The sequence below is a fragment of the Electrophorus electricus genome, chromosome 24 (genome assembly GCF_041902795.1).
Source record: "Electrophorus electricus isolate QZ-2024a chromosome 24, ASM4190279v1, whole genome shotgun sequence".
NCBI lineage: Eukaryota > Metazoa > Chordata > Actinopteri > Gymnotiformes > Gymnotidae > Electrophorus > Electrophorus electricus.
The window spans coordinates 9,942,712-10,150,211 of NC_137520.1; the positions used below are offsets into that span (position 1 = coordinate 9,942,712).

General features: G+C 41.4%; 18 protein-coding genes across 48 annotated transcripts in view; 12 read left to right on the plus strand and 6 right to left on the minus strand.

The window, feature by feature from the left end:
• lamb2l (laminin, beta 2-like) overlaps nt 1–2,282 on the minus strand; it is a 29,228-nt gene extending 26,946 nt beyond the window's left edge. Inside the window, exon 1 of the mRNA XM_026998232.3 lies at nt 2,152–2,282. The gene's annotated coding sequence lies outside the window, so the exon portion shown is untranslated. The remainder of the gene's footprint in view (nt 1–2,151) is intronic.
• Nucleotides 2,283–4,108: 1,826 nt separating this feature from the next.
• LOC118240718 (uncharacterized) lies at nt 4,109–7,167 on the minus strand. 2 transcript variants are annotated; one of them, XM_035522548.1, is made up of 5 exons: nt 6,935–7,167; nt 6,506–6,649; nt 6,197–6,294; nt 4,760–4,845; nt 4,109–4,616 (listed from the first exon to the last, which is right to left on the minus strand). In XM_035522548.1, exons 2-5 carry the CDS (start codon nt 6,598–6,600, stop codon nt 4,401–4,403), a joined length of 495 nt encoding a protein of 164 aa, XP_035378441.1. In that variant the 5' UTR covers nt 6,601–6,649; nt 6,935–7,167; the 3' UTR covers nt 4,109–4,400. The 2 variants fall into 2 exon arrangements, with proteins under 2 accessions (XP_035378441.1, XP_035378440.1); XM_035522547.1 differs by having other exon boundaries at nt 4,109–4,619.
• Nucleotides 7,168–10,346: 3,179 nt separating this feature from the next.
• On the minus strand, nt 10,347–18,003 carry si:rp71-17i16.5 (phosphatidylinositol 4,5-bisphosphate 3-kinase catalytic subunit gamma isoform). 2 transcript variants are annotated; one of them, XM_026998205.3, is made up of 11 exons: nt 17,889–18,003; nt 14,686–16,652; nt 14,124–14,189; nt 13,741–13,966; nt 13,558–13,652; nt 13,286–13,432; nt 12,780–12,870; nt 12,560–12,690; nt 12,215–12,326; nt 11,821–11,978; nt 10,347–11,287 (listed from the first exon to the last, which is right to left on the minus strand). In XM_026998205.3, the coding sequence occupies exons 2-11, from the start codon at nt 16,645–16,647 to the stop codon at nt 11,030–11,032; spliced, it is 3,246 nt and encodes a 1,081-aa protein (XP_026854006.2). In that variant the 5' UTR covers nt 16,648–16,652; nt 17,889–18,003; the 3' UTR covers nt 10,347–11,029. The 2 variants fall into 2 exon arrangements, 1 of the variants encoding a protein (XP_026854006.2); XR_014119803.1 differs by having other exon boundaries at nt 11,150–11,287; nt 11,821–11,931.
• Nucleotides 18,004–23,577: 5,574 nt separating this feature from the next.
• LOC145653566 (C-X-C chemokine receptor type 5) lies at nt 23,578–25,118 on the minus strand. Its single transcript, XM_081707193.1, has one exon. The coding sequence runs from the start codon at nt 24,983–24,985 to the stop codon at nt 24,272–24,274; it is 714 nt and encodes a 237-aa protein (XP_081563319.1). The 5' UTR covers nt 24,986–25,118; the 3' UTR covers nt 23,578–24,271.
• Nucleotides 25,119–25,199: 81 nt separating this feature from the next.
• On the plus strand, nt 25,200–35,823 carry LOC113569976 (troponin C, skeletal muscle). 2 transcript variants are annotated; one of them, XM_026998124.2, is made up of 7 exons: nt 25,200–25,346; nt 25,825–25,893; nt 32,654–32,708; nt 33,106–33,249; nt 33,373–33,487; nt 34,925–35,061; nt 35,400–35,823. In XM_026998124.2, exons 1-7 carry the CDS (start codon nt 25,215–25,217, stop codon nt 35,429–35,431), a joined length of 684 nt encoding a protein of 227 aa, XP_026853925.2. In that variant the 5' UTR covers nt 25,200–25,214; the 3' UTR covers nt 35,432–35,823. The 2 variants fall into 2 exon arrangements, with proteins under 2 accessions (XP_026853925.2, XP_026853926.2); XM_026998125.3 differs by lacking the exons at nt 25,200–25,346; nt 25,825–25,893 and adding an exon at nt 30,500–30,654.
• Nucleotides 35,824–37,733: 1,910 nt separating this feature from the next.
• On the plus strand, nt 37,734–40,271 carry LOC113569977 (troponin C, skeletal muscle). The gene is made up of 6 exons (XM_026998126.3): nt 37,734–37,891; nt 38,712–38,763; nt 38,904–39,047; nt 39,179–39,293; nt 39,385–39,521; nt 39,709–40,271. Exons 1-6 carry the CDS (start codon nt 37,889–37,891, stop codon nt 39,738–39,740), a joined length of 483 nt encoding a protein of 160 aa, XP_026853927.1. The 5' UTR covers nt 37,734–37,888; the 3' UTR covers nt 39,741–40,271.
• Nucleotides 40,272–41,018: 747 nt separating this feature from the next.
• Nucleotides 41,019–41,973, minus strand: taf13 (TATA-box binding protein associated factor 13). Its single transcript, XM_026998109.3, has 2 exons — nt 41,820–41,973; nt 41,019–41,706 (listed from the first exon to the last, which is right to left on the minus strand). Exon 2 carries the CDS (start codon nt 41,660–41,662, stop codon nt 41,288–41,290), a length of 375 nt encoding a protein of 124 aa, XP_026853910.1. The 5' UTR covers nt 41,663–41,706; nt 41,820–41,973; the 3' UTR covers nt 41,019–41,287.
• A 192-nt stretch (nt 41,974–42,165) lies between these two features.
• On the plus strand, nt 42,166–50,091 carry slc35h1 (solute carrier family 35 member H1). Of its 2 annotated transcripts, XM_026998106.3 has the most exons (10): nt 42,166–42,337; nt 42,929–43,084; nt 43,218–43,368; nt 43,789–43,852; nt 44,012–44,084; nt 44,794–44,962; nt 45,136–45,219; nt 45,976–46,151; nt 48,306–48,435; nt 48,785–50,091. In XM_026998106.3, the coding sequence occupies exons 2-10, from the start codon at nt 42,974–42,976 to the stop codon at nt 48,904–48,906; spliced, it is 1,080 nt and encodes a 359-aa protein (XP_026853907.2). In that variant the 5' UTR covers nt 42,166–42,337; nt 42,929–42,973; the 3' UTR covers nt 48,907–50,091. The 2 variants fall into 2 exon arrangements, with proteins under 2 accessions (XP_026853907.2, XP_035378197.1); XM_035522304.2 differs by lacking the exon at nt 42,166–42,337 and having other exon boundaries at nt 42,946–43,084; nt 43,322–43,368.
• Nucleotides 50,092–51,100: 1,009 nt separating this feature from the next.
• col20a1 (collagen type XX alpha 1 chain) lies at nt 51,101–69,462 on the plus strand. 3 transcript variants are annotated; one of them, XM_026998105.3, is made up of 42 exons: nt 51,101–51,351; nt 52,288–52,380; nt 53,920–54,024; nt 55,204–55,347; nt 56,638–56,793; nt 57,608–57,793; nt 58,531–58,698; nt 58,836–58,955; nt 59,087–59,251; nt 59,433–59,591; nt 59,702–59,871; nt 59,977–60,106; nt 60,313–60,458; nt 60,796–60,925; nt 61,023–61,162; nt 61,284–61,410; nt 61,539–61,678; nt 61,886–62,018; nt 62,431–62,573; nt 62,852–62,981; nt 63,231–63,347; nt 63,520–63,666; nt 63,770–63,826; nt 63,925–63,963; nt 64,180–64,318; nt 64,464–64,606; nt 64,760–64,869; nt 65,062–65,220; nt 65,327–65,404; nt 65,592–65,678; nt 65,795–65,848; nt 66,029–66,124; nt 66,221–66,274; nt 66,374–66,427; nt 67,112–67,165; nt 67,274–67,345; nt 67,506–67,541; nt 67,658–67,724; nt 67,996–68,184; nt 68,269–68,346; nt 68,433–68,591; nt 68,682–69,462. In XM_026998105.3, exons 2-42 carry the CDS (start codon nt 52,290–52,292, stop codon nt 68,717–68,719), a joined length of 4,710 nt encoding a protein of 1,569 aa, XP_026853906.2. In that variant the 5' UTR covers nt 51,101–51,351; nt 52,288–52,289; the 3' UTR covers nt 68,720–69,462. The 3 variants fall into 3 exon arrangements, with proteins under 3 accessions (XP_026853906.2, XP_081563318.1, XP_081563316.1); XM_081707190.1 differs by having other exon boundaries at nt 51,188–51,351; nt 59,111–59,251; XM_081707192.1 differs by lacking the exons at nt 66,221–66,274; nt 66,374–66,427; nt 67,112–67,165; ... (5 more) ...; nt 68,433–68,591; nt 68,682–69,462 and having other exon boundaries at nt 51,187–51,351; nt 65,795–65,920; nt 66,029–66,123.
• A 727-nt stretch (nt 69,463–70,189) lies between these two features.
• dpm1 (dolichyl-phosphate mannosyltransferase subunit 1, catalytic) lies at nt 70,190–74,148 on the plus strand. Its single transcript, XM_026998087.3, has 9 exons — nt 70,190–70,358; nt 70,574–70,673; nt 70,798–70,831; nt 70,991–71,067; nt 71,228–71,253; nt 71,354–71,449; nt 72,779–72,847; nt 73,074–73,188; nt 73,529–74,148. Exons 1-9 carry the CDS (start codon nt 70,228–70,230, stop codon nt 73,631–73,633), a joined length of 753 nt encoding a protein of 250 aa, XP_026853888.1. The 5' UTR covers nt 70,190–70,227; the 3' UTR covers nt 73,634–74,148.
• Nucleotides 74,149–75,461: 1,313 nt separating this feature from the next.
• Nucleotides 75,462–85,406, plus strand: adnpb (activity-dependent neuroprotector homeobox b). 2 transcript variants are annotated; one of them, XM_026998202.3, is made up of 4 exons: nt 75,462–75,903; nt 79,903–80,019; nt 81,210–81,302; nt 81,438–85,406. In XM_026998202.3, exons 2-4 carry the CDS (start codon nt 79,912–79,914, stop codon nt 84,315–84,317), a joined length of 3,081 nt encoding a protein of 1,026 aa, XP_026854003.2. In that variant the 5' UTR covers nt 75,462–75,903; nt 79,903–79,911; the 3' UTR covers nt 84,318–85,406. The 2 variants fall into 2 exon arrangements, with proteins under 2 accessions (XP_026854003.2, XP_026854004.2); XM_026998203.3 differs by having other exon boundaries at nt 75,462–75,899.
• Nucleotides 85,407–100,215: 14,809 nt separating this feature from the next.
• camkvl (CaM kinase-like vesicle-associated, like) lies at nt 100,216–121,015 on the plus strand. 5 transcript variants are annotated; one of them, XM_035522249.2, is made up of 12 exons: nt 100,216–100,406; nt 101,718–101,837; nt 114,384–114,490; nt 114,754–114,885; nt 115,199–115,273; nt 115,590–115,728; nt 116,507–116,627; nt 116,723–116,798; nt 116,941–117,077; nt 117,184–117,262; nt 117,396–117,483; nt 118,455–121,015. In XM_035522249.2, exons 3-12 carry the CDS (start codon nt 114,396–114,398, stop codon nt 119,811–119,813), a joined length of 2,301 nt encoding a protein of 766 aa, XP_035378142.1. In that variant the 5' UTR covers nt 100,216–100,406; nt 101,718–101,837; nt 114,384–114,395; the 3' UTR covers nt 119,814–121,015. The 5 variants fall into 5 exon arrangements, with proteins under 5 accessions (XP_035378142.1, XP_081563298.1, XP_035378141.1 ...); XM_081707172.1 differs by having other exon boundaries at nt 101,718–101,785; XM_035522248.2 differs by lacking the exon at nt 101,718–101,837.
• Nucleotides 121,016–121,588: 573 nt separating this feature from the next.
• uba1 (ubiquitin-like modifier activating enzyme 1) lies at nt 121,589–140,288 on the plus strand. Of its 3 annotated transcripts, XM_026998101.3 has the most exons (27): nt 127,029–127,281; nt 128,991–129,115; nt 130,094–130,210; nt 130,702–130,760; nt 130,963–131,131; nt 131,388–131,522; nt 132,384–132,490; nt 132,609–132,699; nt 132,878–133,010; nt 133,153–133,250; nt 133,344–133,490; nt 133,743–133,919; nt 134,115–134,222; nt 134,360–134,440; nt 134,624–134,776; nt 135,080–135,245; nt 135,964–136,160; nt 136,288–136,352; nt 136,506–136,701; nt 136,904–136,978; nt 137,115–137,304; nt 137,434–137,522; nt 138,177–138,269; nt 138,371–138,562; nt 138,657–138,758; nt 138,854–138,954; nt 139,099–140,288. In XM_026998101.3, exons 3-27 carry the CDS (start codon nt 130,094–130,096, stop codon nt 139,232–139,234), a joined length of 3,177 nt encoding a protein of 1,058 aa, XP_026853902.2. In that variant the 5' UTR covers nt 127,029–127,281; nt 128,991–129,115; the 3' UTR covers nt 139,235–140,288. The 3 variants fall into 3 exon arrangements, with proteins under 3 accessions (XP_026853901.2, XP_026853902.2, XP_026853900.2); XM_026998100.3 differs by lacking the exons at nt 127,029–127,281; nt 128,991–129,115 and adding an exon at nt 121,589–121,819; XM_026998099.3 differs by lacking the exon at nt 128,991–129,115 and having other exon boundaries at nt 127,030–127,281.
• Nucleotides 140,289–141,173: 885 nt separating this feature from the next.
• Nucleotides 141,174–146,697, plus strand: arhgef3l (Rho guanine nucleotide exchange factor (GEF) 3, like). 2 transcript variants are annotated; one of them, XM_026998102.3, is made up of 13 exons: nt 141,174–141,390; nt 141,701–141,758; nt 141,866–141,928; nt 142,836–142,877; nt 142,997–143,104; nt 143,295–143,459; nt 143,882–143,944; nt 144,042–144,138; nt 144,241–144,317; nt 144,576–144,833; nt 144,959–145,129; nt 145,300–145,492; nt 145,649–146,697. In XM_026998102.3, exons 1-13 carry the CDS (start codon nt 141,335–141,337, stop codon nt 145,891–145,893), a joined length of 1,596 nt encoding a protein of 531 aa, XP_026853903.2. In that variant the 5' UTR covers nt 141,174–141,334; the 3' UTR covers nt 145,894–146,697. The 2 variants fall into 2 exon arrangements, with proteins under 2 accessions (XP_026853903.2, XP_026853905.2); XM_026998104.3 differs by lacking the exon at nt 141,866–141,928.
• A 4,210-nt stretch (nt 146,698–150,907) lies between these two features.
• ccdc30 (coiled-coil domain containing 30) lies at nt 150,908–167,702 on the plus strand. 8 transcript variants are annotated; one of them, XM_026998187.3, is made up of 28 exons: nt 150,908–151,574; nt 152,053–152,235; nt 152,485–152,605; nt 152,818–153,008; nt 153,181–153,270; nt 153,434–153,517; nt 153,985–154,141; nt 154,703–154,774; nt 154,862–154,977; nt 155,155–155,229; nt 155,519–155,592; nt 156,342–156,534; nt 156,654–156,725; nt 156,815–156,940; nt 157,042–157,179; nt 158,007–158,185; nt 159,096–159,276; nt 159,659–159,781; nt 160,024–160,194; nt 161,310–161,519; nt 162,340–162,497; nt 162,713–162,878; nt 162,996–163,117; nt 163,334–163,475; nt 163,565–163,701; nt 163,812–163,929; nt 164,035–164,099; nt 164,207–167,702. In XM_026998187.3, the coding sequence occupies exons 1-28, from the start codon at nt 151,560–151,562 to the stop codon at nt 164,415–164,417; spliced, it is 3,690 nt and encodes a 1,229-aa protein (XP_026853988.2). In that variant the 5' UTR covers nt 150,908–151,559; the 3' UTR covers nt 164,418–167,702. The 8 variants fall into 8 exon arrangements, with proteins under 8 accessions (XP_026853988.2, XP_026853990.2, XP_026853989.2 ...); XM_026998189.3 differs by having other exon boundaries at nt 162,999–163,117; XM_026998188.3 differs by having other exon boundaries at nt 153,988–154,141.
• Nucleotides 167,703–168,395: 693 nt separating this feature from the next.
• Nucleotides 168,396–178,481, minus strand: znf362b (zinc finger protein 362b). 4 transcript variants are annotated; one of them, XM_081706984.1, is made up of 10 exons: nt 178,341–178,481; nt 177,270–177,357; nt 176,417–176,561; nt 176,104–176,208; nt 174,758–174,790; nt 174,337–174,658; nt 173,820–174,044; nt 173,609–173,687; nt 172,865–173,023; nt 168,396–172,355 (listed from the first exon to the last, which is right to left on the minus strand). In XM_081706984.1, the coding sequence occupies exons 2-10, from the start codon at nt 177,330–177,332 to the stop codon at nt 172,239–172,241; spliced, it is 1,248 nt and encodes a 415-aa protein (XP_081563110.1). In that variant the 5' UTR covers nt 177,333–177,357; nt 178,341–178,481; the 3' UTR covers nt 168,396–172,238. The 4 variants fall into 4 exon arrangements, with proteins under 4 accessions (XP_081563110.1, XP_081563109.1, XP_026853913.2 ...); XM_081706983.1 differs by having other exon boundaries at nt 176,417–176,564; XM_026998112.3 differs by having other exon boundaries at nt 176,417–176,660.
• si:ch211-112c15.8 (tumor necrosis factor receptor superfamily member 1A) lies at nt 177,489–189,377 on the plus strand. 4 transcript variants are annotated; one of them, XM_035522424.2, is made up of 10 exons: nt 177,489–178,276; nt 182,240–182,354; nt 183,384–183,509; nt 183,602–183,736; nt 183,961–184,033; nt 186,270–186,322; nt 186,536–186,724; nt 186,922–186,956; nt 187,044–187,158; nt 188,044–189,377. In XM_035522424.2, the coding sequence occupies exons 3-10, from the start codon at nt 183,452–183,454 to the stop codon at nt 188,373–188,375; spliced, it is 990 nt and encodes a 329-aa protein (XP_035378317.1). In that variant the 5' UTR covers nt 177,489–178,276; nt 182,240–182,354; nt 183,384–183,451; the 3' UTR covers nt 188,376–189,377. The 4 variants fall into 4 exon arrangements, with proteins under 4 accessions (XP_035378317.1, XP_035378316.1, XP_081563111.1 ...); XM_035522423.2 differs by lacking the exon at nt 177,489–178,276 and adding an exon at nt 178,487–178,621; XM_081706985.1 differs by lacking the exon at nt 177,489–178,276 and adding an exon at nt 178,805–179,703.
• A 211-nt stretch (nt 189,378–189,588) lies between these two features.
• On the plus strand, nt 189,589–199,244 carry ttc34 (tetratricopeptide repeat domain 34). Of its 4 annotated transcripts, none has more exons than XM_081707208.1 (8): nt 189,589–190,208; nt 190,856–192,645; nt 193,459–193,681; nt 194,521–194,713; nt 195,316–195,482; nt 196,534–196,807; nt 196,948–197,162; nt 197,283–199,244. In XM_081707208.1, the coding sequence occupies exons 2-8, from the start codon at nt 190,928–190,930 to the stop codon at nt 197,847–197,849; spliced, it is 3,357 nt and encodes a 1,118-aa protein (XP_081563334.1). In that variant the 5' UTR covers nt 189,589–190,208; nt 190,856–190,927; the 3' UTR covers nt 197,850–199,244. The 4 variants fall into 4 exon arrangements, with proteins under 4 accessions (XP_081563334.1, XP_081563335.1, XP_081563337.1 ...); XM_081707209.1 differs by having other exon boundaries at nt 190,856–192,624; XM_081707211.1 differs by having other exon boundaries at nt 191,358–192,645.
• Nucleotides 199,245–207,500: the final 8,256 nt, after the last annotated feature.

Below are 207,500 nucleotides of genomic sequence, written 5' to 3' on the forward strand. Positions count from 1 at the left end.
ATTCTATTAATAAGTGACACATTTCACCATTTTATGATAATCTCTGTGAATTTTAGCAGCCAGGACTTATTCAGAAATGGGAGAAAAAGCCAAAGCGTCACTTAGTTAGATGACAGAGTACTTCAAGCCTGAGTTCAGACTCTCTCATCCAATGTGACAATTCCATTGGTCTGAGGTCTTTGAAAGGAGATATGCTTGATGAATCATATCCATGCCAAGCTTTCCTCAAAAATTTTACTTGATGCTCACCTTTGTACCTAATTTAAATGACAAATGTTTAAAGGTTGTCCATTGTAATAGCTATTAAAAGAGGACACATGGACAGACATTCTTGGGGCGGTCATTACATGGAATTTTCAGAACAGTGATGAGTGATATTCCAGAACTCTTTAATTCTCTACGTTCCACTCAAAAGATCTGACACTCATGTACCATACTTACCAAACCCTAATAAGACATTAAGCCTAATATCTAAAATTCTTTGCATTGGTCTGACTCAGAGAAGTCTCAGAAATGCCTTAACCAAAACAGCCCCTCCAAGGCTTGGGGAAAAATCATATGACAAAAGAATCTCTAGAGGAAAACAACATCCAGGAGAACATACACAGGAGATGGACAGACAGGATATTTTGACAGCTTTCTTCTTAAATGGGTGTAATTATTTCCTGGTAGGAGGACGTACATGCAATCAAGCCTTTTTCAAAGAACATGCATTTCTGGAATGTGTGCGAAGGAGTAATTTCTCTGCAATTCAGAAATCCTTTGCAGATATTTTATATTGTGATACAAAAATAACAGATATGTGCTTTAAATGCAGAACTTTAAAAACAGATGATGATTAATGGTAAATAAAAATGTGTGTGAAGCTGTAAACCTTTAACCTGCTCGTCTGTTGTGAGATTTGCCAAAATCCTTAACCTTCATACTTGCTGATTAAGACAATGCTGAAAAAGATCACCTAATGGTTTTCTATTTCAGCTGTGAAGGGACTCAGAAGGGGCAAAAAAGGGTGAATTCATTATTTTTTATCTTTCTAACCTCTAACCGCCATTCACTAATTACTCACTAAAAATGTGATGCGGATATATGCTTCCACCTATTGTTATGTGGAAAAACAGCGAAGGCATGTGGAAGTGAAGGTGTAGGTAACCAGGCTAAAGGGAGGCAGTGATGAAGTCATTGCTTGGAAAAGCACCAGAAACCGCTGTCTCAAGTCCAGCTTAATGGGCAGTCATCACGTCCGAGAAATCAAACTACGCCTATAGCGTAGTACGAGAACAAAATGTGCTGTACACAAAATGTGCCATGTATTTAAAAAAAATACCCAGAGATTCAGATCAGACAAAAAACTGAATGAGTAACAGTAAGCAGAAAAGCAGCTTCAGGCATCTTATGACAGAACTGCAGAAAGTAACTTTTGAGGTAGGACTTGTGCAGGAGTGTGAGCCTCAAGGAAATGAATACTCCAATTTTTCAGAACAGAAATATTTACTTGCAGCAGGAAGGTGCTTTGCTGCTGTAAAGGGCTGTTATTTGTTTACATCGGAACAAATGAGCATTTCAGTTAGACTGCATAAGATGGGATGCAGAAACCTTACTTCTTTTACACTTTTAGAAGATATGAAACACCTCACGTAGGTGTTACATTAATCAGCTGAGGGGAGAAAGTGTGATGTTCATCGGAGTAATCTGTACACCTGCAAATCATTAGAGCTACTGTGTATGTGCACAGAACATCACTAGTAATGGCTAGAATGAATGAAGGATGTCTGTCTACATGTCTATCCATCCATCCATCTGTAGTCTCAGTCAGAAATTGTACTCTTCAAAAAATCCATATTTTGTGGAATATGATAGGAGGAAAAGATACTGTGGCATCGTATTTGAAGGAAAATCAATAAACCAAGAATAAAACAACTCATAGCCTGGCAAAATATCAGCACGGAGTGATCAAAAATAACGTGTATACAATTTTACTTGTTTTCCCTTTCACCTCAAAGTTCCAGTAAGATCTAAGAACGTGTTACGATCTGTTGCGTTTTAAACATATTGTGAGGTTTCAGTCAGCCGTGCTGACAAGCTTCAGCTATGTTAATAACGGCTCGCGTTAAATAAGATTTCGCAAAGGTAAAGCAAGAACTGTGTACTCACCTGTTCACTTGATACTGCACACCGACACCACACCTTGAGCGGCGCCTTCACCTGTTTGGGAACAGCGTCGTACATGCTGCCGATAGTGGAAAGGCGGGAGGAGCCGAGCAGCGCTCTTGGCACGACCTTACTGTAAACCACACATATACCCCACTCTGTAAAATACTGAAACACTTATTTTATATTTACTTAAAAGTATAATACAATGAACACTAATAATATCAATAATGATTGAAACTCTAAAGTGTTTTCCGAGTATAAAATATTGTGCGAATTCCTAAAAAATCCGTTCCGGAAGCAGGAGCACATGATTCGGTTTCAGAAGCAGATAATCAGCTGTATCAAAGCAACACTGGTGTAAAACTTTCAAGATGCTAACTATTCATGTAAATTAACCAAACGTCTGCATTCAGCATATTGGCAAATCATAAACATGAAGAGCTGTAACTGAAAATAAATAAATATAAAAACATCTAATTACAGTTTATTCTCAATAATAAGTAGCCTAGTCAAATTTCAGTTTAATGCAAATGTAAGTGTATTGGAATGCATAGTGTTTCACAGAGCTACTGTGTATTTACTGCCAGAGTTTACTGTTGTGGTGTTTACAAATTAAATGATGCAGATTAGGTTTGATAAGAGTTTAAATTAATTCGAACTGTGTTTAATCGACAGAAAGAATGTTTTATTAATGGGCACTCTCATTAGTTGCCACTGGAAACAGCTTAATCACAAATGTCCTTCGTATCTTGAACTTGAACAGAGCTTATTAAGCATTAGTTTAGTGTCCAAAACACATCACTGCTTTCACTGAAAAAAGAAATACAGTGCAAACCTTTTCTAAATTGCCCATAAAACATGTACAAACTATCTGTCAAAACTAAAAGCATCCTTAAACATTCCTTATGCTTTCTGCACAGTCATGGAGAAGCACGCACAGAATCTGAAAGAGTGCCGGATCTTGAGGAATAATGAACAAACTAAATACTGTAGTTGGTGAAATAGCTTCATTTTCCTTGTGAGGGGTTTTGGACTCTTACAGACTTTTCTAACTGCCTAAAGTCAATTCTTGTTACAGATTATCCTGAATTAACATTTGCAAAAGTCTTGCCAAATTTTTTCCCATATATTGTCATAAGGAACCAATAATATGATGCATACATCAGTGATCTTACAGAAGTAAATAATGAAGCCATGCAGAGGTGCTGCAAAAGGAATGCTTTGGAAATCAACACATATTTAACATTAGTTTTTATCAATTTCTCAAAAAAATATATTGTGAAACATTTACTTGTGTGAGGAATATTGTTTAAGAAGGTAGAAAAAAAAACAACTTTAATACCAGAACACTATAATCCATGACAAGAAATTTAGGCATTTTAATATTTTCCTTTTTATAAAATAACATTGAGGTATAAACTTTTAAATGTTATTGAAACCTAATTAATTCTCCATTTAAACCATTTAAACATTAAACCTTATTCATTAAATCTTATTTAATACCAGTCCTATTTTGTCATCACTACAAGTTTAATTTGTATTTCCAGATATAAAATATAGACATATAGATATAAAAACTGGGGTGTAAATTTGAGAAAAATTTATGTATACATATGTATACATGTATACATAAAGTTCATGTATACATAAAGTTCAGGATGAGAGACACTTTGCAAACAACTCTTTTTCACCTCTAAATCAAATTTTGCATAATGGTAGAGCTCTCTTGGGGGTATAATAAATTCAAGCTGGCATGTAAAGAGTGATTTTGTGTGTAATTAATAACATCTGTGACAGTGATAACGATAGTGCCCATTGTGGTTTGCGTAAATAGATCACAATTGTGTCAAAACATCTGAAAAGATGAAGGGAATACTGCAGTGTTATACAGCTCACCAATGACCCACTGCCCCCTTGTGGCATACATGTGCAATAATTTGTAAGATGAAAATGCTCATTCATTTTTAACGGGTTCACCACTTGGGTTTATGGATGTAACGTTTTTGGCCACTCAGTGACAAACAGGTTCCAAGGCAAGGTACAGAACTCAAAAATGATCCTGGATGGTGCATTTTCTAAAAATTACTACGTTAAAAGATGAAAATGGAACACTGTATCAAGATTCATGCCGTTTTAGTATGTTACTTTCTTTGCTATTCTCAATTTACAATTTTCCCTGGACTTAGCTTCCAGCATGTCATTAACATGTTAGTTGAATAGATTGCAGCGGTATGCCAACACTGCTGCTGTTATTCTGTTAGTTGTTTGTTCCTCACTGCTGTGTATCGACTGGATCCCTCAGTCATATCCAGGTCAAAGAGAAAAGATGGAGGCCTCTGATTTAGGAGGAGAGCAGAGAAGGCCTGATTTCGCAGGGCAGAGTGGAACATAAACCTCACAACTGATAAGTGCTGCAGGTGATCCTGTCTCATCAGCTTCCTCCAGTCAGCTGTAATTCTGTCAGCCTGCTAAAAACAGTACAGCATTTTCCCCACGAGATATCAGTATAATATGTTTTTTTTTTTTATAGTTTTCATTTGCAAACAACTTTTGGCAAATCAGACTGGGTCCTGTTTTTTTATTTCATTTAATTATTGTGGAAATGCACCTCAGAGGGCCTTGTCTCCATTTCCCTGAGTATCCGAGTAGAGCGCTCTCTGAGTGCATCCCAGAATGCCTCTGCACTCACGTGATCTGTCAACAGAAGAAACGTGAAGCACGTGTGATTAGAGGATGTGCTTTTAGGCCAATATGTCCATGTCTAGAGTGTTGGTCAGCTTTTAGTTAGCATCACCAAATGAGGTCATAGGTGAAGAATGAACACTCCTACTCCACCAGTCTCATCAAAGGGATAATACAGGATTGTTTATTCAATCAACTGATTCCCCTTTATCTACAACACAAGATTCTAAAGTGGAAATTTTTAATATTAACTTGTTTCCAATTCAGAACAATTCAGATACAAGTCCAATACAACAGTTGCAAGCAGCAAGACTTTAGTTATACACATATAGAGAGTGAACACCACAAATAAGAACACACTATCTGACATTAGAGAGTGAACTCCATAAACAAAAACCTCTTGCATAACTGGACGCTTTAACCAAGAAGGAAAAAGGACAGTGTTGTGTTACTGTTTAAGACTATAAGAAAAACATGACCCTTAGTCACCCCAGGCCACAGTCCTCAGTACTTTGATTAGTTAAATGATAAAGTAGTTCACCACAAGTGTGTTATACATAAACTACTGCCTAACTAAGGTCTACATACAACTGTGTATAGACCACGCATATAAATATATTTAAAACATTAAAATGTGTTTCTTTTTTCCCCTACAGGCAGTTTAGCAGTATGATATTTTGAAGATGCAGCTTCTTCTAATGCTATATTGTAACGAATGGCCGAGTGCCGAAGGGCGTGGAGCAGGACGCACAGACTCCCGTGACTGTCAAATACATTTATTAACACGCAACGTACACATTAACTGTGACACTCACATATAACAGTAACGGATAGCATGACCTCTACGGTTAACACGGACAACTCACACGTAACCGAAGACAATATACACAGACAGAACAGCTAAACAAACATTAACAAGAGCTACATGAACGTGGACATTGACATTAAGCGCAGGCGCTAGCAAACAATGACCAACAGTGAGGGGAGCACCGACAGGGCTTTAAATAGCCCAGCGAACACTGACGCTAAACCCTGTACAGGTGCGTGCCCTCACGGGGGTGTGGCCACAAACAAGAGTAACCCCGCCCCCCGCAGGCCGTACCACGTGACTTGGGGGGGGGGGGGCGTCCCGTGATATAGATACTGCTGATTATACGTCCATGCAAATGATTAAAATATATGCAACATAAAAATAAATAAATAATAGCCTTTATTTATTTAGCAGTTTTGAACAAGATTTACACTTTACAAGTCCTTTACACTTTGAGAGATACTTAAAGAACTCTTAAAAACCCTTGTAGGAACACTAATAGATCAGTATTATAATCAGCAGATGATGATTGGTCTGTGGTAAGAGCACTACCTCTCATGTTGTTCTTCATTTCCGTGTACCAGATGGGAGGGGTCTTGGGTGGTGAGGAGGGGCTGATAAAATACTCAGCAGCAGATTCCCCAAACAAGCTGAAAGAAAGAGACCCAGTTGATCAAACGTGTCCTCTCACCTGTCCAGTTATCCATCACCACCCACTGGTTCATCACTCATGTCAGGCAAAGCTGGCACCTTCTTTCACACACACACACACACACACACACACACACACACACACACACACACACACACACACACACACACACACACACACACACACACACACACAATGGGGTAGTATACCTGTGCAGGTACTGCTGGTAGTTAGTATGTGAGTCACCCAAGACAGATGTCCTTCCTGCCTCGACACGGTGTTTTTCTGTGTTCTGTTCAGTCATGCGTACTGTTTAGTGTGCAACAGTTCCTCGCAGGCATGGAAAAGTACCACTGCAGTGGACAATGATTGTAGCATTCAGCAAATTAACACTTTCCGCTATGACTCTTACATACTCCAATGCAATTATCAGAATGTGGTTTGACTATTTAGATTGTTAGTGTTTTTTTTAAAAAAAGCTTCCCATGTCTTCATACAAAATGTACCCTCTCTGTGTCTGTCAAAATGAAACACCAGCATATGAGTGCAGAGAAGCATAGAAATATATCTTTATAAATGTCTCATTTGAATGATTGAATCATTTCAACCCAACATCTCAGGAAATGATATACTCTTACCTGTAACTTCAGCTCTGTATTCACCTCTGTCTTTGAGACTTGACACTCTACACTCTCTGGCATCGTCCTGACTGACTTCAGATCAACCTGACTCGGCACTGGCAAGGTGATGAGATGATTGTGACTCCCATGGAGACACAGTTACCCAGGCGATCAAGAGCACCTGATTCATCTCTGGGGTGGGGGACGGTGGGGGTTCCCTCTCGACTCCAGCTGTATCCAGGGACTGTTTGGTAGTCTGTTCTCCCAGAAATGTTGTGCGTACATGTGTGTTTAATGATTGACTCTGCAATTGTGGGCTCATTCTTTCCTTGTTAATCCTAAACCTGACTTTGTGTCAGGGCCAAAAATAAAATAAAAATGTTAAAACGTTTTTTAAAAAGTGATGCCGATTCTTAGGCAGTTGTGATTCCACTATCTCGAGCTTTTTTCTGAAGCATGGGGAAACGAGTCTGTGCCTCTGAGGGGAGAGTTCACATGTATTGGGGGTTAGATTGGTCTACCCTCAGTCTGTTAGTGACTGTGGTTGTGGATATATGAATCCACATTTATGAATATGGGGTCTATGAATATGTTAATAGGAAGAACTATGGTTGGCCAGGCTAGTTTAGTACAGCCATATGACATCATTACATTGAAATCTTGCCTCACACTAGGAAGCATGTATTTTAAGGGTGGCTGAATTTCTTTTTTGTGTTCTCCTCAGGAATGTGGATTCCCTGTCCTGGACCCTATTGCACTGCAACCCATAAGAATTGTGAATTAGACGGACCCATTAGAAGGACCTGGAGACTGACGTAAATGGAACTTGAATCTTGGATTCAGTGGATATCCAGCTGCTGGGTGGATACTGCTGAAGGATCCTACATTGCATTTACATGGGATTCTTTTTATAATTTATGCATTTTAATGATTTTGTAATACAGGTATATTTTGGGAAATTGTCTGAGTGAACTGAATGACATTGAAGGGGTGAGAGGAGTGAGATGGTGTGTTACGTTTTTTCGCATTATGTCTAAGATGCTGGGTGAAATATTGAGTTCAAGAAGAGACCGTGACCATGTTAAATTCAGTTAGACCTCTTTTATTAAATTTCTATCGCAACAAAAAAATTTACATTTCTTATATTACACATAATATGTATTGATTAGGGTTAATTAGAACATTAATATAGCTTAAATTAAGCAATTTAATGTTTACTTTACTGATTAGTTTCTATAGTTTCTATGTCTTCTGTTGAGGTTGCCTTGTGGAGTGCTCCACGTCTGCATGGGGTGGATAGCCGTTCAGCATGACCGGTTTCAAATGGTGCTAGAACGCCACAGTCCACTCTGAACACCACAGGAAATCAGTCATGCTAGGAAAAGGCGGAGCTTGTAAAGTCTGTGTTGCATATGACAGATAATGGGCCGAGAGGAATTATGTCAAGGCATTTTTCCACACAGGAGGTCTACATTTGGAGTTTTTGTTTTTTTTTGGAGCTTGGTGGGTCTCTCTGAGAGTGAGAGGAGTAGCCTTCCCAGGGGGCCGAGGGACGCTGAAATGTGTCATGGCTGCTTAGCCATGGGACATCAGTGCTGAAAAGAAAAGGCCCTCTCAAAAGCAACGCGACCAGTAGCCCTGTGTGAGTGGAGGTTGTGCAATGGACACATGTATACAAACACACATGCAGTTACATGCTCACTTACAATAAGGGGATAGACAAATATTCTCTATCAACATATAAGCATATAGACATATAATTTTTTAATATATATTGAGTGAAAGCAAACAATATAAAATCTATGCACACAGTTAAAAATAACCTGTGGAATTATTTATAGAGCCTGCAGCTATCTGTAGTAGGGACCAATGTTCCAATCGTAACTGTGAAAGACAACTATGGTGAATATGTAAACAGTTCTGCATTTTTGTCATTACAAAATAGTCATCTGCATGGTCAGCATAGGTGATCAAAGTCATTCCACAAATGTTTGTAATATAAAATATGGATGAAGTGTATTTGGTCCATTCTGCAGGTGAGATACCTGTCTTTGCAACCATACATCACTATCCATGCTGAGTAAGCAATGGTCAGCCATGTTAGCTGAGTTTAGGTTTCTTGTATATAACAAAAATTTCATATTAAAATAATAAATTGACTTGTTTTGTGCCACACACACTGTTCACACAGATCCAGGGCCAGGAGTGCTATCAGCATGAATTAGGTCATCACTCTCACCAGAAACACCAGGCTGTTTTCCTGTGTCTGTTAATGCACTCAGGATACAGTTCATGAATGGCTTCATGTGGCATACTCCTTCGAACATACACACACATCCTTAACATAACTTGAGTGGTGCATTGCCATGCTTGTGGATGAGAAACGTATAATGGCAGATTTGCTGAGTGGGCGTGTCAGCCTCTCAGAACGTGAGGCTATAATATTCTCTCTCTCAAAGCAAAAGAGGGGTGTGAGATTATGCTCTACACAGATGTCACTGAATGTGATAAACACTGAGTCGATTTAGAGAGAAGGAAGAAATAGTTTTACTGTCTCACCAGTCCTACTTCAGAGAACTTGAACACAGATTTGCCTGACTGTTGATTTTGACCTGACTATTCACTCCACACATCAAACAAGTTTGTATACACTTAATGAAAGACCTGACACTTTTTCTGTGGAGGATTTTAGCTCAATTAGCTAGGACAAAACATCTGCTTGACCCACATGCTACATGACTAAGCAGTTATAAGAGCTGCACATCATCAGTTGCAAACCTTACCTAAGCTTGATCTACTGATGATGCTTGTGACCAACACTGGTCCTGGTGCCAGCCTTATATTTTACTGACAAATACATCCTTTATGCTTATGGCCTTTCCACCCATTTCCCTGCCATCTGCCAGTGGCTGGTGTGGTACATGGTGCCTGGCAAGACTGGCATGCTGGCACTGCTCAAAAAAACAAACAAACAAAGATATGTGGACTTACCTCTTGACAGAGTCTGATATTAGTCTTTGCTTTCCTCTCTGAGTACTGCACAGCTCCAAAAAAGGCAACAAACCATGTGATCTCATCAGTGGCACTGAGTCAGCATGCATTTGTGTGTAGATGTGTGTCAGAAAAAGAGCAAGACAGACACACAGAGATGAGGAAATATGAACAAAGCTTAGAACCTCTAGATGAAATGGACAAAGGAAGGAGAAGATCTAGACAAAATGGATAGACTGTAAAAGAAAAGCTGAATAAGAGAACAGATGGGAGCAGGGAGGGAAAGAAAGGTGGTTTCAGATGGAGTGGGTGAAAGGCTTGCTCAGGCAGAGCTGAATCTCGCCAGACTGCAGCCTCTCAGACAGACCCTCCTCCCCGCGTTCCCCACCTACTACTGACAACACCCCTGCACCCCCAAAAATCCCCCCCTCTCCCTCGCTCCTGCCTCAGTGCTAACAGCAATCACAGCCCATTATCATTATTTTACCAAAAACCAATTGCATTTTTTTTCCCCACACAAATTCGGATCAACTCAGAGACATGCTTTTAATTATTGCCTTTGACATATCTTGATTAATTCAACATAGTGTCACGGAGGTTGTGTGGATATGCTACCATCTTTGAAGAAAAACAATATGAATCCATCGAGGGCATGTTCAAATGAGTATGCACTATTAACAATTGTGTGTTAGGGCATCAATATCGCCTTGCGCCACTGATGGGGTGGATGTGCCATGCCTTGTGTGAGTGAACCACATTGCCCCCTTCAGTCAAGAAAGTCTTATTGCAACTCTGGTGCAGGGTGGCCTATAAGGAGAACCCTGAGAGTTTACATTTATAACTGTCTCACCTTGTACATAATCACTGTCTCATGCACTGGTTTTCTCCCACATATTTGTAGAGGTACTTTCATATGCCCATTTACTAAATGATAGATGAGATTCACATTGAATGATGCGGTACAATAGACTATCATTACACATTTTGCCAAGCTGAACAAAACACTATCTTCAAGGTACATCAGCTAAGCAACACAGTACACTAACATGCCCTCCACCAATCTAAAATTCCAACTGCAAAAAAAAAAAGGTTCACAGACAGCTGTTTTTTCCCCCCTCGTCTTTACTTGATGCCAGCCACCAAGTGGATCCACCAATTGGCCTGCACGGTCCAGCCCTTATCCTCACACATGGCAATCTGCTGCAGGAAGTGCTGGTGCGCCTCCTCCTGGCTGTGCTCCTGCTGCAGTGCATTGCGCAGATACCGCATGTCACCTGCTGTGCTGAGCTCAGGTATGCCCGTCAGCAGCATGAGGGAGAAAAGCGTCACCAGCAGGCGCGACTGAGAGCGCAGGGACATGTAGGCCTGGATGCAAATGTCCTGCAGGATAGGAAAGGTATAGAGCAGTGACTGCTTGGCCCCGCCCATCTCACGGGCCTGTTTAGCAGGCATGCTCAGCACTTGTGTTGTGGTACACTGGAGCTAAGATGTGTTGTAAGGCCCAGACGTAATCCAGCACAAAGGATTTAAGTCCTTTATAACTAGACAAATCCCCAAACACAACCGCATGTCTGGGACGAATGTCTAAAGAGCTAAACAACACCCAAGACTCGTTGAAACAATGCTAAGCATGAGTCATAAATGGTTTAAGGCACCTGTTTGCCTTGATGTATCCTTGAAAAAAAAAAAGTTCATATATGGGCAACACATCTCTTGATGTATGAATGTGCCACTGCTTCCAAATAATATAAGACATTCAATACTTTTGTTTTGCAGGAACCACGTTTAACAGTTGTAGTAAGTAAGCTCAATATTAGCATCAAGCTTTATATGCAGGTGCAGCACTTGAAACCCTATATTCAACATCACAAAAAGGCTTAGGACTCAGTAAAATACAATGATCCTGTACTTACCTTAAACCTCTGGAAGGACAAGCTTGTTTGGCCCTTCACTTTGCCCATGACATACAGGAAGTCAGGAGTGAGGACAAAGGGCACCCTCTCTCTGTTCACACCCAAGAAGCTCTTGGTGTTGCCCAGAATGTGACCAAAATCAATGTGGAAGAGATTCCCTTTGAGTGACAGCACAAATCATAATAATAAAAACCAACATAGCTGCTATATGTTTAGCAGTGCAGATTACAGTGTGGAAAATGTTCTAGAGGCTATTTATTTGCTATTTCTGACTGCAGGCATTTCTTTCACAGCTTGAGCTTGTGAGAGTGCATTTAATGAAAGCTTTTTGTCAGACTAAGAGATACACAATGTTGGACTGACTGACCTCATCTTAATTTGCTATTTACTTTACCTTGATTTGTAATCATGATGTTGTCATTATGCCGGTCACCTATGCCCAAAACGTACGTGGCCACACAGTAACCAGCACATGAACTGACAAATTTCTCCAGTGCTTGATACAGCTGCGCCATCAAGGATGTAGACCAAGAGAAAGAGATAGAAAAATGTGAAGCTTCTTCTGGATTGGAGATACTAGCACAGAACCTTTTTCTCAGTTCAAAAATAAAGCTGTCATTAATGACAGAAGTTGGGGAAAGATGCAACATATGGTGTACAACACACACACACACACACACACACACACACAGACACAATGAATGCTTGTGCATTTGTATAAAAGGAACTATCTTTGTACCTTTTCCTGTATGGAACACCTTCCCTTGAGCCAATCAAATAAGGCGTTATTATTGAAAGCTCCTGCTGTCCCTGCATGACTCCTCTGAATAGCAGCAATGGTAACAGCATCTCTCACAATCTCAATCACACCTGCATCAGAGATCAATATAGAACTTAACTGCACTCTCCAAATGTAACCCCTGTAACTGACCAAGAGCAATAAGACCATGTTCAAAAACCTATTTGAAATCCTGTGGAGATGCAACCGTATGGCACCAGGTTGAGATCCATAGAATTTTCTTTCCAAATTGAGTCCATCACCATCAGTGTCTATGATAAAGTATATAAAAACGTACACCACAATTACACTTCAGATTTATAAAACTTGGATAAAGTAAAAAAATTTAAAAAAATAAAAAAAACTTTTTCGCAAAGTTTCAGAGTATGACTCAAGCTTTTGACTCTTTTGACAGAGCCATTCTTATTGAAGGGTGTCAGATTAAGTTGTACAAGCCAGGTTTCAGACTGAGACTTATTAAAATGACTAATTTCAGACTGAGACTTATTAAAATGACACAAGTAAAGCATGTGTGATAAAAGCACAGATGTAACTGTAATAATAATAATAATAATAATAATAATATGGGCTAACATAACCAAACCAGTACTTAGCTAACATATGGTCTATGTACAGATCAAATTCAAGATAAAAAAATTTCTGTAGAATATTTTAAAGATTAAAAACCTGGATAATGAGCATGTCCTGTCTCAGGTCATCACCGTGTTTGAAGATGATTCCTACTGGTGGACCAGCTGGTGCCTCAGAGTCCATACAAGAGAACTCGAGCCAGAGAGGCTTTTTCTTGGAGGCCATCACTTTACATTCTTTCAGCTGTGTAGCATGTGGTTTGCACATGGTTAGGAACAGCTAACTTCAAAATTTGAAGAAGCTCAGGAAATCCATCATAGGACATTACTACTGCAAGTTTGGAAACTCTAAAATAATGGAAAACTCACAAGGATTGATCCTGCTTTGATCCGGGGATCAAAAGGCACCTGGAAGTCAGGAGGAAAACTATATTCCTGCAATATGTCTTGTAGTTTCTGGGCAGCTGTCAAACAAACAAATATTTCATTAGTTTAGTGTTGAATGCACTGCCATCATCCAAGAAAGAACTGAAAGATTTTTTTTCTTATTACCCAATGGTGAAAGAGCACTTTTTTCTGGATACAGTATTTTCACCCTAATGGCCACATCATGCAGAACCTTGATAACTTGAACTTGTCTCTGGAAGCTTGTCAGCATGGCCTCACCACAGCCCAGGAGGTAAGCTTCCAATATAACTGCCATACGCTGTTGAAAAAATGGGCAACCACCCACTTCACTCCGCAAGAACCAGAAGAAGAAGTGTCCTACATGCTTGCTCTGTTGCACAGATTTTGGAAATGAAAAAATATCACACTATGAGCCTCAGGTTAGGATCTACAGGGAATTTCACCAGACATGAAAAGGGCATGTTGTCGTATACTGCAGAGAGCAAAGAGTTTTGTAACATACAAAAATAATACTTCAACTGACTTACCCTGAGTGCTCTTTGGATCAGGAAGCGTGCCAGGCAGCTGTCATGATATGGCTCTACCTTCAACGTCTTTGGAAAAGATAAGTCCATATCATTCTCAACTTGAAGTATTAAATAAATACATATATAACTAATACAAATACAGTAGGTATTACCAGGTTATTTAGGTAAAAGGTCATACTGAAATATTACTTTTGAGGTACCTTCTCCAAATACAGCTAGAGTCTCAGGATTGCAGATAAATATCAACCAAAAAGCTATGGTGTATTTAAATGCATCTCAGCAATATTCCTATCAAGTTTCCAATAAATTATCGGCAAACAAAATTTGTCTACTAACATTTTCAACCTAAACTGTTTTCTTCACTTTATTTCTTTCTGACAGGAAAGCACTAGCTAGCTTGTGGGTTGGAACTAGCCTAATGACTAGTTGTGAGAAAATGAGATAAAAAATAACTGGATCTGGTTGAGAGTACAGAGATGAACCTTCAAAGATCTTAGGAACTTTGAACAACTCATCAGAAGGGCACACAGCAAACAACAGACTACTTCTGGTGCCAACTTACCTGGACCAGCTGCAGTAGGTACCTCAGTAACTCCTCATTAGAGATCATCTCCAGCCTTTGAACAGCCAATTTCCTGACTTTCTCATCTGTGTAGTTCACACTCAGCAGTTCCAGAGCTACAGCCAGTTCCAAGTCCTGAGGCACACAGTGATCCAGCAGCCAATGGATATCTTGAACAGCACTAGGCTTCAGCCAGTCTACCTTACAGAGAAACTGAGGAAGGTTTGAAGCATAAAGAACACTCTTCTCCCGGAAACTCTTCAGGGAGTGTTCTGAGGATGATGTAGGGGAGGACTGATAGGACATTTCAGTTTGAGATGACCTGGGATCTGATGAAAGAGACACTGCACTGGGAGGAGTCATGGCACCAGTGGACATCCTGCTGTGGGGTAGGACTACAGGGAAACTATACTGATCCAGCATAAATGTGATTGCCATGGATTTGACTACATCAGGATTGGTTGCAGTAGAGAGTTTGTCTGCTTCATAAGTGAAGGCTTCTTCTTCCTGCTCTGGAAAAGACCACATATGCAGTGTGTAGGATCCCTGGCTGAGGAGAGCTCTGTGATCAATCAGCTGGAGGTTTACAAAATATAACACCCTTCCTTTTCCTTTCTGGAAGTCTGGAACTTTGCATCCAAGAGAAGGGGACTTGGTTTCTTTAATGGGAGTAGTATCCATGCTACTAGAATTTATTGTGAAGCCTAATTTGGCTCCACGAGGGATATTCTTGAGAGGGATATCAAACTCAAGCCATGTGTTCCACAGAACTTCTTTTTCCAAGCCTTTTGACAATGAACAAACTGATGATAGCACCCTGCTACCATAAATAATCATGGCCTCTACATGGACAACTTGAGGCATATTACTTGGCAGCTCAGGTATATCAAACCCTATAAGCTTTACCCTAAAGTTCCTCTCACAATCCCAAAGTGAAATCATGACCATCTCTTCCATTTCCTTACCATCAATTGAGATTTCTTCATGGGAGCTAGAGAGACCTGTCAGACTGTCAACCAAGGGCCAGTATTCCTGTCTCACTGCATCATCGGAAAGTGAGGCCATGGAAACCAATGAGAGGTGAAGTTCCATCATGTTCTTTAGGCAGTGTCGGACCCAGAGGAAGTCAGAGAGTTGAAAATCTCCACATACATACTCCTCTCTGCCACAGACTTTAAAAACTTGCTCATCTGACCACTCAATGAAAGACTTGCCTACTGTAGTAGGCGATGCTGATTTCCAAATGTACTTAAGGAGATCATTAGGTGTATTACGCAAGTTAGTCTTAATAGGAAAGCTCATGTTTTCATAGTATATAATTATTGTTAGCTTATGTTTTAATTGATCTTGTTGGTCTTTTGGGATTGGCACAGAAGTTGTCCAGGGCTCTGTGGCATACACCACAGGATCTCGTTTTTTCAGTTCTTCCTTACGCGGTGTGGCAAACATTCTGCGGGCAAAACATAGTTCACTTAAACGGTTAACTGCTGCACAGTCTAAATCATAACCTATTAGTTCATTCAGAAAGTGCTGGTAATCTGCCATGTCCTCCGAGTTGCCCTGCTTTGGCAAAGCTGTGATCCAGACTGCTTGATGTCCTTCAGCATCCTGAAACCAAGGTGCATCCAGTGTTTGCAGTACCTGAAAGTCATCATAGATTTCATACTGGTCATCATCTTTTGTGTACAAGAGACTGTATTTCTCAGGATCAAGGAGCCCAAAAGGGTCTGGGAGCTTGTTAGTGTCTTGTGCGAGCATGAATAGCTGTAGTCGGAGTTGGTGAACGGTGCACTGCGCTGGGAGTTTGACAACCAGAACTTCATGACCCCCTGCAACCTGACCCCTATCCCTGATGGGTAACTTGCACATAAACACCAGACTGTGGTCTGAGGAGTACAGATATTCAGGAGGCTGTTTATTTATAGAGGGGTTTCGCTGATATTGCTCCCATTTCATCTCCATACCACCTAAAACAGAAATTTGAACATTAGAACAAATCTTCACTTTGTCATGGTAAGCATAAAATTCTTGCTGTCCCCTACATTCAAGTTATTGTGTGCAAACTGTTTCTCCACAGGATTGACTTTATCTAGCTTTAAAATGAAAATGATATATTTAACAGTTCTAATTTTCTTTATAAAGACAAAAACACTGCAAAGATTTATTTCAGTTATTGTGAAAACAAGTATTTAATAGAGGTACATATATTGGCAGAGTTGGCAAATCTATTAAAATATTTCCTGTAACAAATAGGGTGTGTATTTTCATTAGTCAAACAGGAAAAAGCATAAGGCTTTGTCTGTATAACAAAAGTTTGGTTGTAGAGAGCTATATCTGGTAACACCATTTCTTTTGAAGATCTTTTCAGTGTCTTCCTCATTTGTTTTTAGAACACCCTCTTTGTTAAGGGAAAGATTTTAATAGACAACAAAACCAGTTATGCCACATCTCTCTAAAGCATGTACTGGTCTTCGATTTAATTTGAGCCTTGTCCTTCTCGGTTTAGAATATGTGGTCAAATAGCTTCCTTATATGAAAGGCACTATAAAGCCCCACAGTGAAATTCTGACAATATCATTTGAAACCATGAATTAAAGTAACAACAGAGCTAGGCAAAAACCTCACAGTGTGGCTTGTACATACATTAACTGCTGGAAAATACATCACTTAGTATTTGAACCAAGATGTGTGATGTTTAAAAAGATGTGTGACGTAGTGTTCACGGTGTGATTTGTACATACGTTAACTGATGGAAAATACATCATTAGTATTTGATCCAAGAAGTAGTGAAACACAGAAAAATGAGAATAGAATTTCTGCTGTTCTTGGGTATATTCAGTTCTAAGACATGTTTAGTTGAATTAAATTGTCATAAATATAGCAGTCACGTACATCACAAAATTCATTTAAACTTTAATGAAACAGGAGCTGGTTCTTACATGTTGATCTTACTCCAATCACCTGTACATAACATTACAGTGTTTCTAGGTACTTAGTTATGTTCCTGGTAAATTATGTTGCTTTGGATAAACTGGACTACATATATTTATCGTATTCACTCTCTGTATCTGCTTCAAAATGTAGCAGATGTATATTTGTGCATGCATCCTTGAAAGAAAACAACGGTGGCCTCACATTGACAGCTAAACAGAAGATTATGTTGCATGAAGATTCACTTAATATTAAAGACAGATCATTCTTACCTGTTGCTTTGTTCTTGTTTTAACGTGCATACATGACCTTCCTTGTAATAAGAGTCCAACAGGTTAGTAATGCTTGCACACTTTACTTCCCCATTCCATTCAAGACAAAATCTATGGTAAACCTCTTCCCCATACTGGTTTCCCTATTGTGTTTCATACAAGCCATAGCCTAATTTTTTAATCACGTGGATGTTTAATGCAATAGCCGATACAGTAGCATAGGGGAGGAGCACGCAGGGCACTCACTGCGGGTGAGCAGGAGGCGGTCGTAAATTTAAAAAATAATCATACTTTTTAAAAAGGCCCCCCCCCCACCACAGAATTTTGCGCTACGCCAATGAGCCTATATAAGATATGATTTTATTCGCCTGTTCATTATCCATGAAGTACAACGTCTCCGCCTCCTCCACCTGTCGACGTAATCAGTTAAAGTGTTAGGTTTAGATCTTACACATCAGTATTTTAATTCTGATCAGAAATTGATTCGTTGGGCGGTAATAGGCTACCTCGCACACGATAGGCGTGCGTTCTCCGGTCTGTTATATATTTGACGTTTCATTAAAGTTTGAGTATGTCTAAAGGAAATAGCAGACTGTTAAGTGTAGTGGTTTATATGAGTAAACCATGTCTGAAGTCGCCGAGAGTGTTAATGCCGAAATCCGTGTGAAAGGCTCCTCAGGTTGGTTCCTTGACAAAGACTACATTCTGTAGTATGTAAACCTTCAGTCATTTGGTTTGATCTCTTAAATGTCACTTTTACATGCGATGTCTTCCCCTTTTAAATAGAACAAGAAAAATCGGAAGAATTGTGTAGGCCGAAGTTTCAGTGGTGCTCCAAGCCGTATCACAATGTAGCTACCGTTCGGCCTTTGAAAAATGGTATATCGTTCAGCCCTGTCTGTTTACTATGCCAGTTACATCTTGGTTTAAATGGATACAGTGGTGAATTATTTATTTAGTTATTTACCGTTTTAGGTGGGGAATGTTCATCCTTACCAACAACGCAGTCAATCTCACCTGCAAGTACACACGCAAGCTTTTCCCCAGAGCAAGTCAGGTTGGACAGCATCTTTCCTTGTTTTAAATTGACAGTCTCTACAGTTGCCTATATTTCTCCGTTAAGGAAATTATTGCTTGCCGTTCATTTCTAAAGTCCAGGTAATTTCTAAGTCCACTGATTGGTTTAAATATTACCTTTTCATTAATGCATGTGGTCCCCTGAAATCGACCATGAAACCTATAACCACACAAAACCACATACATTCTTTAACCTTAGTCGGTGTTTCTTGTCTCGGTGAGCTCAACTACCACAAAAATTACCACCCACTTTGAGCCTGCTTATCTTAATTTGTAATCAGTGAATGTAGTCAGTTGCATAGAAAAGCAGTAAGTGCTTTAAACAAAAGCTATATTTGGCTGAATGCACAATGCATGACAATAGAGTGAAGTCAAGTGTCATAATGTTCAACTTATGGCATGTTCCTGAGGTTTGTCATTCTTGCCTACAAAGGAGTAGAGAATGGGGCAGAGCAAATGATAGTGAGGTTCTAAGAAATGCTGCAAGATGTCCAAGTCTCTGTAGTTGACCACCAGTTTGAGGGCCTATTAAGGCCAGGTAGGCCAATTGTTGCTCAGAATCGGAGCATTCATTGCATTCACAAATCTACAAATCACTCCTTCTTGAAGTAGGCCTCGATGTTTCAAAATTACCTGTCAAGAGGGTACTGTATCAAATTGTTAATCAACTTATTTTGAGAACACTGGCTATCCTGATGGCTATGACTAAAATTGTTGCTAAAAAGAAGAGCGATAATCCAGTCTTCTGATGTCAGCAACTAAAACATTTCCACATGATCTGGCTGTATTACCCATAGGTAACACATCTCTACAAAGAGGCAGCCTCCGTTCCTCTCTTGCTGTTATTTTGCATGTAGGATATAGAAGCATGGACTAGGCCTTAAGCATGCATCTCGCTGGAGAATGGATGGAAGTGAAGGCCTGGCTAAAGTTAATGAGAACTGTGAAATTGATTTACAGCAGCTGTAAGGTGGTGCGTCAAAGCTGAGGTTGGTGAATTAAATTTTTAAAAGTGGCCACCATTATGATGTAGTTTTGCCACCCCCTGTGGTTACCGTACTTCAGAGGTGCACCACCCCATTGTGATTTTGCCAGGTTTGGTGGTTCATAAAGGTGCCTCAGTGTTGGGTAAGAACTACCTGGTGAAGAAGGAACTTTAACAATCTGGCGGGTTGGACCTTAATTTCACAGAATGTTTGGCATAAAATGACTGGGAATTGCCTTGCTTAAACTTAAACATCTTGTGTTTCTGGAAATCACTGCAGAAAAGCTGGGTAGTGATGGAGCATTAAAATAATAACTTTGTGAAACATTTAAGGCTGTGTGGCTGTTCTGAGAAATCAAAATCTCAATGTTTAAAAATTCTTATCCTGATTAATGATCAGTGTGTTCACAACTTAAATTGTTCGTTCACAAGGTTAAACTGCATCTTGAATGCTGGCATTCTCTAAAGAGGCCTCTCCACCCCCTTGTTTAAGACAATTGACAACTGTGTGCTGTCTATATAAAATTATATTCAAGTCAGATCTTAAGACCTTGACATTATTGCATTTAAATTATAGGCCCAACATGTCAAGTGCCTGATCATCATATGCAAGTTTACACTCCAGATCCAGAAGTCTAAATAGATTTGTATAAACCATGAGGCAAGGGCACACAGAGAGCAAATGTTCCTTTCTTTTTTAGCAATTTTGCTTCAAAGTGGTTTTGGAGAACATTGTCTGGATGCTCTGCCTTTCTGAAGTGTTATTTCTGACTGGAGCAAAAATGGCTTGGAGGAAAACAGTTATTGTGGAGGTAATGGGTATGTGTCCTCTGCAGTCTAAATGTAGCATGTTGCTTTTTGCTTCTTCTGGCTAGAAGGTCCAGGCAAAACTTTAGAAATTGGACTCTGCCTGCCCCCTTCTCCTTTGATGCACGTGACTCTGTGCAAAGAGCTGCCCATGCAAAAAGGATGGAGGAACTGAGGGAGATGGAGAAAAGTCATCTGGAATTGGTTGGTATCTCCACCCTCATTTCAGACTTGACTTGTACAGTTTGTTTTTGGCAATTGCTTTTTCTTTGAAAAGCACTGACTGCTCATCACATGAAGAAAAAAACACGACCCCCACCCCCCACCCCCCACCCCCCAGGCTTCACGGTTCATCGCTAATCCTGTGAGGAAATACAAACCTCTGGTGCTGGCTCAGAGCACGCGGCCACTCACAGTTCCCCGAGATCCTTTCTCCAGTCGTGACACATGAAGAACATGTAGAAGTCTTATTCGCTTTAGCTGTGCTTTCTTTGTTAAAGAAAGTGATGTTTTAAGTCTTATATAATAAAACTGTCCAGGAGAAGGCTTATTTCCAACACTGTCTTGTATGAATCAAAGCTAGAACTGAAGGTTCATAAGGTGTATGCCAAGGGTCATGATGTTGGTAATGTTGTACATTGATCACTTTTGTTGGTTCTGAACTAGCCATACTGACTTCCCATACAACCCTTTACTCGTGCTACATCAACAGCTTTGTGTGCTGTTCTGGTCCACCCTGTCGCTTAGTGAGTCTCTTGCTGTTACCTTAATCAGTACATCTTGTATGTCCACATTTAAACACTTAATCACAAATCTGGTAAGTGAAAGCATAGCTCAAATGTGTGGTGGAAGACGGTACGTCCCTATTTTGATTAAAGGACCTGCATCAACCTGTTTCCTACTCTGTGTTGTTCACTGTCAGGTTTCACTTGTAGAGCTCCTCCCAAGCCAGAACAGCAGTTTAAGCAGTAAGATCTTTGATGACCTTAGGTGGGCATTACTCCCTGTTTTGCCTTCACACTAAGCTTGTAGAAGAAATACATTTTAGCTTTCGTGATCTCTGCACCTAATGTTTAAGCCATACTGCAGTGGGGTGAAGATTGCACTATTGCTTCTAAGTGCATTTGTTTGCCAGCACTTCCTGCCAGAGACACTTTTGGAAACATTGTGTACCCTGAAACCAAGTCTAGATTTATTAAATACTGCAGCAGTATTGCATGAACACCTACAGTGTTTGCAGGACAAGTGAGCAGTAAGCACTGTAGAATTGAACACTCAGGTTTGCTTGCTTTAACCATGACCAGAATTTTGACTAATATCTTTAGAAACAAGGCACATTTTGTAATAACAAACCCTGTCTATTGGATAAATGAACCCAAATAATTGTAACTTTAACTTAGCCTGAGATGTATGTTTCAGGTTGGTTATGAACAGATATGTAATTATTGACAAACACCTTTTTAAAAAGAATAATTTCAGTGATGGGTTGATATTGCCGGCCAAGACCACTTATTTAAGTAGACTTCAATTCACTCCACTCTCATCAGTTTAATGTCTGGCATTGGATATTTGTCAGGTTACATCTTTTCTTATAAAGACTAAAATTGGTGTTTAAAGCTCCTAGCTTTGTTTAAATACTGACCATGTAGGTCTTGTATTGTAAAATGACTTTTGAACATAAAGTCTCTGTGATACAAAGCAATACTCTCATATAGCCCACAAGCCTCTTCAAAGCAAATACACTGCCTGGCCAAAAAAAAAAAAGGTCACTACCTGGATTTAACTAAGCAAATAGGTAATTGGATATCTTGAACAATTGTGAAAAAATTGAAGAATTTTGAAGAAAACAATTGAAGAAAAAATCTTGAGCAGTTGTGAAGGGCAATCACTTAAACATATGGTGAAGTTAAATCTTAGAAAAACAATAGAACAATAGGACTAAACAGCTGTGTAGCCTTAAGAAAACCACTTGTCAGTGAGGCTAACTGGCAAAAACCGGCCTTAAGTTGGCATAAAGATTGGACTCTGGAGCAATGGAAGGTAGTCATGTGATCTCATGAGTCCAGATTTACCCTGCTCCAGAGTGATGGACGCATCAAGATAAGAAGAGAGGCGGCTTAAGTGATGCACCCATCATGCCTAGTGCCTACCATAGAAGCCTGTGGGGGCAGCGCTATGATCTGGGGTTGCTGCAGTTGGTCAGGTCTAGGTTCAGCAACATTATGTGCCCAAAGAATGAGGTCAGCTGACTACCTGAATATAGTGATCGACCAGGTTATTCCATCAATGGATTTTTTTCTTCCCTGATGGCACGGGCATATTCCAAGATGACAATGCTAGGATTCATCAGGCTCAAATTGTGAAAGAGTGGTTCAGGGAGCATGAGACCTCATTTTCACACATGGATTGGCCACCACAGAGTCCAGACCTGAACCCCACTAAAAATCTTTGGGATGTGCTGGAGAAGACTTTGCGCGGTGGTCCAAATCTCCCATCATCAATACAAGATCGGGGGGGGGGGGGGATTAATGCAACTCTGGACAGAAATAAATCTGACTTGTGGAAACAATGCCACAGTGAATGCGTGCCGTAATCAAAGCTAAAGGCCATCCGATGAAATATTAGTGTGACACTTTTTTTGGCCAGGCAGTGTAACTTCCCCTTATAAAGAATCTTCAGCCTCCTAAGGAGGCGTGAGTTAGAAGCCAGGTAAATTACGTTTTACATCTACAAGAACAAGCATACAGTCATGATCATTCAAAATCTTCCAATTTAAAAAAACCCAAAAAACTCACTAGCAGTAAGCAGCAACCAGTTTAATCATTAGCCATAAAGATCACAAGTTGTAGGGTACACTGTACATATCCATTAGTTACATTCAGTAAGTTAATTTGATGTTTTGCATTATTCTCAAAACATGGACAGGACCACAATGATGAACATGATGTACAAAGCACAATATTTTAGACTAATTTTACAGTCTTGGTGTCCTTTTTTATGTTAATAATGTACCTGTGCACTGAACATAGGCATAAACATCTCTGACTGGGGGGGTCAGAATTGCTCCCCTTAAGTTAAACTTGCCCCTCTTTAAATGCAGCTCACACATGGTTCTCACCTGAGAATACATTAGGCTGTGGGAAAGAGATTGTCTGAGTATGACCTCAGGACCAGGCAAGAACAGGATACTATCAATCAAAAAATTTTTTTAAAATGTATATTAAAAATAATAAATAACAATAATTAAGACCACGAAATCGATCTATTACAACAGCACTGGTATTGAGATATTAGTATTTCCATATAGAGAAATTGACTTTCCATGCTAAATGCCTTTCTCATAACCTGTTCCATTCATAACCTGCACTCATCACACACACTTCAGACACCAGCAAAAAGGTAACTCTCGTATCACTAATTTGAGTTGCTGCTAACTCTGTTACTACATCTTGCACTTTGCTGTGCAAGTGCACCTGTTCCGTTGCTTCTTCCATTTTGTCTCTTGGTCACATCACTACGCAACTCCTTGAGAGTCCACGTTTACCCTGTGGAGCTCAATCCTCCACCAGAGCAGCCTGGGCAGCACCCGTCGCACCTCGTGGTTGCGGAGGCTGTAGATCAGCGGGTTGACGCACGGTGGCACCTGCAGAAGCAGCAGCAGCACCACATGCAGCACGCCGGCTGACCGTTCAGACGAGCCCCTCGGCGTCAAACCGGTTGCCATGGAGCCCTTCAGCTCCCCCAGGGTGTCCGTGGCGATCTTCAGCAGCATGGGCAGCAGCTGCAGCAGTAGCATGGAGCAGTAGAAGAGCACGGTGTTGCGTGCCCGCAGGTTGAGCTGCTGGAAGGGCTGCACGGCGTCGCGCGCATCCTGGTACATGCGCAGGTAGGAGAACGAGTAGGAGAGCACACACAGCATGGTCACCACGAAGCCGCTCACCTTCCGGAAGATGGCGGTGGCGCGAGGGAAGCCCAGGTGCACCTCCACTGTGTCTGGCTCACAGAGGAGCCCTGTGGTGGGCTTGCCCATTAGAGCCCTGCTGTGCCCTAGACTCATAAGGGCTATGTTCACTGCTGAGATGCTGAAAGAGAGCAGCCACGTGAGGCTGACGGTCAGGTACAGGCGCCTGGAGGTGAGGATGCGCAGGTAGTGGATGGCTTTGCACACGTACAGGTAACGCTCCAGAGCCATGCAGGTGATTGTGAGCATGGTGCAGAAAATGCACATGGTACCGATGAAATACTGGATCAGGCACCAAGCCCCATAGGGTAGTGTGCGCCTCAGCAGCAGGCAGTGGATAACTGTGGGACCCTGGGTGAGAATAAGCAAGAGATCACTTAGGATAAGGTTTTTAAGCAAGGCGTAGCGTGGCTCCCAGGATAGGTCTTCAGACCTTCCGAGGCCAAGCAGTGCACATCCGTTTATGAGCAGGGAAAAGGCGCTAAGTGCCACAAAAATGCAAAAGAACACCAGCACAGCTGTCTCAGAAAGAAGAATACAACGGAAAAGACAGCGTCCTCGGTCCGGCGTGGGCAGACTTTCAAAAGTCGTAACGTTGTCGGTCTCCGGTAGTTTAACACATGGATCGGTAAGATTGAACCTCTTGTCGTTATCCATAGCAACGCTTCTTCTCTCTCTCTCTAGGATGCGCAGAATTCGGTCATGTTCGAGTCTGTATCCTCTCTGTTCATTTTCTACGCTTGATTGCGAAACGGAGCGCTTTGTTTCTTAGGAGGTATTTAATTATTTATTTTTGTTCTGACGTGTATATGATTTATACGGGATTAGTCTTATACTTTCCTGAAATCATTTGATGGTTTACAATCATGTATGGCTTTGTAAAGATCTTTGGAACTTTTACGTCGTCCTTTATTAGTAGTATCCTGTTTATTTACTTATATTAAAAAAAATTAAAGTGTAAGACCAAAACTTGTTTTAAAACACGGCATCTACGTCTCCTCGATGAGTCTTTGATGCGATGAAGATTTACGTTAGAAATGATAAAAACGATACATGATATGATTGTAATGTTATGTAGTAACGTTTAATATCCGTCTATCGAGTAGTTTGCACCTCTGCTGAGCTCTGCACGTGCTTTTGGCGGCATCAGCAGCAGAAAACCGGTCCTCTGCAATGTGAGTATTTAAAAGTGAATATGCACCTCTTTTGAAACGTTACTGTATTTGGAATACTTGAGACGCTCACCTTTATACGCTACACCTGATGTCGAGCTTGTCACAAGAAACTCTTTAATTTGAACACAAAATTGTGACAGGAAAAAAATAACTTGCTTATCTGTGTTGGTTGAAACGTATTCCGTTTCCGAGATTCATTTTGCCTTAATTCGCTGTTCACACCCCTGTAATTTTAGGAACTAAAAACAATAAGCTCCACAAGATTCAGCCGAAGATAAAGTAATTAAATACAATATATAATAATGTTGTATACAAGCAAATTCCCTTGCCTAGTACATCTTAATTTAATGTGAGAATTTGTCCATGATTTCTTCCACTGCCGCATCGTTGCCCTGATCACACGGCTTGATTTGTCGCACAGAATGATGATTTTATAGCGGGGTGCTCGCTTTCATTAAAAACATGAATATACCTTCATGAATTTTTGGACTTTCAAAATATGCACCACACTGAACTTGTTCTTAAGTTGGTAAAGAAAGAAGTGCCTTTAATAATTCGGATAAATGAAGGGTTTCGGAATAATAAAGTGGTTCCCATGCTGAGTTCCCGTTGAGGGCGTAGCCTACAGACACGTTATATGATGTAGTGGCAGCCAGTTCATGTAATAACATTTTCTTCTGATTTTCTCAGTAATCAATGAAGTCTGGAAACGTTGCTGTCTTGAAATCACATTTGTATACATATTCTAAGGTAAAATATGATTATCTTTCAAATTTGTATCAAACTCATTTGATACCTTTCAAGATTTGGGATTGTTTATCTCTTATCTGTAAATGTGATGCAGTTCACGTTTTGTAAATTTGTGGATAATGAAAATTTAATTTAAGATCAAAAACCTTTGTGAAATGCCTGACTGTAAAGTACTTATATATGTATGCAATAAACAAATAACTGTAGTGGGTTTTCTTTCTTATTATTCTTATCTGTAGCTATCAGAGAAAATGGTCCAGATAGTGTTAATTCAATCTTGGCCCAACATTAAATAACTTCAGTGTGTCTATGGTGGTAGTTTCAGTGTTGAAAAGGACAGAGGGTTTTGAGGAGGAGACTGGGGGAGGCGCTCAGCTTGACTTCCCTTATTTAGTTTGTAATGTGTCTCAAGTTGGCCTCCAGGGTCCAGCTGCTCTTCTTAAGAATGTCTAAGAATAGAGTGGGGAATAAAAGTGGAGTATGAAAGGGAGTGAGTGAGCGAGAGCGAGCGAGAGAGAGAGAGAGAGAGTGAGTGAGTGAGAGTGTGTGAGTGAGTGTCTGTCATCCAGCTGGTGCTGTCAGTCTTCTGCTCATAAGCCTCCTGATGTGACTGCGAGAACATCAGTTACTCAAATAGAGGAGATGCTTGTTAACTGAGCTCTCAAATTTTTATAAGTGTTGTCTGTGGGTTTTATCTGCACTAGCATGTACGGGGTGCCAAGCAACACTGAAGGGGGCTTTTCTGATGACAGGCTACTAAATATCAACTGAATGAGCTCTAGTTTTCCTAAGACTACATGCTGCAGGAATGTTTATTTTCAGTGCTTCAGTGTTTTCAAACTGATATTTTTTTCAAACTTAAAGATGGACGAAGGCACAGTACTGTTAGCATTTAATTACACTTTTGTAAAATAATAAAGCAGAATGTGCAGAATCTGGGCCCTTCCAAATACATTGCTTTATTGTTTTATAGGTTTCATTAATACATTAAGTGGTCCTGATTTGTATATGGACCCCAATCATTAAGAATGGGGCTTGATTATGTTAATTAGGATTAGGTAAGCATACGTGGCACTAACGTGACTCTAATTAATTAGTGAAAATCCTGAATGAGTGGAAGGAAGGTAGGATGCATAGAAGAAAGTGTCTCAGAATTAGAAGAAACTGGACTCAAAATGAGGATTCACATTTCATTAAAAGAAAACCTAAATCAGCCACATTCCCACTAGCAAGTGGTTAAGCTGTTAAAATGGTCCCTAGTCATTATTTTTAAAAAGTGTCAGGAAATGTACATTGCAATCAGAATGGGAAAAATTAACTGCCAAACTTTTGTTTTTTCATCATTCTCATATTTACAGACCTGCAAGGTAACAATGCTATAGATGAATATTTATACTTCCTTTTATATTTACAGGATTTAGCTAACACCTTTGTACCAAGCAACTTGCAATTATGACTGCATACAACTTGAGGGTTATAGGCTTTGCTCAGGGGCCCAACAGTGGCAACATGGCAGTGGTGGGGCTTGAAACAGCAACCATCTGATTACAAGTCAAGTACCTTAACCACTGAGCTACCACTACTTTTCATGTTTGCAATGAGAGAGAACAAACCTTTAGTTCCAAACCTCTTCTGTCTAGCCTTCATTCTCACCATGTAATAATTAACTCATTATTGAATGGTTATTTGTAAGCTGACCAAAAATGTTGCTGAGCTTGTAGAGCATTATCTGGCTATATTATATGCCTGTAATTTATTAAATATGAATGTGCTCCTTTGTAGATTTACATATGCATGGATGGATATCTTGTTGTAGTGTCAACACTAAGACTGTGTGTGTAGATACACTGTCTGGCCAAAAAAAGGTCACCACCTGGATTTAACTAAGCAAATAGGTAAGAGCCTCCCATTGGATAATTACTGCATGGGTGATTATGTTTCAGCTGGCAACAAGTTATTTAACCCTAACTGATGCAGTGAGTGGCTTCTCATTTGTTAAACAACCATGTTGAAAGACACATCCTGTGGTCGTGGAACAGATGTTAATCTGTTTCAGAAGGGTCAAATTATTGGCATGCATCAAGCAGAGAAAACATATAAGGAGATTGCTGAAACGACTAAAAATCGTGTAAAGAACTGTTCAACGCATTATTAAAAAGCAGAAGGACAGTGGGGAAACATCATCTTCGAGGAAGGAATGTGGTCGGAAAAAAATCTTGAATGATCGTGAATGGTGATCACTTAAACGTGTGGTGAAATCAAATTGTAGATAAACAACAGTAGAACTCAGGGACATGTTTAATAGTGAAAGTAAGAGCATTCCCACACGCACAATGTGAAGGGAACTCAAGGGATTGGGACTAAACAGCTGTGTAGCCTTAAGAGAACCACTTATCAGTGAGGCTAACTGGCAAAAACGGCTTCCATTTGTTAGGGAGCATAAAGATTGGACTCTGGAGCAATGGCAGAAGGTCATGTGGTCTGATGAGTCCAGATTTACCCTGCTCCAGAGTGATGGACGCATCAGGGTAAGAAGAGAGGCGGCTTAAGTGATGCACCCATCATGCCTAGTGCCTACCATACAAGCCTGTGGGGGCAGTGCTATGATCTGGGGTTGTTGCAGTTGGTCAGGTCTAGGTTCAGCAACATTATGTGCCCAAAGAATGAGGTCGGCTGACTACCTGAATATACTGAACAACCAGGTTATTCCATCAATGGATTTTTCCTTCCCTGATAGCACGGGCATATTCCAAGATGATAATGCCAGGATTCATCGGGCTCAAATTGTGAAAGAGTGGTTCAGGGAGCATGAGACATCATTTTCACACATGGATTGGCCATCACAGAGTCCAGACCTGAACCCCATTGAGAATCTTTGGGATGTGCTGGGGAAGACTTTGCACGGTGGTCCAAATCTCCCATCAATACAAGATCTTGGGGAAAGATTTATGCAATTCTGGACAGTGATAAAAGTTGTGACATTGCAGAAGCTTGTGGAAATGATGCTACAGTGAATGCTTGCCGTAATCAAAGCTAAAGGCAGTCCAACGGAATATTAGTGTGTGTGACCTTTTTTTTTGTCCAGCCAGTGTATATTTGCAAAACCAGTGAAACTCAATCTAAGGATTACCACCATCACCTAGACAACATCAATGGCTATATGGAGAAGGAGATTAGTAGCTGACAAATAACACATTTTCTGTGCCACAAAAAACATCAAAGACAAGAAAATTAAAAGAGGAGAAAAATGAATTTCTTATGGCTTATGGCTTCTCTATTCTGAATATTCATCTTTCTCCTATTCTACTTTGTCTTTAATTACAAATTCCCCAGTGAAGTGTGTTTCATAGGAACATTCACTTGAAAGTATTAAGGTATTCACTTGAAGCAGCAGCTATGAAACAGCAGTTCCAGAGACAGTGGGAAGCTTTTATACAGACAGCTGGAGTAATTGGCAGATAGGGTGAAGAAATACAAGTATGTATGTAATGCCACATATCATAGCCCTTTAATACTGTGATGCATTAATATATGTGTGTGTCTGTGTGTGTCTGTGTGTGTGTGTGTGTGTGTGTGTGTGTGTGTGTGTGTGTGTGTGTGTGTGTGATGGCTAGTGTCCATCTGCTACTGGGATCTGCATCTATGCTCTGCTAAAATAACCTCTTACTGGCCCCCACCCACTTTTTTGATAAATGGCATTGGGGGTCCTTGTCTTGTCCTTTATCTAAATATGGGGCAATGAAGAGTTGTTAGTGGAGGCAATGAGCAATGTGATAAAGCAAGATGCAGGAAAGGGGTGGTGCCTTTGATGTAACCAGGCCAGACATCAGACATTGGTCGATAAGTCCCCAGTCTCAAGCTTCTAACCCAATCCTGAACTTTTCAGGAAAAGGAAGTCTTAAAGGGTGGATATTTATTGGGTGCACATCCCTGGTTAACCTGTTGGACAAATAGGTCCCATTCTTTATTTTCATCTCCTCTCACATATACTGTGAACAGGCCTTCACAATGGTAAGATCTCTTGTATGGGTTATAGCGTATTGATGTTGAGCTCTTAGGCATGGACGAAAAGATTTTAGCATAATAACATCAATTAAAATGTGTTTTCCCCTTTGTGACAGTTTTGAAGGTACTGAATAGAACCATAGAATGGATGAATGACATAACGGTCATGCATGTTTTGAATAGGATGGTATTTTGGAGATTGCATTGCATTAGAAAGGTTTCATCCATGATTGTCTAGTTATTTGTTTTCAGGATAACACGACTTTAGCCTATATCATTGCTTTGTAAGTGTACTGCCAGAACATTTATGTCCTACCATAAACTTTCAGTCTTGTTCTTTCCCCATTTGTGTACAGCGTTTGTGCTGAGAATATTTGTGCTATTGTGTGGGATCACATAATACTGGGTGTTATTCATACCTTTGACTTTATTTCTGGTGATATACATGTACATGTAAGCAGAAGAGTAATGTCTAACATAGTTGGTGTATGAGTGAGATCACAGGGCTGGAGACATTGATGGGAACCTTCACTCCAGTGAAGGATGGTTGGTTGCTTTGTGTTGGTTTGTTCTGTCAGCCGTTCTCTCCATGTAATGCAAGGAACCATGGGGACAGTTTTAGCATAAAACCATCTTCTATTTTTAAGCAAGAATGTTGAGAAGCTTAGCAGGAGAAGACTAGGGAAGACTGGCATAATCTACAGCAGTAACGTGCAGCACGGGCCTCCTGTTCATGTTTGTCCAGTTTTAAAGCCATGTACAAAAAAAAAAGTATGCTGGGAAGCTCTGCTTTTGAACCGGAAGTGGGTTTTTAATTGTGATTTGTGGCATTGACAAACTGAGGGTATGTGTGGGTGGGTGGGTGTGAAACAAGGAAAGCGTATACTCTGACATTTGTACTGTGAATTGCAGAGATGATAGACAAGAGGACATATGTTAGGACGGAGCATTATCTTTAATGCCAGACTCCTCCTGTGACAGTCTTCAGCTGGGAGAGGTATTAATTAGAGCTATATTAGGGTGCTGAATGCATAGTTGAAGTATGTGCTGGTGTTTAAATCACAGGCTTTTTTGATCCCATGTGTGTTGAAGGATTCCTAATCTTATAGCACATGGCACCCTCTAGATTAAATAAGAAACTCCAAGGGTAAAGAATCTAAGTACATGTCAACAAGTAAAAAGAAGGGAGAAACCACATCTACCCTTACCATCTTAAGCAAATTAAAGAACTTATAGGAGTCTTGTGGGGTGGTTAGCATATATTACCTTTAGCTGTTAACAATCTGTTAGATGTGCATGCAATGCCACTGTACAATTATGTGCATTGAAACTGATTATTAGGACTGTGATCTGCATCAAGAAAAGTCTTGAATGAGAGAGTAATATATCTCACCTTGGTACACCTTTGAAATTACTGGATTCAAGAAATATTTGAAGTAGGTTTGTACAATAGGAGGGCTGATGTCTCATCTGTGATGTTTAGTGGAAAAAATCATTACATTGGATTTTATTCCATTTAAATGTTCCACAATGTTTCAAATTACAGGTTCATATCAGTGGGCACCTGCGGTAATTAAAATCAGCACTCGCTAATTTCATCACTATACCCACCTATTGCTTTAAATCCCATGCTTGGACAGAATATATCAACAGAAAGTTCTTCATTTTAGGATAAGATACCATTTACTAGTTGTGAGGGGATTAGTTTTACTTCAGTATATTCTCTTTATATTCACAGAACACATTGAGTAATTACCCAGTATTACAACAAACACTATGTTCTATAGTCATGCGTCTCTTTTGGGTTTAAACCTGGAGAATTAAGATTGCCACTCATTATATTGTTTCAAACCGCATACAATCAGTAACATTATGTGTCTTTGGCAGACCTCGTTGTTCTCTCCATCTCTTTCTTTCTCTGTGTGTGTGTGTCTCTCTCTCACGCTATGCTTCTCTCTCTCTCCTTCCAAGCATTTCCATTGTTTTGTCCCCCTCTCATATGTAGCCTACGGAAGCCCAGACCGACGCCCGCTCCTTCCTAAGTGATGAAATGATTGCTGGTGAGTATATTAGGATGTCAGTGACCATTGCCCTGCTTATGTTAGCTCTAAATCGACATGATTGAGAAAGAGATAAAATCTTTGAATCTTTAATTAAAGTTTGGGCTTTAATAAGATAAATGTAATAAATCACATGAATAAGATATTTAGGCTCGCATACTTGCTTCAGGAAAGATGTACTTTGATATTAATTGCTTATGGCACATTATTTACCACCCTGACGCCCACCATTGCCCTCCAAAAAAAAGATCCTCATCTCATCATTTACAGTTCACACATACTCTGAAAATATTTACATTTACATTTCCAGCATTTGGCAGATGTTTGGCAAAATATGGCATGAAAAGTTCTCTGTATATGTATTGTCATGCTGTGACCTGTTCATTTCTTACTACAGAGTTCAAGGCTGCCTTCGACATGTTCGATACCGATGGTGGTGGTGACATCAGCACCAAAGAGCTGGGAACCGTGATGAGGATGCTGGGACAGAATCCAAGCAGAGAGGAGCTGGATGCCATCATTGAGGAGGTTGACGAGGACGGTATGTTTTCAGTGTGGTAATTGGGTACCATCCCTCTCCATTCATGGGATTTGTTAATTAGACCCATTAAGTTCTATCCACTTCTCCATCCACATGAAATGAACGTGTGATGTGCTTCCCCAGGAAGTGGCACCATTGACTTTGAGGAGTTCTTGGTCATGATGGTGCAGCAGCTGAAGGAGGACCAGGCTGGCAAGAGTGAGGAAGAGCTGTCTGAGTGCTTCCGTGTGTTCGACAAGTATGTCATCACAGTAGCAGTGGCGGTCACAGGACTGACCCACAAGTTCATTCACCAACGGCAACACCATTAGAGAGCCTTATTTCTGAGGATATGATTCAATCCATGGGCAGAAATGCAGTCTTGTAACCAGGTTTCAAAGCATATAGCTTTGCACTCACATAGCAAAGTACAGTACCATGTTTATAGGAAAGTAATTTTAATGTTTGTTATTGTTGAAAACAAACATAAAGTTGTGGGAAAGCTTTTATGCTCATGATATACACTATCAATGTTGAATACATATAGCAGTTTTTGTACTACCCTCCTCAAGACTTTCTTAGATGTCCTACAAAGAAGGTTTAAAGAGATTAGAAGATTAATTTAGGAGATTAATTTCAAAATAGCACACCAACACTCAACCTCTTATACAGACAAAGTACTCAGAAACACATTATATCTAAGAGTAAATGCTAGATATTCCTGACATATCATAAACAAACTTTTCAAAGTGTTACAGTGTAGCTCAGCACTGATTTACCTAGACAGAATGAACATGCACTCAATAATCACTGAGAGATATATATTAAACTTACTTTCATTTGATATGTTACTGAATATTACAAAAGTAAACACAATATACCATTAAGAAGATCTAAAGTGGTAATGTCAGACCTAGACTTCTCACAGCTATTGAGAATGTACCAAACGATTAATGAGTTGGGCAGACTGCACGTCAGTTTTGTAGCCATATTATTTTGCAGATGTACATCTAAATAATAGGAGCTGACTGAAGTATCACCCAATAGTCTCTTTAATCACTACCTATTCATTTGTGTTTTGTAAAGCCTTTGTGGAAGGGGCAAGTAGGTTTCCCTGCTTTAAAAAAACCTTCAGGACTGATTATACTAACAGCCTAATGATACAGATTATGCTTGTTTATTTCTTGCTTGTTTATTTCTCCATTTAAATTGAAGTATGTTTTTAAATTGAAGGCACATTTAACAAGATAATCCTGAGTGAAACTGTTGCCAAAGCTCTTAAATCCATGATAATAGTATTTTATTTTTTTTAAATCATGCTGCTGAATTTTATTACATCATTTTAATTTTGTGTTTGAATATACTTCTTACTCAGTAAAAGTTTAAATATGACACCTGACTAACCTTTAACACATATGATACCATTCCAGTCTACTGTCTTGCAGGAAAAGCAAATGTGTGTTCTACAAGTACCACTAACAGAAACTTATGAATATCAGTAGTCTCCTGGAAATGTTAAGAAAATGAGCATCTAAATTGTTAAATTGTGAAGTCCAAAATCATGTTGTTGTTGCTTTTTTTCATCACTGTGGTGTTTATTCAGATTTAAAATGGAGCAAATTCAGCAACTGAGCTGGCCAAGGCTCTGTTCTTTATGTAGGGATTGACTGCCCTCTTTTGCTACCCCAATAAACAGGAATGGAGATGGCTTTATCGACCGTGAAGAGTTTGGTGACATCCTGCGGTCCACTGGGGAACCAGTGACAGAGGAGGAGATAGACGAGCTCTTGACAGACGGAGACATGAACAAAGATGGAAAAATTGACTTTGACGGTGAAGACATATACGTGTGTGTGTGTATGTATATGTATGTGTGTGTGTATATGTATGTGTATATATATATATATATATATATATATATATATATATATATATACATATATACACAGTCATATACAGTCATATACATGCATGTCATTTTAGCATTATTTTTCTTCTGACTTTCCAGATTCCTGTTTTTCTTTTTCTTCTCATTCTGTCAGCATAATTTTATAATATTGCAGAAAAATATTATGAAGTCACACAAGACAAGTTGTTTAAAAATCTTTTGTTTTACAATAATATGTTCATAGCATCATTGTAATATTCTTCTTTTATTCTTCTTGTTCTAGAGTTTCTAAAAATGATGGAGAACATTCAGTAAAGATGCAACATTCCGTCCCTTCATTTTTGACCCCCAGATAATGAGAAAACAAACATTTGGGAAAAAAAAAACTGTGGAAGAAATTCACACCCATCGAGAGGTTATGGGAGAAAGCTTATCCTGTAGACAATAAGGATATGGACTGAGACCAGAGGTGGTGTCCTTCTGGAACTATCTCTTTTGGACTGTGAAATATCTATAAATAACCATCCAAACCTTTTAAGAGAAAGTAACTATGGCCTAACCCCCCCACCTGAAAGCCAGCTGTCCCCTTGTGCCCACAGCTCCTTCTTAAGATACGATGTCCCACCTCTTCAAACCACTCGTCTACTTTTGCACTACTGGCCCCGCCCTGTAGTGTTACATAATAAAACAGCCTCACTTTGCCTTTATGTCTTGTTGTCATGGTAAAAAAAAATCCCTCCCTATATCAATTCTAGCTCATATTTCTGCACATTGCATATTTAAAGCATGTAATTTTATGCAATGTAATACTCAATTATTCTATTATGTCAAAGTGGTTGACACATTTACTACTTCTGCAATGAATGATTTCTTATATGACAAACATTTTATGTGGCTAAACTCTCAAGAAGCATCCAAGTTGCATTCTTAAGTTTGTATTCACATCCTGCAGCTAGAAAACGGTTTGAAAGAGGCAGGAATATGTTTGCAGAAACAAGCTGCAAACATATTCCTGAGTGGAAGGTGATGGAGCGCCCCTTGTGCCGCTTTCACTCCCTCACTTTCTAGAAGCTTCAGCCCAGCCCTGGCCGGGCTCAGAGATGGTGTGCTTTCCTCCGTCCTGTTATCAAGAGCAGCTCTGCATTGCGTCCCACTCCAGTGCTTCTCTGCTTCTTTTTGCATTATTTTTCACTCATTGTTCAGAGTCTTCTCTTGTCCCCTATTACATTTTTAAACATGTGAATATTTCTCCACAAATACTTACCTACTGACGCAGGAGGCTATTTAAGGATCTTCACTTAGCCCTGCATGTTACCATGTGAAGAGATTATAGCTGATCTCCAGATAGTGGACACAACACAACAGCAACAGCATAAAATGTTGAGACAATTTTCATCCAAGACAAGAAAAGGGGAGGGAAAAACTTTGAATTCTTTCTGGTCAGGCAGATTCTTCATGCTCAGAAGCTGTATGATCCTTTGACACTTCTAGGTCTTAAACTGATGTGGGTGGTAATTGAAGCACCATGCCAGTGCAGTAATTGCAATCTCCAGAATGGTAATGCCAAGGTGAGATGTCACAAGCCAAATGCAAGACCCAGGAGCGTCCCAGTACTCTTGAGGTGCAAGTGTTGGGCAGGAAGCCATTGCTCCTGTTGTGCACACCACCTTGAAATTCTCCTTTTAAAACATTGTGCTTCTGGTGCAGGTTATAGAGTGCTTTATCTCCTCCCTTTCCCCACCCTATTAGCTTCAAGCAACTGTTGAAACCCTCCCCTGCCAGGCACCCAACACACAGGCACAGACACACACAACCGATCAGCCCTCCTTCCATTTCTCCAATCCGCTTCCTTAATGTTCCTCCACTCAGGAAACATGCACCATACATGGAGGGTCAGGTCCTAGCTCTTTGGGGTATGGACTACCTGCACTGCTGTTTGTTTTTTTTGGAAAGGGTGGGGCGTATCTTGAGACATCACATAGCACAGAATCATTTGCTATTCAGGGAACGCTGAAGTTCTGCATGACAGCACTTTTCTACAGGGGTTTACGGTTTCATGCTGCTTGTGACATGGGGTAGAGCACCTCCCCTGAGTTAATCTTCAGCAAAAGAATATTCTACACAGTGTGTTATTCACATGAATTCCATTTATAATCCTTTAAAGAAAAATACGTCATAATTTTTAATAACTGTGGAGTGTCTAACAAACCACTATTAATAAGTCAGGTTGGTCAGTATCAAAAAACTTTTCAGCATAAAACTATTTTTCCATCTTCCTTCTATGCTGGATAGTTTTTAACTTGCATATATTGTTACTGTTGCACAATGTAATGTCTTGGTTTAGTTGTAAACATTTTCCACTATTGCCTTGACGTATATATGTCACCTGTGAATGTAGTATTTGCAGAACAATCTGTAACTTGGGGTGCAGGAAATAATTATTGTTATCTCAGAACTCTTACCACAACTCCTTGTTTTATGGTCTTTTTTCCTGCAGGAAGACAAAATCTTTTACAGACTTAAAATTTCCCTGTTAAGACGAGATCTGCTGTTTTACAGGTCACCGTTGGCTTGCCAGTGCCTCAGAACCCTAAATGTTCAACATTCTAATTCTGGAGGCCTGTGAGTGCTAAGGGGCGTGTCTTCCTTGACCCGTTTAAAGTGGGTCTGAACTCTCACTTGACGTCTAGTCTATCTGTTGAGGTGCACGCGGATTGACCACTCCTTTGGGCTTGTTTGGTGGATAATAGTGGGAAAAAATAATCCACAGACATGGTAAGAGATCGGATAATCCTGCGCATGAAAGCAGATAAATATATACTTATGTCCTAATGCTAACGACTTACAGCCAAACATTGACGGTTTAATTATATATAAAAAAGAATCCATGTAGTCCATGACACGTTAATGAAGCTGCATGGCGATATTCAATAGACTGGATTATTTAAAATTAATTTTAGTATTATTAATTGGGAAACTGAATGAAGACGTGCGCCTGAGGGACATTGGTGCAATGTAAAATATCAGCAGTTGATGATTAGACGTGTTATGCCTTAAAAACATTCAAACTATTCAGACCTGCTCTACAGAAAAAGTCGTTAGCCTACAAGCTAGTGTTGCGGGTGTAATTCCCAATGTCTTTTGAATATGGATTTGAGAACTGTTATTGAACAGTAATTATTTTTGGTGCGGTTATTATGTAGCACTATAGAAAACCAAACGGGCGGGGAGCCAGTGAGATGGGAGACGGATAGTGAGTGACCCGCTACCTGATCCGGAGTCTGTCAGCAGTGTTTGTGTGGCCGGATTACATGCTTAGGCGACACATTCCTCGAGTTATATTTCGGAATTACCATGTAGAGTCACTGCTTGGGAAGATAACCTGCTGATCCTTAAAATAGCACTAATGCACCAACTGCAGTGCGCAACTGCTTGGAAAAGACCGCCAACTTTTTAAAACAACCGAGGGACCATAATATACTAAACTAATATGGCAACAAGAATTATAACTAATTATCTCGTCGATGTACTTATAATTGTTGGTATTGTGACAATGACATTATGGAACATTTAACGCAACTATTGTTTTTTGTAGACTGACGCGCAACAGGAGGCCCGCTCCTATTTGAGCGAGGAGATGCTTGCCGGTAAGTTTGCGGTAAAAAAAAAAGAAAAAAAAAGAAAAAAGACACAAAACATCACGCAATAACTTGTCCTGTTTGTCCATATTAAATATGTATCAAAATACTTAATTTCTGTAATAATTTGTTATTTCTGTAATTGACAGAGTTCAAAGCTGCCTTCGACATGTTTGATACCGATGGTGGTGGTGACATCAGCACCAAAGAGTTGGGTACCGTGATGAGGATGCTGGGACAGAATCCAACCAGAGAGGAGTTAGCTGAAATTATTGAAGAGGTCGATGAGGACGGTATGTGGAATTTCTTTTAAAGCACATTCTTGTACAGATGTGCATCATTGCCAACTGGGGAAGATATTGGCAGGTTACGAATCCAGCATGGTTATACACTGACAAGAATGTGTTATTTTATAAAATCTTAGGCAGCGGTACTATCGACTTTGAGGAGTTCTTGGTCATGATGGTGAGGCTATTAAAGGAGGACCAGGCCGGCAAGAGCGAGGAAGAGCTGGCCGAGTGCTTCCGTGTGTTCGACAAGTACGTTACTTAAGATGCTCGTGCATACTTCACTTCGAAAATGACAGTGAGAACATAATCCTGCATCCAACACTTTGTACTTTGTCCACAGGAATGCTGACGGCTACATTGACAGAGATGAGTTTGCCGAGATCATCCGCAGTACCGGTGAAGCTATCACAGAGGATGAGATCGATGAGCTTCTGAAGGACGGCGACAAGAACGCAGACGGCATGCTGGACTTTGACGGTACGTTGCATATTGCATTGCAAGGTGTCATCATGAGACATCCTTTAAAAAATAACTCTCCATCTATTAATGATGAGTGAACGAGTACTGTATAAAGCTGTGAAAGTTTATCACTTAAAAGCTCATCACTTAAATCATAGGGTTTGCACTAATTTAATGTTAGATGTTTTTGTTTGTTTGTTTTTAGAATTCCTCAAGATGATGGAGAATGTGCAGTAAAACAGAGACTCATGGACATTCCTGTCCCCTTTAACCCCCGTCAACTCAAACCCATTCATAATCCTCCCTTTTGTCCGACATACGGTCCGTTGTCTTTCCTCCACCATCTTGACAAAGCTATGCTGCTTCAACAGACATACAGACAGGCATTCTGGTGGGGTTTGCCAAGGTTCAGCACACAACTGTGATTCTGAGGTTCGGTTGACCCACATGTTCCTGCAAGACCAGAAGAGCCAAGCTGTGATATGTGGTTCCCAACACCATCACATGATGATGCTAAGTACATCGAGAACACATATTGTGGTAGACCCCACATTGCCGGGCGTTTTAGTCTAGATTTAGACTAGATCAGCAGCATGTTATCGCTGCTTAGACCAAGGCTAAAACCGTAATCCATCATTGTATTTAAGAACAAATGTTTGAAAGAATGGAATAAAAAATCAAAAAACATGCTTGTGTTTAGTTGATGTTTAGATCTGTAAGCTATTGTTCTGAGGACTCCATCAATAAAGTTTTTTTTCTTTTTTTCTCCCTCAGTGTCATTGACCAAATTAATATTTAGGCTAGATGATTGATAGATTGGATAGATAGGGTTCATGATGGCCCCATCTCAACACAAAACATACACATTGCAATTACTGGTTATTTAAAGGAGCAATAAGTCCAATGATTATTCCACACATTATGTAATAGCCATTATACTGACACATATTGACCTGGATGTGTCAGAGATTCTGTAATATGTATTTTAAAAATGGCTGCCTCCATGTGGGGGACCCACTTTGTGGAATAGAAGATGGTTCATTTGAAGACTAATTATTCATGAGAACTGAATTTTACTGGAACAAGTAACCACTTCAAATGATGACTTATGCAATAGTCTCTTTAGAAATCTGGCAAATATCAATACATGTAAAGGATAAACTATTATAATCAGACAGATTCCACCATATATGAATTTTGGTGTATAAATTATTTATGGTTGACCATCTACCTGCTATCCATCTCCTAAATTAATTATACATACATACATACATACATACACACACACACAGAAAGAGAGAGAGAGAGAGAGAGAGAGAGAGAGAGAGAGGGAGGTCCTCCTTCATTTGTGCAAGCAAAGTGGAAGCTCCTCAAGTACATGCATGCTAACTGAACCTATTAGTAACATTATAGGGGCTTTGATTGATGAACAAGTTCAGTTTCCAGGAAAAGTCAATGTTGGACAGAGAATTAGATTTGTAAACCTTTCAATTAAGAAACAACATTAGAAAAATGTTTTCATACTTTAAATCTGTATTTTATTGGTTACTTCTAAAACAAGATCTACAGTATTTTTACTGATTGAAGCACTCACCACTAAGTAATTCGATCAATGTTTGGATTTATCAAGTGTTCAGTAAAAAAAAAAAAGCGAAAGCAGTGAGAAAAATATTCCCTATTAAAATCTAGACATGTTACTGCAACGTGGTTACATTTTCAGGCAAGTCACTGACCATAAATACTAAACGTTTTGAAGAACTTCCAGCAAGTCGTATGTTAACGGTTTATGATCCATAATTTGCCTCATCAAAGGCTTTGCGAGCTCTCTTCAGCTCTTCGTTCATCGTCAGCAGATCTTTAACCCTGGCAAACTTTCGTGGGTCTTTTCGAATGAGAAAAACTATATCTTCCACCTGAACACGGCCTTGACGTCCAATAGACATTGCTTTGTGTGTCATCTCCGTAATGAACTCTATCACTAGATCCTCGAGTATGTCCACTGACTCAGTGTAGGGATTCTGGTCGTCTCCAAACCCATACATCATGCAACGAAGCTCTTTCGAGAAAAGTCTCTTTCTTTTTCCATGACCTGAATCTATACCATTCCCACCATCATCCAACTCTTCGTCAAAGCCTGGATCGTCATCTTCTTCCGCCATATTTGTGCCGGGAAGGCTAATCAATTGCCTTTCAGTAGTGTTACCTACAGTGAACGAACAATAACGGTTAGTTAAAACAGAATTTATATATTATTATTGTCCAAACTGCGACATTTACAAAGAAACGTGCGTCGTTTAAGAAGTGTAAATAACTTACCAAATATCAATCAAAGCAACAATTTCAACACTTACACAGCCACTGACGCTGAGGTAGGAAATGTTTGTTTGCTAGCCATCTAACTAACCCACCAACTGCCTTCCGATTGTAATTAGAGGTGCTCCTGTGTTAGAGCGCCCTCTACGTGTTGGAGGTAGACAAAACGGTACGCGAGTGACAGCTTCAACGTGATCATTCTATAACAGAACAAAACCATTCTCAGAAACACTAAACACAGATCATCAAAACACAACTGAGGTTTAACAAGATTTTCTTAGCAATCATCTTTTAATAGTAGCCGATGGTTTTTAGATTTCAAGTTTCAAGATTTCCCGGGGTGCACTGCATGTACACGTCAGAACAATATAGCAGCTGCCCTCCTGCCAACTAGACCGAGTTATGTTAGAATAAACATGGGTCATGTTTACCGATCAGTTTAGTGCTCCGTGGGAAACCAGTTATGGTAACATAATTGTGTTAATGTAGCCAATTTCTTGTTGCAAGATGTCACAAACGAGGTAAGAACATCTGCTCAAATGTTCCGTTGCTATTAGGTAGGATTAAGGTTAGCCTGGCTAACAGGCAATCGGGGAGACCAGGGCGAAGCTGCACTGACAGCAAGACGCTCAGTATGGACCTGGGCGTCACATGTTCACTGCATCTGATCGTGTAGCACATTCGTGCGGTTAGGTCGCTATAACTTAACACCGCTACGTGGCAAATGTTTGGCCAATGCCGGGTGGAGACGCGTTGTTCTCTTTGGAGCATATTTTTACCTGTTGATCAGCTAGGTGGTTAGCTATATTAGACTGTTTCCAAGTAATTGCAAACAAAACATAAGCACCAGCCGTTTAATTGTCGCTCTCTTGCTGTCAAAATGGACAGTCTGCGCTTCCAGCTGGAACAGCATGTATTTCACATATCTAGATCCAAAGTGAGCTATCTTAACATTCTACCTAATTATAAATAACATTCTATCTAATTATAATTTGATCACACTGTGGTAAATGGCTAACTGCAGTATCATGTTACATTTGGCAAATCGACCTACTAGAAGGATTACTCTTGGTTGTTGTGGCTGGTGCTTAAAAATTGGCTTCCTGCGCTAGTTGAAATCGGGAAACCTGGAAGTCTGCAAAGCTGAGGTTGTCAGAATGGCATGCCCCCTGCCCATCGTATGCCGCGCGCTCCGCACGGTGGGCCTGACGATCTTCTACTATGTCTTCTCCATTGGAATCACGTTCTACAACAAGTGGCTCATGAAGGTATGGCATATACCATTTCCCCACATTTGCCTTACTTCCTTTCCTTCATTTTTGATGATAATGCTTTTCTGTCTTATTCAGTCTCTTTGTGCTTGGATCTCAGTGCTTTGCATCACTCTCGTCATGCTCATAGATCTTCCACTTTCCCTTGTTCATGACGCTGGTTCACCTCACCATTATATTTTGCCTGTCTGCGCTGACTCGCCGCATCATGCAATGGTGGACACGGAAGCCCAGGGTCACGCTCAGCTGGAAAGAGTACCTCTCCAAGGTGGCACCAACAGGTTGGATGAACGTGCACACGTGCAGGGCTTTTCTAGAATAAGAATTTGTTTTTTACTCGTTGGTCATATAATGGTGGTTGGGGTAAGTGTGATAAGATAAGTGACCTCATCACACAGAGAGCAGAAGTCCAAGCTAACTGTGACTGTGTGGCATGCTCAGGAGTTGTTACTCAATTTACCTGCAATGTTTGATTTTACAGTCTGAAGAATGTAGCCTGGTTTCAGCATAATTAAATATCAAAGAGCCATATCTGGCAGATATCCATTCACTGCCTATCAACTTCTTTTTGTGTCCTCTTATTAAAATATCGTCTCCAAAAGCTACTCATTTGTATTACATCTGTGTTTATTGTAGCTAATCATTTTTGACTTTGCCAGCAGTTTTGAAAATCCTTTCTCTTTAACATCTTTGACTTTCAGCGCTGGCAACTGCAATAGACATTGGCTTATCTAACTGGAGCTTCCTTTTTATTACCGTCAGTCTGTGAGTATGTCTCTGGGAGTATGGCTATGTCCTGAGGGGATAGAGCGGGGCAACCAGTGATTCAGCCTTTATATAAGTGCATGTAGCTTCAGTGTGGCCCATGGGCTAAAATTTGCAGACATTGTGAAGAGGCATTGTCTCGTTGGCTTGCGTCTACAGGTACACGATGACCAAGTCCTCCGCCGTGCTTTTCATCCTGTTTTTCTCCCTGGTCTTCAAGCTAGAGGAACCGGTGAGCATTTGATTACACCGGCATAGTTACATTTCATGCCGCAGTGTTTTATCCAAGACATTTCTTATTGTCCTGGATATCTGTGGAAGAACAGCACTACTCACATGAGAGGGGTTCGGTTCATTAGCTCTACTGTCACCCACTGGTATGTCTAAAGCATGCCACCACAGGGTGACCAGTCAGGGAACATCTCTGCATGCTGTGAGGAGTGCTATATCCAACATCCTTTGTGTGACTAACAAAAGGTCAGATTCATATCCTCTGTTAAAGCCTAATGGATTAATATTATTGTGATTCATATTATCAGAAACCACTCTTTATAACCCTAATCTGTACAATTACAAATAGTAGTCACTCCTTGAATTCCTAAGAAGGAGGGGTATTATTAAGAGTTGTGGGCAGATTTGCAGTGAAGGTTGTGACATCCATTCAGATGTCATAAAACGGCCAACAAAGCTTTTAAGTGATGTGATCGAAAACATTACTTTGAAATAGGCTTTTGAGTGCCTTAGCTCAAAGTGTGAAGGTCATAGTTTTGGGACAATTTTACCAGAGGGTCTGCTTTGTTATTGGGACTAATGGCTTTTTGAGAGGGGCAATAACAAGAGGCAGCAGTCATGTGCTAAAATCATGGTTAAAGGCATGCAAGTGTTCGCCTGCAGAGTTGGTGTTAGGAGGTTATGACCTTTTCTTTCTTCTTTCTCGGCAGAACCCGTTCCTGATCCTCGTGGTGCTGCTGATAGCAGCAGGCCTGTTCATGTTCACGCTCAAATCCACACAGTTTAACCTGGAAGGCTTCCTGATGGTCCTGCTGGCCTCGTTCACTGGGGGAATCCGCTGGACCCTCACCCAGGTCCTCATGCAGAAAGCAGAGCTCGGTCAGTATGGGCCAGACGCACAGGGACGAGGGGCAGCAGAGCGCCGTTTTGTTGGCGATAGTTGGAAAAACATTCTTTCATAACCCTAATGCTATACACATGTATGTTGTGTTTCTTTAGAATGTGTGGGGATCGCCTCCTAATGTTATTCTGTCTGTTTGATTGCCATGCAGGGCTCCAGAACCCCATTGACACCATGTATCACCTGCAGCCACTCATGTTTCTGGGTCTTTTTCCCCTTTTTCTTCGGTATGAGGGTAAGATACCTAGTTTCAAATATAACTCCACTCACCTTTATACGCAGATAATTAGGTCACCTTAAAAGTTCATCCCTACTGGTTTCCTTGCTGTGTGTGCGTGTGCGTGCGTGTGTGCGTGCGCGTGCGTGTGTGTATGTGTGCGCGTGCGTGTGTGTATGTATATTCGCGCGTGTGTGCGTGTATGTATATATGCGCGTGTGTGCGTGTATGTATATATGCGCGTGTGTGTGCGTGTATGTATATATGCGCGCGTGTGTGTGCGTGTATGTATATATGCGCGCGTGTGTGTGCGTGTATGTATATATGCGCGCGTGTGTGTGCGTGTATGTATATATGCGCGTGTGTGTGCGTGCGTGTATGTATATATGCGCGTGTGTGTGCGTGCGTGTATGTATATATGCGCGTGTGTGTGCGTGCGTGTATGTATGTATATATGCGCGTGTGTGTGCGTGCGTGTATGTATGTATATATGCGCGTGTGTGTGCGTGCGTGTATGTATATATGCGCGTGCGTGTATGTATATATGCGTGTGTGTGTGTGTGTGTGCGTGTATGTATATATGCGCGTGTGTGTGTGTGTGTGCGTGTATGTATATATGCGTGTGTGTGTGTGTGTGTGCGTATGTATATATGCGCGTGTGTGTGTGTGTGTGTGCGTGTATGTATATATGCGTGTGTGTGTGTGTGTGTGTGTGTGCGTATGTATATATGCGCGTGTGTATGCGTGCGTGTGTGTCTGTGTGTGTGAGAGCAGGGCTGAGTCTGTGTACCACAGATAAGTTGTTCCGGGTGAGTGAGTTCCAGCCGTTGCTCTTCTCTGTCCTGGCTTTGGCTGTGGGTGGTATCCTGGCATTTGGGCTGGGCTTCTCTGAGTTCCTGCTGGTTTCCCGGACCTCTAGTCTCACACTCTCCATCGCCGGCATCTTTAAGGTGAACACACACAGCAATTCGCATAAAGCTGTTTAATCTTGCATTTTGGCTGAAATTTAAGACCTTTTTTCATTGCAAAACACACTGGTTTGTTGTTTGTCCGCTCGATATGCAGGCTCAATAGCAACAAAAACACTGCACATTGCTTGTGGGTTTTAAATCTTTCTACATGGCTTACCCTGTTTAACAGTGCAGATTCAATCTGATGTTGCACAGATATTTTTAATGAGACACAAGTGAGCGTCATGCAGTCCTCTGTGCTTCTCTTAGCTAGAGCAAAATAAAAAAGAATGACTGCCCTCTTCTGTTTGTAACAAGCACTGCACATTTCCTAGTTCTCAAGCCTTGTCTTGCTAGGAAAAGTTGCTCAAATAAAAGTCAAGAATTTTTGTTCTGGTGAATCATTGACCACAAAGATGTGATGAGCTAGGATTTAATGCATTCTTCCTTTGCACATGGTGTGTCTAGGCCTTAAAACAGGTTTGTTATTTGAAGACATAAATACAGTAATTACAAAGGAAGTGAAGTGAATTGCAAGTGCCATTACGTGTATGCTCTCAGGCTTGACATCAATTGGAGTCTTATCTTGGTATCGGGGTAAGGAGGACTTTTTCACGAGGCAAGTACATGCTTCTGTTTGAGGTCATTGGAAGCCTTTTTTTTTTTTTTTTTTTACTACCATTGCTTATTCCGAATAAAATACAACCTGCGATTTTTGAGTAGGCTAAATGGAAGATATTACAACCTTTTGATATCCTGAACTGAAACGTATTGTACATGTAGAATTCATAAGATTAAAAAAATTCACTTAGCCATCAGCAAATGTTACCATAGCAAGTAAATAGTATTCATTACTGTTGCAATGGCATAGCGTTTTCCTCATGCAGAGAAAGCCATATTACTTCAACATACATTTGCTGCCAAATTTGCTATTTTAGCAGGTTCATTTAAAATATTTTTGCTTGGTTTCTATATTCAGATGACTATGGTTTGACTTTGTTATACCTTTTATAGATATAGGGACACATAAATCTCACAGTATAGATTAATTGAGACTAGTATTAAATATAGAGTATAATATTTAATTTTTATAAACTTCTTTACATACATTATATTATCAAGACTAATATTATTTATTTATATGATGTATAATTAATTAATTATAAATCATTTATTACTTTTATATTATGGGAAAAAAATACTAAACTGGCCTTGGTCTTGCCCACACAGCCTTGGACTTGTCTCAGACTCAGTTACTACAAATTCAGTGTGTCCCCATCTTGGCCTTGACTCAGACTCAGCTCTAATGATCTTGACCACTTTCTATCACAGAGTCCGGTACAATCTAAACTGCATGGACATAGACCAGAGTTGGGGCTAATTGATGTTCTATTATGGACTAGTTACTCAATCATTTTCAATTCCACAGAGATCATTCATCGTAAATGTTACTTTAAAGCATCATACAGTGTAAAAGTGCAAGATGGTTGACTGCAAGTGTGCATGTGTGTTTGAGTTACTTCAGCAATTTGTGGTGTATACCAGCCAACAACATTAGAGACTGAATCTGTATTTAAATTAACAGGTTGGCTAAATTGCCGACATCAATGACAGCGAGAACTAATATGCGCAAAGTGTTAGTTTAACTTGGATTTAATCTTTTTTCAGTCAGTTTAACTTCTTCCACCTTTTTAATGTGCTGAACAAAAAATGACCTTGGCCCAGACTGTGCTTACTCTAGCTACTCACCTACCGTAATGGTGACATACAGGTGCCAAGTTTGAAATGGTCTTATTAAGTAACTAAAATTCAATGTGCAGTAATTTTTACCTCATTGTTGCTACCATCTGCGGTTGTAGTTGAATCCCAGTCTACCAGAAACGTGCCTTTAACCAGCAGATAGTAAGAAACTTGATAGAAAATTAAAGATTAAAAAAACTAATGCACAACACATTTGTATTTAGGTGGGATGTTCCATTCTTTCAATTTTACTCTTATTTTTGGTAACATGAACTTTTACCCTGACACATCCTATCCAGGGTTTTAATTTTCCAGTCACATAAAGGTGTGTTTAGAAGGAGCGTATCTTCCTATCCTTTGAAGATCACATGCTCACTTATCAACATTCTCCCCCTCCCCTGCGTGTGCATACAGGAGGTGTGCACTCTGCTGTTGGCAGTAGGATTTTTGGGAGACAGAATGAGCACGGTGAACTGGCTGGGCTTTGTCGTGTGTCTGTCTGGTATCTCTCTACACGTGGGCCTGAAGACGTACTACAGCAAAGGTGATGCATGCTTTTGCCACTCAGACCTTAGACGTTACTGTGCAGGCCTAGTGTGACCCTGTGGTATTAGAAAAAAACATCTGATTATTACCACTGGAGTTTGTCGTAATGCCTGTAAAGTTACTCTCCCCTTCACCAAACATCTTTTTTTTTTTTTTTTTTTTTTTTTTTTGACCAAAATAATACTTTTCTTAATTATAGTAACAAGGCCAAAATCTATTCTATACAAGTGCTTATATCTCTCACTGAAGGATTTTAGAAAAATTCCAAATCTTTTCTCTCTTTAACTTTCTTTTATGTCAAAGATATTTCCCCTGTCTATCTTCAGATTGTCTGCTTCTGTCTGTAGGTAGTGGGCCAACATTAAGACCACTGCCGGGCCGAGAACATCCAGAAATGGAGCTCCCTCTTCTTACCTCAAGGGAAGATGCATACGATGAGCAAGATGAAGAAGAAGAAGAAGAACAGTAAAAGAGGACATGAGCTTATCAGTCAGTGCCGAAAAACAGGAAGGAGGAATGAACCCTCAGCATTGTCTCTGTCGCGGGGCCCTGGACGGCCAGGCAGAATGCAGATGCAGGAAACGTGGCACACACGTAATGTGGCGCAGTGAGGACAAAAAAAAGCGGACGCTGTTAGAAAGGCTGTTAGGTTGTACAAATCTTTCAGTTCGCAGCATACTGAAGTCTGCTGGGGTGTTTCAGGCCCAGAGACCTCCGACTCCCTGCTGATGGGTAGAGCGGTGCAGAGGCAGTTTAGCTGCTGACTGTGACCAGGTTCTAGTGCTGCATGATCAGCAATTCCCACATCACGAATGGTTGTCATATGACACACGTATAAATTACTAAAAACTATGGCTCGCCAAGTGCCTTGAACAGGCAGCAAGGTATAAAATAATTTTTTATTGTATTTTTTTTCAGATCACAAATTTGTCCTATTGACAAAGTCCATTTCAGTTAATATGAGTTACATTGAGTTAACTCCTATTACAATATGAGTTAGGATTGAGTTACATTGTGGTGAATAATATTGTAGAATTTATTTATTTCAATTGTGCATCCTTAACCAGGATCACATTCTCAGTCAGGACTCAGGACCAGTTGCCATGTGGCCTTACACATTTTTGTTTACATAAGGACTGCTGCCTCCTTTTATTAAATAATGCTATTTTGGACTGATATAATAGTTTTGGTAATTATGTACTGAATACTAATCAACTTTAATGACTTTAAATAAATAACTTGATTCCTATTTAATCACTTCATGAAAACAAACTTGTAAACTGCACAGGCTCCTTGCTATATGCTGTTTCACATGTTTAAATCATGGCTAGTTTTCATCCCCCCCTTGAAACGCAGGCCAATCACTGCAGAGCATGTGAAAAGATTTATTCATTAAGGTGTTCTGTCAATGAGACTTTGCAGAGGTTTTAACCTTACCTGGATTTATTTGTATGTAGCGGATGAACCTTCAGCCAGAAGGCCTATTCATTATACACTGCTTCTTCACAGGGCAGTAGAGGATAACTTTTTAAAAATGTAATTGAGAGGTTTACTGTTCCTCATATGCAAGAGACAGCCTTATTATGTCTTCTAAAGGAAAACATTTCATTATGGTGTTTTTGTTAATTATGATATAAAATTATTTTATTGTTAATTCTTAAGGTGTTTTCATCACTTAGAAGATTTGATAATAAATAAATAATAGGAAAAAGCTTCCATTTTTATACATTATTATTAAAATGGCACCAGATCTGATTATGCTGAACTCAAGAAGAGGGTTCTGAGATGTGCGCCTGACCCTAAGGAGGAAGCACAGGAATAACTAATGTTAGAAAAAAGCCACCTTCTCCCATATTAGCACAAACAGACCAATTGTGGTTATAGTGACATATAATTTTTTACTTTTTTTCTATTAACCATATGTTATATTTGTGGTACATTTATTGCCATTTCATCTCTGTGTATACCAGAAGGCCTAATAACCAGTATTGTGTCTTCCCTTTTGTAATGCAATAGATGCATTATTTTAAAGCTATTCTCATTACTCTAAATTTACCCAGTTTGTCAATGTTGTAATCCTAAATGTGAAAACGTGGTATGACAGTAGGCAACTCTGCCGAGTTAAAGGAAAATGTGAACACTTTGACGGACCATGAACCAAAATATGTGTCTTCAAAGAGGCCTCAAATCAGCCAGTAGGAATATGTTGGCTATACCTGCTGCCCAGCTAAAAAGTGCAGATGCCTCCTTCACCCATTATAGCCCCAATCGGTGGAACTCACTTCCTCGTGACCTGAGGACTCTTGATAATCTTGACATTTAAGTGTAGGATGCAGATTTTGTTTGGTTTATTTAGCTTTTATTCAGGCACTTTATTTTTATTTTATTTTCTATGTGACGTGCCCCCAGTATTCTATTCATTTAGGCATCTTTTATTGTTAGTTTTATTCATTTTTTAATTATTTTATTTATCTTCATCTTTTAATGCTTTATTTTATATCCTTGATGCCCCTTATTGCTTTATTTCACACTGTATTTATCTTTTACTTTGCCTTTGAATTGCTTGAAAGTACGAAAGGTTCTAAAAATTTAATAATAATAGTAATAATAATAGTAATAGTAAATAAATTTTCCCCACACATTAAAATAGTCCCCGTTTGAGTCTTGCTCTTACAAGTATTACAAGACGCGTGGAATCCTGGCAAAAATACATCCTCTCAGACGTTCCCCGCCCAGATTTTAGTGGCGGAAGACAAGCGTCCCATCTCAAATTTCACACCTAGCCCCACCAAAGTGGAAACGGATAAGGGGACGCGTAGTGTGAGAGAACAATCCGAGGTCCCGTCAGTTGACATCTGTAACTGGAATGCATTTGGACGCTTAGACTGGATATCGGATAAAGGCACAGCTTCAGGTAAGATACTCGTGATGGCATCGTTCGTTGACTGTACTCAGTAAAAGTCCCGTCCAAAGAGTTTCAAAGCAAGACAAGGAAACTACTTGTAATAGATGAATGCACAAAGTTTGGACTGCGTGCATCCCCTCATTTTTACATGAGTTATTAGTAGATGCTTTGTCTTTCCGTAAATGTCCAGTCACACATTACTGTGTGGCTGGCAAATCATGCAAGGTTTGTGCTGTTAATGTTAATGTTTGTAGGCTACTACTATACTAGCCGCACGACTAACGTGCAGGTGTGACGTGTGAGCTTGGACCCGGTGTCATTGATTTTATCTAACGGCTAACGGAATTCTTTAGGGTACCAAATAACTAAATACTCCCTCGTTAATATAGCGCTGATACTGGAACTAGATATAACGTGACTGTTACCTGGGCTAGCCGGATATTAGCATGATTTAGGTAGTCGTGTGTGGTCCTAGTTTAAAAGGAGCTTTTTGGTCACTTTGTCCTGTGTTTTCTGCTCTTGCATGTAGATGGTAGGTCCTAACAATGCACATGTTGATGTATTTTCTGTCTTTGACACAAACGCCTATTAGGTTTTCCCACCGGTTGTCCTGTAATTAACTTCAATGACTATAATTAATGGTGGTGTGTTCTGTCCTGTAGTTCAATTGTGGAACACTGTGCCTACCTTAAAAAAATGACCGACTTCTTGTTACCTAGACTGCATCAGTGTTTGGTGATTCACGTTTCACACTTTAGACACTAGAAGATGTAGTTATTTTTGTCCACTTCATAAATACCCGTGTTCACAAAATACTAGGTTTGACAAATTAGGAACAAATACTGTTAGACTAGTCTACAAATACTATTTTGATCAATTGATTTTGTAAAGGCATTTGCGCTCAAATTATGAAAAGATATTTAATGTTCTCATTGCAATTTACAGGCATGCTCACCCTCTCCTTTGCCACAGAAGGTCCATTGGCAGTTATCGTTGGGATAATCATCTTAATGCTGGCCCCAGAGGTGTATGCCCAAGGTGCCAATCTTTGACTTTTACCTCAAGCATTTGTCAAAAAATGCTCACTAAATGGTAGCTAAATGTGAAACATAACAGAGATAATTTAAAAGTCTTGTTCCATAGAAACTTCACTAACCAAGTTTATTATTTTTGTTTTAATTTCCATTAAATGTGCATACATTAACCATAATTATTGATTGTAGATTGATTCTTGGCCTTTAAGATTATCGTTCATTATTTATACCCATATAATGGGTCCACATAATGTTTTTTTCCTTTTCATTTTGTCTTTTTTTCAGCATTAAATGTGAAACTTTTTTGACTTTTAGATAAGTTTGACAAACAACTTAGTAATTTATACAATGACGTGTCTTACAGCGGTCTGTTGGGAGAGTATATGTGTTTGACAAAGGAGAATAGTTTTAGTAGCGTCAAAAGTCAGCCTATATTCGATGTTTCTTTATTTATATATATGTATGTGTGTATATATATGTATGTATATATGTATGTATGTATATATATATATATATATATATATATATATATATATATAAACATCTAATATATACTATATTTGATATTATATATTAGATGTTGCTGTATAAAAAATCTGAATATGAAAGACTGAAGCTTGTTTTAGAATTTGAAATTCCCTTGCAAAATGTATACATTAAAATTTGCTGTTGAACTTTCATTCCACGATGCGCTAACTCTCATAATATGTGGGTCTCCTTGACTTTTGTCTGCTGATTTGATCTGGGTGGTCAGTGGTGGCGTTGATTTGGATGACACTCTGATCCTTTGGCAGTTATTGCTGAAACCCAGAGGCTTCCGCTACCTTCATCTTCTTTCTTTTCCCTGCTGAAAGAGGACAGAGTCTGATAAAAGGGTGATACAAAAAGAGGCCTTCAGGCTACTGGAGGTCAACTCTCTGCCAGTCTAGAACCCGTCCATCTTTGGGCTCTGACGTCAGCAGCTTGAGGCGCCTTCTAGCTAACCTTCAACCTGCCCCCACAAAAAGTGGATTTCCTGTGCCCTTCGTCCCTCCGCAGCCTGCAGGACAGTAAAGGGCCTGCTTTGAGCGTGCCAGAACAGCTGGAGCAGAGCAAGACACACACAGATAGGCGCTTGAAAGGGGAGGATTGTTGGGAGACTGTATGGAAATTATGCAGATCGGCCAAAGACAAGGGCAGAGTTGAGCAGGGGATCTGTGAGGGTGGAAGAGAGAGAGAGAGTAACCGCCAGAGACTCCCAGTGTTTTACAGCCTCTCCATGGAGAAGCAAACAGAAGCCATTGAGATGTTGTTGAAGTACGTGTCTTTGATCTGGAGACATGCATCTTCGCTATGTCCCCCAAAGCCCCACTCCCTTTTTTTCCCATGGATCTAAGTCGCATGTAAACCTTTTTCTGTCACTCAAGGACACACACACACACACACACACACACACACACACACTGTGCTTAACTGAAAGAGAATGTTTGAATATCACATGCATTTTTAAGGCTTTCTATGCTGTTTCAAGCGAAAGTTTCAAGCCAAAGTGTTATGTCTACAGGCCGATTAAAGCTGACTGTTCTGTCAGAGGACCGGCTCCGGATGAAGTGGAAGGAGGCGGAGGGACTGGTTCAGGGCTACAAGGTCCGAGTGCGGCCCATCTCGGGTGAGGCTGCTTTGGCTAGCTTTCCTAGTTGTAACTACCTTTGGTGCTTTTTGAAGTGGTGGATTGCACAAACCTGTATATAATAGTATATAACAGTATATAATATTGATATTTTGGATCATGTTTTGGTACACTGCGAGCTGAATTGTGTGTTTGAGATTCTGCAGACTGCTAAAACAATGGTCATGGACATTTTATGACTTAACTGATGGAGTTACTCAGGCAGTGTGTAAAATGGTTTAAATATTAAGGCAACAAGGTTAACAGGTCCCTCAGGCAGCCTGGCCCTGTCAAAGCTAAAACCCAGATGTATAAATGAGCATATACAGCTTTTACTTTGCATTTTAACATGAGGTACTTTTGCATGTACTGTTTAACCTCTCTCCTGATTTAAATAACAATTTTAAATGTAATAAATTGTTGGTCAGTTGTTTTTGCTGCAGGTTGTGGTTTCCTGGTATTTCACTTGATGACAGCATAAGAGAAATTCTTCATGCTCTCTCCCACCCTAAGATCAGGAAGTAGCCAGTTTGGCACAACAGCCGCGTGTCTTCCTCACACATAAATATATTCTCCCTGCAGGCCCTGCATTGGTCCTTTTCTGGCTTTCTTCCTTTCAGTCTTTCTTTCTTTCGTCTCTCTGAAATGAGAATTTGTTATTATTTTTCAGGCGTCAGTAGAGATGAGGGGCGTGAGGGAGGAGCGATACATTCTAACAGTGATGGAATGACGATAAGCATGTAGCCAGCTTTAACCTTTCTTCAGTTCTATAGCCCGCAGTCACTTATTTACACGTGTTCTCTCTCTCTCTCTCTCTCTCTCTCTCTCTCTCTCTCTCCTCTGTTATCTCAGTCTCTCTTATCGCTATACCTGTCTCGTGTCTAAGGTGAGTTCAGGCAGGCCTGTTGCACTATTGAGAAACTTCACACAGAAAAACAAACAGGCCTTCCCGTAACGTTTGTGAGTGAAGACGACGGGGGATTGGAGGAGGCACAGGGGTAGAACATAACAAGCCAAATACAGTGACTGCCTCTGATAGCCCAGACTGATGAGGTCAATTTTGAACTTAGCCTGGCGTTCACCAACTTGCGTTGAAGGGCTGTGGCCCGAGTTGGCGCCATGCCAGACCGACCTTGCACTCCTTGGTGACCCCGTCTCTTGCTCTGTCCCTGAATGCAGATGTGCCCCAGCCAGAGCTGATGCTGACCACCACGCGGGCACGGGCCACGGTGGCAGGCCTCGACTCCAGCCAGGAATACCTGCTGCAGGTGCTCACGCTGAACGGGACCGTGGAGAAGCTCCTCGCCAAGAGACGCTTCAGCAGTAAGAGAGTGGGCAGGAAGGGGTGGGAGAAGGGGACTGAGTCATCAACGCACTTTGCTTTCACTGAAATGACTAAAGATAAATAAAACTTGACAAAAACTCGTTCCTGGGTTTGCAGTGTTTTCTGTGACTAACTGATAAAAATCTGACTTCTAGTGGACGTCCATTGTTGGGTATTGGCACGATGCTCTTAGTGTGTGTGTGTGTGTGTGTGTGTGTGTGTGTGTGTGTGTGAAGGAGAGGAAGAGAGAGATACGAGAGTGATGCACAGAATCACATAGACTATGCTACTGTAGCAGTAATGCTGGGGAATTTCAGAATGCCTGTTAGGCATTGGGCCTGCCAAAGCGGTATCCTGTTTCACCCAAATTCATCATCTACAACATGCACTACATATGTATGTTGGAATGCATGTGCATACACATATGTCAGTATGTTTCCCTTCAATAGGACTTGTCTGTAATTGACTGTGTTGAGGTATTGGAATCTTCCAGAATGACAGGTTTTGTGCTTCTTTTAGAAAACTATGGGAGGACACTTGGAGGACATTTCTTTACAGAAATAAGCCTGGAGGAATGTTTGGAGAACATAGTAATTTCCTTCCACCCTACTTCTCTTAAGTGGGCATGAAATCACTGAAAACAGTCAAAGTTTTCTTATTTACTATCCAGGTCTTTTACCATGTGTCATGTAGTTCTCACATGTCATTTAATAATGAGAACAAGACAGATATGCGTGTGAGTGAGTGTGCGTTTTAGTGCGTTTACGTTTGTGTGTGTAAGAGAGAATTAGAGTGAATGAGCCACCTGCTTCTCACCTTGCTTCTCCCACTAACAAAGCAGGGGTAGAGGTGTGAGTGGTGCTGGTAGGATACTGTGTTGAGCTCTGCTTGTCTGGACAGGTTAGTGCTGTGCTTTGGTTGGGAGGCCAGCGTGACTTGTGCAGAATTCCATTGTTCTTCTATGACAGCTGGAACACTCAGATTCTCTCCCTGCTCAGTTTTTCCATCTGATTGGCTGGATACCCTGTGGGGCATTACTAGTATAGAGAGCCATTGACCTGTAATATTTGTTCATGAGCTCTGCGTGCTGTGACTAAAGTATAGTTTAAACTGAACTGGAACCAAGTGAACATACATTAATTATGATTGTGCATTTAACGTTTTTGCTATTAATTCTTTATTAATTAATGTAATGTCTTTATTATTTCCATGTGCTTTTTGTATTATATTGCTGTTTTATTTCCACATCTCCTCTCCTCCTCTCCTCTTCTCTCCTCTCCTCTCCTCAGTCGGCACACTCCGGGAGGATGAGCTGATCCGTAGTGGGAACCGGGGGCAGAAGAGGAAGGCCCAGGCCACCGGCTCAGGCTCGGGGCAGATGGATGACGTCATAGAGGCTCTCGAATCACTGCCCACAGTGCTCTACCAGGAGCCCACCAGCGCTGGTCTGACCCGCTCCAACACACATCTGCTCACACTGCCAGAACGGGGCCGACCCGCTCCAACACACACCTGCTCACACTGCCAGAACAGGGCCGACCCGCTCCAGCACACACCTGCTCACACTGCCAGAACAGGGCCGACCCGCTCCAGCACACACCTGCTCACACTGCCAGAACGGGGCCGACCCGCTCCAATACACACCTGCTCACACCTCTGGTGTATTTGAAATTGCATCTGGGACTACACTTCCCAGTAATACTCATTATTCCACTGAGCTCATTAAGTATTACACTGATGGAATGTGTCGAAGGAATGAACATAATTTTTAGTGTAATTGTGTAGCAATAATCCCTCTGTCCCTCCTGGGGGCTACTCTGTCATTACATGCGTTTCCCTGGGGGAGCTACAGATGTCTGGGCTGGCGTCGAGTCTCTCACTAACCCAATAATGAGAGCTCTGCTCCTGCATCACCCACACTGTAATCAGCCCTGCTGCAGTGGGTTGGGTTAACATCACTCCAGTCTCAAGTACTGTGGTAGTGGTAGCTCAGTGGTTAAGGTACTTGCCTAAGGTAATTACTGAGTTGCCATTGTTGGGCCCCCTGAGCAAGGCCCTTAACCCTCAGTTGCTCAAGTTGTACTCAGTCGTAATTGTAAGTCACTTTGGATAAAAGTGCCAGCTAAATGCTTTATTAATAAATGTAAATATTTAGAAGGGAGGTCAACAGCAGGCATGTAGAGTGCGGAACAGCGGCACCGTACATGTGGTGGACCTGCGTCCACCCAGATGACATAGGGGTTAATTCTGCATTTCCAGAGCCGTCTACCGCAGCCGAACAAGACGACCAAGCGTCGGACAGGAGCGGCAATGACAGGAAAAAAAAGAAGAAAGAGAAGAATCCCACCAAGTCAGAGGAGCAGGAGGGCCAGGTGGAGGGCCGAGGAAAGCCTGAGAAAGAGGTGGAGCACGTGAGGAAGACCACAGCCACGCAAACGGTTGCAGGTGAAGCATAGCACAGCATCAGCACCGGTGTTGCACATGTGCATGCTGAGAAGTCACTGTTCACACTGTACAGGGTCACTGGAAATGATCAGAGAATGTGGGATCGCTTTTTTGCATAAAACCATACAGTACTTTTTTTTTTTTTTAAGTAATAACTTTTGTAATACTGTCAATCATTTCTCAGCATGGGAAGCACCGAGGTTAATATATGAATGACCCACTTAGTCAAACTAATGAGCTGTGTTGTTCTACACTGTGCTGGCCATGCACTTAATGGCTCTGTTATTTTAGGGCCATGTCCTGAAGGTCAGAAGCAGTTTTAGGGGGTGGTGGCAGGGTTAATGACAGAGTCATGGAGAGGGTTGTTAACTGCTCCCTCCGGTAGCCTGAGGAAGACCTCTGAAATGGCTCATGCTTCCAGTCCTTCAACCATATGATCACACCAGAAGTGTATACAGCATGGAACGCACACGCAGAAACTTAAAGTGTATTTACAGTTCATAATGTTCATGAAATTGTACATGAAATTAGAATTGCCAGTTTAATCTCCAATCAATTCCTAATGGTGCCATGACCATCAAACAGGCGGCATAGAAAGCAGACCTATATCGTAAACATTTTTAAAAAGGCATTGCAGTACTAAATACATCCCAGTGTTTCTTTTGCACACCAGTAAACACCTGAACCACATGTGGTAATGGGTTCCCCTTTTCCCTGCCTCCCATGCACACGTCAAGGCGGGACGTCGCGGAAGCCGTTTGAGTGCAGGCGCGGTGTGCAGGCAGACCTCGTCCTGCTGGTAGACGGATCCTGGAGCATCGGCCGCACCAACTTCAAGAAGGTGCGGGAGTTCCTGGAGGGCCTGGTCACACCCTTCCACATCGGCCCACGTGGGGTTCAAATTGGTAAATGCCCCCCCCCCCCCCCCCACACACACACACACACACACACACACGTTTTTGGGATACGTGTTGCGTTAGAGTTTGTGAAGCTGGTTCTGTGAGCAGTGGACGTTCAGTATATGTGTGTATGTGTGTCTCAGCCTTGTCGCAGTACAGTGGAGACCCTCGCACTGAGTGGCACCTCAGGAACTTCACTTCCAGAGAACAGCTCCTGGATGGTATCCGAAACTTCAGATACAAGGGTGGAAACACCTTCACAGGTGAGAACCATACCGAATGGAATCTCTGAATTATTTGTTGGCCACAAGAGAGGCCCCTCAGCTGTTTGTAAAACTTTTAATCTGATGTCAGATTCACAGTCTACATGATTGTGTGTGTCTGTGTGCATCAGGTCAGGCTCTCATTCATGTCCTAGAAGAGAATCTTAAAGAAGACGTAGGGGCCAGGTCAGACGCCCCACGTTTTGTGCTGCTGTTGACTGATGGGAAGTCTCAGGATGATGCCATCACAGCAGCCAGCAGGCTCAAGAGTGCTGGAGTAGAGATCATCGCCGTGGGTGAGAGACTTGCTTCTCAAGCCAGCAGGAGCCCCGATGTGATGCCTTTTGATGTTTTTGTGAGTTTGAAAGTAGTTATTACCCATTTTTCTTTTTGCTTTCCCTCTGTTCCTCTTTCTGTCCGTTTGTCTCTGCGTCTGCCTTCTGCCTCTGTGTTTCTCTTTCTCTCTCTCTCTCTCAGGTGTGAAGAACGCAGACGAGGCTGAGTTAAGGCAGGTAGCATCAGAGCCTCTGGAGCTCAACGTGTACAATGTGAATGACTTCCCTCTGCTCAGTAGACTCGCCGGCCGACTCGTGCGCATCCTCTGCGGGAAGATGGAGGACCGCAGCAAAGCGAAGAGTGAGTTCGCTTCCGCCTCGCCAAAGCCAGCACGTTTAACCCTCGCACCCTCACGTCGGTCTACAGGGGGCACACTTTTGTGTCTGTCTGTGTGTGTGTTTGTCAAGCAGGAACAGAGCATTCCACTCAGGCCCCGCTGCCGGACGAACCCGGCCCTGCGGACCTGCGGTATTTTGAGCTCGGTGCCAGAGAGGTGCGCCTGAGATGGACGGGCCCACGCCGAACCGTCGCACAGTACAGGGTGGTGTTTCACAGCAGCGAGGGCCAGAGCCCGCAGGAGGTCAGTACCGGCCACCTGTACGTGGTGCTTCAACCAGCTGAGTGCTGTGGGTGGTGCTGTGCTCCTCAGCCATCTGGGGGTTTTGTTTTGTTTTTTCTTCTGCAGGTGGTGGTAAACGGGACAGACTCCACGGTGGTGCTGACCAGACTGTCCTCACAGACGCAGTACCACGTGTCGATCTTTCCCGTATATGATGAGAACGTAGGCTCTCCACTTAGGGGCATCTTCACCACTTGTATGTCTTTATTAGAAACAACTCTTTACTACTACCAACCAAACAATGTCCAGCAGTTTTTGTGGTTAGAAAATGGCCAGTGAGTAGGGTAGACACCAGCTGTGCATTCCCACAGATGGGGTACAGTCTAGTTCTGGACACATCCAAAATGCTCCTCTAAATCCTCGTCTCTTCTCCTCTCCTCTCCGCCCCTCCCCCCTCCACAGTGCCACTGGCCATGCCGGAGTCCCTGGAGGTCACTGCCTCCTCTCCCAGCAGCCTGCGGGTGCGCTGGAGGCCTGCTCCTGGAGCGACTCAGTACATGGCACTGTACTCCGCCCTCACGGATGGCGAGCCTGATGATGCACGAGAGGTGAATTCAGGTTCTTCCGCATTATAATGCCAGTAATAGTTCAATGAGCTCTCAAATGGGAAGATTGCATCATGTCTCAGCCTTGACATTAATCACAATGATAACATCTGAAGAAATAAATAATATTATGAATAAAAAAATATTATGAATAAAGAACAAAAATAGAGAGCAGAGAAAGGATAAAGCAAAGGCGCACTGGCTACACAGCGGACCGATCCGTCAAAGTAGATTTTTGCATAGCGTGCCCGTGGTTGTCCCAAGGTGTGGCCACGCTCCTGTTCTGGCTACTGGTAGTGAATGTCTATGTTCAGCTGAGCTTCTGTGTTGTCTGCGGTAGGTGAAGTTTGGGGCGGATGAGACAGACGTGGAGCTGCAGGACCTGATGCCCTCCACAGATTACTCAGTCACGCTGTACGCCCTGTACGACGAAGACCCCAGTGACCCCGTCACAGCTGTTGCGACCACATGTAATTGCTCAAGCACTTCACGTCGTTATCACTGTCTCTCTGTTTGAGGCTCTGTTTCCATCTCTCAGTCGTTCTCTCGTACTCTCTCTCTCTGTAGTCCCATTGGCCTCTCCTATCAATCTGCAGTTCCCCATGGTTAGTCACAGCACTCTGAGGGTCACGTGGTTGCCTGGCGCCGTCGATGTCCCCGCCCACTCCATTACCTATAGCACCAATCGTGGGAGTGACGTCAAACGGGTGCGTGGGAAAATCCTTTTCATTCCTCGCTTTTAAACTCCAACAGCTTTCAGGCTCCTCTGTTTTATGGAATATTCTTTTCCCTCCTCCCTCCCTCTTTCTCCCCCTCTGCCTCATGCAGGTGGAAGTGGCCGGTGTGAACACTGTCTTGCTGCAGAATCTGGCCTCTCTGTCCCGGTATCTAGTCTCAGTGCAGTCCCACTACGAGAAAGGCCTGTCGGCTCCGCTCACGGCCAACGTCACGACGTGTACGTCTCATGCTGGACTTTTTTCCCACGCTGGCTTCGTTGATCCCGGTGTTGGGAAGCCCTTCTCTGCTCCCTTCCGTCTCTCTGCCTAGCCATCGCTAACTCCCAGCGTTCTCTCGCTCTCTCAGTACGGGTGCCTGCTCCTTCTGAGCTCAGGGTGACCAACTACTCGGAGGGCGCCCTGACGGTGCTCTGGGAGCCGGCCGCAGACGACGTCACCTTGTACCTGATTAAATGGATCTCCCTCAGCGGAGGGAACCTGAAGCAGGTGGGCGGTGGGCTCTCTGCACTCTGCCTCTGTGGCGTTGATTTGTCAAAATGCGCCTTAACATGCCGTTGACTGTGCAGCAGGGTGAGGCGCTGCAGTCGATGAGAGATTACGTCCCGATTTCACGTTCAGTCGTAGTGTGGGATGGATGTTTGGCAAGTAACAGTTTCGTGACGTAACCCGATTCATTGTTTATTTGCATTCCAGCTTAAGGTAGATGGGGAGAGCGATGGAGCTGTGTTGGAGGGTGTCGAGGATGATAAGGAGTATCAGATCTCACTGTCTGCCCTCTACGCTGATGGTGCCCAGAGTGAAGCTGTGGCTATACGATACAGCACATGTGAGTGTAAGCCACAGCTGGGATGGGTGCTTGTACACGTGTGAGTGTACGCCACAGATGTGCTGGACCAATCCTGCGTCTGCCAGTAGAATTTTGAAACGCATTGAGACTTGCTGCTGGGTGACGCCATAGCCCAGCCTGCTCTTCCACACTCTGAATTCTGTCAGTACTTGTACCTGGGGGGTAACCTGAGTCATGAGTTTGGTCTGCTGCACAAACTGAATTTGAGCAAAAGGAATTTGACATTATAGGGAAAATGTTTCAAAAGGGTTTGGGGGCTGGAATTCCATAACACACACACACACACACACACACACACACACACACACACACACAGACACACAAACAAAACTGGCTTCCAACTCAGAAAACAGTGAGCCTTTATTATGTTTTTGTCCTTGCGTCGTCCCAGTGTCGGGAGGCGGGCCCAGCAGTGTGTCCATCTCAGAGGAGACAGCGGTCAGTATGCTGGTCAGCTGGGTTCCACCCAACGCCCACGTACTGCATTACCACATCTCCTACACGCCTCTGACCGCGGATGCCCGGGAGAGTACAGTGAGCACCCTGAGAACCACTGAAAAGCCACAACATTATTTCTATGGGAAAGATTGTTTTCATGGTGTTTTATATTAATTATATATTTATTATATATGTATCTACTATTGTTTGAATGAATGACATTAATTACTTTAAAGTTTACAGTTTGTGTACAGCCCTACAGTACAGTAATGACTGTATCTGCTGCAGATTCACAGCTGAATAATACATAGAACTTGCAGAGGATTTGGTTTTGCATCATGGGTAATGTAGTCTTGGGGGAACTTGCCATGTAGGTGTCATTGCCAGGAAGTGAGAGGCGGGTTCTGCTGCAGTCTCTGCTGCCTGACACTCGGTACAGTGTGCTGGTTACAGCTGAATATCGCAACAGAGAGGGAGGGAGTGCCTCAGCACAGGGCAAAACCAGTGAGTCTTTATCTCTCATGTACACGTGCGCACACACGCATGCACACAGCCACATTCACACAAATATAGTGTGTATACTTCACACACAGTACACACACTTACTCACAGTATACACATATTCATTCATTCATTCATTCATTCATTCATTCATATACGTGCGCACGCACGCACACAACAAAAAAGACCAGCCCGATCTGATGTCCTCGTGTCTGCGTCTGTTGCTTTCCACTGTACAAAAAAAAACAACAGCCAGTCTGCGCGTGAGCAGTGTGAGTGTGGTGCGCTCCGACCACTCCAGCATCTGTGTGTCCTGGAGACCAGTAGCAGCGGTCACTGCCTACCACATCGTCATCCAGGCCCTCAGAGGTAGCTGCGCCGCTCGGCTGTGCTTCGGCGACCCCTCACACGTGCAGCGCCCCTCTCCTCTTTCCTCAGCTCCATCTCCCATTTCTTTGATCCAAATCCACTTTGTTTTGTTTTTTTTTTGGTATTTTTTGCTCATTTATGTGTGCCCGCGTGTCAATTTGCATGGACTCAGACAAGCAGACGAAGGAGCAGACGGTCAACTCCACCAGCAGCAGCCACTGTTTCTCTGGGCTGCAGCCTGAGACGGTGTATCGCATCAGCGTGCACTCCCGCCTGCGGACAGTAGAGAGCGCTGCCGTCACCATCCTGCATCCCACAGGTCAGCCTGGGGCCCGGCCCCGCTGCAGCTCCTTCTCGCCGTAGCCCAGCCGGGGCCTCTGCTCGCACGCTTGGCTGAATACTGACATGTCATTCTTCCTCAGCCGTAGCTCCTGTCAGAATACAAGTTCCTCCAAGGCTGCACCCCGTACAAAAGGAAGGTGAGGATCCAAGCAGAGTTGCCCTGACGGCCTGGCGCAGGTTTGTGCAGACACGTACAAAAAAAGTGTAACATGTCGATGTGTGTTTTCCTTCCTAGTGTGCCCTGAAATGACCATCAGGAATAATCTAGTCAAAGGTAAATATCTGAAGCAGTGGCTGCAGTTTGCCCTTTCACATGTTTGGAATGGTAATTTTGTGAATGAATGGCCTCATTGGTATTGCTCCCAATTGTGTGTGTGTGTGTGTGTGTGTGTGTGTGTGTGTGTGTGTGTGTGTGTGTGTGTGTGTGTGTTTTGTGCCTGCGTGTGCGTGCATGCGTGTGTGTGTGTGTGTGTGTGTGTGTGTTTTTCAGGCTTTAATATGATGGAGGCGTTTGGTCTGACTCAGCGAGCTCACTCCACAGTGGAGGGTGTGGCAGCAGAGCCTTTCATCTTCAGCTCTCTACCCAGCTACACCCTTTACCGAGACACTCAGCTGACCCAGAGTACGGGGTGAGACACACACACACACACACACACACACACACACACACACACACATGCAAGCATGCATGCACGCACACATGCACAGACAAACACAAAGGATTTGTGCCTTGTGCAAACCACCACCAGCTGCCTGCTTGCCTGTGTGCCGTAGCTTCATCCACCCAGTGGGCTTTGCTCCTGAGCACACCATCAGCATGGCCTTCCGCCTACTGCAGGATTCGCCCCGGGAGCCTTTTGCCCTCTGGCAACTAACCGACAATGACTTCCAGCCCAAGATGGGTGTGGTGCTGGACCGTGAGTACGGACCTGTGTGGGTCCACTGTACTGAAAGCACCCAGATTATATGGTTTTTGGTAAAACAACTATTGAAAGTGCAGGCCAAAAGGAGTGCTATGTGTGTGATGTGGGTGTGTGTGTGGGTGGATGGGTGTGTTTTGTGGTTGTTAGCTGAGAGAAAAGTGCTGCTGTACTTCAGTCTGGACTACAGAGGGGAGGTTCAGGAGCTAACATTTGACCAACCTCAAGTCCATACTCTCTTCTATGGCAGCTTCCACAAGGTGAAGAGGAGAGATTTCTGTGCTTTGTGTGTGTGTTTGTGTTTGTGAGAGACAGAGAGTTAATGTTTGTAAGTTAAAAAGGAGTAAAACTTGTTCATAAAAAACAATTATGACATTGTGACATACTTAGGTATTAGCCACTGTTTGACAGCATTTCATGCTTGTAAAACCTATGTTTAACCTGATTGGCAGATTCACCTGTCCATTAGTCAGGTGAGCGTATCCCTGTCAGTGGACTGCCATAGGGTTGGCGAGCGACCCGCCCGTCCTCTTGGAGCGCTACCCACCGACGGCTTTGAGATGCTGGGCAAGCTAGTGAGGACCCGAGGGCCTCGTAGTGGCTCTGCTGCTGTGAGTAAGGTGTACTGCACAGGCCCATTAAACATCCTGCGCATGAAGGAATTCAACGGTTCATGTGCGACGTATCTGAAACCGCTCCTCATATCCTTTCCTGCAGGTGCAGCTGCAGTCCTTTGAGATTGTGTGCAACACCAGCTGGGCCTCTGAGGACACCTGCTGTGACCTGCCCTCTCAGGTGAGACACCACACGCCAGCTGCCACAATTGATTTTAACTGCAATTAAAATCTGCCTGTGAGCGGGTGATTGAAACGGGCGCAGGTACACTGGTGCACGCTGCAGCTGTGACTTAGCACACTTCCCGAACAAAGAGGGAGGGTTTCATCTATAGATGTGATGAAGTGGCTGTTTTTGACTTCTGTAGAGGGATGAAGAGAGCTGCCCCGCCCCTGAGCATGCGTGCACCTGCGCGTCCAACGTCCCCGGAGCGCCCGGGGACCCTGGACCCCCTGTGAGTCTGCATACCATCTGGTTCTTAGCACTGACAGACAGACAATGCCTTGTCTCAAGTTAATAAATATGAAATCGGAGGTGCGTGTGCTAACTTGTTTTCTGATTTCCCCTCAGGGGAAACCTGGGCCTCGTGGGCAAAAGGGGGATAAGGGCGAGCACGGCCTGAAGGTAGAGCATCTCCTCCACTTCAGTTATTAGTCAGATCGCCGCTGTGCGCATCTACAGAGCAGGTTTTTGCAGGTGCTGCAATAGTCATTGTTCTACTAGCTCCAATTCTGCTGCGGTGAAGAAGACAGCGGAGCTGGCGAGTAACTCCCTTTACTCATCACGTTGTCTGCTCCCTCCCAGGGTGAAATGGGCCCACCTGGCAAGGCAGGGCCAGAAGGAGGGTTTGGCCCCATGGGGTCCGTCGGTCCACGCGGCATAACGGTGATGGGTAAAATGGTATGGGCTCGTTTTAAACCCAGACAAACCGTGTTGAAGTGTTTAGTCGCAGAGCAGTGCGTTACAACTCCTCTCCATGTACCTCTATTTCTCTAGGGGCCTCCAGGGATTAGGGGAGAGAAGGGAGATATCGGAAGGCCTGGGAATCAGGTAGTGTCTGTTACCGGATCGAAAATGTGCGGTCGGAGCAGGGTGGTCATTGGGTGAGTTGTATCTCACCTTTCTCATCACCCCGCTTTCCTTTTGAAGGGGTTACCAGGACCACCTGGCCCAAAAGGTGAAGAAGGCACTCTAGGACAGAAGGTGAGCCGACCTCATTCTATCATTATTTACTTAAGCACCATGTGAACGGAATTAGTTTTACATGGGGAGGTGGGATAACGTCATTTATTGCCTGCAGTTCTCACTCATTCCTCGATTTTGATCTTAATCAGACTGTGATCGGCATTGGAAAGGCTGCAACACTTTTTACCTACTATTAAGTGACCTATTAAAGCAGCCAGAGAGTATTTTAATCAAATTGTCATGTCATTAAATATTTCATCATTTCCTTTGTGAATGGAGTTTTTGTGTTTACTTAAACATTTCTTTGTGTTATATACAGACCAAATCAGGCTGGTTGCTGAAATCAGTCTCGTAGTTCATGTTAGCCCTAGATAGATAATGGTTAATTAATATTTCATGAAGCATAGATAATCAGCATATGCATGGAAGTCTTGTATGCCAGCACTATATAAAATGGATAGCCACTCCCATTTTTGTATTGTACACCAAGACTTCTTATTCTTTACAGAGGTCCTGTGGTAAAATTACTTTATGTACATCTATGTGGAAAACGAATACTGACCGAATAATACTTTAGTCAGAGTCCCTCAAAATAAACAACTACAACTGTTCAGGATGTGCAAAGATCTTTCGTTTCTATCTCTGGCTCTCTTTGCCGTATGCATTTCATTCTGGCTATTGCTTGAACCTGTTTCACCCCAGGGAGCCCGAGGTGTGGAGGGTAATATGGGGCCTCCAGGGACTACAGGGCCCAGGGTAAGAGAGCAATGACAAGGGGCTGCACCAACACAGAGTTACACAGTTCACACTTCGCATACAGGTCCATCGCATCTCCGTTAACCCCTCGTGGTCTGCCCCTTTTAGGGCTTCCAGGGTATGCCAGGCCACCCAGGGTCAGCTGGAGAGAGAGGGTCAGTCGGACCTGTGGGGCCCACGGTGAGTTCATCAGGCCAGCTTTCTGTCTAGAGACCTGCAGCATGCACACTGCTGGCAGGCCAGAATGCTGTGGAGTTCTATGATAGGGGGAGGACACTTTTTAGATGAAAATAGTTAACATTGTCATTACTGATGACTTTTGATGTGGTTTTATTGTTAGGGACTTCCTGGGAGTAAAGGCGAGAGAGGGGAGAAGGTGAGTTAAATGCAAATTCTCTCTCTGCATGCTGTGCGTGGCACCCTTCCTTTTTTTTAAAGAAAACATTTTGTTGCTCTTTGTTATGCAGTTGCACCTGTGCTTTGTTTTTAAAGGGAGAGCCACAGTCTCTCGCTGTTATCTATCAACTTGTCACTGAGGCCTGTGAGAAGCTAGTGCGCAGTATGTAGCAAACCCACCTCTCCTCCTCATACTCTTCCTTTACCTTTTCCTTGGTTCTCTTAAGTGACAGTAGACCATACATAATGTTTCTTTGTACTCACCATTATTTTGGTAGCTGTGAAAGGTAGAAACTAACGCTTTGGCGCTCGTTGTTGTGTGTTTTAAAATTGTAGAATATGTGATTATCAGCTCGGGACTAGTTGATGGTTTGAAGGTATAAGTCTTTTATTATTCACTGATTACAATGTTCAGCTTCGTCACTGTGCCTTAGATGAAGTGCTGAAATTAGACGCCTTCCTGAATGAGATTAGTCGAAAGCCCGTGCCCATCCAGGAGCCAGTAGGACCTCCAGGAGAGCCTGGAATCCCAGGAGGAAAAGGGCCCCCGGGGCCCAGGGGCCCTCAGGGGCGACAGGGTGACCGAGGGGAGCCAGGCAAGCCAGGGTATCCTGGCGAACAGGGTGAGATATGGATTTGCAATTTTCTAAGATGTTAATAAATGAGTTCAGTTGCAGACACAAGTCTGACCCTGGGCTTTAACTCAGGGCGCAGAGGTTTGCCTGGTGAGAGAGGAGCTCCAGGCACTAATGTCCATGGATCACAAGGACTAAAGGGTTTCGCAGGTACTTATTCCGAACTTTAGGGAATACTATTAGTAGTCAATTTTTATTCATGATTATCAACATGCATGCTGTGTGTGCTACACCAGGACCTCCAGGAGAAACCAAAATAGGGATACAAGGCCCTAGAGGTGAGGATGGTAAGGCAGGTTTTCCGGGGGTACCAGGGTCTGTAGGTCAGCCGGGTGAGATGGGTCCCCCTGGTGTATGCGACAGCAGTGGATGCCATCGAGAAGCTCTTCCAGGAGGTACGTATAGGAAGGCTTTCTTTGATGGATACTGTGCAATGTCATATTATGCCATCTTATAATTCATTTTGTTCTCATGACCTTTTTAAGCTTTTTCAGAGGATCCATACTTTGGATACCAGCCATGATCTGGAAAAATTGTGAGAACTTTTGTTGCCAATCATACGAATGCTATTATGCTTTCCAAACACTGTGGAGAAACACTGGAGGACGTGACAGAGAAAAACTGGATCTGCATGCCAAGGACATGTTTTATCAAGGCCAGTTTTATAAACCTATTTGTTGGCTGGTTAACTGCCTCACTGTATGAACCTTCTAATGTAAGCTTCAGACTTACACCATTCCACTTTCCAGTTTCACTCCAAATGAGAGCTTCAGAAACTCTGAGCATCCTTCATTCAAGACATCCTCTTTATATCTATTTAAACGTTTTCTAGTGTTCTGGATATAACCGATCTCGTGTATAACTGAGGCAATTCCTGAGGATTCATTTTGTGCTGCTTTATTTTCAGTTTGATACCAAAGAAGGGTCCCACATGTTAATCTGAATTGATATTTAAAGGAGCAAACAGCCATTTGTATTGTCCTATGAGGAAAACGTCTAATATAGTAAATATATACCAATTTCGCACTGAGAATGTTTTAATGTATATTTTACTGATGCTGTGGATTATTTTGTTGTTGTTGTTATGCACTACAGTGTATGTGTTTTCTAAGAATTTTTTGTTGAAGGCATACTATCACTATCACTTGGGTTGTCTGACTTTGATGAATTTTAAACTGACATCTATTTGTATGAATTAGTTGTAAAACAAGATACACTGTGATCATTTTGTCTGACCATTCCACATATAAAGCCTGTTTTACACTATTTTGCATGACTATTTCCCTTGGAACAGTTTGCCCTTTGTATGTTCATTCTATCATTCTAGCCCAGATAGATGATTTGACATTACCATCTAAATGTCCAAGGTTTTTGTAATATTCATTATTGTGTTTTCAAAGTGAAATTGGTTTGTCCCCCGTTTGTGTGTGGGTGTGTGTGTGGGTGTGTGGGTGTGTTGGGTGGGTGTGGGTGGGTGGGTGTGTACTTAGTTGCAAGAATTAATTTATGTAGCTGTGTAAAATCATATTATATTAAAATACAATGCAATTATTTCTGGTCAGTACTAAGTGTGCCAGTAAATTAATGTGCATAACAACAATATGACCCTTTAATAGCTAATAAAAAAATTAAAACTTCAGCATTATTATAGCCTAAACCAGTAATTCTTATAAAAGCATATAGCATAGAGCTATATTAATGTCATTTAACCTTCAGAACATATACCATCTATAAAATATATCATTTTCAAACTGGACAATAAAGGCTACTACAATGCATTTTTCACAAACTGGTACACATTACTCCCTTTATCTAGGAGTCAGGGGTGATGACAAAGTGGCCAACCAGTTCATGAATAATTTAATCAACTACAAGGGATTTTTTAAAAATCCATAACCGGATTTATATTTGAGGTCTATATTGGAATACCACTGCTTTAACCTGTCCTTCAGTCGGAACCAATTGTGAAGCCGTACATTGCAAGGGACAACTTTGCGTAAAGCCAACATCCGGTGTATAATATTATCCAACATGGCAAGTGGTAAGGGTAACAAGAAAAAACAGGAAGACTCTGATAAATATTCTGTGTTGTTACCGACCTACAACGAACGGGAAAACTTACCCTTAATTGTGTGGTTGCTGGTAAAGTATTTTGGCGAAAGGTGATTTAATTACCATGTTGTGGGTGGTTAACAATCTAGCTAGCCAGCCACTTTGCTAGTCTCTGTAGACTACAGCTCCTAGTTAACGATGAGCAGTAATGTGGATTTAATGACAGTCTAGTTGTAGTTGAGTGGCTACTAGCTACTGAAAGCCCACTTTGTAGCTAAATAACCAACCAGTTGTAACGTGGCTGTCCCTCTATCACTATATGCAGTGGGTATAACTATGAGATTATAGTCATTGACGATGGAAGTCCTGATGGTACGCTGCAGATTGCGGAGCAGTTACAAAAGATTTACGGACATGATAAGATTGTAAGTTGAAGTTCATATCTGGCTTGTGTTCTACAATATAGCATTTTACAGCCTTTTAAATACTAACGAGTTCTGATAATACAGCAATGGTTCAGATATAGCTAACGCTTCACTCTTTTATCAGGTCCTGCGACCCAGACCAAAGAAGTTAGGATTAGGTGAGTCAACTAGATTTGATCTTTGTTTTGGAGTGGTCAGGAATGTATTAGACTGTTTGTTCCATTCTCTTGAGAGTACTAGATAACAGGAATTATTAAGAGTTACGCAAAGTTGTACATATAGTAAGAACCCTAACGGGTTATTAAATTCCTTTGCAGGCACAGCTTACATTCATGGCATTAAACATGCTACTGGGAACTTCATTATCATTATGGATGCTGATCTCTCTCATCATGTAAGCACAAAAGTGGATCACTTTCTGCTGCTAGGCATGGCATATACCAGTTTTAAGAGAGAAGATTTCTGTATTGAAAATAATTTGAAATCCATATTCAGTCTATTATAAAATGTTTCAGTTTATGCACTCATATGTGCTATTTCTTTCTATTTTACAGCCAAAATTTATTCCCCAATTTATTGAGTAAGTTATTGCTTAAGGCTATCTCTGTTACTGGGTTAATTTAGGCTTATGTCCAGCTGGTTTATACTAGTCACTGATAGATTTTTGGTTTGGTTTGTAGGAAACAGAAAGAGGGCGGATATGACCTGATCTCTGGAACGCGGTACAGAGGAGATGGAGGTGTGTATGGATGGGACCTGCGCCGAAAACTCATTAGGTGACTCAACTACCTGACTCCCACACTACATTCTAGAACGCTCTGTAAAAAATTGTAAAACATTTCTGTGTTCTGAGATGCATAGATGTGGTAAAAGTAAAGAATGTAATCCTTAATCTTGGGAGTTTTTCTGACAGTACATATACTCCTTTGAAGTTAGTTGTTTTTGTGTCTGAGTCCAATTTCCGGTAGTCAGAGAAAGTAGTTCAATCATCTGAACGGTATTTTTCATTAATTAACTGCTTCCTGTTTTATTTACTTTGCACATACCTAAGACAGTTATGACTGAAGTTGTGGCTTTGGAAACTTTTCGTTAGAGTCAGGCGTAAACCAAGAAGTATAACTATAAGAACTTCAGCTATGGTAAACTAAGATAAATTAACAATTCATCCACTAAACATTGCATCAATTATCTTGAAAAGAAATAGAAATAAGTCACTTAAATGCTTATAGTTTAACAATTTATAGGTAGGCTAAGCCGAACAGCTGTAATTAATGATAGAAAAATGAGCATACGGTACTAGAGTTTGCTAAAATGTGGAGAGACATAACAAGAAATGTGGAGAACCATTTTGTATCTAATTACAATAAATAGTTTGTGAAAGAAATACCTGTTATATTGCTTTGTAATCAGCTAGAAAGCTCACACTTCAAAATGAAAACATCCATAAAATTCAATAAGCATATGCATATTAAAGTTTGTTACTTGGGTAGATTCAAAACTGATGTTGCACTAATCAGCTAAAATTCCCTTTTGGAAGCAGCATGTTTCTCCATTATGAAACAGGTAGCTGGATAAAGCAGTTCAGGTGGCAGGCTGCCTCTGGTAAACCGATGTCCACAAACTCAGCCAAGCTTGATGAAGTAAACCTTTCTCATATCCTTTGGCAAAACTTGTGAAATTATAGGGCTTCATTTCTCCTTGTATGAATAGCTTCCCAGAGTGGTGCAGTTTCCCAGAGTTTGTTTACAGTACAAATAGTAGAAGGGAAGTAGGAGTACATCGAGGTGTGTTCTGTGAGATTTACAGAGATACTGGAGCCAAGGTCGTCCATCTTACATGTCATCAAATCCTATTCACCAAACAAACCGAACATTGGCTGCACAAGGCAGACAATAATGCCATCACAAATAATACCCACACCTAAGAGATAATGGCAAAACAAGATGACTTACTGTACCTTACCCTCACCTTCATCGTTGGTCTTTTGTTTGGAATTATTTTAAACTTTGAGTTGCATCAACTGCTGTATAACTATCCTGATATTATAATATTCTGTTTAATATATACTAATATTTCTCTTTTCTCTAACCCTTCCTTCTCTCTAGCCGAGGAGCAAATTTCATCACGCAGGTGCTGTTGAGGCCAGGAGCATCAGATCTGACGGGGAGTTTTAGGTACTTCTTCAGAGCAGTTTGCTGTCTTAGAGGCCTGCATCAGATTTGCTTACCAGCTTGACTGGGAGGAGTGTGGAGGGCGTTTGTGTCTCTGTGTGCTTTTTCCTGATAGATATCACTGGATATTTCTGCTATCATAAATATTGATTACTCGATGAACAATAATTGTGGATTGTTTCTTACAGTTGTTTTTTTTTGTTTTGTTTTTTTTTTATTTCTTTTTCAGGCTATATAAAAAGAATGTGCTAGAATCCCTGGTGGAGCGTTGTGTGTCTAAGGGCTATGTTTTCCAGATGGAGATGATTGTCCGTGCTAGACAACTAGGCTACACCATTGGAGAGGTCTGCACAAAATACCTATTTGGTGTTTTTTGTTTATTTTTTTATTGTTGTGTTTGTTTGTTTGTTTGTTTTTTGGAGGGGTCCTTCCCCTTCACTTGGTTTCTTATTGAACCACGTCATTGACACGCCACCCTGAGCATTTGAATGCAGTTCTATTGTACCATTTTTAGAGATTAATTCAGTGATAATGTGAAAAATTCTACCTGAAATCTGTTTTTGTGTAGCCCTATTACTGTTATTTGTTAGTCTGTGATTCAACTCTGATCTTCTGCATTCTGGCTGTTTGTGCTGTTTCATCTACTTTGACGCCTGAATAATGCTGTGTCACTTTTTGTCGCAGGTTCCAATCTCATTTGTGGACCGTGTTTATGGGGAATCCAAGCTGGGAGGAAATGAAATTGTCTCTTTCCTGAAAGGACTGCTCACTCTTTTTGCCACAACATGATTCAAACATGACTCAAACAGCCATGGCTGGCCATGTTGTCCTGTTACATGATGTGGCAGACATGTGGGTGATCAGAGCCCTCAGCCAAGCTCTGGTCACCTGACACACTCGGACTGATAGTACTTGTCTAATTAAAAGACAGATGTTTCAAACTTGTAGATTTTGTGACACCATTTGGATGTAAAGTCTTGTGGGATTTTGAGGTAGAGTTGGTTATTATTGTTCTTTTCTCTCAATCAAGTGGGTTTTTCTTAATAGTTCTTAATTTTGGTTAAGGGGTAGTAGGGAAGTTGGAAATTTGGGGTGCTTCCTAACTATTGAAAGGCAGCCTTCTGATCACATCATCTGCCACAGATAAAGACCTGCAGGTACTTCAAATGTATGCTTGTGCAAAGACGATTATCTGTATATTGACTAAAAGGACATGCTCAGCACATTAGTTTGATAAATGTTATTGGAAGCATATCTACAAGAGTCTTGGTAAAATTGTAATAAAATCATTAAATGAAAAAGGATATCTTGTTGAATTAATGACATACTTTCAAGTGGTTAAATCATATAAACAAGTATATGTAAAACTAGGTAAGAATGTTATATTTGTTAATTTTCAGCAGTAGGCAAACTTGGTAAGTATAGCTTTAATGCATAGTTATTACAGTGAATTGCTGGTAAATAAGCAGTTTACCAGATGATGAAAGCTTCTTTGTCTCTGTAGTCTGTCTACATAAAGTATTTGTTTAGCTTAACATTTATCTGTACTTGGGTCATTTTCAAAAGTACATGTAAGAAGTCACTATTTTTCCACATGAAACAATTTTCTAAAATGCCAGTGCTGTCTTTTAAATAAAGTGAAACATATTCACAATGTGATTTTGTCATACGCCTATATGTAAATCTGCAGCTATCAACAAAGACTTGAAGTCTGCTAGAAAAGGTGAATTTATTATCAATAAGCCATGAAAACAACACAAACAATGCATCCTCTGAATCACTTGGAGTCAAAGATTTCATCTAATTCCAGTGCACTAAAATGTCACAAGGGCTTTATTACACCTTTAAGCAAGATGTCTTTGGGCTCCCAATGGCTGAGATAAACATAACCACTTATTAGATAAGAGCCTTCAGTCTCTTGGTTGAGTGGTGTAGACTTAGCACTATATAAAATGTCAATAAGGCACAATACATTTTTACCCCTAGTTTTTTTAGATTGACAGATCATTTTGCTTTGCATAGAATCCTAAATGGATAACTGCAACTTATTGTATTACCATGTATTATTGTGTTATTATGAGTTATTTATTAATTATTTAGAGAACGACTACCTACAGACATAATTAACGTGCGAGTTAGGGGGATGCTTCCAGCACACACATGTCGGATACCCTAGCACTTCATTTAAAGAAGTAGTCCCGGTGAGTTGCGCACAAAAGCTGTACAGCGCCACCACCTGAACTGATAGTACTCCACGCTGGGTAAGTACTGAGGCACTGTATACATCCGACTCTCTGCGGGGGTAGATACCAGATGCAGAATTGACGCATACGACTTTGTCCAATCAAATTTCAGGAGATGGCGCCCCCTATGGCTATTTTGCGTGTTACTGCATATGGGGTTGTTTACACCAATTCCTAGAACACTGAAGAAGATAATACGCGCAAAGACAACCGGCTTTTTTTGAGTCTCTGTAAATTCCAGGTAGGCTAAAGAGGGCACTCTCGAACAGGTAGATGTAAGTGTGATAATTAAAGGAGTCCTCTCACCACCACTGTCCCGACTCAACAACTCACTCTCGGCACAATGATTTTTTTTTATTATTATAATCAAACACATATGTCACTTCCGCCCTTTTTCACACGCCATTTTGGACAGAACATGTTATGGATTGGGATGTATTGTTAGAGCAAATTGAGCGAATACGTTAATTGCCTCTCATTGCTGTAATAATTTAGAAATAGGTAGACTGTCGTGATAAAGGAAGCGCGCTCTCTGTCGCCAGATTTTCCCTCGCCCTTGATGCAAGCTAGCTAGATGAGTTGCATTACATCCCCGGCAGCCAAGCAGAGGCAGACAGCTCTGGGGTCGGATAGTGACAGAAGGCGAGCTCCCTCTTTCGGTGTGGTGTGTCCGCCTTGGGATCGGTTAGTCCAAATTGCCCGGCAAGAACTAGAGGAGGAGGGAAAGTGATCCCACTGGCTTACGCTTTGTCTTTCGGCGATTGCGCTGCGAGACAACATCATTGCTACCTCTGCGGGAAGGCAGTTCCGAGGCAGGTAAAGTCTATCGACTGTCTCTACCATTACTGATCTCGTGGTCTGGGGAGTTAGCTAGCTAGTAAAACAACTGTTTCAGGTATCCAGTTAACCAGCTACTCGGCTAAATAAATCGATTCTAGTTTATAAAAAACTGGATAGCTAACGTTGCTAGCTACCCATTCAGTTAGATTGCTAATAGTATTGCTAATTTAACCAGCCGGTAGTTAATAGGTAGCTATTGCTAGCTAGCTAACAGCAAAAAAAAATGGGTTGTCTATTTAACATAATGCGTTGATGAAGTAGCTAGCTAAAGCGTTGGTGTGAGTGTAAGTGGGTGTTGAAAAGTAAAAGGTGTAAATGGTTGTAGCAGCTCACTCATAAAATAACAGATGAAATAGATTTATAGACGAACCAGTTAGCTATCTTAGCTAGTAAGCTAATGTTAGCCGGCTAGAGATGGTCGTCCATACAATCTCTTTGGTGCCCTGTAGCATGCACAAGGAAGGCTGGGGATGTTAAGTTAGCTAGCTTAGCTTGCTAGCGAGCTGTCCAGTTGAATTTGGGACAGCTTTATTGTTACTTCTTTGCTAGCTAGAAACCACAAAAACTCCAGTGCGTTATTTGTAATCCATCCGACCGACAGTAAACAAACAAACAAACAAAAAACCTAGACAGGTAGGATCGTCTACTAGAAAGACAATTCATGCAAACCAGTTATCAAGTAAATGGCTAGCTGGTTATTTATTTACTCGGCTCCTGTCATTTCTGTATGTTCAGTTCATTGTGCGCCAAATGTTTAGCTAGCTAACTACTCTGCTAGCTATTAAAAAACTTCTCAAAAATATTGTGTAGCTATGCGTTAGCGATGGCGAACTATCCTCCTCGATTGTTGTCAACAAGCAAGTCACTCGGATGAATGGCTTGTTAATTGTTGATTTTGTGACCACTTCCTCTTTTACACCTATTTTGATGAAGTGGGGATGCAGAGCTTTAATCAGTATTGGCGTTAAAGTTCACCCGAATCTAATTTGACATGTAGCTTTCTAGTCAGCGAGTAGTCAACATGCATCCTTAGATTAGTATGCCTTTCACTAGCTGTATATTTGCTGGCTTGATTGGATTCTGTGCTTGTGACCAAAATGTTGATTTTAGTAATATTATTTAATATCACAGTTTTTAATCAGCTGTTCTGTTTACTTTTGACACTTGGTAAATGATGCAAAAGAGTTTTGCTGCTTCATTTTTTGTCCTTTTAAGGTTTTAACTGATGTACACAATGGGAGATGCACAATTGTATTATTATTATTATTATTATTTAAAATATCATGCAACCCACATTTTTTAAAGTGAAGTATGTGGTTCTGTATTTAGTCATGTCTATGTCAGAAGTGATCAAGTTGTCTCACCTAAATATGTTAAATATGTCTATTTGTCTCTGGAAGGTAGATTAGGCCAAATCTGTACTACTATTGTAAATTATCCCTCTTCTTAATGGCTTTGATCAACCAAAACTCCAATTAAGTAAATATTCAGGGCTGCTTACAGTAAGATCGGAAAGCTGAAAATAACCCCCACCCAACACTGTCCACTGCAGACATTTGCACCGTCACAGCAGTCGCCTCAATAGGGGGCGCCATTCCATGATTGCGGTTTAAGAGGCTGCACAAAAAAGACAGTGGAAAAGGGGCAGGCAGAATAGGGAGAAGGTTATATAACAGGCAGAGGCAGAGCTGTCCTCTAGCGCCATCTACTTTGGATGTAAGAAAGCTAGTGTGGAGTGGAAGCCATTGCTGCCAGATACAGAGCTGAGCCCTCAGTCAGTATTGTCTCACTTACTGCCGTGATGAAGAGTGGCTTATAGAGGTGTTTTGTCAATGGAGAGGTCAGGAAATGTCACTGGTGTCGGTTGAAGGGTCAGTCACTTTTGCGTAGTGTTGAATTTTGATGTATTTCATGCATGAGGGTAGACTACATTATACCTTTTGATGTAAATTTAGAGTGACTGTTGTAAATGGTTATACAGGTATTATAATCAAAACTAGGCCCAGCCTTTACTGGGCCTATTTTAAATTTCTGCTGTTTAAGTTCTGATATACTGCACTGTCAATGTCAATTTCATTTAGCTATGTTCGCAGTGGGGTTAAGTTAGATTAAGCTTTTTCCCTTCCATTTAACAACTAAACTCTGACTATTAAATCGGTGAAAATGGAAAGGCCAAAAGGTCGTGACGTCTCAGATGCACTCTGAAATTGTGACTTATGTTCTTTGTGACATAAGTTCAGTTGAAAAAGATTTCAATTGAATGGCCTTACAAACTTGTAAATGTCATATCATAATTTTGTATCACCCTTTTTATTTATTAATTAATTATACCTCCTGACTTGAGCAAATTAATACAGGCAGCTGGAGCAAAGAACAAAATCCTGGGGAGGATTTTTACTTTCTGAGCCTGAGTTACACACCCCTGTGGCCTTGTAACACATTTTTAAAGCAAGTGCTTTTCACAACTTTTCCAGCAATGTCTTACATTAGTGATGCACCAATAGCAGTTTTGTTAGGCCTAATAGAACACAGTTTAACCATATGAAAACCTCATGTATCTGTGAATGTAGAACACTATCACCACTCACAGCATTTCTGTAGGCAGGTGATGATTGCTTTCTATCATTTTTATCCATTTAAATGACCTGTGCTCAGGTGAGGCATTTTACTGAATTGATGAAACATCCTGTTTCCTCAAGTCACATAAGATGATCTAGAAATGGGCTTGTTTGAACACCTTCTGTAATGTTAAAGGTATTACGAGATACAAACTCCAAAGGCTTTTAATGTTTTTTTTATGTTTGTTTTTTAAGTTGAGGTTGACTCTGTAGGTAATGCACTTGCATACGACAAATTTTAATTAGGTATATTTTTGACCCTACAGTTGTGAAGGCCCCTTAAATGGTCCCTACCTTTCCACATTTGCATATGCAGGTTCTGCCTTCAAGACTGAAATTTAACTAGAAACCGATCTCCACTCTCCTGCCTGTTTATTTATATAGTCACGTACTTATAGCACAAGATCTCTGGTTTCAATGAAATTCAAGTTTTCCTACCCAACAGTTCTGATTGCTTTGATGTTTTTAAGTAAAATAGTAAAAGTATTGTTTTTGAATACAAATTGAGAAATACATCAGTAATTTTTTGATTTGCTGAAAAACTTAGGTTGATGAAAGATAAAATGGGTTTAAATTTTAAGTGGCCCGTAAAATGGAATATGGTAGAAATAACTAACCTTTGCAATGAGGATTTAAAAGGTTGTTGTTTAAGTCTATTTGTGAGTAATATTAGGAAACCCAATTTTCTGTAAGAGGTTGATTAAAATAAGAAAAAATTTGCAATATATCTTTTCACTGTTTTCGAAATGTGAAGATATTGGCAGAAGATGGTTTCTATGCAGGCGGATGTTCATGCGAATATTTATCTACAATTTAAAGTTTTCAAAAAAGAAAAGAAAAAAGTAGGCCCTCTTTAAACCGCTTTCAAGATTTCACAAACCTGGCATGTAGAAGTGACTTTCATTTGCAAATATGTCCCAGAATTTTTGCATGTTGTATAGAATCTCTAAAATTAAATGCTAATTTAAGTTTTAATGTAAACTAGCATAGGTTTGGTCATCTAATGAAGTTTATAATGATTTACACCAATCTATGCTGTTATATCATTGTTATTGTGCTTTTGTGACATGAATGGTTCATGCTTTCCTTTGATTCTGTTATCTCTGTATCTCTCATACTTTATTGGGGAAAAAATATTCTGAATTTTTGGAAGTATCCCTTTTGTACAACCCTAATGCTGACATGCAAGGTAATGGTAATAGCTCTGTCAATTTACAGATCATTGGAGAGTATAGACTATAAACCAGAGAATCCTGGAGTAAGGGCTCTGGTGTCTGCAGGCACTAGTCAGGACATAAATCCTTAAGCTTTAAGCCTATTATTGCATTGATTTATTCTCTGCTTTTTATTTCTTTAGGTGAGCAGTATGTTTCAGCTCCCAATCAACAACCTTGGCAGTTTAAGAAAAGCCAGGAAAAATGTAAAGAAAGTACTTGGGGATATTGGCTTAGAGTTTTGCAAGGAACACATTGATGTAAGTATTGTCTCTCATCAATAAACAAATGTCAGTATCAAACTGGAATTACATTGTGTTCATAGACTTGAAGTAATAATGCCAGTTATTATGTAATTATTGTTGATGCAGCTTGGGTCAACCAGTCTTACTTGATCAAAACACGAGCAAAATAGAATTGGGCTGTGACAGGTCTATCAAATGTCATCCAAATTACTGTCTTGAAAAATCATATTGATGAGGATTTTCATATAAATGCATCACTCAATTCAAAGACACTTTTAGGCAGGCAGATCATTGTTTCAGAGGACTGTATGACCTAAATGTTTAATTGATGACATTCACAAAATGGCTACCTCAGTGACATGCCAGATTTAGAAACTGTCACCAAACAATTATCTCAGACTATTCAAACATATCAATCTGTGACAGTACAGAAAGAATGAATTATAAGCATTCAATATAAAAGGCTTTTTTGTCTGGTATTCTGTTTGTATGATACAAATGAAGTCAATTGGGCTGAGAAAAGTGTAGTCATCTTTATTAGTCAAAGTTATCTGTAAAAACTCACCAAACAATGTAAATTGGACCACCCTATTCAAGTTTGTGAAAGGTAGGGGATGTTCATAAAGCAGAACATGACTGTCAATATCTGGCAGTAGCTAGCAATTACTAACTTAATGAAAGAGCATCTTTTTGCTAGTGTCATACTGGCTTACACCACATGAAAATAATTTATGGCATTCCACTTTTGTGTTATTCTTATTGCATTTGACCAAAAAAACTAAATATATCATACTGAATGCATTCTGATTCTTGAGCCCTAGTTTCTAGGTTCATAATAAAAGTCTCAGTTTCAGTGCACTGTTCAGTGAGTACATTGGATGGATTTACATCATTTAAAATGTTTTTATTTATATCTGTTAGATTCTTGTGTTACCATACCAATGGCTTAATAAATGTGTACCATTTTAAGAGTCAAATGAGAACTAGTATTCAGTCAAAACTAAGATGGGAAAACAGGTGTGACATCTTACAAACAGGACCATTTAATTTGTTGTGCAATATAGGTTTAGTTGCACATCATTTTAGTTGTTTGTTTTTTGTGTTGTTTTTAACTTTTTTTATTTAGATAAATTACACTTTATAGATCTAATTGTATTGATCTGCATGACTTGTTTACATGTATTATACCCTCCCCTCCACTGTAGGATTATAAAGACTTTGTACCCAATGAGTTCTATATCAAGAACACCACATGGGATGATGTATGCATGTGGGATCCTTCCCTTACCAAAACACAAGTGAGTATAGCCACTTTGTTCCATACATTAGAGGAAAAGCAGTCTTTTTAACAGTCTTTAAAAAATGTTTTTTTAATTTTTTAACTGTTAACTGTTCTTGTTTCTCCTGACATTTTCTTCACCCCATGTTTTTAGGAATACCGGTCGAAGCCATTCTGTTGTTCAGACTGCCCCTTTTCTTCAAAGTTCTTTTCTGCTTACAAGAGCCACTTTCGCAATGTCCACAGTGACGATTTTGAGAATCGTATCCTCCTTAACTGCCCGTATTGCACTTACAATGGGAACAAGAAGACCCTGGAGACACACATCAGACTGTTTCACATGCCTAACAATGTGGTGCGCCAGGGCACTGGGGGCCCCCAGGGGACAGTAGCTGGCCTGAAGGATGGTGTTCGTCTGGACAAGGTTCGAGACAATGTAGAGCAGGCAGTGTACTACTGTAAGAAATGCACTTATAGGGACCCACTCTACAATGTGGTGCGCAAGCACATCTACCGGGAACATTTCCAGCACGTTGCTGCTCCGTATATGGTCAAGCCTGGTGAGAAGACATCGACGCCTAATGGATCAGCAGCTGATACTGGCACAGGGAACACTACAGATTCCAATAGCACTGCAGGTGGTGGCAATAGTAATAGCACAGCTATCCACTGTAAGCGTTGCCTCTTTGTGCCGCGCACCTATGAGGCACTGGTGCAGCATGTCATTGAGGACCATGAACGCATTGGTTACCAAGTCACCGCCATGATTGGACATACGAATGTGGTGGTACCTCGTGCCAAACCTGTTGTTATGGTGTCCCCCAAGGCCCAGGGAGAGAAGAGTATTATTGGTGTTGCACCAAAGGGCCCCCTGGTGACTGCTGGGGTGCGGCCATTGTCTGCACAGCAGCTGAGTCGCATTGTTATTCCCAAGGGGAGTTTGAACTCAACTGGGCTCCTATCAGGTGTTCCATTGAAGTCAGGCACATTTGGCTTGAAGCCTGGCACCACTCAGGCATTGTCCATTGGAGGACAACAAGTGCGTATTACCTTGCCAGGCAATGCACAGCTTTCAGTGCCCCAACAGTCTCAGACAGCCAAGCCTCAGCTTTCTGCTAGTGCTCTACGCAGCACAGTTTCTGCATCAACATCCACTTCTGTTCTGAAGATTCCTCCATTGACTTCACGAATCCAGGCAGCGGCTGCTAATGTAACATCTGCCGCTCCTAAAAAAGGTGCCTCTGTCCTGGGCACGTCTTATACTCAGAAATGGAAGATCTGCACGATCTGCAATGAGCTGTTTCCCGAAAATGTCTACAGTTCACATTTTGAGAAAGAACACAAAGCGGAAAAGGTGCCTGCGGTGGCTAACTACATCATGAAGATCCACAACTTCACAAGTAAATGCTTATACTGCAACCGCTATCTACCTAGTGACACATTGCTCAACCACATGCTAATCCATGGCCTGTCCTGCCCACACTGCAGAGCCACTTTTAACGATGTGGAAAAAATGGTGGCACACATGCGAGGGTCACATCCCAATGAATCTGTTGGGGTACGCACTGATTCTCCACTGACTTTTGATCTCACTCTTCAGCAGGGCAACCCAAAAAATGTCCAGCTGATTGTCACCACTTACAATATGCGGGATGCGCCTGAAGAGTCTGTGGCATTCCATGCCCAAAACAATGCTTCACCTACAGCCCAAGGAAATAAGCCTGCAACTCCACATTTCCCAAAGATACCCACAGAGGCCCCAGATGCAACACCGGCTAAGAGCGCACCACAGGCAGCTGTCCCATACAAGAGGGATGTGGGCAAGACCCTCTGCCCACTCTGCTTCTCCATTTTGAAGGGCCCCATTTCTGATGCCCTTGCACACCACTTGAGAGAGAGACATCAGGTAATCCAAACAGTACATCCAGTGGAGAAAAAGCTAACCTACAAATGTATCCATTGCCTTGGTGTTTACACCAGCAACATGACTGCCTCCACTATCACTTTGCACCTGGTGCACTGTCGGGGTGTGGGCAAGACTCAGAACGGCCAGGACAGCAGGCCTGCTCCGACTTCTAGAGTAGTCAAGGCTCAGGGAGCTTCTTTAAAAAGGGCCGGGTTTCATAATGATGAAGAAACTGACCCAAAGAAACGGAAAGTAGGGCCAGGGGACCAGGCTCAGCCAAGCCCACCTGTTGATCTAAAAGAAGAACCTGTTGTGTTAGCTTTGGATCCAAAAGGCCATGAGGATGAGTCATATGAGGCTCGCAAGGCCTTCCTTACCCAGTATTTCAACAGGCAGCCCTACCCCACCCGCAGAGAAGTGGAGAAGCTGGCTTCCAGTCTCTGGCTGTGGAAATCTGACATTTCAAGCCATTTCGCTAACCGAAGAAGGAAATGTGTTCGAGACTGTGAAACGCAAAAAGTTAGTGTTCTTCTTGGATTCAACATGCACCACGTTACACAGTTGCAGCATGCGATGGACTTTAACACTGAGTGGTATTTTGAAGCCCGTGATCAGGAACAGAAAAGTCGGACATCTATGGATTTCATAGGTAGATCTACCAATGCAATGAGACGATTGCAACAAATATCTTCTTCTAATGGTGATGTGCAACTGCAAGGGGTGCCAGGTAGGTCTTCTGCCAAAGCTTCACCTCACTCAAATGGCCAAAAGGCCAGTGCAGGGAGCAACTGTAATGAGTCAGCCAAGATAATCGGAAAATCTGGGGGACTCGTAAATTCAGAGCCCATCTCTGTTGACTCCGATAGTGAGGATGAAAAAAACGTCAAGGCTTCGCAGCAAAACGAGGACTCTCAAGTCAGCAGCCAGATAGATAGTGGGGCGGTAATAGAGACTGAAAGTGAAGAGGGTGCAAGTGACTCTGATCCAGAGGACTCCCTCAATGGTGAAAATGGTTACGGGTCAGTGGACGACCTGCAAAAAAGAGGGAGGCCCAAAGAAGAGGGCCAATCGGGCATCATGACCAAGCTTGGACAATCAGGATCCTGCCTTGGCAAGCAGCAAGTCTGATTTTTACAGTTGATACAGTTATCAAAACTTCACATACATACACCATGTTTGTTACATTTGCCAGACGCCAACAATGCTGCCTCATCTGTACTTAAGGACCGTGGTCATGGGCAGCAGTGGGATATTGCTTTCCTAAACTTCCTGAAGCCATTTTCAAGGGCAAAAAAGTAACATTTTTGCTATGTAAAGATGAATGCTAAATTAGATGAATGAACTGGGGGCAAGAAGCAGCTTTTCCTCAGGGTAGGGAAAGAAAACACTGAAAATGCACCAAACAGTAGATGATGTTTTGCCTTCAGTTTGTTTCTTTGAGAGTTTCACATAAGTACTTAATGTTTGTTTAGCCACTCTTGTGGCAGAATGAGTGTTTATTAGAACTACAGGTATTCTTGAATTTCATGTAACCATATAGAATAGCTAGTGTATATTTGTACAGTCTTTTAGATATGTCTAAGGAGATGTTGGTGTAGGTGTACTCAGAGATTTGCTATTCAATTTGTGCTCATGCTAGATGGACATGTTCTACATTGGTTCACTTAATGGATGTGGCTTTTGGTGGCTGTTCTTCATGGTTATTTTTTAACAAACTATAGCATTTTGCTAAGTAATATATCTATATATCGAAAGCAAATTAAAATTAACATAACCTCTTGCTTTTTTTGTGCTTTATAAAGGAAGTATTCATTTTTATTATTAAAAAATTGCCACAACATACTTTTTGGTCCACTGTAGGACAGATTCCCCTGACACCACATCTCTCCCAAGTTCAGAGTGAAGAGCAGGTGGATAACTGCCTTAGCGATTTGTAGTCTGATTGTGTTCAGTTTGGAGTCTGATTGTGCTCAGACTGACCTGTACTTGCTTTCTAGCTTCTCTTTCAGTAGTTGGAATTTTTTGTTTTGTTTTTCCTTGTATGGACTCTTGCTATAGCCTGTGGTGCACAGACAGCATTCACCATCAACCCAACTTTGTTGTGTCTGTATGTTTAAGTTTGTGAGCTGAAATTTATGTTTGTGCATTTTTGTTTTGGTTGGTTTATTTGTCACTTAAAGCATTTCTGAATAATAAAGTGCTGTATCGTGCTTCTCACAGTGGTTCTAACCATACCCTTATTCTGCTGGGGACAGTCGAACTTGCTCTTCTGTTATATGGTCAAACCCAGTTTTATACTAATGTCGCTAAAACACTGTGGGTCAGAATCATATAACCTGATGGTAACCACACTGTGCAACGCAAACTGTGTGATAGTGTTTAGTTCCTATTCATTGTTACCCTGGTGATAATTAGTGCACCAGTGTCAGCTTACTCTTGATGTAAATTAACCTGCATCCAAGGTGAAAGCCAATGAAAATCTGCATGTAAATGAGACACTACATACCCAAGCGAAGAAACAGATGACTGACTAATCCCAGTGGTGAGACTAGTGGTATGCTGAAGATTGTTAGCTGCATAAACGTCATGCATTTGTAAAGTTCACCCAGAGGGGAACTTCATGGTTGCACTGAGTTGATGACTTCAATTCTTCTAAATCATGGCAGAGCAGCAAAATTCTCTCTCCTCAGTTTTCAACTGTATAGTTTCTTCCTTTGTTACACGTAAATGTGCACTTGGTGAATGTTCGTGGCATTCTGAGTTGTTCAAGCAAATCCTTCTGATTTGTGTAATCCTACTATTGCAGTTTGCCATCATGCTCACTCCAAACAAACCAGAAGGCATTATTTTTATACATTTGTCTATTTTAGCTAAATGGGTGCTTGTGCAGAATTCTTGCATGTGTGACCAAACATTGGAAGAGAAAAGATAATTCAATAAACAGGCTTCTTATCAGGAAATTTGCTTTCAGACGACAGACAGTATTTTGTGAGTAGCGGTGTTCTATTATGAATTGCCAATGTCATAGGCAAACGAGATCAAAATGAGGTAGCATCATATTTTACACAAAAGGGAAAATATCACCATTACCAAAAATGACCAGAAATATAGTTAGCAGTCCACATGTATGAATGAGGAAAATTTACATTGAATCTCACTGTGTCTCCTTTGGGCTGTCAAAATTTGAGTTGGATCAACAAATGAATATTATCCTGGCTGTTGGCATTGAAAGGGTTGGTTACTGTAATGTCGTAAAGCTGAGTCATGTTTGTTAAGCCTCAGTTGGCCTTGGTGTGAAAAAGGGGTTGAGGTCTAGCATGTTCACACCTCGATTCTATCATAGTCCAAAAAGACAGACGCCGCTAGATCACCAGCCGATGCAGTGTAGAGACTACTATTGATATGTACGTGTTTTTGTGCATTTCCCTGATTTGGAACCATATTTATCGGAAATATCATTGTCCAGTTAATGGGAAGTAGAGCAGCTTATGTTGTAAAGCCTTTTAAAAACATTATTTACACTCTGTTTCTGTGTGACTAATTAATAGTTTGAGGAGCAGCCATTGGGACATGTGCCCAGTCATAGGATATGTTGTGTCTGCGCTGTACATGCATCTGTGGACTCATGGTTGCTCTCCTCCCAGTGAGGGAGGCCTCAAAATGGAGGAAAAGTCTGAAATTGTACCCCCTCCCCCTCCCAGACTCACTCTGATCTGCCGTGCTAGTCTGAGAGAAAGAGAGCGTGCACGCGGCAGTGTGCGCGCTTGTGTGCGTGCGCTCACGTGCCCGGCCGCGCGAGCATGTGTGGGGAAGGGAAGGAGGCTCTGAGGAGGCCTGACTGGTTCGGTGATGGAGGTCCTTGCAGCCTTGTCCACAGAGCAGCATTGGCGTGGGGGAGGGGCGGACCGTGAGGAGGCCTCAGTGCATGCTCTGTACTGCCTCCTGTTGTTGAAAAGGAAAACTTCCTGCAGTGGTAGGTGTGTTGTGCCGTGAGTGGTTTCTGTTTAACAGTGCTCTCTAAATGCACATCTAAATACTGAGTGGATGATGCTGATTAATAATCCCTAGTCAAACAGACCTGCCACTAACTAAGTGCTAGTCATGTTAGGAATGGAGGATCATATAGTCTTTTAAAAACTAAAAAAAAAAAAATGTCAAAGGCAAACATGAAAAGCTTGTATTATTATTGCTCAAGTGCTGACACATCCTTTTGACATAATTGCAGCAAATTTAGACCACAGCCCCTATTTAATGACTGTCTCGTACAGTATGGGCATCAGTTGGAATCGTGACGGGCACTGCGGCTGTAGCACTGCAGAAATGACTGAGTAACAAATCAGGTTAAGAAACATGTAATGGAAATGGCTAGTTAAGGCACAAATGTGCACAATGGGAAGTGTAAATGATGGATATAGTTCCATGGGCTTTATTAAGATAATAAGCACATTTGGGAAGAGGAACTGAGTGGAGTGCTTTGACCTGCACATTTTTGGGAGTTGGGTCTATAGAAAACAGTCCATGCATCCATTTTTCCATGCATCCAAAGCTTGCACAGTTGTGTATTAAAACAGCATTCAGTGAATTGTGATTTTATGATGGTTGTCTTACAGTTTAATGCCATGTTTTCTGACTCGGGTTTTTCAGAGAATCCAAAATAAGCAGCATTTGTGTATTGCCTGTGACTCACTGTGGGCTACTAAAATATAAGGTAGCATGTTGTAAACAAAGTAACAGTGTAAACAAAATTCTCAGTTTCTTATTTCTTGATTACATTTTCTTTCTTTTTTATTACATATGTGTACCCTTTTTATTCTCAGTTTATGATTGTTGGTGTAGGTGTCTCCCCAGTGTACGGCTGTAGCTTCTGTCCAAAAGGTGAGGACCAACAAACGCATGACATGCTGCTTCCATCCCAATATGAACCTACTGGCCAGACGGGCATGATCAGCTCCACCAAGTGTCGCTGCAGATGCCTGACAGGCCGCGTAGCTGCATAATTTCTTTAAATAGGATCTGCACGAATGTGGGAAATTGTGTATCCACAACACACACTAATACCCTTAACAGAAAATATTTTCACTTTAGCAGGATCGTGCTATTATTCAAAATCACAATTGTTCCAGGGCACCAATTAAAATCGCCAGACAGCTGTCACCCAGTCTGCTGTGCCAAAAAAAAAAAAAAAAAACCAAACAAACATGAAGTTGATTTCATATCTTCGGTGGGTTCTTGTTTGCTTTGGGTGTGTGTGTGTGTGTGTGTGTGTGGGGGGGGGGGGTTACTCTAAAGTTGGTAATTCTTTGAGCAGTTTGACAGTGGGTCTCTAAAATACATCACAGGATTACTTGTTTACTTTGTATTGTTGCCATGTGCTAAAAATGGATTCATTTTTTGTCTTCTGTAAACATAGTCCAGTCTATATAAGCTACTTTCCTTTTCATCTGTAAGTTCCCAATCTTTGACATGTTTCTGTGCTCCCACCCCATTTGTGTTAATACAGTATTATGGAAGATTAAAAAGTCACTTAATATGGGTAGAAAATGGTGCTGTGTTAATAAATACAGCATAAATAATGTTAGAGTATTGTATTAATGAGCTTTAAAGTTTCTAAGATTTCTTTTCTTATTTCAACATGTAACCATATTTTGTTTGAGACTAGCCTGCTTGTTCCTTTATATGCTCAGTGTGTTGGATAAGAAATTATGATGTTGGTGCAGAAAACCAGAAGAACTAGCTTTGGAAAAATCATTACTGAGCAAAACTAAATGAATGGCACAAATATTTTGCAGTTACCTGAACCAATTGACAGCTATTTTAATATGCCAAAACAATTGAACTCTTGAGGAAATTAATGTTAGAAATTTTTACCTAAAAGAAAGTAAGTTACGTCTCCAGTTACAGCCGTTTCAAAGCATTTATATAATTTGAATCCATGTGCTTCCATTTATTATTGTGCTTCCATCGATTATCCACATTTATTTAAACTGAAGAAAAATCAATCACATGTTGGTGGTGCATTTAAGACAAGTGTCACTATTGGAGTTCAACTTTTCAATTTGTCTTTGAGATAAGCAGCTGTGAATTGAAAACTACAACCCCTGAAATGGCAATAAACTGACAAAGGATCTCATTCTAAAATGATTAAACACTCTCACTGATGAAGAATATCACAATACAGTTATCATTCATGTTTTGCAGCGTCTTGTGTGTTTTGTTTTGGCATTTTATTTCCCAGGGTTGGATATAGATATATTTCTGTGTGAAATAGTTGAGGATGCTACAAAAGTAGACTCTGTAAATGACAAACTTGTCAGTCTTAACGATGTAGAGCTTTGTGTAAAGATCTTAGAGGGAAATTTCTGTAATAGCCTATGTTTAATGCATTTTTTTTTCAGAGAATGTTTCTGACTCCTGAACACTGCAAAAATTGAAATGAGGGAAATCTCTGATTTTTGGTCTTTTCAGGTTTTTCTAACATTTCATCTCTGTCTAATAATTGTTTTTGGAATTTAGGGTTTCATGAGAACATATAAAGCGCTGTCTATGAGGAACTGGCCAGTGACTATTTTTTTGATGTTTAAACCCATATAATTTAAAACATATTACAGATATGAGGTTTTATGAGGTGGGGAATGTATGCTGTAACTTCATGTGTTTTGTCTATACAGAATTAACCATATGTGCATGACGGCTCCAAATTTAAGGGGACCCAAACCAGTTCAGATCATCTGAACATAAATATTCTGAAAACCTTTTGCCTGAAGTCAATGACATTACCAGATGAGAAACTTTCAGTTTTATTTTATTTAACCACAATGTAATCAGGCAAGTCTTTAAGAACAATTTTTTTTCCTTCATCCTGGTAAAGCAGGTGTTTTCAGTTCATACTTGTTTCCTGGGTTTTTGGCCTTCAGTTATGTCTTCAGGGATGAAATGCACACTCACTGGTGTTCAGCTCAGGTCATTGTCATACAAGGTGAAGTATCATACTGTGAGTTGTACACTAAGATGCTTCTTTACACTTTATGCTTCAGCCTGCTCTTGCTTTGTGCAATACCATTGTTAATAAGGACAAGTGAGCTAGTTCAGCCATATACATGCATGCCATAGTGTTTCAAAAACTTAAGTGGTATGCTTTGGCCCAAGAGCAAATGTTTTATTTATTTATTTATTTTTGTCATGTTATTCTTTGTTTCATCTGACATATTTATATTTACATTTTGTTCTTGAGATTTACCAGTGATGTTCATCTTGTATAGGATGTCAAGCTTTTATATATTTTATCTTTTTTCACACATTTAAGTTCACATGCTGGTGAATTTCATAGTCATTCACTGCTGTAGTCTACTAGATCATTAGTGCTGTTAAACTCACAAGTAAAATTTTGCTTCTTAATGATGTACCAAACAGACTTAAAACACCTAATATCCAGTCTGCCTGTAACTAATTTATTCTGGAGGGTTTTCAGGCCCATGATGTCATGATTTCTTGGCCCTGACTCTTTTTGGCCATCTTTTGCTAGCTCTCTTGTGAATTAACTAATGACGTAGCTGACAGGCTGTTTTCCGAAAAACAAGAAAGCCAGTCGATGAGTCCTGGCGCCCTAAAGTGGGAAGACTGCTATGTTACTTAAACGTGATGGGTCAAGGGCACGACACGAAAGATAACATGCACTATCAGGCTCTGCAGTATAGGATATCAAGCTCCAAAGTTTGTGATGTCACTTTCACGAATTGTTAAATGACATAAATTAATTTTAGGTGGAGTCCAATTTGTTACTTTTAAAAACAGTGGGCAATGTACAGCATGTCAGGCCATGTAAGAATAGCAGAGTAAAAAGTAAAACGCTACTGTCAAACGGAATAATTGCAACACGATTCTACATTGTATACTTAAAATGCCATCTACATTTTTTGGCTAATGAAATGGGCACAGTCCAGTAGTGTAGGCTATACAGTTTATTTATTTGAGGAACAGCCATACATACGTACAATCGGTTTGGACCACTTTAAAGTTTTGCTCGTGCTTAAGAACATTTAAATGACAAGTGGAGAACCTCTTCATACAAATGGTTCTTACATGAGGTCCATTGTTTTATTTTAGGCTCAATATACAGAAGTACAGAACCATCTAAAAGGTAGAATCTCTGTAAAATAAATAAAAGGTCCATCTAAATGGTACTTTTTTTCATGCCATTCTGAACTAATTGCAAAGGTTTACATGATTTCCTCATGATGTAACAGTGTGAAATAATTTTAATTTGGCTTGAATCTTCACTGGCAGCCATTTGGAAAATGTATTGCATAGAACCAAAACAACATAAATCTCTAGTGTTAGTTTTTTTGTCTGTTTGGGTTGTTGTTTTTTTTGTTTTTTTTTGCTTTCCTTGTTTTCAATAATAGACAGTCTGGTTTCATCCTTAAGGCATTTGCATAAATTTGGTTAGCTATAACTGTAGTGGATTCAATGCATTTTAAAAAGATATTGGCCATTACAGCATAATGCTTTACTTGTTTTAACACATACGGTTAAGTGATTTCTAAAAGCTTAGAAACCTATAAGTCATTGTTATAAAGTTAGTATCTCATTATTGAGAGAAATTAAGTGGCTTAATATCCTCCAAGATGGGGTATTAAGTGACATAATTTATCATTATTAAGAGATGTTAATTAATAATTATAAGATACTATTTCAAAGGTGGGGAGGGAGCATTTTTTTCCCAGTATAAGCCAATAGATGGCAGTACTATACCATGAGTCAAACATAGAAATTGTGACCTCAGTTATAGTAGTCTGTGTGGGAGTTGAAATGTGCTGTGATAGTTGGCTTAACAAAATAAAAGGTAAAATGGGAGAGGATTACTGTAGTCTGGCGGTAAGTTAACCAGCGCCACAGCCTGATTTGTGTTCTGCTTGTTTATTAGCCGTCGACTGCAAGTGAGTGCAGCAAGTACAAACAGGTTGCATACTTCAAACTTTGTGTCTGTTAATGAATACAGTTGTTGAACCTTGTAATAAGTGCTGGCCTTGCCTGACACTGCACATCAAGTCATGTAATCCATTTGCTTTTTAAGTGATCATAATCCTTCCATCTGTTCTACACTTCAAGGCATTGGAGGCCCACTCACTCACTAATTGTGATTCCCTAGCTCTTGATTCAATTTACCAGCTAATTATCAAGCCCTTCATTAGGTGTGTAGCAGCACTGGCACTGAAGTGTGCTTCTGTGAAAGAAGTGTACCGGACAAGAATGAACTTAACTAGACCTTATTGGAAAGCAATATTTTTTTTCCCCCAACAACCCCTCCTAGATACATCTACCTCAGGAATGAATGGAGATAAGGCCTTACTGAACATTCGTGAAACATGGACTTTTTTTTTTTCGTTTTAGAGGCCAATTCGTACAGCAAATAGTGTGAAGAAGTAGTAATTCTTGATCATATGAATACTTTGCAAAGTAACATTTAAACATATACAGTAGATAGCAAAACCACTAAAGCTGCAAATCATAGTAAGAGGTTTGATATGAACTCATTGTAGGCACGAGGCACATCATCATGAGCTCATAATACTTCTAACACAAGTCAGTCTGGAGCAAACACTGCCATGAGGCCCAGTGTTGCAAGCCAATCTATCATCATAAAATGCCTGCTTACAGAGCAAGCCCAATATATGCAACCATGCACCAGAACACCTGATTATCCTCATTTCACTACTTCCTTTGTTGGCAAAAAGAGCTCATTAGTGCAAACAGGTGGTTTTGTGCCTTCAACTCTATAACCGTCTTTGAATGACATGGTCTTAGGATCAGACCTACTTAATGACTTGCTTCATTACTTTCACTGGCAAAATGAGTTCACCCATGTCTGACATAACATAGATGAATCACAACCTCAACATATGTCATGGTATAGCTCGGGCTGGCCAGCACTGTGAAGAGTAGCACGGATATGCGAGGGTAATCTCAGTGGGGCACTCGAATGCACAGTTTGAACTTTCTCCACGCAATTCCTGTTTTGATCCCCGGCCAGAAGAGCAATCTGTGCCCTCTTCTGTCTCCTGGATCAGTTTGTCCTCTGTCAATACACCATTTATCATGATGACATCACTAGTCACTACAAATTTCCACGAGATTGCCTCTTCTGTAATTACTGAATCTTGAGATTTTATATGTGTTTATGTTCTAAACTGGTCATGGTGAAGAAATCCTTTTGCATATTCAATGGGAAAATTAACATTTCGAGATGGGTTTTTAAATATGCATGATGGATTTCCACTCTAAGAAATATTCTATCTTAGAAGCTTATGCCCATCAGGCAAAATGAAGATGCCGTGAGGATAGTGTGTAACATAGCATATGCTTTATTTGATTTGCAAGATGATTGAAAACTTAAATAAGATCTTCGTTTATTCATTGAGCAGAATGCAGCTCTACATCAGCTCCCTCCAGTCCACCCGCTTCTCTCTCTTGTTTCTCCCCCTCTCTCTTTATATTTCTTTCAAACACTCTCACACAGTGCCTCAACACGACTCCCATCTCCAGCCATTCAAACTCTTTATTCTTCACATAATACCAGCTCAAGGTCGGAGGATTGGCTGGCAAAAGGTGAGATACAAAAGCATTTGCCAGAGTCCACCCTATGGAAGCTGCTGCTGCTTCTGCTACTCTTTATTTGTGTGTGTGTGTGTGTGTGTGTGTGTGTGTGTGTGTGTGTGTGTGTGTGTGCACGTGTGCATGTGTGTGTGCGCGTGCATGCATGCATGCATCTGGCAATTTCAGATAAGTGTTGATAGTCAACAAAAATCAACATATGCATCAGTGCACTATCCTGACACAATTAAAGGGACCGCCATGAAGACAATTTAATTTTGTGTATGCTCTTTTACTGATAGATATTACTAAATTCTTTCATTGCTTTGCAATGTTTATGTGGTGTACAAATTTTTATTGCTCTTCAGCTCTTTATATAATCAAATGTGTGGTATACAATAATAAAGGTGGAAATTTCAGCCATACTTTAACTTATGTTATATTAAGTTGTCTTTTAAGTTGTTTGTCTTCCTTTATGAGAGAGGGGATTCTTTAGGTTTGTGTGATGGTTGGTGGGAACACTGAGCATTGATCAACATAAAGTAAATGTCCCAGTGTTAGCCAACTGTCTAATTTTCAACTGTAGTCACTGAGGCCAGGTGGAAAGGCCCATGTAACAATAAACAGCTCTAACAGTAAATCTTTCACCAGAACCAAATACATCTGGCTGAGAGTCACTTGCCATTTTTGTCAAAACATACCAACTGTTTTCCTGAAATTTAGCTGTAAACCCATTAAGTTACACTGATTGTTATAGACGTGAATTTATGTGGACCATGTTCTTTGCTTTTAAGATGTGTCACTGTGCTGTAGACACCCACCCAAGGGGCCCACCAGCTTCCATGCACTCACCACCCCTGCCCTGCTCCCAATCGTCTGATTATTGATTACAAGCACCTGTATTCATTTTGCTTCTTTTGTTCTCTCTCCTATTTAAGCCGGCGGGTACTTTCCTCCAGTGCTGTGCAGGGCTCGCCCTTACCGTGCCTGAAGATGACGCTCTGAGTTGGTGGCCGGCTCTTCGGTGTCTGCACAGTTTGAGTCATTACTGCCAGCCTGTCTTGCTTTTGTTTTGTGCTTTATGGCTAGCCCGCTGCAGTGCACCTTTGTTTCATTATTTATTACGGAGAATAAATGAGCTCCTTATCCACGCTTGTGTCTCGCTCCTTCCCTGCCAACGTCACAGAATGTACACAGATTATAGTGTCATCTGCATGCCTTTACATTTCAGATTCAATTCAAGCACTTGGCAGATCATTAATAGTTAAAGGAAACAACAGAAGTCCCAAATGGAATCCTGAGGTACCCCAAAATTATATGCCACAGGAGAGGATATTTCGTTCCCCACTCTAACACGTTGGATTCTACCTTCAAGATGTGATTTCATCCAGTTTACGGACTCCAATTTATTATCTTACTTCTACTTCAGAAACCACATATAAAGCAAGACAGATTTTCTTTTGTAATTTTAAAATATGAGACCACTTGTAAAATTGTAAAAAGCCACTTATGAAAAGTCTTTGAATTAACATAAAATTGAATGCAGCAGCAATTATATCTGGATTTTGTTAGGCACCTATTTAGATCAATCTGTGGTTGCATCCGTAGATTATGAATGCACTTGCCTGTCAGCTTTTTAAGATTTCCGTATATTAATTCAGAATTACCCTATTCTTCACTAATCATTTTAATGAAGAAGTTTGCCGTAGCTCTTTAGTTACACGATTTCTCAACATGGTAAACCTTTGTCTGTCAATTACTCATTTTGATCTGAGTGCTATTTTTAGCACATGACCTAACTTTTTCATTAGCCCTCATATAGCTTCATTTATCCAGGGAATTGTGTTCTTTGGACCCTTTCTAACTTTTTTTTCAGAAAGTGTTTGCTATATTGTGTATTAAGAATAAAGAAGGGTGGCTGTAATCTTCCACACATATACCCTGTTAATGATCATTACAATTTATTTCCATTATCCTCAAAAGCTTTCACTCTTAGATATTCTTAAAGAAGACTTTCCAATAGTTGAGATATTACACTGGTTCTTAGACAACTTCCTTATGAGGAGTTTTAGATTAGGATCTGACTTTCCAGTCATTATGTTATAGGACCTAATTATTCATGCTGTTCAATTGCTGAAGACCAGATCAATCTGAGATAAATTAGTTATACCTTTCACTATTTGAGATTTTGTAGCTAGACATTTTATTGGTTTCTTTACTATCTTATCCCCCCAATTTACATTAAAGTCTCCAATTAAGGTGACCTCTTTATCTTGGTCACATTCCTTTAACCTAGAACTAAGGTGATCATAAAATTCTCTACGAAATGTTATGCAAGTGTTTCTTATTGAGCTCTTTTTCAATGTTATTTTGTGGATCCCTGTGTTGTTGTCAGCTGGGACAAAAGAAGCCACTCCTAATGAAGAATGAGTGAAAATCTCCAGACACAAAGAGCTAAGAAACCATTATCATTATTTACCTTTCTTGCCATATAAGAGAACAGTCCTCATTAATGGCTTTATGTCATGCAAAAATGCTCCAGAACATATTATCTATTTTACTTTACTGAATATTGCATCATAACATGGAAGCATACCCATTTTAAAAGGACCTACAGAGAAGAAAAATGCTATCTATGACCTAGTTCATTGTTTCCCTCCATGACATTTTATTAATAACCTCCAAAAATCTGGGGGAAGGACTGCTCTGGGCCACTGGTCACACACCTTTCAAATATAGAAGTCAAAATGTTTGCATGTTCGCACACACATATCGCACACACATATTGCACACACTTTCAGATTATGAGCTGTGAGGCTCTTTCCTACATGCTTAAGATTAAGATGGTTAGCCACTCACTTAATTAGCCAGGTTCAGTGGAAGCCATTTATGCAATATCAGTGCTACTGTTGCAAAATTCTATTTGTCTTATTTAAACTGCCACTGTTTATAAACAGTTGACCTTAAAACTTTCATCAGTGTGGCTTATAGTGGGGTAAGATGTCTTTAAGTATACATTAGATAATGAATAAATGGATAATTACTAGAGATAAATCTCTAATATCTGCTTGAGTAAGCTATTAGTAATAAACCACTACACTTTAATATACACATGCCAATAAAAAAAAGCTGACACACAATACTTTTCTGATTCAATCAATTATAAGAGTCCAGGGACTGAGGTTTCAAAAGGGTCTGCACAGGGTCTGCACTATTTTAGGTGCAAAAGCAACGCTTAAGCAAGTTATTGCTTGGGTGCCTCTGGAAGAGTCCATGCCCCTAGTTTTCTGAGAACTACAAGACAAAAGAGCATGCTAATTGGAGACCTCTGTCTAAAGGGAACACGGCTGAGCAGATAAGAGGTTGAAAATAGCACAAATATTCTGGAAGCTGATAAGAAAACCAATACGAAATGAAGGCAGGGAGATCTAAATAAAAAGCTCACCTTTTCCAAAATACCAGCTGTCAAAGGCTGCCCCACTTTCCAACACTTCCTCACTACTGCTGTCTGCTTGATTAATGAAACTGTCCTCATTGACTTTGGTCACTGCATGCCAAGACATTTAGCATGACTCACATACACCATCCAATTCCAAACGTTAAGGCTTCATTCATAAAGTCTCCGGTTAGAATTTGTTCATTCAAGTTAAGGTGGATGTGGTATAAGGGATGTCCAAACATAAAATATCCAAGATTGTTAAAGCCTGGACTCTTCACCAAGCCTGTTATCTCTAGGCTCAGTTAATATGAGAGTAATCCCTGCCCTACATCACCATTCAAATATAGCTTTACAATTAAGGCCATTTGATTCACGTGGCCATTGTGTCATCAGCATGGGGAATGATTCATTTAAAACTTACTGCACATCCACAAAAAAACTGCAAGGCTAAGTACAGTAATACAACACAATTTTGGTGAGTTTAATACCTCTGGAATGTGAATACATTCTCTTTTTGAAGAGTAGATTATGATGTTGGAAGAGGTTTATCTTAGATGAAGTTGGAACTTATGTTTTCTTTCCATCATTTTTGCCTTTCACAATGATTATTGTTAGTTTTACAAGGATAACAGGTTAAAAACAATACTCTCATACTCATGAATCTATCTCAAAATACATGCTCTGAAATTTGTATATGCATATATCACAAATATAAGTCACATATTGCAATTGTATATGTCACATACATGCAAGCAAACACATAAACACACATTTCCTGTAGTTCCCTTTAAATGGATGTCATTTTTTACAAGGAGAAGAACATCTAACAGACTCAAGGCCACAGTATGAATGTGTGTGGGCATAAACTGCAGACAGCTTTTGCACCAAATGGCAATCTAAAAAAACAGTGTAGTATGTATTCAGAGCCTGCATGCACCAGTGGAACCAAGAATCATTGCAGTAACTAATGATAAGTAAACCGTGACATTACATTAGTTTGCATCTACATAATAAAATTGGCTTGAATCTCCATAATAAATTGGTTCGCAAATGTTTAGTAACGCGAGTTCTAGATGTGAGTTTTTCAATTTGATCACTATTATGTGAATAACCATATGTTGCAAAACAATAACTGAATGTTCATTTTGGCGTTGTGCTAATGTAAATGCAACGAAAAAACTAACATGCTTTTATTTGAGCAGTCATTGCAATAGAAGAGTCATGTGTAATAGGAGAGCACAGTGTAGTGTGCTGAGTGGAGCACCCATGGGACGATTATAGGTTGTCTCCTAACGGCCTGCCAGTGGGGGCCATCACCCCACCCCCAGTAACAGTGCCCAGTCAGGGCTGCCACCCTGCATCTGACTAATTACACAGAGACACTCATTTTTGAGCACTCTAGGTCAGTGAGCAAATTTGCCGTGTAAAAGTCTTTGTTGATGTATACATATTTAATTATGCAGAGATGCCCATTTTTGAGCACGCTGAGTCAGTGACCAAATTTCTTGTGTAAGAGTCTTTGTTAAAGCGTACATATTTTGAAGCATTCCTCGTACTAAAGTAGCCGTTACTGCATGCCTTCTTTTAGAAAACACTGTGCACTGACAGACAATTTTTCCTCTTTCTCGGTTTGCCAAGGTCAGTCACTAAACTTTGGGATTTTTCAGTGACTGCACTGAGTTGCTGTAGGCACTAGTCTGAAGGCAGAAAATCTTGGCAGGTGAAATGTTGGGCATGTCAAGGGAAACTCAGTTAATATACTGTATGTATGTACATTTAAATGTACATGATGTTCCCTGGACTTGCTTTCAGAATCTCTAAAGATGGACAAAAATAATTTCTGCCACCAGACTTCTTTGAATTCACCCCTAATCTTACAGCATAAAAGTGTCTTATGTCACTAAAGTCACTGTGATGATGTGCCATAGCCAGTAATGGCTGAAGATGACCATTACATGATGCTATAAAAAGTCACAGAATATGAAATGTGCAATGGGTGACATCTCTGCTGCCAAAAAAAAGTTTTTTAAGGAATATGAAGGGCTATTTAGGGATCTGTAAGCAAAGTAGTGATTGTGAGAGGTCCTATTTTCATATCAATCATCAACAACAGAAAACACACACAGGCACACAATCATGGGTTAGTTTCTGCATAATTACACAGCCATCTGGCTGTAATGTGCTGTCTTACAGTCATTTTTGCTGGCTTGCAACGGGGTGGTTTAAAAATCCGTAATGACTTTGCCCATAAAAGTCAGTTTCTCTTAGCCGTAGAATATCCTTATATTGCTATTATGGACATCTCACTAATGGTTGATACTAACTCTGAAAAAATCCATTGTCCTACATTTGAGCACAGCTATTATAGCAGAACTCTTATTAGGGTGCACAAAATTCTCTAAGGTCTTCTGTGACAGAAATTGCTCCATAGGTATTGTGTGCGTTTACGACGTTTTTAGAGTAATTATAATTTGGAACATGTGAAAAACATTAGCTGGCAAAATTCAGCTGAAAGACTTTGCTATTGCACCAATGTTTCCTTTTGATGCGATGACAATTAAATGATGCTTGCATTTTAATCCGATGCAATAATCCTATCCACTCATAACGTCTGCCAGTCGTGGCGATTTTACACAGGTTTTGTAGAGTCTTCATTAGGCCTGCTTGTAAGGATGCTACTTTCAGTTAGCATGAACAAACTCTTTTTATTCGGGAAGAAAAATAGAATGATCATTACAGGAATATCGCATAAAGATAGACTCTTTGCACTGTATTACTTAAATAATTGACGAGCAAAATTTCACTCTTGAGGTCAGACCATAACAATTCATGCGCTTAGAACAGCTGTCAAAAATCATATTCCAAAAGTTAACTCTGAGAGAGAGAGAGAGAGAGAGAGAGAGAGAGAGAGAGAGAGAGAGATGGAAAAAAGACAAGATTCCGTGATCCAGATGAAAGAACAGATTATTTATTTCTCGTGGTGCGAGTGGGAGGGACGGAGGCATAGCGCACTCACAGGCGTGTCAAAGCGGGAGCAGTACGCGTTATCTTTAGTAGCCTATATCTTCTCATTATATATAAACTGCGAAAGAAAAATAAGGAATACCAAGGTTGCGGTCAAAGTTTGCATTGCTTTTCAAGCTCGTGAACGGAACTCTGTGTTCAACCCGTTTCCGCGACCAGACCAGGTAAATCAAGTTTGGGTCATTTATTTCAGCGTACGATAGATTCCTTTGCGCTCGCGTCCCATCAACCTGTTTAGGTGCTCATCCCCGTCTCCCTCATTACGCAATCTATCTGAAAAAAAAAGAAAACCAGGAAAGAAACGGGAATCATCTGAAACATTAATGAAACAAAAATAATTTCGTTTCTTTTTGTCTCTTGGATAATAATGGCTGCGGAGTTTCCTTTTCATCTATATTTAATACTGTATTCGCGGGCGGCAGCCTTTGTTAACTCAAAACCTGTCGAATACGTCCCAGTGTTTGTCTTCACCGGTAGGATTTCAGGCAGCAGAAAGTAACTAGCAATCTGTATGTCTCGTACGCCTATCTCTCGTGTCACCGCCTGCAGTGTTATGTACGTTTATTATTCTGGGATAATTGGACTTCTTGCAGCAGTTTCGCGTCAAAGTTGTCAGTCATATTCACGATTATTCAGAACAGAGGACAAATATGTATGCACGCTATTTTCGTGGAAGAGCTTTGATTTTTTTTTTGCCTTTTCTTTTTTGGCAAAGAAATTTGTTCGTGATTCTACACCTACTGCCCTACTTAAACCTTAATTTTAAGACCTGTTTATATTCCGGTAGTTTTCCACAGTTCTTGGCATACAAGTTTAATTTTTATTGAAATTTTCAAAAGGAATTAAAGTGTCACGCAAACAAAGAATCTCTAATCCCAAATTTGAAAGAAGGAACTTGTTTTTTTTTTAATGTTTTAGAGACATTGCTTTGCTCAAGGTCGCAAGAGCAGAATACAAAAACAGAGACATTGCAACTTGCAGTCCACAGATAGTTCATCTTGTGCCTTTGATGTAACACAAAGGGAGGTGAACCTGCAACCTTGTTGCTGTAAAGCTGCCAGTGCCGTATAGCTGATAGCACAGACTGCAGAATAATTATGTGAGCCAATAATTCTGTCAGCCAATATTATTGCTGTGTTGACATGGTTCACACTGCAAAGAACCCCAAGGAACCATTAACAAGGCAAAAAGCTTTTTCACATTCAACTGATTGCACCCGGAGCACAACCCCATCAAGAAGCCTTTATGACCTCTTTTCTGAGCACACATGAAGCCTCACTTTCAGTGATGTCAATATTTTTATGGAGTTAACAGAGTGAGAGTTTGTAAGAGTATGTGACTGTGGACAGGGCAATATTTCTTTGTGCTGTTACCAAGAGTACGCAGAAGCCTTATAACCTCATGTTATAATGTTGTTATGTATGGGGCATAGCTGCATAAGACATGCTACTGAATGTGGTGCTGTATCTTGATAGAAAAATGGCTCTCTTCACACTTCCAACCGCCTGCGAGGTGTTTCTAAGAGTGATAGATGCACCCACAGGTGAGCTGTGATCTCAGCTGTACTCTCACACATCAGCACATCTCAGCAGAAGGTAGGATATCCCAGTCAATTTCCATATAGACAGCAGGATTTTACGAGCCCAGATCCACTCATAGACCTTAATATACCGCAAAACAACAGGACTGAATGAACTCTTAATGTTTATTTGTGTGGTACTGGACTTAAATATACAATGAAGTTGGGGTTGGTGGGTTTTTTTTTTGGGGGGGGGGGGGGGGGGGGGGGAGGATGTGTTAGTATGACAGGTGTCATTTTTTAAACAGGCCAATGCCAGTATGGTACAGAAGGCTTTGCATGCGATGTAGTGGATTAATGGAAAAACAAACAAGCAAACAAACAAACAAGAAGTCAAGTCAGTGGGATTAGCACAGTCATACTGCAACTGCATTAAATAGCTACTTTGTTCATTGGAGTAGAGGAAGAGGTGAAAGATTCACAAGAGAGGAAATGTAATCACTGGTGTTCTTATGATGGAAATGTGGATGAAAAAAGCAGATTTGTCCCCATGAAAGCAATGCATACGCTGAACTCTCAGTGACATGGGTCAGAGGTTGGCCCTGCAGTGTCCATTTGTGTGTTTCCATATTGAGCCTCTGCCATTATGAGAAGTGGATTGTAAATCAGACAATTTGAACATTACATTCTGCTATCTAAACATAGCCCACATGCCCCCAAACCAGCTCCTGTCTAACATCCTACTGCTTCCAGCTACCCTACTACATTATGTGTGTAGGTAGGTGCTAACAAAGAGATGTTCATGTTTAACCTGCAATTTCATATCCACCTTTATCTGTCACTGTTAGTTTGGAAACATTTCATTAAGGTTAAGTCTGGTAAGCAATGAGTCATGAAGGAAGATGATTGTCTATATGCAGTGAGACATTAATGAAAACACTGCTGCTCATTTGCATGATGGTGATGAGCATTGTTTTCAACTTTTGAAGGATGCCAATTACTCAGTTCCAGAAGCACCAAAGAATTCAAATAATAATGATAGCAATAAGCACTGTTTTTATAAGATGCTTTTAAATTTGGATATGTGTTTAACTACTAGGAGCCTGTAGGATATAAGTGTGCACAGTTTCATTTCTAACATGACACTTAATGACTGTACTGAAAGTCCTCTGGGCTACAATGACTATACTAGACTAGTTATATCATATAGGTATCACCTTTGGAGGGGCAGCATTAATGAACCCCCAAATGGACCGTTCTTACTAGCAGACTCTCCCCTCATCACACTCTCCTATGTTGCCAAATGAAATGAAGTTCGTAAAAGGCTCGTGACAGGTATTATTCCCACGTGTGGTCCAGTTCAATACCAACACCTGTTATGAATCATAACGGCTGCCTTACACACTGCTTGAGGAGCCTATTGGGATGTACAGAGAAGGTGCAGGTTGCAATGAGGCTACTAAACTGCAACTGCTGCTACTGCACACACACACACACACACACACACACACACACACACACACACACACACACACACACACACACACACACACACACACACACACACACACACACAGGCCTGCAGGCTAAACTTATGTAACAGAGAGCCTTAGGCCACACCTCTGCTGTGTGTGTGTGTGTGTGTGTGTGTGTGTGTGTGTGTGTGTGAGAGAGAGAGAGAGAGAGATAGCGAAGGTAGGCGCTAGCTGCCTAAACTGCTGTGCTTTGATTTCATTAGAGATGATATTCGTCTCTGGTTTTAGAGAGCCTGCTCCATTTATATATGAACCCTCTTCCCCACCCCCAAGAGTGCCAGCTGAGCTCCTTTTGTCTTTCCCTCTTTGTGAACCCCCTTCAAGGGCTGCAAATAGAACAAATATGACTATAGAGATTCTAGTGCCAAAGAGGTTCTGAAGCTTAATAATGTCTCCATAAGGAGCCCAAACTGGGGCTAGGGTCAGGATTAGGCTTGATAAAACACTTCAGATTATGAGGCACAATGTTTTACTAAAGAGGAAGACACAGTTGGCTGGACACATCTCCAGCTGGATTCCAAATGCACTCCCTGTACCAGCACAGACTGTGAGGACTACTGTTCCCTTTACCAGCAACTGAGAGGCATTTACCATGGAATTGTGAACACACAAATGGCCAAACTGTTACAGGGATCATGCACTGAAAGTCCTCTGGGCTACAATGACTAGACTAGACTAGTTATATCATATAGGTATCACCTTTGGAGGGGCAGCATTAATGAACCCCCAAATGGACCGTTCTTACTAGCAGACTCTCCCCTCATCACACTCTCCTATGTTGCCAAATGAAATGAAGTTCGTAAAAGACCATTTGACAACACACACACACACACACACACACACACACACACACACACACACACACACACACACACACACACACACACAAACACACACACACAAACACAAAATCTTGGTGTTCCCTTTCTCTCTGTCAGCATGATTTGAACTGATCATGTGTGAAAATACTTTTTATACATTCTCCACTTTTGCATGCAACATAAGAGGAGGAGAGAGAGGAGAGACAGACAGAGGGAGAGAGAGAGAGAGAGCGAGGGAGGGAGGGAGGGAGGGAGGGAGGGAGAGAGAGACCTGTGTTCCTGATATAGGAGGGAGCTGTGTAGGCGAAGGCTTTACACATGACAATGAAAGCTGGCACTCTTTTGTGGGGTTTTTTGTGATAGGCTGCAGCCTGCCACTGGACACAAAGTGTAGTAAACACATGGTGGAGAGGAGAGGGGGCATGAATTAGTTATCAGGGCTCTTTATCCTGCACCCTTGCTTTGTATGTTAAGGGAGCTGTTGAAAGAGAGACAGAGAGAGGGAGACAGAAACAGTGAGGGAGATAAAGAGAGTGAGCGAGAGACAGAGACAGACAGAGAGAGAGAATGAGAACGATGCAGAGGCAAAGATAGGAAGAAATGGTGTCTTGATTCTTCAGCGCTACAGTGTGCTTCACCCACATGACCCCCCTCTCTCCTTTTGTTGATATCACCTTCATTCTTCTCTTCTTTGCCTGTGGAAGCAGAAACAACAAAGCATGACTGACTTCAGACTTCATGTACAGTACATGAGTATACGTACCACTTGCAGACCAGCGTCAGATAACCGAACATTATTTTAACACATCGTTCATTGTCCTGGTTATAACCCCTGGCAGGCAGACAAAATGAAGCACCGTAATGATCCCTCTGAACACATTCAGTTTATAGGCTGTATAATTTTTCCAGGATTAGGACTTTTACTCCACAGTAGTGAAAGCCAACCTTGTTCCCCTCATGTGTGCATTTTTCCTACTGGAGAGGGCAAATGATTGATGATTTTAATATCGCCGTGTCTGGTCAAACATGTCTCTCGCTTTAAGAACGTTGTTGGTATCTGACTCATGTTGTTGCTTCCTCCCCAGCTCTCCTTCTCCCTCTCTCCCATCATGCCTTTATCTCTTTCACCTTTGTTCTGCGTGTTTTCCAGTCACTACAACTTTGCATCCAGAGCAACAGAAGCGCGCAAACCGGGCTGTGATTATGTCAACCGAGTGAATATATCAATTGTTTTCACACACAGACACACACACCTGCACGCCAACTTGGCCCGCGTCGTGCACACATACCCCCACGTAAACGACGCCAACACTTATGCGTGCTGTCCCTCCATGAACTTTCTTTAAATAACCAGATCTTTCATGTTCCAGATAGGAGAGCAGAAAAGGCGATTGGCCAGAACTGCGGTGGTCTAAATCGGAGTGAATTAGGAGGGTTATTGCGCAACCGCTTATTGAACTGTCAAAATGAACAGAACGCGAGGCAAGCGGAGCAGAGACTGCAGCGCCTTTTTCCTGACCTGGTTTTCGATAACCCACCTACTTAGAATCTCCAACAAGCCAAGTCCTCTGTTCTGCGACATCGTAAGCGTCGGGTCGCCGTCTGTGCAAAGTGCTGAGTTTTGCACAGTAACGCGTCAGAGTCGGGCTCAGCGGAATAGCGAGGAATGGCGCCAAATCTTCCAGATGGGCACCGACCTGAGGGCACTTTGGCTGCCTCTTGCTCTGGGCCCTCAGTCATCAGCCTGAGTTGTTCCCATAGTTCGATTCATGTACTCACTTATTTGAGTCTATTTGTGACTCAAATAGATACAGTATGCCAGTTGACATGCTCTATACCATTTTACACTCCACGCCTTAGATTCCTGCTGAATTGACATATTACACGTGAATTGCAATGGATTCGTTTGTGTCTACGTCCCAGTACACCTACGGAGTATGTGGTGTTACTTTGCCTTTATAAGAGTGTGGGAAATGGGCTGTGATGAAGTTAAGGCTCTTCTTTCAGCAAAGGAGATAAGTGACGCTCGGAGTCATCGCGACTTGGCCACCATTATCTCCCCATCGATCATCAGCTCTTTCTCCTCATCTCTTTGCCGAGTATTCCACACCGTTCCCTCTGCGCTGGGGCTTTTGTGTTTTCATACTGATGCTTTCTCTCGTGGCTAAGCCTATCGTGGTGCCCACTACCTCTGCGTCTGAAGTCAGCAGCAAATTCTCACGCCACCCCGACCCTCCCCGAGGGACCCAGTCATACATTTCTCTGAAGTGCTGTAGCTTTGGAGTACTAAAGTTGCGTGCTTCTTGCCTCCTGTATGTCCACGTATACTGCTGTCTGTATCGGACAGATGTTAGCCTTTCAGTGACCAAAATACCAAGTCTTAGTACACAGATTGTTGATTGCTGCTAAATTGAGACTTTTCTCTGCACAGTGTGCAGGAGCTATTGAACAAAATGGAAGAGGTGGACCAGGACTGACTTTAGGCTGTTACTTAAGAGCATGAGTGTATACATTTCAAAATTCTTATAAATATGGAGGTTTAAGGGTGAAATCAAGACCATTAGCACCATTAGCACTGTTAGTGGTCCTGACACACTGCATTCATTCTCATTGCTTTTCATGAATTAATGTAATATATATGTATTTAAGCGAGACATTTATATTTGCCTGCATGGCACATTTCCAGAAGGCCATCTAGATTCCCATTTGAAATGTAGTCCCATGGGAAGGCCCTAAATATTTCATAGATCTATTCCAGCCACAGCTAATTACCCCAGTACAGTACCATGGCAAGCCATACAGTAGAGAGAAGCTGATTAAACCCCATTTGAAGTCACAGATGTGTGAAAACCGGAGACAGTATGCACTGTCTCTGTTACATATCTGTTGTGCTATATTAATCCTAAAACTGAGTGCCATCTTTGCGAAATTCGAGACTGTGATCTCGGGTAGGTTGGTATTTTTCACTGTCCTTTGTGCCAAGGCTACGGCATCATTTTTCTAGAACATCACCTTTCTTGCCATATCACTCAGAATGCGTACAGGCAGTTCTAATGCACCTTCTCTGCAGCAGTTCACCTGTGGTCACAAACACGAACCCACATGTCAGAAGTCAGGGGCAGGTCTGCCTTCTACTCTACACCCCTTCTTCATCTCCTGTTCCCTCTCTCTCCCAGGAGCTCGGTTGACCTAATTCTCACCAGAAGGCAGGCACGTACTCACAGAGCCACGCTCTCATCCTCATGCTGTACACTACCCCAGACTCTTCACCCCAACGCTGGGGAAACAGCACCATGCACAGCCATTGAGCCACTTCGTCATGGCCCACTAACTAGACATCCTAGTGGCCACTTTTCACTGAACTGCGGCTGGGGTTCAGTGCATGGGGCTCACTCCCTGTGGGAGAGAAGATCAGAGAGAGAGTCTGTTTAGTCTAGCGAGTTGTTCAGTGGAGTGGGGAACATGTGCTTAAGTAGCAGTGGTCTGAATGGAGCCTGAGGCTGCAGGTGCAGTAGAGAACCACATATAATTACCAAAATCAGATTCACTGATGCCCCAGCACATAAAGGCAGTCTTCTGATGTCCACATGAATGGTATAAATAACTAGGAATCCAAGGCTTATTAGATATCCGGCATATCCAGGGTTTCTTGTCATTTGCATTAAAAATAGATTTTTAAAATGTTATTTTATGTAGATTAAAAAAAAAAAGGTATTTTATGTAGAGTAATCATTTTGTACATTTTAAGGAAACAGTGGCTATTAAATGAAATGACAGTGAACCTGTATTCATAACATCCATTTTTATTTTCAGTGTCAGTCAAGGTTTCTGGTACAGTGTTGGACATCCTGCAATGTTTGTTTAGATTTGGATCTGAAAATAGAAGCCCATGCAATTCTGGTTTGACTGTCTCTTACTGTATGATGCTTAGAAACCTAAATTAAAAACAGAGGGAGAGCACAGAGCAAAAGAGAGCTGGAAAACAGGGGAAGAGGTCATTATTAAAATCACTGTGATGAAGGTGAATGTGGCAAGCTTTTTAGGTCTGGGCGAGGTTGCTCGGTCTAAGTGGAGGTAAGGTTAGTTTTTTCATCTGCTTCAGCAAAGCTTGATCTCAGCATTATATGAAAATAGATGAGGTAATGAGAAGAAAGTGGAGGGGCAGATGGGGGAAGGGCTGATGGAGCATGGCAGGGAGAAGATTTTCAAACAGAATCTTGAAGTCTACGATGCAAGTTAAGCATCACAGCTGCTAAAGGAAACTGTGCCAGAGGGATGCGTGTGTGCGTAAATGTGTGTGTGTGTGTGTGTGTGTGTGTGTGTGTGTGTGAAAGAGAGAGAGACAGAGAGAGAAAGAGAGATGCTTCTCGTCTTGTGAGATCTACCAGGTGTTAATGATTTAGCGGAGATGCACACACAAGGCTGGGTTTTGCCTGAGCTGGCACATACATTTATGGCAGAGAAGAACATAATCACTGCAGTCATTATAAAAACAGTACATTATAAAAAGAGTGAAGTGCTTGTGTGTGTGGGGGGGGGGCATGCGTGCATGTCTGGGGTTGTGGTTGGTGGGGTGAGGTGGAGGGGAACGTGTAAGGGTGAAGAGAAAAATCTGAATGACTACCCGCTCCCTTTCAAACTTGAGGCCCCCAAGCTCCTTTTCTTTGACATATCTGTCTAATTATTCCCCATGACTAGTACGACATGCATTTTGCCTGTCTGTCACTCCTAATTTAGTTGCTGCCAGGCCAGTTGTTCATCCTTTCCCTGATGTGTTTACAGGAGTGTAGCATACAAAAAAAAAAAAAAAAAGCTTCCCAAAGGTGTTCTGCAAATGGCCCACTGAAATGCCCAACATCTTCATAAGATGTCAGCTGTAGCATATTTTCCCAGGATGACTATTTACATACAAACTTAACATGCTAATATTAAGGTGTCCAATTGTTATACCATATTTGTGAGTCTGTGTCTGAGGTGTGATAGGGAATATTGGTGCGTGGGGATTTATGGAGTGAAGGGGCGGAGCAAGAGGCGGAGTGACAACTGTGTCCTCTGTTCATTCCATTCATGAACTTACAGTAACAGTGCAGGTGGGTTTGGCTTTTGTTCCTGCCCTGTAAGCCAAGCTTCTCCACACAAAGACAGGACCGAGAGAGAGAGAGAGAGAGAGAGAGAGAGAGAGAGAGAGAGAGAGAGAGAGAGAGAGAGAGGTTTCATTATAGCTAATACATTTCAACAATTAATTAACAAAATTATAACATATATTAATTGAATTCAAAAAGATTTGCCATGATTTGTAGTTAATCTAAAAAAGCTTATTAACCATAACATGAACTAAAGAAAGCTGTATTGTAAGTTGCAAAAACCTAGAAGAGATATTTTTCATTAATCTCAATGCCCTTCTCACACATTGGCTGCCACATTCGTACAAAAATTACTTTTCTGTCTATTGCCTACCTATATCTGTCATCATTAGTACCATCACCATTATCACAGGCATACATGTCCAGTTAACCCTGATAGGGTGCTGTAAGACCACTGGATCCTACTTTTGATCAATTGTTTAATAAATCTGTGAGGCAGTACATGGCAAAATGAAACCCTGCCTCCACACTTTAAACCCTCAAAGCCTGCCACCACCCTTACATGCAGTCCAGCAGATCCCGGTGGCATGTGCATGCGGGCATGACGCCTTTTCTCTCCGCCACGCATGTGCCACGAGAACCACATTCAACCACGCCACCATCTCCAAGCGTCTGTCCACGCAGCGGCACATAAAGCCTTCCAGTGTTTTCCAGGGGATGAAGCTGCTCCTCGCTCTGCAAATCGATCCTGACTCCCCGTTTTCCACAGACGGCGGCCGATGCAGAGAAGTCGGAGGTAACGTGGGTGACCTCCTCTGTCATTTGCAGCTCTTTCCACTCTGGGGTTGGACCGAGGCTCTTCCGATGGAGAAGGAGGGCAGTAATGATGCGACCGTCCTATACGGTCCTGGCACCGGCACACCCTTGAGACCTCATTTAGACCCTGAGCGGCAGGCCGGGATGCAGGCGGCCAGTTGAAGAGCGAGGGGCTTGCTGTCGGAGGTTCTCATAAAAGGCAACCGCTTCACCCAGTCCCCATTTACAGCCTTTATTATCTGCATGGAGGCGACATAGTCACCTCCCGGTGGAGCAGCTCATCTCCTGTTTGGGGGCAAAGGGGTGACGTTCATCCTACATGGAACAGGGCCGAGCTGGAGGTTGAGTCACTCGATTTGTGCGCTGCTCAGATGTGAAGGTACGGTGTGTAATGAAAGTTTTGCTTTGGCAGGGGCTGTGAGTGCCTTTCGCAGCTCCCAAGTGCTACAAGAATAGCAATAGTAAAAGCAGAGGTGGTAGAGTAATCCATCTGTATTAAAACATAACTGCGCGACAAAATACACACGCCATTCTCTTCACGCCGAGGTTGTGAATTCGTATGGCTGACCTCAGTAGGGCTTTCTTATTAAAAATGAAGGAGTCCATTATATTGTGGCGTGTGAACTGCCTGCAGTAAGAGCAGTGATGAGGCACGTGGATCTTTGAGAAGCTTACTGATTGTAACTCTGGGTGAATTGCTCTCGCAAACATGGAGTAGACTAAGGGAAAATGGAAGCAAATGCAACTGGACTCAGCCTTTGTATGTGTGTATTGCAGTGCTTAAAGGAGCACCTCACACGTGGCTGTTTTTATTGCACTGATGCTTTAAGGAAGGCAGATAACACAGTTAAAGGTAATAAGCCTAAAGTGAAGCACTTTCTCAAAAGATGAGTGAAAGAGTTCATTGTCATTTTCCTTTTACGCGAATCCCATCTCACTTCCGCAGTGGTCCTGTTCTACATATAGTCTCATACAATAATACACTCTTACACATCCTGCCTGCATTTCATTGGGTAAATGCAATTACAGTAATTGTAGTAGGCACCAACGATGGTCATCAATTATCACCGCCGTAAGATGCTGCCCTTCAGCTTTTCATCCGTATCCCCTTCTATTTCCATGGCTTTTCACTGAGCTGCAGAAAGAGGCACCCAGCACTGGCAGCAGTCATGCATTCCAGCGGCGAAACATTGCGTGTGACCTTCAGAAGCCGTGAAAAACCCGCAAGCTCTTCCTTGGTTCGACTCAGAGAGCAGAGGGGTTTGACTCAGAGAGCAGAGGGGGCATCGATTTAATGCAGGCCTTTGCTGGCCACCCTGCACGGAAGCTGTCTTGCATCAGCTCCAGGTCTGTGAGCCTCCACACGCCCAACCCGCATCCTTCAGAGCAGCGGGAAGGCTGGATGAGGAGCGCAGCTCTGGGTTTCTCTGGAGGGACTGGCTACTTCACACTAAGCTGTAGGAGGAGGCTGAGCTCAGGCAGGGTGAGCCCCACCCCAGTTTGAATCCAGCCCTCTTCACGTGCCAAAATCCAGCTCCTGCCTCCATTTTCTGATGAGATGCTATATAGGATCCAGTCCAGAGGATCTGTTTAAAAGAATGACTTGACTAGTTTTGCAGAGATATCGGCATAGCGGACGCAAACTCTACTAATGTGCTACACGTAAATTAGTAATTGTAACTTTATTTGTTTCAAAGTGTTCTCTCATTCACATTTGGCTGTGAAAATGATAGTACATTTTGCCAGTGAGATGAGCCTTGCCTTAAATTACTGCACAATGTCCATACTGACTCTCTAGTGTATTACTGCAACCCTTATTAGTCTTTCACCAGCATTAATGCCCAATGGGTCTATTTCCCCTTTTCATCAATTCTATGTGCATCTAGGCCAATCAACTGATGGATATCCCTTCCAACTGTGCCAACTGTTTCTTAGAAACAAATGCAGAGTGAACTTGGTGAGGTGATGATTATTAGAAAACATCACTCTGTGAGATGTTCATTGGTGATTTAGCACCAAATTAGGTAGAGAAGAGAAGATGAGTGGGGGAGGGTGGAGACAGTGCTCTTATGGCACCTCTAACCCCTGTACTGTTGCATGCATCCTCAGGAGCTTATTGCTATGTGTGTGCGTGTGTGTGTGTGTGTGTGTGTGTGAATTCATAGTTTAGTACATGCCTCGGGTTCAAATGTGTTGTGAGAACAGTGTGGTTCCTCACATCTATCCTGTGGGATTCAGTGTGGTGTTTAATGTGGGTGCCTCTGGAGATGAAGATTCATTGCTTTAATAAGAGCAGTCTCAGACAAGAGAGAGAGAGGGGGAGAGAGAGAGAGAGAGAGAGAGAGAGAGAGAGAGAGAGAGAGATTGAGGGAGGCACCTGCTGTGTGCTACTCTAGTCTAGTCTAGTCTAATCTAGCCCCCTGACAGACCCTGTGCGATGGCCTTATCCTCGTCTCCGTCTCTCCTTTTAACTGCATCTGTGGCGCACTGCCAACTCCAGATCCTGTTCAAACATTATTATTACTGTGATATATGAGTGCGTGCATGCCCATAAATGCTTGTGTCTGAGTCTGGTGGAGAAGGACAGCAAAGTAGAGCAGTCACTAGAAATATGCACGTCCCCAATCCGAACAAAACGCATTAGTGGTGGAGCAGCTGTGAACGTACCGTCTCTGCTTCTCATGTCCCGTTTGTCATGTAACGAGGCATTAGTGGAGCTCTCCCCACATGGCAAGATCTACTTTAGTGAACCGAGGTGAGAAGGGACGGGGAGCGTGTGGTAATGATGCACCTCCATCCATAATGCAGCGGCGGCCGGCGCTACGGGACCAGCGGTTAACGAGGGCCTCTGTCTGGCAGGGTCTGTCTGTCCTGTGGCTGACATCCATCAGAGGGATTGTCTGCGTGTGACACCTCGTGTGCGTTTCCCGCTCACCTGCATGGGGGGGCAGCGGTGCGCGGGAGCTCCTACCGCTGCACCGCTTTCTTGTGACCTCGCCAAGCTGGCGATCCGCTCTCAGGGGGGATGGTGCCGAGAATAGTATTAGGGATAGCGGGATGTGTGTCATAGTGCAACAAGAAGGAATCTATGCCATGTTAGCTGTGTGAACCTAAATATAATCTCAAATCATATAATGATGATGATGATGATGATGATGATGATGTAATTTTTGGGCAGCGTGAAATGAATAACTGGTTAAGCAATTGCATATTGCTTGGCCAGTTAGGCATTAAATGCCTGACATATTGGCAAGCCAAAACTATAGGTCTACTGCACAGTTTATTATAGAACAGAATGAGCACAGGACACAAAATGATTGAATGAGCAGAAGCCTGCAATTCATTGCACACACAGCCCAGTGTTACTATAAACCCTCACAGTGATAAACTGTCCAAATGTCCATGTGCTCATTCCTCTGAGCACCTTTCTTGATCATTAGGCCCCTGCCATATCAAAACACCATGAGTTTCTATCTTAAGGGCAGTTCAGATGTTCTGAAGGCATCTCCTGCCAAAACAGCCAGCCGGAGCTCATGGGCATGAGGGCTTAAGAAGCCCTTTGTGGACATGCAGCTGTGCAGCCCATCTCTGAGGGAAAGAGACTTGGTTCCTCTTGGACTAAACGAGCAGTGCTGAGTGCGGCGGCCAGCACTCACATGCCCCTGGCGTGCCCCTCAGCTCCGGCACGCCAGGAAACACCGTTGCCGTCATCAGTGCACCGGTGCCAGAGTCCATTTAATGAAAAGCGATTACGTAAGGCGTGTCTGAGTCCATCTGCCAGCCCTCCAGCCCCTGCGCTAGCCAGGCCACTCCCACTCCATCCCACACCCTTCTTCCTCATCTCCAGATCTGCATGCAGGATTATGGATTAGAGGCAGGAGCTGGATTACCCAGCTATGGGAAAGAGTTCACCGCCGCCTGCACCCCTCTCCGCATGATGCAGATGACTGTTTTCGCCCACATGCCACTCTTGGTCGGGCTTTCCAGGAGCTGCCGATTTTTGCCACAAAACGCCTTGCAGACAGTGACGCCAACCTCTGATGGGATGGTATACCTGGACTTTTGTGATTCCAGTGTCGTCTTCTTGGCCTGGCGTTCATGGGATGTACCTCCACCTGTTTCAAGATATCGTTTTATCTATCATTCTATCCATCTACTTATTTATTTCTTGAACACCAAGAAGTGGTAGGAATTTGCAAAGGACATGGCCTTTATAAATTGTCCTGGGATTACTGTGTTATAAATTGCTGGAGTTTGTACTGAGGCCTGTCGTCAGTGAAACTAAGCTGTGGAGTGTTGTAGTTTGAGTGGCACTGGGTTTATTGAGACAGGCATATTTTTTTCTCTCTCATCTGACACTGCATAGGTGGATGCTGTCATGCCATTTGGGTGCCTTGCCCTGCGAGATGGGCGGACGTACCACAGCCTATCAGACATCACAGACAAATATGAGATTGGACAGGTCCTAAAGGCGTGAGTGTCAATAGGCAAAATCATTATCTGCTTGCAAATGGCAATCTGCCAGTTGCAAAATAATGACCTCATTACTGTAAAAATTCATCTGTAAATGTCCATTAATTGGTTTTCATAGCTATTTTGGTAGATATGCATTTGTTTATTCATGTAATCACATGAAATGTACAGTATGTCCTAATGTACCATGTATGTGAAGAGTCCAGTGCCAATAGGAGTTATCATGTCGAGAAATGCAACACAATGTACTCTTCTCTCTACAGGAAGGAGTTCTGCGAGCTATGTCTAATGAAAGACCGCCAGACGGACAAGGTTTATGTGTGCAAGAAATTCCTCAAGAAGGATGGCAGGAAAGTACGGAAGGCTGCCAAGAACGAGATCATGATCCTGAAAATGTACGGGATAATTCAGAACATCAACAGCTGACGAGGCATTTGTTAGTGTGTGGATCTGAGAGGAAGAAAGCACGAGGGAGAGAGAGAAGGAGAGAGAGAGAGGAGAGGTAAAGGGAGAGAGGAGAGTGAGATAGTGGAAAAATAGAGATGATGGGGGTTAAGAAAGCAGGTGTTTCAGAGAATGGAATGAGCTACTTTTGTGCACGCCTTCCTGTATGCTGCCGCAGCTGCATGGGAAGTTACTATTTTTGAAGCACCTTCTTCTACTAGTTAGGAAGTAATGCGGCTATTTGCCATGATCTCCTACTTTCAGGATCAACCACCCAAACATCCTGAAGTTGATCGATGCGTTTGAAACCAGGAAAGAGTTCTACATCATCCAAGAGCTGTGAGTTGGACTTCTGGTAGCACTGATCATTCCTACTTCCCTCAGTGCCATGCAGTGCCCGGGACTAATCTCTCATCGGTCTTCTTGAGAATTAGAGAGATTCAGTGCTTCAGAATATTTCACATGCTTTCATTTTCTATGAGAATGACACTGAACAGTTTAAATATCTTGGAACAGTATATCAATATAGACATACAGTACTTTTGAGCATTATATGTATGTTTTTTATTTATTTGTCTGTCTGTCTGTCTGTCTGTCTGTCTGTCTGTTTGTTTGTTTGTTTGTGTGTGTGTGTGTGTGTGTGTGTGTGTCACAGGGCCACAGGTGGAGATGTATTTGATTGGATCCTGGACCAGGGGAATTACACAGAGCGAGATGCTGCCAGCGTAATTCGGCAGGTCCTAGAGGCAGTGGCTTACCTTCACTCCCTCAACATAGTGCACAGGAACTTAAAAGTGGGTTTGCACGTCTTAACTATTCCATCAACATGTCCTTTTTAATGCAGTGCCTTAGCCTGAGCTTCATGACTTCAGTAGCTTGAAATTGTGTGGCTAGCTTGCATTTGAATGTAAGAGTCAGTCTGAGAAAGTGATTCTTAAGTTGGTAATTTGAGTTTTTATGTGCTGGCTTGTGTGTGCATGTCACTGCAGGGTGTTAGAAACAGTAATCAGTGATATTAAACAAACACTTAGCCCTGTTTGACTCATGAAGTTATTCAGCTGTGATATTACAGATGGCCCCTTATGGTTAGCCTTAATGTGCAAAACTAATGTGAATGGAATAAATAGTATTACAGTCTCTAATGGACCCAATCCATCTCTTGGTAGTCATTACATGATCATCCGCCCCTGTTAGAGAGCTCAACATGTGTTTCTAGTGCTCTCTAGTGGAAAAACACAGCAAGATAGATTGAACAGCATATCAACCTTTGAAACACTGCTCTGGAATACGGAATTTTACGATACAATCCATTAAGCAATAGTGAGTGAAGGGAAAGCGACTGTGATAGATCAAGATGTTCTCTAAATGGTGACTTAGATCTGCCAAAGAGACGTTAAAGGATTTTGCTAGCTTTTATCCTTGAAAACAAAAATCTTTAAAAAAAAAATGTCGCTAGACTAAAAGGCCAGTCATGTGATTTAGAGAGACGAAGCAAAGATGATCACTTATGTGCTTTTTCTCTAAGAGTTCAAGAAGAATGGCTCTCCATTGCCCCTACTCTTTTTTTTTCAGCTGGAGAACCTGATGTATTACACAGAGAATAACCACAACAAAGTGGTGCTGCGGGACTTCTACCTGTCCAGATTCGAGAACGGCTCCATCACTGAACCCTGTGGAACACCAGAGTACCTGGGTACCTGCCCAGAGCAGCACATGATTGCTGAGAATCACCATGTGCCTGAGTGTCCTGAGATTCTTCTTCACACTTTCTTCCATCTTCCCTTCCAGCCCCAGAGGTGGTGGCCCGGCATCGGTACGGAAGACCAGTAGACTGCTGGGCTGTTGGGGTCATCATGTATATGCTGTAAGCTTGCGTTAGATATATTCATTTGAATGAGATGCGATTAGACTCTTTGCTGTATATATCCAGAGTAATTACGAAATTATTTCTTGGTTTAGAGAGCTATACATATAATACAGTCATTCCACAAACACGCCAATTTCAGGCTGTCAGGAAACCCTCCTTTCTACGATGAGACGGAAGAGGAGAACTCCGACATGCACAACCGTATCATCTTCTGCCGGATTGTGGCGGGAGACTTTGAGTTTGACTCTCCCTACTGGGACGACATATCACCTGCTGGTACACAAAGAGACACTGGCAAGTTGCACTGCCTTTAACGAATCACGCGCTACAACTGGGTGAGATCAGAGGTCCTTCTCTTTGTTCCCTCCTCCTGCTTATGCAGCTAAAGAGCTGGTGTGCAAACTGATGGAGGTCGACCAGATGATACGAATCACAGCGCAGGAAGCTCTGTGGCATGAATGGTGAGTTGCGTGCAGAACGGCTCGCTCGCGCTAATGTGGACGATCTGTCCGAATGCACACAGGCAGGCTCTCTCAGACGTGTTTGGCGCAGAGCACCCTAATGCGTGGTGAGTTTATTCCCTCTCCTCAACAGGATTGCGGGGAACGCCGCCTCGGAAAAGAACCTGAAGGACGGCGTGTGCGCTCAGTTCGAAAAGAACTTTGCGAAGGCCAAGTGGAGGGTAAGAAGTCTCTTGCAGCTCATAAATCGGCCTCGGCATCTCCAACTAATTTTACATTGCTTGGACTTCTAGCAAACAACACTATAAAATAATACATCTAACAAGGACAATGATGCATGAGAGCAATGCTGGTGATGAGTATGACAGTAAGGGTTCTGATCGTTCTGTTGGTCATTTCCTCTTCCCTTTCCCTGCACGGGATGCCCAGGAGCTGAAGGTACTGTTGTTCTCTGTCAGACAGCACAGAGGCACCGACTCTTTTCTTTGCCAAGACAATCACTGGCTTGAGCGCTCGTATCTCTATGAGTGACACACAATGTAGCAAGAGACACTGCGCCAGTTTCCCCATGGCCTGGCTTTCCGATGGCTGTCACTGCGAGGAAATATGGTGTTCAAGCCTGATTGCTGAAAAGAGTCTGTCTATATATTTAGGCCTCCCACTGTCTGGACAGCAATAAATAGCAAGTCTATCACAGCCCCCATATGCCTCCAGTCATAGTGTATGCAGTCTGGCTCTACCCTCACCGTCCTGGGTAGAGCTCTGCTCAGCCCTCCACTGTCACAGACAAAACTCCAGAATAAAGACTCATTGAAATGTCACATGTATGTGTGTGAGGACCTATGGAACATCTGTGTTTGCATTTAAGGAGAGAGAGAGAGAGGACATGGTCATCACACCACTACATGACTTACTGTGTCCCTGATCCATTGATCCAGTCCACCATGTGCTTCAATTTCAAATAATTACCTCAAGCAGATGACACATTTGTTTTCCTATACTATACGGTACTATAAAATACTGTAAACATTGGTAAGGTCCTTTGATGGGCTGTTGATACAGAAAAAGAAACCTTAGCTTGACTGTTCAAAGCATCACTCGCACTTTAGCTCTGAAACTGGGGCTGATAGTTAAAGAACTAAGTCCTGGAGCACTGAATAAGACCAGTAAGTCACCCTTCTCTATTTTGCAGAAAGCAATCAGAGTCACAACGTTCATGCAGCGTCTTCGTGCCTCAGAGCTAGCGTCTGCGCAAGGGGCAACGGAGAGCCAAAGGGAGGGGGGACGAGCCGGAGCAGGGAGCAAGGGCCCCCCCACTGACTCCGCAGGCGTGTCTTGTGTGGTGACAGCCCAAAACGGACCACCCGGGGAACGAGAGGGGAAGCAGCCACAACAGGAGAAAGAAAGTACTGCTGCCCCTCCGCTCACAGAAACAGCAAAGCCCCTTGCTCAAACCCACTCCTCAACTCAAACGCAAGAGGAGGAGCGTTGCAAGAGTGAGGAGAAGCAAGGGACTGGGGTTGGCTCTTGCAAAAAGGCAGCCATTTTAGGCCAAGACAAACAGGTGAGCCAGAGAGCCCCCTCAGCGGAGCCCACCAAGCCCTCTGGTTGCCAAGGGGACAAATTCACCTCAGAGAACGAGATCTCTGTTACGGCCAACGCAGACAAGAAAGTGTCAGCTTCTGTTGAAACTCCAAACCGCCGCAAGATGGCCGCCAACCTCTCTCTGGATCGTAATTTAGGGGCCGGTGATAGGATTAGCAATCTGTCTGCTGACAGGGAACAGCCAGGAAAGGTAGGGGAGAAAGCAGAAGGGACACGAAAGCAGGAAATGTCTCCTGGAAGTTGGTGTCAGACCCAGCTTCCAGAGGCAGTAGCCGAGAGGCAGGCAGGAGCCGGTACGGTAGCTGAGGTCAGTCCAAAGAGCCGGGATAAGGAAGCAGGGAGAACAGACAGGGCTAGTCAATCAGGAAAACAGTCCTGTCCTGCCGCAGCAGTAGGCTCTTTAAGCATGGGCCCGAACAAGGCTGTGAACGTGGACGAACAGAGAGAGCTAAGCCCCGGTGCCTCTTACGCGAGTCCGTACTGCCCAGCCTACTCTGTTAGCGGTGGCACAGTGTTCAGTGCTCTTGAGCAAGGAGGAAGGGCCAGTGCAGACTGGCAAATGGACAGTGTGATTGAACAAATCGAGAAGCAAATGGCAGCTGTGCTCGAAAAGATCGAAGGGGACATGCCCTCGTTGTTGGGGCAGGTCAACGAGTGTCCGGAGACCCTGCCAAGGGCAAAAAGTGCACACTCGTCTCCCTCATGCTGCCCTCGCTCTTACCACCACCATTCCACCCCACCACCTCTTCCCACAACCCCACGGCCAGCCATGCCCTCTCTACCACACTTAACTATTCCCCCGCCCTCCTACCCACCCCCGTCCCCACCTACCCATATCCAGGTTCATAACCAACCAAGCAGTGATCAGGATGAGAGAGATGGGCAAAGGGGCGTTGGGAGATCGAGCCAGTCACCAAGGGGACGGTCGTCAGGGAAAGATCTGTGAACCTTACGTGATCGCGAGGATAGGTTGCAGTAAATCAACTGTGAGAAGAAAAAAAAAAAAGAAATCTCAAAATAGCAGCTAAGTTTTGATTTATTTATTTTTCTTGCAAATTCAAATTATAGAGTAGCTGTTTTCTTTGCATTTTGTTGAGCAGAGTCATGACCAGCTGTGTTTGTGAGGAAGGCCGCTGCTAACAGAAAGGAACAATTACATGTTTGAGGCTTTGGGGACTGTTACAACGACAAAATTACAGTGCAACATTCCTGTGTGTGCATGTTCAAACACTGGCTTGTGTACACCACATAATGGACCCTGTGATGATGTCACAACCTAAAAAGCTGTAAATACTTCTATTTAAACAGTATAATCTGGTAGCAAATGCTGATATTTTACATGAATTATTTTATAATCGTAATCCAATAATCTGTCCAAGCACAGAAGAAAGGGTCTTGATCTTATGGATGCAATACCCCTATACTATAGTGTAACCTAGTATAAAGTTCACCCTGAAAACAAAATGCAAAAACATGGGCATATATCCTTCTTAATGTATTTATATTTAATCATGATTTAATTGCATTGGATAATTCATCTATCATGGATTTTGTTCCAAAGACTTTGAGGTTTAGCCAGCTGGCTTGTGTAATTGTACAAGTTGCAAAACCTACTGTCATTTTACATCAACATTTTGCCAATAAAGTACACCACGCGGGGGCGCCACAGACTGTGTAAGAAAAATGTGCTTCTGTCGAGCAAGGATTCAAGAATTCATGTTTGCAATATCCATTTAAATACCTGTCCACTTCTTGTGTTTGTAGTTACGCGACACGGACCTCTATTGCATGTCTTTTTACTCTTACTCTTTTACTCGTAATACCTTAAAATATGTTCGTCCAAATAATTGGCTTATTCAGCCTGCCTTTGCTTTGCCGTGGTGCATGTCCATCCTACATGTTTGGTTAGTCTTTTCTCTCTCTCCCTTTTGTTTTTATAAATATTACTAAATGTATTTAATGTATAGATATTTATTACTATTTCCCAAGGTGGAATTTCTAAATGTAACTGCCTCGCTTTTGTGCTGTGTAACTTCAGCTTCTTTTAAAAATATTTTTGTCTTAGTGATGTGAATAGGATATTCTTTGAAGCTACTTTTGCACTACCTGCCAAAATTTCAATAAAAATTAGACTATATCACAATATTATTTCTTTGTCTGCTGCTTCTGAATTGCCAAGCTTTTTTCCAGCCATATGTCCCAAAGCTCCTTTTAAAAATTATTTTGTTTATTAATTTAATGAGAATACAACAAAGAGGGCTACCAATGCCTAGCAGCTATCAACAATTTGCTAATCGCTAATTTCAGGCTGCTTACTCAAAAGCATGACATATTTACTAATTAAGTTAAAATGTCCCATATTTAAAATAAGACAAAGGATTAGATTCAATTAAAAACACTTCGACTACAAAGAAACAACAGAAATCTGAAGCATTTTAGCACTGCGTTTCCCGCCTTGCACTGCGCACTCATAAGTATGGATGAGCCTATTTCGTGATTGGCCAGGGGTGTGTACAAATATTGCTGTTACATTATAAAAATGTTTCAATAAATTGTGCAATAAATAACCCATGACGTCGGTTTTGCCTCTTAATAATATACCGCGCAGAAGCATTTTTGAAATTATTTTTAACTACTTAAAAAATGATAGATTACTGTTTAATTTATATACCTTGAATAGTCGACTGTTCTAGACTCAAACTCCGCACATGTTGCTGCTTCGCTCGTGAGCAACTGAAGAATACTTCTTGAACTGAAAGAGTGCCGTTAACGGTACAGTCGGTGGCCGGTTAGGCGTCAGTCCATCAGTCCTTATTCTCCGATCGGAAAGTCAACAATCCCCTGTTAATTTGAGAGACAGTTACCTAAACGATTTGACTGCTTCTTTTGTTTTCGTATAGGAGGTATTTTTGTATTCTGTATCGTGGAAAGGCCCGGGTAACATCGGATGTGGTGAGTTCTGCATACTTCTGTCCCTCGCTAATGCTACATAGCTGGCTGGCTAGCTAGCTAACGCGCTCATAAGATTAGATTGTTGTAGTTTGCTAGCTAACGCTAGCTAGTTGGTAAGAATTTGAAATCGTTTGGTCTGCTGGAAAGCTAGCCGTAACGATGTAACCATGCATGCTAGCTGGCTGTTTTGAACGCCAGACGACAGCAGTTGCACGACAATGCAGTCCATGTGATATAACAGATCTTAATTCTGATTCCTTTAAGAAGTCCGTATTTGCAACAAAGTTGACGCACACTCTTGTCATAGGGGTTTTGTTGATTAGCCAGGTAGCTAGCTATTTAGAAATACTTCAGACTTGAAAGGGCACGCTAAGATGACTAAAAAGCTTGTTTTTGCTAGGTATATAGTGCATAGCTAGCTATATAACACGTAAGCTAGGTAGCTATAGCCCACAAGATAAAACAAGGCATGGTGTTCTTGTTGCGTCTTGCATCGTTTGGCAGCTAGTAGCTAGCCAGTCTTGCCAACGCACTATTAACTAGCATAGGCGATTAGCAGTCATCTTCTTTTTTTCGCTTACTGTATTGTTGAAATAATGTGATCGAAAGGATGTCAGTGGATTAAAATAAATAAAACTTATGAAATTAGTAAAAGAGAGTTAACGTTACTTGTTGAAACAGCCAGATAAGCAATAAACCGAGCAGCATATGAGGGCCGTTAGTATCGCTAGCAGAGTTCTGCTAGCTAGTGCTGTAAACTGTGTTTATGTTGAGCTAACCTAGTAATACTGTGGCTGTGTCTTGCCAGATCTGGACTGTTATAGCTAGCCAGTAAAGCTAGCATGTCGCGATTTTTGTTATAATTGGCTGGCTAGCTGTGTGGTTAGCTATCTGGTGATGCAATTCACATTTAGCAATCGATATTCACTTAATCAAGCGCAGGTGCACGGGATACCTGAGCAGTGCAGTGATGTAAAATGCAATTATAGAAGTTGCACACATTTACCCGGGGAGAAAGCCACTTACACGGAGAATGTGAACCCCTACCTTGGTCTCAATTCTCCCCTCGCAACCAGGAATAAACGGCCCACTTGGGCCTTTGTCACAAGGTATCACCCCTCCCCCAACGTATATTCGTTATGTTTTTTTTTTTCCTCTCTTTCTTTCTTTCTTTCTTTCTTTCTTTAAAGAGAAATGCTTATCCTAGCACTGTTTTGGAGGGGTGACAGCCCACGTGAAAAACATAACCTAACTGTTATTAACTAATGTTCAGGTGTGTTTTGTTAGACACATTCTGTCAGCAGTTAGAAAGAGTGAATTCATCCTTCGACCTTCCATCATTGCAGACAGATTTTTGTGCAATAGTGAATTTTAATTAATATATTGCTTTTGGTGCCTGCTAGATGCTTATCTTGTCATACATATAGAGTAAGTAAAGATTCAGTCTCATACCATCAGATAATGTATTTTTAAAATGTTACACCAGGAATGTTTTACACTATATGATGGTGGAAAAGATAGCATTTACTACTTTTCAGCTTTATTGTTTATCCAGGGTTTTATTTTTGTTTAGATTTATATTGTGAATTTTTTTTATTTGTGTTTTGAGCTGTTAAAACAGTAAAGGTTGGTTATCCAAGCCAAGATTAAGCCTAAAACTAGACTAGTAGTGATTCACCTTTGGCAGTGCAGTTTAGGTTTAGTCCACATGTGGGACATATCCATACCTTTTGACAGCTATTTCAAAATTGATAATTGTTCATTTTATAGAAACAGGTTTCCCACAATATGCTACAAACCCCTTTTTTCCTTCAACTTGGTCATGCAAGGGTAAACATTTTTGTAGTAGAAATTAACACATACTTGGCCAAGGAAATTGGCAATCCGTTAAACAGCCTGCCAAGAGGGCATAGGTCTTGAGACTGCCTAACTAGGCAAGCGATTGTGTAGTCTGTGGACTCCCACTCTGTTTTGTATATTTGCTCACACAGTCTACATTGGTCAGTGCTTAACACATGGTCTAAACTAATAAAAAGCTTCACTATGTGCTATCAATTTATTAATACAATGTACTACCAATTAACTATATGCTAAAGAAGTCTGAATAGTCACTGATGTGCAATGTAAAATTAAACATCAATATCTACAATAATTTACATCAGTTTTTTTCATAAAATTATCTTGACAGCACTTTTTATCAATAGTGTCTCTACCATAAATAAGACTGGCTAACTTATTTTCCTAGCCTTCTGTCACTTACACAAACATTAAACATTGCTTTGAATTAAACTCTAAAAATTTCTGTGTGCGCTTTATTGGTTGTTTCCTAAAATATTGATATTTGTTTTCTGAGTTATGAAGTGAATTCTGTGTTTAGGTAAATATAGCGATTAAGCCTGCTAAAATCTGTTTTCAGATGTTCTATATTGGTTTGATTTTTTTTTTTTTAAATAGAATATCTATTGTTATCATTAGTCTCAAAGTTTTCTTAAATAATTCAAATGTAATAAAATTAATTAAAAACATATGTTAAATATAAAACTACTGTGAAGTATGTGAAAAGTCTACTGTGGGCTTAAAATGTACACAATGTGCCATTTAAGACCATGGCTTTTCCTAATGTGCAATAAAAAAAATGTTTTTATTTATTTATTACCATGTTTTTTTTTTGTTTTTTGTTTTTATTCTAAAATAGGTTTACAATTTTAGAAATCATTCCTTCATTTTCTGTATAACGTCTTAAAAAAAAAAAAAAAAGACCTACACCTCATTTAATGCAATCAATCCAACAGTTCATCCTCAAACAGTGTAGCAGTAAAGAGATTTCATCTTGTAACTAACCAGGAATAGATTAATTTGTTTAATTTAGCATTAATTTTAATGTTAGTCAGTCAGCTAATTTTTTTAGAGTGATTCATACCAACTTTACATTTTTAACACCGGCACCACCAGTGAAGCGAAATAATAGAATAGAAATGCTGTGATCACATTTTGCCAAGTGTGCAACAAAACCAAAGGTTCCAGTTAAACACCAGTTAAAGTGGTCTTGAAAGGCTCGAACTGGACTTAAGTAGAACAGCTTTGATGGATAGGGAAGAGGTGTTTAAATTCTACAGATTTCTAGTGCATCATATAACTATGATGGCTAAAACAATATTACATAGTTTGGTAATATGTGAGGGGGGATAAAAAAAAAACCTTTACTCTCATTTAAAGTCTGCTACTGCAGCAAACATTATATAGTGCTGTACCATGTTGTATCAAATAATTACAGTTGATTTATAGATAGCAAACACTGGAAAATACAGAATGCATGCTTAACATTCTAGAAGCTTTGACAGTGCATTGGGATGCTCATGTTTTGATTATGCTGTGTGGTGTCTTTTGGTAATTTGAAAAGCCATTGACAAGCTTTAGCATTAGTCAATAAAGTAACATTATCATACAGACATCATTGCATTAATCTATTAACTTTATATAATGTTACAACTATTACCAAAAGATTGGCTAAAAATAGACAAATGTGCATTTCTGGGTAGCTGCTAAAGCAGCAAAAGTTTTTGGTGACTTTCTTTGAGAACACCTGGGATTGTTTACCTACTGCAGGTCAATAATGGTTAATCAGATTTGGTTGTAAAATAAACACAATTCCAGTAACAAATAACAGAACTGGCCAAAACAATTAACAGTGAACACTATTATTTTAAATTTTACTTCAGAGTTGTTAAGCGGGCTTAAAGGGTACATGAGCTTAATGGGTACTTACCCTAAAACTGTATTTGCAATGTTCTGTATTTGCTGCAAATTTTACAAACCCACCCATCCATTAATTAATTAAACATCTCATCTGCATCTAGGCACACATGGCAGGTTTTCAAAAACAGATTGCTACAAAAACCCATTTGAGAAACAGTTGTGACTGCTAAAAATGTATTTTAAAAAGTAAAAGTATTTACATAGATAAAATGTTAAATTTATGTTTGGTAATATCCCTACGTACACATGCTTAGACTTTTAGCTCCAAATACACCCATTTCCTTACATTTGGACAAGGAAATGTAAAACTGCCTGGTACAAACTGCTAAAATATGTAAATTAGAATACCCAAGTGCCTTAAACCTTATTGCCAATTCCTATGTAGTTTTTTAAATACAAAATGAATGCTAAGTAGCATTTGGCTGTATCTATCGCATTGTCATTATGCTGATACTAATACTTTGCATTTTGCACCATTGCCTTAAGAGCACAGTTTAGGGGAAGGTAGGCTGAAACATTTTATGCTGCCATCTTGAGCTAGTGTATCAGTTTACTTTGCATTGGCATTTTGTACATATAAAATACTGTCTTAATGATGACCAATAACTTGGTAAACAGCACTTTTTGGTAACTGTCCATGTTTATTTTTTAGTCACTGAGACCTTATGTCAGCATAGCACATGCACATGTATTAAGCAAACTTATTAAACAGTATTCGCTTCACATTTTTGTTTACTTTGATCCTGGATGCCAGATTAAATATCTGTTAGTGTTCAGTGCTATAAAACTGTCAGTTGCATCACCAGTGTAGTGTGTATTATAATGGGACTGAAAAATGTACTTATTTAATGCCATCAGGATTGTTGTTTTGGCTAAATATAGATTTTGAGACCAGCATGTGGTTTAAATGGAATAAAAGTAATTGAAACCACCAGGATTTTCACAGTTTAGAGTGGCCTTATAAGGCATGCTACACATAACATATGCTTCTCTAACACATTGAAAGACCTAGCCTAACAGCTCAGTTTTTATTGCAAATTTTCATAACTTTATACTTGAGTTCAGCTGTATTCCATTAAGGAGTGTGAGTGTGTGTAATACGGAATTGTGATCTCCACATTTCATCCAAAGCATAACCAGAGTTTTCCCATACCCATATAGTAATCATTTGAAGATCAGTACTCCTAAATGTGCTACATGAACGTTGACTCGGCTTCTAGAAATGTACAATACCGGTGCTCATAAGACATGGCATGTCTGCGGTCTCATGTTGTAGTGTTTGTGAAGCCCCAGTATATTCGGAATAGCCTCCACTTTCAGGGGCGGTATTTCCGCAAGTTTAAGCATGGATGTCCAATGGATGAAGCAGATTACGCTAGGTTCTCTGAGACAACCTTTTCCTGTTGAATATTTGAGCAACTCCGCCCCTGTGCTGTAGCTGCCATTTTGGTTTTGTTCCGTGTACTGAAACAAAACCAGAAACGCGATTAGTGCAGGGCGCAGGGCAGACGACATAGTGACTCGGCAGGATAGGACTGAGGGGGGTTTTCCTCGCCGTATCGTGAAAGGCAGTGATATTGTGCTATTGCTATTTTTCGGGGGGTTTTTGACACAAATTATTTGCCAGTAATTTACATCATCGACGTTTCAAGTTTTACACGAGGAGCGGTTTGCTGACACTGAGTGTGGACAGAGAAGGATTATTGGTAAGAAACCATTCAACTTCAGAAGCCAACTTGGTGCAGTGACTATAGGTTCGACTCCTGATTCATTAAAAGGGGAAGCTAGCGGAGTTATTCAGTTGCGGTTATAAGAGTCATTGAGATTAAGACATATTAGAGATGGCCTGTAGTAGGCCACCTGGAGTTGCTCGCTAACGTAACCTAGTTTATTTTGAAGCCCGAACACTTTGGTTCATTGTTATTCTGGTTAACTTAGATGGTCGATAGCTAGCCTTGCTAACATATTTAATGTAAGGGAGGTAACTAGCTAGCTAGGCCCCAGACCGTGCTGCGAAAACTGCCTAAATGACAAATGCATGGAGCAAGCTAGCATAGCTAGGTTAATGTTGCTAGCTCGCTTTAATTTTACATTGACTGTCCGTGTACCCTCTAAATGGGTGATTTCAAAATTCCCCTGACTCTTAAACCAAAATGCCTAAATCCGATCGGTGGCATGCGACACCGCTAGCTAGCTACTTAATTTACCTGATTTTTGAACGTGTCGTATGTTTGTGTGGTTTTACAATTAACAGTGCCTCACTGATGGCTGAGCATCTCATCGACAAGGAAGTGTTGGACAGAAATTTCTGATATGGAGAGAACGTTTTGGCAGAAGTGCACTGAGCAGGTGTAACGCAATGCTAGCATAGCCAGTAGCTGGTCTCCGTTGCTCTGGCTTGTTTGTCTCGGGTTTGTTATCGGCAGTATTTTGCAATCTAGTTTTCGTTTTTGGTGTTAAGGTATCTGTACTAGATTTTGATCGGATAGTTAGCTAGCTAGCTTCGTTTCCAGTTGGTATATTACGTCCAACATTATCTGCTTTTGTCTTTGGTCGATGTGTAAGATTTCGTCGACATATGGACCTTAATTTCATAATCAGATCATATTTGTTACTGGTTCACCGGAATGCGGATTTTCCACTGTAGTAACAGAACTGTGGCACATTTTCCAATGATTTGTGAGATTTTCCATTTTCTCAGAAGAATCTGGTTTCCTTAACCAAGTGGAAACGCGATTCATTTCCAGTGCTGCTGAGAGAATCAGGAAATGCACCCTCAGACGCTCATGTGAGGCTGGATTAATGGACTTAATACAACGCCGTCAAACTTGGCATTTTTACAAAAATAGCAAGATGAACACAACGCAAATTTACCTGGTTGGATTTTAATGAATCAGCGTTTTTCTACCAGAATAACGGGAAGCCTTACCTAGTGCTGCATGAACCTTCCGCAATAAACAAAACGTTTCTGTGCACAGTCTATTTATAGCAGGGTAGTTACCTACATCTTGCGGCAGAATGCAGGTTCAGCCCATGTGATGATGAATCAAGTGTTGTCGTTATTGTGGTTCTTAAATGCTTAAATGTTCTTGTATAGTAGTAAAGATCACGGGAAATATTCCACCTTTTTATTGATGGCGTTGGAACTACTCCGCGTTATTGCGTTTGCTAATGTTTATCCCTTACCTCAGTTAAGTTTTATTCCTTTTTATGGACTGCTTAATTAGTTCTTGTTTTGTCCTTTCTTTTCTATTGCATTACTTGTTACTTATCCAATAAATAAACGCGATTCATTCTACCACGTGATGGTTGATTTATTTGGATAATGCTGGCGTTAATAGACACAGGCGTCACATTTTAACCAGTACTGTTAAACTTTTACCCTCATTCATTTCCTTATGGTCATTCATTGCAGGAACTGTCCAGTGCTGAAACCCAATCTCTAGAGGCAGAGATTGCTCAGAAATTAAGTATCAACAATACCTAGTGCCATATTGGAAGTCCCCTGACCTTCCTGGAGAAGATGAAGGCAAACCACTGGCGAGTTTGTGGAATTAATTTTAGGCTTGATGTGGAAAGGGGGAAAAGATTATTTAAATTAAGTACAGTGTGTCTTGGACTTGAGTCCAGGGCAATAACATATTCTTCTGCAGTTTAGGTCAGTAGGCTATCCAAAAATTTGTGCAGCAAAGTAGAATTGTAGAGTGTCTAAACTATATAAATAAGAGTAATGGTAAGAAGCTGAAAACCAGTTTGCTATTCATGGAAGTGCAACCACTACTACTTTAAAGATTTTGAGTCAGGGCATTATAGTCAATTTTAACTCACTGAATTAAATGTTTAACTAATTTCTGATTCCAGTTTGCTCAAAGTTTTTGTAGATGTGAAATTGGGTTAAGTTGTCTTCTTAAAGGCCCCTGAAACCCCACACCAACTGAGTGACGTTATCCCAGCTTTGCAGAGTACTTGTGCCCTACCAGTGGTGTAAAATTCAGCATGTTTGTATTATGAATTCATTTTCCCTGCTCAGATAATATTTTCTTGTTTTTTGTCTGACTTGGTCTTTGCACTGTTGTGCTAATGTTTGGTATCTAGCTTTGATTTGAGCCATGAGGTATTCTATTTATATCTGGAAGGATTGCAGTTTCATATTGAAATTGAACAGGAATAGATTGAAAGCTGGGCCATTGGCTGTCTTGATTCGTACTTCAGATTATTGTTTGAGTGTCAAGCTTTTTCACTGATCTCATAACCCCTCAAAATGGTTCATACAAATTTCAGTGCTTTTTTTTTTTTTTTTTTTTTGGAATGGGCTTGAGCAAATTGTGTGCGTGTTAGTCTTTTTTTTGTATCCCTACCCCTCTTTCTCAGTAAATAACAGAAAATCTAAAAAAGAATGTATATACTGTTCAGCATTAATTCTGTTCATGCACAGATTTACAATGTTTCAGCTCTTTTCTTATGGTCATTGCCATAGTGGCTTCAAAGCCTTTTAAACATGGGGTGATCTTTTTGCAGATGTCCAGCTCGCCGCTGTCCAAGAAGCGTCGCGTGTCAGGATCAGAGACGAAGACGGGATCCCACTGCTCCTCCTCATACTCTGTCAGAACTGAACTGTCCCATACACCAGCTAACGTAAGTATGCTGCTGCAGGCACTGTAAAGCATGTTTTCTTATCTTTAATTCAAGTGTACAGTTATGTGGTCTCATGGTATATTCAAATTCCATCCATGCTTTGAAGCTGCGTATGTAACTGCAGTCACACTTACTAGCTGTATGTGAAATGGGCAGCATTTCCACAGTAAGCCTGTATGCTGAAACAAGGTCATTGTCTTGTGTGTTGGCTAACAGCACGATAAATTAGAGTAAATGATCACTGTATCCTCAGAATCAGAAGTGAAGTGCTTTTTTCCATCCTGTTTATTACACTTGACAGGAAAGACAAGGTTTTGGTGTAAAATTCATGCTTGACTGCCTAACAAATTGCAACCAAGCAGCCATAACCCATTTCTGCTATAACAAATTGGTTCAGCCTGGTGAATGCCGAGTGTAATGCAGTCTCCAGCTATGAATCTGAATTAGTCATTTCTGTAAATGGTGCACTGATGGCTATTTGGATTCTCCAGGGCATGGCTAAGAATGGAAACGTTGCTGAGATTGATGAAGGCCTGTACTCCAGACAGTTGTAAGTTCTAAATTTTCCTAGTTTGGCTAACACATGTGCTCTTGACATCCTCAGCTTTCTGTGTAAGATTTCTAGTGAGTAAATAAGAGAAAGTGTGTGTGTGTGTGTGTGTGTGTGTGTGTGTGTGTGTGTGTGTGTGTGTGTGTGTGTGTGTACACTGTTGTTTAAGGGGTATGTGACTAACCACTCTGGTTTTGGTTAGGTACGTGTTGGGTCACGATGCAATGAAACGCATGCAAAACTCCAATGTGCTCATCTCCGGACTGCGAGGCCTTGGTGTGGAGATCGCCAAGAATGTCATCCTGGGCGGAGTCAAGAGCGTCACCCTGCATGACCAGGGTGTGGCAGAGTGGCGAGACCTCTCCTCACAGGTCAGTGGAGGGAGGGTGGACAGCTCTCAACCCGAGGCACCGCAGTGCTATGTCCTCCAGGTTGCTGTCCTTCACGTCTACTGACTTGGCAATTTAAATGAGGACACAGTTACTGTTGTTTCGCAGCTATTGCCTTAAATTATGCCATAAAGTATAGATCTCGGTATGCCTGCAAGTCTTTTCCCTTATGTCCAGCATGGAGCAGGGGAGAGGAGAAACCATGCAGTGAAGCTGATGTGCATTTTGTGTGTTCTAGTTTTACCTGCGTGAGGAGGACCTGGGGAAGAACCGCGCTGAGGTCAGTCAAAACAGGCTGGCAGAACTCAACAGCTACGTCCCTGTGACATCTTACACTGGAGCTCTCACCAATGACTACCTGACACAGTTTCAGGTACTGCCAATTACTGCATATCACACGCTTAAAAGTGATCTTGTCAAGCCAGACCCTGAGTCGTCCAAGTGCCTTTTAGGGTTCTTTTGCGTCTCTGGAATATTTGGGAAAATAAGTGACTTGAAGCATATTTCCAGATATAACAAAGAATGAACATTCACAGGGCAAAATGTTTTGAAAAAATGTATGTGAAAGTTTTATATAGAGTCAAGCTACTAATGCTCAAAATAAGCTTCAGAGAAATAAAATGGCTGTAGGTATTTTCAGCTCTGAAGATATTACATTTCACTATTTGTTTTCCACTGGTACAGCTTGCAACTCTTGACAGTGGTGTGAGGCTTTAGTCTGTAAAGTTATAAACAGCAGTCTGGACAAAGGTCTGGATTTTTTTTATGATGGTACTGTACCCAGTGCTTTTTATTTTGGGCACAGAGGTAATAATAGCAGTTTGTGGGTGTAGGTAGAATGTTTAGTAAAATGAGCATTGTTTAGTACTGAGTACATCTGTCAAGTTCCCCAGAGAATTTGGCCTAAAGGTGGTTTTCTGTTAGGGTGTTGTCATATGTGGTAGCGGTTTCCATTTGTGTATAACAATCTGATCTTGACCACATGGCAAAAATGGTCTCAGGGCAGCTGTTTAGAGCAACATTTGCACACAAATATCCAAGTGTTAACTAAAAGTTTTAGAAATGTGATGCCTGTCTGAGGTGCTTTTGCGTATTTAAACATGATCGTCTCTGAAAGGGGACCTTGGTTTGTCTTTTACAATAAACGTGTTTACTGCCTGTCAACCACACAGCTGGCAGTTTGCCAGCAGGATGTCTGAGCAGCTTTTCAGCATGTCTGTGTCTGCTGGTGCAGGTGGTGGTGCTGACCAACTCTACACTTGACGAACAAATGCACATCGGTGACTTCTGTCACAGCAAAGGCATCAAACTGATCATTGCTGACACACGTGGACTGTTTGGGTGAGGAAGTACTTGGAGGCAGGAAAAACCTTGCCAACATATAGCTGGTTCTTGACAGATAGTGTCCTTTTTGGGGTTTTGGGCATGGTGACAACATGCAGCATTTATTTTTGGACAGGCAACTTTTCTGTGATTTTGGGGATGAGATGATGGTGTATGACACCAATGGAGAGCAGCCTCTAAGTGCCATGATCTCCATGATCACCAAGGTAACTGCTGTCATTTGAGATGTAACCAATTGGAATGTTGATGTTGTAGTGCTAAGCGTAATTTTACTGCATTCATTTTAAAGGTAAAACAAATGACCTTGTTCTTGGCATGTTCAGTTTGCCTGACTACTGGCCATCTCACTGATTGCTAGCTCCCTGTGTGCCTGTTTTCCCCCAGGACAGTGCTGGTGTGGTAACCTGCCTGGATGAGGCCAGACATGGCTTTGAGACTGGAGACCATGTCACCTTCATGGAGGTGCAGGGGATGACGGAGCTTAATGGCTGCCCTCCAATTGAAATCAAAGTCCTGGGTAAGTCCATAACTCCTCCACGCATGGCACATAATTCAATACAATTATAGCTAAAAGCTAAAAAATGCATGTAGTAAGAATTTATCAGAACTTTATTTAACTAGTTGACTGTTCTTGATGAGTATGAAATGTGTGTCTGTAGGGCCCTACACCTTCAGTATCTGTGACACATCATCTTTCTCTGACTATGTGAGAGGTGGTATTGTGACCCAGGTCAAGATGCCCAAGAAAGTTGCCTTTGTAAGTCTGACTTGGTAATTTTACTGCCAACTTCCAAAGTGACTCTGAAGGATCCAGGATCAAATGTCTCAAGTCTGCTCCTCTCCTTTACAGAAATCCTTTTCCTCTTCCATGTCTGAGCCTGAGTTTCTGCTGACTGATTTTGCCAAGTTTGATCGGCCTGGACAGCTGCATGTGGGCTTCCAGGCTCTGCATGCCTTTGAGAAGAAACACAGCCGTTCTCCCAAGCCCTGGAATCAGGTCAGCCATTGAGAAACTCTGTGTATATTTTCCCTACTTATTTGTGGAGGGGATATTTGTGATTTACAGAGGTTAAATGCACCTCTGCACATTGTTCTTCCTGTGACACAACCCTGTTGTTACACTGAGGATATTCATTACACTGGAGGTGAATTGGTGCATTTCCGTCTGGTTCCTGTTTGAGCCAGACACCGCTGAGCTTTGGCTCACTGATTCAGCGACCGGTGTCCTATTTCCCTCCCTCCGCTGCAGTCGGATGCAGACGAGCTAGTGGCTCTGGCCAATGACGTGAATGCTGCGCAGTCTGGCCCTGCCAAGCAGGATGAGCTGGACGAAGGCCTGCTAAAAAAGCTCTCCTGCATGGCTGCCGGGGACCTGGCTCCAGTCAATGCTTTCATCGGTGGGCTCGCTGCCCAAGAGGTTATGAAGGTAACAAAGTTTTATGTTCCTTCCTCCACAAATGTGCCGCTGCAAAGCTGACAGAAATAAAGCTCATCACAAATTCATAACCTTGTATCAGATATGACTAAATAGCTTGTCTGTGTTTAGGAATTGATGGATTGTTTTAGTCTGTGGGTCAGGCTTGTGTGGCCTGTATCTAACATCAGTGTCTGTACACCTCAGGCATGCACAGGCAAGTTTATGCCCATCATGCAGTGGCTGTACTTTGATGCTCTGGAGTGCTTACCTGAAGCAGAGGAAACTGTTCTCACGGAGGAGGAGTGTATGCCTGTCAGTCCCATCAAAATCTTGGCTTTGCTATTGAATTTTGCAGTATATTTTATACACCACTCTAGCAGAAAAACACCTTGTGTGTAATGTCATTGACTAACTTCCCATCTGTTTTTTTGTTTTGTTTTTTTCCTCAGAGAAGCTGTCGATATGATGGTCAGATTGCTGTGTTTGGTTCCAAACTGCAAGATCTGTTGGGCAAGCAACGCTACTTTTTGGTGAGGATTTTCCCAGCCCTTCTTCCCGTAATTATTATAAATGACTAAACTTTTCTAAATGGCCACTTCAGAAAAGCAGTCTTATTGCCTAAATGCTTATTGTGGTGATACTTGTTTTAGTCTGATCTGCCTATTCTGTTCTTGTAACTGTTGGTCATTGATTTTACTGTTGACTATTTTCAGGTTGGTGCAGGAGCCATTGGATGTGAGCTGCTTAAGAACTTTGCTATGATGGGTCTGGCCACTGGGGAGGGAGAAGTCATCGTCACCGATATGGATACCATTGAGAAATCGAACCTTAATCGTCAGTTCCTCTTTAGGCCCTGGGATGTCACGGTGAGAACTAGTGTTCTTAAATCTGCCTTTTTTGCTCACAGTAATTAGTGGATAAATTTGTTCATATTTTGGAGAAGGTCGAACAGGGCAGGAGCCAGGGCTCTCCAGTGGCTCCCTCAATCAGTCCCTTGGTTACGTTGCCCCGGATGTTTTCATGTTTCCCCCTTTTCACATAAATCTGATGGGCCATTGGGCCCCAGGACTTGGAGCCATTGCTGTACAGTGAACGATGGTGGGGGATGTCTTTTACTGTCATTTTGTTGGGTTGAATGTAGTTTTTTGTTTTTGTTTTCTGACGAGCAGAAGATGAAGAGTGAGACGGCTGCTGCTGCTGTGAAGCAGATGAATCCGTCCATCCGCATCACAGGTCATCAGAACCGTGTTGGACCTGACACTGAGAGAATCTACGATGACGACTTTTTCGAGAACCTGGACGGAGTGGCCAATGCCCTCGACAATGTTGATGCACGTGAGTTAAAAAAAAAAAAAAAAAGTAAAATACTGGCTTTCAAAAAAAAGACCCAAGGTTATCTTATGTTTCTTGAAAATCAGGATATTTTTTTTTCTGGCTAAGGACCATTTATATATCTGTCCGTATTTAAAGTGGATTAAAGTCAGCCGTTACAAGTAGATATGAGATGCATTTAAACATAAGATTTATCTCCAAGCCGTATTTGGTAACCAAAACTCCTCTCAGTATATTACTTCACCTGATGTAACTGTCCAGAATCTGCACCACAAGGAAAGCCATTCGCTTTGAAGTTATCATGTAGTTACCATTTTCATATATAACTACAAGAAGTTGGTTAAGTGTTATGTGCATGTTAGTATTTTAATAGCAAACACATTTCAGTGTGGCTCCCTGGAGACCCATTTGACTTCAAAGCGTTCATGCATGTGGCTAAAAATAGTGGCAATCAAGATCCAAGTTGCATGATGTGGCCATGTATAAATGGAGTCAAAAATGAACTTGTGTATATTCTTTTAGGATGATACTTGTTGGTTTCACAGGGCAGTAGATTTACTTTACTTGGCACCTGTTTTAAAATAAGAACAATTGTGCTATTATGCATAAATGTGGCTTTCTCACACAAATGTGGTTAACTGAGCAGCACGAAACTGCAAAGTTGGTGAGTACTGCCACCCAGTGCTTCAATTAATTTTCTCTTTGCGCACATGTTCTTCAGGCATGTACATGGACCGTCGGTGTGTGTACTATCGAAAGCCACTGCTGGAGTCTGGTACTCTTGGGACTAAAGGAAATGTGCAGGTGGTGATCCCATTCCTCACGGAGTCCTACAGCTCTAGCCAAGATCCCCCAGAGAAGTCCATCCCGATCTGCACCTTGAAGAACTTCCCCAATGCTATCGAACACACACTCCAGGTAAAAAACACATGCATCTTAAATATGTACCTTTTAGATAAGTGTTTGGCAGGGGTATGTACATGTAAATGTGTGGTCACTTGGTTTTGACCACTAACCTAGTTGTGGTTAATGTTTTCTTTCTCAGTGGGCTCGTGATGAGTTTGAAGGACTTTTCAAACAGCCTGTTGAAAATGCCTTGCAGTACATGACGTAAGTACATGACGTATGGGATTTGCTCTCTGACGCTTCCTATTTTTGCCTTTTCTTTGTGATTGATTCAGTTGACCTTGATGAGTTTGGAGTCAATTCTTTTAGTGTTAATATGGCAGGGTCCCTGTGTCTCATTGTTCGACTCACTATCAGAGACCCTAAGTTCATGGAGCGCACCCTGAAGCTGCCTGGTGCCCAGCCCTTAGAGGTCGTGGAGGCAGTGTATAAGAGTTTGGTGTCAGAATATCCCCGTAGCTGGGAGCAGTGTGTGGCTTGGGCCCGCAACCACTGGCAGTGCCAATACAGTAACAATATCCGTCAGTTACTGCACAATTTCCCTCCTGACCAGGTGAGAACCATCCTCTTCTTGTTTTTTTTTTTTTTTCTCTCTTCTCTTACGGTCCATTACTGTCTTGTTCCTTGTTTGCTGAATCAAACTGAACTGTTAAGCTGACTTTTAACAAGGACCACCCTCTTTACTATATCTACTGTCAAATCAACGATGTTAATTTTAATTTTTGTCTCCCCTTCTTCCAATTCTTGTTTCTCAGCTCACAAGTTCAGGAGCTCCATTCTGGTCAGGTCCCAAAAGATGTCCTCATCCTCTAGAGTTTAGTACTAGCAATGTGAGTGTTGCCTACACCAACAGGACCAGTCAACCTACAACACTAAAAATGTATTCAATATGTTCTGTCACTGCCACCATGTGCAGCGCAAAACTGGACATTTCCCTTAGTTCCTGTTATTTCTTGCACTCCTCAGGATTTGCATATGGACTACATTGTGGCTGCAGCCAACTTGGTTGCCCAGGCATATGGCCTGCAAGGCTCCACTGACCGTGCAGATGTAGCTAAAGTATTGCAGGATGTCAAAGTACCAGAGTTTACCCCCAAGTCAGGAGTTAAAATCCATGTATCTGACCAGGAGCTGCAGAGCGCCAATGCCTCTGTGGGTAAGGAACAACGAGTAATTTTACATCCTTCAGCTGAATGACCTAAAGATGACCTTCAAGCAGACTTTGAAATGTATTTTCTTGTTTGTTAAACATTTGCTGTAATGTTTCAAACCTGCGTATCCACAGATGACTCGAGGCTTGAAGAGCTGAAGAGTATACTTCCTTCTCCGGACACTGTGTCCCAGTTCAGACTCTGTCCCATCGAATTTGAAAAGGTACATCTCTAAGGAATGCTGGGAAATCTTCGCAAACCCCAGTATCATGTTTTCCATGTATGTAATGGTGTCATACCTATTGATGTGTTTTTGCACTGTCGCCTACTTCATCAACTGCAAAAATGTCATTTGTGAGACAACTCAAAGTAATGAAACCAGCAACACTAGTAGCCTATGTGTTGCATCAAATTTTGTGAAAAGACAGGTGTCTAGCTTTAACAGCAGCAGTAGCTGTGAACAGCTATTCTCCTTTGTTGTTTGACAGACCTAAGTGCATGGCAAAAAGCCACATGTAATCTGGTCTGCCTGTTCTGATTCAAGTCACATGGCTATGAATCAGACATGAAACATCTAGGACCAAACTCAAAAGCAACTCAAATCTTATGTGAAAAGATCAGATTTGTGTGTCCACACAACCCTCAAAAGTGAGATTTGAGACAATTCAGGTTGGTAATGTGAACTTGGCCTTTGGCAGTGTTTACACAGGATGGAATTTAAGTGATGTGATCCATCACAAAAAACCAGCAAATGTTTGAGACAAATATTAGTACACCCTCATAGCCATTCTGTACAGCACTAATTCCCATTTGCTTTTTACTGGGGGGCATTTCAGGCTTTCAGCTTGATTTAATGTGTTTTGCCCTCTCACCCAAGGATGACGACACTAACTTCCACATGGATTTCATCGTAGCGGCATCGAATTTGAGAGCAGAGAATTATGACATTCCTCCAGCAGACAGACACAAGGTGAGCATCTGACTGGGAGTTGCCAGCTTCTCATAGGACATACTAATTTAATTATCTCTGTGTGCATTGTACTGTATCTGTGTTTCCTCTCTCTGGAACAGAGTAAACTCATTGCTGGTAAGATCATTCCTGCCATAGCCACGACGACAGCTGCTGTGGTAGGTCTGGTGTGTCTGGAACTGCTCAAGATTGTCCAGGGCCACAAGAAGCTGGAGTCATACAAGAATGGCTTCATGAACCTCTCCCTGCCTTTCTTCGCTTTTTCGGAGCCCATTGCTGCTCCAAAGCACAAGGTATGTTCTTGGAGTTACCTGTGCAGAATGGCTAACATTTGAAGGTCATTTCCCAAATGTTTAGACGCTCCTGATTTATGGCCTCCTTTTGCAGTACTATGAAATCGACTGGACACTATGGGACCGCTTTGAAGTGAAGGGCATTCAGCCGAGTGGGGAGGAGATGACACTCCGGCAGTTCCTGGACTACTTCAAGGTACAGAGGCTCCCTGTACCACCACTTCTGTGAATCTTTATTTGAGCTCAAAAGGTCCGCTGTATTCCGAGCATCTCTAATGTTCTCTTTCTCAGAATGAACACAAACTGGAGATCACAATGCTCTCTCAGGGAGTGTCTATGCTCTACTCTTTCTTTATGCCTGCTGCCAAGCTCAAAGAAAGACTGGAGCTCCCGTAAGTACCACTCCCCACCCACCTCCACAACGCATGACCAGTTCAGATGGAAGTCATTTTGTTTGTAGTTTTCTCCAGCTTTTCTGTCTCTGAAGGAATCTCTCATTCAGTTTTGTCTTTGTCCCCCCCCCCCCCCCCCCCCAGCATGACTGAGATAGTGACCAAAGTGTCCAAGAAGAAACTGGGGAAGCATGTTAAAGCACTAGTGTTCGAACTCTGCTGCAACGACATTACTGATGAGGACGTGGAGGTGCCCTATGTCAGATACACCATTCGCTGAGAAGACGGCCAGGGTGGGCAGGGTGGGGTTGGGGTGCTTTCATGAGGTGGAGGGAATTCAGCTGAAGCTTCATGTTAATGGGTGGAGCCCAAAGTTTAAAAATAAATAAACATGAATAAAAAAGTGAAAGGAAAAAAAGTGGTGTTTGTGTATCGGGGGTTGATTTTATTGGCTCCATAATTTACTCTTTGAATCCAGTTTGAACCCAGGGTTCATACCCCATGTTTTTAAATGCGCCTTAGGGCTGATGGCTGGTGGGCTGTAAGAACAAGATATGTTGTAGGACAGGAGAGCATTTGAATGGGACCTTTTTGACTAACTTTAAACTTGGTCGTACTAAAGCTTAAGTATGTGAAATGATCAGTGCCCATCAGCACTCTCCCTATGTAAAGAGAAGATGGCTCTGGCCTTTTAGTAAGTGTGTTGTTCCTTTCCTGCTGCACTCTCTTGCCTCCCGTTTTCCACCGTGATGAGCACTGCCAACTTGCTTTACCCTTTTTTGAACCAGTTTCTAATAGCAACTTGAACAAGGTATACCATTGAATGATGCCAAAACAGAAATGCAAACTACATGAAAGTAACGTGTCAGTGCTTTGGGCTGTTTGTCATTTATTGACCCCATTTGACATGCTCTGTGGTCTCGACTTGAAGTACTTCTCAGCTACAATAGTGACACCTTGCACCTGCTGGTAATCGAAGCTGTGGGTGTCCTCACCTGTGTGCTACTTGTCAAGGTCTCAAAGCTAGTTGGTCCCCTCACATCTGAACCCTATTCTGTTCCTCAGGCCCAGTGGGTGGGTCGTTTTGCAATTCTGGCTTCTTTTTGGGTTGGGATGGGGAACCTGCACATAACTAGAGCGGGTGGGGTTATTATGGTTTCTCCCCCCCCCCCCCCTCCTTTTTTTTTTTTGTGTGTGTGAACTTGGCACAGGACTTGTAGGACATAAACTATTCTTTCTACTTTGTTAAATTCCTGGAAACATTACAGTAAAAAAACTATTTTACTCTGTAATGGGAGCACTTAGTGTGATAGTGAATAAAGTTGTAAAAGATTCTCTTTGTCGTTTTTCTGAACATGTTTACTCTTAACCACGCCATGTAGCCTTTGGTTGAAGTACAGTTGCAGTTCAAGGACAGTGATGAATCTACCTTAAGTAAGCTTGCAGAACTCATTTTCAGTCAAACAGTCCATTGCTTTTACCAGAGATTTCAGTGTCTTAATGGCCAGCCTGGTATATGGATGGCAAAGGAATTGTAATGGGAAATTGACCACCTTTTAAGCCATTTATCATTGTCTGTACACTACTTACTGTTAGACAAGCAGTGTGGTAGTGGTGTCTGACTTCAGCATATAACTGGGTACTGTTACCACCCACTTTATTAGAGATACATACATTGCAACTACTCTTACAAGCCTCTTTATTAGCTATGTGAATGGTGTCAGTGTTTTGCAGGGGTGCCATAAGCAAGACATTCTGGAAACTGCAGAGATACTGACATGACGGTTATGAGCATGAGTCATAGCAGTTTTGAACTGGAACTGCAGAGTTGTGTTGTTAATTTGAATTGGTGTGATGTACATGATAATTGCACTGCACATTCAACCTGTGGTCTGAGCTCTTTTTCTCTTAAGCATTTTAATTTAGCCTAAGAGATGCAATGGTAAATGTCAGGGAACCTTTTCAATGTGCCAGCAGAATATTGCTACCATAGCAGAAGTTTAGTTTTTTTATGTTTGTGTGCACTTTTGTTGTACATTATATAACCCCTGGAACTTCCTCAGGTATTAATAATTGTTCAGGGCAATGGGTCACTAGGATTCGTTTGTACATCTGCTTTCAACATAAGGCTGGTACACACCATAAACTGATGTGAGCTAAATCTGTTAACGGGAAGCTAAAAAAAAAAGTTCTATGTACAGGATGTGGGTTTTAGGCGGAAGAAGGGGTGGAGAGTGAGGGTGTGCTTCAGAATCTGCTGTATTACTTTCCACGAAGAGGGGAGACAGGTGTTTAAGATCAAGGGAAGCCTATCATTGAAATAGTATTTTTCATCTTGTTTGGATTTACTGGGGTGTTGATCCTTACATCTAAAGATGTTATGAAAAAGGCAAAGATGGAGCTGGAAGAGACGGAGGCATATTCATCACCGTCCTGGTAAAGCCTTTTCTTTCTTGTTTTTACACTCCTTCTCTAGGCCTGAAGCATCATATACAAGATCTTACAATTGTTGTTTTTGAGTTTAAGTAGTTAATACGTTTGATTAGGATAATCAGTTTACTCTTTTCCTTTTAACTGCTACATGAAAAGACTTTTTTTCACTGTCCTCAAACATGGGTGGTGTTCTGACAGTGATCCATTATAATTTTTTTGTTTGTTAGGTTTTTTTGGAGAGATATTACTCCCATAGTACTCACCTGTGTTGATACTGTTGGCATCTAACTTGAAAATACTTTTGAAATTTAAGGTCTCCCATAGCAAGAGAGAGACTCGTTACGTATGTCAACCTTTCAGATATTGCAGGGGTAAGTCATTTCACCACAAACACGCACCTTAAATGGCAAACTTAGAAGGGTAGGCCTAACTGCTCCTTTGAGGCAAATCATTATGTTATCTGTTGCTTTCTGAGCAGAAGAAAAGGAAACAGGACCCATGCAGTGATGTTGAAATTTCAGCCCGAACCTCAGACGACTATGTGAGTTTTTTTATTCGTGTAGAATTTCAGTGAATCTGCTGAAATGACTTCAGAGATCTGATGACCAACTTCAACCCTATATCCTGCAAGTGTCGCATTTTTGATCCAGATCGTACTTTGGTAGAAGGATTTCGTGATTTCCGGTGCTTTTTTTTTTTTTTTTTTTTAAAGTGCCTACTTCTTCTTTATTTTATTTACTTATTTCAGCCCCATGCTGTTTGATGCCATGTCTCATACACTCTCCATCTCTCTCGATGACTTCACCTTGTTCTGTTGTCTTGCTCTTTGCTTGTGGCTGTCTGTGCTTTGTAACGGAAACTGGTACCACAGACCATACTTCTGAGACCAGGTGCCTGTGTGATCCACAGAGCAAGTTGTGGTGGTTTGTGTTCCTCCTGACCTAGTCAACATGTGCAACATCAAAGGGCTTAATGTCAGACAGTCAGATAGGCCACTCTAGTTTGGAAGAGTAGTGCAAACTAATTTAAATACTACTGCTCAATTGGTGGGTAAGAAACGGACATTTTGACAACTCTTGCTTCTTGTGACATGCCGGAAAGAAGCCTGTCCATCCATACAACTATCTGCTCTTGCTTTGTCACTAGCAGTTTAACTGTCTCTCACTAACCAGCTGTTTTGCATGCTACAGCGACCTTCGGGATTGCTGTAGCATCTTAACCAGAGCTTACAGTTTGATCACTGTGAGTAGTGACTTCAAACATTTCTGTCCACAGTTGAAGAGCACTATATATGAGAGTCCTGTCTGAGGATAAGCCGTTGATAAGAATCGAATATTGCGTTCGAGGCCTCTGTCAGCAGATTCACTCCTGACTGTGTGCTCCCGTTCTATGATAATCTCTGTCTTTGCCTGTTCTGACACACGTGCTCTGCCTTTTGACTCCTTCAGGATGAAGATGACTTTCCGGGGGAGCACACACAGGACACTGAGGTACAGTGAGGCTATCACACACACTGATCGGATTTTGCAGTCAGTTACAGTAGAAAAGACGTTCAGTAGGTAGTCACATGTTGGTCATCCTTGTGCTGTGTTGCTGCTTTTTATGGTAGGGACCTTGTAACAAAAGGGTCAAACCAGTGGACAGAAGTAGTGGTGTTACAGGCATTATAACACCAGTGAAAACTCCTGCACTTAAACGCCTGGGACAGTCCATTCAGGTGAGCCCGACACATTTTTGTTTCTTCAAAGAAGAAACTTTTTGTTTCTTTCTGCGTTTTCTATACTCACATAGCTCTTAAGCCCAGAATAAATCCTCACAGTTTTAACAGTGTTGATCTTTGGCAGTCTCTCCACAATGTGTCCAATTGAACTTCCATCTTACTTATTGCATTACTCCAACATAAACAGCGGTCCATCAGCTTCCGTACGGAAGCCCGCCCTCTGCCCCCAATGGCAGTACGCACACGTCAGAAAGCCTCCTCGTTCCCACGGCGACGCAACAGCCAGCTGTGGAGTGACACCGTGGACAGCCTCAGCAGAGACATGAGTGCTAAAGAGATCAAGAGGCAGGAGGTATGACTAGGCCACCACCAGTGAACTAGTGTCAAGGCGTGCCACTGATGAGTGTTTTGACAAACTCTCACTTTACGGTCTTTTGTGAGTTACAAAACAGGAAGTGAGCAGGCCATGTTCTCTTTTCCGATTTCAGCAGGCAACAGCTCCAACAAATGAAACGTTGCATTTTTCACCAGCTTCTATAAACAGCCAATGTTTTTAAATGGCAGTGTTTTTTGGAGGCGTTAAATAGTCTTCAGAAGCAGTGATGTTCTTGCTGCCAGTTTTATTTGCTGCATGGCTACGTTTAGCAGCAATTACTGTATATTAAATGTTAACTTACATTGTGAGGTGTAGTATCATTTGTGTTTGTAAAGCTTGGACCTACATATCAGTAAGAACTCGACAAACTGAAGCTTCTTTTTCGTTTTGGTGCCCAGGTAATATATGAAATGACGCAGGGGGAGAGGCAGCTGATTGAAGACCTCAATTTGGTCAAAAAGGTTCGTTGACTGCTGTGGTTGAGGGCATTTTGTTTTTCTACATTACCTCGCACCCCTGCTCTCTTGGCAAATGCTTTACGCTCATCTGTGGTCGCAGGTATACTATGAGCCTATGCTTAAACTGGAGATCATGACTGAAAGTGAACTGGGGCGTATATTTGGCACACTGGATTCTCTGATTCCCCTCCATGAAGGTAAGTGCTGCTGGTTGCTTCGGAGCCCTGCGTAACCTGTGACCCAAGACCTGTGATTTAATGGCACTCTTCTCTCATCTGCTTTTTCGTGTCTACCTGCAGATTTCTTGATGCGTCTGGAGAGCTTGCGAGGCTCTGAGAAGACTGTGGGAGAGGTGGGGCCGACCCTGCTCGATTGGGTGAGTGCTGCCAAGGATACGCTGAAACGCTAAAGTCACAACCCTCTCCAAAAGAAATGGAAGTAAAAAAAATCTCAGTAGTAAAAAAAAAAATCAGAAACCAAACTGGACATTTTAGATCTCCTTTAGTACCTGGTATTAAACACTGATGACTACAGCCAGCTTTACATAAGACATTGTGGATGTAAACACAGGCCGAAGGCTGTTCTGTGCAGATAGGGCATATGTTAGCTGATCTTGACTGTAATCCCTTCCCAGTTCCCTTGCTTGGAGGCCTACATCACATACTGTTGCAACCAGGTGGGAGCCAAGGCCCTGCTAGACCAGAAGAAGCAGGACCGCCGCGTGGAGGAGTTCCTGCGCCTCTGCCAGGAGTCGTCCTTCAGCCGCAAGCTGGACCTGTGGAACTTCCTGGACCTGCCCCGCAGCCGCCTGGTGAAGTACCCGCTGCTGCTCAAGGAGATCCAGAAGACCACACCATCCGAGCACCCCGACGAGGACACGCTGCCCCAGGCCGTAAGTCCCACGCATTTCCTGCCGACTGCAGTGATGTGGAGAAAGATCGGCAGAAGCTGCCAATTCTCCTGCTGGGGGAAACCCCGCCCCTGCACTTATTGATCGCTGTTCTCCTTTGCGTGCAGATGGAGCTAATCCAGAGTATTATTACTGAGGTGAACAGTAAAACCGGGGAAGCAGAGTGCCAGTTTTATAGACGGGGTCTGTGCTACCCAGAGGAGGGCCAGAGAGTTCCTGAGATTCAGGCCTCTCGTTTCTTGTACTGCCACGGTGAACTAAAGAGTACCAAAGGACAGGTGAATTGGCACAGAATCAGTGCTGCTGCTGTTCTGCTCTTCAGTTCAGTCACCCGTTATCGTTTACATACGTTATTAATACTAACATATGCATTTTTCTTTTTTTTTTCTGTTTGCAATCTTTTTTCTTTTACTCCGTTTCATTCAGTTGAACACTTTTGTCCCTGCAGAAGCTGCATGTGTTCTTATTTGAGCTGGTGCTGGTTTTGACGCGGCCGTTGGTGCAGGACAAGGACAGCATGGTCCAGTTTCAGGTGTACCGCCAGCCTCTCCCTGCTGCCCACCTCCTTTTGGAGGACCTGCCTGATGGAGAGGGGGGTAGTTCTGGATCCTTCCGTGGTGCCTTCACTGGTAATGACAAAGGTAATCAGGGCAATGCTATGTATTGCATTAATGTTAAAGACAACGATCAGACCTTATTCTTAAGAATCTATTTTTTAACTTCATTCTTACTATGCTCAACTATGTAACTATGCTTCCTGATTGTAATCTGTTTCCCACTCTCACTTCTTATCACAGTGAAGAATTGTTTCCGTGTGAGTAGCAGGAGGCGCACCAAAGCTCAGTCGCACAGCCTGCAGGCAAGCGACTCCTTCAACAAGCAGCAGTGGATTTCTTGCCTACGACAAGCCATCATCCAGTCACGAGACAGACACGCTCAAGCCAGCCAGTCAAATGCCATGGCCCGACTAAGCCCTGACCCTGCCCTGGATCACATTGCTGAACTGAGTCTGAATTCTGATGTGGAGATGCCAGACACATAGACCAGATCTCATACAGAGATCCCATCATGTTAGTCACAATGTTTTTCCATCAGAACCACACATGTTCAGTGAAACTAATAACATTTACGATTTTGTTTCTGCCTGTGGTCTCGAAAATATTTATCCGATTGCTCGTCATCTGAAAAGCATGGAAGCCGTTCGATTGCGGTGCACTCTGAGCCAAACATGCACGCCAAGCGTAGCACAGCTTAGATGACTTGGGGCTGTGTGTTAAATTTAAGCGCAACTGTATATAGGTAATCTGTTTCAGTGAATGTTTGTTTGATGCTTACATCAAGTCCATCTTCCTGTACTGTATGATCCTTCAGCACCTTGACTGAGCACCACTGAACATTTGTGTGTGAATGATATACTGTAAGTGTTTCTGGTTTTTGTCAATGATCTCTGAAGGTAATGTTTTGTTGAGGATTAAATACAAAAGCATTCACATTCAAGTCGAAGGTCTCAGGATATAAACATTTTTTTTAACCGTACCCCCCCCCCCCCATTTGTAATAAACTGACCATTTTTTGTGTGTTCAAACATAATGCCAGAGTACTGAGGAATAAAAGCACAATTCTGGCTTTTGTATTATATAAGTATTCACAGTTGTTACTGTGAAGCCTATACCGTAAACGTGTAAACCTTAAAACAGACATTTTTAAACACACCAAAAAAAAACAACAACAAAAAACAAACTTTGAATGCCGCCTATTTCTCAGTTTATTTATAGATTGTTCACAGTAACATATAGATAGATAGATGTGATATGTGAATGGTGATGCACAGGTTTAAGCGGTCCAAGGTTGTGTGAGGAAACAGCTATTTCTAGACACTCCTACAAGGAGAGAAGGAACATTAGTGGTGATTAAGATTCAGGCTTGTGTGGTGTCGAACAACAGAGGTGAAAGTGCCAAGGCCCAGTCAGCAACCACAGGACTTTTTTAAAGCCTCGATCGCGCTAACACTGGGTTGAAGATGTTGGATGACTTGCTTTGAATGTTTTGTTTTTGTTTTTTTTTTTGTTGTTTTTTTACAAAATAGGTTAAAAAATATTGTTCAGTTAATCTGTTTTATTTTACTCCATGCAAATATTACTGCACTGTTTTATTTTGCCACCTTGTTTAATTTTCATATGAACAATATGTATGCATTTACTTACTTTTTCAGATGACAGTTTATACACTTTTAATGCAGCCTCCTGATATGCTTTTAACTTCTTTTACGGGTTTCCACATAAACTCATGCCAGGCCTTGTACAGGTTGCTGCTACATCTCACTGTTTGTGCACTACACCTACCTACCTCATGGGATTCTTATTGGTGGTCGACTAAAAGGTGAGAGTTGGTGGTTTATTTATTGTGAATAGTCTGTAGTGCACATATGTGAGTTAGAAATAGCATATCACGTGGTAACAAGGATCTGAAGCTGTCGCTTGTTCAACTACAACTTCAGAAAATAAATATTACACCACCACCAATGGTTATGTGCATTCCCACAGTAAAATAGCATATGAGTAGCTATGAGCTCCACAGGCCTCCCTGCCCCAGCCAAATGAATGTCTTCCCAGTATGTGACGATGAGAATTAAGATATAAATGGATCCATCCCAGACATGCTGCACTCCCAGGGGAGGGAAGTACATCCTGGGATGACACTCTAAAATTATAATGGGGTATAGTGTGCACATGTCCTTCCAACAGAGGGAATGGACAGCTTGGACTGCATAACATGGGGAACACAGTATGGAAATTCATTTTGTTTAATGTTTGAGAAGGCTTACATGTTTGCATCTTTGATCATTTTTTATTCACAAATTCTCTCTCACTCACAGTCTCTGTGTGTGTGTGTCTCCTGAATGCCATTGTACAGTGTTTTTCCCACACTCAGAGTCTGAGAGACTACTGTCTCCAGGACATGCACCCAAGCCTGCCAGAGGTGATGAATGGTGGACCCATGCACTCTGATTCACTCCTTCCATTCCACTTTTAGCGCTTCAAACCCACCCCACTAAATAGAACCACGTACCTTCTACGGACACATACAGACCTCTTTATTAGGTCCATTTTATAAATATACAATTACAGACTTTCACCTGTATATTGGCATGCCCAGTTTATCAGCTACTCTCAACCCCAGTCATCACAGGTCAGTGCTTCCTGATTATTGCTTGGGTGGGAGACAAGTCTCAACAGAGCACAAACACAGACATAGTAGGTAAATGTGAAATGCTGATTTATTCATACCTAAGTTATAAGTCAGATCACCTGAGCATGCTGTGCTCTGATAGGCAACTTTTTTCTTTTTTGTCTGCTCTTACTCCAGGCCACTCTGTGGCCTATATATATTACAGTGAGCTGTCCTGCCATTTAAAGTCTTTTGCCAGAATATACTCAAGTTTTAGAAGTTTTATGGATCTTTGATGGAAGGGATGCTAGCGTGAATCCTGGAAAGTGTTTTAAGTGTGTTTAAAAGGCAGTGCCGTCAGTGAAAAAGGCTATTCAGTGGTGATAGGTACACACAATAATTTAAAACAATAACTTATAACCGATTTATAACAATGCTAAAAAGCTTTTTGGTTAGGTTTTTTGGTTTTGGTTTATCAAAGTAAAACTCTTGCAATAATGTATAACTACAACATCCGAAGCGAGAAGCGAATTTTTTGTTTTGTTTTACGGTGTAACCCTTAGCAGCAATATGTTGGTACAACATGCAGGTGATCAAAAGTTCTCTCTCTCCTTCTTGCTCTCATGCACACACTCAGCCCCACAGCTAGCAGGATGCTCAGGCGTTTCCGTGGTTTCTTCTAGACCGTCTGCATGTGGAATTGAACCGCCAGACCTCTCAGCGTGTCACTGTTACTTGTGCTTGTGAGCACAGTTGGCAGGCTGTCAAGTTTTGCCTTTTTTATTTAAAGATGTACCGGTGAAAGGTCCTTAAAATTTCAGCTGTACTTATCACTGTGACCCACTATTGAACCTATTGATGTCTATATCTGTGAGATTTCTTAGAAGTGGTCAGGTGCTGGCCAGGCCCTCCTGGACTCTGTGTGCTAAAGCATCTTCAGATATGCCAAGCATGTCAGAGTACACGGCGTTGGATGCCTTGGTTCCAGGAAGACCAAAAACAGAAACTGGGATGGATTTACAGCCAAAAAAGTAAGTCAGAGTACTGGGGAAACTGGTATTCTTTTCTGGGGACACCCAGAGAGCTTGCAGCTACCAGGCGTCAGATGAACGTGTTTTGCTCATTTACACTTACAAGCATGTGCCTGCTGTCAGCAGAATCCTCACCTACCCTTGTTGCAGCTTCACTTTGGGGCCTGTTCTCTCATTTCCCACCCGCCACAGAACTGTTCTCAGGTCAGCTGTGTTTCCCCCTTCTCTACTCTGTCTTCTCACACCGCTCAGACACCTTCCACGTGTTATGCGAGCTGTTGCTGCTGATCCCCCCAAAGATGACTCACATGTTGCCTGTTTCAGGTTGGGCTGCGGCGTGTGCAGACCTGATGCTGCTCACCTTATTTATTTATTTATTTATTTTTGTTGTCACACTTTTTTTTTTCTCCATAGGGCTGACCATGGGATCTCCGTGACACTGGCGGAGTGTTTGGAGTTATTCTGACAAGAGGAGAAACTCTACAAGCAGAATTCCTCCATTTGTAGAGAATCTGTACGTTTTTTTTTTGTGTGGGTATGAAACATACATATGGGCACTTCCTTCATTTGTCCATTTTTTTTGGTGCTTTAGATGTGCAAGAGGTGCTATTGTTGCACAGAGCACAAAAAGGCTGTCCATCCATTCCCTAAAATCCTTGTCATACATGTCCTTCATAGTTTGTCAGCTTCCGTTGACGACAACAGCCGTAATTATAGTAGTATATAGTGTTAGATTTCAGTAAATATAGAAACTAACAAAAAAAAAAAGAGAGACTGAATTTACTTTTCACATGACTAAAATATTCATCAGACACACATGTATACATACCCTCACAGGTAAGGAGATGCTACTGAGACATGTTTTACATTTTAAATGTGAATGTAACAGAGGTAAGTTCATATGTCTTCAGGCCCAGTGCTGTATGGTCTTTATGTTTTATGCAACCGTTCGGGCAGTGTGAACATGGGCCACTAGATGGCTGCCTGCGCTAAAGACGAGCGATGTTCTTGCTACGATGACTCATGTTGGGTAGGGCACTTTTTCATAATTGTATAATGCATTGCCAAGCACAATTTTATGGTGTTCTTTATAGCTATTAGTTGCTTTAGTATTCTTGTGCTCAGTGATGGAAGACATTTTGTGCATGCCTTTTTTATGACTAAACTATGATAATAAACTATAGACAAAGTCATTTTAAAGTTAAACTGGATGGTAGATGATAAATTATGTTCCATGCTGTCCTATGTGCTGCCCTTCACTTGCAGTGCTACCCAAATGTCTGAGGACCTGATTCAGTCCAGACAGGCATATATGCCCTTCTGCTGGCTTCAAAACAGCACTGCCTCCAAGATATGAGACCATGTCAGCATAGGAACATGGGTTTTCTTTGCTTATCAAGAGACATTTGTTGCACAACAAAACAAAGTCACAAGACTACCGTTGTTCTTACAGTGTACGGTCCACTGTTTGGCACTGTCAGAAAATAAGTGGATCATGTGTAGATCCATGTTATAGGTCTCATATGGTTTGATAGAGTTCTCTATATTCAAATAAACTTGTATTTATGTACTTATACTCTGCACTGCTCATAGTTTTACAGTTGCCCAGCATAAACAGCAAAGCCTGACTACTTGTCTACCGTTTTTTTCATATACGACGAAACTGTTCTTGCTCATAGACTGGATGCTATCTTATAACTTCAACTCACTTGTCTGCTTGGACGGGCCAACAGAATGGAAACATTAAGTGCTATAGCACCGCCTGCTGGACGTCACTGCTTTCAAATATGGCCCATGTATCCAGTAGGTTCCCCCTACATTGACTAAGATTGTGGTTTATTCCGTTACCAAGGCGCTTGGCCCAAGCTCCTCACGAAATATGTGGTAGGCCACCACGAGCATTCTTCAATGTTGACTGTTGTGCTCTAGCCTGGTAATTAGATAGCTAACTCTCCCCAAGTCTTCGTTAAAAGTTAGTTCTATTGCTAGATTGTTATCAGTTGATCTATACGTGGCGGCGATCGTGCGTCTAACACTTGGAAACTACGTGAAGTACTAAATGGCTAAAAAGCTAACGATGGCTAACTTTTCCTTGCATACGCTGGCCAGAAGTGGCGAGCTGTAACAGGCAGCGAGCAGCTTAGCTAGCTAGGTACTGCAGACCCCAGTAACACGCTTGCCCACATCGGCAGGTTCAGACAAACCCATGTTTTTTTTTTTAAATTAACACATCCGTTATAACAATAGCAATTGTCTTAATAAGACAATATTAAGAGGCTGTGTTACGAAGAACGCTATGCCAAATCGTCGTTACTATTGCACTGGTAGCATCCCTTAAAGGACTCTGAAGGGTTTTCTGTGCCTTGAAAGAAATAATGATTAGGAGCACATATGGCCAGGGCATTTTGGTTATCAAATGTTGGGAATGACGTGCTAAAGTTTAATCAGCAATGAGCTAACTAGCTAATTTGCAAGTGATGCAAGGACGCCTTTTCATTTTCACTTGGCCATGGATCAAAGAGAGGTACGCAGTGTGTCAGTCTGACTCCTACATTTTTGGCACACCAACTCAGAAAAAAATGAAAACTTTTAATCTGTGACATTACAAACGGACAGTTTTATATATTTGGAACATGTAAGCCATTATTTTCTTAGGGAAATATATTTTAGAAAAAGTATGGATATTCTGTTGTCAAAGTAATGCAAATGATCAACATTCTGCCAAAGTGTGCTTTTCTTTCATCTTCAGAGGCAATGTCATAATGTCTGTAGATATTCTCCTTTCTGCCCTAGCATGGTCTTCCTACTGCATATCACATTTCCTGTGCTCCTTTTTGAAGTTGTCAAATAACTCATTCTCCCCTCTGTACCTGCGAAAAGTATCTGTGAACCTCTTCCTGTTACTGTGAATGTTTGCTTATTGGTGTGAAAAGGCTGATGTGCTGATTGCTGCCTGTTTTTTTTTTGTTTTTTTTTTCTTCACATTTGCATTTCACACTAAGGAAAAAGAGGAGCTGCAGGAGTTGCTGGCACGCTTGCAGGGGGACGGCGTGGCCCCCGAGGCTTCGGCCGAGGAGCGGCAGCAGCACCTGTGGCGGCTCTTGCAGCGGAGTGAGGGCAGCCTGGCTGCGGGCGCCGAGGAGCTGCGGGTGCTGCGCTCGCAGCAGGCCAGCGAGATGAATGAGGTGGGCCACCAGATGGCAGGCTGGCTGGCTAACCTTCCCCCCCTCCCTCATCAACATTTCATCAGGGGCCATACGGACCCCACGACAAAGAAGAGCGCTTCGTGGCGGGCCCGCTTTTAGCAGCAGCTGACGCGCATGCCGCCTGTAGCTAATGTTGGTTTTGAGGCGCGTTTGCCGTTTCCCCGGGTAATGCGGCACGTTTGGACGGCTTAAGGCAGGTCGGTAAGTGGCGTTTTTCTCTCTGTTCAGGTGGAGAATTATGTGGAGCACATTCGGAACATGCTGGAGGAGCGTGAGTGTCTGACGGCCGAATACGAGCGGGACAACGAGCAGCTCCGTGCTGAGCTCACACAGATGAAGCACCAGCAAGGTAAGCTCACTCCCATAATCTTCTTACCATCTCGCATCTCATAGCCGTTGACTTTATTCCTCCTAGATATGCTCTTTTCTAGGTGTTCCTAGATGTTTCCATATATCTTCATCAGCAGTTTTGTGCAGCCTTGCGCAGGTGACCTTGCTCTGTTACTGATATGACAGTGCGCTGACTTCCTATCAATGAGCCATTAGCTGTATGCGTTTCAGAGTGCCAGAGTAAGGAGGTGCTGGAGATGCTGGAGCAGGAGGGCTTAGCTGAGATCATTCACAGCAGTGCCAGCGAGCAGGTGGCCTACCTGCTGGTGGAGAGAGTCACCCTGTTGGAGAGGCTGGAGGCCGCAGAAAGGAAGCTCGACACTCAGACTCTGACGGGCAACCTCAGGGAGGTCCACCTACAGGTGCCATTCCACCTCTGAACACCACAGAGTTTCACAAACTAGGCCTGGCAGATGGTGCCGTCCGGAGATGGGACTGGGTACAGTGTTACCTGGTTTTAATGTAACCCGTAGTGTGATAATTACTGAAATCTTTGCCATGGAATTATATCGCCTGCTCTGTTGTGAAAATTAGGAAGAACTAGACCACATCCGGCACACTTTGGAGGAGGAGATTAGGCAGCAAAGGGAAACCATGCAGCAGACCAAAGAGAGTGTGAACAAGGTAAGGACATCCCAGTTTGCCTGACTTGTGTGCCAATGCAAAAACAGTTGGAGTTTTGAGAGCTTCAGGCTCAGATAGAACCTAAGCGCTTTCCTTCAGTAAATGTGAGTCGTTTGTCACCCAATACACCTCATGACTCTCCATCCCTGGTTTTTGTCCCAAGGGACAGGAATCTCCTGCTCAGAGCCCCTGGAGGAAGCTCTTTGGTGTACGCAGGGCTACGCAAAGGGAACAGAGTCTTGCTCCTGTATGTTCCCACACCTGCCATATATAAATGTATATACGCTTCACTTGAGTTGTCATGAAGGGCAAGAATTTATAATAAGTGTAAGGCAGAGGAGTAAGTTGTGTGGACCGTCCTCCTTGAGATGGTCCACTTAGAGCATATTGGGCCTCATGCAGCAACACTTGCCCCCACCACCTCACTTCTCCAATGTTGTCACCCCAAAGAACAAAATGAATGAAGATGGCCACCACTTCTGGCATGATCCCGCTAACATTACACTCCCCTCACAACTACACGTCTAACCCGAGGGAGATGTTTTCCCTGCCATGGCTGTCATGAGCATGTTTCCCGATCGGCATCACTCGAGCGCCTCAGTGCAGCTGATGCATGTCGAACCCAAGCATGGAAGCTCTGTTTCCACCAGCCGCCTGCTCCACTCAGACCCCAAAGGCCTTCAGGCTGTGAGCTGCAAAGGTCTCTTTCTTCAGCAGGCCCAAAGTGAGGAGCTGGAGCAAGAGCGCACAGAGAAGCGGACGCTGGAGAGGGACTTAGAGGAGGCGTCCAGCAGGCTCGCCATGGCTCACAAGGAGATTCGTAGCCTGACCGATGAGCTTGATGTGGTCCGGAAGACCCAGGCCGCCTGTGGTAAGTGAACCACCAGCACCATTTTTAACAGCGATGCCCCATGTTTTATCCTATTTTCCGAATTGTTGTTCATTCGCTTTCAAGCTGATAATTCAGCATGCAGCCGACGGCTGTTTTCCGAAATTGCTGCACGTCTTTGTTTTTGGATATTTGCTCTAAATCAACCACAGTTTCTGTAGTGTTTCTGAGGCTGGCTGTAGAGTTGATAATCTAGGCTAACCATGTTGGCAGATGAACTAGCAAGAAAATAATGTTATCCATGTAACACCTAGTCAGTCATTCTCTGTGGGTGTTGGAGTTAAACTAGGGTCCGATATGGCTCTTACCCTGGGACACTGGTGCTTGACTCCCTCCACAATTTTAAGTTCAAAACTTGACACAAGTTTAACCTGTGGTGCAGACTCGGTGTAAAAGGGGTACAAGATGAGTGAATGAGAAATTGTCTGGAGCTGTTTTCACTTCCTTTTATTTATGCATGCTTAAAAACTTAATATTGTATACAAGTTACGGATTTTAGCTGTTATGAATATCAGAACCCACTATGCACTGTATTAATGGCAGGGCCTGACCTGCAGACAACAGGAGAGGAAGTGGCACAGCTCAGACAGGAAGTAGAAAAGCTGAAACGGTGTGGTAAGAACTGTTTAAGAACTCACCTGTCTTGACATCTCCTCATCTTTGAGCCAAGACTGCTGCTCCTGAACATTTGATTTTTGGCAGATATGGTGGAGCTACAGAGGGCCAAGGAACGCAATGAAAGGCTTGACACAGAGATTCGGGCCCTGAGGGACAGAGTTCGCTCCCTGGACGCTGAGAGGAAGACACTTTTGAAAATGGTGGGTTATAACCTCTCTTAAATGAGTTCTGAGTGCTGCTACCCATCAAAGGCTGCTTAGAAACCATCAAAACTATTTTTAAAGAGACGTATTCAGACACATTAAGAATGTGTTGGGTTTTTTTTTTTTTTTTTTGTACTCAAGTCTTAATACTGTTCCTTCTTGTCTCCATCACAGATTGAAAATTTTAAGATACATTCTAATCATGAAGGGACACTTACAACACAGCACAATTCAGCTCATTTCATACAGGTAAATTATCAATGTTGTAGCAACTACAATTAAATATATATATATATATATATATATATATATATATATATATATATATATATATATATATATATATATATATATATATATAATGTGTGTATGTGTGTGTGTGTAATAAAAATAAATAATACAATGTGGGGCGCAGGGAGTAATATTGTGCTTGACACAAATTCAGTAGTTTAAATAAAATCAAAATACCATGTAAATAAAACTGAAAAAAAAGATAAAATGATATATCTAATGCAGTAAATACCTAATGTCTATGCAGGTTGATGGAAATGACAATAAACCAGAGGTGTCGGATAGAACTCTAAATGATGAACAAGATCAGCTCCATAAAAGGTGGTGGTGGTGGTGGTGGTTGTATTCTTGTCCATTTTACAGTTTTTACCAGTTGTTAGAATTAAGTGATTGAGCACTGGATTAAGCCACTTAAGCATTTAACACCTTTACAAAGTGCACATTCGGCTGTTCTGTGTCCATTGCTTTTTTTCTGTTCACACTAGAGAGAAGGAGGACAGCATGTATGTTGTATCTCTCTCACTTACTCGCATGCTTGCTTGCTGTCTCCTCTCTCTCTCTCTCTCTCTCTCTCTCTCTCACTTTCTCTCTCTCTCCCCCCCCTCTCTCTGCCTCCCTCTCTGCCTCTCTCTCTCACTTTCTCTCTCTCACTTTCTCTCTCTCTCACTCTCTCTCACTCTCTCCCTCACTTACTCTCTCTCTCTCTCCCTCTCCCTCTCTCTCTCGCTCTGTCTCGCTCTCTCGCACTTTCTCTCTCTCTTGCTCTCTCCCTCCCTCTCTCTCTCCTTTTCTCTCTCTCTGTCCCTCTCTCTCTCTGTCCCTCTCTCTCTCTCCCTCTCTCTCTGCCTCCCCCTATCTCTCTCGCTCTCTCTGTCTCTCTCTCTCGCTCTCTCGCACTTTCTTTCTCTCTTGCTCTCTCCCTCCCTCTCTCTCTCCTTTTCTCTCTCTCCCTCCCTCTCTCACTTTCTCTCCCTCTCTCTCTGTCCCTCTCTCTCTCTGTCCCTCTCTCTCCCTCTCTCTCTGCCTCCCCCTCTCTCTCTATCTCTCTCCGTGCGTGTGCGGGCGGCCAGGTGTCGGAGGGACTCGGAGGACAAAGACTGCCGTCTGCGGGAGCTGCAGAGGAGGCTACACAAGCAGCAGCAGGAGCATGAGGAGCTGGTGGAGAGGAACGAGGAGCTGGAGGCGCTGCTGGGGGAGGCGCAGAACAAGGCCAAAGAGGAGCGAGAGCAGCATGAGTGTGAAGTGGAGGGTTTGCACAGAAAGGTCGGGCATCTTGCTGCCACCGCTCCTCCAGTTAGAGCAGCGCTAACAGTTGTTCTAACTAGTTGAGGAGGCCGTTTCCATTTTAAAATTTGCTCTGAAAGTGTTAATTGTTGTCACAGATTAAAAATCTGGAGCTGAACGAGAAGAGTGCTCAGAGACTGGCGGAGAACTGTGATGGAAGCCAGCCTCAGGTAACCAGCCTCCGGCTACCTTTAGTATTTGTGCGTGTGTTACTTACTTAAAATGCACATTTTATTCCATAATGCATTTCATTCCTAAGATGAATGCTGGCGTTCAAGAGAGGCTGACCTTTCTTGAGAGTCGTCTTGCTGAGGAGAAGAATTGGAGGAAAAAGTTAGAGGTGGATTTAGCTGTGGCCCAGAGTTCCCTCAACAAAGAGAAGCAGGTAAGGCCCTAGAGATGGAGGCAGAGACATATTTGTACTGTAGGAGTCCCTGAGGTCAGAAGGACTCTAATGTAGCTTACAGGCTGGGCTGCTCTTCTCAGGCTGTGCTCAGAGAGCAGGCGGAGCTGATGAGGCTGCGCGTGGAGGTGCAGAGCTTGCAGGCCGCATGCCAACAAGGGAAATCCCTCAACAAGAGCCTCGCACAGGTTAAGGGCGAAAAGGGCATTTTGGAGGAAAAGGTGATAACACCAGGATATCGACTGATAAGCGATCAGCGACGTGTGTCCCTAATGTACCAGTGTTAATTCAGACCTAACGACACCCACCTGTGCAGAATTATGTTAAACATGAGTGAGCGACTGAGATGTAAGCCAGGTCCATGAGGTGCTTCACATTTAAAAACAAACCAAACAAAAATAGGTACCTTGCACTCATTCTGGTAACTTTACTGTATACATCTAATTAGGTGCATTTTATAGCTATTTAATGAAAGACTTGCCTGATTTGTCAGTCGCCCTTTACCTCATCACTAGTCATTTTCTGACCGCGCGACCCTTGCTGACTAGATACTGTTTGGGTGATAGACCAATCTCAACACAGCAGTGACGCAGGCATAGTGCTGGCGTCTGTTTATCAATTAAAATCTGTAAGCTGAATGCAAATTCTTTTTCTTATGTACAGATAAGTAAAAGAAAGTGAAGACAGTTCCAGTGTCGAACCCTTGTTTAACTCAAGTGGCAACCCAGGCTGAATGACTGACTAAATGTTAATGGATAATGTTATTTGTGTGCTAGCTGCCAGCTTGGTTAACCAGTATGAGCGAACCTAGCACAGCAGTGTTGCTGACAGTTTTATGGATCAGTGTTGCAGCTCAGTGCTTCGCCAGTCAACAATACCCAGCCAACTGGTGCCCTGTAAGTGACGAGTTGGAGGGCGGCTAACAAAAATTCTACGTGGAATCAGGCAGTCTGTAGTCTCTAACTGTACACCTGCATGGAGTTTCTAATAAGTGTTTACTGAAATGGTGTGTAAAGTGTGGACATTGCCTGTGTGTCCTTTTTCACAGGTGGCCCAGTTGGAACGCGCTCGGATACGACTCCAGGACGACCTGGCAGAGCAGACGGACAACAGCAGGGTGCAGGAGGACCTGAGAGAGAGCAGGCAGCAGGTGACGCAGCTTACGGCTCTTGTCCAGCAGCTGAGATCAGAGCTGTCCACTCTGGAGAAAGAGCACAGTACTCTGAGGTGAGGAACGCTTCAAAACCTAAACATTTGTTGTTATAGTTTCTCCTTAAAGATTTGTGTGTGTGAGTAGCATTGGTTTTTAGTTATTGGTGGGTTTTGGAGTGGATGCAGTGGTAGCTCAATGGTTAAGGTACTTGACTTGTAATTGGATGGTTGCTGGTTCAAGCCCCACCACTGCCAAATTGTCACTGTTGGGCCCCTGAGCAAGGCCCTTAACCCTCAGTTGCTCAAGTTGTACTCCTTCACAATTGTAAGTCACTTTGGATAAAAGCGTCAGGTAAATGCTATAAAAAATGGATACCCAAATTGTTTCTTTGAAGCACTTTTTTAAATTAAAGGTTTTGCACATGAATACAATTTTTTAAAATAAAATATATAAAACAATGAGTTTTAGACAGACTGTGTATATCACACCTAAGGGCTACAGTTGCTGAAATCTTGTCACATGTACCAAAGCACACTGGAAAAGTATCAGACACTGTGGACCACAGTCACTGTCTCAGGATGTCTTTGTGTCTTTGCTGTGGAAAAGAATTGTTGATGGATTTAGCTGGCAGGCAGTGGAGATGACTGGGCAACCAGTGATTCATACAAGTATCTGGGCAAATATACAAGAATCATGTTACATTATACAGTACACAGATCAGGTCACTGTGTGGTTAAAGAGACCGCTAGTCAGCTGAAGCTTAGTGTGTCACTGTAGTGTTTGGAGTAAATCACTTGCAAGACATGTACATGCTGTTAAACATGCAGGACATATAGTTCATCTTATCCACTTTATAGCTCAGGTTCACTTAGACCCAAACATTTGAGCTTATCATGGGGCGTGTTCGTCTGTCTGCCATGACCTGCTGAGAGACGGTAATGTATCGATGCGCGGGGGCGGGGGGTGGGCTTTGCTGTGCATCAGAGACGAGCTGATGGAGAAGAGCAGGGAAGCGATGGAGCTGCAGGCGGAGCTGAGCGCCAGCGCCCGGGAGCTGCAGCGCAGAGCGCAGGACCAGCTGGACACCCACAACTCTGCTGGGCAGGAGAGAGCACCTGACCCTGATCCCAGATCTCCCACAGCGGAGCAGGACGGGCTCCATCAGGTAAGCTGCCGACACGCAGCCTGAGCTGAACAGGACAACAGCGTCACACTGGGCCTGTCTGCAGTGTAGGATCATTACAGGGGGCCTCGATGGCAATCAGACTACAACTGATGCAAAATCTGCACTGCTTCATGTAAAACCTTATATAGCATGTTAGAGACCTCGAGACAAAATGGGAAGGGTATTGGAGTTTTGAATTTTCAATGCATGGGTTGGAATATTCATTTTTTGTTTTTTCAATATTGAATTGAAGTCATTACTCCCTTATCTTTGGTGATTTATCTTAAAATGTTCTATTTTTAGTAGGTAATTCTGTTGCTGGTATAGGTTGTGTATCGGCTGAGTGTTCAGCTGGTGCATAAGCTGTGTGCTGCTCCCCCAGGCGGAGTGTGTAAGGACAGAGATGAGTAAGCTCCACACCACCCTGGAGGAGGAGAGACAGCTGACCAGCCAGCACCAGCTGGCTCTGCAGGCCCAGATCTGTGAGGCCCAGGCCAGGGCCAAGGTCAGCCTTGATATCAGTGTACACACACACATACACACACACACACACACACACACACACACACACACACACACACACACACACACACACACACACACAGTAACTTTCAGTAACACAGTAACTTTCCCTCCAGGCTAGAGTAATATTTTAGCATCTACGCATCTACTCCAAAGGTTATTTTTTGTGTGTGTACACTGTACACTGCACTGGGGACTGCAAAAGCCATGTGTGCATGTCGCCAGGCTCAAGACTTCATCCTGCAGCAGAAGGGTGAGGAGCACAAACAGCTGAAGCAGGACCTGCAGAGGACGCAGCACCTTTTCACCTCAGCGGAGCGAGAGCTGCGCTACGAGCGAGAGAAAAACCTCGACCTTAAGAGACACAATGCACTTTTAGATCAAGAGAAGATCAAGGTGTTTTTAAAAGGAATTAATTATATAGACTCCCCAGCCCACTTTATTAGAAACATCTACCACTACGGAGCCCATCTGCTGGCTGCAGAGTTGATCAACCACCCTACACCTACGCTGCTCATCATTAGGCAGTTTCAGTCCAAAAGAACACCGCTGGGTGATATCTGGGTCACACAGCATTTTCAACACAGAATTAACATTAACATGGTAGTGGTATGTGGTTGTGGGTGTTGAGCCGATGATTTAAAATGACTTTCCCAGACACCAGTGTTGCTGGGGAGGTTTTAAACATGTCTATCATGCTGCTGGTTTAAAAGTGCTCAGTCATCTACAAAAAAAAATCCAGCCAGTAGCAATCTTATGGTCAAGATGACCAGTCTTATGGATGATGAATTTTGCTAAGTGACGGGCAAAAAAAACTGAAGATGAAAACAGTTGAATTGCAGACTTTAACTGCAAACCTATGAGATGAGCCTACGACGTTTACGGCATTTAGCAGACGCTCTTATCCAGAGCGACTTTGTCATTTACTCATAGAATATATCCAAGTACAGTACAGTAGGATAGAATCAAACATACCAATGAACTAGAATACTGTAGAATACAGGGATGAATGCTGATACCTAGAAGTGCAAAATACATAAGGTCTATCGTAAACAATGATGAGTGCTATAAACAGTAAGTGCTAGAGTTTGTTAAACAACATAAACAATACCCTGCAATAAGTACCAAATTAGCCAGTCAATATGGGAGCAGTGTCAGTTGTCCTTTAAATATTCTGCAAGTAGATGGGTCTGAAGACTGCAAAGGTAGCTGTTTCTAATACTGTGGCTGATAAGTGTAGATGCAAATAATCCTGATTGTTAACATAACCGTGTTTACTGTTTGTCTGAACCTGTATTCATTTACATTTACATTTATGGCATTTAGCTGAACTTTCCTTGAGCAATATACCGCATTTTCACTGTTACTTCCTCTCATATTTGCTTCAGTTCAAAGGTAATGTCTTTGCAAGCTTTGTACAGGACGCTTTATGGTGTCCTTATTTGCTCGGAGACGGCTGTTTACATGCTGGGCCGCTCCAAACCCTGTGGTGACGGTGCCTCCCTGTGCAGCTGTGTGCAGAGCTGAAGCAGTCTCAGGCCCGAGCGGCCCAGCTGGAGGCCAGCGCTGCTGGGCAGGCAGCTGAGGTGGAGCAGCTACAGCAGAGGGTCCGGGAGCTGGAGCTGGAGCTGGCCCGGAGCAGCCAGAGCGGCCAGACCTGCAGCAGCCTGAGGGAGGAGCTCAGCGCCGAGAGGGCCCGCGTCATCTCCGCCGACAAGAAGGTCAGGGGATGTGAGCTATCAAGAGGCTGTCAGTGGATTTAAATGCTCTGCAGAAACCTGAAAGGCCTGGGCTGAATATAGAGGGTGGATGGGTTTAAGCAAAGCCAACAAGCTTAGGTTGCTTTAAAAATATTAATTAAAAAGTATTATTTAAAAGTATTCATTTAATTTAAAATACTCAAGGATCGGTTTGCTGTTATTCACCTTTTTTGAAAACAGGAAACTCCCAGTATAGTCATGCATGTCTTCTGGTACTGTGTGTTTATTCAGAACATCAAATATAGTTTTGAGTAACAATAATGTTATATTTGAGCACACTTTTCTGCTTCTGGTGCAAAATAATGCAAAATGCAAAATAAAGTTAACAGTGGTTTACAACATACTATATTATTGCAATATCTAGGGACTATATAGTGAGGTTCTTCTGTTTGAAAATAAAGTTTATTGGGGTTTTTGAAGGGGTTTTTGAATGTTTGCTCCATTGGACTGTGTTGCGCTTAGAGAAATGTTACAGAGGAGTGGTAAGCTGCTTATTGCTAAAACTATCGTCAAGGTTGTTCTATATACCATAATTATAAATCATTGGTATGACCAGTTTTAATAAACTGTTGTACATGGGTTGTTTTGAAGCCTGTGTGCCTTAGATCCTTTTTGTCACAGTTTAAGATGTAAGTTTTGAATTGCTGCGAAACAAGTGTTGCTCTAAAATGCTGCTCTAAATGTTTGGTAATAGTTTTCTAGTAAGGCCTTATATAGGGCAGAATACTGCAGCTTGGAGTGGATGGCTGATGCATAAGCATATGGGTACGTTTGTCTGGAGGTGTTGGAACTGCAGCAGCAGTTGAAAAACACACTGCATCAACTGCGCCTGGAAAAGGCCAGGGCAGGAGAGACCAGCAAGCTGGAGAGAGACACCAGAGACATGTCGGACAACCTGTACACCCTCCGAGCCAAGCTGCAGGAGGAGCGGCTCCAGAGGTGGGCCTCTGTGACACCCTGTAATACAGAAGCTGCCTAAGTCACCTACGCTTGTCTCCAGGATTCAGTGTGAAAATCTTAAATGGGCATATAAATAATTGGCATGCAATTTACATTGGTTCCGTTTTGAGCTCTGCTGGCCTGACTGCGACAGGGTTGGTTGTTTGGTTGGGGTGGACAGGCTCATGAGCTGTCTGCTCCCCCTCCGCCGATAGGAAGTTGGTGGAGCAGAGAGATGAGGAGCTGGAGCAGCAGGTGGTCTCTCTACGCACCAAGGAGGCCACCCTTGCCCATGCCAACTCCGAGCTCTCCCACCGCTCTCAGCAGCTGGAGACGCGTCTGGAGGTGCTGGAGAATGAACTGAGCTCCGTCAGGGAGCAGGTTGGTGTTCAGTGCTTTAGGGTGAAGCACGAGCTTAACACAGGCCTTTTGTAATGGGCCTGTGAGGCAAGTTATTTATGTCGCAGCTTTCATGTCAGTGTCTGTCTTCTCCTGCAGCAGAGCCTCAGTCAGAGGAGCACCTACAAGCTGGAGGAGCAGCTCGTAGCCACACAACACGAGTCCGAGAAGCTGCAAGAGGAACTGCAGCAGGTCCTCCAGCAGCTCGACGGCAGCATCAGGTAAAGACCCCACAACCTCCAGGACCCATCACCGCACACTGATCGCAGAGCTTTGGGGAGTTAGGTCATTCTGGATTTGGGGCCCAAATCTGCATTGTGAAAATGGCTGTTGTGAGAGCGCTATAGAAATGCAATTAAATTGAACTTGTAAAGGGTGTAATTAACGGGAGCAGAAGTTGGGGGTGTGTATTTTGAAGTATCTGTAATTTTTGTTAGAAGGTACAATGAAAAACAATGTCTGCACAAAACCAAACTGCGCAACGCAAAGCAGCTCTTCACGAAGGCCACCACCCAGCGAGACATGAGGATCCAGAAGCTGGAGAACGATTTGGCACTGGCTACGATCCTGCAAGAAAAAGTGAGTCTTATCCCAAGCATTCTTCTTAAAAGCTAAAAGTACCAACGTGAGCAGTCTTACGCTCTGCTTCCGTGCCGGTTTCGGGAAAGGAGAAGGACTGGATCCGGACTGTGACTGAGGAGAACGAGCAGCTGTTGCTAGAGAGGCGGGAGCTGCTGGAGAGGATCACTGAGGCTGAGGAGATGGGCAGCAATGGGATGAGGACAGCTACTACCACACAGCAGAGGTGTGTGCGTGCCCCCACCCTGCACTACGCACCAAGAATCACTGCTAGGAATCAGCTATAAAGAGTTTTCCTTCACCAACCCACCTCCACCCTCAATCTCTCCCCAACAGGGTGAAGTTCCTGGAGATGGAGAATAAGCAGCTTCAGGATAAAACTCTGAAGCTCGCCAATCAAATTGGAGTTTTAGAGCGTGCGCTGAGAAATCTCCAGTCAGTGGGTTCGCCTGAGGTGCAGATGAATTGGTTGTGCCAGTTTAAATTAAATTCATATTCTGTTGTCAGTTGTTTTGTTAAATGTTTGTTTAAATTTTGTTTGTATATGTTTCGGTCACAGGACGTAAAGAAAATCTTTCCTTCTGGAACCCATCCTGACGGTCTATTGCGGACATCAACCACAAGGTATACTTGTGTTTGGAATTAAGCTTTTATATTAAACATTTTAGACTTAATACAGTGAATTTCAAACAATCTCACCAATTGTACCATGCTGGAAAATCTTGCTGTAGTCCAAGTCCAGGGCTATGCGACTCTTGGGGACTCTTGGACGTCATCCGAAGGGTTAAAGTGGGCGAGCATGCCAAGAGCCTGGAGTCGTCTCTCTCTCTGCTCAACCCTCAGCCTTCAGAGATTGGCTACCTGAACGTGAACTCCCCCATGGTTCCCAATGTCACCCTGGATCAGGAAGAGACTCACAGTGTGACAAGCGAGGACGCCTGAATGACTAAACCGTCTTCACCTTTCAGAGGTTGCCAATTGTCCTCAGACTTGCAGTTAAGGGCAAAGGTGTACATACACCTGGGTTAAGTTAACTTAAACTTAACTTTTCACAACTCCACACATTTTATATTAACATACATTTCCTTTAAGTCAGTTAGGTTATGTACATTATAATAATAGCACTGTCACAAAATAGGCAAGAGACATATTTATTTCAGGTTTGATTTACTTTATCAGATTTTCAGTGGGTATTTCAGTGTATGGAAAGTTTACATACACTTTTTTTAGTATTTGATGGCATTGCCTTTTAATTGTTTACCATGAATCAAACACCCATGCAATTTTGCTGGTATTTTTTCCCGTTCCTCCTGACAGAAATGATGTAACCTAGTCAAGTTTGTTGGTATCCTTGTTGGACACACCTTTTGAGTTCAATCCACAAATTTTCTATTGGATTTTCTGTGGTTGATGTCTCGAGGTGCTGCTTCACTACTTCACTACTTATTCCTCCTTCATCATGATGCCTTCTCATTTTCTGAAGTCCACCAGTCTCTTTTCCAGCAAAACCCTCTGAAAACGTGAAGCTGCCACCTTCATGCTGGTTGGGATGGTGTTTTTTGGATTAAAAGCTTCACTCTTTTAGTTCCATACATAGATCATTATGGCTTTACAGTTCAGTTTTCTTAAATTTGACCAGAAGCCACTCATCCAACAGGATAGGTCTTTATGCTGTTGATTGCCTGCAGACTTCACTCTGGCTTTTTTAAAATGTTGGTCTTGAAGTGGCCTTTCAGGTCATTGTGATGCAGGACTCTCTTAATGGTGGATACAGATACTTTGGTACATGATGCCTGCAACTCCATTACCAGTTTATTTTTTGTTGTCTTGGAGTTCAGTTAAACCTTTCAGACCAAAGTTCATTTATCCCGAGTTAATTTGTGCCTATGCTCATGGTACATTTTGGAGTTTTGAAATTGCTCCTAAGGAGGAACCAGAAGGTCCTCAGTTGAGGAGGTCTCAATTTTTTTTCTAAAGTTTTGGTTAGGTTGCTTGGATTTTCCCATGTTGTCAAAGGCAAAGAAGGCACTTAAATAGAGCTGAACTAAAATTAAATTGTGAATTAAAGCTGGAATAAATTCATCTCTAATTGATGGTTTTAAAAATACCTCTGATATGAACAAAGTGCTCCAATTGACTTGCCAAAGGAAATGGATGGTAACATGAAATGGCCTTGTGAAAAACCAAGCCTTTGGCTTCAACTGTATAGTCACTTTAATTCTGAGGAAATATTAAGTCACGCAGTCAACATTGTATGGGCTGACTAAAAATGACCAAACTCACAATGTTAGGGCTGGTTCAAGTAGTAGCTTCCTTGCTGTGGTTATGGAGCAACAAGCCTTGATTCTGGCAGTGACTTCTGGATATGCTATGTATTCGCCACTGAACTGAGGTGACTGAGTCTGATTGTGCACTTTACTTCAGAAAAATTTATTTGCAGCTTCAAATATCTCCTTTTCATACCAGCTCGGCATATGTTGAAATGACAGAATGTTTAAAACACTTTTTACCCCCCAAAACGGGAGAGCAGATTTTTTGTTGTGATATTGTCTGGAGGTTAATTGACAGCTAGATTATACAGACAGCTCTTCTAAGACATGGTGTCCCTTGGAGCATAAACACTCACCGTTTGACTGAGAAGTGTCACATTTTTAAGGCGTGATCTGTTTTTTTTTTGTTGTTTTTTTTACATAGTGAACCTTAGTCGCCTATAATTTTACTCTCAGGGTATTTAATGCAAAAATTTGCTTATTGCCTTTGTTCCTATTGAGAGAAATCCAGTGCCCTCAGCTTTCAGTGTGGCCTGTAATCCAGCTACGCAAACACCTTTGCCATGCAGTTGTATTTGTCCCTGATCTCCTGGCTCTTGTCGTGTTCGTGCTGAAAAAGGTGAAAAATAAAGCACTGAAGTGGGAATCACGGAGTATCGGGATGGCACAGCTCCAGATATCTCTGCTCTCCTCTGCTGCTCTCTTCCCTAGTGACTGTGTGAAATAGAGGACTAGGCAGTCTGGACTAATGCCTGAAGGTGAGGAACACGAAAATGCTTGAGGTTTTGAATTAACAAGCAATATACTTCATTGGACATCAAAGCCAAAACAGAAATTGCAGCAAAAGCATTGCATGTTCTGATTCAATATTGACAATCTATATGGGAGAAACGGTACAAAATAAGAATTAAGTGAAGCACTTTTATTTTCTCAGATTTTATAGGTGGTACATTGTGATGATGTTTACAGTTTAAAAAAAACATATCGCCTTTTGGTGAATATGTTTTAAATAAAGACATTTTTCCCAGATCATGTATGGTTATAGATTGGAATGCCACTAGATTACAGATGTAATAAAAATGGCTGGAATGGTTGGTTTTAAAATCCCAGGCCTTGGTTTTGGTTTGTGGGCTTGATTACAACACTAGTGTAGTTCAGAAGTTGGGAAGTTCGTGCCACTGGAGGTGAATGATGCCTTTTTCTAATTAGAATTCACCCCATTCAAAATGGATTAACAATTGCATAAGTTACTATTTTAGACACTTTATGATGCAAACATTTGGGGTAGCAGATTGTTGTGATGGTCATCATAGTAGTATTCCTTAATAATTCATTTTATTTAAAATCAGCTTGTTTCTGTTTATATAGTATTGCCCTAAAGGGGGTAATGACCAAAACATGGTCTATTGTATGTGATAATTTGCAGTCTTATTAATATCAACACCCTTATAGTATTGTCTGATATGTACAGAATAAGATCTGCAACCTGAACAATGTTGGGTACTGTGTGTTTTTGTTTTTTGTTTTTTGGGGGGGGGAATTTTTTTTATTGTGTGATGTGTTTTGTGTAACCTTTCTTACCCATAATTTCCATGTATAGACATTAGCTAGCCAGCAAGCATTGTGCATATATTTGAACTGCAACCACACTTGTGTAAAACCTTAGATACTGAAATCTTAGTCTCTAGGGTCTGTAATTAAAAGCATGTTTGACATGGATTATAATGACCACTAGTTTCTTATGTATACTATTTACAATGAACTACAGTATAAAATCAATAACCTGCTTGTTATGACTGAGTGGTGATCCAATTTATTATATACTGCTGCTGTATTTTTACACAAAATATTTATATAAGTACCATGTGAATACATAACCTCATGAAAAATGAAACACTAGCATGTAATAAATTTGCAAAAATGTGCATTTTTTTCTGAATAAACAGCATAGTTTCAATGTTGTACACCTTTTTTTTTCCTTTCAGTGGTGCATAACATTGTGAAGCAGGTACGAATAATCTTGGTAGTGAATAGATACCTACATGTTTTAAGTCCCACTTGTTTAAATCCACTGGGTCTGCCTCCACATTCACCTTTTTAATATGAGCTGTCTTATAAATGAAAAAATTAAATGTTTTCAACCTAGCAGCATTTTCTTCTCTATCTGAATCATGGTTGCACTGTTGAGTCATTTGGCAGCTCCAGGAGGCTTCATGATAAGTCATACAATAAAGATTATAAGGAAAGCTACTTTTCCCCCCTCCAAGTAGTTCTTACAACCTCTACCAAACTTTTGAAGATCATCCTATGCCCTGATGTTTGCCAGTGTCTATGGCTGTTTTGGCAGACATTCTCAAGAATGACAATTGTGCTTGTTTTTATTTTGTCACAGATACTACAAATGCACTGATCAAATTTAAATGTGTAATCATACAGGTTCAAACATAATCATATTTAAATTGTATCGAGAACATCCTAATTTCAGTAGAAATCCGCACATTTCACCTGTCAGACTTGCCATTGTGGTAAATGCCTTCATCACGATGACTGACTCTACCTCTCCTTCCTTTTCCTCCTGGTCTCACGTATTTTGCACCGCCTTACTAACTAATCTGAATTCAATCAAACTTTAAAAAACTGGGCACACATATAACAGTCTGAGTTTATTAAACAAGATAAAGATACAAAGTGTTCTTGACACTGATATTTTCTAAAGTCATTTTTTCTGTATTGTCTGTGCATATTGAGCCAAATATGAGACTGCAATGCAAGACAAATGAAAAAAAAGTAAATTTCTAGACATATGTAACAATGCCATACATAATATATGTTAACAGTTCATTAATAACAATTACTGTCAGATAATTCCATGCGGAGGGAAAAAAAAAGAAGACTTAAAACATACTGAAAACATCAGCATCAAGGGGGGGAAAGAAATACAACCGTCATAGAACAATAGTAAAATTAAGGCTTAAGAACAAAAAGATGGATACTAGAAACAAGTACTCAAAATTATTAATAATTGGAAATACAGGTACATAAATGAACAAAGCACAGTATTTAAACCTTGTAATTTGCACTATTAATGAATACATAGTATACTTTATAGTAAATGTACACATCTAATTGGTTTAGGGGGATTTAGACAGGTGATCAACTGGCTAAAGTAATCTGAGTCTTATATTAAAAGCCCTAGTTAGGATGCATTGTTTTATTGCTAAATAGTGTCAACCTATTCATAGGACTAATCTTGTTTTAAAAGAAAATGAAGAGGGGAAAAAAGAAAACTATGGGATGGGAACGCTATGGGAACTATAAATACCCCAAATTTTCGAAAACATCCCGACTAAGGCTTTGATATGCGAACATCCTTGAGCTCTGCAGTATACCTCTCTATAGACGTTTCATAACACACAATGAGAAGATTCTTGTTAGGCCTCACTGAGAGACACTACCAAGTACTCAAAACAACATTCATTAGAGGTTTGCTATGAGAAAGTACACCTTACCTGGCCTGTATATTTTTTAAATGTAGGGAGACATACATTTTCATTTTAAGGAAAAGCTGTAACAGACGGAAACATCAGTTATCTTCTTTAAAAGGAAACACTGGGCTAAATTAAATTGATTATTTTGGTCACATTTACAAGTGTTTTCAAACCGATATTTGTATGAATTGGTAAACCATCACAAAAATTATGGCAATAACATTTGGGAAGGTTCAGGGAGCAAGTTTATGGTCCTATGAAGACAACAAGAAAAAACAGCAATAAAATAAAAATAAGAAAATGTACATATTAATAAAATGTTCTGGCAGTTTCTCAGATGTTCATGAATTAAATAATATGAGCTTAACAAGTGACTGGTATAGTATGACTGAAGACAAAAAAATTGCTATGGACGTAGCTGCATTGTTGCTTGACAACACAAAACGAATGAGACCCACTTAAGTCAAAAGACTAGGTATGCTTCAGTGGATCAGCGAGTGTAATACAACATTTTGGTCTGGTGTGTTTTTTTTCCTTGGAAATATAGCTACTGAACTAACAGAGTTTATACATTTAAAGATGTGTTTAAGCAAAACTGTGTACTTATGTGCAGAATGTCATTTCCAGTAAGCACCTGCACATAAATTTGATGACAGGTTGTCTGGGCCCACTTTCAGAAGTTTTTTTTTTTAATTTTTATTTTTTCTTAAAAGATTAATACTGAATACTACTGTTTTGTACTCCATACTAACCATACTATATACTGCATCACATGTGAAAGCAAAAGAACAGGGATGTGTTGACCCTTTTTACCACCACTCCTCAACAAATACTCCTCAACACTGGCCCAATGGAGCATAAGGTTGCAAAGCACTAAAGGGCCAAATACTCATTTATTTCTTAGGTAATATTACATTGTGCTAATATTCATACTTAAAATCCAGGGCATATCATGTTTTGTAAAAGTATTTTGGGGTAATTTTTCATAGAAATGCAATCCCTTTACAGAATATCTAAACCAAAGTCAATAGTACGGTGAGGTTTTTGTCTGGGGTTCTACCAGCACTCTGGTAACCAGCAGGACAACACTGGTACATATCAAAACTGATTGATCTAAATCAGCCTCCATCTATGGTGACCATTTTTTTAACATTCAAAATTAGTGAGTGGAAGACTCAATTTTAATACTGTTAGAGGATTTTTTTTTTTTTTTTCTATTACAATACATTCTGATGTACATTATGAGATAAATTACTTTACTCAGGATACTGGCCTTAGATTTATAGCCACAATGAAGGAGAATCTTGAGTAATTTCTTTGTACATTATACTACTACCCAACTCTGAGCCAAAGAGCTGCTATTTTGACACAACATGCAAATAGGAAAATCATTTTGAGATTTTACCCATGGATCTTTGTAGCAATTTTTCCTTCCCAAATTCATGATTTTTTTAAAATTTACCCTTCTGTAAAAAACAAAAAACAAAACACCCCCCCCCCCAAAAAAAACCCCCAACTCAACAGACCCGTGACTTCCATTCAATTGTCATTTGTCAACATGCTTTTGCACTAATGATTTTAGATGGAGGAAACGTAAAGCTTGGCTGAGCACGCACACGTTGGCCAGGGCGTGCGGTTCTGGTTATGACACTTTATACTTGACTAGCACCTCCGTGTCATTACATTGACCCATTAAATGCACAATAGCACAACGCAATTAGTCTGAATAAGTGCTGAGGAAAAAAAGGAAAAGCGGTTTGGCTTGACCTTACAGGAGGGAGAGCAGAGGAAACCTAATTGGATTTCCATGACATTGCACAACAGAAAGGATACATCTGTGATGTAATTAAGACAAGCAATTATTTTAGAGAGCACCTGGTCAGACTGGCACTCTTATCTTTGTACAATTTCTATGGGTTCTTCAGAGCCACAATGTTTTTTATGTTTTGTTTTTGTTTTTTAATTTTCAATGTCTTCTAAGACAGTAAAAAAATAAAAAGGACTATTACCACATAACAATGGCCCACAAGATCTGTCCTCTACAAAATCTGGGACCTGACACTAAAATTTATAGTTTAAAGTGCAGGTACAATTTAGTAAAGTTTGTGCATGAGATAGTAAAGCCAGCTCAGAATTCAGCCCTATGCGCTATTCTGGTAACAATACCAAGTTACAGAAACAGCTGACTGTTTCACGCCATTTGCTTCTAGCACTGCTACCTGAACTCTTAGCCATGCTTTACTCCATTGTGTCCACACTTTAAACGGTAAATTCATAAACTAGCTGCTAGGATTCGCAACTTCTGAAATGCCCTTCCCAAAACCATGCTCACCATATAGACAACACATTTAAGCATGACTTGTGATATTACTTTTCATTTTTAACCCAGGATCTGATATCTGTTCATCAAGGGTTAAAGAAGCTTAAAGTGGAGGAATAGTCATTTCCACACGAAGACTGAACACATTACCCTGTAAAACCTGATGGCGCCTTAACTAAAATGGCGACAAACTGACAAACAAAACAGCAGTTCAACTTTCTAAGAGTGATAGCCCCAAAGCAAGGCCTTTACTTCCCGTCTGAAAACCATGCAAGCTTCCGAGCTAAAACCCCAAGGCTGGAAAGTGCTTAAAGCTTATCTTTGGATGTCTCCCTAGCACACCATCCATGACATAATGTGAGAAGGAGCCAGCAGGGACAAACCTGTTGCCCTGTCCTCGGGATGCATGTCTAGATTCCCATTGAGCCTGGCTCCAGGTGCTGATTCTCCTTGGAGCCCAGGTGCCAAGACTGTAGCCAGTTGAGCAGCTACATGGATCATTAATAAATGGCTAAAATAACAAAGAACATAATAGATATGGTGTCCTTTGAGGACTGAGGGGGGCTGCGTATTCCTGTCTTCTTATTTCTCAACAGAAGAGCAGCCTAGCAGGCACAAACATCCCAAAAAACCCCATGTTTTCCCTTTAAAGAAAGAGAAGGTGAAAAGAGAAGTAGAGGGAAGCTCAGATGAGAGAGACACGTATGGGGATACTGGGAGATTCTGTTCTCTGTGGCGAGTGGTGGCTTACGAGGTGCTCCACTACTGTGTGTTTGGACATGTGCTTCATAAGGTAGGTCTCCTGTGAACAGCAAGCAACAACAGGAAACAGGAGATGTGTTAGAAGCCTACTTGCATCACTATTGACATCAAGTTAGAAAAATTGATGAATAAACATGAACAACATATCGACTTAACAATCGTGCGTGAAATTTCCTTGGCAAAAGGCGTGATTTATATTAACCTATAGTGTTCGGTAGCAATAGTGTGTGTCAATGCATGAGTCATTTTCATTTTAGGCACTGTTTCTCCAAATAAATGTTTCCTCACTTTTTCTTACCATTATCATTAGTACACTACAGTACACTACAGTACACATTTCAATTTTATATCATTTGACAGATCAGTACATGTGCTCCCTTGGGAACCAAACCTGTAGATGTTTCCTGCTCCATGCTCCACCAGGTGAGCCTTCTACACATTCTACAACTAAAATGTTACTACTTAATGCAGAAAAATACATTATGACCTGAATTCTGAGGTTTACCCCATTTCCCTGCTTCCAGGGGGGAAAAAAAAGCCAGTACTCACTGATGTGTACGCGCGGCCACACATGCTGCAGCAGTAGGCTTTAGCGTTTTTCACAGCATGTGCTGACAGGTGGATCTGAAGGGAGGCGGAGTCTGTGTAGGCACGGTAGCAATTCGGACACTTGTACGGCTTGTCTTTGTTGTGCTGCCGCTGATGAGACTGGGAAATGAAAGGTATCTTATGACTGCATTTAGCATTCACCATAGTGGAGACCCACTAAAGCCAGAATATACATGCGCTACCGTGCAGTTGACAAGTATTTGGACAGTGACCGTTTTTTTGCTCGTAGGGTTCTATACTCCGGTGCACTGGATTTGAAAAGAAATAATGACATTTTGCATAAAGTCCAAAATGGCTGAACAAGGTAAGAATCTGTTTTAGGACACCAGAAGAAACTGGTAACTGCTTAGTTGTTTGTTGGCCAGCTGTATGTCACTGCATCATCAACTAAATGCCAGTAAAATGGGTTAAAAAATATCAATGTGATTCAATCAGTAAAAACATTAGATTTGTCTAAATCCACTGGAATATGGTAAGGCAAAAGTCTAAACACATTATGACAGAACTACTGTTAGAATAAATACAATCCTGCTAACTCAGGTCTATTTTAAATATATTCCTGTTATTTTGGGTTTATCAGTAATTCTACATCTGTGATCATGCCAGCCCACATTAGACCACTGCCAGACTCTCCCTCAGTCATACCCATCTCCCGCTGGTCATAAACTCAGATCATCCACTCACCTGTAGATTCGAGAGTTGCGTGAATGCTTTTTCACATCCAGGGTGGGCACACTTATATGGCCTGTCCCCAGTGTGGATCCTATTAAAAAAGTAAACACAGCTTTCCATCGTATTCTGACTGCAGATACTGCCCAGTGAGGCAGCGTGCTCTAGTGTGCTTAAATAGATTTTGATTCGAGCTTGATATGCAGCTTCTGCCAGGACCACTGACCTGGTGTGCTGTTGCAGGTGAGACAGCTGGCGGAAGGAGTTCTCACAGTAGGAGCAGTGGTAAGGCTTGATCCCCAAGTGAATGCGGAGGTGCTGCGCTAGGTACGAGGCGTTGGCGAAAGTCTTCGAACAGTGCGGACACTTATGGGCTTTGGCCTCTGTGTGGGACTTGGAATGAATCTGCATCTCTGACTTGTTGAAGAAGGTGAGTGGACACACTTTACACCTGCGGAGAGCACAAGCATCCAAAGGGTCAAGGAAAGGGTGTACATACTGGTGAGCACCCCCACCACCACGATTCAGTAAATGAAGAAAATAACTTGTCTGTTTATCACTATTTAGCCCTGCATGTGTACACATCATATTAACTAGCATATAAGTATTAACTAAACTAAACATGTTTCATGCCAAATTGGCTGCTGTATGTATAATATGCATAGGCAAAGTAACATTTTATAAATTTACACTTATTACGCAGGCGTAATACAGATGAATAATATCTCCATTAACATTCACACCTGTAGGTTTTGCCCTCTTTGGCGATGGTGACGGACTGGTCAGGGCCTGAGGCCAAGATGGGATAGGGTACCACCAGCAGAGGTCCCGTGCTGTTCTCCGCTTTGATCTTCTTGCGGCCGCGCGGGGCCTTGGGCTGTGGGCCCAGCATCCCTGCCAGGCTGCCGCTTTTCACCTGGTCCATGCCAGGGCCATTGGCAAGGCCCGAGATCACGTTCAAGGACGGTGCTCCCCCCAGCCGGTTCTGACTGCTGGACGTAGGCGTGGTGGGGGTCATGGCCTCAGAAGTGCTGTGGGTGTCTGCTCGAGACGATGGTGTCAGGCCTGGCGTTGAAGAGGAAGAACATGGTTGTGTTTCGTAGTTTTTTTTAATGTTCGGGGTGTTTAAATTAGGCTGTCTGATGTTAGCTGTGAGAAACTTACAGAAGGAGTCATGGTACATTTTCAATCCCAAGTCTGTGCACCCAAATGAGATGAACAAAGATTTTGTTTTATCATGCCGTCTATAAATATGATCAATATTATGCACTTATTTATTAATACAAATACAATTATGAAAAATTCTGTATATCTTACTTTGATCCGTCTTTCTTCCTTGAACTCTGTATACATGTAACTTACTTTTTACTATACTGTAGATATTAGTTTGAAATATGAATGCTAATGTCAAACACATCTGGCATATCGATAACCTGTCCATGGGAGTGGCCTTTCTTTTGTATAAATGGTTTGAGGTTTCAAATGTTAAACACGCTGATGAAGGCCTAAGGCTGAAATGTTCATGTCTTGGTAAATGTGTCCTGAATCAAATAAACCATAGCGTATTATACGCGTGCTGTCCGACCACCTGTACTAACTGATTTACTCCACGGATCCAGCATGTCAAAAGTATGTCTTTAAAGAGCAAGGTGAGTGGCATTATTACTTCACACTTCTAATTACTGTTAGCTATTAAGAAATATTAATAATAGCTTTAACTTAATATAGGGATACCTCTATGCACACAATTCTGATGCAGTGCTTATAATAACTCAAATTTCCTGAAAGGCATTTGTTCCCTAAACCATTATCTTTATCTTAAATTGATGTTGAATTTATATCAAGTATGATAGGCATAGACAGAAAGGTGCAAAATAGGTCATTTTTGTAAACTCTGGCAAGTGTAGATACAAATAAATTGCTGGAATTAGTCAAAATAATACCCTCGCTCAGGAAGGTAAAATGGGAGCTCTGGCTGCGGTGCTGCAGAGCTTGCTCTTTGGGCCGGTGGTCGTGGCAGATGTTTACCACCTGTAGGACCCAGCTCTGAGACCTGGGTATGGTTGCCTTCCTCAGCCTTTGCCACACCAATGAAAAGTTACATTAGAAGTTACACTGTTCTTCCTCAAAGAACAATCATCAACCACCCATCAACAAAGTGGAAGTCTGAACACGGAGCTAAAAAGGAAGTGGCTGTTGAGAGTTTGCCTTCATGAATTCCTAGACAGCGCATTCTAACGCACTAACCAACTTTTTGGGACCTGAAGAAGTAGATTTAAAGGACACTGAACAGTTTGTTTATTTGTGCGGGGGGGGCAGTGGAGAGAAAAAAGGGGGATTTCTCTGATAACGGGGTACAACAGTAATATGTCTAAATATCTGCAAGACATTATATTTGATAATTATTAATAATACCATAAAAAGTGATGTAAGCAAAAATGCCTTTATAAATGTCTGGTTCTGTAAAGTCCTGTAATATTAAAACAGATGAGTTGCGTTGAATGACATACCTGAACGATGGTTTACTCTTGCAGCCTGGTCAACAGCTTGGCGCATATGCCAGTCTTCCCATAATCCTTTAGCCTTCACAGCTGACTTATCATCCATGTTCAAATCTAGATCATCAGGAAGAAAATAAGTATTCAGCATCACACACTACCGTGATACATAAATCATAAATGACATGGGTTAGTAAACATAACATGTTTACATGTATTTATACATGATCCCCTGCTCATACTACCTAAAAACTAACCCTCCTCCTAAACCCACAAAGTCAACCTGGACCTCACTAATAATAGCTCCTTGCCCGATGCCCAGTACCTGCCACTGTGCTGGAGGCTGGGCGAGCGTGTAGGGCGATGTCTGGCTGCGAGTTGTGGGCCTGCAGACCCGGCACCTGCTGCAGCTTGGGGATGGACATCACGTGCTGGCCAGCGTCTGAGGGCGGTGAGGCCACCAGCAGGGTCTGCTGAGAGGGAACAGTGGTGGGTGGCAAAAGCAGAGCTCTGATCTTTTCTGCCATCAGCTGCTCTTTGATCTTGTTGATTAGAACCAGGTTATCCAGCTGTAAGAATCATTTGTTATGCTCAACTGGGGACATGGACATTACTAGGTGAGAAATACTCTACGGTATGGGTGGAGGGACTTTATTGATGTTACATTGTGTTCAACTGGTAACAAAAATTACATTTCACAATATCTGTTGTGGTTCATGGTGGAATATTGTAATAGTGGATAAAAAAGGAAAATGGCACACTAAAATGAGAAACGAGTGCTATATAAATTGACCCCAAACAAAGTCTCAGGTAAATCAGTACATAGTGTACAAACTAAGAATTTGGTTACAAACGTTTTACTTCTGCGGCTCCCTCTAGTGGTATAATTTACCAGAAAGTCTAATTCAAGAAATTCTTGACTGAAATAAGATTAATTTGATTAAAATATAATCATTTGTATGCATGACGTATGGTTGATTTATTATGCAAATGTGATTTAACCACTATTAACTCCATTTAGAATGGATTACCTCAAACGTTTTAATGTGAGCTTCTAAGGAAAAAGTCATAAACGTCAATAATAAATTATACCAATGCTTGGTATAATGTGACTGTTTAAAGTGGCATTATAATATGAATGCAGGATGAATTAGGAAACAAAAAGACAACTCACTCACCTGACCAGGCATGGAGGGCGGTGGTGGCCAGAAATAAGGATTGTTGAACCGGGGCTCTGCCATCCCTTCAACGAACGCAAACCACGGCCTTTGAAAATTAATTGTTAATTGTTTAATTGTCACAACTCAGTGAAGACAATTGTCTAGCTACGTGACTTGTTAAAACGTAATCATACTGGATGCTTTTTAACCAGTGTTTTGCCATTAAAAAAAGAAAAAAAAAGAATCGGCCTTTGAACATATTTATCATTTTAACATTAGGCTATAACAATAAATAGTCAAATCTATCGCTCATGAGAAGCCAACTGCTTCCTTAGTAACATCAGTGGCTGTTAACTAATAAATAAGACTACCAATAAAACCTCAATTGCTGTGGAGTTCACAGGCGCCGTCCCTTGACAGGAATACAAAAGTTGTAAAAGTTTTTTTTTTTTCCAAGTGCGTTTGAAATTCATAGACTACCCATTTCAGAGAAACCTATACTGGTTAAGCGAACGATGTATTTGACTGCGGGACCTCCCGATACCTCCTCCTGTGACTACACACCACAGACGTTCTCAGACAGTTTTACCAAAAAAATTCAGACAAAAGAAAAAACAAAAATGGCAGCCTGTCTTATTTTCATAAGGAAGGGCGCCATATTCTGCAGACCCCAAATGTACACTTAGTTCATGATGAACACCGAGAGCACACAACAAAGCAATGTTTGTGCTAACGTGTGGATTTGTTTACCAAGAATTGCACCTTTGAATTGCCCGGCCCCCTTGAAAAAAAAAATGACACTTCCTACAACAATCATGCCTGCTAAATTGTCTTACAGTTGGTACGCGGTGCCCAGCATTCAGTTTTTCCACCATCCGTCGTTATGACTATCTTATAATACTGGTGTAGCGAATGTGCACAAAAAATAATTTACGAATGCAAACGAAAACGCATTCGCATAATGAAAATTTGGGAGATGTTTAGCTTTCCGCGTAGATAAAAGACAACCAGTCTCCACTCTGCAGGTATGTATTACAATTAATTATTCGTTGTATATTTACAAGGAGGAGTAAAATGTTGTCCACTAACCTTCTATTGCGACTGCAGTTTTCCCTCGCAAGAGGACCTAAATTATCGCTAAAAGAGCTTGATGTTCTTTCTATGTGCCTCCAGATTTCAGAGCTTCCGGGTCACCGGTCGTTTACTTCTGGGTGTTACGCATGAAGGCTCTAACAACGGGAATTTAGATTTTCTCGCAGTAGGGAGTTAAATAATTACAGTTAGGTCTAATGCTAAATTGGATTAACCTTTCACACTCCAGTAATATCGTAAAAATAGTCTCATATGGTGGGATAACGTGAGCTACAAGGGTAAGTCTGCAAGCAGAGCTGAAGTCAGGAGGAGGGATATTAGAAATGTCCGTCACCACCCCCTTAGGCTAAGTGTATTGTTGACAAATGTAATATGCAATTTTTATTGTACCTAAGTTTACGATTTTTTAAAAGACTAGTGCTTCATTAAGTCACCTCTGAATATTATCAATAGTCTTGTTACAGTAGCCTATAAAACCTAAAACAAGTCCTACATAAATGAGATTCTATAGTCATAATCTAAGTTAATGACTAAATTAAAACTTGCCACATCACTGTTTCCCATGTAAAGTAGTTTAAGGGTGGCCTACAAATAACTTGAACTTACTATAAAAATGGTAGATTATCTATCTATTGATATTACAGGTTTGACATTACATTTGTTGCATTGGTAGCTCAGTGGTTAAAGTAATTGACTAGTAATCAGAAGACTGCAAGGACCATCTAATAATAACTATGTTGTAAAAGCTTCAATTCGTATGAATTTACCAATAAACTGTAGCTAAAAGTTTTAAATAGTTCAGTTTCATTTACATTGGTTAAAGCTATTTTTTTGACAAAGGGTATAGTAATGTTATTTAGGAAAATCACTGTGGATATACATTTCACATAGACAAATCCCAGGGATATATTATATTATATTATATTATATTATATTATATTATATTATATTATATTATATTATACCCCTTATTTTGATAACTGTCATGTTTTATGATTTCCTTGAAAGTTGTTACATCTTAACCATGATGAGTCACTCCAGAACTTCATTATTACCACAAGGTTTTGCATAGCCCCAGGGTTACCAGTCTTGATGATCTAATATTACCTATGATCAGTAAAGTGATGTTGAGTACTGAAACAGCATTTTACCTACATGTACCCTTAAAACATTTAAACAGACTGTTATTGTTCCTTAAAGATGGATATAAGATAATCAGGTTATGAGTTTATTGCCGATGTTGGTCAAAGAATGCACAAAAATATTTTACAAATGCAAACGAAGCACATTTGCATAGAGAAATATGTGGAGGTGGTTAGCTTTCCGCATAGCTAAAAGACAACCAGTCTCCACTCTGCAGGTATGTGTAAAATATTTAAATATTTGTTCTATATTGGCAAGGAGTAAAATGTTGCCCACTAACCCTCTATTACAGGTGCAGATTTCCCTTGCAAGAGAACCTAAATAATAGATTAAAAAAACACGTTAAAGTGATATATGCGCCTCCATATAGCCATCTGAGTCACCGGATGCTCACTTATGAGGAATTTTGATTGCACAGGAGTCAAAGGAAGGGTTTTTCTAATGCTATTTTCCTTGCACTGTCTCTTTACACTGCATGTACAGCGTGAAAAATCTGAGGGCTGAAAGTTACATAAGTCTAAAACGAGAGATGCTGATTATTGGGTGCTTGTCTGCAACCACCCATTTCAATGTAGCGATGAAGAGTGCAAATATACAACATCTAGGTCCTGATTTTTAAATCTCCGCTAGATGTCATTATAAGTTACAGTAAAAAAAAAAAAATCTAATATTACCCACACAAAGGAGGATCCATAATCGGAAGTTAGTGACTAATTAAGAACATCCTACAATGACATCCCTTTACAGAGGAACCTGCGGGTTATAGGCTGTGCAACAAAACTAACACTTAAAAAAAGTCTTATCATCTTAACCCCAAATGTACCAAGACTTTACAAAGCCAGTGCTGGAACAGTGGTTAGTTGTTTGACGTGTTTTCCTGTGTCACATTTCTTAGAAGATCTTTTACGTTTCCACTACATAAAATTTTATGTTTTTGAGACTGAACTTCCTGTTATAATAATCTGCCTTTTTGTGGAGGCTCACAACTATAGTGCAGTGAAATTGGAAATATGTGTGTATCTGAGCCTACAATGTAGCAGAAGGGAAACATTTTCCTATTTTTTGGTTGTTTAAAAAAAAAAAAATTCATGTATTTATTTGGTAGTGTTTATAATATATAGACAAATGCGATTGCAGTACATAGTCCTGCTCATGGTCACTGGGAATTTAAAAGGTATCGCTTTATGACCATGTCTTCACTGTGTTTTGTTTTGGTAAGTAGCCTAAAAATCTCAATTTAAACTTGTATATTTGTGCCTTTTGTATAATGTAATTAAAGTATTAGTTTATCTGCAATCCTAAAACTTAAATTAAAAATAGTTACATGTGTGCTTTATACATTATGTAATTAAACTACAAGATGATTAATTTCATTAATTACTCTTAGTCTGCTCTTACTCTACTTTTAGTTATAGAAGCTCATTGTAATCTCCAGTATTTTTGGAAATCTTTTGTTTTCTTCTACAAATCATTCTTATTCACTTCTAAGTCATTTTCATTATGTTCAACAGGCTGAGGCCCAAGTGTGTTGATTATTCTTTAGTGCATATATCTGAAAGTCTGAAGGTTTTTTCCTTGACCCTTTAAGGGGAATCTTAGTGCTAGCTGGATAATTGAATGATGGTTTGTTAAAGTGCCTGTTGCTTCAGAACAAACTGGTAAAATATTGAACATAAAGTTACATTAGGACATTTCATACCAGCTAAGTACCTGCCCTGGCTCTGAATTATAACAACCACCAAGGAAGAGTGTGCTGGGTTGTTTTTCACCTATTTAGAATGCTTAAGAGGTACTACATAAGACAACACTTCCAGCATTTGTTGCCAAATCAAGATTGCCAAGAGAAGCATAGTTAAAGGAAGACTAATCTGAAAAGACTTCTGTGTTAATTCATCAACATGCTATTCCACACCCTTAAAAATTTGGTCTTATTCTAAAATAGGTCTTCTATCCAACCTACAAATCTTTATTTGGATTTTGAAATTGATTTTAAATGGATGCAATCTGCAGTATCTTTGATTTCAGAAAGCACTTCATTCAATGATCTCTGCTTAAATTACACGAACATTGCATACTAGACCCTGATTCTTCATTCAATGGTCCCTCTCAATTTTTATAGCTATGTTCGTGTGCTGAAGCTGCAAACTGAATTGTGCACAGCTTATCTTTCATTGTCAGACTCACAGAAGCCAGAACCATCAGACAACAAAAAGCTCTAGAAGATTGAATGTTTTTTCATTTTAATTTAATTGGTAGATAAATCTCTACTACATTTACTCACAACAGGGCACTGCAGTCTTAGTATGAAAATCATTGTTGATGTACCAGACATTTCATACAAAAAAATCTCAGGAAAGGTTTTATGGTTTCATGCTACTTCTGCTATTATGTTTTTATCTAGGGCAGTGGTTAAGGTGCTTTACTTATAATTGTGAGGTTGCTAGTTCAAGCCACTGTTGGGCCCCTGAGCAAGGCCCTTAACCCTCAATTGCCCAAGTTGTACTTAGTCATAATTATAGGTTTCTTTGGATAAAAGTGTCAGCTAAATTTTATGACTAAAGAAACAACAGTTTTATCTTGGCACAGCTATTGACATTCAACAGAATATAGAATGGTATTATATAGAGTAACAGAGGTTAAAACTGTAAAGAGGGAAATACATTCAATTATGGTACTCATCCATAGGTTTCTGTTTTTTGATTTGCAGTTTCTTGAATGCTGATCAGTTGTGTATGTGCCATTTTTTGCTGCAGACACTTTCTCTGACTGCAACCTGTTTGTGCGAAAGTAAACATAAAATAAAGGACTGTCCAAACATATTGACTCCAAATCAGGTGCTCACTGAGACATCCAAAACATGTTCACCAGGTAAATCTAATGTCTCCTTTTACCTAGAGTGTGTAAAATGAGTAAAAAAAACCCCACTATTTTCTTTGCTGTCCTTCAAATCAAAGCCCTTTTGGGTGCCATGTGTTTCTAAATGGGAACCTTGTCATGTATATCATAAATGTTGATAGTTTCTGGGACTGGGATGGGTGATGAGGAGGGCTAAAGTGCTAATAGCAGCAGTAGTTGCAGAGGCCATGTCTTGATACTTTTTAAGCACCCATCCTTTTCCATGTCCTATACTTCTGCATGGCTTTGCCAGTTTTATCAGCTCCATGGAAGTGTTGATCTCAAGTGTTTCTTGTAGAATAAACATGTTCATAAATAAGCTCCCCAGAAAAAAATGGTTGTGCATGTTACTTCTTCCGTAATTTTTGGTTATGCCTCACCTTAATAATAGCACCAGTTCTGTCAGTTATGGATTCTACTAAAACAAGAGATGCAGCCGTGAAAAGGATTATTGTGCATGTCTGCAACCATACTTTTGGCATAGCTCCTGTCAAATTAATCCCACTCTTCTATTAACTTGTAGCACACTTCCTATAGATCTTGTGAATGCCTATTTTGGCATTTCAGATGCTGTTCCAAATAATCTCACAAGTTTTCTTTAGGATTTGAGTGGCTAAATTTGGTGGCTAGCGTCCCATTGTTCTTTAATCGAGTCATACCCAGATTGAGCCTTAAGCATTGCCACTCTGGAATGTGAGAGTGTCAGTGTTTTGTTGTGTATGGATATAAAGCACAAAAGGCAACATCAGAGTGTGGCCAACAACAGACAGTCTGATTTATTTTTGATACATTCATTCTGGTGCAAATCCAATTGTCAATGAATAACTTGGCCCTACTACTAGTGAACAAGACATCTTTTTGTCTGGAGAGCTTACTGCAACGTATTAATATGAAACATAAATGAGATTTATACACTTCAAAATATAATTTCTTTGTATTTTTCTATCTTATGCTTGTATTGTTTGGTAAATTCATTCTGCTGTTGTAATTCTGGTCATTCAGGCCTTTTTAAGAAGCGTCAATGTAGAAATGGAACTTTGATCTGCGAGAAATGTCCTGAGTGGTCTTACATGGACATTGATAACACTTTAGGGGAGTGTTTGCCTTGCAGTCGGTGTGATCCTTTGGGTGAGTGGAATATTGTTACATGTGATTTTAAGTGTAGTTATTTTATATTTTGGTGTAAAATGAGGTTTGACTGAAATGTTTTGGTTTTACAGAGAATAAGAAGAGTAAAAGTAATTGCACGTCCAAGAGGAACGAGATATGTGGCTGCAAAGGTGGCTTTTACAGAGTGAACAACTCCAACAGTTGGACCTGTATGAACTGTACAAATTGCAAGAACTGTAGCACATGTAAGTCAACGGTCTGTTAGAAAAGAAACCGATTCTGTGACACATTTGAATTTAACATGTCACAAAATGTGAATTTTACTCAATTATTATATTTGTTCACATATGTAATTGAAACAAATAATAAAATAGGTAGACAAAGCTGTCCGCAATCCAACGTATTTAACTTAATGTAACAACATTATACATTGACCGTCTAGGATTTTGTATTTGTCATGGTTCAACAGGCCCTGAATGTAAAGACCACTGTAAACCTTGTGAGTATTTGAATGAAGAGGAAAAATGCATACAATGTATCAAGTAAGACATTTTGTATAATTGTTCAGCATTTTTCACCGTAGCCATTGTGCTTTCTTGTAGTTCTTGTTTTTTTTTGTTTTCTTGTTTGTTTAGTCTTTAGTCTGTTTAGACTTAATTAATTTTAAGTTTCAAAAATGGCCTAAATTTGACTAAGATGAAAACCTTTAGAACTATAACCACTTCAAAAATGAAAATGATTCATTATTTTTGATTCTTCATAGTGAAATCATATAGCATATAGGTTAGTGGGTTGTGGGTTTCCTGCATACAGGAGCATCATTGTCAAAATTTCCTGCCATTTTGCAAAGTTCAGCTCTCCTGCAGAAATTACATAAACCTTTCTCTGAAATATACAGTTACTGTCCCAAACATACTATCACTCGTCTTTAAAATCACTTTTTTTTCAGTCACAGTTAAAATACTAAAATCTTATATATTACAGCCTTTATTGGCATATTTTATGAGCATGTTGACACTAGCTGAAGCTATGTACATGTTTTTTAATCTACATTTTAAATGCATTTGAAAATATTGTTTGTGCTAAAAGAGCAATAGCTAATAAAGTAAATATAAAGAAAATTGATACCCCTGTTTCAATAGGAATTGATACCCCATTGTGGGTAGGCATTGATACCCCATTGTGGGTAGGCATTGATACCACAGGGTGGGTAGGCATTGATACCACAGGGTGGGCAGGCATTGATACCACAGGGTGGCTAGGAATGTGCTTGTAGAATGTGCAATTTAAGGAGAAAATTATAGTGTATAAGACAATGTGCTTAATGCTTGGATGATGAAGAACAGGGCAGTGTCATAAAGCAGGCAGACATCATTAGCATAGGTGAATCCAAGCCCAAAACCAGGTACACAGTAGCAAGGTCAACAACCTGATAAGAAACTTGAAGGAACAGTAAAACTAGAAGAAAAATTGGAAAATGTGAACTAGAAAAAGTGAGGGACACAGTAAGCAAATGTCAGAATAACAGATTTAGATGCATGTTTGAGTACTAATCAAGACTCAGAGCTGCCCCTAAAACAACCTGGGTGAAACAACTGTATATATACAAACACATATTTAGATGAGTGGGGAGCAGATTTGGATGGTTAGGGCTCTAGGTTCCAGGTTGACGCCAGGGTGGATATGCAAGGCCAGGGAGGATAGATGAAGCCGAGGTGAATGGGTGGAGCCAGGTTGGTTGGGTGAAAGAAAAAGGGTGGAATGGAAAAACGCTACCCAATAACTAGCTTCATGAAATATAGATTTATTTACTTGATAGGTGCAAATTTTAAACATATATACACACACTCACTCTATGCATCATGCACATGTTTTTGCCATCATGCCTTTACACGTGTTTTACCTGTTCAGAGAGTAGAGGCACTGACCTATAAACAATCTACTGTTATGAAATTCATTGGTGCTGACTTATCATCCTACAAATAAAACAGTAGCTGATATTATACTTAAACACTTCAGAATCCTCCAGGACGATGCAGACCACATCCTATTTTAATAAGGATCCTCCACTAAGTTCCTACAGACTAGACAAAAACATCAGATTTGCTTGTCAAGAGTGAGATAAATGATCATTCAAATAATTGCTGTGGTACTGTAGCCTGCAACCACTCTAGATGTGCTACATGACAATTTATTACCACAGCCACTAAAATAACTTTTGTTAAAATAACAAAAGGATAAATTGTCATCACCCATCCATCCTCATGCATCACTGCGGGAATTGTCTACTGTATTACTTGTAATAGATGTAATCTGTTTTATATTTGAGAAGCCAAGAGAAGGTTTGCTGATTGGTTTGTTGAACACCTTCAGACCATCAGAATTAAGGAATTGTCGTTTCCAATGGCAAGGCATTTTAATACTAATGGAGACTGCGTTAATTACATATCTGTTTGTATTGCCAGTTGTTGCTCTCTTGGAACTTTAGTACCCCATGAAATGAATGTTATGATTTAAACATCTACCTTTTCATATATAAACTGGCTCTTCCTACTACTAATTCAAAAGCACTTTGCTTGCACAGCTGATGAAGGACCTCTGTCCGAAACATTCTGTTTCTCTGGAAACTGTGTACTTTACTACAATTTTGAATCTCTCTCTCTCTCTCTCTCTCTCTCTCTCTCTCTCTCTCTCTCTCTCTCTCTTTATATATATATATATATATATATATATATATATATATATATATATAATGTAATTTTTTATCTCTCTCTTTAGGCACCAAAGCCAATGCATTGATGAGTCCTGTCAATCATATTTTTGTAAATCAGGTAACATACTAACACAATCTGCCAAACATATTTCACAAACCTTCACATATATTTAAATATATTAAGGACACTGGAAGGCCTTGGAAGGCATTTGTCTAAAATGAATATATACACATAGACAAAACCCACTATATTGTATCTGTTGTATGTTTCAATTATGTAACAGATATCCAGCTGTTATGATATGAATGGTCTTTTGATGTATTTTCATAGACCCTAATCCTGGCTGGCTCCCCCAGAAGTTTGTCATCATCTTGTGCACCCTGCTACCAATGGGGCTTCTTGGTGTCCCCCTCATATACTTTGCATATAGGAGGAGGAAGCTGTGCTGTTTGGACCATGAAAAGAATGATTTACGTGCTGAACATAATAGAAACTTGCCAAATGTACAGGTATTACCTGGTGAGTATGCTTTCTCACTCGTGATGAATTGAACCATTGAAGGGTTTTTCTTTAGGGGAATGTGATGTGTGTGTGTGTATACTATGATATGGTGAACACTGAGTGCAGGTGTTTGTGTGCTGAATATGTGTTGGCTGAAAAATATATGTTCATTTTGGTAAACAGATGCTAACGAAGTTTGTATTTATTGTTTACAGATAAATGTGTTCTACACAACACTCCTTTCCCACTGGTATGTACCATTTCTAACCTTTCATGAGCCACCAATTTAGTATTCTTTATATTTGTAAAATGATCTTTTACTTCTCTGTTTTTAAAGTATGTGAACCCTGAACCCACCAGTGAATTTCCTGAGACCAAACACAAACAAAGACTTCTCAATGTGGCCTGGAGTACCCTGACTGCTCCTCTAATTGCAAATGGGGACACAAAAGGCATAGTATTCTTACATCATGTATTTCTCTAAATATTTTGCATGGAATGCCTCATCACATTTTTAATAGTGCTTAGAGAAACTGCTGTTAGAACTTAGAGTAACTTGGTGTATCAACATGTCCATTATGGCATATTGGGTTTGAGTTGTACTTCCTCCCTCAAATTTAGTCTTAGTTAGTCTTGTGTAGTACAGATAACTTTTAGTTAGTAGTTCAGCACTGTGTTTCAAACTGAAAACACATGCGAGAAACAGTCTTTCCTGTCAACTTGGAGCCTTATCCTTATGTCAATCAGGGGAGTGTTTGTGAAGGTCTCAGCTAAGCTGGAGGCATGCTGATGTCAGGCAGTGATAGGAGGGCTGCGCAGAAGCTGCTAAATCAGATAGGACAGCCCGGTGTGCTCTGACCTATCTACATCTCACACTTCCTGTGGCCTCTCTACACAGTGAAGCAGTTAGCATGAATCTGACTTCTGCAGAAACATGTGAGCATCCTCTTTCCAGAGAGGCCTTATATAAACTGTGTAGGAGGTTCTTCAATATTAGACAAGAATATTTAATTTTGTGGTGTTGATTGTACATCAGTATAGGTCATCTTAAAACCTATAGGAATATTTGGTGTTGTCAGAGTCTAATTAATTACACATGATAATTGTTATCATGTCTAATTAATACCACTTTAATGAAAAATGAAAATGAAAAAATTGATAATCTTGCTTCAATAAATCATAGTAATCTTAATAATCTAGTTTTTTTTTATAACTGAGGTGAATTAGTCTGGCTTTTTGTAAACTCAACCCTCCATACTACACTGTTATAAGCATTCAATAAACAACCACATCAACCACATCAACCACATCAATGAACAAGTATCCTTTTTCCTCAGGGATGGGCAGGTGCGAGATGCCCAAGGAAACATGGTCAGCGCCTGTGCTTTATGCCATCATCAGACAGGTTCCAGTGCGCCGCTGGAAGGAGTTCTTGCGCCTGCTGTCGGTGTCTGATGAGCAGATGGAGAGAGTGGAACTGGAGGCAGGCACCTCCTACCTGGAGCAGCAATACCAGATGCTGCGGCTTTGGAGTCAGAGGTGTGGCGCAGACCTGGAGAACATCTACTGTACACTACACTACATGGATCTTTCAGGCTGTGCGCAGGAACTGCAGGAAAAGCTGCAGCAGCTGCAAAATGCTACGACTGTTGGCCAGGGCACAGTTTAGACTCATACGTTTGTTGTTAATGATGCCTGGATTTTCTCCAGATCCTAATCTTTCAATGCTTTAATGTTCTCAGATACTGTGTATTGTGCAAGTCATGTGCAAGATTTTTCAAAACAACTGAATTTATTGAATGGTTAAGGCAAAAATTATTGGCTTCATTCATTTTTAAGCTACACCAATATAATTTATTTATGTTTCACTAATTCACAGGCTAAAGGTTACTAAGAAAATTAAAGGACAGTAACCCAAATTCATCAAGAAAAAGATTTTGTATCACTCAATTGAAAGAAATAATTATTTTCTTACTGTACATCATGAGGGCAAAATTACAGTATAGTATAGGTTTTATTTTAAAGTAACCTAATTTTGAATTATATAATTAGAAGGGTATTACAAGAAATAGCTAATATTGTACATTAAAATTATGTAAATTGATTAGATTGTAAGAAATTTATTAATTTTAACAATTATAAAATGCAGATTTAATGACCATGTGACCATGGATAAGTACTGTATTACACATTATACTTACACATTATACTACACATTATCACAAGTGTTGAATAATCACCTAGGTGCCATGATGTAGTTGTTTATGTTATGCAGTGATTCATGTATTTCTGCTTATCCAGCAGACGTTTTGTTTGTTGTTTTTGGTTTGGTTTATTAGTTTGTGTTTTCCCAGAACATTTTGACCAAGAGCAAAAAAGTAGGTTTTTTGAAAACCATTAGGGGTTAATATTCAGACATCTGCTGCCACAAACCATGGCATGTGGGTGATGTACGTACGTGACATTTAAAAAGTTCACAGAACATTTTGTATTTAATGTAAGCTATTATTCATATTGAAAGGTAGGCCTTAACGTTTACCAGCTCAAGATATTCATCTGTGGTTGCTGATCTGTTTTTCTGGTATTTTGTGGCGTTTTTACTTGAAGATCATTAGGCTTGTATTTACTTAACTGTGTGTGCTTTTGTGTATTTGGAATAAAGTTAATATACTCTAAATTCAAGTGTGCGTGTGCAGCATTCGTACTCGGTTACAGTATTTGGTGCAGTTCTGAACTGCGCACGGCTTTTGACTGTCCAAAGAGCGGGACTCCCTAGCGGGCGACAGGTAAAAGTCCCGGCATGTACAGTAACGATTACTTGGCAACGTGGTTATACCAGAGTACGGGGAGGAAATTCCCCTTGCTCTTAGGACTAATATCATGTGCTTGAACATTTTTCTTAGCAGGTACATTTCCCTCGCCGTGCACCACAAGAGCAGAACGTCACTGAAACACGTAGCTTAAGGGAGACGTTTTCCACCAAGTCTTTGATGATCTAACGTTGACTTGCAGTTGTAGGTCACTGTGAGTCATTTACCCCTCTTTTCAGTAGGCTATCACAGGTTTAGAATTGTTTTTAATAGATGTTACACCTATTTTTTAAAAAGCGTCAAACCTTTTTCCATCAATTATAACTATCTATATGAGAGTAAACTGAAAAATTAAAAAGTAACGATTCGTTTGAAATATATCGATTAAAACAGAAGTCTATTTTGGCAGTTCAGTACTAAGGTCGTTTGTCGTTTCCATAGCAACCACAAGACACACGAGAGCGTGGATAGTTTCTGAAACGCTAGTTAGCATGTCGGATCGAAGCTTGCCACAATTTAGCAAAACATGCTGCTAAGTATGAGTTAGTGACAACGTAACATTTGGTAGGCTACCGACCACCTTAAGAACTTGATATATCTATAACCACCTTTTAGTTACAGCCATCGACCCAAACTGTGGGTAACTTGACCAGCTTGTTTTCTTCTACACTAATAGCAGATAGTATGAACAGGTGAGCATCACACCAACTAACCTGCTATTTAAAGACTTTTAGATGAGCCTATTTAGAGACAGTTTACTTTGTCTTTTATCTGTCTCTTGCTCACTGGTTTATATCGCAGTAAAATACAAAGCTTTAACTTTGCTTTGGCTTCTTATCGAGCTTCAACCTTGGGAACAACGTATTGTGTTTCTTTCAGTGTCTCTAAACAATTCTCAAGTAACTTATACGCTAACTTGGAAGCGCTAGCTACATTCCGCGTAACCAGTGAGTGAAGGAAAGATTAGCACCAAAGTCAGTCAGTCTTACAAACATGAGATCTTGTAAATTTCGAAATACAGGCTATGAGAGGCTATGGCCAATTACTTTCTCCCACTTTATATGTATTAGCGACAATCAAGAGTTGTTCTTTCTGTTAGGTTACTTTTTGTTAGAAGTACCTGAACTTCTGAACTGTGACTGTTAGCTGTGACTGTTGCTCTCTGCTCTATTAACCCATTTATTTACACCATTGTTCTTCTTCTTCTTAAATAAGTGTAATTGTTTCCAATAGAAAAAAAGACAAGACGTTTCCTTTTTGATTAATGAGTGATCTGAAAATTATGCATGCCTTTGTAACCTTCGTTTATATATATAATATCTATATATTTTTTTAATAGGCGAAGTCAAATAAGACTGTAAAAAGCATTACAGAAAAAGAAGATGAATGTGTACCATCAGGGTTCGGAGCTATGGACCTTTGCAGAGAGGGAGACAAAATAATCTCAGCTGGTGATGTGGGTAGAGCTGTATTTCTGTATACACATGCATTTGGGACTGATGCAGGATCTACTATTGCACATATGCGCAGCTTGGACAAGTCTTGTTTACAACAGGTGATTGCTATGCTGGAGACTTGGCTTGATGGACCTTGGATGTCACAGAACTCAATAGAGGGTCTCAACAAAGGGCTTGCAGCATTATTTCTCTCAACTTTATGTCCCAATAACGTTTCTGCCTCAATTTTTAAAATGGAATCAGTCTTGCTAGGGTCAGGCCTAGGCTCAGATGAGATATTTGCTCGATGTTCAGCTCTTCTAGAGGGAAAAAGAATGCCACATCCTGAGGGTCCTACCCGCTTAATTTTGGAGTTAACTCAAGCTCTTGCCTCCTTGCTTTCAGATCCATTCAACCCCAAAGGCCCTCAACTTTATTTGCAGGCCTTCCTTGGAAACAGATCTGAGGCAGTAAGACTTGTTAAGGGTCGGCAAGCAGAGCATTTGCCTCGGATAGTCAAAGCTTTCTTTGAGCAGATGTCCCAGAAATTCCCCATTTTCTGTGGCGAGTGCATGTTGGAGAACAATTTGAATTATAAACAAAAGACCAAAGGACTTAGTCCCTCTGAATCAGTTGAGTTTCTAGTTGCTATCTCCCCTCAAAACACGCTGGTGAGAGAGCTTCAGGCAGCTGTCTTGTTTTCCGTTGGTAAGTTGGATGAAAGTGCTGAGGCTTTTTCTCTGGCTCTGCAGTTGTCAGAACCACAGAGTGATACAGAGGCAAACATAGACCTGGCCACACAGGGAATAACACTGGAGAGGAGAGCTAGTTTGCTAGTGGGGAGGGCAGCTGCCCATTTTTCTGCTGCTGGACGAGCAGGTGAAGCTTGCCGAGACCTCGGTGAAGGCTTCGCCACTCACCCAGCCACGGCCAGGCAGCAGTTCCAGAAGCTGTTTGCTGAAAACGGCACAGATGTAATGGCCCGCATCCAGCTGCGGCAGCAGGCAGAGAGAGGCCTGTCCAGCTTCAAGGAGGCGGTTCTTGTCCGGCAGGACTTGCGCTCCAGCGAGGGTGTGGAGCTACTGGACCCAGCCATCGCACAGCTGCGTGCTCTCTGCCACCTGGAGCCCGACGGAGGCGGGCGGGAGCTGCGTGTACGCCTGGCTGACTGCCTGCTGCTCCGTGGCGAATTCCGCGAGGCCCTCTCCATCAGCAGCCAGCTCGCCACTGCCCCCGCCCAGCAGAGCTACCAGAACACGGTGCAGGTGCTGCGCGGCTTTGCCCGTCTCTTCTCCGAGGACCGCGGTGGAGCTCTGGAGGACTTCCAGGCCGTGATTGAGCACAGTGTTCCTCACCCCCCAGCCTGTGTGAGAGCACTCTGTGGCAGGGGCCTGGTGCGGATGATGGATGGCTTGCACTACCTGACAGCTCTGGACTACGTCACAGCCAGCCGACTCCAGCATCAGGACACAGCCCTTACCGTGAGGTGCCTGGTGCCGTGGAACTACCGCGGGTTGCTATGCACAATACTGCTGGAGCAGGGGAGGGTCATGCTGGAAGACGTCAGAGAGCAGAGTATAAGTAAAGATGCAGGTACTGTTCAGGACCATCAGCTGACCAACCAGTTCCTGTCCGCACAGAGAAGAGAGGTGTGCAATATCAACAAAGAAGGGTACAGTATCACTTCGTTTAGGTACATCAAAACAGGAACATGTACTATTGGTATTTCAAGTTTTATTCAACAATGCTTAACAAATGCATTCCCATAAATACATTGCCAAATGGTGGCATTAATCAACACCAAAGTTCATCTAGTTGCTTCTGTAATGTGAGGAGACTTGGCAGGATGCAAAAGAGGAGCTGTGATACATATAACGACATTTATTTTGAGACATGGAAGACAACGCAGCATTAGGGCTATTGAGGGATCAAACACTGACAATGTTCACGTTTACACAAAGAACTTATATATGCACACATTAACAACACAACAAGGAGCAGGTGTGAAACACATGGGGACATGGCCACACGGACAGACAAACACACACACACGCACACACACACGCGCACACACACACACACACACACACACACACACACACACACACACACACACAAAGAAACAAAGACACAAGGGGAGACATTCGGGAGGAGGGGCCATACCATGACAGTTTCTGAACAGACTTTTCATCATCTTGGATTAAAATTGACAGATCAAATATGTAAGTGTGATTATTCAACAAGGCCTATTTGTTTAAATTAATTTTGGTTTTACAATTATAGTTTAAAATCTTGCATGCTGTTCTTTGAATTTGATGCAAAATTTTATTTTCTATGTGTGAAATTTAATTTTATTATGCTTTATTCAATTTGTAAAATTGATTCATCTTTATTTATCTTTATTCCTGTAAAGAATTTTGTAAACTTTTTTGTTTTGAAAAGGAGCTATGTAAATAAAATTATTATTATCATTAATGTTATCATCTTTCTCTGTGATTGCATTCAGATTGGCTGCAGGTGTGCATGCCCTCGCCCTTGTTCTAATGGAGCTGCAGCCGGGTACAGATGCAGCCCAGATCCTGGCAGCAGATGCTCTGTACCAGCTGGACCGCATTGAAGAGGCATACCGTCTCCTCCTCTGCATGGAGCACACATCCCTGCACCCCCCAGTCCTCGCCCGCCTGGCCCTGCTCCAGCTGCACCGTAGCTTCCTGTACGACTCCAACCAGGTGCCTTCTGGGTCTCCCCTGGACCCCACAGCTGCTTCAGATGATTGAACTTATGCTTGTGATGAGTCATCTTCTCTATGATTTCTTTGTTTGTGTGTTGTGTGATGTGCTACAGAAGTCAAAAATAAGTAAAATAAAACTAAAAATGAATATGGATCAGTAAATAAATATGGATGAGTAAATAAATATGTGGCGAAAATACATGGCAAATGCATGTTGGTGGAAATACAGAAATAAGTTAGTCAATAAATAACAGCAAGGCACAAAAGATATAAAGATTAAAAAATGTTTCACGTATTGCAATATTTCATTATTTTTACATTTATTTATTTATTTATGCTAATGAGGTACATGGTTTACACAATTGGTTAATCAGAAAAAAAAACTGTGTTTGATTACTCTTGCCTTGTTTTATGAGTCACACTGGATTTTTCTTAGATTAATACCTGTAATGGCAACAGGAATGAACTTGTTGACTTGATCTGTGACATCCAGCATACTAATAGCATTGGTTTTCATTTAGTCATTTGCTTGGGTTTTAGTTTCATGGGGACCAAATGCATTTGATCAGCATGCTGTTTTGTTTCATGTGGTCAGCCTAAAAATGAATACATGCAGACATAAATAAGGGCAGTAATAAACAGGGCATTTATTAATTTATTCATGTATTTTTACCTCATATTATCACATTATTTCTGTATTTGCAACCCACATTTATTTATTTATATGTGTATTAATTTCCATTTTAATAAAATACATATACAATACCTACATACATTTATTTATTTACTTAGGATTTATTTTTAACTTAAATCCTATTTTGTCCTGCATGTCTACAGCTGCTAAAGAAGCTAATCCATTGTGGGGACACTAGCTGCCTTCGATCTCTGTTCTGTGTAGCAACTCCAAAGGACAAGGCATTACTTGAGACACACTGTCACAGTGCATCAAAACGCATTTTACAAAGCCAACAAGAGGAAAGTGCCATCAGAGAGGCTGTGGCCTATCTGTCTATTGCCATAATGGCTTCAGGTAAGTAGCCTCCATAAGAATCTTCTTCTGATTTTTAAGGACCACTGTCCAAAATGTCCTGTTTCTCTGGAAACTGTGTGCTTCACTACAATTTTGATTCTGTCTCTCTCTCTCTCTCTCTCTCTCTCTCTCTCTCTCTCTCTCTCTCTCTATATATATATATATATATATGTGTGTGTGTGTGTGTGTGTGTGTGTGTGTGTGTCAGAAAAAGTAAATGTTTAAATACGATACAATACAGTTTTTGTCAGAATCCTCTGAAACTTGTCCCGTATCCCATAACAGCTCCTCAAAGAAATGTATGTATTTTATAACTACTTACTATTATTTAATGATCTGTTTCCAGATGTGGTTTTCACAATGAAAGAAAATTTTTAGACAGACTGGGAAAATTGGGCTTTGGGTTTACAGAAGAAGTGATTCTATTGATAGTAAATCTGACATGCAGTTTCAATGGGCAACATGTTTTTCTGTGCAGTGACACCCTACCAGCTATGTATGCTTTAGCAAATTTTTTTCTACAGTTTGCAAACTTGAGTAAATCCATTTTGGTAGTGATTAACCTGCTTTCATAATTTTTAAGCTCACTCTGATCCTTTTAGGTGGTCAAGCAATAGACTCATTGCTGGAGAGAGCAAGGTGCTATGCTCTACTGGGCCAAAGGAAGACTGCTATTTTTGACTTTACCGCTATCCTTAAGAAGCACCCAGACCACGTGCAAGCTTTGAGTGGCAGAGGGCTCACCTATCTCATGTTAAACCAGCAGAAGGTGTGGTAACACAGCAAGGCAGCTAAATAATTTCCATAGTACACAAACTTTGTTTTCTGTTCTGTAAGTGTAAGTTAGCTAGATACCTACCATTAGCTAGCTGACCCTCTTCAGTCTATCACATTATCGCTAGTTATTTGCTGGTTATGTGGTAAAAGAGATAGTAGGTTATGTGGAAAATACAAGTTTATCTTAGACTACCTGGCTGAGGTTTGCTAGCTAGGGAACATCTGCTAAGGGTGAGAAGTAGGGTCAGGCTTCTCAGGCTTCTCGGGCCCCTCTTCCTGCAACAGTGGACAAATCGATAATAGAGAGATAGATAAAAGAGTCGACAAATAAATAAATGTAATTACTTATCACTTGGTTAACACATTATTAAAATGTCTGATATTGTGTTATGATTTTTGTTGATAATTATCTAATTATAATTTAATTAATATATTTGGACTTTTTTTGTAATTTTGTTATTAAATTATTAATTCATTAATCTGTTGTTTTATTTGTTTTATATTCTATTAATTGACATGTTAGGTAAATATTAATTTGCTTATTGTTTGTTCAACTGAGTGGAACAAACAGACTTTCACCACAAACAGTATTTTACCACAGCCACGAGATCTAGGGCAGTGGTAGCTCAGTGGTTAAGGTTGCTGCTCCAAGCCCCACTACTGTCAAGTTGCCACTTTTTGGCTCCTGAGCAAGGCCCTTAACCCTCAGTTGCTCAAGTTACACTCAGTCATAATTGTAAGTCACTTCCGAAAAAAAGCGTCAGCTAAATGTAATGTAAATCTTATTAACAGATCAGCCAATTTGTTTATTTTGTAGGTAACACTGTCCCCTATAGGCACATGTGGGAATTACATTAACTTACCATGACTAATTGAAAGATGTGTTTAATACTATGTATTAGTAGATCATGCTTATAAGGAAGTGCTTACAGTCATGTTTTCAGGGAAGGTTTTGTGCAATAAGAGCCATATCCTATAGAATAAAAGCAAAGGTTTTAAATTTATAAAATAGTGATTCACACTCTTGTTTTTCACATTCCCAGGAATCCACTCAAGACTTGGTGGCAGCTTTACAGGTTGATGCAGAAGAAGTAACTCTTAGTATTTTGTCCCTGGAGGACAAGGCCAGGAAACTTGTCTGCGAATGGCTACAGCAACACTGCCGTGCCACACTTTCCACTCTCCTGTCAACTGACCCAGCGCCCTGCCGGGAAGAGGGTCTACGGGAAGCTTTCCTGACTGGTGGAACACTCCTGAAAATTGACTGCAGGGACCCAAGGTGGCACCTTCTCTACGTAGACACACTGCTGGCACGAGGTGAATTTCCCTTTCGTGTGTCTTCCTTCGACACTTTTCTCTTCGCAGTGTCATTGTTGAGACGTCAGACGTGCACACAGATAAGTGTCGTCAGGGTTGTGGATGGTGGCTGAAAGACTCTGTGTTTGCGACTGTCTCAGGGGAGGTGAAGGCAGCAGGAGCACACCTGCGGCAGCTCTTTGGGCAGGACCCTCGCAATGTTGCAGCCAAGGCCCGGTGGGGAGTGGTGGAGAGCTGGCAGCAGAACTACACTGTGGCAGCCAAATGCCTAAGTGGAGTATCTGAGAAAGAGCCCTCAGTGCTAGACTTTCTGCTGACCCTCATTAAGCCTCTGCAAAGGAGCCGCCTTGCACAGGTAATGAATCTAAACGGCGACTCAGCTTGTTCTCGTTGAGGCCATACCTTTGTAGACGATTAACAAATGACTCTGCAGCATCATGTGTTGCATGATGCAGTCGCTTATACCAGGAAAAAGGTCCTCTGTCTTTCATGTTCCCAGGTAGCATTTCAGGAGGCCACCAGCATCTGTGAGTGCGGTCAGTGGGAGCGTGCCCTAGCCCTGCTGACAGTAGCTGTGCGAGCCGGGGGCAGTGCCAAGCCCAGGCACCTGCGCCAACGGGTGGTGTGCCTAGCTCACCTGGGCCTCCATGAACGGGCCGTGTCAGACATGGACCAGGTCATGTGTTCCCACCAGACAGGTGAAGGCAGTGGTGAGGAGTCCAGGGTGTGGGTGGAGGACCTGTGCAGGAGGGGCCACAGCCTGCTGCTGTGCTCTCGGGATGAGTCTGCCCTGCATGACTTCTCTCAAGCCTTAGAGCTGGATCTGGACCGGGCACTATGGTGCGTGGACGCTGGCCCAGGCAGGTCCCGCCTAGCCCAAGCCTTCCTGCATCTCGCCCTGCAGCACTATGGAGAGCAGCAGCTGGACAAGGCATGGCACCTGACAGAGAGCGGCCTAAGGGTGGACAGTAGCAACACAGAGCTGCGCCGGCTCAAGGCCAGAATAAAGCGAGAGGGCTCTGGTTCATGTTTTGTACACTAAAAAGCTAGATTGAGATGTGGATACAGTTTATCAGTGAGGTAGCTTACAAGCAATGGAAATGCATGTGTATTAGGTGTGTGCAGCTGAGAGTCTTTAAAGTCTTTATCTCTACTACTTTGGCCTTGTTTGAGTACATGGAAATATAAATAAATAGTGCTATCATGTAATAACAAAGAAATCTCATCTGAGAGGTCCTCATTTATACTATGTCCACATGAAACCACAAACCTTGAACTATTCAGTGACCAAACAGTAGACTGGCTGTATGGGTTTTGTGCTGTTTAGAAATGTCAGAAACAATTGTTGATCGTTGGTCCATCAATGAAGGAGGGGCCACTTTTGGAAAATAGATTTAATAGATTTCCAACTTTTGGAAAATAGATTTAAGCCCCTTTCTGCTGCATGTTTGTTTTGATGGCTCCAACTGTCTGGATGGGAAAAAAAAAACGCTTATAGTAGGTTTAAATGTATTCACATGTTATTAATCTGTATACACATTGACTATTCTAAACAACGGATTCAAATTCTGGCTTTAAACCCATTGATTTCATTTTTTCATTACAAGAGCACGGTGATACTTGACGCCTTGCGCGTCAATTACAGCTTTTACCACAAGATGGCATTATAGTATCAACATTTAATATAAATTTGAAAGTTAAACGGGATTTGTTTAAGTTTTTGAATTGGCGAATTGCATATATTATCTTTATAAATTACCCTTAACGAGTAGTAGTAAGATGCGTAGACGTTCAAATTCAGACTGAGGTATTCTCAGCGCTGTTCATCACAGTGTCTACGTGCTGTGAATACCTGCAACCCTCGCGCTTCTGGACGACAGAGGGTGTAGCGCAGCGTGGATGTTGCGTTTGTTGTTGGAGCAACTGAAACTAAACTATTCGTAGCATTATTTTATAATTCATAGTAAGGTGTATGTGTAATACTAGGAAAATGCCATTGCATGCTATAACGTTATTGTTTATGCTAAATGGAATTAGTTCATCGTCCTATCTCGGAGGTCTGCAGCCATTCTTGTGAGTAATGACGTGAGGACCCTTGGTTAGTGTTTGGTTTGCGTGTGTGCATCTCTTGAACAAGACACTGTACTTGTTCATATGCTGTACATTGCGGTTAGAGTTTAAAAACTTTGGATGGGACATATGTGATGGTAATTTGTCTTTGATCAATTTTTAATTTTAATTAAAACTTTTTCATGTTTAGTCACATGAAAAGGTTCATCTATAGCATTTTTTACTTTGGTTTATAAAGATCTTACATCTTAGAGTCAAAAATGATTTCAATGCTTTTGATATTGCATTGTGGTATTCATAGTGACCTAAGATATTTTTCATTGCGAGTTATACTGTGTATGACTATGTATGTGACAAATAAACCAAACTTGAAACTTGATACTGGACTAGATTGTTTTATGCATACTAAATTATGTTTCCTATGTCAGTACAATACATGATACAGCATGTCACTTTCTTTACACAGATTAAAAAACACTTGTGATAATGCCACTTCCCTCCTAGGCCAAATGTCTGTGTGGAGCGAGAGAGAGTAATTAAAGTGGAGAAGCAGCCTTGTGTGAAAGCATTCACCCAAATCGTCAAACTTTGGAAGCAAGATTGCCACGGGCAAGGCTGGTGTGTAAGCAATGAAAGGAGTTGGGTATAGTGTAGGCTTTACATGACCTTATGTTAACTGACAATGGCCACAAGCTCTTACATCCACTTTTATTGCAGGGCCCTCTGAGGCAAAATTATGCTTTCATTCACCCAACCGTGTCCTCACTCCTTTACTCTCTCACTCCTTTCTGTGTGTCACTGGATCTTCAAACTAATTATGAGCATGTGTCTCCTGTATGAATAGAAGTGCTGCATTGATACTTCCCAGCATTCACTCTCTGAGACACTATGTCTGCTGCTGCCATTTCAGTTCCACCATGATTTCATCCTAACAACTTCAGGAAAGTCTGGCTGCAAGTTTGCTGTGAGATTAGATAATGGAATTGAGAATGTCAGTGGTTCGCAATTAAACTGGCTTCTGAGAGATTACGACATTTAAAGCTCTTGGATGTTTGACGAGTCAGAGGAAAGATTGTGGCTCGGAGCATTGTGGTCCCTTAGCGTCAGCCATTAGAGCACGTCACTGAAACGGCCATGTTAAATGGGGGTGCGCGTATGATCTTCTGCCACTGCAGGGAACAACTACTGTGCTAATTAGGGTTTGGGGCAGTCCACAACCCTGTCTTTTCCAGTTCAACCTGATATGCATATGTCCATCCAAATTGGCCTCTGCTGTTGCAATTTCAGTTCTTAATGCCTACAGCTGTTGAATAATATATATTTTCTTGAATATAGCCATAGAATGATATTTTCACAGTCTGACTGTGTACTTGTAGTTTTGTATATACATTATAGCTGTAGTTTTGAATTTCACCTCATTTTCAATCAAATTTTTCATTCAGTTTTCAATCTAGAATACAAGAGCAATTTTAGAGTCTTGTGGAAAGTCATGATGACATCTTCATATCTTTTCCTAGGACTACCTACTACACAGACTACAGGCAGCTATACAAGCAAGACTATCAGACGACTTTCAAGTGCTGCCCTGGTTGGAGCCAGCTCAGTGGGGAGGCAGACTGCTTGCATAGTGAGTGTCTCCCTGGTACTTCTCTAACTGCTTCTCTGACAGCCCCACATCATGAATGATTTGTTTTGTGTAGTTAAAGTAGCAAAGTAATGTATGGTATTCCTTTTCATTACAACACCACTATTATACCATAGATATAATATTTATTATAGTGTAATATACTAAGGAACAATATCTAATAATACATTGTTCCGCTGTACTCATATAAAGAATAATGTTGGCTCACAGACTGAAAGAATATGTGTATTAAGGAATGTTTGTTACAACCTTTGCCATATTTGCATATTCTTTCACAAAAGCCACTAGGGTAGGAACGAAAAGTAACGGATTCGTTACTACACATCTACTTGCTTGATGGGCAAAAGTTGTAACAAGCATTCCTAATTATATATTAATGTACTGTACACATTAAGTACACATTTTTGAAAAATTATGTAAATATTGTAACAATTTGCCAGCATGCACAGTATTTTACACTGCAGGTAATGGTAAAAGGAAAGGTTAAAGTGTATAACTGCAGCAGTGTTGTTGGAATGTCAGGTGTTACACAAAGCATGAAAACATGCAGCAGAAGTCCTTTGCTGCCATAAGAAAGACTTCTAGTTGGAGTAATTTGGACATTGCTGTAACATCACAATTCTAAAGGTTTAAACTAATGAGTTACTCCCATTAATTATCTTTCTGATAGTCAGAAAGATATCGAGTAGTGAAAGTAGTGATAAAGTATTAAAGTTACTTTCTCATACTTTATCGGAAATATGGGGATCACTCCGATTCATGAAAAAGCAATGTAATTTATAGCCTACATATACACTGTCTTACTAGGAAACAAAAAACACCAAGGGAGGTGTGAAAAATGAAGTTAACCCTGCTGTTGGTAGAGGAGTACTGGAAGTTTCTCTCTTTCTTCTCACGCACTGCTTGCTGCTTGTTGCTTCAGCATTATGAATGAAGCCTTTAAATGTGGTTCAACATTAACTTTTAGCTTTTAAACAACATCTGAACTGATGTTCAGTGATGTTGCTTGTAACACTGGTGCGTGCTTCCCGTTACCCCTAATATAAAAACATTCTTCATTCTTCCATCACAGCAACTCACAGCAACATTTAGTGGTTATGTTACATATTTAAAAAAAAAAAAGTATTTCCTATTCTGTTCGAGGTGACCTCGTTTTGTGTGGTTTTATGCCTGTACTGAAGCAACATACCACCCTCTGAACACATAGGTCCCCCTTATCTTGTCTTGTAATCTTCCTTCCTTTTGGACTCAGACATTTTTCTCTCTATGCATCCTTTGTTCCCATGGAGACTGTATGAGAGATCTGTAGCTAATGGCACTCGTCCGTAATCCTTTCATCAGATGGTTATTAATAGGGCTGGTGAAATCTCAGCGGAGTCTTTGTGGACCGTGCTATGCTATCAGCATGAGAGATTAAGCTGTTCCATGAGTGCATCTTCATACAAATGCTTCAGTGCCATAAATTGGCCTTTTATTAATACTATAAATGCATTCAATTCATTTTATGTCTTTCTGCTACACTGTTTCATCACCATGCAGGTTCCTGTCAGGAAAGACTCCTTTTCTCTTCTCTTAAAACAACCAGCCGATGACATAAGAACTGATTTACTTGAAACATGCTGCTTCACTCCTGATGGCACGATGGCATGTATTTATGCCTAATATAACTCTTTGATGCACATTTCACTGCATAGATTTCACAGTGCTTAAGCAAAATAGCATGAAGTATGATCCTGTATCAAGAGTTGGAATTAGTATAAGCTTAACTGTCTTGAGAGTTTGCCATGTGATTATGCGGTATGTACAGTAATCTACAATATTTTCTCGAATGTTAGTAAATCTGTTTATTCTGTGCATAAACATCGAGGTTATTCAAATTGCTGTTTCATCTGACAGTGTCACAAGAGCAAGCATAAAATGGCACTGTATTGGTCATCATAACTTGGCTTAGAGTAAATTGGCATTGCTTATTGAGGCGAATTAAAATTTCACTCAGGTAAAACTATAGTAGAGAGTATCTCATAGTATCTTAAACTAATTCTTAAAGTATTGTTGCTTCATCCCACTAAACAACAAATTAGGTCATAGCGAAAATACCAGGTCAAAAGCACCAGGAGGTACCTGTAGAACTGCAGTGTAACCTTTTAACGCCAACAGCATCTCTGCATAGTAACCAAAGTGTGTTTGGTAAATTTCCCTCTCTTTTTGTGTCTTCTGTCTACAATAAAGTGAGATAAAGTGAGAGACAGGCTGTGAAATGGTCCAAGTGAAATCACTAACAGGACATGGTAAATAAAATTTACTACGTTAATGACTAAAACATAATGGAGTTAAAAGTAAATTCTTTAGATCATATACATGAGTATAGGAAAAGTATTATGACTTGAAAGTACTTGAAAGTACAATAACTTAGTAATTTTACAAGTACATATTTTTGAGTATCAAAGGCTTTATTCTGCCTTGTAAAGATGAATATAGCATTTAACATCTTTTAAATGTTTTTTCTTCTTTAAAAAAAAACCCTGGAATCCATGTGCATTTTGTTAGAATTAATACATCATTATCCATTAGTATCAGGTACAGTCATTACCAGTATTTGACAAAAGCAGATTAGATACAGCAGCTCCGCTGAATGAAACTGAGACTGAAAAGCTCTCTGGCTACGTTCGCTGACTGGCTGTCAGATCTACATTGCAAAACATTACCATGAATGCTGACATTTTTTACGCACCTGTTTATTTTTTACGCACCTGTTTCCAAAAACATGCAGGATCCTGTTGTGCGGCTACGAAAAAGCCGCGTGGCTTAGCTACCGACACCCGCTCACCCCCGCCTGGTGACCTGCTCCCCCGTGAGCTGGTAATCCACTCAAACAAGACTCCTTTGTAGCACAAGGAATCAGCGCCAGGAACAGCTGGCCAAACGGCTAAAGCCATTTGGTTTGGAGCATGGCATGTTAGGCGTTTTTCTAGCTTTTGTTGTGTTCACAAGAGGCTAAACGTACATCACTTACCGTTGTTCAGTCACTTTGAGCACGAAGGCTTAGTTTTTTAATTCAGTAAATGAGTGTTCAGTCCTTTTGCGGCTTAACAAGTTGGACAAGTCCTCACAGCTGTGAGCCCGTGTCACTATCATTGCAGTAATAACTGTTTAGAATGCTAAAATATGAATCACTTGATTCATATTGTTTTGTTTTGTTTTGTTTTTTGCAACAGATGAAATGTTAACCCACTGAAGAGCAGTGTTTTTTTTAGAGGAAGCTGTCAGAATTCAAGAATTTGTTTTGTGAATGTCGGGCAGGATAACTGACACAAATATGCCAAGCCCTGCCAATGCATCTGTGACTATACCCAAACAGTTGCTAATGTTTTGACTGGTTTTGGAAATGGATACTTTTACTATTCTAGTGTCATCATAGCTATGATAAAACCTCATAGTTTGGACAGGAGTCTGCTTTGGGGCATCACTGCTTTTCATTTTCCATGTGTATAATGCAAGCTCTACCTACATGGTTCATACCTCTAGTAATCCCTTAGACTTTGTTAAATAGTAATCATGTATTCAACTCCAGCAGGTAGAGCTCTTGTATTAGTTAACAGTGTGAAGCTTTGGTCCATTGGATAAATTTTGAAAAAAAAATCTTGAATGACAGATTACACTTCTGATTATGAACTTCAAAAAAGTCATTTATATCCATTATTTAATATTAAGGGCCTTTCACTGTAGAATTTCCGGTTTCTTACATTTATAGTGCAGGTGGCCTGTTATCTGTCTGCATTATCAGATCAACCGAGGAGACTTACAAGCACGCATGTTCTATCCTGAGCGGCTAGTGATGTTTTTAAATCAGCACAAATAAACCCAGGAAGCTTTTCTCTGAAAGAGTAAAACATTCTTCTCACCCTCTATGCAAATATCACATGTCATTTCTGTACAGTATTACATCATACCAAACAGAGAAATGATTACCTACATTTCCAACAGAGTGTAACAAATTGCTAAAATAAAAATAAGATGTGGGAAGCATTACATGTTTATTAGAATATTGAGCAAAATATGTCATATAATGTAGAGGCAGAGTGTAAGCGTAGCAGACAAATTGCAGCAGCTGTACTCTTTGAATCTGTTAGCCAAAAACATTTTCCATTAATCAGATTTTTGCTTGCTTAGGAAATTAGACATTAGCAGCTGTATATATCAGGTATAACAGGCTCTAGAGGTTGGAAAAACATACAGAGAGTAGCATGCTGATGAGGCATATTTACACATTTCCAAAATGTGAGGCAGTAACTTGATCAGTGGCTCAAAGTTATGTAATGCTATTACCTTGATGCTATTAGTGCAATTCAAATGATGTGTTATTCTAGCTGATGATAACTGTATAAAACGGAGCTGTTCAAAGATGGCAGGTGTGTCACTATTTCATGCAACAGGGTATGCTAGAAAAAGCCCAGTTTACGAGTGGAGGGAAAAATCTGGTTAGATTAGTTAGAACCACAGAAAATGACCAAAACCTTTAATATATTTTTCTGTTTGATTCATTTCTTTGACTAACTCTGACATAACACTATACTATTACTATCTGACTATTAAGTTGAAATTCAAATTCAGACAAGCCAGTCAATGACCTATAAAAGTTTGATATGGGACATCCCCTCTCTGTCCAGTTGTCTCTCCCGTGTGCAGGTATAGCATGTGGAGGGGTGTCACCTCAGCTTGGTTAGGCCCAGCTCCCTGCACGGTGAGCGTGCAGAGAAAGCTCCCCAATCTGCCCTCCTGTGCTCATTCTCTTTCAGCGAACCCTGGCCGATGCCCTCTGACCCTTAGGCCTCATTCTCTGTCTTGCTGCGTAGCCTTGAACTGTTGCACCCAGCTGGATGCTGAACTGTAGCAGAGCATTTGCACTTGTTGCCGTGGTGCTGGTGCTCCGTGATGTAAGTCAGGTTGTTGTCCTCTGAGCTCTGGTATAGTTCAAGGAGGTGGGATTGTGTCAGCAAATATGTCTCTTTCTTGTGCTTGGCTTTGAGCTCCTCTGAAATATATTGCAGTTGGTGCTGTACCTGTACAAATATTAGTTGCATATGTCCATAAGCCTTCACATGATCTGCAAGGTGAGTTTCACAACAGTGTCATGACATTTCTGTGAAATCCCTCTACACAGAATGTTGTATTTATGCTTACACTTGGTGAGTTTAGGATGTTGAGCTTTTTGGCAATTCTCTAAAGGCTCTGCCTTTGATTGTTAAGAACAGACAAAGGCTAATGGCACCCAGTTGCAACGAGCGTTTTCGATTGGATTGTGATAAAGCGTAGCATATTGATTTGTTAGCTTGGTTAGTTAGTAATGGTTAGAAGATGGTTTTCTTTGTCATTTTCACTGACAGAATACATGTAGCCAAATACTGACATAAACAGCACATAGAGCTGAAATGGACACTCTTGCTCCAGGACTGTTTTTGAGCTGGCCAACAGTCTGAAAAAAATGTTCTGTACATATTCAACAGTACTTGTAAAACGTATAGTTTCTGATGCCAAAAACTATCCTGCTAGTTTCAGTGGCGCTCACCATATCTGTATGCATCATATGTAAGCCTGTAATCTGTTTCTGTTTTCTTTATTATGAATGTTAACATAGGTCTCTTCGTAATTTGCAAAGTTGAAATGGATGATACTTTAGGCAGCCTTCAGGCTTGTCCAAAGTGTGTCCAAAATATAGACTGTGAGTAATTTATGTTAAATACTGTGGCAAATATATCATGAATGAAAAAGTCTAATACTCCAATAAAATATCAAAGACGTAAGATGTTGAAGTTATAGTAAAAATAGTTTTGGTATTTTAAATGAAACCATCTGGTTTCTCCACTTTATTTCTGACTCAGTTCATTTATTTCTTAAAATAATAAGAAATGTAGTATTTATCACATAGGAAACATAGCCAAATCAGGATAAGGTGGCGAGAGCAGCATAGGTCTTCCACTCAAACAGTACACTCTGTGTTCTTGCACTGTGTGAAAGCAGGTGTGAGAAGGTAGTGCTGGTACTGGGCCAGGCTGCTCCATGAAGCGCCAGCAGATCTCCGCAGGGTCTGTGGTGATGTCTGTCTGCACCGGTGGCAGATCTCCGCAGGGTCTGTGGTGGCGTCTGTCTGCACCGGTGGCAGATCTCCGCAGGGTCTGTGGTGGCGTCTGTCTGCACCAGTGGCAGATCTCCGCAGGGTCTGTGGTGGCGTCTGTCTGCACCAGTGGCAGATCTCCGCAGGGTCTGTGGTGGCGTCTGTCTGCACCAGTGGCAGATCTCCGCAGGGTCTGTGGTGGCGTCTGTCTGCACCAGTGGCAGATCTCCGCAGGGTCTGTGGTGGCGTCTGTCTGCAGCAGTGGCAGATCTCTGCAGGGTCTGTGGTGGTGTCTGTCTGCACCAGTGGCAGATCTCCGCAGGGTCTGTGGTGGCGTCTGTCTGCACCAGTGGCAGATCTCCGCAGGGTCTGTGGTGGCGTCTGTCTGCAGCAGTGGCAGATCTCCGCAGGGTCTGTGGTGGCGTCTGTCTGCACCAGTGGCAGATCTCCGCAGGGTCTGTGGTGGCGTCTGTCTGCAGCAGTGGCAGATCTCCGCAGGGTCTGTGGTGGCGTCTGTCTGCACCAGTGGCAGATCTCCGCAGGGTCTGTGGTGGCGTCTGTCTGCAGCAGTGGCAGATCTCCGCAGGGTCTGTGGTGGCGTCTGTCTGCAGCAGTGGCAGATCTCCGCAGGGTCTGTGGTGGCGTCTGTCTGCACCAGTGGCAGATCTCCGCAGGGTCTGTGGTGGCGTCTGTCTGCACCGGTGGCAGATCTCCGCAGGGTCTGTGGTGGCGTCTGTCTGCACCAGTGGCAGATCTCCGCAGGGTCTGTGGTGGCGTCTGTCTGCACCGGTGGCAGATCTCCGCAGGGTCTGTGGTGGCGTCTGTCTGCACCAGTGGCAGATCTCCGCAGGGTCTGTGGTGGCGTC

Bases quoted from the DNA above. Each gene is read 5' to 3' on its own strand.
- LOC118240718 (XM_035522547.1), bottom strand. From the start codon at position 6,600: ATGACTGAACAGAACACAGAAAAACACCGTGTCGAGGCAGGAAGGACA. The intron at 6,295-6,505 runs GTATACTACCCC...TCTTTCTTTCAG, and splicing joins TACCAGCAGTACCTGCACAG to CTTGTTTGGGGAATCTGCTG. The intron at 4,846-6,196 runs GTAGTGCTCTTA...TTCTGTTGACAG, and splicing joins AATGAAGAACAACATGAGAG to ATCACGTGAGTGCAGAGGCA.
- si:rp71-17i16.5 (XM_026998205.3), bottom strand. From the start codon at position 16,647: ATGGAGATGAAATGGGAGCAATATCAGCGAAACCCCTCTATAAATAAA. The intron at 12,871-13,285 runs GTTTTTAATCTT...ACTTTATCATAG, and splicing joins AGGACATGCTCATTATCCAG to ACACTGATGGTGATGGACTC. The intron at 12,691-12,779 runs GTTTTTGAACAT...TCTCTGATGCAG, and splicing joins CTCCACAGGATTTCAAATAG to GTGTGATTGAGATTGTGAGA.
- LOC145653566 (XM_081707193.1), bottom strand. From the start codon at position 24,985: ATGTGCATTTTCTGCACCATGCTCACAATCACCTGCATGGCTCTGGAG.
- LOC113569976 (XM_026998124.2), top strand. From the start codon at position 25,215: ATGCAAAAGAACACCAGCACAGCTGTCTCAGAAAGAAGAATACAACGG. The intron at 33,488-34,924 runs GTATGTCATCAC...CCCAATAAACAG, and splicing joins TGCTTCCGTGTGTTCGACAA to GAATGGAGATGGCTTTATCG. The intron at 35,062-35,399 runs GTGAAGACATAT...TTCTTGTTCTAG, and splicing joins TGGAAAAATTGACTTTGACG to AGTTTCTAAAAATGATGGAG.
- LOC113569977 (XM_026998126.3), top strand. The intron at 38,764-38,903 runs GTAAGTTTGCGG...TGTAATTGACAG, and splicing joins GAGCGAGGAGATGCTTGCCG to AGTTCAAAGCTGCCTTCGAC. The intron at 39,522-39,708 runs GTACGTTGCATA...GTTTGTTTTTAG, and splicing joins CGGCATGCTGGACTTTGACG to AATTCCTCAAGATGATGGAG.
- taf13 (XM_026998109.3), bottom strand. From the start codon at position 41,662: ATGGCGGAAGAAGATGACGATCCAGGCTTTGACGAAGAGTTGGATGAT.
- slc35h1 (XM_026998106.3), top strand. From the start codon at position 42,974: ATGGCATGCCCCCTGCCCATCGTATGCCGCGCGCTCCGCACGGTGGGC. The intron at 43,369-43,788 runs GTTGGATGAACG...TTTGACTTTCAG, and splicing joins CTCCAAGGTGGCACCAACAG to CGCTGGCAACTGCAATAGAC. The intron at 48,436-48,784 runs GTGATGCATGCT...TTCTGTCTGTAG, and splicing joins GAAGACGTACTACAGCAAAG to GTAGTGGGCCAACATTAAGA.
- col20a1 (XM_026998105.3), top strand. From the start codon at position 52,290: ATGCTCACCCTCTCCTTTGCCACAGAAGGTCCATTGGCAGTTATCGTT. The intron at 54,025-55,203 runs GTGAGGCTGCTT...CCCTGAATGCAG, and splicing joins CCGAGTGCGGCCCATCTCGG to ATGTGCCCCAGCCAGAGCTG. The intron at 65,849-66,028 runs GTAGAGCATCTC...GCTCCCTCCCAG, and splicing joins AGGGCGAGCACGGCCTGAAG to GGTGAAATGGGCCCACCTGG.
- dpm1 (XM_026998087.3), top strand. From the start codon at position 70,228: ATGGCAAGTGGTAAGGGTAACAAGAAAAAACAGGAAGACTCTGATAAA. The intron at 71,068-71,227 runs GTAAGCACAAAA...TCTATTTTACAG, and splicing joins ATGCTGATCTCTCTCATCAT to CCAAAATTTATTCCCCAATT. The intron at 72,848-73,073 runs GTACTTCTTCAG...TTTCTTTTTCAG, and splicing joins GATCTGACGGGGAGTTTTAG to GCTATATAAAAAGAATGTGC.
- adnpb (XM_026998202.3), top strand. From the start codon at position 79,912: ATGTTTCAGCTCCCAATCAACAACCTTGGCAGTTTAAGAAAAGCCAGG. The intron at 80,020-81,209 runs GTAAGTATTGTC...CCTCCACTGTAG, and splicing joins TTTGCAAGGAACACATTGAT to GATTATAAAGACTTTGTACC. The intron at 81,303-81,437 runs GTGAGTATAGCC...CCATGTTTTTAG, and splicing joins CTTCCCTTACCAAAACACAA to GAATACCGGTCGAAGCCATT.
- camkvl (XM_026998088.3), top strand. From the start codon at position 113,871: ATGCAGGATTATGGATTAGAGGCAGGAGCTGGATTACCCAGCTATGGG. The intron at 114,886-115,198 runs GTACGGGATAAT...TCCTACTTTCAG, and splicing joins GAGATCATGATCCTGAAAAT to GATCAACCACCCAAACATCC. The intron at 115,274-115,589 runs GTGAGTTGGACT...TGTGTGTCACAG, and splicing joins TTCTACATCATCCAAGAGCT to GGCCACAGGTGGAGATGTAT.
- uba1 (XM_026998100.3), top strand. From the start codon at position 130,094: ATGTCCAGCTCGCCGCTGTCCAAGAAGCGTCGCGTGTCAGGATCAGAG. The intron at 133,011-133,152 runs GTAAGTCCATAA...GTGTGTCTGTAG, and splicing joins AATTGAAATCAAAGTCCTGG to GGCCCTACACCTTCAGTATC. The intron at 137,523-138,176 runs GTACATCTCTAA...CTCTCACCCAAG, and splicing joins GTCCCATCGAATTTGAAAAG to GATGACGACACTAACTTCCA.
- arhgef3l (XM_026998102.3), top strand. From the start codon at position 141,335: ATGAAAAAGGCAAAGATGGAGCTGGAAGAGACGGAGGCATATTCATCA. The intron at 141,929-142,835 runs GTGAGTTTTTTT...TGACTCCTTCAG, and splicing joins CCCGAACCTCAGACGACTAT to GATGAAGATGACTTTCCGGG. The intron at 144,139-144,240 runs GTAAGTGCTGCT...GTCTACCTGCAG, and splicing joins TCTGATTCCCCTCCATGAAG to ATTTCTTGATGCGTCTGGAG.
- ccdc30 (XM_026998187.3), top strand. The intron at 153,009-153,180 runs GTGCCATTCCAC...TGTGAAAATTAG, and splicing joins TCAGGGAGGTCCACCTACAG to GAAGAACTAGACCACATCCG. The intron at 156,535-156,653 runs GTCGGGCATCTT...TTGTTGTCACAG, and splicing joins TGGAGGGTTTGCACAGAAAG to ATTAAAAATCTGGAGCTGAA.
- znf362b (XM_026998112.3), bottom strand. From the start codon at position 177,332: ATGGCAGAGCCCCGGTTCAACAATCCTTATTTCTGGCCACCACCGCCC. The intron at 174,791-176,103 runs GTATGTCATTCA...TTGGGTGCACAG, and splicing joins AAGAGTAAACCATCGTTCAG to ACTTGGGATTGAAAATGTAC. The intron at 174,045-174,336 runs GTGTGAATGTTA...TGCTCTCCGCAG, and splicing joins AAAGAGGGCAAAACCTACAG to GTGTAAAGTGTGTCCACTCA.
- si:ch211-112c15.8 (XM_081706985.1), top strand. From the start codon at position 179,647: ATGTGGAGGTGGTTAGCTTTCCGCATAGCTAAAAGACAACCAGTCTCC. The intron at 183,737-183,960 runs GTAAGTCAACGG...ATGGTTCAACAG, and splicing joins TTGCAAGAACTGTAGCACAT to GCCCTGAATGTAAAGACCAC. The intron at 187,159-188,043 runs GCATAGTATTCT...CTTTTTCCTCAG, and splicing joins TGCAAATGGGGACACAAAAG to GGATGGGCAGGTGCGAGATG.
- ttc34 (XM_081707208.1), top strand. From the start codon at position 190,928: ATGGACCTTTGCAGAGAGGGAGACAAAATAATCTCAGCTGGTGATGTG. The intron at 193,682-194,520 runs GTGCCTTCTGGG...GCATGTCTACAG, and splicing joins TCCTGTACGACTCCAACCAG to CTGCTAAAGAAGCTAATCCA. The intron at 196,808-196,947 runs GTGAATTTCCCT...CGACTGTCTCAG, and splicing joins AGACACACTGCTGGCACGAG to GGGAGGTGAAGGCAGCAGGA.